Source organism: Leptosomus discolor, chromosome 4 (genome assembly GCF_034619465.1).
Source record: "Leptosomus discolor isolate bLepDis1 chromosome 4, bLepDis1.hap2, whole genome shotgun sequence".
NCBI classification, from domain to species: Eukaryota; Metazoa; Chordata; class Aves; order Leptosomiformes; family Leptosomidae; genus Leptosomus; species Leptosomus discolor.
This window is the reverse complement of record NC_141394.1, coordinates 43,521,178-43,809,535: the sequence shown is the minus strand read 5'-3', so window position 1 is coordinate 43,809,535 and position 288,358 is coordinate 43,521,178. Positions and strand designations below refer to the sequence as shown.

Below are 288,358 nucleotides of genomic sequence, written 5' to 3'. Positions count from 1 at the left end.
TGTTAACCTCTCAATTTGATCATGTACTGAGAATGTATGAAATTCATTCTCCTTGCATATACCTACATAACTGCTTAATAGAATGTGTTCTTAAGTCATGCCTGACTTTTTTTTTGTAATTTACACTAAAAGTTCACCAAAGCTATAGGCTTTTTAAACCCATAGTCTCTTTTAATTAGTGAGTTATGTGCATTAGTATGTACTGAACAGTTTATTTTTTTTTTTATTTAGTTGAAGGGCCACAATACCTAATTTTAGAAGTAAGTCTAAAGTTAATCGTATTTTCCTTTGAAGAGTGCAATTTCTTGTGAGCCATTGCAATCTTTTGCTCCATTTCCAGGAAAACAACTTTGATAAATGTCAACTGTAGAATGCCATGACATATAATGACGTTGCTGCAGCAAAGCTTGTAGATTTGTCACACTTGCCTTAGATCATTGTCCCCAAAACTATCTGGGGGAAAAAAAAAAAAAAATCCGGTGTGTTTTTCATTCCTCTTTGCTTTCTCTTCTCCCCAAAGTGGGATCTTCTGGACACCATGCCTAATTCTTCTCTCTAATGCATTAAGATGAATGAAGACTGAAATGATCAGTATCATACCTGTAACAGTGTTTCCTTTGTTGAAAGAGCGAGGCTTTTGCCTAAGAAGCGTGATATTTCAGCATCAGGTACTTACTTATTCTGCAAGAGTAGTTTTTGGGTGTTGTGCTTTGGTTTGGGTTTTTTTGTTTTTTGGAGATGCCTTTGTTGTACTCGTGCGGCTAGGGTAGGAGTCATAATAGCATGATTCCTATGTGATAACCAATCTCATTCAAACTTAATATGCAAATTTTAGCTAGATCAATACTAAGCCACGTATTAGTAATTTCCATGTGTGCTTAGAATGTAACGTTCAGTAGTTTTCCAATTTAATATTTTAGAAATATAAATGCCGTTGCATTTTTTCATAGGATTTTCAATTCGGGATACTTCAACCTTGTTGGTTGCAAGGAATCTTCCATCACGTTAGTCATCCTCAGCATATTAAAACCTTTTAAAGGCCCTATGGCATTACCTCAAGTTACTGTTTAGTGTAATGCCTGATTATTATGAGTCATGAAGATTAAATTTCAATAAAAATGATGACTTTTAAGAATGTAATTTTGAGAAACTCATAAAAGAAATATTCAAAATTCTTTTTAATGACAAAGCGGCAGAATTCTTGTCAGGTAAGTGCACTTTATTGCCAAGTCATAAGACTTTCTTACCAGGAGGAAATATTTCTTTCCACTTAAGAAGTGAAGGGATAAAGTCCTGCAGGTATTCTTAACAACTCTTTCATAGAATATTCATGGGAAATAAAGCTGTGTCTATCCACAATAACACAGAACTTCCTGGGGTCTGCAAAGATATGGCAATTTCTTGTATTATCTTTCCCTTTCAGGGCCCTCACTTTGGCTTTAATAAAAGGTCAAAGCACCATACTAAAGCTAATAATATCCTAAGAAATCAGAATTTTTTTTTCGTTTAGGAATGTTATGGCATCTTGTTGTGATATTGTGTTTTTTCTTTCAAAATGCTAATACTTTAATGACTAAAATATCACAAAGCTTAAGCAGAAATTCATGATGTGTAGGCCACTTATGACTGTTAAAGGGTGACACTGTTCTTTATGGAAAAATAAATGAACAGGTAAGAATCTTGCTTCAGTTTCGTGTCCTAACAGTGAAAAGAGCTCCATTTGCATGGAAACTTAAGTGACTTTCAGGGTTTGCCAAAACATTTCTAAACATGTTCTAAATGTACTTGGAAACTTCCAGTGAGAATTTGTAACAAGACTGAAGTAAGTATTTTTTAAATTAAGTCAACCTTGACATACAGTTGGCACATTTTGGGGAAAATACATCAGAATTCTGAATTCTGAATTAGTAATTTTCTACAGAGAAAAGGTAGTTTTAAGGTTTCACAGATCCAGCTTTGAGCAGGCCCAGGTATGTATTTTCATATTAATTCAACCTCATTAAGATGATTGGTATGCACAAGCTTACATAAGGTAAATAGCCTCATTTCATCAGGGAAAGTATTTGTGGAGGCAGCTTGTTTTATTCAGTAAGAACCAGCTTTTCTGTATCTAACCATGTCAACAACCACAAGTTCCTTCTATCTCTGTGTATTCAACATCTTATTTCCTTTTGGGAATGGGAATATTATGCCTTCTCAAAAATACTTCAAAGTCCAGCATCAGTGACTTAGAACAAATCTCAGTGATTTCTGCAAATTTGCAAGGAGTAAAAATTTGCATCATATTTACTCTGACCGGATGTATATTCTGAAGTTAAGTCGTTCATGTATAACTCAAGGGTCAATTTGATCATTCAAGAGGTCATCAAAGGAATTTGAATGACTACAGCCACCATTTAGATATCACCAACTGCCTCAGAATACTTGCAGAGACATCCGTCTAGTGCTGCTATGCATGTATCTTGGTGCCTTCATTGTGGCCTGCTACTAACCAAGTGACAATCTGTTTAAGTAATGCCCTCGACTCCTAGCTTGAAAGATGAGCTGTCACAGTGTGTCTGTGCCTCATACTTCAGGGGAGGTGGAAGTGACAGTGGACAGGACAACCAATCCTTTTGATAGATGAAAAGAGGGAGTTTGTCCTGCTGCAGAGGGCCTGGCTAGAATATTTGCCAGTGTTGTGGGATATCAATATTCCATCTCTGAGGCTGTTCTAAAAATAAGAGCATTAGCTACTCTTGGGTCAGGCTGTAGAAAAGCATAAATGTAAGTATGTTTTAGTTTATGTATGTCGATGCTACCATCTTACTTTATGCCAAGCTGGTGATCAGCCTCTGGGGTTCCCAGTGCATCACTTTCAGGGATTTTTTTTAAATTATTTTTTTAATATATACATGTAGACACTCTCCTCCATTAATTTTATGGGCAGCTGTAGCACTTCTGTAATGGCTGCAAAGTCTGTTATGTACCTAAGATGCCAGAGAACTGGATGTTGTGATATGGAGTGTTGTATTACTTACGGCTATAGACTTTAAAAGGCACCTAATGCCCACCTCAAGAAAATAACATTTTCATCTCAATAGGGCTTTCAGGAAAGCTGAGTTGGAGGTTTTTTAATCCATCTTTTTGAAGTACTTAAACAAGGCAAGACTTTTTTTTTTTTTTTTTTTTTCTTCTCTCTGATGCTACTGAAAATTTTTCTGCTCAGTAGGATTCTGTGTACCTGTTGCAGACTTGCTGAGCTTGTCAGGCCCTAGATGCCAACTAGGAGCTAATCTGGTGTGTTCTATCTTCCCCTGAAAATAGACTTTTCAGGCCTGACAAAGGAATTTGGGAGATGTTATGTGTTGTCATAGCTGAAGTCCAAAACCAAAATTCACTCACAGTCCAACCCAGATCGCAGTTGGCTGTTTGAACAGCTCCTATTCTAGAATCCCATGTTTAATTTGTACTGTTTTGCTTTTCTCATTAGTCCTCAGGATTCATGTTAGTAATAACATGCAGAAGATTTTGCTTCCTCTAGCTAGTTTAGATAATGCATTTATTTGCCCATTGAGCATCCCATCATTACAGTTTCCCACTCCCCAGTTGTGTTTCTAGCCTATCTGCAAGTGTCACGGTTACTCTCTTTCCTCTACTGTGGGGAAAAATGAGAATAATATAAGGCTGGCTTTCCTGACCTTCTTAATCATGACTTCACATGATTTTTCCCTCTAGAGTTGCCGTGGTAACACTGTTGTGGGTTTTTTTTGTTTTGTTGTTTGGGTTTTTTTTTTAAAAAAAAAGTGATATTTACATTTACCGATAGTTGCCATTTATGCAGTCATTTGAGCTGCTAATAGAGAGGAAACAAGTATGTTCACAAAAAAAAAAAAACTTATTTGCACAATCCACATGCTCAATAGACTGTTATTTCCTATATAACTAACATGCCTTGATTGTTGTAATTTTCCATTTGACTTATTCTGCTAATTTGTTAAAAGCCAGTTTCGTTAACTTTTTTTACATCCTTGTTTCCAGAGCACCAGCAATTGTATGACATTTCTGTTCTGTTTCTGCCACAGAAGGCACACAATCCATTTCACCTTTTCTTTTATAATTGGATTTGTAGATAATTATAAATTTAAAGGACTTGCTTACAGTGCAGTAACAACCATGTGCTTACCCAATAGTAAAATTTTGATAAAGCTTACTATTAAATTAATTGTTTAAAAAAAAGGTAATGACTTGAGTGCTGCTCAATGAGCAAAAGGTATGGTATTCATTTCTAGTTTACTTGTAGGAATGGGTGATACTGGAAAATGATCTAGAACAAGTACATAAAAAGAAGAATTAATATTCTTGTCATCCCCACAAAGGAATGTGAAGTTTTCAAGCTGTAAGATGTACCATGGTGGAGGGATTTTAATTCTTGGTATCCATTTACTTGAGGGTCAGCATTGCACAACTTCGATATCGATTGTCCTTGGACTCTTCATTAGCTGCCTGCAGTATTTATGGTAACTGTGTATGGCAGCCATGTTCATCTGGAGTAAGAGAGGGCTTTCTGCCACAGGTTTACTACAAGTGTTTCTTGGACCTTGAGAACATCTCCTTTGTTATCCCTACTTGACTCACTTGACTGTCTTCCCTCTGCCAAATAGATGGTTTTGTTTGTTTTAATCAAGTATTATAAGTGCAATGTCATCAGCTCAGCATGGAATAAAAAGAAAAGCATATACGGGTTAGCAAAACAGAGGCAGATCTCCACTGTGTACTACCAGAGATGGGGAGGTTCTATGCCTGTTGGAATTAGAAATGAGTTTACGGACCTGTTGGTAAAGGTGTTTTAAAGGGCAGGAGATAGTGAGTGTACAAATTAGAAAAGGAGTTCTAGACAAAGGTGATCACATAAGAAAAGACATGGAAGTAAATGTGAGAGAGGAGGACAGGAAAATGAAGGGAAGAAAGTGGGGTTTGGAATTTACAAATCTAAAGAACTGACTGCATTATCCTGTAATGTATCAAAATACATTGATTTTGTGCCTGTGTGTAAAAAAAAAAAAAAAAAAAAAAAAAAAAAAATTTAAAAAAAAATTGGATTTTGGCATGAAACAATACTTAAGAGCAAAATTGTGCTGAAAAGCAGTAATGGCTGGAGGGAATTCTTTAAAACAAAGTACATGAATGAACATACGAGCCAGAGTCACACAACAGTGAATGCCAAGACCAACTATTACTGTGCCTGTCAGGTTTGGGAATGTAAATATCATGCCAAACATGGAAGAAACCTTCATAAAGGAGTAAGAAATTTCACTGTTGTCAGAACTACTCAGAAGTTCATTTAGATACTTCGAAAAGTTGCACCATGGTAACTCATGGCGAGAAATGTGAAAGTTGTGACTGTTCAAATTATTAGAGCAAAATAAATGATCACCTGAAAAGTGATCATTAAAGGCAATCTAATGAGCAAGGATCTGAACATCAGTAGGGATTTTACCTGGGATGTTCACTATGAAGCGAGTTCTTATGGTTCATTTCTCGGGTATCTGGAAGTTAGAATGAGCTCAGAACATGGCAAGGATATGACTGTTGAGTTCTGCATTTTTCTGCCTCTGGTGGGTTTGGGGATGGTGCTTGCCTCCGCTTCTCTGCTTTCGCACCTTCACCTCTGCAACCTGAAGGTCTGTCTTAGCATTTAGGAGGAGAGTTGTGTTTTTTGATTTAAGATTTCTCCTTAAATACAGACCTGTCTTTTGAAATTCACAGAGGAGGAGGGTGGGGGAGATGGAACAGTAGAACTTAAAATAATGTGCATGTAGCATTTCTGTGACATAGAACAAGTTTTATTCCACAGCAGGATTAGTGTTAATACAGGAAAGAAACCACCATTTGGAAATACTATTGAGATTGTTCCTGGTTCCTTATGGGACTGCTCTGCCTCCTCAAATCAGGTTGTTAGTCCACAACCATGCCACGTTTAACCCTAATACAGTATATACATATATATGGAGTTGTATAAAGGTGGCAGTGTGTGTGTAATGGTAGTATATGTGGGCATAAATGTGGTAGTGTAAAATACCACGTTGTGCAATTAGCCTTTCGGTACCTTATCTCTGGCTTACGCTGATATTGTAAACTGTTCTTTTCCCGCACCTGAGCCTAGTACATTTAAATCATAATTTGGCGTATGAGCATGAGGGAGCAGGTGGAAGAATGAGTACAAGAATGTAGTAGTAGACTGGCAATTAGTGTTTATACTTCTTGGCTAATAATGAGGTTTTATTCTGCAGTGAACTTAAAAACAAATGAAAAGCATTTAAAACTTTTCAACTGTTGCAACATGACTGCATCCACTGGAGAAGAAGATCAAATGAGGTGCTTGGACTAGTCTCTCTGAGGGCTGCTCAGTCCCAGCCTTGCTTGTTGGAACATAGAGCTTTGAATCCCAGCTCAGCTCTAGCAGCAGTTTATACGGCTGCGTTTTAACCCTCCGTCTGCCTTCCCAGTGCTATCTTTGGTCTGGCTCCATGGTATCTCAAGGATTAGCTATGTGCATACTCCAACAGCTTTGCATGTCTCCTGGCAATAACTGTCTTTAAACTTAGTACAGTGGAAGGTCATTCTTCCCATTGCTATGCTGCTTATTTGTTTAGATTTCGTTCAGTCGCTGGATCTGCCACAAGCTTTAAATTCTTGCATACTTGGTTGGCCAGTAAGTGCATGTGTGTAACTTACTGATAAGTGACACATTTTTGTCATTGTTTCCAGGCTGGTATAGTTTGCTAATGCTTGCTTTGTGTGCGTGGTTTTGTGTTCAGTGGTAATCTCTTTCAGATGTTATATGTTAATGTATCTTAATAAACTATTACTTCAGACATAGTACCTGAATAATTTCATTATGCTTATGAAAACAAACATGTCTGTTTTAACCCTTATCTTTCTAAGCAGAACTGTTAGGGCACAGCTGAGATGAGAAAGCAGCAAACCAGTTTTCAGGGCTGAGAAACCGCTACATTGGTGCCCAGCAAGGGTAACGGTGCAAGAGTTGCCAAATGAAGCACAGTTCCCACTGCCTTAAGAATTTCCATTGCACAAGGATGTCTGGGAAGGTTTATTTACTTGGCTTTGTACTTACTGGAGAAAAAAAAAAAATATTTCTCAACAGGAGAAAAGTGCAATTATCTTCTGTGATATCCCTAGCTACTATAAAGAGGCTTATGGCATCACCAGGAATTTTGACTCTGATATGAGAAATAAAATAAGCCAAATGACAAATGACAAGCAATAAATATTCCCTTTCTGTTTCACTTGCCAAAAGCCCTAAGAATGTAACGCCAAAAATCTGTTCTGAAGTGCTCTTGCTTGTTTCCCTTAAATCAGGGCATTTCTTATTACTCTTTAGAAAATACTATCAAATCATTTTTGTCTAGGCTGTTACTTAAGAAAAGTTTTACTCTTACTTAAGCAGAATAAAATATGTGGCAAGAAGCTCTTAACTCTCACTGATGTTCAGTTGCCAACTAATTTTCTAGAGCATGATGCCTTGCTTGAACTGGATGATTTCTTGAAACACTGTTACTATTTTACTTTGTTCAAAGCTATTTTAGGCATGATAGTGTATGTCTCTAATTTGGATTTCTTCATCCTATGACTTAAAACTGAATAAGTGCATTTTAGTGCTGTAACTTTTAAGAACAGATAAACTAATCTTCCCTGCACCAGCTTATAGCTTAATCCTGAACCTGCACAGTCACGCTTTGGAAATGCTGCTCACCTGCTGATAGCTGTTTCTGGAGTGAAACACTGTGGAATAAAAGAAGAAACTTCATTTTGAGAATTCTGAAACCATTAGCTATTACTTTTATACAATTGTTTTTAAAAAAAAAATAATCAAATGTTATATAATTGCCCAAACCACCGTGTATTACTCAAACTGTGTATGTATATAAACTTGAATTTCATGCAGGGTTTTCTTGTATTTTGCAGGTTCTTATGAAGAATTTCCAGCTGATGCCTGGCTGTGTCACAGTGGTGGCTCCTACCCCTGAGAACACGGAGTGAGGCTGGAGGGCCAGGAGAAAGCCTTGCTGTTTGTTTTTGTGGCCACCGGGTGTCATTCTAGGAGCACACTTTGGCCAGCCTGGGAGCACTACTATGGCAGCAACACTGGAGGCTCTATGCAGTAAGTTGCCTTGCATCAAATCAGCCTCTAAAACAATGTTTATTTATCTTTTCTATCTATCTTTTTAAAAATAATTATTCTAAAGGATAACCCGTGGTGTTACTTTCCCTTTCTGCATTCAGAATGTGAAACATTGGGATGTAGCTTAAAATACTGAGGGAGTAAAGGCATTTGTGTTAAGATGTTCTGTAAATGCTACATATGCAGATAGGGAAACTATTGCGTCTACACATCAAATTTGCATAAACTTAAATACAGCATTTCTGAAGATGTTAATAGCTATTTTTAATAATTACTTTATTAGCAGTTGTTTTGAATTTGTACATAACTGACATTTTACAGTTAAAATGCAGGAAGAATGGGGAGGCAGAATGACTTCTAGACAGAATCAAACTTTTCCCAACTTATGCTCAACAAAGAGGAAGTCCTAGAAAAGGTCCACAGTGCCACATAGGACACCAATATGGGCTTAGGCTGGTGTTACACTGAAGAAAGTTTGATTAATTCAGTGTTTAACGTATCTTGCTGATCTCATTTTAAGTAATTTTTAGGAGAAGTTTATGTGGGAGAATGAGCAAATATGTGCACTGGATACCTTTAAGAACAGGAATAGTAGCATGAAAAAACCATGTGAAGAAAAGGAGATGAAAGATTTAATGAAGTGGAGCAAGGTCCGTGGTACATGAGGCAATAAGGACAGAATTTGGTAGGGCAGAGATTTATGGAGTCTTAAAAGTGAAGATGTGAAGCCTGAACTTAAAGCAGAAGGGCACTGGAAGAAAACTGAGATGCAAGCAGGAGTAATAGGATATTAGAGAGCACTTTCAACATACTGAAGTGAGAGAGAGAAAAAAGGGATTTTTGTCCTGTATGTGTGTGTTTATCTTCAGCTTAGCATATTTACTTCTTTAAGTCGTAAGATACCACTAAGTTGAAAGCGTCGGTGTTAATCCTGATCAATTAATCTGGAGACCTATGCAGAATGCTACTAAGTTGCTAAGAAATTATTCAAGAAAACTGGGAATGGAGTGATACTGAGGTGTTGTAAGTAACATGTACCAGAATCTAAGATAGTCCTGGAATGTACCATGTTGCATGTGATGCTTAAAAAAATAATAATAATTACACACACCTTATGTAATAGTAGTTTCCATTTATTCCAATTGCTATTCAACCCTCAACAAAGATACTTGTGTTTAAAATTTAAATACATTTGTGTATATATGTGTGTGTGTGTGTGTATATACACACAAAACGTATGTGTTTAAATGGTGTTTTTATTGGATGATACACAGAGGAAAATCAGCTCCAGCTTGACCTACAGAACTCCCAGAGCTGATCAGAAAGCAGATGTATTTGGACTTCCTGCTAAGTTGAGAGCAAGTTTTATATGATGCAGGGGTTTAGGGGGTTGGGTGGAGGGGGGCAGACACATTTGTTCTCTCCGTGAAGGCTGATGCTCCTCCTGTTATCTCAGAAATTGGCATATCTCTCATATTTAGAATTCACAAATGAAGAATGTTCATTACAAGACAGGTTGCAAAAGCTGGTAGCACAAATAATGAAGAAATCTTATACAGTTCTTGTTTGCTACACTTCTGACCAGTCTCAGCCTGGCTTACTTGGGAATAATTTTTTTTTTTTTTTTCCCTTGACTGTGTGGGAATTCTGTTATGAATGTCGTGCTTACAACTGGATTGATTTAAAGATTTTTCTGAAGCAGTTGGAAAACTTGTGATTATCAAATAGGTGAAATACAAACTTTGTTTTCATTGGATCAGACACAGGAAAACTTAATTTTTTGTTATTCCACTATGGTTGCATTTCTAGTAGTGTCAGAACTTGAAAACTTGCTCTTTTCAAACCAATAGCTGTTACAGCTGCTTTAAATGCTATCACACCTACTTGCTAAGTTTTCTTGTGAAGGTACCTCCCAAAGAACTGAGTTTCATTTGAGCTGTTTTTTACATTAGAAAACTAGTCCTTTTTTAAACCCACATTTTAGACAAAGTTGTGCCCCTATTGTTCTGTGTGCTTTGAACCATTATTGTCTCTTCCATGCTATCTGAGCATCTACTGGTACTAGCTTAATCAAGGTGATTACTCTCTCACATGATGCTTTCTTTTCTCTTCCCTCTTGCACACCCCCCCACCCCACCCCCCCCCACCCCCCCCAGTTTCTCTCCAGGAAGAGGATGGTGTATCTTATGTTCTGTATGTATGGTTGAAAGGGCTTACATACACATGCTATGTTACTGTGCAGGTGCTAGAGGTGGCAAAGCCAAAGTAGTGTGCAAGTTCAATTCAGAAGAAGTGTTCCTTGCAGTAGTTGCTGACATCAGGAAATGCTGATTTTTCTTCAGGCTAGAATCTACATTCCAAGGGCTTTGGCCATCTTCTGTGTCAGGCCTTCAATGACTTGGAAGAAAAAGCCAGGGGACTCCACTCTAGCTGGGTAATAGGGTGTCTCCTAACAACTGAAAATAGCAAAACTGTTAAAAGTACAAGTTAAGCAGGAGCGTAATATCAGTGAAACCTGAGGGATGGTAGGTTGAATTGGCCAAATGTGGCTGAGAAGTTTAAAACTCAGTGGTACAGCACTGTGCTACCAACTTCTCCAAGCCTTTTCCTGTGCATGATAGCATATTCCTCTGCTTCAACTAGCTAATTTTAATTAAGAGTTTAAGTCATTCAAGTACTGCTTTGGCAAAAGAAATAACATCATTCACAATCTCTGATCATATTTTTCAAGTTTTAGTGCCCTATTAAAAAACATTTTAAAGACTGCCACTTCTGTTGCCAATAAACTTGCTTACTGGAATAATACCATGAAGAAAATATAAGCCGTGCCCACTCAGTGGCTAGGTGTAGACACTGGAGGTGGATTTCAGACTTTAAAATGGATGGTCTTGTCCCCATTCCTTTTAGGGTCCGTAACATTTTAGTGTATTCTCCTGGATGCGTGCCACCCTTCTGGGAGTGCAGTGATATCATTTGTCAGCTTTGTTTTGCCTGAGGTTATAATAATATGCAGTTCACCCAGAACTGTTGGTATGTCTCTCAACCACCTTTCCTTTGCAGCAGGGTGTTTATTGATTTATACCTGCCTGAGGGAGCTTCTTCCCAGAAGTTGTCACTGGCGGTACAAGTCCCACCCGGGCTTTTTGTAGGCTCATCCTTGACAGGAAACACTCCTTAGCCCCTGGATGCTATTAAGAACCTCAGTTTTCTTCTGATTCATTGCCCATCTTCCTCCTCCTCCTCCCCACCCTAGCTCTACATAGGCTTAACAGTGAAACAAGAGGATCTATTTAGCAAGTGTTTACAGTCAGGATTTTAGGTTAAGGTTTGAAAACAAAGATACATGTGAAAACTCTAAGCTAGGATTGTGTTTTGTAGCTCTGCTCTGCAGCTGCCTAGCCTACTTAACCTACTTTCTACCCCAGTATCAGTGTTAGGAATTCAGTGTGCAGTGACACCTTATTTCCCAAATGCTGCAGTCACTTCTGAATTTTCTTCCAGTGCCTATTCTTGCCTTAGTGGTAAATTTTAGGAAAGAGATGAATTGCCATAAAGAAAAATGACAGCTAGAAGTAGAAAAGCTGGGTTCTTTACAGTGATTTCTGCTACCTCAACTGATACCCAGTTTGTTAGGACTTAGGTGAAGCACTTCTTTTGACTGGATAGTTTGGTTGCTTAAGAGCCACTCATGTTTTAGACAGTTGGAGGGATTGCACGGTGGCTGTTCACTTTGACTTTCTAGGCTTTGTAGTTTCATTTATATTAAAAGTCACCATATGCATATTCTGTGAAGTTTGAGATTTCTAAACAATCACCAACTTTGTCTTGTGAGTCCACATGGTCCTGTTGACACAGATAACTGATCTAGCCACACACTGTTTGGCTTAGATGTATCTGTAAGATCAGGTCTTGATTTGTACAAGTGTGTTCCCAAAGAATCATCTTAATCCTGTATTGGAGACAAAGGTTTTGGTTTTGTTTTTATATCTTTTATAACAAGTTATGATAAACAGTTTTGGGGTTTGCATGAGATCTAATTATACTATTGGGTTCTTAAGGAGAAGAATGAGAGAAAAATGGTATGTTGCATGCAGCTAGTAATTACTGGGAGACTCAGAAGATATATTTGAAAAAGATCTAGTGGTAACTGCTTAAAATATTGCAGCTGCCGCAGAGTTTGCCTTTAATGTTAGGTTGGGTATATATTCATACACAGTACATCTAGTTACCAAGTCTGACTTAACTAGTACTTATTTGTCTTGTTTATGATGTTGAGCAATCAAAACAGTGGAAAAAATTCCATGACTCTGTTTTTTTTACTTTGAATCTTGGGTTCTTTTTCTTTTTAAAGGAATAATATTATTGAATGTCTAAGAACTGCAGGGGTTGAATATATTATCTTGAGCTGGGTACTACCAAGCTGAGTTTCACCACCCCTCTATCCTACCCTTTCAACGTGGAACATGTTTAGAAGAGGGAAAAAAGGAATCATAGTTTTGCCAGCAGAGAATACTGTCCACAAATGTCTGCCTATATAGAGACACAGAGAAAGAAACATCTGCCGCTTCCACAGTGATATCGTCCTCTTCTTGGATACTTAGGTACCACAAAGACGACAGAGTGAGGGAGGGAGTCTAGGCAGGCCCCGTTATGGCTGAACTGCTACGTTTACGCACCATTTTTTCCTCAAGAGCACTGGAAAGTGACCCTTGCTTTCTAGCTCTAAAAAACTTTCTTCTTTTCATTCCGGTAATACGATTCTAAGTTGAGCCCCTTCAGCTGTGCATGCATGGCCTGATCTCCTCTTAAAAGACAGAAGTTTGTCTGGTTTCCTCTATTGCAGAAAACTGTTTGCTGCTGTTCGCTGTTGCATGGGATGGGATATTTTTGGTAACCTGGTGTGGTGCAGTGTTTTGAGTGCTAGCTGTCTTTGCTCAAATATGTCTGGAAAACAGTGTGTGTCCTGAAGCATGAAAACACTTGAATCCAGTAGTAACGACCTGTGCTTATTTGGCAAATGGGAATACTAAATACCAGGAGGAGATTTGCTGTGTCCTTCTGCCCTTTTTGGGGTGTCAGCCACGAACAAGAAACCCTGGTAAATCTTAAAGTAAGAGCTGGAACTTAAGAGAAGTTAAAACTGAATTATTTCATCTTCCGTTAACTCAGGAGACAATACTCATATCTTCTATGTAATGTCAGGTAACAGAGCACTAGAGCATGGAGCTTTTGTACTTTTTGGGAAAATAGTATTTGATGAAAGTCTTTGTCTCCCTTCAGGTATAAATTAACTAAAAGTAGCTAATGAAACTATTCAACAAAGTTCTATTCAGATAGTATATAAAATAGCTGCATTTAGTAATAATTAATACTGTGTAAATATCCCCAACAATTAACCGAGATATGAAAATCTCTCTTCTTTCGTTTAAGTACTACTCTGGCTCTCCAAGGCTTTCACTTCTGTCTCCAGCAAACAGCCAAAATCAATATTCACTGTAGTATCATCAGATCTGCACTTCCAACACAGAAACTTAATTGTGACCTGATATGATTATAGCAATAATAGGAGATCAGCATGCTTCGCAGTTGCACAATTCTTGTCTTCTATGATTTATTTTGCCCTAATCCCACTAAGTGCTGTGCAATATTTGTAGAGAGTTACTGAGTGACTGGAAGGCAGCAAGTTCAGTTACATGCAACTCCCATTTTGGAACTTAGTTCTCTGGAGATATAAAGGGAAGCTTTACTAAGGGTAGGTATGAATCTCCTTTGGCTTAAGGGTTAATTGTCTAGCAGTATAGAAATTATAAGTGGTACTCATTTTATTTTTTTTCTTTGAGAATATTACAGATTCTTAATTATTTTGTAACATCACCTTTTTCTGTCACTTTATTGAAATAGCTACTCTATTTCTTTATCCTCATAAGTGTAGAGTTTCTTCTGAAAACTTTCACTTACTAACTTTTCTCAACAATCTGTAAAAATCCTACTAGTTCTCACAGCTTTGACAGTTTATGCAACAATCATGGCACACCCACAAGGTCAGCTATAATTCTTTGGAAACAAGGCCAGGAACATTTCTTTAAATTGCATTCTAGCAGCCTACAAAGAAACATCGTGTCCTCGTACCAAGTTTTTCAATTAGACAAGACTTGATTTCTGAGGCTCTAGTGGCAAATCATCACAATTTGTGTGGCTGAGGTATGGAAAGCCTAAATCTGATTCCAGACCCAGATGTTTTTTCCACATTATTTTAGCAGACCACTGATTTTTAAAGTTCAGATGCAAACAAGTAATGTAATATATATGAAAACGAGGGTGGAGAACAACTCCATCAAAACCTTATGTAGAAATGTAGCTGGAACTGATGACATTGAAACAGCGAAAAAAATACATCATTAAATGGGATTGATCAAGATTTCTTCAATGAACCTGTTTCATTATTGAAGCCACCACTGGTGTATTAGGAAAGAATTTGGGCCTGTAGGTTTTTGTATGCACAGCCATTTTGGGAAGCTCTCTGACAACAGAGGTGCAACTACATTTCTGATTTTTTTTTTTTTTTTTTTTTTTTCCCCTGCTGTGATCACTTGTGACTGAGACAAAATGTGTTCTTTAACATCATTGATTGTTTTATTAAAATAACAACAGAAATAAGCTATGTGTTGCTTTCTTCCATCTAATTTGTCTCTGTGTATAACGTACTTTTTTTGGTCAAGGAGTACATTATATCGCTGCTAAAATTCTAAGTCTTTGCTGAGGAAACCCCCAAATCAATGTTTTGGGAGAGTAGGTGTCAAGGAGTAGGTAGACACAAAGTATTTTGTTGGGGGAGAGGGTAGATGCAGGGAGGGAGTAGAATTATTACGCTTTCTCTCTAGAAAGCTATTAATTTTTCAAACAGCATGATGCGGGCTTTGCATTCCATTATATGGGTTCTAGTAAAACAGAAGAGAAACCCACACAGTTGTCTTCTACATTACAGAATTAATCTTTGGGACTTCCCAATAAGGCCAAGAACTTATTTTTATTTCTTTGGAAGGAACTAATTAGATAGTTCTGTGGACGAAATGTGTATGAGTATATTGGAATAAAAACTGGTTTGGTTTAGATGGATGTAGAAACATGAATATCCCCTAGTCAGTGCGGGCTTGTCTTTTTTTTTTTTTTTTTTTTTCCTGTAAGTAATGTAATTTCTAGGACTGTGTAAGAAACCTATGACAAACAGTTTCAGATATGGGGAATCTGGAGTTCAGTGACTTATGGCTCTCCATAAAATGCAGTTTTCTACAGTAGTCTCGTTTCAGTGTAGTAAAACACAAGTGGAACACTAAGTTTGTCTGTAGCAATTGCAGACATTTGATTGATGGGATGGGTAGCTTGTTTGTGCAAACCATGATACCAGCTGGCACCTGCAGAGAATGGCATTGACACTTGTGTAGGGACAGGTAAAAACATTTATTACATCTTGCACTCATACACAAGTACCACACCATGCATATAAAAAATTTAAAAAGCTAAAGCTCTCCCCAGGTCAAGTCCCGCGCTCTGTTAGTACAGCTGTGTCCTTTTACAAGCCAGTCTTTAGTGCTTTGATTGGTTGTACTCTTAAAAGGCAAACACTACTCCCTTTGGAGTCAGTTTCATAATCAATAGACTTCATTACAGGCCTTGTTTTTCCTTACTTTGCTCGTTTTATTAACCCTAGATGACTCTTGCTGTCTCTCAGGAATCTAATCCCTAACTCTCTTTGGATCACTCCCATCCCCAGCCCCCACCCTTACCCCACATACTTTGGAGGTACTACACAATGCCTCCTAGCAAAAACTTTCAGGATTTAACTTCTCTTTGCAGTGTTGAGCAAAGAGTGCACTTAATTATTCATCGGATACACCTGAAAACTTTTTTGGTTTTGTTTTTTTTTTTTCTTTGTTTCTTTGTTTGTTTTTGTTTTAAATGGCTTTGCTTCCTATTCTGTTTTACCACCTGGTCCCATTGGGAACAAAAATACAACTAAGTTATTTCAAGTGTTTGAGAAATCAGAATGGGGCACAGAACTGGGTTTGGAGAATGCAATAAACATACAACTGTGAAGGAGGTTAGACTTCCAATTGCCTTCCTAACCAGCACTTAAAAGCTCTTTGAGATGAAAGGGATATACTGGTTAAACCGATGCAATATAGTGGAATATCACTTAACCTATTTCTTTTATATTCTTTGTTTGCATAAATTGATGGAATGGGTCCTTTTACAAGGACAAGACTAATGGGATGTGATCCCATATCAGTGTGAAGTTAGATATTTTAATTTTTTCCTCAAGAGTGCAGGAAACAGCATGGTATGCAAGGATTAGCTCAACCTGCTAAGGTCCTTCAAAGGAAAATCCTGATGTAGTTTGACAAAAAAATGCTGTCAGGAAGAAGCACATTAAGCAATTTACTTTCCAATTAGAATATATTTGTTACTTACATGGGCCAAAATATTTGCAGAAACATGTTGAAACTCTCGTTCTTTTTCTCACTTTCCTTAAAATCGTATCTCAGTATAATCTTATTCATGCCTTTTTTTTAAAAATAGCATTTTTTCTGTTCGTTTAAACCAGAACTTATTATGTCTTTTCTGATGATGGGAAGGACTTCTATGGTAGATTACAGCTAAAAACAGAAACTAAAATGCTTGAATGTTCTCCAAGATGGAACAAATTATTGGCACCTTTTTCTTTTGTAATTAGAATGTAAATATTGAATGCTGTGAGAGTTGAGTGTATCAGAAAATCAAAAAGCAGAATTCTTTCATTCTAGTAGTTTCTGATCAGGTCAGAAAATGTTATAAACTATTCATTGTCTTGCAGAGTAGGACAAAAAACAGTGAATGAACCTGAACAATTATTTATGATGTCTGAAACATTGCATAGTTACCACAGACCTATCATGACATTGCTCCAGAAGAGGGTAAGCAGTTGTCTTATTCAGCACTGCTAAACAGGGCCAAAACTTGTAAACTCTGCTGCTTGAACGCAGATGTTACAGTTTTCGACATACTAAAATAGTAATTTGTAACTCTTTGTATTGTTGCAAAAGCAAAATTTAGTACTACAGGGGTTTTAAAATAAACTCTCTATGCTCTCTCCATATCCTGAAATACTCGTATCCCTGGACCTGAAAGGATGAGCAGCACAGGATCCTGCCTGCACTGTGCAGTGCCCTCAGGTTATGAATATTTAGTAAGAACCATGCCTATTTCATACTTTACTGCTTTCTCAATGCAAAAGATAAAATTCTATGAGCATAACTATAGCACTGTGAAAAGGGGAGTACTATGGCTACCAAGATCCTACTGTACAATAAACTCCCAATATTTCCTGCTAATTTCAACATTTCTCTCTTGCTTAGAAATATACATAAGCCTCATCTTGCTCAGCTATTTGCTGTTTGTTTCATTGGGCAAGAAAGTGAAACAGTTAAAATATGCCCTTAATGTGGATTTTCATACTTAGGCAATTATTCCAAAAAGTCACTGGTAGATTTTCCTTCAAAGACCAATCTGCCCCTCAGTGACTGAAACCAAACAGAAGTCAGTCAAGATCCTGTAATAAGTCTGTGTGCATTAATCCTGTTTATAAGCTCGTATAAAATATGATTCAGTATGTATGCTCCTATGAAATACATGATTAATTGTGCGGAAAGCCTTCGCCCTGAAATTTGAACAGTGCTGTATGATGCAGGAAAGAGCATTTTATCTTGCTGTGGGCTAATGATTTATTTAGAGCTTAGTGAAACATCTGTTTGAGAACAGCAGATGACCACAGCTCATACAGCCATAGGATATTAGCATTTCTAAGGAGGTGGTAGCAGTTTATATTCCAAAGAAGAATTCAAACTGTTCTGTGAATAAATAACTGGTACCGTTTTTAGGTAGGTTTCCCTCTTTCCTAATGGAGCCCCATGGGGGCTTGGGCTTTGGTAAAGGAGGAGAAAATAAACTTTTTCTCACTTTCTCACAAAGAAGTGAGGAGGTTGGGAGGGAGATGTATTTGAATGCAAACTGGGATTCTGCTTGCTGATACCAAATTTGAAGACAAAGATCTTCAAGCAGATTCAGTTACGTGATTGGAAAAAAGTTACAGCAGCTTTACAGCTCAGTACCACAATGCAAGAGAAGTCCTTGGGATATGATCCAAAAAATCTTAGCATGTTTTTTTTAATTTTTTTTTAATACCCTTTGTGTTACCTGCCTTTGTAATACATTGTGTATGTTTAGGATTGCTAATGAATAGTTTATTATTCACCTAAGCCTTTTATGTGAGGTCTCTTCAGAGTAAGTGTAGCACACACAATTCCATTCTACTGGATGAGAAAATTAAAAAAACCCGAACAGTTGGGTAACATTTATAGAGATCTGAGAAAGTTCTTGTTGCTACCCGGAAAAGACTCCTTTGTGAAGCTGAACATTCAGGTATAGATGTTCATAAATGCATCCATGTGTGAGACATCTGTGGTGATCAGAAATACACTTGACATAAAACAAGCTAATGGGGAGAACAACAAAATGTTTCTCATATCTGATTGGGAAAAACTAGGAATTTTTTTGTTTGGTTGGTTTTGTTTGTTTTCAACTTCAGTTTGATGCCACAAATGAGAAACACTGTTTTAGGCAGACTTATTTTTGTCGACTCTTCCCGTACGGCTAATCCATAAGTGTGAGTTCCAGAAGGGACAATTATGATTTATTTCTTTGTGGCACAGGCATTGGACTGTTATTAAAGCCTCCTAGAGACTGCAGCTGATCACTTCTCTAAAGTTTGTACCACTTCTAGGCTGCATTTATTAAGGCCCAAAGGGAGTAAGACACTCAACTGCAAGCTGCTTCTGTAATGTGTACTTTCTCTAGACCACTTTGACAACCTGAATTTCGACTCTGTCTTTATAGCCCACCATTATAATTGGATGCTTCGTCTTTCAAAGTGAAACGATAAATATCCTAGTTTTAATGTTATAGCACTTCTGATTCCTGCTTATCAGTAGCTTCCTCCAGGAGAGGAAAAGTGGGAAAAAAATAACATTGAACAGCCATGTTTGCAGTCCAGGCCTATTGTATTAAATAAATCCTGTTTTGAAAATCATTTAGTTGTCATCATCACAAGTGACACTAGAAATGCAAACAGATGCTATGGGATAGCTGATGAGTGAGTCATGATTAGAGAACTTTATTAGTTTGGGGGTTTGGGGTGGGGTTTTTTGTTGTTCTATGTGGCTTATGTTAAACTGGCTGTCTGTTTCTGTAATCACACAAAATATTTTTTTGTTTGGATTGTCTGTGAATATCAAGTATTTGCGTTACCAGGACATTGTATTAATTTCTCTATGCAGTCTGAACCACTGGTAAACTGTCAGGCTGAATATTCAAAATATGTATTATAAAAGAACAAAGTGGACCTACAAATTGGAATTTTACATACCTAGATCTCATCTCTGTTCCCATGTAACTATCATTATATATATATATACACGCTCCCCCTCACAGCATCACATGGTATGTGCACACTTTACTTTTTTTCAGGAAAAGGTCTGAATATAATTCTGTAATTGCAAACTGAGAATGTGCCATTCACCTTCTGTCTTCTCTGTGTATGCGTTACATTTCAATTTTCCCTTTATTGCCAGTCATCTCTGTTGTCACTATGAGCAGTGCATTGATTTCTCCCTTTAGATCAGCTACTACACCACTCCTACAGTAAAAAGGGGAGGATATGAGCCTGTACATCCACTAGGAGTTGAGGCTCCAAGATTTATATCGATATAAGACAGAAGAAGGTGTATTTCCATGAGAGGGCAGAGCAGCAGGAGTTGCTGTGGTGGTTTAAAAGAAGTTGTATACTCCTACCAGTGCTAGCTGCAAAAAGCAAGCTGATAAAAAAGCTGAGCCCTGGCTCTGGGCACAGAAGACATGCACCTGACACAGGAATTGTGCCAGCAGCACAATTTGGGTTTCCTGTGTAGTCAGGAAGTTCAAGCAGCTGCATTATGATTACCTTGAGCACACACGCTCTAAGGTAGCAGCTACTGTTCTTTTTTTCAAGTGCGTCCAAGTAGGAAAAGTCAGTATTTGGGCCTTTGTGTAGCCAAACTGTAGATTCGCCATGACTTACTGTACGTTTTCTGCTTGTAAGATCAATGCTGAACCCCCAGAGCAGTGTACAGACTTTGAAAAATACTTGCATAATGAGGTTAGTACTCTCTAGTGAATCTTTTGCAGGCATATGCAGTACAATATCTTTTCTTGATTTTTCCTTTTTTCAGATTAGTAGTGGGTTGTTTTGTTTTTGTTTTGTTTTTACATTGAGGAAATCATCCAGGCTAGTGGTTGCTGCTGCTGCCAGTCCGGTCTGCCCTGATAGATACAAATACTTTATAGATTCAAGTGCATCAAAGGAGTTCTCACTATGCCAAGTTGTGTAAGACACAGTTTTATATATAATGTATTTTAAAAATTCTTTCTTCTCTCCAGTCTTAAATTTACCTGGTTTTATCAAGGATTAGCAAAATAGGACTTGGAAAGTATTGAAACTCTCTACTCATTAGTTTTGAAAAGATTCCTTCTCCGAAGAATACCTTAGAATTTCTCCACAGCCTGTAAAACTTGCATAAAATCATGAATTTGCTTTGGCAATCTTTTATTTTAACTGAAAGAAAGTAAAATAAAGATCATTTAAATTTTAAAAAAATAAAATAAAAAATATGGTGGTCTGGTGGTGTTTAATGGAGAAAGCGGACTATAAAGCTTGCTTTGGATCACGTAAAATAGATTTCAGATTTCCTGACTGTTCCTAAACAGTTGTCTACTTGCGTTCCTTTTCGAGAAATTCTTGCTTTGTTCCAGATTGGATATTGCATATTCATAGCACTACTTTAAAAAGCAGAGCAGATTTAGAAATTCTTGCCTTGAAAAAAGTCATAATTGGTTCCTTTCTCGCTCAGTTAGCAGCTTATTTTCTTTTTTTTAACTTTTAGATTGCTAAGCTGCCGTGAGCATGCACATTATATCATTACATATCCTGATTCTGGTTTTTTGACAGTTAATTTATACACAACTAACATTTTGGCAAACACTAGGCTTTGAAAATTCTATGTGTATCACCCCAGCCTAATTTGTGAGTTAATTGTACAAATTAAGATAAATGGGGTGCATGGAGTAGAATCCTTTTTTCTTTTCCAAGAATGTTTTGTGTGCAAAGGCAACAAACAACTATGCAGACTTGTGGCCTAGAAACTAAGCCATATCTTTTATTTCAGTTTATGCTGGATTTTGATGTGTATTCCTTCCTATCTTGCAATTTTCTTCTTCAAGGCATGCTTTGGGCATCAGTTACATTTCAGGATAAAAATACTCTTTTGTTGTAAGCATTGTTTTCATAATTATGCTCTGCAGTGAAGCTATTAAAGAAAAAAAAAAGACAACACTTATGGTAAGCAATTTGAGGTAAACAGATGGGTGTTATAAACATCGCATGTCCATCTCTTTGGGATAACCCTAAATTATTCATCACGTTAATTTTCTTATCAAAACAGCTCTTCAAGCACGTTACATAACTACAAGTTTCAGTAAAAACTTAATTTAATTGCATGAGGTCACTGGAAAGAAATGTTTACATTCATTTGTATTGAAGCAAAGCTAAATACACAAACAGCTAAATTTTGCATCTTCCATTCTTATTACACCACCACAGAAAGTAGACCTCATAGTATCAGAACAAACAGAAAAACAAAAACCTTCTGGTTTTTTTTTTTTTTAAATTATTATTATTATTTCTTAGGTGGAAGAGAGTCAGCAGAATGATACTGGGTTTCTGGTAGAAGATGATGTAGCTGTGCTGACCTGTTGCTGGCAAAGAACAAAGGAGCACAGAGATGGTGGCCATAGTACATGTTTTCTGCTTTTTAAATTGGCTTAAAACTAGGATTATCTCGGGAGATACTGCACCAGAATTGTTCATCTTCATTCACCATTAGAAAAGTTAAACCTTTTGCCTGCAGGAGACCTGACCAACTGGGTGGTTAAGTTTCTAGGAAATCTGGAAAAAGCTTAAAGGACAAGCTGTTCCAAGCAACCCAACTAAAAAGCTCCCCTCACTTCTTGGAGGGAAGGAAAATATTTCTATAGTGAAAAATTTTTAAGCTTGAAAGTTTTGGATGCCAATTTTGTAGAAACATGGAAGTATTTCATTTTATGTTTATGTATAAATGTTCTGATTTTGCTGCAATTATGTTCTCTCTATATAAATGGTTTTGTATAAAATGACAATGTGAAACTCCACATTTCAATATGTGCAGAATTGTGTCAACGGGATTTGGCAAATAGTTGGATACAACCAAGTATACGATCTAGCTATTGATCTATGTTTACTGTAGTCTGATAACTCTATGCTGATAAAAGTAAGAGTGCTTTGCTTGGGGTGTAGGTAAGTACTGCACTGAAATCCATAGAGCAGGATTTTTATGCTTAAAGTAGCCAGCAGGACTAAGGTCATGTATACAAAAAATTGTGTTAATGTCAGGTCATTTGGGCATCAGGCACTCGGTACTAAGAAATGTCAAAATTAAGGGAGGGGGGAGAGAGGGACAAGCTTTTACAGCTACATTTGTACATAAAAGGATATTGTGTACAGTTACATAAGAGCATAGTACTAGAGGGAGTCTTAAAGCCATGCATCTGGTGAAAGAGGTATCACTTTCCTTTGCGTAATACCTTGGCTCTCCTGTTTCTGTCTTTGAACACAGAGTGTTCGTTAAGCCCGTTAGCATGTTAAAAAAAAAAAAAAAATTATTTTTCTAACATAGTAAATATTTTCTCTGTGGTGAGAATCTAGATCTGTATGGAATAGGGAATTGACCGGAGGCTTATCATATTCCAGGTAGTGTTGTAAGTGCCAGGCTGAATACGTTCTTTGTTACCTGTCACTTTGAGGAGACTCCAGCCAGCTCCAATATGTCTGGGTACGAGGAACATCCCCAGTAAGACAGACAGAGGAATACCTCAGTTGTGAATCTCATCCAAACCTTCACAGATGCAGCCTGGAGGGGGTGCAAGGTAGCCTGATCTGTGGGGCACTAGCAGTACCTGATCAGCTCCTCTGTGGTTAGATGCCTGCATGGTAGAATCAGATCCCATGAGACAGAAGTAGGTGCCTAGCATCTGCTGAGAACCTGAGCCTTCACATCTGTTTAAGAATAATGTTTGTGGCAGGGAAGACTGGATGAGCAGTCTAATACAGATTAAGTGGTAAAATTTATTGAAGGCTTCTGACAGACATGTTAGGGTGTTTTCACTGTGTGCTTTAATTCTATTGGAAAATGTGAGTGTATCTTGTTAAGACGTGCATTTATTTGGTTCCCTCCCCCTTCTGAAGTTTTGAATTATTCATGTTACTGTAATTTGGATTTTCACTGATGTTACCTGGTAAGCAAAGAATTCCCAAAAGGTAAACTGCAAGGGTGAATGAATACTGAAAACCTATAAAAATGTGAATGCTTCAGGAAATGACTGACATGGGAAAATTCAAAACTAGTTCTTGACCTGAATAGAGACCTCTTTCTGCTGAGGCTGACAGGGGACTGCTCCAATGTTCTCCATTGCTAAATTCGAGCAGAATCACCAGTGTGAGTGAAAATAATTGTTTTGAGGATTTTTAGTTAAGGTATATGTAGGAAACTAAAGTTCAATTAGTATTTATGATATGGGATTTGGTATGTTGGGTTTCGAACTGCTCTGATTAGGTAGTCTGGTTTTCAGCAGGAAGACAGTACAGAGAGATCCGTGCATCTCGGTGTGGGTTTCTGGCACAAGAGCCTCGAGGGACTTCCTCAGGTGAGAGATGCTGCCAAGAGAAGGTTTTGTGTTTCTGAACAGTTTTGAAACTGACTGCTTTTTGACGATGGTCAGTACAACAGCGCTGCTTGCTGCCTCTGCTGTGTTGTCTAGCTTTTCTAATATTTTGTCAAAGACTAACATATTGCAGAGCTATCCTCTCAGCCCCTCATCTATTCCTAGTGCTCTGCTGGCATATATTTTGCTTTCAAAACTGGTGTTGATCTGCTGATAATATGCAAAGTCTGTCAGTACTGTTTAAAGTCAGGACTTCAACTCTGTCATTTCAAACAGTTCAGTCCTTCCCTTTTTATTGCCATATACACCTCTTTACTTCTTTTCTGATGTGTTTTTTGTTGAGTGGAGTCCTCCCCTTGACTATGTGGGAATTGAATCAGTCACTGGAGAATATGCACTAAAATTAGTTTTTAGACAGAAACGTCCAGAAGTGAAAGGATGTTGTAAGCTTTGCACAGTAGAAGAAAGCTGAAGACATCTTTTAGAGTCAGCAAACTTGGTAGGTTGGAGGAAATCCCCAAAGAGAATGTAATGGAAGGTTGACTGGAAACAGAATAGTGAAAGAAGCTGGTAGGAGAGGCTGGAAGTCCCCTGAATCAAAAAGACTTAGTACAAAAAATATTGGGGGGAGGTGGGGAAAGTAGCATGGACTGCAATTAATAAGGGGAATTTGTTGTCAGTTTTCCATGTAATTCTGGGTTTATTTGTATTCTTCACATGATGAATCTGCTCCATTCAACTTTATCAAGTTGAATATTTGGGGCGGGGGACGGGGCGGTGTCATTTAGTTTCCCAGAAAAGGAAATTGTATTGGAGATTGCAGAACAGATCTGAAGTTGTTAAAATGGTTTTCAAAATGCAAAATCAGTTAGATTTTGTTCCAAAAGGAATATAGGAAAAAAAGAGACCCTTTTAAATGATATCTGCTACAAGCAGTCCTTAAAACTGCAAAGAGCTAGGTAGACCCTGGAACTGAGAGAGGAAAACAGCAAGCTTGAAAGGTGGAAGGTTCCTGTTCTCCAGGACCATATTTCGTGGTCTTTGGAATCACTATAATAGGAAGCCCATTTTTGTAGAGGAGTATGAGATGTGGAAGAAGAGGGCAGGCAAACCAGCCTCTTGGAAAAGACATCTCAGCAGCGAAGGGAGAACAATTGGCATCGTCATTGCACTTTGAAAAAGCCAACGAGCTTGGAGTCCATTGTGTAAAAACTTCCAGGATTTACGGTAAAAATGTCTTGCCCCTCACCTGCCATCTCACTAAAGGCTAAAAAAGTCTTTAATCCTTGAAGAATGATTGGCAGTATCAGTTCATTGTCTCTCCTCTTCTTCTAGCCCTGGGAAGGGTATTCCAAAATGCTGTCTATTGACCTGCTAAAGCAGCAGCTGAAAGGGGTGGGAAAGGAAGGGAACGCTTTTTGTTTATAACCTCCTAAGGCAATTTTCAGTGAATGAAGATTATTTTTTAAAATACCCTCTCTCATTAAAACGGCCTCGTGCTTGCTTTGCAAAAAAAAAACCCCAAAACCAAACACAAAAAAACCCCTCATGCCTAGTGAGAGGAAAATTCCCTGTGGGATGAGGGAGTTGAAAAGAGATAAGCAATATTTCAGGTCCCATATAACACTAAAGTAAAGCACAAAATGTTAGTGATAATGAGAGCTGGCAAAATCCTTGCTGTGGATCACACTCCATATTCTGTGTTACTGAATATACTTGCATAAGGCTAGCTAAATTGTCACCCCATCTTGCCAAGACCCATGTTATTAAGTAGCAGATGCAGTACTTAACCTTAATTATTCTTTCATTCATTTTATGTAAGGGTGAGAAATGCAGGCTCCATGCATGCAGCAGCTACTAATTGTTTTAGTGCTATAGGACAGTGGTCTGAAGGATGACTGTGTTGCCATTTCTGCATTAGGTTACTCATTGGAGAAGATATTTTGGAAGGATTTGAGTGTACTATATCATATCTTTGGATTTGCAGCGTGACAAGTTCTAAAGGGAATTTAGTTGCTATAGAAGAACTAATATTTTTTATATATCTTCATATCGTACTGTAGGATTCTGATCTTTTATCAGCAAAGATAACCCTAGTGGTGCTCAAGATTCTGAGCGTGAGCAAGGAAAATTGATTTACCAGACATTTTGAAAACAGGAGAAAATGACAGTGATGATACATATTGCTGCAGGATGCTGCAGCATGAGTTCTCATGGATCCTTCAAAAACCCAAACACAGAGGCATTTTTGGTATCCCTAATGTTAAAAGATTTAAAGTAAGATTAAAACTGGTGGGTTGCAGTATTATGGCATAGTTAGCGCTGAGCTACAGAGCTGACTCTGTATATAAGCTACAACTTCCTCAAGCCAACACACAAACCCAGAGTTTTTAATCTTATGCCTTCAGGCCTTCTATCAGAACAGGAGTTGGCAAAGTCAGTTTTTCCTAGTCTGACTCAACATCTTCATTTGGAAAGCCTGCCTCATTCATATTCTGAGTAAAACGTGGTTACCTCGTATACTGTCGCAGTGTCGATTTTTGTCATTTCAGTAATATCATGTAGTGGCATCAGTATGTGTAGTTGAGGATGAGGATCTGCAAGGTAGAGGCCTGTGAGGTAGGCTTTTTTTCTCCATCTTATTGAATATGCAAGACCATTTCTTCCATCTTCTCAATTACGTATTTCTGGAAAGAAGGTAGTAGAAGAGAAACGGCTAAATCTGTATTTAAATTTACAATTTAAAAATTGTAATTAAATACAATTAAAAACTACAATTGCATAAGTTACAGATATTAACTGTAGCCAGTTCTTGCTCCACTTGTTAAATGTAAGCTCTGTGATCTCTGAAGTCAGTTTGTTTATGCCCCCCCTTCCTTCCCTGGAACCTAGCTACCTGTCCGGTCCTACTCAGGACAGGTTTTTCTGTTGGAGCTGCAACTCTAGCCCCTTCCACTGAGACTGGACATAACAGGGAGTGGGGTTTTCTCAAATCCTAGTGCTTTCCATTCTGTAGAGTGCACTTTGCATCTGGAACGGATCAGCAAAGCTGTAGTATTGGCTGCTAGATGTGTAGCCAAAAGAAAAGGCATTTGCTAGTAATAGTGCCTGAAATATGTTAAATTAAGAGAATAAATGGATAATGAAGAATCCAAGAAGGTAAGCAATTATTGAAGCTTGTTAGTGTGTAGGAAATAACAATGATGTAGCATAAGCAGGAACACTGAGGGAAAAGCCTTATGAGCAGAGTTCATTTGAGAAGCTTCATCATACCTTTAGCAGCTCACAGAAATGAAAATGTATTTGTGTAGAGCGCAAAAACTGCACTAGACTTCTGCGCTTACACTTAGCAATGCTTAATACGGTTCAGTCCTGGTGACCTAATACTTAGTATTTCTAAGTCACAAAGTACATTGTAGATCTGTAGAGGAGCAGTTATTGAGCAAAAAGAAATATGTAGGTAACACAGGTCTAGCAAAGTTTTTTGTTGTTCTTAACACATGGGTGATCATCAGATAAAAAGGCTTTTAAATCAGAAATGTTAGAGATTGCACTGCATTTATCTATTTAATAATGAAAACAACAGAATAACCTGTTGCTATGCAACATCATGCAAGTTGAAAGTTGGCAAAAATAATTACTACAAAAGATGTGACTAAGCTTGCTGGGTATGAAGCCTGTCCTGAGTTGTTTTATCTGACTGTCATAAAACACAAATTTAACCATGGAATTGATTATTTAGTGCACATTTGAGCAACACTTGCACAATAATTGGTCCTGAAAATTCCTTTTGCTGATGAGTTTTATGTCACTTGATGTAGTGACGATTTAATATCCCCTGTGCTTTAGGACATCCTGGATGTACCAAAGTAATGCTGACAAATCAGATTATTCAACTGTTAAGTTCTCCTTGTGATCCCTGCTTCTCCATTATGGCTTACATTGTCACAGTGCTCCTAATTTAAGCTCTCACACTTGTTTAGAGGGGAATAAGATTGGAGAAATATTGCTGTCTTAATTATATAGCCCAGAGGTAAGGAAAATAAGCATGGGATAAAGCAGGACATAAAGCACAACCACTGCTGCTCATTGTTTCTATATAAATAGCAGAAGATGGGCATGGGTTAATGGAGTCATCACACGGTAACTGTGAGGACAGCTGCTTAATTGTTAAATGCATTGAAAATTTTAAGGTAAAGGAACATTTTCAAATGTTTAACAGTTTTTTGTTTTGTTTTCTTTTTTCAGGTAAGAGGAGAAAGAAGGATACCATCCAAGTAAAATAGTCCCACCATATGTGTAAAAGAAAGAGAGAAAAAAAAAAAGATTTTTATAGTTTCCCATTTTAAAGCAGTATTACAGATCAGACTAACAGGTCTCTTGTACTGACTGTGTAAGGTTTGGCACAAAACTAACCAAATAACTATCAGAACATAATTTCAGTGTTTGCTATTAAATGTGAATAAGTACGCTTGAGGGCAGCTCCAAACTCATTTTTACTAGCATTAATAAAACCTTACAGAATATAGTAACAGAAACAACAGTAGAAAAAGGGATATTTTCCTAGGATAAGAAGGTATGTAAGGAGTCAGTGCTGGAAACACAGTGCTTTCCTCTTCTCCCCTTGTCCCTGTGTTTGGCTGGGGGATTTTGCTGAAACAATTACGATGGTAACATGAAGTTACAGGGAACTATTTACTAGCCCAGCAAAAGGTTTAGCTTATGAGTTTTGCAGTCAGCTACAGTGATAGTTGACCTTAGGGTCTCTATCAATCTCATGTTCCTATGATTATCCTGCCTGGTAGCCATGTACTGTCTCAGCTTACAAGCTAAACCATTGCAGCCAGTGAAAACGGCTGAAACATGTAAAATATATAAAAAAACCAAAACAGCCAACCAAACCCAGCCCTTTCTGTAAAGCCTGCCCATAAATGACTTGCAGTGAAAGTAGCAGAGGATCCCATATAGGGCCAGCACTACGTGATGTATAAGTGCCAGGTAGCACTGATATATAAGCTAGAGCAACTGAGAGGCCAATATCTGATGTTGATCCTACCAAAGTTCCAGTGAGTTCAGCATTAGAGCTTCTCTTCCATTAACACTACTGCCAGCCCCTCAGGTGGTGTTTTCACATCATGAAATTACTGAATTCAGAAAGAGAAAGCAGGCTACTTCTGTGTGCTGAATAATCACATTATTTCTATCTCAGGATGTGCTAGAGGTGTTGCAGTAAAGCTGAAAGGCAACTTCATTGCACTGTACAGCTTCCTGAGGAGGGGAAGTGGAGGCAGAGGTGCTGATCTCTTCTCCCTGGTATCCAGTGATAGGATGCATGGGAATGGTTCAAATCTGCACTAGGGGAGGCTTAGACTGGACACTAGGAAACATTTCTGTACTGAGAAGGTGCTCAACCACCAGAACAGGCTTCCTCAAGAATTTGTTGATGCCTCAAGCTCATCAATGTTTGAGACATTTGGACACTGCCCTTAACAACATGCTTTAACTTGGTCAGGCAGTAGGACTAGATGATTGTTGTAGGTCCTTTCCAACTGGAATAGTCTATTCTGTTCTACACAGGATAAGGAAAAGGCTGTGGCTACACAACTCCGTCACATGCAGTAACAATCAGGAGGAATGGAAGGGCACCTGGCCTAGATAGCAAGATTGAAAGATCCTCGCTAAGTAGCTTAGGCCAACTAGCTTTCTAGCTTTCCCACTGACAGACTGTTGTTTCTAGATGAGGCAGGAAGCAGAATCCCAGAATCTTAGTGCGGGTTAGATGCAAACTATTGAAAAATTCCCAGGGAACAATCTGGTCAAGACCTTTGTCAAGGCAAATATGCAGAAGCTGGTAGTTTGCAAGCTTTCATTGATCTGACAAAATCACTGGAAGTGGTAAGTTGTTGTGGTCTTCACAGCCTCACAGAAAGTCCTTATCTGTTTAAGAAAATTACAATGGACTTTAGAGCTGCTTCATATGAATACAAGATGAAGTTCAACAAAATGGTACTTTCCATAGGACAACTCAGGGTACATCTTATAACTAGTCTTGTTCATGCTGTTCAGTGCAGTTATGTATATGATCACTGTGATCTTAAAATGAGCATTTGGATTTTTGAAATTCAGGACTGTCACTTATTCTCTCCAGATAGTCTACTGGTTCTAAAAAGGCTACATGGACCCCATAAGAATTCTTTATTATAGCTTCATGTGGGTTATCCACACCAATTTCTGATTTACAGCTGCTAGGATAGAAATATATTCTTCTACAGACAGCTGCTGATTTGGCTGTCAGATGAAAAATTAGGGCTGCTTGAGGGAACATCAAAAAAGAGTGCCTGTTGCCTCTCTGAACTTGAACTCCTTGTTCAACAGCTTCTTATTTTTGGGACGTTTCTGAGTGATAGTGAATGCCTACTGAGAAACAGACTCAGAAAAAAAAGCCATCACTGACAGACCCTTTCAAGAAAATAGTAATCCAGCATGGAGCTCTCCACCAGGTGTATTAAGGTTTTGTGCTGCTTGTCATGCAGGCTGAGTCTTTGGGAGCTGGACAGAAGACAGGTCTGTGGACTGAAAGAGTTCTGCTATGGAGGACACCAGCTTTCCCTGCTCTGGAGGACGCTGCATGATGAGTTGATTGGTGGCAGTGTTCTGACTTATGTTCACCAAGGCATTACTGACTGAAGTCCACCTGTGACAGGCCAGAGGCATTGTCCATTTGAAGTAAGTACAAGCACCCGGTTCCTGTGTGGTGAGGGCGAATGGGGTTACAGGAAGCATAGTTGCTGTCTGAGGGGCTTCTGAGGCTGTACACACTCTCCTGGCTGCTTGCAACACAGCATCTGGCTCTTCAAGATCTCAGCAACATGTAACACTGCAAGGAGGCTGCCATTTTGAGGGAAGACAGCTCTTCTGGAGAAGAGAAAGCTGAAGGGAGACCTTATTGCTCTACAATTACCTGAAAGGAGGTTGTAGTGAAGTGGGTGTTGATCTCTTCTCTCAAGTAACTAGCGATAGGATGAGAGGAAATGGGCTCAAGTTGCACTCGGGGAGGTTTAGATTGGACATTAGGAAAAATTTCTTTACTGAAAGAGTGGTCAAACATTGGAACAGGCTGCCCAGGGAGGTGGCGGAGTCACCATCCCTGGAAGTGTTCAAAAAATGTGTAGATGTGCACTTTGGGACATCGTTTAGTGGACATGGTGGTGCTGGGTTGATGGTTGGACTTGATGATGTTAGAGGTCTTTTCCAACCTTAATGATTCTATAATTCTATCCAAATTCTTTGGCTAGAAAGGCATTCAAGTCAAAGGATGCACCTGGCAGCACATTGTCACACATAGTGAATGGCAGGGTAGATTATTTACTACATGTGGGCCTGTGTGCTCACCTACCCTTGATTCACCTATGCCTCATAATGCTGCCATCCTCAGCTTTGAGGAATTTGCTCTAGTGATGTCAAGAACGATGTTAAATGTTATATTGTTTCTAATTTTAAACTTACATCTTACTGTAGATAATAAGCTTCTGACTACTTGAGTCAGAGGTGAACCTAGCAAAACCACATTTGCTTACAGTCTAAACAGGATTAAAATTTTATGCTCCCACGTGCACCCACAGAAATTTCAGGGGTGGAAACAAAATGTGAAAGTGAGATGAGGTTACACAAAATTCTCTGGTGGATGTGGGTGAAGCTGCTTTTTGAGAGTTTAGTGATCTGATTTATCCATTTTTTTCTTTGAGTCAGGACAACAGAACAATGCATATGCTTATTTTAATATTGTAACTGGTAGCATGAATAATTAAGGTAAACTGAGAGTACATATAAATGTATGCTAAGATTACACTATGTAAGGCAGACCCAAGATGTTCACTTTATGTGGGCAGCTGTCTGCAGCAAAGGGGCAGTATGAGTTGATTCAATAGCATCAGTATTTTGAAGTGTCACAGCCAAATCTGCCAAAGCTTGTCTGTCTGAGACCTAGGTCTCATAAAAATTACTTTGCCTCCCCAGCTGCATTTCTTTATAGCAGTGTAAGTCCTAAGAAAGTGCTTTTATACCTTGGAATTTTTTTCCCTGGGCTTACAGCTAAAAACAGCTTCAGTTTTTCGTAGCTCTCTGTATCTAATAGAATGAGATTAAAATCCTCCTACTCATTCTAATATTAATGGGTTTATGTGTCCATTAATATCTTGTAATATGAATGTGAAAAGATGCACACCATTGTTCAAACAGGAGAAAAACTTATGGTCTGTGCTTTCAGGCACTTACAATCTTTGGGCCTCTTCCCTCCTGAAACAAAGTTGTTTCAGTTGTTTGTAAAAGATGCAGGACTAGATTCTAAATCATCCTACAAAGCATTAAGCCTCTATTAAAGAAACGTACTTTCATGAAGGAGCTGAAGAAAAAGCTGCCAGTCTAACTTATTCCATATAACCAAGAGAGTGATTAAATGTTCCAAATATGCAGAAGTCAAATGTCCCATTTCTGCTTTAAATCTTTTCCTTTTATAGGCTGTGGGTTATACTCCCTGCTTTGAAAACCTGTGCTGTTTAGGAACAAGAATTTATTTACAGTTTTAAAAACTTGCAACTAATCTTGGATGAATAGTCTAAATTAACCTTTGGCAGAGAAGTTGTGATTTCTAAGCCAACACATAACTGTATTTTGCATTTGTTCAAGAATATTGGGTACTTTGAGGGGTTAAGAATGAAATATTTTCCATTATTCATATCTCTCTTAGCTTGAAAAGTCAACAACTCAATTCTGATGCAGCCGAAAGGGGTTTTCAGTCCAAAATGTGTTGTTGCTTGCAATTAATTTGGGTTCTTGCAGTTAGGCTTTTGTATCACAATGCATTAATGCATGAAAGCAGCTGCACAATGAGTAGTGCCACATGTTTGAACTAAAAATAATCTGTGTATATTGTTGCTGTGCAAACAGTTGTACATTTTGGTCACTGAAGATAATCTCTGTGTTAGAACAGCGAAGACACATATGGCAGAATCAGATGCGTATTGTGGAACTGTGAGGGGATGCTTGCGTGTGCCTGCTTGTGCCACTTAGCTACACCCTGTCTTATTCTGTCTTAGCAAGGATGCGGAGTCCTAGTATTTAAGCCCACGAAAAAGTACAACAAAACTTCTAGCGATAAATACATTCAGACAAATGGAAACAACCTCTATTTTTCCCTGAAATAAGGATTTTGGAACTTTGACAACTGACACGGTGCTTTAGGGAGGGGGGAAAAAAGGCTATGCTAATTTAGAATTAATTCTGTCTTGCAGATCTATCTATGGGAGAGGGGAAAAAAAACCCAGCTGAAAATGGTGTGCTTTCCAGCTTAACTGAGCTCAATCCTTCTTCCACTTACAGGTCAGTGTTTTGTGGCCCCACTGAAGAGTCTGTGCCTTTCAAGAAACCCCAGAAAATCAATTCTGATCCCCATCCTGCTACAGTAAGTAGAGTGGCTTACCAGTGGATGACACCGTCATCCAAACTTAGAGTAACCTTTGGGTCTCAAAAGCACTTCCTTCTGCTTCCAGCCTTGGACCTTAATCTCTGCTCTCCATTCTAAAGTAAATTATACAGAGGAAGTTAAAGATTATGTCTAAGCTTTTTCTTTTGTTCTGTTTATAAAACCAGTTCTGTGGCCTATATCTTCTACTGTGCTCAGTAATAGCTCTCCGGTGCAACACTGCACTACACTAGAGCCTGGGTCTTCCTGCATGCTAGGAACTGCTGGTGAAGTGTAACATAGTGGAGGAGATAATAGCAATTTCCATTAGAAGATAGCAGGACTGCCAACTGTCACCGCTCAATAGGCACTAGCATCTTAGGCAAATTGTCTTTATTTTCCAATCTTCAGTACAGTGCAATGTGCTTAACTGTCAACAGCCAGAACTGACAGGCTTTGGTTGCTCCCGCTTGCTGCCATTCACCTGGGACCAATGTCTCCAGTCAACCAGCTTGGATTATAAATTAGCAGTGAAAATGATGAAGCTCCACTTCTGCAAGTAAGTCTTGATCTCATCTGATGGGATGCAGTTGCATGTGGTTGTTCAGTACCAAGTAAAACCTGACACTGTGCCCTGTCTGAACATAGTGTTTGTGTATTTCTTTTTCTTATTTCAAAGATGGTCTCTGCTTTTAACTGTGTGCCTTTGTGTCCCTGCCTGCCCCCACCCGCCTTTTTTTTTTTTTTCCTTTTTTTTTGAGAGCAAGACAATAGTAATAATTGCCCATGGAAGAACTTGCAATGTACAAGGGCTTCTACTCTATACTGGCAGAAAAGTAGATACAGATCTGGCATCTCATTTGTGCTCACTAGACCTATACTAACAGTAAATAAACAAACAAAAGCTGTGTGCTAACAAATTTTTTATTTGTACTTTTGTCATGATGTACTTGTTTATGCACTCTCTCTGTGCCAGAATTTTCAGTAACAATGTCGTTAAAATGTACTCTCTTCTCCCTCCTATTATAACTATTAAGCTAGTAAAACTATTTTTCTTTAAATTGGCTATTTTAGAAATGCTGTTATCAGTTAAAACAGCTTCTCTTTTCTAGAATAACAGCATAGTTGTGTGTAAACCAAAAGTTCAGACTGCAAAAAGCTGTTGTGATGTGTAGCTAGATAAAAAGATATGCTAATTTGATATTATATTAAAGATTACTGCGTTTTTCCCTCTCTTTACCCTAGTAATTTTTTTGGACTAATTTTAATGTACTGCTTTGCCCTAGAAATTTCAAGGTTCTGAATTCTGGATTTTTTTGGGGAGGCTTAAAGACTGCCTACAACCAGCATACCTGTACCTCAGATTTCATTCTTAGATTTCATTCTTAAATTTTATTTTGTAGCGCATGAACAAAGGTACTAAAGTATTTGTAAACATGGAAAAAGGATTAGGATTCTTCAAGAATATCTAGGACTTCACAGTATGTGCCTTCCAAGAAAATAATCGGTATCTATTAACTTGTGAGAATTTCTCTGTTGATTTAGATAGAAATTTTGACAACTAACCCTAGGCTTCGAAGCTACCTTCAAACCTGTGTACACCGTGGGGAGTACTTCGGAGGATTTGGTGACTAAAATAGAATCCAAACACTTAATTTTCAATTTATTTTTTTTTTGCATCTAATCCTTCCCTTCTCTTGCGTTTAGGTGTCTCTTCTTTTGTTCAGAATCCACAGCCTAGAACCATCTCGTTGTAGATTATGGAAAAAATGGAAATCTGTTTTGCATATAAAAGCCTTCTTGACTGGGATGCCTGTCTAGCAGGTGGAAGAATTTCCTCGTAAACCTGAAGAGTGACTGAACCAAAAGGATGTAGGCTATCTTGGCGCTCTGCCCCCACGTACTCTTTGGTTAGTTTGTTGGTGGATTTTTTGGGGGGGTGGTTTTTTTTTTTTTGGAAGCTGCATCAGTGGAAAAAAATGCATTGTTCAGTTACCCCATGGGTAGTGTGTTAGAAAGTATGTGACAATTTATTACTTTATTGATTGGCCACTTGTCTGGGACAGAGACTTCCCCAACTATGTCAACATTTCATATTAATTAGTAGCTAAAGTAATACATTTGGTGTTGGGAGGAGGAAGTGAAAACTAGTGCTTGCACCACTACCATTCCTGGATGACAATTCCTTAGCCTGTTTCTGTTGCTTACTGTTCTTCAGGCTGCATGCATCTAATGCTCACTGTTGCAAAGACACTCTGGCTCAATATCAGAAACAGAATATCCTCCCCGTGTCCTCATTTTTGCACAATATCCATGGTCTGACTACAGACACCAAACCAAACTTTCAGAGTCTTAGATTCAGGGAAGACTTGTTTGTGTCCCGAGTCACCTCCTATGTGGAATCATCAAGAGGGTTTGCAGCTCAATCAGTATATCAGTGCTTTTGGCTATGCTCAATTATGGGATATTTTTAGTCATCATTTTAGCTTTGCTAGTAAAAAATAAAGGTGTGTGGTGACTCCTAGTTGCTTAAACATTAGTTACTGTTTTTACATCTCTGTTTTTACTGCCTTGGACTTCAATGTCTATGTGCTGTCATCTAATTTGCTCTTTTTTCTTCTTTTCCCCTACCCTTTGGAAACTCAGCTCTTAGGAAAATGAGATGCATCTGGAAACATTCAAAAGCCAAGATTCAGACAAAAATTTTAAAGGGAGGGCTAAGGACTAAGGCATTTCAGGTTCCAGGATAAAGCATAGTAGTACAGTGTTTTGAAAATTTTCAGTTTTGGATTCAAACACGTAAATTCCATTTCATGTTCATATTGGGCACCTAAGTCGGTCTTGCTTTTTCTTTTAAACATACAAGTGGTTTTTTAACAAGAATTTCTATATATACTTTATACACCTAAGTTCTGACTATTTCATTCTCTGTAAAATTGAACACATTTAATAATAGCACAAAGAAACTTTTTAGAAAAAGCATCAGATGCCATAACCAAGGCTAGATCCCCCAAAAATATTAATATCTATCACTTCTGGTGCACAAAGAAAATAAATTATATCTTCAAAGCTCTGTCTCAGGTGCTGTCTATCTTTGTAGACTTTTAAGGTCCCATAGTGAAGGCTATCTTGTGGAAGGAGAAAATAGATCTTCATCATTAATTTCAGTGTCCAGGACATCAGACTAGTGGCTTCAGTGGTAGGGAGTGCCAGTTTTCCTCCCTTAGGTTTTCCATATAAAAGACTGAGCTGAGCTTGATTCTTTTGTTTCCTCTCCAGCCACACTGAAAAAAAAAAAAACAAAACCCAAACCAAAAAAAAAAAAAACCAACCACAACAAAAAAAACTCAATCCTCTTTCCCCATTAAAAAGAAGAGTTAAATGTGTTATCTTCTGAGTGAGAATTTAACTCTTGGCTATGTTTGATAGTTTGCCTCCTTAACCTGATGATTTTTGGAGTTCCCATTTTAACCAACTTGCTGGCTTGGATGAGGAGGATCTCATTCAGGCATGAAAAATTTATTAGGCAGCAGAACATAGAAAATATGTGTGCTGCAGTGTGGAGCAAGGCTGTCTAATTCTCTTTCTCTGTTTAAACTTAAGTGTTTAATCCCTAAAAATTGATGATTACAGGGAAATAGGAATATCTAATCTGGAGCTTTGGAAATGTATTACATAGAGGTTTCTAGGTTTTATTGAAAAGAAAGAAAAAGTCACTTTTCTTTCATGGAGCAAGAAGGGGGTTTTAAATTTTAAATTGGTATTAAATTATAAAACATGATAAGAAAACAGTTTTTCTTGTTGTTATGTTAATACTGGACCTATTGAGTTCACACATTGTAATGGTCATGATTTTGTGTGTACTTGAGAATTGTTTAGGGATAGTTATCTTGCCCAGTTGAGACAAGGCTGAAATGCGTTCCCCACGTAACTGGATGTGTTGTCCTTCTGTAGATGCACTCTGTAAAGTAGCATGAAGAACAAGAATGAAGAAGATGGGAGAGCTGGGGCAGAAAAAGTTATGAAAAGGGGCTCTGGGCCTCTACTTTCTCTGTATAAAGCATCAGAAACAGAAAAGGAGGCTCAAGGGAGACCTCCTACAACTACCTGAAAGGAGGCTGTAGAGAGGTGGGGGTCAGTCTCTTCTCTCAAGTAACAAGCAATAGGACAAGAGGAAATGGCCTCAAGTTGCACCCAGGGAGGTTTAGATTGGACATTAGGAAAAATTTCTTCACCGAAAGGGTTATCAAGCACTGGAACAGGCTGCCCAGGGAAGTGGGTGGAGTCATCATCCCTGGAGGATGATGTGTAAAAAAGCTGTGTAGGTGTGGTGGATTGGGCAGTGTTAACAGTTGGACTTGATGATCTTAAAGGTCTTTTCCAACCTAAACGATTCTATGATTTATTCACCAAGATTAGGTTTGTTTTTCGGTTTTACAAACAACATCTATGGAAGAGCTCCTTGTAAAGACAACCATTCCTTTTGTTACTGCTCATGAAATAAATCACAATGGCTGCTGTGAAATGTCAGAGATAATTAGTAGCCTATCAAACAAACACAAAACAAAAAAAAATAAAGGGAGCTCTGAACTGCTGGTTCACTTACGCTTTCAGAAAGCTGTAGCTTTCTAATAAAAATGTGCATACTCTTCATACTGATTGGCACTAAAATGGCGTTCAGGTATCGCAACTTCTGTGCAAGATGTTTCTCTCCTGTAAGAAAATGTAGATACCTGAATCCAGAACTGAGTCTGTAGCTTGGCTGCTACAGGATAACACTTATTCCCTCATGAAATGGGGTAACGTGACTGGGAAAGTATTAGCTAATTTAGAGCTTTCTGAAAAAGGAGCTGCAGCAAGAAGCAGAGTTGTGAGAAATGGAAGTCATTGGCCAGAACCCACCAGAAGAGAGAAGACTGAGTGATCAAAGAGGAGCTCCCAGAAAGCTGTGAGTACAGTCCTGTGTCCTGTGCTGAACAGGAACACTTGGTGCACTGCAAGCTCCTGGTGAATGAGAACTGGTACTGGAACAAGAGAGACAAATAATGCAGATATTAAAGTAAGGAGTTATGCTGTGTGCTGTCACTATTAAAATATGAGTTGGAAATGGAAGACTCTTCAAACCACTGTGTCAGTGCCAGCACTACCTGCTTGTATCCCACTTCAGAAACTTGGGAGAGAAAAGAATGGAAAGCAGCATGTGTAAGGAAAGATTAAAAGGGGTGGGTTTAAAAAGCACAGAAAATTTCCAATGTAAAAAAAAAAAAAAAAAAAAAAGTTTAATAAACTGTGGGGCACCATGTGAGCTGGAGGTCCTACCTGCATTTAGATAAGGCATGCTAAAAAAAAAAAAAAAAATATGCTGTGTCTGAGCCACCTAGAAGTGCTGCTTTAGGAGTATGAATTTGACCAAGAAGTAGGAAAACTAGTCTTCTAAAACATGAACAAGTAACGCAACATGACATAGGGCACTAAAGATCAGTCCTGATTTCACAATGGCAAATTGTTTAATCAATAACATGGAAGGCTGTTATTTCAAGTGACATAAATTATTTTCAGGTAACGGGCTTGCAGCAGACAAGTTTGTTTCTACGTACAAACAAATGAGAAGAACATTCTTTGCGGCAGCTCTTCACAGAGGATAGTTTTCTGAGGGGTTGTATTGTTTGTTTTATTTTTTATTGGGAATCCCAAAGGAATATAAATAGAGATAGTGTGGATCTGAATCAAAAATTATTTCTTTTCAGTTTATTGAATTGACAAGCTGCAAACAATTAGAAAAAAGATATTTAAATTGCCTCTAACTGTAAAATGTAAACTAGTCAATCTAATGAAACCTGGTTCATGAAGGAGGGGTGAAAACAAGCACAGAGTTCCGTTAGGAACAGTAATACGTATCTGTATGGGGAAGCACAGGATACTGTTAGGCTGATTAGAAAAAAGTAACTGCAAATGAATTAGAGTAGTACTAGTGTATTAAGGGGTAGGTTACGCTAAAACTTTCAAAGATTATTGCTTTGTACAAAAGCACTAGTGGCTTTCTCCTGAGGTATCTTATTGGCCAAGCATGGTTTCACTTAGCCTAGGTTGTGCAGCCCTGCAGTCCCAGAGCATGTGCTGCTCTCCCTTCCTCACAGTCTCTACAAATTGCACTTCTGAACTCCAGACTGCTAGGTTCAAATGCTGTGTCACAAGGGCAGCAGGATAAAGGATCAGTCTGTTCCTTTTTGTATTTGGAAGAGCAGAATGAGGAAAATAGTTTTATTAAAAAGGCAAAAATACATGACCCTTTCCCAGGCAAAACAAAGTAATGATAGCAAGTTGGAATCAACAACAGGAGCTGGAAAATAATCTTGTCCCTGTTTGGCTAGCCTTCTCACATGTGAGTGAGTGCTTTCCATAAGGAAACATTGCTGGATTTCTCAATTTTTTTTTCCATTCCTAGAGAATCTCTTTTAGAGAGAGGGGTCCTACTCTCTCCATTATGTCAGGACTCAAGTGCACTGTAGCTTATGGTTCAGATTGTTCTAATACCATAAGATACTGATAAGAGAAAACCCTACATAAATCCTCTCGTATACTTGGCAGACTTATTACTAGCTTCCTTATCAAATCCGGACTCAGTAATGGGCCACACAAGAACAGTAATCTCTGATTTTTGTGCAGTAGAAGCTAGACTAGCCCAGTTACAAAAATGAAGCATTATTTTGAGGCATTTGCTTGTGCTTGAGCAGTAATAGGTTAAGGCAGCTGTATACTATTTCAGCTTTATACTATTTCAGCTTTTTTTTTTTTTTCCTTTTTAATTTCTTGACCAGGAGAACAAAGGATAACCTGTTGTCTGCAAAAATTATCTGGATGTGAACAGTGGCATACAGCCTACAGAAACCTGCTGACCATTCAAACAGTAATAAATAGCAGATACTTTTGCTGGGGTTTGGGTGAGGGCAGGGCAGGAAAGAAGGGTCTAGATGCAGCACTTAGGCATCAGCCTTCTAAACTTTAACAACTTTTTGTTATGAATTGGTATACAAGCTGTTGCCAACACTTGTTCTTCAAGTTTTTCAATGAGCAGTACTTCTTCAATGTTGGGGTTTTTCCTCCCAGATTTGTTAACCTCACTTTTGTCTTACCTTTGCTGCTGCTCTTCACTTACTTACATAGTTTCTTTCAGCTATGGACTAGCTGAGAAGGATGATAATATGAATATTTACTTGTGGCACAAAATATCCAGTGGTGTGCCAGTATTTCTTACTGTACTGGCTGTAGAGATAAGAACAAGATATATACTGACTAAACCCTCTTATTTTTGAAAGATAACAAAGAAAACTTTTATTAGCTGAAAAGAAAGAGTGAAGAAATGAGATCCTCTGTTCAGTTGGTAGCTGTCCTTAAACGAGTACTGCATGATGTAGCTAATTATCAGGTTTAAATACATTTGGCAAGTCACTGTTGGTGGGATTGTTATCTAGGGCTTATCCACAGAGCAGCATTATATAGTTGCTGATGGATCCTCAAAAAGATCATGTTAACATCAGTGACATGGCTATTTTGAATGATAAATGGGCACACAGGAGATGTGGCACAGATTTACAAAGAACAATTGGGAATGGAGCAGAATGTGCCCAGAGAAAAACCTAAGTGTTCTTCCCAGGGAAACTTTTTTGTCACATGTTTTTGTGACTAAGTATAGTAAGCAAGCTTATGCCATTTGTGATCCTTCTTAGAATCATAGAACAGTTTGGTTGGAAGAGACCTTCAAGATCATAAGGTCCAACCTTTGTCCTAGCTCTACTACCACCACTAAACCATGTTCCTAAGTACAGCATCTACCTGTCTCTTAAACACCTCCAGGGATGGTGACTCCACCACCTCCCTGGGCAGGCTGTTCCAATGCCTAACCACTCTTTCAGTAAAGAAATTTTTCCTAATGTCCAATCTAAACCTCCCCTGGTGCAGCTTAAGGCCATCTCCCCTTGTTTTATCGCTTGTTCTCTAGGGAGAACAGGCCAACCCCTGCCTCACTACAACTTCCTTTGACAGGTAGTTGTAGAGAGCGATAAGGTCTCCCATCAGCCTTCTCTTCTCCAGGCTAAACAGCCCCAGATCCCTCAGCCGTTCCTCATATGAGACATGCTCCAACTCTACCAACTAATTTCTTAACAATGAATTCTCTTTTGAATCACATTGGAAATGACCCACAACTTATTATAAATGTTTTAAAATAAAATAATGATGACATATTAGAGAGAGTCTGTAGTTGGTTTTTCAAAAATTATTCTTCTGTCTCTTTTTCTATTTTGATAGTATGTGATAAAGAAAACAGGAAAGTAAAATTTAACCATGCTACTATAATTACTGCTGACCTAATTTCCTAGAAGACTCATCACATAATGCAAAAATTTCTGGGAAGTCTATTTTCTAAGAATGACAGAAGCCATATTAAACATAAATAGCCATATCTGATAAGAATATTGTGCTTAAAATGTAAGTAGATTTATCCCTGTTTGCACTTAGTGTAGTCTCCAAAGCTAGGAAAAAAAATAAATAGACCAAGTTAACATGAAAAAATAAAGACTTTTGGAGTGGGTCAGGTCACCATTGCTTTGAGCCATTGGCAGGAACTGGTGTTTTCAAAGGTTATGTAAATTAGTCCTCCTTCATGTTTAGAAATCGGTATAATGTAGGTCAGGTGCAGATTTCTTCTGTCTTTTCTTCACCAGCCTACAAAGACAAAGGCAGTGGCATGAATAAGTCTGTAAAAGTAGTATTCTTTTGGCCAGAACACTTCATATGATACTATGTATTTGTCCCCATAAGTGTGTATGACAAGTCAGTTACTTCTGAATAGTAAAGTCACACCTTCTGTGCTTTTTGGGATATGTGGCTATGGTAAAAGTGCTGCTAAAACTTTTAAAATTCATTTCTGTTTTGCTTAGGAAAAAGTATGTGGCTCAGAAATGCAGTTTTGGTGTCAAAAGGTAAGTGAGCGCAGAATAATTGTTCTTCATCAGAGGTACAGCCTTTCTATGTATTACTGTGTATTAAATTCTCAGTAAAATAAGTGGTAATTAAATGGTAATATTCTAAATGCTAGTTGGCTTACAAATTTAGGTCTGGCAAATGGATTTGGAAGTGTCAAGGCAGCACAGACCTAAAGAAGCCTGGGCGCTGAATTTAGTAGTAGGGACTGTTGCATGCCAGGCTTCACTGCAGTCCCCTCTGGCATGGTAGGGTTACCCGTGTAGATACGCTTAACATTCTGATTTGCTCTCCACAACAGACTACAAAGCAACAGAATTCTAACATTTAATTCTGAATTCTTTTTTGTAAATATAGCTACTAAATTCTTAGTATTAATGATAGATACATAAATAAACTGCGACTATACATGTTATTTCATATTAACTTCATCCTCAATATTTTACTGAACAATGTGGTAACTTTGTGTTGTAAAAGGCAAGATGAAGGTACATCAACTGCAGGTCTTCCTTCTGCAGAAATACGCTTCAGCAGCTGGAGCTATTTTTACAAAGGATTTGAACAACAGTACACAAAGACAGAGTAGAGAATTTAAAGCCTTAGGCTTTCTGTGTTAAAGCCTTATCCACAACAGGGACTCAGTTTAGCACCAATTTTAGGGTTTGTCTGCTATGTCTAAACTTTCAGAAGACCAGAAGGGGCAGGATTTTTTTCATTGAAAAACTAGGTAACTACAATGCTTGGAGAGTCTTTCACAGTCATGGGGAAGTGTAATCCTTAATCCTTCTAGAAATCCTGTCCCCAAATCATTTGAATTGAATACAGCTATCAGGTCCCCTAACGTAAGAATAGGGTTTTCTCTCCTTTCCCACCAAAGATGGCTGAGCTACCGCCCTCTTGTCAGCTTTGTTCGCAGTCTTACATAACACACCTGTACACTAGTAATTACCGAAGAGTTTAAGTCATACAGAGCTAAGGTATCCACTAGAAACAGAACCGGACTCATGTACTAATCTCAGGCCACTGCTGCCACGTGGATTTGGCCTGAGAAATACACACCTCTTGCTGGTGGATGGGAGAGGGCAGCTGAGCAGCTTGGTGATGGACACAGACAAGAACACAGCCCCTCTGACACTAGAAAGTAGCCAAGTCTAATTTCAGGCCCTGAATGTATGTACCAATACATCTAAACCCCTTTGTATGTGTATATAACTTTATTCTGCAGCCTGCAGGCACAGTAAGTTGCATATCAACATCCACTCAAACGATTTTGCAGAACTGTTTGCTTCTCTATGATTAATGCACGAGCATTCTGCTACTACAATATACAAGTTGTCTCATTTTCAGATTTAAACATTATAAATCCTCTTATCTCTTTCCCAGTCAGAGAAAACTGTTAAATGTGTTTCTTACTGAAGCAATATGTTAGGAAACTGCATTCATTCACATGCCCTAGTTAATTTTATTAAGCATCTGAGTATTATGGCTTAAGAGTTATTAGCAGTAGGAAAAGAAAAAGATAAATCAGGATAAAGACATTTACATTGGTTATTATAACACATTTTGTTAATGAAAGCTCCTGGGTACAGCTGAGAAGCTTGAAACATTTTCTGTACAAAAAGCAGTGAAACTGCAGAATTAAGTAGAAAATTACTTCTAAAAAAATAAAATCTAACTGACCCAGTGTTATGAGCCTCTAAGAAAAGAATCACAGAATGGTGGGAGTTGGAAGGGACCGCTGGAGATCATCTAGTCCAACTAAGTACCTGCAGAAACACATGCTGTAGACTTTGCATAATAACTACCCTGTATCAACTAGCACTGCGTGCAGCATTTCCTTCATCATTTGATTACGGTTATTGGTTACATATACACACAACTCTGGACAACGCTACAAAACCCAAACCTGATGTTACCTTTTTTTTTTTAAATAAACAAAGGCAGCTTAGCAGAACCTATAAATAATATTTGACATGTTAAAAGGCAGGCAGATTACGGGCTTTGGCTTATGGATGGAACAAATAAGGAAAAAAAAAAAAAGAGAGGATGAACAACTTTGTGAGTGGCATAGTCACCCATTTGGGAGAATATTTTATCCAATATCAATTTAAGAGGAGGAGCCCCGACTAGTATCCATAGTATCATAGCTCCCACTTGCATCTTTCCTGGGGCTATACATTTGTGTGTGTTTATTGTTGAAGGCTCTAGCCCTATATGCTATAACATCAACCAAGGGTCTACTCCTTTCTTTGGCTTGACACTAAAATGAGCTTTGTTTACCCACTCTCTGAAGGGGGGGAAATTAAAAAGCTCCAGCCTTACTTTATTGAAAGGATAAAACAGGAGCTGTTGCAAGTGGGTGATTATAACTAACAGTAGTTGCTTTTTTTTTTGGTTGTGTTTTTTTTTTTAACTATCCATATTGATACTGAAATACAAATCCCAGGTTATTCAAATGACACTAAAGTTAGAGGAAACCGACCCTTTAGCGATGGTACTTAAAAGAAAGTACCAAAAGAAATGGTTGCATAAGAACTGAGTTTATAGTTCTTGCTACAGCCATTTCAGTCTTTTGTGAGTCCCATCCTTTCAAAGGATATTTGTGTTGGGATTTCATTGCCCTTTCCCACTCAGCCTCATTAGGGTTGTTGGGAACTGATGTTACTTGGGAGTGTTTATTTCTTAAAATATCTCCCTCTGTAATGAAGCTCATAACATAAGGGAAGACCAAGCCAAGAAAACTAATATAGTAAAGGGAAAAAAAAGCAGGGTAGAGGAAATCACAGCCAGTACATACACTGGCTGTGATAAGCGGGACACTTTTCCCTTTGAGAGGTTGTGTAGCTTGAGTGGATTCAGTGGAACACTTCTCTATTAAGGGACTATGAAAAAGATGTAGAAATCTGTTCTGGCGCACCTTTCTCAACATTAGGTACTCTATGGTCAAAGAGCAATTATAAACAAGAGTTAGAAAAGATCATTTTGACTGCACACGTTACACAAGGAGGAGAATATTCAACTAAACAAAAATTCAACTGCATGGAAAAATAAATGTTTCTTTCAAGGGGAAATGTATTTACTTACTGTTTTCAGCACTAGATCTTTTTTTTCAAATCAAATCTTTTTCTTTTGCATCCAGGAAAAAAAAAAAAAAAAGAATGACTAAATAAATAAATAAAGGAAGGCTTCTCCATCAAAACATTGCCAGGGACATCACTACTCCATCATCCTCAACAGATAATATTATTTTCATAATGTTCTTTGCAAGCATGAAAAAACAAATTCATGAGAAGACCATCTGTTAGTGTGTAGTACTGCACCTGCTTAGCTGTCTTCTGCTGTACAATATAAAACATTAAATGTCATCAATGTTATTGCAACTGATAGTGAAAATGGCAGAAAGAGGCTGAAATGAAAGTTTGTACTGAAGCTTTAATCTCCATGTAAACCACAAAGTTTTCTTCTGGAAACTGATGGGGAATGCTTACCTCAGCTAGAGACCTCAGACCTCACTCTGAAGCATCTAGCTGATCAAGAAACCGTTGCTCTGGTGACCTGTGGCTTCTTTTGTAGTAGTGCTACAGAGTAAATGGGAAGGATTTCATTTTTGAAGTATTGTGTTGTTAAAACCAGTGTTTATATGGAAGAAAAAATGAAGCAGCAGTATTATTGACCATCTGCCATATCACAGCATATCATGCAAGTTGTGAATCTCAGGATAGCTAACGTGAAAGGTGCTCTTGTCATCTATAGCTTCCCTCCACCCGAGAGTCACTGTTCCTTCTGAGTTCAGTCAGAAAGCCACACAATGAGAAAGGGCTGCTCCTTGTCAAGCTAAGAACCTCCTACATCGCATTAGCCTGCCCCATGACAAGAGAAGACCAAGAGATCATGCACACAGGAAAATAACTAGACTATGGGAAAAGAATGACCTCCCTGAGTATGCAATTCCAGTAAAAAAATTTCTAGAATCTCTAATATGATAAATTAGGTGTATGCTACATTTACATTTGTGTTTAATTTACCTTTTAGCAACCCACCACAAAATAACATTAAGGTGTGATGTATAAGAGAACAGAATTTCACCATAGGCATTTGGTTTCTAATATTGAGTTATATATGGATAATGCTTCCTTCATTAGAACACACGTACGCAGAACTGTTTCACATGCTAGCAGATAGATTAAAAAAAAATGCACCTACTTACTGATATACTTTTTACAAGTGTTACTCATTTCTGTCTGTCCTCTCACCTTCTTAGACAGAAAAATGCCTTCCCACTATCAGAACATGTATCAGATAGGATTATAAATGTTCATAATGTTATTTTTCTCATAGTGAAACATTGCATTTAAATACATTAGCTTTTAACAAGAAAAGCTGTCTTTTCCCTGTTCTTCTTTCCTTGTCCGTTTCCTATCTATCTCATTTGTTGGTTTTGGCTACAAATGCAAACCCCAAACTCTTCCTTCACGGCATACATGACAGATTTTGATGACAGAAGCTTGAGAGCCCAAAGTGAAATTACAAAGGGCATTCGGTGACCAGTATGCAACTGTTCAGTCTTTGTTGCAGAGCTGGCTAAAGCTACAATCCCAAGGCAGGATGTCCGTTTAAAGTCTTTCTTCCCAGTCCTCCTTGCTGGTAGAAAAGGCGTCAAGATTTGCTACCAGCAACCTTGGGGGCTTCCTCTTATACAGCAACCACTGGACAGGCAGGCATGAGCAGGCAAGTCACAGTGACTTTCAGGGCTGAAAAGAGAGATTGAAGTGTGGCACAGAAAGTGTATTTGGTGCCAGACACATCCAGGTTTGGAAGATGGAAACACATCAAACAAAGCCTCATACCTCACCCACACAACCAGCTTTTGCTCAGATCCTTATGATTTTGAATTGCTGGATTCTTACTCAGTCTTGGAATTCACAGTTAATTTTCTGAAAGGCTGAATTAGTTCCATGGGAAGTCGTACTTTTCCAGGAGGTATAGGCATAGGCTAGAACAGACCAGTTCACTGCTCCTGAGGCACGAAGAATGCACTGGGTGAATAGTTACCACATGCACATACAAATCCCAAGATCCATTTCCCCCATTGCTGAAAAAAATACTGGAAAAAAAAAATATATGTATATACTGTGAAAGGTTTAGTCCCTAACAGGACAAATGTTAAGGTGTTTCCCTGATGTGAAAGATCTTAGGGAGAAGAGTACATGAAGCTGCATCTAAAACATCTTACAGAAGGTCTTTAACATTGTGCCGCTTGGAATAAGCAGAGGAGGAAGAACAAGCATCCTGTTCAATATGCTCCAAACCTGTTGCCATATGCATTTTCTAAAACCTAGAACAGCAAGTTAGAAAATGCATTTGGATTTTATTCTGGTGCTTCTGAAGGTCTTAGCCAGCTCTCAGTTGAGCTTCTGCACTCGCCTGTGGCTCCAGCCAAAATGAATATCTAATTTTGCAAAAGTCTTGATTTTGGTATAATTTCTTCTCTATTAAGAAACCAAACAACAGACAGCTAAGCCAGTCTACTCTGTGTTGATGAGAGTCTCACAACAGAATTTTGAACCCTGTTAAACTGTAATTTCAGATCACAATTAAGCAATTCTGGGAACCCAATGAAGTGCAATACTGATATACAGTGCTACAGTCCCTTGCTGCATAGCCATGAAGAGCCTTTACACCATGAATGGAAAACAAAGTCACAGAACCCTTTGATATCATTCCAATAAAGCCTCACCACATTCAAAGCCTCATAAATTCTGTTGCTTCACTAGCAACAGAACATACTCACATTGCTTTCAGTAGAGGTGGTGCTAGAAAGGGCTTTCTTGTTTCAAGAACTTGTGTAGAGGGAGTTATAAAAACAATGGTAAATCTTCCTTTCACATCCATTAAATATCAGAGGCCAAAACACTATTATCTGATTTATGTCCATGCAGTAGCATTTAATTTCCAGCAAAGATGGTGAAAGCACCAAAGAGGTAGGAGAAAATACAATCATAAAATATTAAAAAAAAACCCCTACTATGTCTTGTGGGGTCTAGAAAACTTAAAGAGACAGCTCCACTGGAAACAACATTTGAAAAACAATGATCAACAACTAAAAACCTTCACAAACCTAGAAGCATTTGAATTTCCTTACATAATTTTACTGGTCTATCTTTTGATAGAGCAAATGCACAAAGCTACTTCAGTGGTACCAATAATAGGTTCTGAATATTAATATTCCTATAATTTATTAGATGCTTGTTTCTAACCATCACTTTTAGAGGCTTTTATAGTTAGATTCATGATATGTAAAGCAATTCAGAAAATGTCTTTTGCAGCTTTAAATGTAAAACACACTACTAGGGAAATAGATTCACCTTCTGAACTAGCAAGCAAAAGAAACTTATAACAGAATTGATAGCAAAAGGATCTCCAAGAAGTTATAAGCAGAAATTATTATTTTCTCTACATCTTTCACTGCTTTCTTTTCTGGACATCCAGGTTCTCAGACTTGGGGGCTTGCTGGTCCCTAAATTGGAGGTAGATTGAAAGCTTTTATTCAAAAAGAAATTAACACATGGCAACACACGGCAGCTTTTGCTAGTTAACCCTATAAATCAAGGTTCATTTATATTTGGAAATACCTTTCTAGCATTACAGACATTAACTATACTTGATACATTTGTGCACATGCACAAGTACACAAGACAAAATGAAGTCTAGTACTTTTAGTAATTTTAATTTTGGAATATACACCAAGAAGTCTCTTCCCATAAATTATTTATTGAAACACGTAAAACATGTAAGACATGTTATAAAATAGTATCCACTTAATTCTTTTCAGAAGAATACTGAAACTTTTCTGAGATTTAACTATACATTCACTCAGCATAAGTTGGGGAAATATTTAATGATTTATCATGTGCAGGCAGTCTGCCTTTATACAGAAACATATAGTAACTTATCACACCTACAGCTGTGCACATCACCTACAGCTCAACAGTATCACCTCCATAATCAGAATATCTGTTTACAACCGACTGCTCATCTAATTTATACCACAGGAAATCTAAGACAAGGCTCTAAGATTTAAAAAAAAATAAAGCAGCGCAAGATAAAAAATAGGGGAAGTGAGCTTAATCCAGCTCTTGCTGTTTGGGGTGACTAGACTTGGTTGCAATATTTATGAGTGACACAGTAATGTTTGTAGGATGGCAAAGACTATGTAACACCACTTGAGTTTTCTGAGCCTGACCACCATTTGGGGCTACAGTGTACCAGAAACACAGACAGAATCCAAAGCTTCACTTCTGAGAGAATTTCACCTGACTGATGCCACCCCAACTGCTAACTTGATGCTTGCCCGTGGTAAAAATCACTTTTCAGGCCTGCCCAACTCTTTGGCTTTGCATACCTTATGTGTCCCTGTAAAGCATGTTTTATACAGTGGGCCTTTATATAGTTTTGTGTAAGGTTCCAAGGACATGGTTGTATGTTCTTTTTCTTTTCTTTTTAAATTTAGTTTGGTCAGGTTAATCTTTAAAGTTTACTTTGTTCCAAAGACTCTGTAAAGATGAATGTTTGATTACAATGTTTAAAAGCTCTTGCCCATTTCCTTATTTGTGCAGGGAAAAAAAAGAAAAAGAAACAGATTTGTTTAATGAGACATTCCCCACAATGAAAATCTTTTGAAGAGTTGCGTACACTGCTGTAACAGTGACATAAGTCAAACCATACACCAAATGTTTCACAATTTGTAGTTTCCTTCACTAAGCATAAGGATCATCTTTGAGCATAATACCTTATTCTGTTTGGAGTTCAAAACTCTTCTCTAGTATGTTAAGCCACTTCCCACAAACTTCACTCTCAGGAAGTTTGAATTGGCTGCTTTTCCAAAGAGGTTTCAAGGATGCCAGTGTTCTCAGCTTTGTAAACTCAAAATGAACTTGTATTCATGTTTCAGATTAAATGAAGGGCGAGTTCTGTATTTTATTTTTTAATCACTGTGGTAGCACTTTGGAGTCCAAAAATCCAGTTCTTATTTTTTCCCCTTTAGGCTCTTGTATTTTACCTAGTCCATCTGCCAGAACCATTAGCTTCAGACTTTTCACAGCAAAAACAGGCAAACACAGATACTGCATTTCTAAATCAGAGGCTGAGGGAGAACTCAGAAAGGCTCCATAACAATAAATAAAACAAATATTAATGATCAGCTGAAATAGCTGATATGGACTGCTTCTTCCAAACAGCTGAAAAGATCCCCTGAAACATGTCCCAAAATTATTTTTTTTTTTAGGTGATGCTTATTAAATATATAAGCCTTATACATTTTGAGTTGAATAGTATAATAATAGTGGTAATAACAGCACTAGTAGCAGCAACGTACTTTTCTTAACTTTAAAGGAAAACAAACTGAACCAACCATCCAACCAAAAGAAATAAACCAAAAAAAATATCCCAACCCACCCCCCAAGGACTTCTAGAGCAGCATCAATTCAGAAGTTTTGAAGTACAGCTGCTCAAGAGATATAACACAAAACAATTATTCAAGTATCTTATGATACTTATGGCAAGCAAAAATAAGCTAATAATACAAATAATACAAAAGAAAACACAATTGATGAGTAACTAAAAGTCTTAGACCTAAATTCTAGCACAGCCCTACAGACCACTACTCAGGCTGTAGATTTGGGAGAGGGTGGTCTCAGGCCCAACCACAGACGGTCTGCTATCGTCTGCAGGTGGCTTTTTCTTGAGGTTACCATTGACATTTGCCTCCAAGCTCTAATCTATGCTCATCACTGTCATATTAGATGCATATTGGGCTATTTCCAAGAAGAGATCTTTTCAGTAGTCATTCAGAAAACCATGAGAATCCACTGATATCAAACAAGGGTCAGATCCTGTAGATACATAGGCTTGTCAGCCAAGGAGGCCATCATCTACACAGAAATACTATGAAGCAGCCATAGCTCCTATTTTTACCTGTGAACCCAACTGAAGACAAGGGTGGCCAACATCTATAACCACTTACTGAATTGCATTACATCAGTTTGCTCTTCTGCAACAGCAGACTCTCCTGAATTCCACCCTTTTTTCAGAGCTTCTCCTTTCCCACTTATGGGTGTTTTCACCTTCTGAAACAAAAGTCAGTATGACCCAACTGTCAGATGTGGATTTAAGAGAATACAGGTTTTCTATTCAGTCACTAAATAGGATTCCTTAAAATAGGGGGTGGAAAAATGTCCAGAATGAAAAAAAGTACATGGAGCCAATGCTGCTGCCTACTCATTGTCAGCTGGTGTACACAGCCCATTGCGCTGTTGGAGACAGCATAACAAACTCCTCTCAGTGACTAGAGGGATGAGCAGCTAAGCTGAATATATTGCTTTTGCCTTCAGGCCTCACATGCACCAAACACCACCCTGACATAGCCAAAGGCCGGGCCCTTCTGAAATATGTTCAGATTTAGCAAATTAATTAACAGAATATAGCAACAAATGTCTATACCTAGAAATCAGATGGAGAGCCTTTCAGAAGCTTAAAGTGTATCCCAAATTGAAAGAACTGTAGGGGATAATGTTTTACACATTTTCAGTGTTTATTCATTTGAAGGATTCGATGTTCAGCTGCTTTAAAAAAAAAAATGCTTTAGAAGAAATGAAAAGGAAACCTTAGAAGTCTTCAAAGAAACAGTGCTACTACAAAACATAAAACAGCACTATAAAACAGCCACAGTCACATCATTTAAAAGTTGTTTTTCATCTAACTGAGCTGCATTACAATAAATATTCCAGACAGTAGATGTCCTAATTGTAATTTGGCAACACCCTTTGGCTGCACCAACCTAGTTAAACAAAGTAAGTGTCAGAGAGTCATTGAGTAAAACCTGCTTTATAAGGCAAAGAAAATACTTCAATCTGAGATGTGCAATAAGCAACAAACATGTACTATTATGCTTTGCTTTTGAGATAAAATAAATGTAATAAATGTGATTTTGCTGAAAGTTCCACAGTTGGTAGGTTGTTTTAAGTAATATTCGTGAGGTTTTGCTTGGCTTAATGACATAGACAGTTAAAAGAATCCCTGAACAATGTTCATGTGATGTTCCCAGTCAGAGAATTTATCAATAAAACTGGTGAATTCATCCACAAGATAAAAATAACGATACAGTTAGGGAGTTCAAAGATAACCTCCATTGCTGATCAGTGTTTGAAAGGCAAATCCATTATACTATGTAAACACAAAGGTCAGATAAACCTTTTTTTTTTTTTTTAATATAAGCAACAGGCAAAAGTGCTCTATGAAACTCAGAGCCTATAAATTTGAGCCAATATATATATAAATGTATTCCAATTGTCTCCATGTAAACCCTACCCTCCAAATTCAAGCAAATAATGCTTGTATTTACTCTGTTCTAGGGGAGAAAAAGGTAAAGTGGGAGCAAATGCTGCAATTCAGAGTCCAAACAATAAATAGCTTTAGGTTTTAGAAAATATAAACCAGGGAACTGAGCATTTCTGGATAGCAAACACAAGGACTGGTTTTAGATGAATGCATGCAGTATGTCTTAAAATAACTGACAGTTTTACTTTGTAGTTTTACTTCACTGTTTTTCCAAGCTATTTTGGAAACTTGAAATCTGTCCTCTCTGTAGAGAAAAAATTTCGGTCGTAAGAAAAATCTTACTCTACCACTGCACAGGCCTCTTCAACAACAAGAGGCAAGTTGCAGCATATTCAGAGTGTCAGCTCATCATTGTCTAAAATTACCCAATATATCCAAGAGAATTTAAGTGTGTTAAAAATGTCACAGAAATAAACAGTCACTCAAAGTTTGAGAACTCCTTGCTTTTGGAAAAAGCTAGAGATGCCAAACCAGCTTACACAGATCAGAAGCAAAAATCCAATTACTTTCTTCTTGATATGGAAACACTATAACAAAGGAAGAGTAAGGATCTATCTTGTCTGATAGATCCCAGAAATACAGGGAAACAAAAGTATTTAAACACAGAGCATCAAGTTATTTAAAAAAAAAATAAAATATCAGGGTTAGTACTAGATTTCAGACAAAGATTTGGGGGTCAGGAAAGTAGCGAGAGCAAGACATATCACGTGTTTATCTGAAACGACTGCTCAGAATGGATTCATGTCTAAGTAGTTGTCTGCAGTTACTAGTATAACTTCAGGCTAAAGCTCACACCAAATGTGCAGTATTTAGCATATGTTAAATGAAAAAGTTTCTGCTCTGCACCATTGAACTGTGACTACGTCCCTTCACGCAAATGCCTGTAAACATTGTGAACTAAAGCAAAGCGTGGTCTGAAAGAGGAATTACTGTTACTAGATCTGAGCAAGGTCACTGGGATTTTTTGATTTGAATCCAGACTAAATGAAAACATACAAGTGGGCCATGTTATGGTGTCTGTTTTGAATACCTACAGATTCTGGATGTTAATTCAGAAGAAAACCCATTATAAAAGAAAATAACAAAACAAAAGCTGCAGCTTTTGGACTGTACATGCTTTGCTTGTCAGGTTATACTGAGTATTTTAGGTCGGTAAACCTTAGCAGCTGAGATGAACAGATTCAGGGGGAATGGGGGTGGTGGAAACGGGAAACACACTACTATGAGCTTTTCCCTTACTGTCCCTTCCGGTCATGTCCTTGCAGCTAAACAGTTCTTTCTTTCAGTAAGTCAAATGACGGATGATAGTTGTTAATCCAATTTAAACTATTTTTGTTTCTTTTCCAGTACGTTCCGATCAGCAGAATGAACCACAAATAGTGCCCAGCAATTGGCGAATGGCAGATGCCCAAATACCATGTTTTTCATCTCCTTTCAATATCCTTGACTCATGCATCCTGTCTGAGCTAATGTTAGTTTTGTGATTGCAATGTGTCTGCACCCTTGGACTTTCAAGAAGGGCCTGAGCCGTCCCAGGAAGCTCATTCTTCCTCTCTAGCCATCAGCTTCACTGCACTTTCATCAACTGTCTCTCAAAGCTACCTTGTTGTGCCAATTCACATCTGGAATCTTTGGATTTACACTGCCATGGCAGTCCACTGGTTTTCCTCTAATTTTAAAATAATTCTAGACCATCACATAAAAAATACCATTCAGTTCTGACTTCATTTGACCTCTAAGAACAAAATAAGCTATCACCACCAACAGTTATACTCATCATACTACCATTATTACATTATCACGTTCTCCCACTAGAATGAAATGCCCCCAAACCAGATCTGAACCAGAATAATCCCATTTCTTGTTTCTAAGGTACTTGTGTCTTTATTTCTCTGATATTCTGAAATTCTCCTCTCCAAATTGCTGTCATGTTCTAGGTACTGTAGCAATGATTTCACATTGCTTATGGCCTTTTAAATTTCTACAAGTATGAAGATGAGGTATGAAGTGCAATGAGGGCTAGTCCAAGGTACTGAGCTTTTAAAGTAAAAGGATGCCTGTTAGAATAGAAGAAAAAAAAGAAAATTAAAAAAAATAAAGTAGATATATTTTTAGCTCTAATTCAGGAATATCAGCCAGGAACAGAAAGAAAAGAATAGAGTTGCCAGGTAGCAAATTTTCATGAGCAAGTACCCTAACTGTGATTAAAGTACAAAGAGTTGCAGCTCTGTTGCAAAGTCATTAGTAGCATTAACTAGGGATGCAAAACAGTTCTCTTTTTTTCCTCCTTTTATGCCGCATAGTTAATACAAACCTCAAATTAGCCTAATTGCCTTTATTTTTACATGCCACAGCAACAGGCCAAGTAAAAATACATGACAGAGTTGAACAAATGTTTTGTTAGACTACTAATTTCAAACTTCAATTGTGCTCGCTTCCATGTTCAGTTATTTGCCATAGAGCCCTTTTTCCTTACCATTAAACCCACTATTTCCTTATCATCAAAAATATTTCTCTTTTATATCTTGTGACCAGGCAATATTCTTACCTCGGTTTTACAGAAGAAGGAACCAAGGTACAAGGTCCGTACAAGAAGCTTGTGGCCCAGCCAAGACTCCAGGTCTTCTGAGACTCAGTCCAACATTTTGATCACAAAGTCGAACACTTTCTCTTCTTTATTCTTTTGATCTTTTCTTTCTATCTTGAATGAATAATCTATAAGGAATCTCTAAAGAGCAGACTTTAAGAACAAATACACACTTAAGATTATTTGCAAACAATAATCAAACAAGCTTTTTAAGCAAGACTTGAGTCTTGCCCAATTCCAGCTAGATATTTGAAGTGTGCAAGCTTATATGGAACCATAGGCACATAACGTTGTAAACATGTTCAAAAGTTTTGACAAATATGAACTTGGGACAGATGAACTGCGCTCAAACAGGCCAAAGAAACTTACTGCACAGACATCTTTAGTTCTCAAGAGATCAATGCATGTACATTATTTGGGCAATGAGGCAATGTACAAGGGTTCCAATTCAACCTTATTTGCTTAAAAGTAATGGACTATTTGTCTAAGCATCAATTACCTCAATAATTAAGAGGCTCGCCTTAAACCATGACAGCAAGGGAAGCAAGACTTTGAGTAGGAAATTTACTTAACTTGAAGCAACAGATACAGGTTTAGTTGGTCGATTTTTTGTTTGGGTTTTTTTTTAAATCAAGAATATTGCTATTATCCCAAGGTGGTGTCCACCCAGAATAAATAAACTCAAAAGATGAGGAACCTGAAGGGTAAATGTGAAGGCAGGAAGTAGTGAAACAGAAAAAGGGATTCAGATATCAAAGATCTTGTTTAGTAAGGTATAAAACATACCTTACTACATCATAAACTTCTGTCCTTCTGGTAGGGAAAGTAAGTTATCACATTTTCCTTTTTCCATGGACTACCTCTGCAGATTACTCAGTGTTTACCTACCAATGGGCTGTGAAGGCATTAACCACTCTTCCACCAAGCAGAGTGGTCACACACAGAGCAGAGTCCTGCTGAAGGTCTCTGGTTGAACAAGACTCTCTTCCACATCAAAGAAATTCAGTAGTAATGCTACTGTTGAGACATTCAAAACCAGTACTAGCCATCTTCTAGTGATACTGTGATATGTAGCTTTTCCTCAATTCTGTTTGTAAATGCTGGGCGCTGCCCTTCATTTTTGAAACAATAAAATCAACTTTCAGATAATACCATTTATTTCTGATTACACTTCTTTTATAAAATAATACAAAGTTACTGATGAAGCAGTTTGATTTACAATAATGCAGTTCAACATTGAAGAAACATTGAACAAAGCAAGATAAGTATCACAACGTTGTTCACCCCAAGAAACTGCGTAGGTTGTGCAATGACAGCTGATTTCTACTGTGATTTTCACACTCTACTGTTGAAGTGTTACAGTGGAAAAAAAGAAATTAGTAGTTTTCATTCTGATTTGAAATCGTTCAGAAAAGTCTGCACTGGAATCCATGCTGTGCATCTGAATTATTCAGATGGCGTTTAATTGCCCACTTACTTTGTGAAAGGAAAAGATAGCTCATAGCCTCCTTGATAGTTAAAAGGAAGCTATCAAAGATGTAGGAGAAAGAATTCATTATATTCCTCCCAGTATTTTTAAACTTCCCTATTCTTGAACAAAAGCATAGACTGCTCTTGATTATCTGTTCAGACCATTTATAATGAATGTGTGCAGATTAAGACAAGAAATCTCTTCCCAGCTGTGCAAGCACTGATCACAATAGCAGTCCCTAAGACCCACAATTTTCAGCTTCATTCCCAAAATTTTGCAAAGCTGTATTTAACAGATCTTGTAGTTATGCATAGCAGAAATTGATCCTCTCTCCTCTGAAGCAAGCACAGCACTGGCAGTGGGGAAAGAAGTCTTCCCAAAAATAAACTCTTCTTAAAAAAATAATCTAATTTCTTAGCTTAGCTTAACTGAGAAGTAACTGGAACGCTAGGTTTTATATAACACTGTTTTCACATAGGTGTGACTATCTACATATCTTATTGCATAGGTTTAACATGATAGGAGTGATATCAAACTGGATATGAAATCCGTAGAAATGAAATATCTTGCCTATGATTTGTTGGGAGTTTATTTTGGTTTCTTCCTCTACTGACTGTAATCTTTGAAAACCACTGCTACACAACCATGATAATTATTAGCCAAATCTTTCCTGAAATATCTGTTCAAAAAATGTCCTTCAGATGTAGAAGTGCTTTGAATTAAGTGTTTTGTGATTAAGAACATCACAGTTTCAGTTCTTGAACTTATCAGACATTCAGTGATATCATATCTAGTCAAGGGTCTATAGTTTCTCCTCAGAAACTATTTATAGTCCATTTTGTCTTCCAGGAACTCAGTTGCAATGTTATATAGATATTTCTCCATATAAAATATGGTTGAAATATTCAAACTAACTAAGAACCCAATTCAAATCTTCTGCCGTTAGAAATGTGAAATGGCAGAAACTGACAGAGGTGCAACATTTTACACCAGCTGAACTCACAACTGAGCATAGAGCACATCTGAAAATATTCTGAAACAATCTGAATATTAGAACTGATTGTAGTAATTTGTATTACCACTAGCATTTATAGGTATATTTTACAGTGCACTTGTCAGAGAACGCAACTGTATGAAGATGCAGAATGCCCACATTCATCATATTCAGAGAGCTTACAGTATCTATTTCTCTGGGTGGTTATGAAATATTTATTTATTGCTGCACAGAGCTGATCTGATTGTTGTTAACAAGTCATATTGATAAAGTTATTATGGGAGTCTGGTGGCAGCAGCACATATAAGACCGAGAAAAGCTTACTGGTTTATGTATTCACAGGATACTGCATCGAACACTTGTTTAATTGATAAAAGCTAAAACGGACCTGAAAACAAACTTCTGTTTTCAACTTAGTGCGAAGAATGCAAAGAATTTAATTTTTAAGATTTATACGTCTGTCTTGTTCCCAGGGAGCAGGAGCTGTAGCAGTCTATTGCTCTGAATTCCGAGGTTGTGCTCATACCATCTTATTAATAAAACTGCCAGTCACAACACTGTTCTTGCATTTTTTTATAGATTTTTTTTTCTTATGGCAAGAAGCTCACAAAGACTTTTAATTGATCACCCACTGTATTAAGAATGAAACAATATCCGTCTAATAGAAAAAAAATATATTTTAAAAAGTTGTAGAGAAAAAAAAACATGAACTGGTTTTAGACAATGCAAGTTGCAAGCACATGGCAAAGCCTAACGTATGGTTGGTATCTGATATGCATTCTTCATTGTTTATCACCAAGTTCAGAGGGACTTCCTATAAAAAAAAATGTTTACATGTGAATGTTGGTAAAGCCATACAATAATTATCTTCTGGAGGAACAAAATAAAAAGTGCATTCACCCTTTGTTATAAAATGGGAGATCCTTGGCAAATGGAGTCAGGCAAAACTTAAAAAAAAAAAAAAGGTAAAATATTTATTTGCTATAATATCAACATTGCAAGCTAAACAAGGGAGGACTGCAAATTCAAGTGCCTTAGTCACATCACATTTCACTATGGTAAGTAATATATATTTATATATTTTTAAAAAATATATAAAGCTATATCCTGGTTGATCGTGTATGAACACTTTACAGCAGTACTTAAAAGCCCAAACCGAACATCTCACCTCAGTACCTGGAATTTTATTCACATCAGCAGAGTGTGGGCCTTCATTACCTCTCTGCACATTATGCTGCAGGACAATGCTGGCAGGTTTTGTAACTCTGGTGGTGAACTCAGTTCAGGCTTATTTTTGCCGCCATCATTCAGGACAGAGTATTTTCTGGTGGAGTCAAGTTAGCTTCCCAGTAGTCTTGAGCTTCTACTCCAGTAGAGCTCCAATTCTACACAGTGACATTTTTTTTTTTTTATTCTGCATAGCGTCACTGAATTTGAAGAAACCTAAATTTCTGCACTTATTGCCATATCCTCTTACCTCAGATAGTTTACAACCAGTTCACCTGTGATTTTATTTTCTGCAAAGCAGCAGTCATAAACTTTTAATTAGGCTAAATAGAATTAATTGGTATAGACAACAACATAGAAAGCCTAAGACATTTCCTATGGCAGGAAAAGTATTAGAGAATGCAGTAGTATGTATCAATTTTTAAGATGGTCTAAGCACCTGAACCAGGCCAAGTCAGCAAGATATCAAAAATTTAATATGGGAACAAATGTATAGGCAAAAACAGATGAGCATATTGTTACATACATCCTATCTCTTGCACAACTCGCATATAGACATAAAAATGTAACAGATTTGAATCTAAACAGGACGGCATTTGGTCTACTGTTACTGCTTTCAGCTATCTGGTATTCCGAGTCCTCTTCTCCCCACAAGATTCACAGATCACTCGATCAGAAGCTCGCTCACTTGCAGAGGAGGAACGGAGAAGTAAGGGATAAATGTTTTTGTCACTGTGCGAATTAACTGTATTTCACATGATTTGACCATGAATTTGGTTTGTGAAACTCAAGACACTCGAGCTACCCCTTCCCCACACAACAATGACAGCCTGCTTTCCTTGGCTTGTGTGTACAGCTAAAGTTTCACAGTTCAGTCCCCAGCTGTTCTTTGTATGCAACCAAGCCAAGGTTCATGACTTCAAGGCTTCAATGACATCCACCAAATAGCCCGAAAGCCAGAAGTGCAAGTATCATTCAGTTACTGTAGGAAGAGACAGAAGATTCAATTCACTACAGTCTGTGAGTTTTTCAAAACAGCATGATGAAGTTACACAGACAACTTGGACCAATTTTCAGCGTGATTGAATGAAGAACTTCCTTAGAAAGGGGTAGGCAAAGTCTTAGGGATTGGAAATTACCTGCTATATTAGCCCTATGCCTATTGTTTCAAGGAAAAAAGCGTTAGTTTTATTTTGTACAGCTAGATGATCACAAAACCCAAAGCACATTTAGAAGCTCACCCTCAGTAATCAAAGCGATGCCAAGGATGCTTTGAGCACTGCTTATCTACCATTTCTGTATGAGAAGAAACAGCATCATTACACAGGATGGGGAAAGGAAATCTCCTCCCTTAGAAATAGTTCTTAACCAAACATGTATGTGAAAATATTCTGTAGACGTGTTTAGGAAATTTATGTCCTGACTTGTTTATTCCTGCTGGAATTAAGTCATGCTTTTTCCTTTCAATCCTCAAAGACACTGTCAACACCAAAATGTTTTTGTTGCTTAAGAAAGAATTAAACCATTTACTCACTTAATAATTCATTAATACTCTTTTGAAGGAATTAAATTTTAATTTGAGGCCAAGTGTGGAAGCTTTTTTTTTTTTTCTAGTCTAGTGCTGACACAAGCAGTTAATCTGTTTCTGTTCTTTCTTATTCCAGTTCTCATCAAACCTCCCCAGCTCCTGGCTGTGGACTCAAGAGTAATTTCTTATTGAAAGACTGTTCCGTGTGCTCTGCCTTTGACTTCTGTGAGGAAGCCACATTAATATTTTCTGGGCAAGAACTGACCCGAAATATGGCGCCTATTCTCATTTTTAATTTTTAAAGTTGCTGCACTGGGCTGCATTGTCAAAACCCACCTAACAACAAAGTCTAAACACACCTGTGTGTGAATAATATACCAGAAATGTCTACAACATTTTCTGTGGAGCTGGCTGAATTACAGTCCTAGTATGACATGTCTACACAACTTGCTAAATATCACCATGTTGAGGATTTGGTTTGGTTTGGTTTTGCAGCTATACGATTTTTATTTGCAGGTGAAACTGTGAAGTCATTTACATATAAAGTGCAAAATATCAGAAAATAATAGAAACCATGAATTTCAATGAAGCAATATCCATTAAAAAGGATCCTGTCCCTGTCCTCTTACTTTAACCTACAGAGCAACACATTTTGAAGCAATGGAAGTTTTATATACTATCTTCTCTTATAATATCACCAGCTTCAAATATTCCTTACAGTGAATATAATGACTCCTATGCCATTTTCAGAAACCTTTGAGAGTTCGATTTTGAGCTCTAAACATTAGTGTTTTCAGCCATTCTTAGCAAGTTCCTCGCTGTTCTTTTTGTTGCACACAACATGCATCTTTAAAGCCTGAAGCCTTCCGCCACAATGCATCATCAAACCTGGCATGACTATTGTTGATCCCACACATCTGGAAACCATAGCTTCAGAAAAAAACAACAATCAATCACACAACCCAACAAAAAATCCCCAAACAACCAGAAATTCTCACTGCTAATTTTATTTGGTCACAGGTACTATATGTTTTAAAGTAATTTATGTATAAAGATTGTGCTGCTAACTTTGCAGTTCATTCCTATTTTTTGTGTACTATGTACAATACTGATTCAGTCTCTCTCTTTTAAACAATCTGATAACCCAGGAAATTTTCCATCAGAAAAAGAGCATTTTTTCTGCAAGTAATGCAGACTTTAAATGATAACAATTTAAGTTTCTAGTGATTCTTTAGAAAATAAATTTTAATAAAAATAGCTGAAATGTAGAACACTGAAAGGTCTTTGTTTTCATCTAACTTATAAATGACAGAGGGGAAAGAAATCCAGACAGTTCCTGTATTCTTTTTTGGTACTCTTTCAGAATATGTTCTGTTCCTAGACCGTAAGATCAGAATGGCAAGAACATTCTAATTTCCACTAGTGAATGCTATCAGTGAGGAGGAGGAACACTGATAATCCTATGATAGACTTGCTTGTGCTACTGTAGCACTCTGCATCACAGATCCACACATCACTGTTCAAATGACTGTAGCAGTATGGATTTGATTGATTATGTTTCTGTGGAATATTTTGATTGCTCCTTCTCACTGTGGTGAGAGGGATGCTTGTGAATGGCCCAACAAGTGCCATGCTAGTCCATAAGTCGTCTAACTAAAAACCCTAAAACTGAGTTCTGATAGAGCTGTAGCCTGGTCTTATCAGAAAATATGCACAAGCAGATATTTCCATATTCTGTGCCAAATAAACTAGCAGTTGATTAGCTTCTGACACCCTGATGCTTGGTAGAAATACACACAGAAGTAGTCTCTGCCACCAAAACCCATACAGAAGTCCATACATCCAAGACATAAGACAACAGATGGATCCATATAGATACATTCCCTGCTGGCTGTCATCCAGGGTTATTATGTGGTGCAGGAGCCAACCTCCAGAGCTAGCCAGCTTCCCTTCACTGTTTATTCAGTAATGTCAGCCCTGTGTTTGAGCTAGGAGCCTCTACTGTGGCAGCAACTGTGTGATTGTTAAATAAGTCAGGCAAGGTTAATTACCAGCATGTTTATATATAAAGACGATCTGCAACAAGAGAGACAACTCAGGAAAAGTACTGTGCGATTAAATACAAGTAAAACACCAGGTTGGTTGTTTAAGCTTTGCATTGCTGTAGAAGTAATTTTCTATCTTACGAGCCCAGCTATCAGAACACAGCTTTTTATTTTAGTTGGGAAGCTGATTCACTCAACATTACTTTATTTAACTAAAAATCAGCATCCTTACAGCTCGTATTTTCCCCCTTCTAGGCTGTCTGCGTTGCTAGATTGGGCAGTAACTGAATAGCTCTCACATGCAGATGTATTACAGACCTATAAAACATTACCACAATTTACTAAGCCTAGTGAGGATGCTTTTGTTACAGCTTTTGTTTTAAATCCAGAACTGTGTCTGCCTCCTAGGGCCATAAAGTAAGTCTCTTTAAAAAGCACTACAGATTTATTCTTCCACTTTGAATAAGTGAAAATGTGTTTTGTTGAATCCTCCTGAGAGTAAATGGATTTCCTATAGAATCCCCTTTTGTTTATGGGTTTGATGAAAGCATTTGGCACTTAATGGTTCCCAGGCTATCCCCAGTTTAAAAAAGAGGAAATCAAGTGTGCTGAGTGTTAAAATATTTTCTGCTAACCTCAGAGCAAACTTAATATAAAGACTTTCTTCAGGTGTCAAATTAGTAGGGAAGGGTAATGGTTACTGTCTTGCCTCTTCAACATTTAGACTCAGTGTAATGTCACATTTGTTCTTAAAAACAGAGCTAAGGGGTGAACCTATCCAGGTGGCCACCTGAAATTCAAATGCTTTCCTCTCAGTTTTATCATCTACTACTACTCCCATTTCAATTTCTTGACAAAACTATGCTAAAATTATTCAGATTACAGGCAGGTGCCGACTCCCCACAACCAGCCTGCAGATTGAAATTTATTTAAACATAATTAACTTCCATTAGATTATTAAACTTCTCAGAAAAGATTGTTTTCTGTTCCACTACCAATGTGGTTCAATGAACAAAATTTCTAACAGAGAGCTACTGACACTATAAATACAGAGGACACAATAAATTGACAGCGCTAAAAGGCTTTATGTAGGGTTAGTTAACAGCAGTGACAGCTTTTGGTGAGCAAACAGTATTTATGCTGAAGCAGAGAAATATTAAACAAATCTATGTCAACTTTAGGCCAACACTAATTATTCATAATAAATTACCAGGAACTAGCGACCTCTTTAACATGCAATACATCACCTACAAATCTCAAAACTAGCTATTCCCATTTGGAATAGTCAGGACTTTTCCAACATAAACATTTTAAATGTAAAACACTTAAGTTTTCTCAGAAACTACAAGCCATGTCCCATACCAGACAATGTTTCTCTTTAAGAAATTAGGCCATCTTATCCTATTCTCTAGCCAATATATTTGTCCCTTTCAGCATTTGCTCCTTCTTGTCAGCCACTTAGAGCTCTGTTCTTAATATCAGTCAGATTATTCATATTCATCAAATTCAGGGCATTCATTTTGCAGAAACTGCAAGACATACCTGTGCCCATGCAGAGCAAAATGTGCAATGTGCTAGTTCTTAATATAGTAGTTATTGTCAGTCTATAAGGTCATCTATAGAAAAAAAAAAATCTCTAAGGCCATTCTACAGTTTATGTCCTTTTTATGAAGACAGTTCGAAGTGCCTTCAGTTAGACCCCTTCCCCACAAGAAAGCTGCTTTATATTTTTTCCTTTCAGGGGAACAAACTTTGTAAGGAAGGCATCTTATAATTTGTTATTTCTGTGGGTCCTTCAGCAGGAATGAGACACTGTATAACATGACTGAGTATGCAGAATCACTCTGCCAAAGCAGTTATTCTGTCTCTAAAAATATCAATGAAAAAAAAAAAGAAAAATAAATAGAATAAGGATAATCATTGCATCATAAGGTTCTTTCTATCCTAGATAGGTTTAGTAATAAATTGTTGACAACAAACTACTGATAGAAACTGTGAGGAATAAACATACACGTTCATATAGTCCTATGATTTCATTGCAGCTTTCTGCAGTCTCTACCTCTAAAATCCAAGAGCTACTGAATATTGAAGTTGCAGCAGATTTGGCTATTCAAACATACTTCTTCAACTTGGCAAAATGTTCCCCCAGCTCTAAAGGGAAAAACTGCTACATTAGACACTCGAGGTAATCATCCTCTGAAACCTAAAATTCTTGCAATCTTGGCCTTTTGTCCTGGTTTGGGCTAAATCAGAACTAATTCTGTTTTAGTGCTTTAACTTTTCAGTTAAGTCTCCTCTAACTACCAGCACTTTCTGAAACAGCAGCATGTTTTTCCAGACAGTGACTGCTCCTAGCAGTGATAAGGCCTGATGTTTATAGTTCGTACCAAGGAATGGTAGGCAGAGAGGCCCTTGCCTACACTTGTTCTTATGGCGACCAAGGTCACTGCTAAATCTTGTACTCCGTGTTGGGGTGCCAGGAGTGAAAAGGGTCGCACCTACAGGGAGGAGCGAACTGGACAGGTGACCCAAACCTGACCAACAGAGTATTCCATCCCATAGACGCCATATTCAGTATAAAGCTGAGAGATCACCAGGGTCTCGCCCCTTCGCTCTTCTTCGATGGCCGACATCTGAGGAGGACAGATCCGTGCATCCCTGAATCCAGTGCCTGAGTCCAGCTCCTGCATCCCGTCCCTGTCTGCTGCCGAGTCCAGCCTGGGACTGCCCCAGTGCCAGCCCTGCGGTGTGGTGGTGACGTATTGTCATCAGGGTGGGGGGGAGTTGGGTTCGGTATTGGTTTTGTATATATTTGTACATACTGTATATATTTCATTTTTTCCTTATTCTTATTATCATCTTTTCTTTTATTGTTATTGTTCCATTAAAGCTGTTTTAGTTTTCTTTTCCAAACCGTAAAGTCTCTCTCCCTTGTTCTCTCTCCTTTTCCCTTTTGGGAGGGGAGAGGGGTTAGTAGAGAGCATCTGTCATTCGTTAGTGGCCGGCCCAGCCTCAAACCGTGACACCTTTTTGCTTCTGTTTCACACAAAAAGAGGTTTATAATGAGGAACCTTTGAAGTACCTCAAGATATTTCTTACATGCAAACCATTAATTATTTTGAGAAAGCCAGTCATTATAATTCTAAATTGAACTCAGCTTGTTTCTTGCTTCATTGTATTTATTATTATTGTTGTTCTTTAAAAAATATATGATGCAGTCATGGCAAATCCACCTTAACTAGCAGATATGCACCTGATCGAATCACCTGTCACTCACCGGTCAAAACAACCTTGCTCAAAATTAGCAGTTGTAGAGCCATTTGCAAAAATGCCACAGGCTTATGATCTCTTGGTTGGGGAAAGTTTCTGAACTCCAGTTATCGCCTGCTCTAAATCTAAAATAACTTTTCCTTTCATGTACTTTGAAACACAGCAGCATAACCGAAGTCAGAATAATTTCCAAACTGCAAGAAAGAAGCAAAATAAGCGTCATTTTTGGCCTGTGTAACATCATTTTACCCTTGTAATTGCCTTCTTTGATACAGTTTACACCTGCTGCCTGCAGACCACTGACAGTCCCCAACTTATGGGTAAGAGACATGCAAAAGATAATCATGTCTGCAGTATCATGTGCATGAGCCATTAGACCGGCCCAGTTCACAATCAAAAGGACTTGCTCCTTCCCTTCAGACAGCTTGGGTTCCCATCACTCCCCTCCATGAATCACTAAGTCAGTTATTGCATAAAATGACTTCTCTATTTCTTCGGCCTAGCTTCCCATTGTACTAGCAAGTAAAAGGAGCTCACAGGAAGAGACTGTATGAGGATTTGGGTATAGACAAGTGGTGAGAGTTGCACTTCATATTTATAGTGGCAGCAAAATTAACTCATGGTATAATTCTGTAAAATGTAGTAAGAGAAGAAAAGTAAGTCAGCATCTTAAGGGTACAGTAAATAATCCTATGTCAATATAAAACAAGCCTACGTTTTCATTTTGAAGTAGGAGTACAAGGGAAGCACAACAGTATGAAGGGAACAGTAGAATCGGTAAAAGATAAAGTGAATGCATCAAGGAATATCAGAGTTTATTTCCACACAAGAAGGTTGAAGGTAATGTGACAGAAGTTCATAAAATCCCCTGTACTGTGAAAAAGTGAGTGGAACAACCATTCACTGCCTTCTTTAAAGTAAAAGTAAGAGACGTTCAGGCTACCAGGGTCAGAGTATTCAGGACAAACAAAAATGAGGCTCTTCATACAACGCAGTATAGTTAAGCTTGATGCCACCAAACACTGCAACTACTCACATGTGTGTGTGTTCTGTTGGTTTATTTGTTTGGATTTCTGGTGGTTTTGTTTTGGTTGGGTTTTGGTTTTTGGTTTTTTTGGGTTTTTTTGTTTTGTTTTTTTTTTTTACACTCAGTTGGACAAATCTGTGCAAGAGAATTAATTAGATACAGAACCACTCCCTCTGCTTTGGGTAGTTCTTGAGCCATGTGTTTTCCAAATCTGGGAGAGTATTGAGAGAAATACCACCACCACCACTGTGCTCTGCCCTGATACTTTCCCATAGTGATGTTATTAGGGAATGACAAGCTTAGCAAATCTCTGATTCCCTCTAGAAATGTTGCTTTTCTGTAAACTCACTGTCAGCAGGCCTATGCAGAGAAAAGTGCACTTTCATTGAAGGACATCTCCAAATCTGAAAATCAACAAGCTGAAAGCTACTGACTGAAGCAAAGCTCTTAAGGAACATCATATATTTGCATCAACTTAACAACCATTTATTACTAATGTTTCCTTTTTCTTCAGTTTTTCTTACCCTTTGCTTTTAACCATCAAAAAAGGTTGTGCATGCTACTGATAGTTGGATAATGGGCAACCACCATCCTTTCACTTCCCCAATGAAACAGCAGAATCCCAGCAATCTTTTTTCTTTCCTGTCAGTTTATGCATCTCAGTTAACAATTGAACCATCCAAATTACTAAAACAGTTATAAAATTTAGGATAACATACAACTTGGCAAATTGCATTCCAGGAAACCTTAATTCACAGGAGATTCCCTGAAGATTTATCATAAACTGATGCTGTCTACTGAAGCAAAAAAAGCATCTATTCCACAGAAGATATGTTCTCTTACACTTAAAAATTGATCTGGAATATAATTCCTTGTAAGTAGCTTTCTCATAATCAGTAAAATTTTCCTGTAAATGACACTGTGTTCACCACTACACCCAAATAAGCACAATCCTTAGCTGGGACTCCATCTCTGTTCCAGATTCTGAATCTCTGTACAGTTCTCTGGGTTACAAAAGGATTGCATAATTTGCATTAAGATCACGTTAAATAAGAGAGCAAACTCTCTTTTGTTTGGTATGTTACTCATTGTTTGTGCCAAGTGCAAATAGGTCAATACAAAGCTTTTCAAAAAATAAAAATGCTGCCACTGATCAATAAGCATTTAACAGATACCCACATAACGCAGGGAAGGAAAAGGCAAGATACCCTATTGCACATTACATAACAGAAGTCACTCTTAGATTTTCCCCAAAGTAAGGCAAGATATAGCGGAAGTCATCATAACAGTTCCCCATTCTTTTCCCTCTACCAGATACATGCTTCCACAACATACCTGTGCTGGCTTGAGTACTCATAGAATTCAACTCCAGAAGTTGGTTTAACTCACTAAACTTGTAGAAAAACCCCACCATTTCCAGTAGTTATAACCCAGATGATAATTTGTTGCATTTTATGAGCTGATGCAGTTCACCAAGGTTACATAAGCAAATAGTGCAATCAAACAGTATAGTTCAGAACAGCTAGTACAGAAAACCTGACAGCCGTACAATAAGTGTGTCAACATTTTGTCACATCTACTTTAGTGCAAGTCTGGTCCCAGGAACTAATTCCCTGTTAACACTTGGACATAAATTCACGTGCCCTTCTAGATTGCATTTCTCACTTTAAGTTAATCTGATGGAACCAATTTTGTGTGTTGCAGACCCCTTCATAATACAGTACAAAGCAAATGGGGACAAACCAGGGATTCACTTCAAAAGAACATTCCCGACTCAAGTTAAAATGCTAACGCAAAGGCAGTCCAATAGGCCCCATCAACATCAGGGCCTTTATAAGACAGAATCATAAGAAAATAAGTAAAGGGGTTAGAGGGAACAAAATCATACTCTTTAAATAACAGTGAACCAGCTCAGATACCCAAGGAACCACAGCCAATGCCATTTTGTTACCTAGTTCTTACATTTTCTGCTCAAACAGCCATGAAGCAAGAAGGAGCAGGCATGTTGTGGTATACATGAAAATGTCTCAGCAAACAAAGTCAGGCGTACAAGCACTGCCCTTTTGGGAATACTCTTATCTGTGGCAACAAAGGAATGCAAGTAGGTTGCTGGTGCTCGCTCACTCACTTGTCCCAATGTCACAGAGGATGAAGACAAGCAAAAACAGACAGTAAACTTTTTAGTTAATCTATTCTTTTATGTTTTGTGTTAAGGCTAATGTTTTAAAGGAAACTGGATAGGAATTTTTTTTTCCTGCACTTTAAACCAGTACTGAGTAGTATTTCAATTTCTATAGCTGCTTAACCATATTCTGAGCATATCTGGCAGTATAAATTCAGACAACATTTAATAAACATTATCTTTGTGAATCAGGCTATTAGCCAGCATATTTTATCTAAAGATAACTAGAACTGGATCTTTCTGAGGAAGGTACAAACTAGATACTTACAGAATAGCATCTTCACAAGAGAAGACTTTCCCTGGGGCCTGTTAACATTTCAGCACTTAAAACCTAATTTCTGTTCTCTGCCCCTTTGCCAAGTACCTCTGGCACTTTCATACCTGAGTATGAGCTAAAAGCGAAGCTACTGGCTACTTTCCAGATTAATAAGTAGAGATACTGTGTAAGACATGCTTGTGAACAACTCAAGTAGCTTGTTGCACTACCAGTGCATCTGCCTGGGGAGCAGCAACCATCAGACCACTTTTGTCTTTTTTGGCATCCCATCTCTCCTGCCTCTTTTCTGCCATCACTTTTTCCCACCTAAGGAAAGGTTAGGCTGCCAATATCAGCCTAATTCATAAAACTTAACTCCCATAACATCATCTTGCCCTTCATGCTGTTCCTGTCTCCTCTTTCTCCATTTGGTTCTGGAGATCAACATGACAACAGCAGCAGCTGTGTATGTTAGCTGTAAACATTTCAGCTGTAACTGATTAACTGAGACATCATAACTATACTAATGTTCTCATTGTTAATTTGTAGCACTCTCAACAGTGCTTCAGACACAAAAAGAGATTTTTGCAATTTTACAGATGAATTCACTAAGTGGTTTCCAAGAAGTCAGTCTGTATGTTCACTGAGGTACATCCTAGTACACAGCATTAGTCATAACGAAAGAAGAACCATCAAAACAAATACAGGAGCAAAGGGAACACAAATATCCCATACAGCAGTAATTCTCCTTTCCAATGCAGTTTCTGTGACTGTAAGACAAACACAAGTTTTAACAGTCCCAGGATATGAATTTCTACTTGTAATTGCCTTCCTGCTCACTGATACAAGGCTTTCCAGGCAGTTCTTAGTTGTTGAGTGTCATCCTAGGCCTACTGCATGTGTAAGACATATTAAAGCAATTTTCTCCTAAAATTATTCCAGTAACTTTAAATTTAATGCATTCTCTATTTTGTTACAATTTAATGATAAGCACAGCTACTGCTCTTCCTGTATTGGTACCTATCTTCTTAAAACACAACCACAGACTGATTACCAGACCTATTTCTGGATGACTCAAGTCTGCAGTCACTACACGTGGTTGTCATGGTAGAACAAGTTTAAGGTATAATACCACAACTGAACATGTCGTGAAGGTAATGAATTCAGAATGCCTATGAAAAAAGAATTTCTGGGAATGATAAAGTTCATCACCAACTTGAAAGTATGATCTCTTTAGTCTTCAGAGGGGAAAAACACCCCATCAACCCTTTTATGTGGCACCCTGGAACTGTTCTCAGAATAAGTGGGAAGACAGAATACAATTTTATATTGTACAAGTCCTAACTCTCCTATCAATTGTCAAAAACCAGCAGTTACTTCTTCACATACTTCGCAACAGTTCTGGGAGTTCTGGGCAAGAGCTCTGCTGCCATGTCGTGCTCACTCAATGTTTCATAGAGGCAGCAGGGAGAGGGCATTCAGACTCTCTCCTTCTACAGCTAGCAGCTGCAATAACAAAAGCTACCCAAGACTTTGATTTTACAGGTCTGCATCAATCCCACTGAACAAGACTTGCTGCATTCTCTAGGCATATATATATGCCAGCAAGCTTGTACTCTTGTTTGGAACTGCAAGAAATGGTAAGCCAATTTTCCTCTCTTTTAAATTAATGTAAAGAAGGAAAAACTCAAATTAAATCGCTTTATTGCCTTTTGCTTGTGTGTGCCTGTCTGCAAGCTTCAATGGATCCTAGGCTGGAATGTGTATGATTTTATCACAAAGAAAGTGTGATGGTATTATTCACGTTCACCTCTACCAGGATACAGAGTCCAGCCAACTGGAATGCCTGCATTTTTGGGAAAACACAGGAAGTGAGTAGGAAAATCTTCCCTCTTGCTCCAGAGTGGCAGCAGAAACCCTTTTTTCACTATTTTAGATGACTCCCCTCTGACCATGTGTGTTACAATCCTACCCGCACCCGACAGCAGGGCAGCCAGGGACAGCCCGGCAGCCAGAGACAGCCCTGTTGATGAAGACATTCACTTCAGCGAAGCTGAATCAGTTCCACTGTCAGGAAAAATGGACCGGTTTCACTCTCAGAAAAACTACACCAGTGCCTAGGCCTCCTTGTTGAGACATGAAAGAGAAGTGCCACAGCTGGTTAAATAATTCTGCTCAGAAGATTAAGTATGTAACACAGGCTGTCATGCTTTCCGTTGTCCTGATAGCCATGCACTTTACAAAAGATGCCAAGTGCTATTGCAAACACAGTTTGTACTTCTATGACAGTAAGTGCTTCTCTGCTCCTTTTCATTGCCACAGATCAGTGCTTTTGATCCATCAGCAGTGCCCCGCACACATTCCCAAGGGAAATTCTTTGAAATGTACCTTCATCTTGATCACTGACCTCAAGCTGGTCCATACCATAAACACTAGTGCAAAGACCTGCAGTTGCTTTGTGCAGAACTTTATCTGATTACCAGATTTCAAAGCAGCTAAACCCAGGCTAATCCACCACATAAAAGAGTCAAACTATTTTTAATGCAGGTTCTTTCTTTTAAAACCTAACAAGGGGCCTAAAATTCAGACCAAAATTCAGCGTAGCTTTTTTCTGTCCCAGAGCCAGTCTGCTACAGTTTATCATGGAAGATTATACTGTATTAAGAATATTATTCTAGAAATAATAGAGCATTAGGAAATCAAACATACATACAGACCCAAGAAAATGTTATGAATACAAAAAAAACACTCCCACAAACACATGCAGAAGATGAAAATGGAACAGCTTAATCTATTCATAAGCTATTAGCAATTATTAATATATTCTGATACTACTAATATATCCTACAAGGACATCAGTGTTTTATGTTTTGCCTAAAATAATGATTAACAAAGACTGCACATAAAGATAAATTAATTAATCTACTCCATTTGACACAGAAGTCGCTTCATAGTAAGCTGTGTCAATTCTGTCTAAAAACACATAACATCTGCAACACTTAAATATGTATACATATAAAAATGCTTAGGGATTGGGAGCTCCAGCTGCTGTGAGAATGAAGGAATCCTCATGACATCAGAAAGCAGGAATTATATTTCATTCACCCTTTTTGCGATGGTGAAGAAAAAAATGTCAACATGATCCAGATGTTTGTTCTGGGTGTTAAAGAGTGTCTACTTGGTAATTACTGTCCGAGACACAAGCTTTTTCTTTATAGTGCTGAAATAATTGATTTAATCCAGAAGTAAAATACCCAGAAATACAGCAGCCTTCTTGCATTACTCTTCAGGGTGGAGGACATGGTTTAATATTTTTTTCACATTTTGATACTTAACATGAAGTTATCCAAAGGCCAAACAAATCAGAACATTATAATCCAATGAGTATGTAAGCATGATAATGATATAAGTAAATAATGAAGTATTAGAATGGCAAGTTATGTTCCTGCCAAGCCGCATGTGATTCTGTTATTTGTAATACATGTTATTTGTCAATAAAGTTACAACAGTGTTTTTTAAATTAGTTTCAATTCTATGAGAACAGTTCTGCTTTTCTTTTTAATAAGGGGAAAAACTGAAGTTTTGAGTGCAAGGCATATTGCAACTACCCAAAATAGTTTCGGGGTTGTTTTTCTCACTTGCATCAAAACCACCATCTTCAAGATCATAAAATTCCACCCCCAGGAGTGCTTATGAATACAGAGGAGCCAGGCATCTGGGGAGAGGCGAGCTGTCTCACCACAGGCTTAGCACAACTCCACTGAGGTGACAAACGGCAAAAGCACCCTGCTCCTCCAGATCATCTTGGGCTTTTGGAAACACACCAAGCAGAGTCAGAGGTTTAAATCAATCATCAGCATAGGCACTTAGGCCAACATTACAACACAGCATTAATGCCACTACTCTCAGAAGCATCAGGTGAAACGACAAGTATTCCTGTGTAACAGAAAGGAGAGGAATGGTAAATAGCTATAAAAGCTTGCATACAAGTTTCCATCACTGAATTATAGGAGAATGACACAGTATATATTTACAGCATATCCCCCTTCTTAATCTGTTTTACAATACTAGATGTAAGGAAGGAAAAAAAAAAAAATTTAAAAAAAAAAATCACATTCCAATTTTCGCTGATTTCCCTAACTGATGATCAGTGTTTCTCAGACACAGGCAACCATCATGTTGCACAACATATGCAAATTCAACAGCAGCATAAAACCAATTATACTTGCAAAATTATTAGAGCTCTTGAAGCAAGAGACAATATGGCATTTTTGCAACAGAACTGCATCCTCTTATGCAGGCTTAGAATAAAAAGGAATCTAATCAACTGCAGGACCAAGACAGATCTAGCAACAGAAGCACACAGGGAATGCTCTGGCCTTGCCTCTTTCTGCCTTAGTCTCCTTGCTGTTACCTTAACAACACAGGCATCACAGCTATAAATTAAAAGCCTCACTGGTAACAAAACCACACAATTCTCATCACTGTAGTGGGCAATCCACTGTGATGTCTGTAAAGTCTTCTAGACTCCAGCACTGCACTGACTGCACTGACAATACAGTGCAAATAATTAACACAACCCACCAGGCTGATGCAAATCTTACATGAAACACCTGACTTCAAAGACTCTGTCAATTGGAAAAAAATAATGTGTGCCATATAATGAAGGAACTTACAGCTCCAGTTAGCTGAGTCTTTATAGACAAATGGTATATGCTTTTTGTGTACCTGCATTATGCATCAAACAGAAATTAGTCGGAAACACTGGTCTTCCGATACTGCTTAGCGAACACGCTTGCAACAGGCACTAACTTCACAAAGCATAATTTATTGCCAAATGCTGCAGATCCATACAAGCTGTGACAGTGTTTGCCCACATCCGACTTGTAGTATTGGAATTAATCACGTGTTGCTACAAAGCCTGAAATATATCTGGATTCCTCTGTAAAGAGGTAGCACACATGGCACAAAACTTGAAAGCCTCTGGAACAGGTCCTACTGAAACTTCCCTGAGGTGATCAGGAAACTATAAACTACAGTAAGGTTTTAATCTCTATCATGAATTAGCGATGAGAGGAGCTCTTCTAGGAAGACAGACACTGATTGACCCCTATTTTGCTACAGAATGGCTTTAACAGTCCACTGAAGTTTGACTGGGGGTAGGGTAGGAATGAATCCAAAATAGTAGCAGGTTTAGGAAGCTGTCTGGAGGTTCATAACTCAGCTAAAATACATGGCATTTCAGGAAAAGTAGCTAAAGTATAGATGAAATTCAAGTCATAATGTTCATGAAGATGTTGCAGCAAAGACATCCTCTGAAATAAAGTTATTGAATAAACTTCCAAAAAGAAAAGACAAACAAACAAAACACATTTAAGTGAAATCCTATTGATATTTAAGGGTTTCAAGAATGTGTTCAATGGTTAATTGACTAATGATTTCTTCAGAGCTTTGTCTATGAGGAAAACTTCGGTTTAAATCTCTTGTTATTCCCATTTAAGAAACACAAAAGAAAGAAATTTAAATCTACACAGTAGCCTGTGCATGTGTCTAAGTTAAAGAATGAAGGAAAAAAAGCCCAAAGAAAACCAAATGCCTAGGATGATTTAACAAAAAAATTAATTGCCCAGATCATTCTAACCTTTTCTAACATTTTTTTTGGAAAGGTGAGGAAACAACAAAAACACTCCAGTTGGGGAGAAGACTGAAATTTCTAATTAAACTTGTTATGTAAGCACCCTACTTCCAGTGGTAGCAGCTAACGTATCAAGATAAACTTTTTTTTAAACCTGATTGGCTGTGTAACGAACTTACTAGATTCACATTACCAACGTTCCCCATTACCAATGATATGCATGAGTAGCATGACTTACAAAGAGAAACCCCATTTCTTTCAGTAGTCCCTCAATATCTGTAGCTGTATTCGATGACATCTTCAGAATCCGAAACACCTTAAAAATCAGCAAAGGTTTTGGTCTTAATCTTTCTGCATCTTAGATCTCTGCTTGCAGCTAATAAACCATAATGATACTGTTGCTTTGACTACCACTGTAATATATTAATACGGAGTTAGTCTGCAACAGGGGTTTAATTTCTTTTTTTTTTTTTTTTAATGAAGTGTTCAAGTGGCAGTGAAGGACCCTGGGTGGCTACAATTATGTTACTAAATGTACCTGTCTAGATTTGAAATAATTTCCCTTTATAGACAATTGGAAGAAATATTTGTAGGGAATAATTCATTTTGCCACAAAGAAGGCATCTGAAAGAGGTCAGAAGAACTGCACCCTAAAGTTATCTCTTTCTCTCCAAAGACTTTAAAAGGAACTTGACAAGCAGCTAAGGGGCAGGCACCTACATCAGGGAAGTCCCGTGTCTGGTTCCTGGCAAAGCCTCTAGCATTGGTACCATCTTAGTGCTTAAGTGCAGAAATCACGCCATTATCATTTCAGGATTATTTTTTTTTTAAATACGCATACAAGATCTTTTAGTGCCACTACAAACACTTCATATCCTGTTTTTTTCTCCCCAGAAGTGGAAAACAAAAAGTTCAAAAAGTAGAGCATGAGAAGTGTGTTCAGATCACATTGCAACACAATAAAGCTTCCCAAAGAAAACAAGCCTCCCTCCTCTTTTTTCCTTCCCTATTAACAAATCAGTAGTAACCTCTGATTATTCTGTCACAAAAGGTATTTGGTGGTTTAGAGGACTGTATGAGTTGCAAAATAGAGATTCTTTTTCAACATACAAAATCTTCTCTGGAATGAAAGAGGTTAAAACATATGCTTATGTTCATGAAATTCCCAAAATGAATATTTACACAAGTGAAGATAAGTCTTCATACATGTTTAGCTTTGCAGCAGCCTGGGGAAAAAAAAAAAAAAAAAGAGAGAAGCATATTTTGTGCCAAACTAAAGACATCAAGACATCTCATTGTGTTTTTCTGGAAAGCATCACCCATATTCCCCATCCTGACTGCTAACACAGGGCCTACATATCCTAGTAGGAAGAAATACTAGTCAAGGAAAGAAAATAAGTGACATTTAGGCTCTATAAAAACAACAAGGTGCAGCAAATTCCCTTTTCACTTCAGTGGGATGAAAATTCATCAGGATCATTGTTCTTGTGTCTCATGTTCTTGAGGCTACCAACAGGGTAACCCCATTTTCCTTTTTTAGCCTAATTGTTCAGCATCTCCTATAGATCAGTAGGCACATGAGCAAGCCAGGGAAACCACATGGTCACACTAAGCTCAGTCCTTGTGAATCCATAACTGTTATTTTGTTTATCATGGTTGTGAAGGTCAGGTACCACAGCCTCACAGTCCAGAGCATGGAAACCACCATCCTAGCCCCTCATTATAAATACCACAGTTATCAAATATAGCCAGCATCGAAGATCACAATAGACCACAAAATTATACTTGCTACAAAAGCCAGAGTGGTCCTCCATTTCCACTCACACCTGTTTTTGATCAGCATATTTGCATTCAGCTTCAGCAGCTTGAAGCCATGTACTGGAGATGATACTATACACAGCACACAATCCTGGAACAGGGGACCACAGAAGCAGCAGCCCAATGCGCCGGCACTGCACTCCCCACCTACTTTCCCATACTGGTAGCTTTGTGCTGAAACACAGGGGATTTTTTCCTCCCCTCATTCACATGTCAAAGAACAGGAATTCTGTACTTAGAAGTCCAAGGAAAACATGGTCATGGTAGCTAGTCAACTATCAAGGACAGTATCGTGCAGTTTATTATTAAAAAGAAAGCATCCAATTAACAAAGGAATTATTGTAGGCAGGGAAGAAATACTAAACAATAAGGAAGATAAATAAAGCGGGGACAAATAAGTCCACTCACTGATATCTAGTCATGTTTGCTGCACATATATTTCAACATCATTTTCGCATCTTTATATTGTTACCATGCACAAACAGATTCTTCAGGGAGTTTCATTCAAAAAAGGTGCATCTTTGTTCTTATAAAATGTGGATGTAACTTATGTGGCAGCAGGGGTGGTGCAAGAAAGGAAGAGGATAAGGAAGGAGGGAAGAAAAGCACTCCAGTTGTTTCTAAACGGTTGGGAGAAGATGAGTTGCAGTCTCCGCTGCAAGCATAACTTTGGAGTTAAACAGCAAGACGTTCATCAGATGCTGGTGCAGGATAAGTCTGAGACTAAGGTGATAGAAATGTTGAGGTTGCCCCAGTCCTGCAAGCACCTTCTCTTGGCTGTTGACTATTTCAGGACTTTTAGCCTCTGTCCTGCCAGGGCACAGGTTATTTTCCAACCTAATGTCCTGACTTGGTCACAAAACCAGAAATCTTATTTGTATTTGCATCCAGGCTCATCCACTGTTTATCGGTTCTTTTGAGTTGCCCAGGCCTTTGGCACTGCCGAATGCTTGCATTCAGGAGACAACAGCATTAGACATGTCAATTGACTCCAACACTACTTCAAAATTTAGAAAGTTAGTAGTGCCTTATCTCTTCTCGTGTATTTTGATACTTGCTAATTAAGGCAAGGTAAAAGTAAAAAGGAATTGAAACTACTTCTGTTTTTTTTCAAACTGTATGTTATTCTGCTGTTGCAAAAGCACCTGAAGTTTGATTGTAAATAACATACATCACTGAATGAATACGCTGTACTCACACAAGATTTTGTAAAAGGCAGCAATAAATTTCTCTTTTCTAACCTAATAAAAAATGTAACAGTGTCACAGACAACTTTTCATACATATTATTGTAACGTTGATGTTGGCTCCAAACAATATATAGTCATATTGTTATGGTTTACTAAAGCATGGCGGGGTGGAGGAGAGGGAGGGGGGGTGGGGAGGGCAAATCACACCCCACTTCATCACCCTGCTTTTTCAAGGAGTTAAACAGAATTTTTTTTTCAGTCCCCTTTGGTTGGAAAAGCAGTAGAAGGTAAATAGAAAAGCATCTATATAACAGAGGAGAGATGCTTGCTTAGGAAGTCATTAAACAAGCACAGTCCTTACATTCCTTTTTAGTAAAATACAGATGTATGCACCTACTTTGCAGATGAGGTTAAAAAAAGAAAAAAAATCTACAGTTTTGCACCTAATTTGACCATATTAAAACGGAATAACATCCCAGGCAGTTACAATCATACTAATGTACAGGTGGGTGGAAACACTTGTGAGAAGTACTAATTCAGCAAAACTCATTTCTCTTTCCATTTACTTGGAAACAGGAATTATCTTAATTACCCATTACTATTAAAAAAAAGCATGCCTTATGAATTTAATTTTAGTAATTTGATTCTTAGATTTGAAGTGCTGCATTCAAATATTTAAAATGAAATATTTTTCCAGATTTTGTATTAGAGAATCAAAATATTTTCTTCTTTAGAAAATCAGGTTTTGCCAAGTTTTTTCTTCTCATTTAAATAGTATTAAAGTAATGACTGTAAATAGTTTTTCTTGGCATCCTTGTAATATTGCTATGGTGTCCAAAATGTAATGACATTTTGCATATTTAAAAGATGGAGGTTTATTATGCCTAATGTAACATGAATCTGTAGATAAATCTGAAGAAAGGCATTAAAATGACTAAACTTGAACAAGCATCCATTTGCAGTTTCAACTGGTGATTGATTACTTCATTCTGAAACACTGTCAGACAAATAATTCTGAGTACTCAATGCTGTACACAACATGGCACATCAAATCTGTGGAGACAGAAGTACTTTGCTTGTAGAAAAAGAGCAGCTTAGAAACAGTGATGCATTTGTAGGCTCCAAACCACTACACTTGTTCCTATGCTTAACCAGTAACTAACGTGAGAAATCCCTATTGAGCTGTAAAAGGCTCCCAGCAATAGTAAAGGAGTAAATCTTTGCAGAAACAGTGTTTTACTCATCTGCTTTTATGCATTTGCCTCATTTTAGAAAACCACACTCAGGTCTGACAGTTTAAAGTTAGTATAAAGGTATTCAGGCAACTTGAATGCATTGGTCAAAGTTTCATTCTCTTGTTTGGCTCTCACCTACCCTCTGAAGTATTTACATTTCTTGAAGGCAGCTGAGACGTTTTCTGCATAAAGGGAAAGATTTGCTTCTGGGCATGCCCATAGCTGCCCAAACCTTGGCAGAGATAAACAAAGAGCATAGACCAAAGCCCTGCCAGGATCTACGAAGGAGGTGATAGCCATCCTTGCCAGGCTTTCTCAGTGTGTTCTTTTTTCTTATCATTCTTATTGGTGTTCTTCAAAAAGAATGCTAAATCCCACCTATCTGGGATAGAAGGGAGGGTTCTCCTCTACCCCAGCAGCACCATTTGTGGAGCACCTGGCCAAGGAACAAAACATAGCTTTAAATTCCCATCTCTACTGAAGGTGATAGGACATGAGAAGTAAACTCCACAGGGTTACAGGCCTCTCTGGCATCTTTCTCCACAGAAGTAACTCTGCTTGTGTGGAAAAATTACTTCCCAGATCACTGAGAGTGAGAAAGAAAGAGATCATAAGCCATCTTAAAGTCAATGTCAGAAAATTGGGTCCAGAGAGTGCAGATGTAATTGCATAACATAGAGCATTTATTCAGGATAGGGACAACTGGCCAGCCACGCTTTGTATTGTACATTAAACATGCCATCATTTAAATGGCTAATTGAACAATTCCACAAGCAAAACTGAGAGCGCTCCACCACAGAATACTTGTCCACTCCATGGCTTAAAGCATTCCCGCTGGATACAGTTAAGTAGGTTTCAAACCTTTCCATTAGAGAAGGGACTTCAGCCTTAGTTTTCTAAAACCTAAGCAAATATTCTAACCTCTAACTAAATTTTTATTTTCCTTTTAAAAGGCTATTCGTCCAACAATGTTTTCTTTCCAAGAAGCTTATGAGAGATATAAGCTACTGGTGGGATGGATACACTGCAGACAGTTTCTTTTAAAAGAAGCATCTGTGGTTTGTGTCTTGAGAACAGAAGTGAATTTAAACACAGCTCAGCATCCCATCAAGTATCTGATTAGCTGTACTTGCCAGATTATCACATTCACTGACATGGGATTTATTAAATTTGATGAAACCAAATAGAGGCGGTTGGAAAAGGAGTGCCAGAAAACAGTACCTGTCTGTGTCTTACAGTGCTTCTTCCTTAAGGGCAACCGGAGGCTGCTACAGTTTCAAAATTGCCATTTCAAAACTTTCTGGAACTTGGCCACAGAACATTCTTTTCAAAATTGCCATAGACACAGATCACTCAGATATGGGACACACAGAGACAAAACAAAAAGCCAGATACACAGCTGGGCACAAGCAGTTGCTGACTTCTGATATAGGTCACAAGTGGACTGTTCATAGGTCTAGCAATAATATTTTTTGTACCTCAGTCCCCACTAGGCAAAAAAACCTGCAAAAACATTAAATCATCTCTTAATTTTCTCAGAGGCTACATAAAAACCTTAAAACAATTGTAGTCTACTGTATTTATTCCTAGCTTTCTACACACTGCAAATTTTCTTACTTTAAAGTATACTCTTACCCTTTGTGACAATGAAGAGCATGGTTCAGCAATGTGCTTCTTTAAAACAAGAACACCTTACTGCCACAGGAACGCAAAGGAAAAGAGGAACGCGAAGTTCGCAGCTTACACAGGCTGGAAGATCTCTATGCCAGTGCAAGCACACTAAAATGCACACCGAGGGCTCAGCTTGCAGACAGGGCATGGGCAGAAAGCACAACAGGTGCTGGTAATTGTTACCAGGTGAAGAGCAACAGCAAGATGTAATTACACCCAACTGCTGAATAACTGCTCCAGAACTACCTGCCTCTGTCTGGCTGCCTTTAAAAGAGCAGGCCTCCAAAATTATACACTCCTGCAAAGAAGTAGGGGAGAGGATCGCATAGGGAGCGAGTATCTTTGCCTTTTCGTTATAGGTTAATATGGTAATTACTATTATATTAGGTGGGTACCAGTTCCGGCACCACCTTTGTTTTAAAAAAATCCCAAGCCAACAAAAAAGGACACGCATGTTCCCCCCTGCAGTGATATGAATCATTTCATCAGAAGCTTAGCCCTTTTGAGATTTTGTCAGTGCCTGCAGGTGCTCCCTGTGTGCAGGGTCAGCAGGACTGCCAGGAGCTGTGTGGCCAATGCCCAGGTTCCAGAGAAGCTGAAGAGACCAACTGCTCTGCTTGCATCTTCTGGACAAGGACAGCCCAGCCCAGCATAGAAAAGACCTGCAGGGCCCTAAGAAACACCTGGGGGGAAGCAGGCAGGTGTTGCGAACTCAAGCTTAAGTGCCACAGGAAGAGGATTTTTTACTTTTTGATAAATACTTTGAACATCTGAGATCCTTCTAAGGCCTCTGCAGTGAGCCACAGTTAGAAAACTTGGTGATACTTAATTTGTTTTCCAATTAATGTAGGTGAGGGGAAACCTGAACTGCAGAAAATAGGTATACAAACACTCTTACCCAGCAGAGATGTGATAAGATTTATCCATGACATTTTTTCACTGTACAGGCAATGAAATGATTTACATAATAGTCACACTTTATGTCTTGCAAATCCTGAAAACATGTAACAAGCAAGTCTTAAAATATTAATTGAGGAAGTGGGATTTCTATTTCACAAATTATTGACAGACAAATATTTTGTATAATGCTGTTACCTTACATTTTGTGAACTGTTTTAGTAAACAGTATTACTACATCCCTTCTCCCTTTGCAGTTCACTTACACGTTCCTCATGTCTTTGTGTATAGCTACTGGGTATGCCCACTTTAAGAGTTTAATGCAGTCTTAAGTCATTTGCATATTAGAAAATCCCAACGCCCACTTGCCAACTTTTCATTAAATTAGTGTATCTATGGCTCAGTACTTCGGTACTTAAAACAGAGATTAGTTTCGGATCTATTACCTCTTATACCACATATTAACCAGTAATTGTAATGCAAATAGGTGGGTTTTCAACTTAGAAGTGTTAGAATTAGTAACTATTAGTTTCACAGGTGCTAAGATGCATACTTTTGTGACAAATTTTTGGCATTAATTGAAGGTTCAATTTTCTGTTTCAAAAATACAGTTGCTGAAATATAGTTAAAATTACATTATTCTGCATCTCCCAACTTTGGTAAATCAACCTGCTTTGTTATTCTTATGAAAACTGTGAGTTCATAAAATTTTGCGAAGTCAAACATCTGATACAGGCAATTTTTTGCTTCATAAGGATAAAACAGTAAAACAAATCAATAAAGCTTATTTTCAAGAAATAAAAATGTTTGTATAAATATCAGTTATAATAACTTCAAAAGGAACTGATGGAAGAAACAAAATGAAACCCCAAAACTGTTATTGCATATTGTAACTGTATTTCACATTGCTACTGTATGTTGCCAGAAAGAACAAGCTGGTAATTTAGGGGTATTTTTTCTGACAATAATTGCTGTGATGTTAAGAAAATAGGATTCTTTTAACACAAGTAAGAAGTAGGCACAAGTAAGAAGCAGGATTATATTTTGATCACAGGATCTTGGCCTTTTCTTGACTCTTCGTCAGTAAGCCAAACTGGACATACAGAAAACCGCATGCAGAACACAGTTATGCATTTCTAAAACCCTTCCTCTATAATCAAGTGGAAAAAACCCATCCAGCAGAGTACCTGTTTTCAGCGAGTCACTGAGCCAGTAGACATTCCTCCACCTTTTCAATATGCCAGTAACCAAATCAAAAAAGACAGCTGAAAGCCTTCTGAAAACAATACAAAATCTTGCAGAAACAAATAGAAGATCTGGGTAACCTGTAAGGCATGTCAGTGACAAAATTTATCAAGAAAAAATGCTGAGCTCAACACATGATCCACAGCTTAGGGAATGCTATATTTTGAGGAAAACATTATTTTTAAAATTTCCATTGTTATCATACCTCTCTCTGAGCCACTGAATTAGAAATTAATCTTACTAGTTGGGGTCAGACTGTAATCTCTGCTATCTCTGAACAGGAAGTGGATCAACACATAACATATGACCACAAGGGGCTTTTTATTGCATTCTCTGCTGCAAGAACAAGACATTAGTATTATTTTGAGTCTGTACATCTTGCCAAACAGTATCCTTCGCAAAAACAATGCAAATTTATTTTAAAAGTAATCTTAAAATCATACTACTACCTCTCAGATGAATAAATCGCAGTTTGCTGAAAAACAGCATAAGCAAATCAAGCCTATTCTTAGCAGAGTAAGTTTGTGTGGTGTTCCATTTTAATTTCAATCACCTAAACATTTGGAAGGCAGGTAAAAAGTTTCATTGCGGTTGCTCTTGCTGATAAATTGTTTGTCTGGGGTTTTTTGAATTACGTTTTATTTATCCTGGGAGAGAAAGCTTGTGCTTTTACAACATGAACAGAAAGCTATAAGTCATCCTTGAAAGCCATGTGTAAAGTTTAGAAGCTTCTGAAAATGCTTACCTGGTGTCATGAAGAACTAAAAATATTATTAATTGAAATATTAGTACACCACTTTTCTTGTAGGAGCCAGAAAAAAGCATGAAGCAGCAGAAAAATTTAAACTACAATTTATGTGTTGATTCAAGAAAGAAATGAAAAAGTTAAAAATAGAACGACTATTTACATTTAAAAGAGCGGCAGTATCTCACTCCTGGAGACAGTGAGTGTCAACGGATGGTTCTTCTTCAGAGAGTAAAATTTCTGGTGAAGCAAATAAAGATTGTTTTGATCGACAGATAGACAAACAAACCCTCAGGTTAGGGTAGCAGGGGTAGAAACGTGGCCTGACATGGTGGCAAGGGACACAGTGTGCCATGCAGCAGTTTATATGTTTGATCTCATCTACCCTCCAGCTCCCTGTTGCGGTCAGTGAGTGACATGAAAGAAGTAGTAAACTCACTCATGATGTCTCCTGTCTCAGCACATGTACAATACTGCTTGTGCACAATGCAGTTGCTTGCGAAACGGCCCAGGCAGCATGTAAGTGGAGACCGCTTTCTCTGTAGTGATCACATTATAGCCTAAAGCATGAAGTTCAGTTTCTCTTCTCCAGCCACATATTTTCTCTGCAAGATACTTTGTATTAATGAGGACAAAGAAGTAAACGGTGACATAACCCTCTATGCTACCGTGAAAATTTTGAACAAGTTTTCCTAACAGGAAATCTGTAACCTGATATATCTTGCAGAGCACCTGATTAAAATCAGGCAATTTGGGGGGAGATTTTTAGTCGCGACACAGCTGCTTTTTGCCACCTTGCACTGCTGCAATTCTGGCCAATGACTGCAGTCAAGTAGAATTTTAAACAAAGCTTAAATTAGGGCAGTCCTCAAATCTTTTTATGGCTTGGGGAAGGCAGCCCAGTCTGCAGGGGAGCACACAGCTGCAGGAATACAGGAAGTGAAAAAATAGGCCGTTGTCAAAAACTTGGTGGTTCTGAGCATGCATGAGAGTAAATACATACTGGCTTAGCCTGGAACCATCTATCTTCACTTACCCATTTGAAGAGTCAAGGAATTTAAGGCGTTTTTGGAGGTAAGAAAGAACTTGACTCTTTTCTTCCTGGAGCTTAGTTGTGAGTAATTCTGATGATGGGAGTGATACTATTTCGAACTTATGGTGCTGCAAGTAAGAAAGCAGTGGAAGCTGGCTTCCTTCCTTTTTATTTGCATTCCAGAAACCATTTTTGCACCGTGATCCTGTTGCAATATCTACACGGGAATAAATATTCCCTTCAGACTTTATCATAGATAAGGCCACATATGGCAGAAGGCACAAAGAATGAGCTCCCTAGGGCCCTATTCACAGCTGAATCGCCTCCTCTCGTGAGTAACCAGCTGATCAGCTGCTGTAAGGGCAGCTCCCTCAGTTCCTGCTCCCCACAAAACTGGGGGCAGCAGGGATGCAGTCATTCTCCCTACTGAGAGAAGAGCTGAAAGGGAGATTTTTATGGTCAGCCTTCTGTAATACATGAATATCCTTCCACACTCCCAGAAGACAGATAAACTGGCTGTACAGCCACTTTGCACCAAACCAGAATGACACAATAAATCAGCAATGCTTTGTCAGGGCTGGGGCTATGAACTGTGGTGCCTGGTTCAGGTCTTTCTCAGCAGCTTTCTATACAATGTGTAAAGAAAATGCCTGCCCGAAGATGCATCTACAAAGCCAGCCAGTTCATCGCCCATGGGAAGCAAGCACCTTTTTCCCCCTCACAGTGCTTTGATTTCGGTAGTATGCCAAAACATCAGACCTATCTATATGCAGGCACAGCTTTTGCATGGAAAACTCTGTATAGTGGGCAGCTCCCTGGCTTGTTTTTCATCACAAATCTTACAGGTGAAGAGCAGCAGTTTCAAAGACTTTTACAAGGAAGCCCCAGGGCTTGTTTGCCAGACTTCAATGGATAGATTTAGAGCATGGTATATGGAGGTTGAACTGCCTGACACCCGTTAACATTAATAGAGTCAGGAGGCTAAATGTCTGCGCACCGTTCTGATGATGTACCCGCAGCGTCTGGCAAGTAGCCTGCCGCCATTTCTAAGTCTCTTTTGGGTATGATGCTTCCCTCATCTATATCAGGGTGGCAAAACAAAACAAAAAGGGACGACCTAGTTTCCTTCAGCTAGGACATTCTGCAAAGTACCATAACTGTGGGGGCTTTGCGTCAATTTCAATAAAGAACCTTCCACTTGCATGTAAACTTCCTTACGGATAAGGAATCTAACAGCATTACAAAAGCTAATTAAAAAAACCCATAGCAAACACAGACAGCAAACTGCTAGTAACCTATTGGTTCAATATGAAAAAGGCTAGCCATCACACAGTATTAATGGTCCCACCAAAATTCTAGGGCATTTGGATTATATCTGTTCCTTGAAAATTATAGATAAAGGAGGTACTTTACTAGCATCAAATATGAGGCTGTTGTACAGCTGAAGCAAGTAGCTAATCTATAATTTAACCTGTATTTAAAAAAAAATAAAAAAAATCCTTCATTCTCTGTTTATGAACACCTGCAGTTTATATCACACACATTTTCATTGGAAACAATCTGTTAAAACAGTAAAATTATTATAGTGTAGTCCCATAGTATGTCACACTGTGGCAGTACCTTTGATCTCAGCCCCTGGGAAACATTTTTTTCATGTGGGCAGCAGAAGCAGCTGTAAATACAATGTTAATACTATTGGGGTATTAAATTTCCCTTTTATTTTGCTGGCTGAAGTCTGAGGGCTTATGCAGTACTACACTTCCCATATAACACGCTTTCAAGTTTCTGAAGTTTCAAGATGATCTAGTAAATGGACTGTCTTAGTTACTTTTACAGTGGTGTTACAAGAGAAAAAAAGGACCTCTCTGTTTCTTTCAAATCTGGGAAAACATACTTTGGTGATAATCTCTCAACATCTTGATCCTCCCCTCAGTTGCCTCACAATTCACAGCTTTTCTGCTTTAACCTGATTAGAAACAACCTGTTGGCTAAATTACTCTGTTACAACCTACAGATAATCCTCTATGTTTGAGGTTTTCACATGTGTAGTCCCACTTTAAGGAAAAAAAGTCTCATTTTAAAATGTTATCTCTGTCCCTGATGGTTGTCTCATCACAACACTAAAATTCTAGATCATATACTAAATTTGCTGTGCAGAAACAGCACAAAAATCTGCTTTTAGCTTGCCATTATGCTACGTAGCCTGTCAATCACCACACACCCATTCCAACTATACCTGAAGTCAATGGTATAAAGATTAGCTAATGCTCTAAGCAGTGTAAAGAATAACTTGATCTAGCCTCACAGATTAATGCTACTTTAACCACTAGAATTTTATTCTGATGTCGTTGCTTTGCAATAATATCTTACTTGTTCAAATTTTATACTAGGAAAGTTATAAAGATTAGGAACTTCTTTTATCCTCCATGTACTGAGTGTACATCTTTAGTAGGAATATTTATTACACAACTTTTTAGAAAAAAACCAATCAGCACACACATTCTGTTAACTAAAATCTTACTTTTATACAAATATCAGTAATTTAAGTGCCTTTTGCCTTTCAAGAACACTCACATTAAAAAGTCCTAAGAAAAGTGATTCTACCAAATGGCATGCAAACATTCTGAAGTGTCCAAATTATCTTGATTTAGCCTCTCCTACTCACTGCTTTGCTAAATGAGACACATAAGACCTGTTCTTCTTTGCATGCTCCGTACACACTGCTGTCAAACATGCATAATGACATCCGTTTTTGTTCATTTTCAAATACCACTGTAATAGCCTGTTGTGTGCACACAAAGCTTTTTAAATGCATGTGCTGTGTTCTGTCCCTTAGGGCAAATTTCATCTTATGCACTTTGGTATCCATATAGTTTAGAAATGCAAGGCCTGAAAAATAAATTCAGGGTCTAAATCCAGAAAAAGACATAAAAGACCTGTTGGAGGGAGGGAGGGAGGAAGGGAGAGGCAAGCAGAGAAGTACACTTCCTACCAAGGCAGGTACATCCCTTTCCTCTTCAACCTGTGAGTGGTATTAGGCATCCAGTTGAGATTTATAACAGCCAGGAGGCTAACGTTCATGAGTTTTTTGTTAATCAGTCATCAAGTAAAGGTTTTAAATAACCACTAGCAAGGACTAGAAGTCAGCCCTCTCCTTTTCCCAGGCGAGAGCTCTAACTGCCCCGGGACACCAAAATAACACGAATATTCTGGCACAAATTCTGTGCACGTTCCTTCCCACCTCCTCCCATTTACTTATGGAAATAAGAACATATTCCTCTAAAATGCAGAGCTGTTTCACAGAGGAAAACCATATTAGAATAGCTTTTAAATAGAAGATTGGGGTGAAAGGTGGGCATAAACCCCTTCTGCCAGGCACAGACTGAACGCAGGGTGCCCACATCACCTACCCATACCCCCGTTGGAGGAATGAACAAGGACTCCACTCACCTTCTTCTGCTGCTGTACTTCAACGCACAGCCTGCACCATTAGTCACGCTAAGAGCATGCCAGCTGGATAGAGCCCCTCAGGTGAAACAGACTCAGGAATGCCTTGCTTATGAATCCAAGAATGGGTTTAAAAGTAAATTACAGCTGGGCCGCTCTACACTAAGCTGGTTCTGGGATGTCCAGGAAAAGAGAATTTAAAGCCTTCAGGAAATACTGGAGTTTTTTATGTGGACGGGTGGCTAAAGACAGCTGCAGGTTCAGTCTGCACTCCCTTCAACCCAGCTCCACCTAAGCCTGCTCCATTTGAGGAGCTGGACAGCCATACCAGCGTGGCAACTTGCTGAGGGCTCAGAAAAAAAATGCACAACAACTAAAGAATTCAGGAGGCTCCAAATTTATGTGGCCAGTTATGGGAGTTTTAAAGGCTGCAGTTTGGGACACAGAGCCTTAAAACAAGTATTAGGTACCTTTGTTCTCTCAGATTTGTCCTCTCGATTTTCTTCAGATTATTTATATGTGGGAAAATCCTGGTAAAAGAAACTTAAAATTTTAGGGAGAAAAAATTTCACATGAGTTCAAATGACTCAGAGGAAAGAATTACACAGTCACGTTGCAAAAGATGGTAGTGTGGAAGAGAAGAACCTGTCAGAAGTGAGCAAAGAATGGAAAAGAAGTAGAAACACGTGCTTCCGCAATGAAGAGACAGTCTAAAGTCTAAATAGACTCCACCTAACAATTTACAGGAGAAGGTCTGAAACATTACAGAAGACTTAGTGAAAATATTTATGTGGAATTCACTGTGAAAATGGTCAGTTCCAACATTTGGAATGCTTTAAAAAAGTAAAATATAAGATTGGTGGTGGTGTTAAGGAAGAACAATGAAGTGATTCTCTACATTAAAAAAGAAACAAACACAAGCCTAAAAATTTGTGGGGTATGTAAATGGGAAATTCAGATTTTTCTTTTGATACAACTCAAGCTGCCAGTGAGAGGTTTTGTTTAGGGCTTTTCATATAAAGAAAATTTTACCTCAAATTGGGGATTTTTAAAAATTGATATACCTATATTTTGCATGTAATTTTGTGTGCCTTCATTTTGACACAATCTGTGCCAGAGTTGATGTGCTGTGCTCCTCCAATTGAAGTGTTTGGATGGAAAAGAAAAGCCATTTTAGGTAGCAACATGCATCATGAGGAAAGCAAGAAAAGCTTTAAGAAGGAAACGGTGACGCAAATGTAGAAAATACTCCTGAAAAAAAAATGGAGAATAAGAGACATATTAAAGAAAGCATGGCAAATATTCAGAAATCCCTCTCCTGGCGATTTCACTGTGCTGCAGCCAAATATTTGGGGTGGTTGAAATTGGAGACTGGTGAACTTGGACCTCCGATGAGCGGGCAGCCTCACTTCTTGTGCTTCTCGGTTGTTCGTGACTCAACTACACAGGTACCAGCTCTTTTTTGAGGGGGAGGGTGGGGAAGAGAGGGTATTTTCCAAGTTTCCAGTCACCTGCTCTAAAGCAAGCACATTGCACCAGGGGCTCAGTATGAACATATGACAACCCCCAGTGCCCCAAATCTATTTGTCTGGACTGGGAAAGCTGGCTCTTGGGCCACTCACTGCAGTCTGGCTCTGGGTCACAAATTCAAGTGCCTCTAACTGTGGCAGTGAATAAAATTGTATAAGGATGGAGATGCTTCCTGAAATCTAATAGGAACATACTTCTGTGCATCCTTCACAGCAAAGCGGTTAGGGATGCCACCTATCAAGAAGACAAAGAGGAGAGATGTCTCTTTATAACTTGGAAAACCCATCCTGCCTCCCATATCAAATACTCTAGGGCTCCCACCTCAGAAACTGCTAAGGTTGTCTCCCAACCCAAAACACCCATTCCCTAACCTCTTCTGTTCTACACACCTATACAGTTTCACAGATTATGATAGGAACAAAATAAATTGATTTTAATAGACATCATTCTCAAAACAACTATGATCAATGACAGGATGATGCATTTGTAATGGTAGTTTTAGACTATGATAATGGCATGTTCTTTGAGTACAGTTCTGTTATTTCTCATTCTTTTGCTATACTAGATAGAAAGAGAAGAAATGCTATGCTATTTACTATAGAGGAATCAACCAACTGCATTAGATACAATGTGCAGAAAACTGAAATTACTTTTGTCAGAGTACATATTTATAGATCTGTGATTTTAAAATATTGCAGTATCGTTTAGTAAAGAGTTTTTTCTGTTGTTCAGAAATATGTATTCTGGTAAAAAAAAAATCTAGAATTTCTCTTTCCTTTTCAACAGCATCCTGGTATCTGAGCTGGAACATTATAGGTGGTGGGTCTGGATGGGTGGTCTACTAGATGGGTGAAAACATGTCTGGGCCCTGAGGCCCAAAGGGTGGGTGTTTAATGGTGCATGCTCTACCTGGAAGCCAGTTATGATTTTTTCAGGGGTTTATCCTAGGACCTTTCTTGTCTAATACCTTTTTCAGTGACCTGGAGAAGAGGTCAGAGTGCACTGTCACTGAACTTTCAGATGACATCTAATTGATGCATGCAGCCAACCTGCTTGAAGGCACGGCCGCCACCCAGAAGCATCCTAGGCAGGCTGGAGGGACAGGCTGAGAGGGAACAAAGCAAGAACAAATGCAAAGTTATGCACCTTGAATGGATGAAACCCTTGCACTGGTACAGGCTGGGGACTGACCTGGTGCGTGGCAGCTCTGTAGAGAAGACCCTAGCAAATGATAAGCAAAAGATGAACGTGCTCTGGCAGTAATGAAGGGTAGCAGTGTTTGGGGCTGTATCATCAGGAACGTATACGGTGGCAAGGGAGCTGCCTATTCCCTTTACTTAGCACTTGTTAGATGGTATCTAGGATACTATGTCCACCTGTGGGCCTCTCAGAATCATTTAGGTCGGGAGGGAATGCATTGATAAACTGGAGCAAGTCCACTGGAGGGCTGCCAAGATGGCTGGGGGCTGGAGCAGGTGTCCTGTGAGGAGAGGCTGAGGCCGAGGCTTGTTCAGCTGGGAGAAGGGATGGCTTCAGGGGGACCCAACAGTGGCCCCTCAGTGCCTATGGTAAGTTTAGCAAGAAGACACAGCCACAACAGTCCATGGCAGGAGGGTGAGAGAAAACAGACGTAAACTGAAACAGGGGAGGTCCCACTGGTAATGGGAAAAATACTCTTACTGTGATGGCAGTCAAGCAGTGGAACAGGCTCCCAAAGAGGCTATGCAGCCTCCAGCCTTGGAGGCTTCCAGGCTCCAGCTGGATCAAGCCCTGAGCAGCCTGGGCTGGCCTCAGGACTGACTCTGCTTTGAGCACCAGATTGGACCAGAGACCTCCTGGGGCCATTTCCAACCTGAATTAATCTGTGATTCATCGTACATTTTAAGACCTTTCCTGGAGCTTTCTAATCACTACCTTCTTTAACTTTCTTTTGCTTTAGCATGAAAATCTTTCTAAATTAAAATATTTCTAAAAGTACATCCCTCAAAATAACTATTCTATTATAGGTAAGTATTTTCATTAAATATATATATATTTAATTCTGAATACTGACGCTTATTTTGAAGGCCTTTTCATAAAATAATGAAAGCAAAAGCAAGCCTTTTAAAATGAAATATAGATGAGCTATGTAGGAATGAATTAACGCCTAAGGTTATTCTGTCATATTTAAATGTAGGAAAGTATAATTACTAGTGCTACAAGTAGAAAACAGAGCTTGTTAGATAAAAAAAATTAAGACTTACTTCAGAAAAATAAAAGGAACTGCAAATGCCTGGGTGACTTAAGTTTCCTCCTTTTGTTACTATGGCTACAATAAAGAATTACCAAAGGAGAGAATTGGATTGGTATGGTATTAAAGATTTGGCATGCTAATTAGTATTCTTCTTTTATTACTCTGATAGCCACATAATCCAGAGCCATTTCTTTTAAAACACTTAACTTGGAATACTTTTTAGCATTGTTTTGCAAGCAAATGCCAACTCTATTTCTTACATGTTTGTCTGTATTAAAAAAAAGACCTGTTTCAACTAACATATTTTGGAAGTCTAGACTTTGCCATTTTTTAAAATGCTCCAGACAGCCATTTATTATCAGCTTTCTAGTGATAGTATTTTCTTTTGCACAAGTATATTATATAGTGTGTTTCCTTTGATATATAACCATTTATGTGGTGCCTTTACACTTCTGGCCACACACAACTGTGTTTCTATTTGAACATAAGATTTCTCTATCAAAAAAATAGCCCTTTTAAACTGAATCACATCCAGTTTTTATACCATTTTAATTACATGCTTTTATTACATTTTTCTAAAAGTATATCAATATCTTTAAAGCCAAGCTGTCTATTGTGTGCTTGAAAACTGCCACACTGCATTTTTCATCTGAACACCTATATTCCTGTCTCAATTTGTAATCTAAGTTTGAAAGATGTACATACACAAATAAAAATGAAAGCATGCAAATAAGTTTACAGATAAAAACAAAAGAGAGAAAGAAATAAGATACTTTTCTTGGGCAGTTATATATTCAGATGTCAAACCAGTCAGTGAAAAAGAACACTAAATTAAAAAATCAAGAGGTGTGTTATTTCTAGGGGTTAGGCACTGAGCTTGGACTCAGATTTTAATTCATTCTTGGCTCTGTGGCAGACTTGATAAGGGACAAGCTATCTAATCTCCTTTCTGACTGAGACAGTAGTTCCTAAACTGATCTGCCTACTGGCTGCCTCAGTCCTGCCATCCTCCCTGTCTCAGCTCTGACTCCGGCTGAGCCATTTCAGCAGGAAAAGCTATATGAAAGGGTCTTGCTCTCCTCTCCCTGCTTTTTGGGTTAGTTTTCTACAGCTTTAAGCTACTGAAAGAGCCCAAAGCAAGGCTGGACAAACATTAGAGCTAGTGTAAAGATTACTGGTTTGCCAGCAAAGACAAACATGATGGGCAACAGCCCTAAGTGAGACTTAGTCACACTGCATGAGACAGCAGCTTCAGTTTCTCTGCCTGTAACACTGGCTTAGTGTTGGATCCCTCCTTCCTTCCTCCTTACTCATCCTAATTTTTACCTGTAGCTTTTATTGTTTTTAGCAGTGGGCCATCTTAGGTTGGGTCTGAAAATATTTGTGGATGTTTATTAGCTATACATAAAGACCAAAAGCATAAAAGCACTAAAGAAATGATATTAGAAGAAAAAAAAGGAGGCAACAAATGCACTTCTGCCAATAATGTCTTAAAATTAAAGGCTTCTTGGAATGTGTTTCAGCAGATGCATAGGAGTATGATAAATATTTGAAAGCACTGGAGGACAGTTATACTCTTGCTCTTCATCATTACTACTAATAGGTATTTTTATCGATGCATTAACAGTACGATCTGCAATAATAAGACTAAGTGAACCACAGGAGCTTCCTTGAAAACCTTGCTGACCCAAAGATAGAACTAGGGGTCACCAATGCTAGATCACATTTTCATCACAAAGTGATTTGTTTGTTGTTATGTCTGGTCTGGCAAGAATATTCTGCTCCAGAAATGGTAAATTGGACAAGTTTATCCAATCCTTTCTGCTTACTATTTGAGCAAACAATAGTTGTATTTGGCCGTTCCTAGGTGATATTAACATTTTTTTCCAAAGCAAAAGGAATAATTGAGCATTTGACTTAGAAGAAGGGCCAATCTTTCTTTGAATAAGTGAAGGGTTACAAAACTTCTGTAGAGGAAAGAATTGGGAAAGATTTAAATCTAAGCAAAACCCCACTGGTTCCCAAGAGATAATGGGACAGAAGATGCTCCTATTTCTGCTTTTGCAAACTATCTGGGGACACCAGGCACGAGGTAGGACAGTGCTACCAATCATGTGTCTTAGCAGCATGCTAGCTTTTCAACATGCAGTGGATAGGTGAAATTGCCTAGAAATCCCCCAAACCTGTGGGCATGGAGGTCTATAGTATGTGTGACGTAAGAATAGTTCTTAACAACCTTCATCCACCTTGAAGAGCTCACTGAAATATCTGAACAGCAAGGAGGCACACCTCATTTATCTGCATGGGTGAACAAAACAAAGATCTGTGTGAAAAAGCAGACAGATAACGCAGGGGTCTGGGTATCTTCCAGTAAGCAACATGAGCCAGATAAACTCCCTCACAGCAGCAGTCCTTCCAAAGACAAACACTGTGTATAAAAACATGTATATTCAGACGATTTTTTATGTGACTTTCTTCAAAAGCTTATACAGGCACTTCATGTACGTAAGAGGTCTCGTTGACTATAGTAGGACTGCTCATGTATGGTAAACTGAGCCTGTCTGTAAGCTTTGCAGAAGAAGGCTCCTGGCACATACATGAAACAGGCCAGTGACAATGAGCTACAGATAGTGACGTTCTTTAAGAAGCTCAGATCAGAACTGAGCATTAGGAGAAATACACTGGGGAAAGCACTGGTGATCAAATGCCATACTACCCAGCTGCTACCAACAGATGGGTAGCAGTCCTGGCACACCGAGCAGATTTTACAATGCTACACTGAGAACTGGGGCAGAAAAGGGGACACAGGTAGCAAAAACATGGAAGCAAAGTGGTAGGGGAAGTTGCTAGCATAAACAGCAATGATCTCATATGAGAGGTTTTTTTGCATTCCTTCATGATTTGCTGGTAACTAGCAAACATAGAAAAAGCCAACACTTGGTACAAAAGACAGTTATTTGGCAGCGGCTGCTGTAGCGTCAATCACTTGGCATGCAGACTGGAATATCAGAAGAAGAGAGGACAAAGTAGACAACCTTGAAAATATATTCTTCCATTAATAATGGCTTTACAGAGCTAACAGAATTCTCTAGTATAAAGAGGTTCACCAAAACCCGTATGTAATCCTTACAAGGAACCTAAAACTGACCTGGGAAGTTTGGTGTCAGTGGCTACTTTGAATCTCCTCCACCTCAGCATAAGTAGCTACAGAATCTTTGAAGAAAACCAATAAATACATTAGTAAAGCACTGGAACTGTGATCCTGAGGGAGACTGTACAACAAATCAAGCTGGATTCATTGTTGTTAGCATCATTATCAATACTATTGCATGAAGGGGACAAAGCAAAGCCTCTGTCAGAAGACAGCAGGCAGATCTAGACCTGACCATCTTTAGAAAACTTTGCACAGCCTTCTTTGAAAAAACCTTGCCAACACCAGTGACACTCACAATTCAAGTACTACAGTTATTACCACCATGTAACAACCCTGTCTCCCCACCCTATGAACACAAAGCAAAAAATAGCAAGTGGAGTTCTGGTACTGTCAAAGGTATTTGAATTATTTTAAGGTCCACATAAGACTTTCCTATTTATTTTGTGTCTGAGCTGCTCAGGTGTTGTAGGGATGAGCTACAACTAAAAAAACCTCAACGAACAGTCACAGATAAACTTTACTTCAGTGACTTACAAAATAACAGTACCGCAACCACCCTGGCATAAATAATTCTAACAAATTTCGATGTAGAAAACAGATGTAAAAACACAAGGATTTTGTGACTCACCTGATGACACATCCCATCTTAAAGGGACGTGAATAGCCATTATTATTTCAACAATCAAACATTCAGTCTTAATTTGATGCTATTGATGGGCATGAAATGACACACAAGAACAAACATGATAGTTGTTACCCGGCACTAATTACTTATACCACAAACTGATGTTTTCTAGAACTGAAATTCAAGAAACTGCAGTACGAATCCTGTGTTTTCCATACAATTTCCTCAAAGCCATATAAATCTGTAAACAGAACTGTGGGGGAAGTATTCGCACCTAATGCCTGATGTTCATGGTTATGAATGAGTCAGATATTCTATTAAGTGTTTGGTGTAGGTGGGATTTTCAGTGTCTAGGTTACACATTGAAATACTGCAGTCTGAAGAAATCAGTTGTCTCTGGTTAATCAGAGATGTGTCACTGGCATGGCAGTGATGTATCATGTAGAATTAGAATCCAATCATAAGTCCGAACAGTTAAAGCATTTTTCACTCCTGAAGCTAGAAGTTCTTATAATCAGTTTTTTCTCTTCACTAAATGTAATTTCTCCTAAGGAGTGATAAACATAAGTGCGAGAAGAAAGGAAAAAAGTCCATCATAAATTCTTATCAAATTCTTGTTTGCAAATAGTTTTCGGATCAAAGTCTATAATAATTCTAATCTCTACACAATCGAATGAGTATTGATTCATTTAAAAAAAAGAAAAAAAATCCTTCATTTCTCTTAAGACTTGCCCAATATCTTATTTCTGAGTAACTTTTCCATTTTAAATAGAGAAAAACATACTAGATATATTAACAAGTAAATAAATGTTAAATGTAAATACATAAAATGTAAATACTAAAACCTTTATTTCATGATCACAATTACAACAGAAATTACGTACATGATTTTCAGTACTGGCCTATTCTGATTCCTTACAAAAAGGAATTTCACTCCTTTGGACAGAAAATTGTGAGTGATAAAAACTTATGCAAAGCACATTCACATGCATGCTTACCTAAATAATCTATTCAGCTGTTAACTTACTGAACGTCTCCTAAAAATTCCTAAGTGTTCACTGATCATATCAATTATTAATACATTATATACATACATAACATTTGTCTTATATATTTTACTGTCATTTAAGCTTTCTCTCAGTTGCCTTACATTGTCAATCAATCTCCTCTGTCCTCCTAAACTCATTATTTTCTTTTCAAAAAAGGCAAACAAGTAAACAGAACAGAATGTGACAATCGCATTATTCAGTCAGCTTCTGGTGTTATTTTTCCCTTTAAGCGGTTCACTGAAATATGCACCGGAGTACTTATCAAGGTTATAGCACCTAGTCAAAGAAAATACGTTTCTTAAGAACTACTATTTCTTTCCAGAACTTTCCACTGAGACCTTTCTTCACCTGAAGTAGTTTTCATTTCTACGTTTTATCTTTTTAGGCTGATTACCTGTAAATTTCCTAAAATACAGGCAGATGAGCAATCAGTCTTAAGCAATCTGACAGTATAACACTCAGACACAACAATGACACAATACATCAATGACTCAGTCTCCGAAAAGGCCTGGTCTTACATAGCTTGAAGAGTACCATTATAATATCCCTGTATTTATTAATAAACTGAATACATTGACTGAAAACACTGTGTGACTTTCAAGCTTTAGCACATGTTAAAACAAGAATCTACATATTTAAGTACTGTCCCCTGAAATTTCAGTACTATAATGTTAGCACTTGATAAAAAAAGGAACACACAGAAATGTCCATGGAAATATACTTGCTGGATGTTGTGCTGGTTATTACTTCTTTACAGTGCAACCACATTATGCATATTACTTATGGTGTACTTTCAGTTCACATTAACTTGTTCAGTTAATGTCACTGCACACATAAATGGGCAAGGGATGTGTACTATGGAAAGATGAAAGGAATACTGTATTTGCCATATCAAACCAATATGAGTGCTATTCAGTGAGCTAAAGATGGCCTGCGAGTATGACTCAAAAATTGTCAGCTGTCTGTCCCCGATTAAATTCAGCCAACTCTCATAGCTTGGAAATGAAGGCTTGAACAGCTTCAGGATCAGGCCAATCATCTAAACATCTAGTCCTTCCCTCTTCTCATATCCTAAGTGTAAAAGAACATTATTTATAGCCCAGTACTCCCTGAGTCATTTCTTGGAATAACTAAAAAAGGGAACTCTGGGAATTAAAAGCAGCAGGAAAGGACACTTCAAGCATCTCCTCGCTTTGTACAAACTTTACCCTCCCACTGTTTAAGAGCTATAAAAAGCAGAATTCCCACTGAAGAGAAGTTTGCCATGGTCTTCCTTAGGACAACAACATGTTGCACTGTCACCCAATGTTGAGTTTAGTATCAGGACCCTCCTCTTGTCTTCCAATAGGGTTGTCACTGCAGCCTCAATGTACTTTTAGGTCCATTAAAGAGTATGCAAACAGTTTCTCTGTCCTAATATCTTGCCTTGTCCACTTGATTCTCCTTATTATACGTGGATGCTTGAATTACTTCAAGGACACCCAATACTTAGAGAAGAATTAGAGCTAGAGTTTTTGTGAAGTATAAATCTTAAATGCACAGTTTCTTCACAGAAATTCATATATTACTATATACCCATACAAGAACAACAAAACCTATCCACCTTGATCTTCCTGCTGGTATTTGTGAGACACCTGAAGTTTTGTTCATGTTTTCTGTGAGTATTCAGACTTTCTATTCCTGACAATATAGGTTCTTCTCTAGTCTGCTCAGGTCTGGCAACTGAAAAGAACCTACAGAAAAATATAGGAGAATCAAATTATTCAGTTCAGCCTCTTTCCTGTAATGCCAAGTAAAAGACATGTTAATATCTTTATGATTTTCTGCAACTTTCAGACAAGCAAGTGACTGATTTGAAACACAAGGGGTTAAAGCTGTACACAAGGTGAATATGTGGGAGTTTCTTTTACGCATAGTGAAATTCTTTATGGGTGAAAATGCATACAACCCCTTCAAGAAAGTGGTACACCACAATTTACACAAGAAAGCTTGCTTACAGATTGGAATCAGAAAATAATACAATACAGGAAACATGGTTCAGCTCTCACACATTTGTGAGATAGATTAAACAGTGCCATTCAGAAAAGACTTTTGCATCTTTTTTTACAAGAAACTAACAACAGAATTATATCAAAATGATTTTATTTTCCAAAACAAAGACAACTTCAAACAAATCAAGTTATACTGAAGTCCCACCCTTAATTTGATTTAAAGTCAATAGACTTCAGGACACACCTAAGATTTCAGATCTTCCAGAGACTTACACAACAAATCTGCACAGCATCATGCAGATTTACTAGCTGAAGCTTGGGTGCAATATAACCAAGGCTGCACCATCTTGTTTCTGAGCCAACCACTTGAGATGGCACTCATTACCTGTCATGCAGCACTATGGAAAAGTGCTCAAAATACATCTCCCATCAGCTGTGGTGCCTTCTCACAGCTTTTCCTAGCACTTTCATTTCCAGTTTAAAGTGGCTTGATGGGATCAGCTAAAAACTTTCTAACCCTGCTGACTCAGGCATGTCCTGAGACTCTGACATACTGAAGACTCAGTGTACAAAAGCATTTGGGCTCCTAAATGCATGGGCTAGGCAGATTTTCAGTACCTAACTACAAGAGAGCAATCTATGCGAAATAAACTTGCCTCCTACTTGGGCAGGGGAGAGTCTGGAGAACCTGAATTTTCCAGCATCCCTGCTGGGTACAAAGAACCTAGGCACAGCCTACACCACAGTCCATGGGACATGTGCAGCGGCAGAGCCCAGGTGCCCCCTCACATAGGCCACACCAGAGTCACAAACAGGGTCTCTGGCTCCTCGGCTCTTCAGGAGGCTCAGCCTAGCAGGGCTGTGAGGTGCACAGCCTGCTTTGAGGTGAGAGGGATTTCACAAAAGGCTAAAGGCAAAGGTCCAAATCCAAGACTCCCATCTTCCTAGCTAAATGTCACCCGCATTGCTCTTGTGTTTAGTTTTACCCTGTAGCCCATGCTTCCTTTAACTGAATGGGAATAGAGGTTCAGCTGAAACAGCAGAGTGCAACTTCACCCTGCTTTTGCCTTTAGCCTGGGGATTCAGCACCAGAGAAGCAGGAAGATAAGGAAGCTGAAACCACTCCTGTTTAGGAAGATGTGGGATCTAGGCTCTTATGATTTGGTGGAATGACTTGCCTTTGGTCAAAAATAATATAGCCATATCAGCACAGCCCTGTTCCTAGTTAATAAGCCCTACCTCTGACCATATAAGCTCAGATGGAGTCTCACATTAATGTAGTTGTGCTGTTTTGAGACCCAAACCAGTGACTGTACTGACATCATATGGCCACTTAGGTGCTAAATCAGACCTAACTGGCCTTTTTCCCCCATGCCCCATCAAAAAATGGATGGATAACATCAAGTAACTAACACTGGGGACCTGATTCTGAATCCTTTTGTGGATGTGGCTATGTTCTACTTCTGAAAGTGGTCTAGTTCACTTCAGTATCTGGAATTTACCTTTCATCATTTTCCTAGTACAAATGTTAGCATCACCAATCAAATAAGTATGACTGGTACCATATTAACTGAGCAGACTCACTTGAATATTCTTGAAATGTCTACTTTTCTTGTGACTTAGTGAAATTTCTTTATATATATCTGTTCAACATTGAGTTCAAGGCATAAAAAGGAAGGGGGAAAAAAAATAACATCTCCTGAGAAAGGGGAAGATTCCTGGATATAAAAGTAACACTTTCAAAAGATATGCCACTTCTAAGAAGTAATTATTGTGAGGAGTTTGTGTGATAGTCTAATTATTCTTTACTACATTTGCTTTCCAGAGACTCCATAGTCTATAAAAGGACTGGAAAGTTCTATAATGAATACTATAATTGAATTTGTTATGCCAGCAGAATTAAGCTTGTGTTAACACTTACGTTATAAAATCTCATTTTTAAGAGTTTGTAACTTCTGTCTATAAATACTGCATGCCCCACTTTATTTCTGAATAACTCAAAATATTATTGTCTCACAGCATAACATTTTTGCAGCAATATCAATTTTAAATGAACAAAGGTCTTGATTACCAAAGACAAAAGAGGGAAGATAACCTTATTGCTTTATCACTAAACTGTTTATTTTTGCAACAGTGCATTTGAATTTTAAAACATATATCACTGGTTTGGGGCTTCTTTTGTTTGTTTTGTTTCCTTTTATAATTTAATGCACCACCACTCAGATTGTTTCTGTGAAGAAGAGTAGGTTGGGGTTTTTTGTTGGGTTTTGGTTGTTTTTTTGTTTTTTTGTTGTTTTTTTTTAACCAAAACCATGTCTGTCACTAAATTATGTTTTGGTCCCAGTTTGAAAAATGAGACGCTACAATTAGTGTGGGAGATGAAGGAGGAAACAGTCCTCATACATCTGCAGAAGCAGATTAAATGGCATAAATGGCATGAGAGCGGATGTACCATCCTTCCTCTGTTCTACTTTACATGCCTTCTATTTTCTGCAACAACAGCAAATGTGACGTTGTACAGGAACAAAGCAATGTGCAAGTTTTTTCACTTAGTACTTGCTGGATTTATGGATTTGCTTCAGAAATCCTAACTTTGAAAGGAGAGAAACCAGGTGCTATAAGAGCTATAAAGCCCGTGGTAATTAGACTGGGCATAGGGAGCAGCTTTCCCGTTGTTGCTGAGTGTAAAATACACACCACTGAAGGCTTCTATGTTTGAGACATTATTTTCCGTGTAATTGGCACTCTTTAGCAATCATTCTTTTGTTAATATTTATATGTTTTTTGTTTTCATGAAACTACAAACACGATAGGAATGACAGGATAGCAGATTAATAAAAATACATATATGACACATAGGAATATATGGTAGGCAGACAGAGCTCATTTCATATAAAAGGTAATAGCTGAAACAGACACACAGGCAACCAGGGTTGTTTTTACAGTAAATGAACAAAGTTTAGCCTACGAATGCACAAATAAAGAAATGCACATATACATATAAAGAAGTATCAATTTTAATTTTGAAACATCAATACTAGGCCCCAGAGATTTTCAATAACCCAGTGCCAATCCAGAGCCACACTAATAATTTCAAGTTATATTTGACCTCAGTGCTGTTTTAGGCCTTTTTTTAATTACACCAATTTAGATAACCAGCTACAAATTTTCTATTCTTACTGATAAGTTTTTACATTTGTAGCTGCCAAAAGAAGTATAAATTAAGATTTCTTGCAATATGAAGAGTAAGAAACAAGAAAAAAGATATTCAGAAAAGCATTTGAATACAGTAAGGTGTTTCAGGTTAGAAAGAAGCATTTGTCGTGCCTATAAAGAAGACTAGGAAGTATAAAATTCTCCCAGTTACTTCAGAAACAGTCCTTAAAAACAGAAATAAATACCATTAGCAAATTCGGCCAAAAATTAAAACGGCTGCTAGAGAAATACGGAACACAGATTTCTGATATATCAAATACATGGTAAAGTGAAGGAAAGACATCTGACCTGGCTTCTTTCAGGATTATGAGTGATGACCAGATGAGAGAAACAACTCACTTCAATCCCATTAACCCTCACATGTCCTGATAATCCACAGACAGTAAAATTATTTCCGTATTATCCTTCAAGATATAGGTGGCAAGAAACAACTGCAAGGAAGACACAACCACTGAAAGAATTATTCCTGAAGTCCGGGCTTTTCAGGTAATTCATGCTGTAAAACCCAATCCTTGCTAGGCTATATTATCTCTAAAGCAGTGGAGACACTGACAAAAACACAAACTGTGGAATCCATTTTAATCTTTAAATGGCACAACACTAGTCCTGTTGATTTGGGGAGGAAGTTGTGCTAACGAAGATGTGTTAAAAAAAACCCAACCAAAACAAAATAGTATTACATTTCTGTTTTAATGCATGCCTGGGTTACTATGAGAAAGCAAAGTTTCAACATTGTGAATGCTGCATGCATCATCCCAGCACTTTGTGGAATAATCCTCCCCTTATGCTGCAATGCAATTACATGCCAAAAGCATCTGCAATTCCATTTCACAGAATCACAGAATGGTAGGGGTTGGAAGGGACCTCTGGAGATCATCTAGTCCAACCCCTGCTAAAGCAGGTTCATCCAGAGCATTTTGTATATCCGTCGGTTCATCTACACGGTACTATTCCAAACCATCTTATAACAAATGAAGTTGTATTTAAAACTGCATTTTGTGTTCCCTATTCAGAATTCAAAGAGTCTTGTAAAAAGAAGGTACCATCACCTACATCCAACAGGGTCAATTAGGAAAGGCAGAGTGACTTACTCAGCATTACACTGGGCATCGGTGTCAGCGCCAGGAGGATAATGCTGATTTCCAGTCCTATGGGTTACGAACTTGAAGGAAGGGGAGGAGATGATGTAATTATGTTAAACCTGGAAGCACAGTCTTTGCTTATAACAGCACAGAATCTGTAGTTCAGAATTGCAGTCACTATTTCTCTGTTTTCTTGTAATGCATGAAATCCTTAGTGTTCTGGTCTGAAAGAAAGAGGAGGAGCTTTCCCATATAAACTGAAAGGAAAATTCATCACTGTCCATTCATCTGTCGATTCATTAAAAGTTTCTGGAATATCACAAGATATAAAATAGGCACACATTGTAGTTTAGAATATGCATCTATTGTCAAAGAAAATTTGATTTTTAAATCACTTGGAACTCATAATAATCTTACTGCAATCTTGGCAAAGAGTACAAATTTGGACAATTCTTCCTTTTTCATGCAAGTAAGAAAAGACTACCATTAAAAGGAGCCCTTTTTAACAAATATTCTCACTGATAGTCTTCCATCTTTTGCGCACACACATTTGTGAAGGAGCTATACAGGTGTAGTATGATGTAAACAGTGGGATCTGCTGTACACAAACTGTATGTCTAGGTATTTAGATGCAGTCTTGCTTCAAAAGTGCACTCCTGCTCTAAACACTGTTCAGACACATCCATAGAAGACCATGTGGGAAATTGAGCAGCTGACAGACTGTTTGATGGGACCCCATCCACTTAAAAACAGAAGAGAGTAAGATGATCTGGGTATCTGCACACGAAGGAAAATGTCAACATAAAATGACAGCAAAGGCATTAAAAATGGAAATAAGTCTCCAGCCTAGCTCTCCCAGACTGAAGGAGTACATAGCACAAAAATTTCATTTTGCTTCAGTGGTGTCATGCACCAGAGGTGAAGAGGTGCATGGGTCAGGCAGCACCACACAACACACAGCCCTTGCTTCCTTGGTGGCTCCCCAGTGTGCCTCTGTGCCTACCCAGCGGCAAAGAGGATCTGTTTGTGTTTGCTATGAAGCGAATGAATCCATACTCGTATGGCTGATACAGCTAAACCCATGGAAAGCTCAGGAAAATGTACTTCAGAGAATGTAAACAACTTTACTGGAGCTCCAATAAAAAGAAAAATGTTAAAACAGTAGAAAATTAAATATAATGCCTCCAATTACTGAAACTACTACACCCACAGTAAAAATGAAATCAAACACAACAGGCTAAAGGAACACCGAGGAACTTAACACAGCAAACAGAAGACTAAACTTTCAAAGTAAAGATGTTCTTGATTGCACAGTAGGAGAAGATTGCTAAGAGATGTACCCAAGCTAGGTTTTTTAAAAATTAATTTCCCACTTGCTAGACTTGAGTCTCAAAGTATTCAAGTCACATAAACAGCAATCGCAGCAGCTCACTCCAGCTGCAGAGGTTTATGATTTGCTGAATGAAATAGTAAGAGACTGGAGCTGAAGACAGACATGTTAAAAGAATTAGGAAATAGACGATACATTCAAACATTTTTTTGTTTAAAGCTAAATATTAGCCAGTTGCTCAAGTCATAGTAAACTTATATCACAGGCCTGATCCTAAGTTTTTATGCATATTGTATGTTTTAAGCTCAGCCTCTTGAAGTCTTCCTCAGCCATGTGCAACCAAACAGCTCTTGTCATTACACTCTTGAATGGCTTTTCAGAAAACAGGACAGCCTTTCAAAATCCATGCTCCATCTTGCAATGTTTTCCTCTATGCTCTGCAGATAATGGCAAAACACAACACGAAACAGGAACAGTTGGAGTATTTGGTTCATTGAATTTAAATACAATGCACGTCTCCTTTTAATCTATTAAATGCACCTTCCACAGTCAGCTCAAATCTGCTACAAAAGCTGTTCATTTTTCCCTTGCTGCAGTTCAGGTACCCAGTACACAGCTTTTCAAGCCAAAGAAATAATACGTTGGCCAGGCCTCCAAGAATTACAACTTACCGCCTCCAAGGTAAATTTGCTTGCACAGAACAAAACATTTCTCCTCAGTGGCTGTGAAAGTTTTATGCCTATAGACAACACGAACCCTCTCTATTTCTTCTTCCACAACAGTATCAGTGATAAGACCCATGGATCAAACAACATTGCTATAACGATAGAAAAGTTCACTTTTTAATTTACTTGGTCAAATATCAAACACTAGATTTTGCCCATAATCCCACTATGTAGCCCCAGAGTCAGAAGCTTGCATAACATGTAGTTATAGTAAATAAGTATTTTCAAGTATCCAGGTGGCAGTAACTCCCACTACTGCATTTCTTTGAGTTGGAAGTAACCATCCACTGCTTCACAGATGGGGTGGCATTTCCAGGCTGTAGCCTTCCCCTCCACACTCTTTCTCCACAGTCCAATCTCACTGACTCAGGTCTCTGAGCTACAAACTTTGCCATTTAACTCCAAAACCTGTTGTCTTCCTGACGGGTCTCTGAACATTTCTGGCCCACAAGAAGCACACCAAAGCTTAGTCCCACCAAAGCCCCCCTTCGTTTCACTGTCTCAAGAGTTCCGTCCCTCTATATCCAAGCTTGCAATTGCCAACAGTGGGTGGGGGTTGACAGGCACTCTCTGCATTGCCCAATCTTCCTCCTGCACTCTCTTTACACTGCCTTTGAAAAAAATCAAGTTTTGGCAACTGAGCAAATTCTCAATGGAAAAATTAATATCCATTGAGTTATAACAGACCCTGGACGCACTCGTAGCTAGCACTGACACAAAACGAAATGCACTAACTTGAGCCACTGTTATAGCTAAGGCATACCACTAGTAACTGCAGCTCAGACCAATGGCAGGATAGCAAAGACAGTAAAACAATGGAAAGAAGAAAAGGACAGGAAAACATTCTAACAAAACTTTCTGTTTCTTTTGTGACTTTACAAAGTAGTGACGACCAGAGAGAACTGTGGGAGTTGAATTTCCTTCTACAGTCTGAGAGAAGACATACCTCACAACACATCCAAAAAAACCCATCATACAAGGCAGCACATTTGGTGCCCAGGTGTGAAGGCATGGCAGATCTCTCACAGTACAGCATATCCTCTGCCAAGATCCTCTCTGCCCCTGAGGGCACACACTTGCAAAGCCAGTCAGGAGTGCTCCTGCTTTGGTGGCCTTTGTGAAGATTTTTACACAGGCGCAGCTGAGACCTCTTCAGCCTTCCAGAGTCAAGGTGCCCGTTAACAGGCAGGTCTCTGCCACGCTTGTTTTTAGCATCTTATACTGCCAGGCAGACTCGGAGCAGTGTAACACTCCACTCACCTGCCTGCAATTGAGAGGCACACCCTCGCCCTTCAGAGCTTCCCAAACAATGAATGCCATCAGTTCCCGAACATGGTTATATTCCTTTGTAAACACCACCCTTAGCCTTGTGCTTAGTTTCTTCCCTCTTCCCACACCCGGATCCTTTTTTCAAAGATATGTTTCTGCCCTCATTTTCCTTTTGCTCAAATGTGAGACTTTCAAAGGCAGTAATAAAGGGAGACTCTACGGCCCACTGGCTCCCAAGAGACCCTAGGTACTTACCTTAAATTTGTGTCTGTAAAAAGAGTTCCTCTGGCTCTTTCATTTTTCATCTGTGGAGATTCTGAGCTTTTTAATTTGCACGAACTAACTGCTCTTCCCTGCTTACTAATTCTATTACTTAACTACGCTGACACCAATCTGAAACATCCAAAAAGACTGAGTGTTTCTACTTTCTGGGGCCCATTAGCACAGCTTGAAAGTAAGGAGAAAATGCATAGGCTCAAGCAGTCTAGATTCACTGCTTGTATTGCAGAAGGAGATGTACAAAAAGAATATGTGAAAGTGAATAAAGCTAAATATTAGATTATAGGATCCTTATTTTAATCTTCTTACCTTTTCCTATGAGAGGAAATGAAATTTAAGTTTTAAGAGGCAAAATAATCCTAGCTGAGGAATGGGAGTCCACTTTCTGCCAGTTGGGAATGATTTCTCTAGCCATTTTCCTGAAACTTAAAAATAAATCTATGTCTGGCCTCTTCTCTTGCATTTAAATAAGAGTGTTTTCATGACCTCACTGCTTAAAACTGTCCCACAGGTCACAGAGAAGAAATTTTTCATTGCAGCCGTCACTCAGAATGACCTTCAAGGAGACCACGAAGGCAGCCAAAATTCTAAAATCCATTAAGAATGCTTAAAATAGTTGAAAACTAAGCTACTATGTTTAAGCCAGCAATTTTATCCCACCACACAAAGTGGTTTGACATGATCAAGTGTGGTTAATATGGGATATGGGATAGTTTATGTTAATGCAGGTACTTTATTGAGTATATTATTTATACAGAGGATCTTGTTCATTGCTTTCACACTGGAAAGGATGCTGCCCTTACTGATTTAAATGCCACCCTGGAGCATGGGTAATGGGAACTGCAGTATTGCTTAAATAAATACTCTATTTGTTGTTTTACATTCCCATGGGGCAAAAGAAACTTAGAAGTATTGGGGCAGTTTAACTAGCTCTTAATTCCTTTTTTTTTTTTTCTTCCAGGAAGAGATTATGATGATGTCATTTGCTTTTACATATTCTCTCAAACAGAATAACCAGGACAAGTCAGTCTTTGAAGAAGTGGATCCTTTCCACAGTTGACTCCCAGGGGTACTGGTCCCGAACTCTGCATCCTGTGGGTACTTACGTACTGGCCTATTTGTGAGCTGGTGGTTATCATTGTCCTGTGTGGCACCGTTCCTGGCACTGCTGCTTCTGGACAACATGCCTTAAAATTTATCTGATGTAATTTCCTAAATGACTAGCAACTCCCAGTCTCTATTTGCACTTACAAGGTACCTTTTGTCAGGGCAAAGTGCTGTTAAGAAGTTTGAGAGGAAAATGGCTATGTTCTTATGCACTATGTAAAGCAAAACTAAAATGCAGAAGGACTGTTAGGTAAGCTATTTGGTAAGAGTTCAAAGGATATCACTTATACAAGAAACTTGATCTTACTGGAAAAATAAAGGTGTGATTTCACAGAGGATATTGGCCTAGATATAGGCCTTCTCCTATCACATAACATATGATTATTTCACATCCTTATCTTCAGTTTTTAACTTGAAAGTAATGATTAACAAAGCAGATATGAACCCTCAGAAGACTATTTGAGAGAAAATGAAGTTAAAGAATTTATCGTCTATCAGATTGTAAATATTATGAGGCAATTTGATGCCTAGGTATATCCTTTACGGCATAAGGAAATACTTGAACCTGTGCTTATTAATTCTTAGTTCTATGATGATTTGAATATCTTAGAGTTAAGATTTAGATTTAATGTTCGTGAAAATTGTACATGTGCTAAATACAGAACGGCTGAGGTTGGAAGGGACCTCTGGAAATCATCTTATCCAACCCCCCTGCTCAGAGGGAACCTCCTGTTTTTCAGTTTGTGCCCACTGCCTCTGGTCCTGTCATTGGGCAACACTGAGAAGAGCCTGGCTCCATCCTCTTTGCACTTTGCCTTCAGGTGTTTGTACACATTGATGACATCCACCCTGAGCCTTCTCTTCTCCAGGCCAAACAGTCCCATCTCTGTCAGTCTTTTCTCATATGAGAGATTCTCCAGTCCCTTAATCAACTTGGTGGATTTCTGCTGCACTCTCTCCAGTACGTCCATGTCTCTATTGCACTGGGGAGCCCAGAACTGAGCACAGCAGTGCAAGTGTGGCCTCACCAGTGCTGAGTAGATAGGCAGGCTCACCTCCTTGACCTGCTGGCAACACTCCTCCTAATGCAGCCCAGGACACCATTAGCCACCTTTGCCACAGGCACACATCGCTGGCTTGTATTCAACTTGGTGTCCACTAGGACCCCCAGGCCCTTTTCTTCAAAGCTGCTTTCCAGCTGGGTGGTCCCCAACATGTACTGGTGGCTAGGGTTGTTCCTCCCCAGATGCAGAATTTACTTTGCACTTCACCTTGTTGAACTTCATGAGGTTCCTGTCAGCCCATTTCTCCAGCCTGTCAAGGTTCCTCTGGATGGCAGTGCAACCCTCTGGTGTATCAGCTACACCTCCCAGTTTTGTGTCATCTGCAAAATTTCTGAGGGTGCACTCACTCTGCCCCAACATCCAGATCATTAATGAAGATATTGAACAGGATCGGACCCGCTATCAACCCTGGGGTACACCGCTAATTACTAATCTCCAACTAGAGTTTCTTCCACTGACCGTTCACCCGGTTTTCAATCCACTTCACTGCCTGCTCATCCAGCCCATACTTCATCAGCTTCTCTCATGTAGCTGTCTAGCTCAGTTTCGCAAACTTATTTTACGAGAAGAAAAAGACCTATATTACTTTGGCATTAATGTACCACACTGCTACACTAATGGAAATGTAAAATTGCCAACGTGACTGAAAGGAATTTCTCACAGCCATAGATTTCCATTGCTGTTCAGGCCATAACTTTGTCTCTTTTATTTGAGGTGTTAACAACTCATCTCTGTGTAGAGATGGCTATGCTTTAAAGTTTGCCTTTAAAATTTCTTGAATTATTGTTACCAATAATAAAAACTTCAGCTTCAAAAAACTGCTAAAATGTTAATTTATCTGAAACTGATGAAAGAAAAGGGGAGTATGGCAAATGTATGAGAAAAGGTTGTCCAACCTGACCAATGCCTTAGAGATAATGAAATGTATAGAAGGAAAGCATATATAGCATGTTAACAATGCTTTGTAAAAGAACAATTAGTAACTTATTTTTTATCCTTCCAGCAAGTAAATAGTCTATATGATCAAACACTTCATAATGCATGCAAGAAACGTGTTGCTTTTCCTGTGTAAATCATCTGTACTTCATTATCCCTCTGCCTTTTTAGTACTGAAACAGCTAATCTGCCCCTTTTGAACACATTAAATTCAGGTGCGGCAAAGGAAACCGAGCTTATGACACTTAGAATAACCATCTCTATGTTAGGCAGGGCCTGTGCTGAATTTCAACTCTCTGATCATGTCATACAGAAGACATGTTCACTTTTTTAAATGTGCTGTGTTTTACCTCCACTGATGAGGATAATTATGGCCTGTAATTCAAACTCTGACTGATTTGTGGAATTTGGAAAGTGTAGTGTACTTGTACGCTTTCATTGACCATCGCCATGAATAGAGACAAGAATGCTGAACCAGACGATCATCTAGTCTAAAACAACACAAACCTTTCACTTGTTTTCTCATTCACAGACTCCTAAATCTTCATAATTAATAACCATTTTTCTAAGTGGAAGCCAGCCTGTGGCCAAGGACCACATGCAGATTGTACCTCTCAGCAACACATACAGACTGCTCCCCCAAAGAGCCAGCTGCCATAAGACAGTCAAGAAAGGGTGCCCTCTCACCCTAACCCCACAACCAAGAATTGATTGTTTCTACCTGGATCAGAAATTTGTGCTTAAGGTCTGAGATTTAACTACACAATGTAACATGGAATAAGACTGTTATAGTTTACTGAATGAATGAGTGCTCTAGCTGCTTAAGCCTCTGGATGAAAAAGCTTTCTTATACCTCAGATATACATTGTCTTTCAACACTTATCATCAACACGAGACATGAAAAGTAACTAAGTGGGTCACAGGTAAACAGACTTATTTTTGAGGCTTTGCATGTGGGGCATAATTTTTCTGGAGAACAGTGGTTGAATTTTGTTAATTTGAATTCCATACACCCTTCAGCAATATTAAGCCTGCTTTGACTTCACCATTATGCAAAGCCGCCAAAAAAGCCAATTTCTGCCTAGCATCTCCTCTCTGTAGATATACCAAAAGTCTGCTTAGCCATGCAGACATAAAGATGCTATATGGTAGACAGGTCACTTACTTTTCCTCACAGAAGAGTATATTAGTCACAACAAAAGAGATGTCACCCTGAAGGCAGAAAGAATCAGGAGGGCCCCAGCCTTTTAACACCTGAGGAAACAGAGTTATGTGTTTATTTTACTGTGCTTGAGGAAAATGACTCAATTTATGACAAAAGGATACAGAATAAAAAGCAATTAGTGAGGGTGAAATACAACCCCTCTTCTGAAATTGTGGAAAATCTTGAAAAGAGTGCAATCAAAGATTAAACATTATTTTCCTCTCATCAGTCTCTAAATTAAGCCTTTGAAACAAAATGGTGCAGTTAATTTTACTGTCTTTTGATTCACAAAGTTGTTGGTTGTACTGATCACTGTGTGAAGCTGTTCTTCCAAAAAAGAACCCTAAACATCATGGCCTTCACTGGCCTTCTCTCTTAAATGAGTTTTATGTAGGTGCTGTCTGAGACCTCAAGGCACACTCCACAGGTGTGACTGAAGCAGGACAAACTGAGACAGAGAGACAAATATTCTTGCCAACCTTTTTAGCTTATCAGGATTCTGCACAGTGAAAGAAAAGCAAGTTTACTAAGAGAGACGTGGTTTGTCACTCACTCTTAACAGGAGAGACACCAGAACCAAGCTGGCTTGGATCTGTCTTCAGCCCTGCAGAATTTGAGGAAGGCACCGTAGACCTGAGTTGAACTTGTACCTCTGTCTTTACTTCACTAGGCAAAAAAAAAAAGCTTGCCAAATTTGCTATAGGAAAACCATTCCAGGCTGCGAAACTTCTTGAGGCTCTTCTTTGAAAAAAAGATGTTTTGTTCAGAAAACAGGCCTGTAAATGGGGGTATTCCCATTGATTAGCCTCGTGCATCTAACAGAGCTGCCCCAATTGGCAGGGCCAGATTTTGATTCTATACTCGATGGAGACAGATGAGCTCAATGAAGACTGACAGAGAGTGATTCAGAGTAGGAATCTAGCTTACGTGCTCTGAATCACACTTTCAAAAAATCTGTCATGTGAAGTTATTTTTCTTTCAACAATCTAGGGGAGTTCCAGTGAGGCAACAGGCAAACTGTCTTCTCTGAAAAGCTTTGCTCAATTTATGCTGAAAAATGTAGCCATATTTTTACTCCATGATTTTGGCAGACAAAAAAAAAACCAAACAAACAACACTGCCCCGGGTTTAAAAGGTGCATAAAAGGACTTTAAAAGACAAGTTGTCTGATAAAGCATCCCATGCAAAGAATGATATGAAGAGCAAACTTACTTAAACTAATTTAAATGTCATACCATATCATAAGCAGCATCAGAAAAGTTGGTCTATTAACTTGGTTTGAATGAGAATCTTGCAATCATGACTCTTTTAGCATCTCTGTATGAGGTTTTATGAGACAGTCTTTAACAGTAGCACTACTACTGTATCTTCAGAAGTCAAACACAAAGTAAAAGTTTCCAATTTTTATTTCCAGAGTTTGGTGCAATCAAAATGAGACTATTTAAGCAACTAATATCTGAATTGCAAATTTATGAGTTTCAAAACAGTTCTGAATTAGAAAGGAAATCAGGTAACAGCTTACATTAGCTGATGCAGTAGCTACTAAATAAGGTACGCACTCTGCTGTATCATCCACAATTGTTTTTTGACTCTTCTGCTTAAAAGGAGCTGTGAGACTGTGTAACCAGGCAGAAAAAGAGCAAGGAAACTTAAAAGAGTTTAAGAGCCAACAGATCTGCAGTTAACGCCCTTGGTGACTAAAGTTTTGGTGCTGCTCCACATCACTCCCATGCCGGCCATGGCTGACAGGAGGGTTCCAGGAATGTGAATATCTACAGAATCCATAAAAACAAGGCTCACCATCAGTCGGCAGCTTTCCACCTATTCCTCTGGGGGGAATTATTACTTTTAGCTGAAGCCATTTATTTGAAATATAATAAAACCTACAAAATGCAGCCTACGCTATTTGGTTTTTGTCTGCTTACAGGAGCTACTTTATTCCACTCAGCTGTTTCCACTGCTTAGGCCCATTGGAAACAGTAATTTGCCTCTTTATTCCCAAATACTAATGCTTACATTAATGCAGTTCAGCAACTGATGGCTTAAAATAGCAAAATTTAAAACAATCTCCATAAAGATACAAGATCAAAGCTTGCAACTTCTATTCCACATTGATAATCACAGGCTTTCCACCCACTTTTGTCAATCTTTTTCTACACATAATGGCACCCTTGGCATTCAGCTCTGATGACCTGTAACTGTGAAAGGCACTGTTGTTTGCTTGTTAGTAGTTCACAATTAATATCTTCAGTTAGTTTTTACCACACTTTTTGCTTAGAAACAGCAGAACATAGATAATAATAACAACAATAATGAAACAAATCCCTCAGAGGAGCGTTTCCTGGATGCTGTGTGTAACTGTCGGTATAACAAGCCTCAGCCCACCTCAAGGCCACGAGAAGTTAACACTCCTCAGAAACACCTGACTGAAAAAAACTCATCTTTAGGGAAGAAAATCTTCAGAGGGAGAAATTAAAACCTCTCAATGGGGCAATATTAACCAAATTAGGAGAGGCAGAGTTACACAATTATTTCTGTAAGTGTAGTGTGAAATTATCCCTTTGTGCTAAAACTGTACCCACCGTAATGACTACATTCATCATGTGCAATTCTGAAGTTTTATATCAAGTATGTTTTTCAAAGTTTAAGACCAAATACTGGCAATGTTCAAGGCATCCCGGTTAAACCCAACACCCTGTTTCATCTCTCCCAATGGCTGGCACCGTTCCTTGCACCCTGGGCTGACAAAGCCTCCCAAGGGAGGAAGATGTCCAGCAGCTACAGGCCTGACCGTGGGGGAGCTGACAGCAAATTTGGAGCTGCCAGCAAATTTGGAAACTGCGGTCATTAGCACCCTTTCACTCTTGTCCTTTTCTGCTCTATTTGCCTCCAGCGGCCCAGCCTGGCCCAGGCCCCCTGCACGTCCTCACCCTTCTCTGCCACGTCCCCCATAGTTCACCTCACCTCACCCTTTCTCGCCAACAGGAGGTCACCAGAGTGATTTATTGTCGTGACAGCATCTCCCCTGCGCTGTCAGAAGGACATCTTCAAAGCATTTTAAGACTCTTCTGGATGCAAAGGCCACAGAAAACTCAGCAGGATCTCTAGACCAAGCCTACTGCACCCAGGCAGGACGCAGTATGAGTGCAACCCATCAGGTCACCAGTAGAAGTTACCTATCGTCCAGGGGGCAGCTGCTCTACCCAGCAGGACAGAGGACGTAGCACAAAGCAGGAGAACTGTGCTTGGTTGGTATCTTTCCCAAATTCCATCCCTTAAAACAATGGTGCCTGTCCATAGTCTTTAAGTTAGGGAAGAGGTTAAGTGCTAAATCCCCTGAATATCTGAGGGGAGGTGAAAAAACAAAGTCCAGGCAGTGGTAGCGAAAAGACACAGCTTCATCGTGGAGTGGAGGAGGCGGGAAAGAGCTTAACAATGCTCAGCAAGAGGATGGCAAACATGAGGGATGGTGACCTTGGATCAAATGAGAGGGATGGCACTATGAAGGGGGATGTAAAGAGCAAAGGGATAAGGAGTGCAGATGCAGGTCTATAGCAAGCAATTGGGAAGGAAACTGGTGCAAGAAACTGGCAAGGAAGAAAGTGAGCCAAACCCAGAGGGGGGCAATAGAAGAAACACTTGTAACTTTTGGAAGACATTACCCTCCATACCCCGTACGGTCCCAGAAACTCCGCATTCCTCTGCTGCCAGCAAATACCTACCCCAAAATGCATGTCGTGCCTTCTTCCACCAGCAAGGCTACAGAGAAGATGAGCCCTCCTGCATTTCCTACAGCAGAAATTTCTGTAATGGAATTACATTTTTCAATACTTTTTTCTGGTCAAAGACTCAAAATTCAAGCAAACCAGGTTTCTTGTGTGACCATAATTCTGCATTCTGATACAGGGTTAATATTCAGACTGGATAATTATATACCACATTTACACTAGACACTTTTCTTATTCAGTAGGAGGTCGAGGGTAGGACAAAATAGACCAGCTAAGACAGAACCTGAAGCCACCTGAGAATTTTCCAGAACTGGTATCAGAAAGTAATACCAACTTGCAAAAATCTCGACATTTTCATCAAAACTCATTTTCAAAATGGAAACAATAACAGAAAATATTATTTCAATTTGATGGCCTCACATCTACACGATTTTGAACATTTTGAATGTTTATACAAATAGCATCACATTCCTTCTTTCCCCTTTTTCTTCTTGTGGATTTACAGTAAAGAAGAATTAATAAAGCAAGTGGAAGTCTTGGTAATAGAAGACTTTTGTTTTCACAACTGACTTTCAAAATGGTAAGCAGAAAATCACCTTCTTTAACTTTTCCGGTTATTGCATATTGAACAGATACAAATTTGCAACCACACAGAAACGTTTATTTTCCCAAAATTAGCATTATTACTTTATTTGGTGATTCATTACAATCTGCAAATCCAATAGTCAAAAAAATAAACTAGGCATAATATTAAAGCATTTTACAAGCAAAATACTTTACTGTTTCCTTTTCAATTTGCATAGGGTGGGATAAGTGTACTGGTTAAAGAGCATAATGTACAGAAGAACAAAACCATAGTTCATCAAACTGTACTGAAGAGTGTTAAGATCACATGAGTGAACAGTACTTAAATAGCTCTAACTGTCAATGGAAAACCATACACTTCGACATTAACCAGGCTGCCTTCCCTTGACCATGATGCATCATGAAGGCTGCAAGCCCCTGGGCTTCTTTTCTTATGTTGCAAATCACCCTACTTTAAAGAAATTAAAGAGTTAAACTAGCCAGAATGCATCTATCTATGCTCATTTCTTTTCTACCTGAACAAAGGCCAGCATGGAGAGAGGGAATTTTTAGAGTCAGTTTCTGAAACCACTTACAGTAATGCCTGTCTCCCATATTATCAGTGTCATGGAGCTAGTAAGCTTAGAGCTTCATCCACACATCTCTGTATTATTACTCTGCATCCAGGTAAAAAACTGTATTTTTTCACTGTGTAGCAACAAACTGCAAAGAGATAATGCTCATTTCCCATTGTAACCACATATCTGTTCCTCCAACTGTATAAATCTGGCTTTAAAGTCTCACAAAACTAAAAAATAGTTGATCTAGGTTGTAATAAAAAAAGAATATTAAATACCTTTGGTAAAAATAGATATATTTAACAAGTTTAGAAAAGCAAATAGTTATATTGTCAAAAGGAGAGTATAAAAATGTACACGATAAAAAATAACAAACAAACAAAAAATCATCAGCCATAGTAGTAAGAATAAAGGCGCTGTTCTTTCCAATGTTTGCTTCCTTAGCTCACATTATTGTCCAGTCCTCTTTCTAAAAGGCAGGAGCTTTACTACAGCATATGGAAAAATCCGATCCTTCCTACCAGCATTAGACAAATTAAGCTTAATTCAGAACAAGACAGTCTGTTTTAACCCAAGTTTATACAACAGAGAACGCTTCGATTTAGTAGGAGTAGTTGAACACAGAAAGAAAGATTCGAGGTGTTTTCAACCAGAGGCCGGATGTACTGTAGATGTAGAAATGAGACAGCCAGCAGGATCAAGTCTCCATGATGCGAGCCTCTTAACTTTATTTTTACTCCTAAATTATATATCCATGTATTGTCAAGAAAATTGTGGGGGACAAAAACAATACATGTATTTTAAATCCCTCATTGATGCCTTTCTCCCATCCTTTCACTGGGCCTCCAAACAGAGCTGTCACACAACATATAATCCCAGTTTGGCTTCTCCTCTTTTTAGAGCTCACTGTAAATCTTGAAGATGGAAGATCCCCAAAGCAAACAACTGAGATTACCCAAGGAGATAATGCACAAGCCCCATAATAGAATCAGCCATTGATTGAATGTGCTTTGAAAGAAAATAGCACAATTAAATCATGTCTATCCTTCAGTATTCCCTTTGCACACACAGTCACACTCCTCGTGATGTTCCAAGGGTACATCTGTCAATGATTTATGCAATCCCCGGACACCAATCCTTGGCTTCAGCTGAAGAACCTGAAGGAGAAGAAAGCAAGCATCAAGAAAACAGCAAGTGCTTCATCACACACCTAGACTATGAGCTAGATTGCATTGGAAACACACTGGGTGACAGGAAGCATATCAAAAGAAATACGCTTTCCTCAGCTGCATTTCTTAATTTATTCCACCTACTAATTATTATTTTTGCTTTTACCTTGAGCCCTTTACAAAACCAATTAAAACATGTTGAATAGATACTTGCTTTTATCAAAGAAGATAGTCTTGCAATTTTGTATTTCTACTTCGTTTTATTTAAGGGGTAATAGTATAGTCAATGCAATGGAATTATTAGGTAATTCTGTAATAAATAATTTAGCTATATATTTATAACAATTGAAATGGACAGATACCTGTTCCTTCATAAAGTTCACATCTACCACTAGAGAAAGCTGAACAAGGAGGCATGGTTGTGATGTGTCTGAACTGCACCAGTAAACAAATACCTTAGGAATGACTTAATAGTTCCACAGAAAGTATTTTAACAAGGAATATATTACTTTTTTAATGCAACATCTCCATTAAAATGGTAAAAAAAAAGTTTACTACAAGTGCAATACATAAAATTTTAAAATATTAATATTGGTACATTCTTATAGTAAAAATAAATTCTTTAAATGGCTTTCAGCATTTCCAAACATGCAAATGTAAAAAAAGTGCATACCTCATGGTATTTTTTGGTGACTTTTGTTGGAACACATTGGCACTCATTGCAACTCTGATGACAACAGGCACAATTTCCACCACAACGTTTAACCAAAAGACACAGTGGCCAGAAGATGGTGTCAGTTCGCTTCAGCTCCTCCCTCAGTGACACTGAGAAGTTGCGAGGAGTACAGCTATAAAGACGCACCTCCTCCTTTAGGAGGTTGAGATCAACCACTGCAAAAAGACAAACAAACAAACTGGTGCTTTTCTGATTCGTAATCCGACTTCATTGGTGGCAAACCCACTTCAGCAGTGCAGAACCCTTGAGGAAAGTTCGTTTTTGTGCAGGTGGTACAAGTTCAGCACACAAGTATAATACTGCAGTTATACAAGTATCACGAAACCATAAATGGAATGATCTTTGTATAGGAACATTTGCTAATTATTTTATAACTCTGACAGAGTTGGTTCAAAATAAACAAAGCAAGCTTTGGCTACCAAGTTCCAAGAAATGTTTTATCAAATCAACCCTAATGGAGTTCCCTTTGTTTACACTCACACTCTGAGCTCTACTGTTGCTATTCTATATTAATTTTCGATTGCAGAAACACCCACAGCAATTAAGAATCCCGCAAACCTCCAAACCCATTTTTAATTCATTTTCATAAAGCATTCAAGCTTCCTCCCTGATAAAATTTCAATTATTGCTTCTTTGCAAGGGCAATATAAGTATAAGAAAGAATTAAACTCCTTATATCTAAGAGGAACTCACTTCTATGGACTAAGAACTTCAGGAAGTTATGACATCACAAGTGAATACTGTACAGACAACAAATAAGTGCACAAGTATGTGTATCTATAGAACTACTAGTATGCTTCATTTTTCCTCTTCTCCTTCACAGCAGCATATATATGACTTTATGTTGCTTCTCTAGGTTTCATTTTCACTTGATGAGTCTTAAATAAAATACAGCTCCTCTTTGTAAGCACCTGACTTGAAGTGCAAGTTAGAGATGTTAATATTTGGCACCAGTTTCCCTATAAACTGGTTCCACTGTATCACACTAAAGTTTCACTATGTCAATGGTTGAACAGAAGCTCATGAAAAGACCTGAAACAGGGCAAGCTCCTTTCGGCTCAGATCAGCTGCATAGCCAAGAAACAACAGGCCTTGAAAGGGGCAGATAAGACTGAAAAATATGGTTTTGTGAAAAAATTAATACATTTTCTACTTTGCTGAAAAGCAAGGTAATTTCATTTATTTCAGAAAAGCCAGAGTATAATGATCACGATCTGGGATCTTTTGTCTAAACTGATTCCCTCCAAAACTACCACCATTAAGGAACAGAATTCACGGGGATACTCTATCTGGTTTAAAAAAAAAAAAAAAAAAATAGAAACCCCTATGATAATAATGATAATATGGCTATGGAGATGACTGAAATAGAGGTCTCAAACAAAGCAGCAAAGACCTTTAAACCAACTGGCTTTGCGCTAAAACAAAAAGAAACTAGCAAAAAAAACCCTAGTGTATTGCTATTGCTTGACAAACACTTCATAGCTATTGCTAGCAGTTTGTAAATAAAAAGATTAAAAAAAAGCTAAAATATATTCCTGATCTGAATCACTGTCTAGAGAAATCCCTTTTTTCCCTCTACTGACTATGTAAAGAGTGTTTAAAAAACATGTAGATATGGCACTTTGGGACACGGTTTAGTGGGCATGGTGGTATTAGGTCAATGGTTGGACTTGATGATCTCAGAGGTCTATTCCAACCTAATGATTCTATGATTCTTTACACCAAGGAGAACTTCAGCCTATCAAGGCAAGATAATACCTCTCAATGCTATCTAAATACATAAGAAATAAAGAGAATTTAGAAGCTGCATTTCTTCAGTAGAAATGCTCGCTAGTACTGTCCCAGGAGCAGATCTTCGGGCAGCAATTTAATTCCATGTTTCTTCAAACATTTCTTTTGCAGACTATATCCATATACTGGCATCCATAAGTAAGTGTTTACTGTTGCAAAAGGTCAGTTAAACACACTGAAGCCTTTTCTCTGCCTCTGCTTACAGTGAATGCCAAGCTGGGGCACTTCATTCCATCACTATCAGGTTAACATAGGCTCCTAAATAAACAATCTGATTTCTAAAAGCAAGGAGTGTGTAATAACTCCAATAAAGTTACTGATAGGATGCCACCCTGCCTCCCACACTGCAACAGCATTCCTTGATGAAAGCTGAGAAGGGAGCAGAGGAAAACAGAGACAAAGCTTCCGGGGGAGAGATTCACTGTGAGAAATTAGAAATGATTTAAGCTCTTGTGATCAGCTAATAGCTCTAGGCTGAGTCATTTAGACAGTGGACATGTCCACCTCCATTAATCAAGGCCTGTGGATAGGAATGGAGAACTACTTTCTCCTGTTACATTTTACGAACATATAATAAGTGAACTGTCTGAATGAGGATAAAATGCCTAAAGCATGATGAGAGAAATGCTAGTTCTGCTAATACTTTCTACTGGTAGATTTCTACAGAGACTGACATGCTGGGTACAGTGAATTTCAGGAAGCTAAGCTTCTGCATCCTAACACAATGGCTGCTCAGCCCTTCACCATGAGAAATGGAAAACAGAAGCTGGGTGCTGATGCCTCTTCCAGCAAGCCCATCCACCAGTGGGAGAGAGACGTCTGCGTGGTGGTGTGCTTCTCGGTTACCTCCTGCCTACTAGCAGCAGCAGAGAAATGTGTCCATTTCCCAGTACTAGCTGTAGATATAACATAGAGAAAAGGGCAATGTACTAAAATGAACAGCGTGTTACACGTTCTGTCACAAAATTCAAAAGAATTTGAACTGAACCCCTCAGACCTGCAGACCCAAATTTTAAAAAGGTTCTGTGGAAGACCACACAATCAGCTCTTAGCAGTTATATTTTAGTGTGCTCTACAGTTAAACAGTCTTCAGGAGAGATGAAAAATGTCATGTGTGGTTTCCATGCTTTACAATGCACTAAGGTATATTGCTATTATACCTCACAATGAACCCTTGCCCTACCTTATGTAACTCAATTTCATTAAAAGGTCTGTGGCAAATTTATCTAGCGCTTATATAATCACTTCTTTGAAGTGTGTGAATGAAGCTGTTATTTTTTCAAAGAGTATCTGTCTGTCCAAAATTTATTTTAATACACTGTGGGCACAAAGCTAGATGAGAGAATGTATATATTCCCTTAAAAGTGTTTACTTAACCACAATAAAAGGTTATGTGGATTTCCCAAGTGCACTGAGTTACAGTACTTGTTATAATGTGAACATTTAAACACTCCTTCAACTTGGCTTCCACTCATGTATCATGTTTGACACAACAGTCAAAGTTCTTTTTTCTAGTACTAGCTTAGGAGGAATTGAAGGCTCTGCAGTAGCACATAAATGGGAAACACTAAAATAAAAATAAGTGGAGAAGGGAAAAAAGAGAGAAAAAAATGCAGATGGAGGTAGGTCTACAGTAAAGTCTGCTTCAAAAGTCTGTCTTCACTGGCACATACAACTGAAGTAATTCATGTTCACGCCAGCCTGAAAGCAACTGTGTTCTGTAACTGGCAATGCAGACGTGTATTGAGTACCACGGGGAACCCTCTTTCTCAAAACATTTTTCCAGCTGGATGCTGCTCTCAAAGTGCATGTGGGCACAGATAGCAGCAGGATGGTTTTCATTCCTAAGCACCTTGGAGATGTTCCTGGGAGTGTAAGTTTCTTACTGGCTCCTACAATAGGTCAGGGCTGTTAGAAAACCCCTAGCAAGGAAAAAAAAAAAAAAAAAAAAAAAAAAAAAAAAAAGTCACTTAAGTATATGAGAAAAGCATCTACTATATACTATGGTTGGATTGTGACTATTTCCTTTCTTCTTCTTAAGCAGACTTCAGAATAAGGTCTAACGATTATGCATAGACTTCTGTGGGAAGCAATGGGATCTTTTTTTGCACAGCAAAATATATTTGAATTATGTTTAATAATATGAAATAATTTAGGACTATATTTAGACATCAAAGCCTCTGAACTTGGTGTTTCTTCTTTCCTGGCTAGAAGTTTTTGGAAGCATTTTATACAGAGAAAACGTCAGACACAGAAGTTCTGTGGAATTTAGGTTGTCTAAATATAGTCTTTTTCATATAAATTATTAAGTAGGAGTAGAGGGCAATACTCTACACATAAAGTAACATATACTTTTAATTACATTTTCATTTAATCTAGATGTAAACTGATGTTTGTCTACGAAAACTGGACAGCAATTTATCTTTTACACTGAAATATTGCAAAAATACTGATCTAATTATAGAATCAAAGAGTTTGAAAAAAAAAATCATTTTAGGGCATGCACTTCTTCCAAACATTTCTTAAAAAGACTTTTAAATACACCAAACATGCTACTAGAAAGAATAAAATTAAAAAAAAAAAAAAAAAAAAAAAGGTTTGCTTTCCATATCTATTGAATATACTAACAGTTAATACTACGTCATCTCAACTGGACATATTTTCCACCTCAGGCTATTAGATAACGTACTTGGTAATGCAGTCTGAGGGTGGTCTCTTAAAGATAAATGTGGCAACACCATGCTATGTTTATTCAGTGGAAAAATCTATTTCAGCATCTAATTAGAAGTCTTTAAAAGATTTACTCTGATAACTTCTTTCTAAGATATGTCTTGCAGGGAGTTGGTTTTGTCTATATAGATGTTATCCAACACCTGCATTTTAGTTTAAGTAAGGTTTCACAAATTACATTTTGTTTTTCTCCCATTTACTGTATGCTTACAGAATACATTTGGCAAATACTGAATCTCTTTAATTAGGAAAGTGTTAAATGACTATCTGAAAGGTACAGTCCACTGCTGAAAGCTTTTGAAAGAGATTTCCCTCTCTTTCACTCTTGATTTAGTTGCTGTGTGCATAGCTGTAGCAATACAGGTAGGGTAGAAGCATTGATTTTTAGTCTCTGATCCAAGAATTAGCTGTAAAAAACTTAAATTTGAGTTATGAAAGGTTTTACTTCCTCCCAGTTCTTGCTGAACAGATGATAATCTAGTTTACATTTGATATCAGAGGAGTGTATTCAGTTATGTTGATATGTTTTCATTTTCATGCTGTATGGTGGGCAAAGAAGGAGGTATTGACTGCATGCTATCCATCCACACGGAATCCATAAACATGAGATAGTTGGCAGCATGTGGATGATATGCGGTAGAAAATTCATGAATGTCAAATGTAAATGGAAAAGAAATAGCTCCACAAGTCGTCAAATATATAATCTACTTTAGATCTGACTAAGCTGACAACTGCATGATCAAACTAGACACGGACACAGGGATTTCATGAGGTATCATGGAAGAGAAACATTTAGCTAATTGCTCTCAATTCATATGGTGTAGAGATTGGATTAATTCTAAGGAAATAAACCAATCATTCACACGATAAAGTAACTGTAAGAAATTGCCTACCCCAAACAAAAAATTAATTTTTTTGCCCTCCATAAAAAGAGAAAATCTACCAAGTTAGATTACATCACCCAGCCAAGATGCCCTGCTACTCTGTGGAAATAAAGATCTTCCAGGTTCCCTACAGAAAACTACCCTGCCTGCTTCTATTTTTTTTCGCCCTTTGTTACTTTATCCTGCTAAATTCCTTTGAGTTTCGTCATTGTCTTTTTATAGATAATATAATGGTGAGAATAGCTAACAACAATGATCTCTGCTGTATTTCTAACATATTCCTTTCTTGGAACCAAAATTCAAGATGAAGAATGCTCTTAATTACTGTTTGGTTTTTTTTTGTTAAGAAAACATACCCATAGAAAGCTGCAAGGCTAGACAGAAGAGTAATTTACCTCTTGATTTCCTCCCATGAATATATGCCTTTCCAAGAAGTTGCCACGTTGGCCTGTATAAATCTTCCAAATCCAGTTGCCACCGATCTGGTTCGAGGTACCGGATAAGTTCTTCCACAGTACTAAACCCAGCAACAGCATTGTTTAATACATCTAATGGTAAAGCTGATGGGGGTAGCAATGATGGGCTAGGTGCTTCTGTGTGGTGCTGCAATCAAAGCCAAGAGAAGAGTACCAGTCAGAGGGTTAATGGATCTGCTTTGATGAAGTGTTGTACTTTATGAAGTTACATAGCTGGGAAAGTTTATAGGTGGCTAGCTTGTTTCCAACATACAGTTTACCTAAGAAGACAAATGACAAGAGTCAAAAAGTACTTCATTATTCTTCAGCGATAATTGTAAACTAACGTCCACTAGACAGTTTTCCCACTTCTTACATTTCTAGCCTTGAAGATAGCATGCCACTATACCTGTTCTTTGAAGAAGTTCACCGAGTGACGGACAAGATTTTAGAAACAGAACAAAGAGTTATTTGAAAGTATGGCTCCATTACAGGCAATTACTGTAACCCTCCAGAAATCTGAGGAAACACACATTTCACATGCTGCCTTTCCGCTGAAACTTAGCCACAATCTTTGTCTTCTTGTCTTTCAATGTAAAATATGAACATACCCTAGTACAAAGATAGCAAATATTCCTGCTCTCATCTATAGATGAAAAAAAGCACCAGTTGTGTTTCATACAGTACTAAGAATTATGTTTCTGATTAAACAATAATGAACAGAGTAAAACTAACATCTGGCATTAGTATAATTAATTTTCCCTTAAGAAGAACAAAAGCATATTCCCAAGGATATAAAAAGTCCTCAAATGCTGAAATTGAGTACTGAAGAAGTCTATGTACTTTTCTACAGAACAAATCTCACTGACAAACTCACTGGATCAGGGGTACTCAGTCACAGGCAATTCAAGCAAAGTGAGACTTCTGGTTTTGCTCACTCTACAGTCTGTTTAAAAATTACACAATTAAAAATTGATTTGTATCTTCAAAAGAATAAAAAAGGGCAGGAAGGGAAGGTGAAGCAGGAAGCTGCTGCTGCACCGCCCTAAGTTTCTTTAGGCTTTTATATAGGCAGACATCACTACAGACATTATGTCCACAGTACTACCCTAGAGCAATTTATCTGGACCATGTAAGAAGGATGAAGAAAGTTTTGCACATGCTGCTAATTTAGAGGATGGGAAGGACAAGAAATCCCAAACTTAACATGCGTAGTGATATGTGCATCACTGCTCTTAAGTGTAGTCCATGTAAAATTTAGGGAAAATTTATTCACTATAAGTACAATCAGGTTTTAGAAAAGGTTGCCCAGAGAGGTTGCACAGTATCCATCATTGGAGTCTTCCAACACCTGACTGGATAAAGCCCTGAGCGACGGTCTGACCTCAAAACTGCCCCTGCCCTGAGTAGGAGGTTAAACTAGAGACCTCCTGAGGTCTCTTGCTGAATTTTTCTACAACAATCGTACAACATAATATTAAGAGTGAAGAACTGAATATTCCTCCAATAAGTGAACTAACATGCTTCTTGTCTCTTCCCTGTGCAGTGTCTGTTAGTATTACACAACATTTATATATATTTATTTATATATGTATTTTTATATATTTAAAAATCCTGATGCCACTTAATGTCAAAATGGCACTCTTCAATGTGAAGTGTACACATACTGTATTTTTTCCATCTGTAATGTCAGATCAATTGTATCCATTTACCTTTTCAAAATGATCAGAGAAACTGACAAGAAATGTAACAGTTATGCATGAAAAAAAATTGATAAAATAATCCTTGCAACACAACATACCAAACAACAGTTTTCCACAATACGTATGCTTGTGATGTCTGTATTTCATACCTATAATTATATTTTCCTTTCTGTGTTCTCAATTCTATTAAATACGCATTTTTGGTTTCAGCTAAATGTGCGGTTGAAAGGGCAGCAAATGGAAGTAACCACAATGCCTTTCCTATTTTTTGCTTCAAGGGGTTTTGTCTCTCCATCTTCAAGAAATGCAGTCATTAAAATGATCTGTGCTGCTTTTTAACTGGGAGTTTTGCAAAAACAAACCAAAACATAGATCTAGTGTGCTACTACTCTTAACTTTACCATATTTTCATTTGTCTAATCTAGCATAATTTCCAAGAGAGCGAGCGAAGTAGTTGCTTCCCGTTCTGTATGAATGTGGATTTCAAAAATTTAAAATACTTCTTTTCCTCTTCTCTCCACTGCCACATTAAAAATAATAACATGTTGATCCCTCTATTAGGTTATGATAATAAAGCAACATTCTGGTCTATAATTTAAATATTTGCTCTTAGCAAAACATGCCACTCAGCAAGTTCCAAAATAGTGCTATGACTCTATCATTCATATGGTCAAAAAAATAAATATTCCAAACTTTTTCTTCCTATTTTTCTCCACAATGATGTGCTTGTAACAGTCTCACTTCCTGGTTTGAAGGTGTTTTCCTAAGGTGAAAACCAAAATAAGGATCAAATGGCAGACACAATACTTGAAGAAAAATAAAAAACCTTCCATTTTGTTTCCAGCTGAAGAATTTATTTCAGTGTCTCACTTCTACTGGGATTTTTTTGTTGCCAGTGAAAAAGATGGTTTCCAGATGAAAATCCATTGGTCTAGAATCTATTTCCACATTTACAACTCGTGGACTTAGGTTATTCTTCATTCAGCTGGCATGTCCCTGAGTCAAAACGTTATGAGGATATGGTGAATCATTGCGCTTAATGGTAACACAATTAAAGTTGTCACCACTTTCTAATCATTCTCGCAGAAACCCGAAACATAAAGAAGTAGTAATTGAAACAGAAAAACTGCACAACTTTGAAGCTGAATATTTTAGAATAAAATAGTTAAAATCTCAATATTAAGAATTATTTTACCAATAATCTCTTTAGCCAATTTAAATGACAGCTAAAATATACCAAAGATTAAAGATAATTGATATCATAAAGCTATAAATTGTGTAATATAAATGGTAATTCAAATTATACTCTATATTGCTTTTACTTGCTAAAAGGTACTACTTATTTTTTGTTTTAAACCTTTTGGACAGAGTAACTAGAGCAGCATAACAGTACTCCTTCCTTTGACTAAAATTATATCTTGGAATTTTATGCAATTTATAATTTCATTCAGCTTTCTCAAAGGTGTTTTTTTTGTGTTCTACAAGCAACGTTTACAGCTGCAGTAAAGTTTTACTCTCAAAGAAGACAACCGGAGAAATGACCTAATGCAAGAAATTAAAACTCAACTTCACTGGTGGGACATACCTTTTAGAACAAGCAAATACAAAACTTCAGCATAACTCTGAAATGTAGCAGCACAGTTGCAACTTCAAAATGCTGAAATGCTCCTTAAATGGAGTTTTCCCTCACAGTATAGCAAGTCCATCACTTCTATTATAATTCCTTCAAATTAAATAATCTCAGATAAAAATCCATGTTCCTAGAATTTAATCTACATCGCTCTTGATGTTCCTACTCAGACCTTGCCTCCACCTGCATGCCTGACACAAACTGATGTTGTCAAGCCACTCTCTGTGCAGTGCTACCGACATCAGTACTCAGTACATCAGGGATGCATTTTCACTGCAGAATGGTGCTGTGAAAGCCTCACAGGAGGACCACCGATAAGCTCTAGCTGTTTTGCTGCACAACGTCGTGGAGAAAATGAAGATGATCTTACAACGAAGTACCAATCTGTCAACTGCACATCTATTCTACAGCTGCCATCACCTAACTTCACAGAACTATATCGTGTCACCCCTAACAGGGCAGCTAGCACCTAACCTTTGATATAACAGACATCTCTATCTGAAAGAGACACTTGCTCAGGCATAGCAGCTATCCAAAACAGCTTTCCTGATGGAGACCACTTACTGGGGAGTGATCTTTTCCAAGATTTTCTACAATAAATACTAACTGACAGTAAACACTTTCTGACATAGCAGCACATCCTCTATTAATACCAATGTTTTAGGCTTGATACCACCATTTTTTTGCCTGAGCATGAATAATTTCTGTCAAGACTTGAAAAATACATGAACAAGTTGTGTATTTTAATGTGACTTCTCTTGTAAACAAAACACTTTATGTTTTTTGTTTCTGTGCCCAGGAAACAATTTCAATTTACTTTAATAAGACTAAACATGCTTAAAAACAAGATAGAGCCAAACAGTTGCATCTTTACTGCTAGTTAAAATTATTCAGGATGAAAACCAGAGCAGAAAACATAGGGCTTCTGCTGCCCTGTAGAACAGCCAAGAATGACAATTAGTGTTGGATCAAGCAGGATATTCATTAGGTCTGTTTGTGTTGCATTTCTGTATGTGTACTTCACTCTGTCAAAAAAATACCTTACAGAAATCCCCTAAGGTGTTTACAAGCATAAAAGACAGGCAAGTAGACCAAAATTAGGCAACAGTTACAGATAGGCACTTGGAAAAAATTAAAGAAATAATATAAAGACTAACTTCACAAAACTACCCAGCCCTGAAGATTATACATAACAACATTACCCCAGAAGAAACTTAGGGAGCAAAATGCATTTTAGGGTGCTCACAGTGTTAGTTGTGCCCTATTAAAGGAATCAAAACTACTCCATCTAGCCTCTCTCAAAGGGGAAACGGTAGGACACTCTTGTTAAGTCGAATAAGGAGGCGACCATCAGTGAAGCAGTAAATCTGAACAAAAACTGTAATAATTTAATTCAAATTACCTAGTTGAAGCTCAGACCTAAAGGATGATTTAGCATGTAGCCTAACTTGAAGACTTGTGATTAATTTCTTGTTCTGACACATATTTCCTGTGTGATGCTGAGCGTAGTATTTAGGCCACAGCTTTATGGTGTAAAGCATCTGGCAGTAGCATCTCCTTCCTACTCCAGCATGACTATGTATGCATCATAAACAAGAGGTAAGCTTTCTGAAAAAGAATATTTCTCATTTCCTTTTTTCTTTAACCGCAATCTTATTCACAGCACAGACCTCCAACAGCTAAGCCATCACAACCAGAAGCACGGCGGCTGCGAACACAAACATTTTTAGATTCACTCTGGCACCATAGCATGCAGGTTTGTAACACAGCCTTATCAAACCTGGAAAATAAGGATAAAGGCAATACCTTGATCTCGCAAGTTCTGTGAGAGAATTAATACAATAAATATTTATCAGATGCTCATTATTGGTTTATCTGAAGAATCCAGAATTATTGTAGATAGATCAAGGGTAAAACTTTGGCTACGACACTGTATGTTATAACCTTTCCTGTTCTGCCACTATTCATCTCTTCTCCCCTTGCACTGAACGTGCTTCAAGGATAAACAACTCAGAACAAAACAGCACTCACCTACAATCTACACAAGATCAGCTCTTAAGCACCATCACGGTCTAAACAAAGCCTTCCTTTTACTCCTGTCTTATAGGATTTGACTGCCAAGGTACTGACACTACCCTTTTCCAGTCAAAAGAGAGGCAAGAAGTAATTTTGTTTGCTGTAGCCAGGAGTGAGGAATTTCATGTTTAATAATGCAATCACTGAGTTAAGACTGGAACAACAAAAACAAGTGAGTCAAATACTTGGTATGACAGGAGACTTACAAGTAGTGAATAATACGTCTAAAATAATTCCATCCCCACAAAAGAAATCCCCATATTTTTAATTCCTTGTCTCGAAGAAAACATTGTCAAGCAGTTTCTGAGTGAAAACCCATTCAACTGTTGGCACCGTTTGGAGAAACTATTAAACATCAGTGTGGTTTAATCAGACTAGAAGGGACTGTAACAAAGAAAACCTTAGAGGACACACACCCCACGCCCCACACCCTCCCCCCTTCCCTTCCAAAAACCAACTAGGATCAGTACTTGGAAAGAAGTAACTTTTTTCTTCTAATGAAATACCCTTATAGTTTTTTGTTTTTTTTTTTTTAAATTCTTATACAGGAACACTCCAAGTCCTGCTTAGATTTAGAGATATGCTCTTGAAACTAATAGTACATGCACATGCTTGTAACACTGACAATAAAGCAAGCCTGTTTTCTTCCTTTATAATCACAAGTAGTCCTCTTATTAGCATCATTAGAAGCTACGAGAGAGAGAGAGGGAGAGAGAGAGAGAGAGAGAGAGAGGGAGAGAGAGAGAGAGAGAGCAGATATCCAACTCTTTACGAGTTTGCCCTGAGGACATAGAAGCTTCTTGGCATAACAATAGCTCTTTCATTTCTCCCACAAGCACATGCAGTAGTAACTGTGAAAAGCCTCTAGAAATCTTGACCTACCTGAAAAAGCACAGACTTTTACTTGCTTGCATGTATGCAGTAAAAAAAAAGCTAATCCATTTGTGGAAGTCTGTCACTCGTAAAGACACCTTCTCTGTGCAAAATTAACCTGCACCACCGCTATGAAAAATGTTGTTTCTGTTCAAGTAGCAATGTAGAAGGAAGAGGAGATGATCGGTGGTTGGGCCTGTGCACAACCACCTAAGCAGAGAAATCAACATCCAGGATCCTCTTCTTATGCCTCCAGCAAAGGAATGAAAAAAAGAAGGAGCAAAGGCAGATAACCAATTTGGACTGCCAAAGCCAGCGAATAAGGCAAGGATGTTTACTTGCATGTGACACAGATGGAAGCCAGGAAGGCCGGTGCAGTTCCCACCCATTGCAGCACTTCTCACTACTTTAGCTGAGGTTACTGTCACAGCAGCAAGGACGGTTGCATGAGAGACATCAGCAGCTCCATGGCTGCTAAGTAGGTAAGCCTCGTAAATTAATCTCTAGTGGCACTGATGTAAACATGCTTCTTGTTCCTCACTTCAGGGACGTAACTTCTGCCAGTCAAATGACACACAGGTAGGTGTGGTACCAACACAGAGGGTACCAACCCTCTGCAATTTAATCAGCTACTGCTCGTAAGAAGCAGACCACAGGATGACAGTACCCTCTTTCCTTACTGGGCCTCCAGCTCTCTGCCCTTCACAGGCTCCCTAAATTTTCTGTTCTTATATTGTGCCACGAGCGCTTATCAAATGCTTGTCCAGTCTCTCTTCATACGCATACAGGGCTTTTCTTTTATCTCACCGAGGAGAACCTTATTTGTTAAGTATCCATGCCCTTACACCAATTTACATAAAGCCAGACACAGACGGCTTTCCAAACTCTACATCTGTATTTTTTTATGACACTTTGACAATTGCTGCCCAAATTGTGCATCATTTCTACTCTCCATAACTGCCAACAGGAGAAAGGTCACACAGGAAAGTTAATGCATTCCTGCCTTTCTGTCTTTGCCTGTCACAAGTGTGAATAAAAGAATAAAGATGTGTAACTAGTGTTGGGAGCAGCCTAACATTTCCTGAGGTTAAAGTTTTGAGATAAAATATATTTTTTGAAAAGTTTTAAATATTCCCCCAAACAGAGTTTCTGTGCAGTTCACAGAGAGGGCCTAGAATTCTAATGGTGCTGGAAACAACTGGGAGATGCTCTCAAGGAAATTAGCAGGATGGAAATAGCACAGGATGTCAGTAAATATCAGCTTGCTTCTGGCAAATTGCAGCTTTTTGTCTGAAGGCTGTGCACCCTGACACTCTTTGAAATACACAGCCTAGGTGTAAGCATCACTATTCTGAAGGCAGAGGACACAGATCTAGAGCAAGTTCATAAACTCTCAGAGGATGCCATCAATAGCAATAATCTCTGGAAGCCATTTTCATAAAACTTCAGTGATTTGATTAGTTCTTGTCATAAATATCTATAATCGCATATGTATGTGTGTTTATATATGTGTAAAAATACATTTAGCGTTTTCCTGTGATCACATGTATCAGTAATAATCCACTCACACTAATTTTAAAGGCAAAAAAAAGAAAACTAATGCTGACAGTAGCATATTTTATGGAAGACCTTACTGTCAATACAGTTAATCATGATTAGCGCATCTGGTCAGTCTCACTACTTCATCAGGATCTCATAAGCACTACAAAATTACCAAATTTCTCTCTCCTGTCTTTCCTCTACTGGAAGCATTTGCTATTCTACAAAATGATCCAGTGATTCCTGTATTCTTTTTAGGCAAGAACTTTCATTCACTGATTTATTCTTTCAGTTAATCAAGGAGAGAAGAGGTATAAGCAATTCTGCTTGAAAGCTGTGCCACCCACTTCTCTGGCAACTGTAGAGGTCTCAAACCACGAATACAATCCCAACAACCCCTAGAATCCATAAAAGCTTGCAGATTCAACCTGCTAATTGCAAGAGAAGTCAAGTGTTGATGTCTTTCTACCTTTGCCATGCCTTTTTTTTTTTTTTCACTATATTTGCATACATTAGGAATTTGTGACCGTAGTACTGAATGATAAGATTCTAGATAGAAGACTCAAGGAAATGCAAGACCTCTCATGACTCGGCCCCATTTTGACTCAGGAGCCAAACAGCCTTACTCTGAGAGTATGTCCTGAGGTACTGAGTTGAACAGGGAGCATTTAAGAGCAAACACTTAAGTCTGTAATAAAGCAGGTCGAATAGTACGGAACAAGTTATGGCATAGACTATCTCCATGACAAAAAGTTTCAAAGTGAAATCAGTCTGTCAGTTTTCATCTAGACACCTTCCTCAGATAATTTGTCTCTCGTTGTTTTCAGACTACTGTAGATACGCAAACTAATTTTTGGTATATAATCCCTGAGTTTTGGTTCCTATACAGCATACTTGTGGCAGAGTAATACCTAAACCATAACTACTTCCAAAACTTTAATTTTCATTGAGCACTGGCTTTTTATTTACACATCTCTCTCTTCTAAATGAGATTTTAAACAAAATTTACAGTGAGCTCTTCCCAGTCTATAGAGGTGTGTATATATATATATATGCCATCAGAAAAAGTCAGTCTACCTTTTGTTTCCTAATAACAACTGCAAAATACTTTGATTTCTGAACTTGCATTATAGCATTCTCAAATCAAACATATGTAACATATTTGAAACTAACTAGATGTTTATTGCACATAGAAGGACTATAACTGCAATTCAAAATATTAAAACCCAGTAGATTTTTCTTTTGTGTATTATTTGAATGCTTAATAAAAATATTTAGTCTAATTCAGACCATGGGCAATACTAATATCTATATACACATTTTAAAGAGTATGAAGTAAGTGTTTATACAGACAAAGTACCTGCTGAAAATGACTGAAAATAGACTGTGTATAGGCAAAATGAAGTCCCAGAATAGTTTACTGGAGTGCAGTTTCTCTCACACCAATTTCATAAAATCTTTGTTTGGAGAAAGTCCTGCAATGTGTCTTGTGCTCGCAGCATGGTGCTAAAACAAACAAGAAACCCCCAGCGCCTAAGAAATCATCATCTCCGAGTCCGATATCTGATAGCATTTGTGTTGTTTTTTGGTTTGTTAGGGTTTTGTTTTTGGTTTTGTTTTTTACAATATTCACAGAACTGTCCTAAAAAAATTAACAGCTGCAATGAATCATTTCAACGTGCGGAACGTGGAGGGAATGTGTGTTTCCTAAAAGTTTGGTTGACTCAACTTGTAGTGGATGTCAGCAACAGTCTTCTGCCTTGGCAAACCCCTGTTCAGGACAGCTGGTTAACTACTCACATCACATGGGGCTGCTTGTGATTCGTGGATGTTAAGTTTTGAAAACAAAGTATTTTCCTAAATATTAACTCTGACTTCCCTATCTTAGCACCTTCTTATCAACTCTTCCTTACTATACAAACTACTCATCATAGTATTTAAGGACATTTAAAGTTTATCCTCCAGTTACCCATCATTTCTCACTGTTAAAGGCCATCTGCAGTCTCATACCCATTTCCAGGGTAGAACTGTATATTGATGACTTGCTGTATTTTCCATAAATGCGGTGTTTTCTCCTCATATTGTTCTCACTGAGGAGCTAAAGTAGTACTCTATGGAGAGCCTTGTAAAACGGCTTCTTCATTATTTCATTGCTTCACTGCTTTCTGAATATACCCACTATCACCTTTTCAATTTCAACTATAAGATCTTGAGATAACTTGGTTTTTGTTTTGTGCTTGAATTGTGCTTGTGATTAAGGCAGTAGCGTACTTCATGACTGTTTTTAACAGTAATAAAAATACTTGGCACTAAAATATTCTTTCATGGACTTCCAAAGATACTTGAATGCATGAACGAATAGACAGGTGAATAAGAAGTGTTTTTCAAACACTGGTATAAATAAACCTTCATAATAATAAACCTTCATTTTGTGAATATAAACTTAAGTGCAAAAATGTGTAGGGTAAATAACAGAGTTGTATAAATATTATATACCCTACCCACACTTAATTCTATTGGATGAATCTGATTGTTTCTTCTTATATATAGTACAGTAACAACTCAATTGATATACTTTTGTCCATTAAATGATGTTTTCTAGAACATTCTATTTTGCTGAATGTTGCGTTAGACCTGCAAGTCAAAGGAAACACATCTCATTAGATACACTAACACTAGGAATAAAATTTCAATGTCCTTTCTAGAAGGGAAACTTTATAAAAAATTAAATATCAAATACTGAGAGCAAGAAAGAAAATCTCTCTTCTCAGTATTTATAATGAGATCCTAATAAACTTTTTTACAGTTCAGATCTAAAGTTGTATTTAGTATACAGAGACCCCCGGCTTCAAGATTAAGCTGAACTTCAGCAGAGAGGGAGAAACAAAAGAATCTCACCACAGATTAACTTCTTTCAGTGAAACTTTGATACTATGCAAGTCCTGAATACACACCTGTGGTAGGGTGAAATGTGGAATAGCTTTTACTTCAGTTAGGAGAAGGACTTGCAACAGAAGAATCTGAATTATGCTTAAAATGTGAAATTATCATCTAAAAGGGGGAATATCATTGTAATTGAGCAAGCAGTAATGTAAGAGCCGTAATGCATAAATGAGCCAATGCAAAAAGAGATTCCCACAATCAGACTGCAGTGAGCGCGTAGATACAGTCCAATGAATGTTTGCTCAGATCTCACTGCAAATGAGGTTACTGTGATTATTAATCACTGCATTTATAGACGCATCCAAAATTCATACAGGAAACATGCTTGCATGTGTTACATTTATGATTTACAGAAGGGTTTTTCCTTTGTTCTGCACACAAAGTTCTAGTTCTTCCTTGACAGACAGGAATAAGTAATAAACAGTCAACATAAGTGCAGCTGCTTTTTTTTTGTACATTCTTCTAGGACAGGGGATATGGTCAGCCATAATTAAAGGACATCATGTTTGCATACCTTTTTTTTAAATTACTCACTTTACTCATAATACATGAATACTTATGAAAAGCTTCAGCAAGTGTTTGGAGTCAGGGAATGAACTGCTCTTTAAGTTCCCTCTAGGTATTAGAAATGGGTAGCTGTTGTTAAGAAAATGTTTACTTATCCCAGTAGGTTCACAGGAGGTTCATCAAACATTAAACACTAAGAATGACTGTTTATTACAACTCAAAAGTGTATTTGGCAAAGACGATGAAAATTACATCTACAGTGCATGCAATTTTAATTTGATCCTTCAGTATACATGTTAAATTGCATTCCGCAACAGGTTTCTGTTCATTTCATATCACAATAAAAGGAACACACCCAACATTCCTGTACAGCAGACATTGCAAATCAGAGCTTGTCCTGCCTTGAAGGTAGCAAGTCCTTGAACAAAACATTACATTACAGGGAAGGAACCTCAGCTCTGTCCTCATATATCTGTTCTTAGTGTCAAACATGTCAGAGATTTACTGTATTTTAAGATTTTTGAAGAAACAATTTTTTTTTATTCTTTACTTGTCATATTTAAATTTGTTTTATATGTAGCATACATACCGCGACCCAAAAAGCATGATAGAGACTATGGCTACATTGCCCATATACAGATTCTCACACTGTTTGAACAAGCCAGATTTATAATTTGTGAGCTGGCTTTTATAGTCCTATCCTGCTAACCATAATGTTGCCCTGACATACTCTTAACATTCAGCTGTATCACTTCTACCTACATATTTTCTACTATCTATATTTCTTAATTTTCATCTCATGTTACCTCTTTATACTTTCATATATATTCTGCACACAAGTATATTATCTGTGGTTACATAACAACTAAAAAGCAAAAGTAACTGGGAAAGTATGCTTAATAAGAGACATTTCAGAAAAACATTTTAAACCCCCTTGCATTTAGGATTAAAACATTAAAATGCAAAATCGTAAGTACAGAAGTTCTGAAGGAGAATCAATAGTGTTACAGGGGACCAAAACGTGAGTACGACACAATGCGATCCTGTTAATGAAAACGGCAAATCTCATTCAGATGTACTCAGAGCAGCACCATAAAGCCAGACTACTGAGCTGCCAGAGAGGTCTCAGCTGAAATACAGCATTCACATTTATCTCCAGCACTTGTAAGACATGGGCAGAGACAAAGAACATATTCAGAGGAAAGAACAAGAAAAAGAAAACATGAACTGCGATAAAAGATTGAGTGACACAAGTTTCTTTAATCTCAACAAGACTAGGCTGACAGGAGATGCGATAACAAACACGTAGAAGAGCATCAGATGATCAGATGTTTCCTAGTCCATCAATGACAGGAAAGATATCTGTTACGTATTAGACACAAATTTCATATTACGTAAAACAGTGCAACAGATGATTGGGGAAATCTCTGAAATATTTGTCCCTAAACTTCAGGTACAGTGCAACTATCTAGCAAGAATGAGCTTGGTCTATCTACTCCCTACTTAGAACAGGACGATGGCTCGGAAAAGATCTCACTGAGTTCCCTTCCAGCCTTGCATTTCTGTGATTGCAGTACACAGCTTTTATCTGGTAACATCGCTGTTCTAGAAAACATGTAAAATTATGCTGAGGAAAATGCTGAATTCTAGAAACAAATTAATTCTAAATAATTTTAAATTCTGCACTGGTGACTAGCTATGCCCCAAACTCTTATGTATACATAACCAAACTCTAATACACCTTTTTCCTCAGGGATTATATCTCCATTTGTACATTTTAACCCATTAGATTTATTATCTTAATGCTGTAATAAAAATCAATAACTGCATACCTGTATACGTAAATATAGAACATTTGGAAGAAAAATACGTTTTGGGTTTTTTGTTGTGTATCAACCCACACGGAGAATATGAAAATCAATGAAACTACTCCAATTTTGCACTTTAATTTATCTATTTTCTCTTGAAGAAAAGTAGGGACTTAGGGGTTTTTAATAAAAGTTGGTTCCTTGGGAGCAGCAGAAGTTCCTTTAGCAGTATCATTTACAATTTCTTTGAAGTTTCAAAATAGAATGTAATATAATCCATTTATGAAGATGGTTTTAGCATCAGCTATAAAACAAAAGTAGATGCATTTCTGCCACACTACTTTTTTGATCTCTATGGCCACTATTTAAAATGGATCCTTCAAAGCTAGTTTGAAAGCAGGCTATTTCATTCTATTTCTAGTAGGCTCCCATCAAATTCTGTGGTGCTTACAGCATGAGCAAATCTATTAACATAGAATAGGTTGAATTTTTAAGGCACTGCTACAAGTAACTGCCACAGCCTGATTCTTGGTGTTACTAAAAAAAAGTAAAAATCTTTGAAACAGTCTAATTACTTTTTTTTTTTACAATGAATAAATATGTTTTCCTTTGTACATGCAATTCCTTCTTAGCCCTTTCCTTGACACACGTAAAAAGAAAAAGAAGAAAAGAAGGAAAGATTAAATCTGCTAAGTAATAAACGCGTAGTATTAATGAATCCAGTATGTTGCAGAGCAAATCTCATTTTCCCGAAGACTGCTAGTAAATCAATTGACTTCCACTAAGCCTGAAAGAGCTTCAGTTATAATACTGTCCCTGTCCACAAATGTGGCTAAATTATCTCTAAATAGTCTGGTCAACTAGATCAAGTGTTTTGATAGACATATACATTTAATTACATTAATTTGGGCTTGCTAACGTAATAAGAGTAAGGGTGGCACTCTTTGTAACAGAAATGACGGAAAAACCATGGTGACTTATGTTCTCAACCAGATCATTAATCTTCCTTGTAATGTTTAAACAAGTCTATTCAGCCATTGATTATGGCCGCAATCCTGCAACCAGAACTGGCACTCCCTCTGCCCACACAGAGCTGCATCTCCTTTCGCATCACTTCTCTGTTCTTGCATGTCCACCGTGCTGTAAAGCTACAAAGTCAAAATACTTATCTGCACAAGAAAGGAAGTGCCACACCCCAACCTGCACTAATTTTAACCATTTACAGACTACTGTTCTACCTTACTACTACATTTGAAGAAGGTGAGGTTGGTTTGGGTATTTTTTATTTCATAAGCATAATTTTAAAAGAGTTGTAAATCCTTCCACAGAGGCATTGCTCACTCTATTCCTCACATGTACCCTTTTTATAAAAGGCTTTTTAACATCTATTTGAAAATGCGTATTTATACTCTGAAACATACTTCTATGCCTGCATTTATGCTTAAAACATTTTCTACCTCAGTCTCTTATTTTCCTGTTCACTGATTCAGGAATACTGAGTGTTTCTGATGATTTCATGTAGAATACACCCAACTAATTACAGAACACAGACATCAAAAACTGTGGTTTTCTAAGCCTTAATTGTGGTTTCACAGGCTGCTATTCATTGAAATCTAGGAAGTGATTAGATCTGTGTTTTATTATCAGTTTAAATAAAGAGCCAAAGTGTAAGGCATTGATTCCACCTGAATTTTCCAGTCCATAAAAAAATATGATTTTGAGTGAACTGCAGACATGGTTTTCATTCTGATGAACCCAACATTTCACGAAGTTACTTGCTGCAGTAGCCTACTACACTGGAAGGTCCTGGCTAACCACAAGTTTATCCTTTGATCAAGACAGAAAGTGTGCTTCAAAACCATATAATTCAAAATGCTCATCTGAGTGCTTTTGACAAACCACTGTTTCACAAATAAGCCAAATAAAAACATAAATTAAGATGGCATTAAAAAGGCATTATTTACAAGCATTGATCACTGAGTATATATCTTAGAATGCCTTTTCCTGGGCATGAGGGACAGACATTACAATCTGCTGCAGAAGAGGGGAAAAAAAGCAACTTTGCAAAGAAACACTGCTCAAGAACACTCACTGAAGAGATCTGACCTGACTTCTGTACCAGGCAAGATTATGGAGGGGTTGATCTTAGGTGCGCTCACATGGGAAGTGCAGGACATCCAGGAAATCAGGCCCAGCCAGCATGGGATAACAAAAGGCACGTCCTGTTTGGCCCACCTGATCTCCTTCTATGATCAGGTGACCCACGTAGTGGATGAGGGAAAAGTTGGACAGCTGAGGCCAGAGTCATGGTAAATGGAGTTGAATCCAGCTGGCTGCCAGTCACGAGCGGTGTTACCCAGGGCTCAGTTTTGGGCCCGGTCTTGTTTAGCATGTTTATTGATGACCTGGATGAGGGGATCAACTGCTCCCTCAGTAAATTTGCAGATGACATGAAATTAAGCAGGAGTGTCGACCTGCTTGAGGGTAGAGAGGTCCTGCAGAAGGCTCTGGACAGGTGGCATTGATGGGCCAAGGTCAATTGCATGAGGTTCCACAAGGCCAAGTGCCAGGTCCTGCGCTTGGGTCACAACAACCCCATGCAACGCTACAAGCTTGGGGATGAGTGGCTGGAAAGCTGCCTGGTGGCAAAGGACCTGGGGGTGCTGGTCGACAGCCAGCTGAACATGAGCTGGCAGTGTGCCCCGGTGGCCAAGAAGACCAACAGCATCCTGGCCTGTATCAGAAACAGCATGGCCAGCAGGAGTAGGGAGGTGATTGTGTTCCTGTACTCAACACTGGTGAGACCACATCCTGAGTACTGTGTGCAGTTTTGGGAGCCACGGTATTAGGAAGATGTTGAGGTCCCAGAGAGGGTCAAGAGAAGGGCAATGAAGCTGGCGAGGGGTCTGGAGAACAGGTCTTATGAGGAGTGCCTGAGGGAACTGGGATTGTTTAGCCTAGAGAAGAGAAGGCTGAGGGGAGACCTTATTGCTCTCTACAACTAACTAAAAGGAAGATATAGTGAGGCTGGTGTTGGTTTCTTCTCCCAAGTAACTAATAACAAGACAAGAGGTAATGGCCTCAAGCTGCACCAGGGGAGATTCAGATTGGATATTAGGAAAAATTTCTTTACTGAAAGAGTGGTTAGGCATTGGAACAGGCTGCCCAGGGAGGTGGTGGAGTCATCACACCTGGAGGTGTTCAAAATACATATAGATGTGGTGCTTAGGGACATGGTTTAGTGGTGGGCTTAGTAGTGTTAGGTTAATGGCTGGACTTGATGATCTTAAAAGTCTTTTCCAACCAAAATGATTCTATGATTCTATGATCTGCGTGGCTACTTCTGGTGGCATTTCTTCCACCTGCCATGCACAGTGAAGCCTCATGAGGTAATCTGCTTGTTTAAATAAGACCAGAAAGACATTCTGAAGGCCCTCAATACCAAAAATTAAATGTAATTGAGATGTTCTGCATAAATTACTTACAAAGCAACGTCAAACAAGTCAGGTAAATGGACTGTGATGACTGCCACACTTTGCCGAAGAAAAAGTCAATCTAGAATTTGGAGCAAATCTTTTCTATTTAAACAATTACACATTTAAGACATCTAATTGCCAAGAAAATAGTATTATCATGTTCTTAGCCTTCTTCCTCTATTTACTATTTAATTTGAAGCTGTTTTGCATCTTTCAGATTGCCTGCACAGTTCCACTGGACAAACATGAGGATTTGAAGGAACAAATTAGGATGTGTGAGCACAAACCACTTGTGGAATGGGAGGGGAAACAAATGGTCATTTCAAGTACATCACCTTAAACTTAATATAATTTGACTGAGTTAGATGAGTAAAAATTCCTGTTGTAATTTTATATTCCAGTTAAAAAGTCAGAAGATGATGTTTTGCCATTTAACAATTAAGGTTATATTCTCTCCTCAAACAGTATGTTACCTTAGCAACTATTGTGTGTTGTAAAAGAGAATTCTGAGAAATGAGGATGTTTTAGTAAGCAACTAAAATACTGATACCTCTTTTTTTTTTTCCCCCCACAGAAAATTAAACCAATTTTTTGAGATAAACACTGATTGTGATCTCGGAATGATAACATCAATACTGTTTCTAGCCCAATTACCATCCCAGTTAAATTCTTCCAGGCAATATTTACTTCATTGTTGAAACTGGTCCATGGTGTATAATTCACTCAATTAGGAAATTAGAGGAATAGGTAGTGACTGTGAAAAGATCTCACTTGGCTGAACATTATTCTTAGTGCAATAAATTCATATAAAGAAACGGTTATTTGACAATTAATTTATTAATATATTTTAAAAAATAATAATCTATTTAAACTTTGAAAATGCGGCCATTATTTTGTGGTCGTCGTTTTTCAGATTCCAATACCTAATATTTCCTATTGAAGACAATGGGAACTGCTTGTTTAAAAATCTGTCTGTCACCAGTCACACTGTCTGTATGACAAAGAACCAGAATCAAATTATCCAAAGACTTCAAAAGCCTATCAATTGGAAAGTATGACATTATCTATTATTGCAATTTCAATAGTGCTTATCACTATATGAACAGAAATAATGGACATTAAAATTGCGCGCAATAATAAATCCAAGTTGATGCATTGTTAGAATAACTTTAAACTTAAAATAACCAAAACTTAAAATACAATTATTCACCTGACAAAAACCACAGGAATACTATTTGTAAACAGAATGATCCAACCACGACAATTTGGCAATATAAATATTGCCAGTTACCCCCCCCCCCCGCTCAGGTAACCTGACTATTATTTTCTCTTTCTCCTCTAAACTTCACTGCACAGCAGAAAACAGAAATGAGCTGCCATCCTTTTCCTGCAGCAGAAAATACCAGTGGAAGGTATGAGTGCCTTACTGCAAGGAAGCCATGGCCCATGACAGACTTACTGGAGAAAGATCACTGTACATGACAGAGTCAGAGCAGGGTATAAAACATCCATACTGAAAAGTTCACATGCTGTTCCCTCTGCAAGATGTGTTTCTTCCTGGTTCTCTTTGGGGATTCTCTAATTTCTTGATTAGAAGATTACTTTTTGTAGGTATTTAATTAAAGAGAGACAGTGTGAAGTCTTTCATAAGTTAATATACTCTCACACTTTATTGGGGAATTAGATTTAAAGAAAAATTAAGAACGGAAAGCAACGGTTTTTCTTAAAACTGTGTTGTTAAAATGATTTTCCTCTGGTTTCAGATTTTTATGATGACATGACCTTAGTATTTTGCCACTCTTCCAAGTATTAACCACGAAATTCAGGCCAGTCCCTATTTATAAATTTTCCACTGGCATTTTGTATAGCACTAGCTTTCTAAGTTATAGATTTGTATGTCTTGCATAATTGTTTTTAAAATTACCATTAACTTTTTTTAAACAGCCTGCAGAGAAAAGATTTTTCTGTTCACACTTGGGAAGCTTTTAATGTATTGATTTTCCAAATTGCCTTATAATTTGTAAGCAGTTTCAGGTAATAAAATATCAAACCTTATCAAGGAAATGTTATGAATTTTTTTTCTTCTTCTTCTTTAACAGCATGGCAACTCTCTTCTCCAATTTAAAGAAGCACCTTCCCAATGTAGTTTTTTAAATGTATTAGATGCATTAGTAAGAGATACATAGTTCATAGAAAAGGAGGCAATAAATGACAAAATAGAAAGCGTGCCTACTTAAAACAATGGACAGCAACCACAGTCTCAGAAAATAATCACAAAAGTCCCTGTAAGTGTACCTGTTACCTAAATGAAAATATGCAAAAACCCCTATTTACTATCACTGCTACATACAAATATTAGGTGTTAATTTAATCTTCTGTTTAGTCTTAATTCTAAGAAAACATAAATAAATCCTTAACTACATAGAGATTAATGCTAGTAGCTCACTCAAGTAACAGCTGATTTTACTTTGCTCTTCTTCTATCACGATACCACCTCAAAGATGTTTTTTGGCTTTAAATTAAGTAGGAATATAGTGCTGCTCTGCAGCAAATAACCAGAACACTTTGGTTTACTATGGCAGAGCAGAAGGCTTCTGTGGGGTTGACAGTTGCCCAAAGACCAATACTTATGCTTTGCCTCCTGACAGGGGCTTTGCACAAGGTTCAGGTTTAACCATCTCTCAAATTTGCAAAATATTTGATATTCAATCCGATCAGCTCTATCACATCAAAGATATTCAGCTTTGTTCCTTAAGTTCTAATATTTTTAAATATGTCAGCAAAGTAGTAAATTCCTTCCAAATTTAATATAGTCTTTCATCCATGTAAATACCTATCTGTAAAAGTAACTCAATTTTTTACTCTTAATGACGACTGGGAACATAATTAAAAATCCCTCTGACATTTTTTCATTTGTCTTTGTACGGTTGACTTGACCATCTATCTTTGATTTCTGGCGAAAAGCTGGGCTGTACTCTGAAGTGTTTTATACTAGCAAACAATTTCAAAACACTCCTACAACCCTTAATTCTACATCTATGTTGCATCAAAAGACGTATTGCTGTTTTAGGCACCTAATCGCAAGGGTTTTTTCCACATGAAAGGTGCCTATGACTTTCTTAAGCAGAAAGGCAATTTAAAAAAGTAAATACAGTATTTAAAGTTGTATATATTGACAGAGCGCAAACAAGAGATCAATGATGGAAATTACTTTGACTAAAAGACAAGAATTCCAAGCCAAAAGGCACTACAGAACAACTGGATGTACTTTATTATTAACTTTTGATTGCCCGGAACACCTCACATTGAAAAGCCCGAAGACAAATATGCACACACAAGTCAGAAGAGTTCAGAAGATCAGAGTGATTTTCAGAAGATAAGCGAAGGCAACCCTATTAACAGCTTACATATTAAAAGCCTCCATATATATGGCTAACTGTCCTGCCAGTTAGCAAGTTAAAAATGTTTTGGCATTTGGCCCTTTCTTCCAAGAAATACAGATGATGACTGAGTGACTTTGATAACTTGGCTCAACTCAGTTATCTTACTCTCCTCGGTTACCTAGTCATGTTGGTCATGTCAGCCAGCAGGGAAGTTTAGGCTCAGTTGCAGAGAGTTACCAAAACTGGTCTACAAAACAATTTTAGATTTTAATATTTTGAAATTTCAAAAATATTGACCTTTTTACATTCACATGTAGGCAAAATAAGTGAAAGAAAAATACTGAAAATAAAACATTTGAAAATTCAAATTTAAGAAATTGTCTTTACTATGTCAACTGTTCACAAAACCACGAGGATATTGATTTCTAACAAAATTACTTTAGCACAGCATCGGTCTTGTTAAATACGGTCATGCTCTTTAAAGGGTCTTTGTCACACTGTTGGAGGAACATTTAGAACAAGAGATGTCTACCAAGAAACTCTTAAGTTAACTAAGTGCTACCAAAAGAGACAAGGACATATATACTGGACAATAAAGCATCAGATTGATTTAATTATCTACACACCACTACATTGAAATTCCCCGAACCTCCTGACAGACTTACTCAGATGAGACCTGAGAAGTGTTGTACGTGGTGTCAGGGTAGAGTTATTATGGAGTTCCCACAAGGAATCCTTTCGCAGCTGAAAGGGAAGGGCTATCAGGAACCACCAACTTCACAATGTCTGTAGGATTACATACCAAATTTCTTCCAAAGGCTGTGCCATCTGCTTTCACACCTTCACTTTTCAAGTGTCTTTGAACCTGGCACTAAATCACTCCCTTCAATTTGAAGCCCAGCATTTTATTTCTCCTCATAAATGATTCTCATTATTTTTCTTCCTACAATTTATTGCCTTGCTCAAAAGCAGATTGAAATGAATAATCAAGCAGCCTGAGCATTCTGCCTCTGGAAATGTCTTTTGCCAAACAAATTGCCCTCCATTTTCACATGCAATGCTTTGCATTTCATTTTGGTTTTTAAACAATTGCAGTTCTTCAACAACTGCACCAGCTATCAGGAGCTAACATGGAAGCAACCCTTCTGAATTCCTTCTCCACCACCCTATCCAGAGAAAATTGAAGGAACAGATATAACAGCTTTGTGATTACTACATTTTCCCATGAAAACAAAACCAAAGCCTTTTCAACAAAAATCCTGGCTGCTTCAGTCAAACCTTTCATCATCATCATTAAAAGAGTTTTGAGTACTTATGAGAAGCTACCAAACGACAGCTCATAATCCCCGTCTGTAACACCAGAGGCCAGGTACTGCAAAGACAAGACAGGTGCAAATTTTGGTATTCCCACAGTGCTTATTATCTATTCCTTTTTAAAAACAAAAGGATTTCTCTTAACACCACTACAAATGCCTCACATTAATCTTTCCACATGGAAACTCTTGCCCTGAAGCTACTATACAGTGTTATTACTCTGTCAAGAATTTTTCTCCTGAATTTAAAGAAGTGCCTCCACCAGTCTGTGGAGTTAGACCATGCAGTCATCTACAGAAGCTGCTCCACAGGTGATTTGATCTCAAATGTCTAGAGCTGCACCAATCAATCAAATTTTTCCACTCAATTCCGCTGTTCCTAAGAGTCTTTCAGATCTGGACCATATGCAAAAAAAAAAACGCATGCCCCCCCAAAACAAACAAACAAACAAACAAAACCAAAAAACCCACAACCAACCACCAAACCAAAGAAGTTGCACTGAGTAACACTGTTCTGTTCCAAATTCTTTCCTTTTGTTCCCGTTTTCACCTTTTACCAGAATTATGGTAAGAAAAATTAGTACAGTACACACCACTCTAACTAGTTTCTGCCTGTTTTGTCGGGGTGAGCCAATGGATAGGACTGCGGCATGATTAAGATACTAATAATGGATAAGGGACACAACATGAATGCAGCTAAAATAGCATAACTGAAAATTACAGTGCTGCCTGAAACCTCGTATCAAATGTACATTTGCTTACCTTTTTTTTTCCACTAGCAAGCATGTCAGATACAACGTCTCAGTATTTGAAAGAACAAAAAATCTAGGACTGTGCCAGTTACACAGGGGATTACTTTGAGAATGGGACAGAGTCACTTTGCTTTGGAATTTGTAGAGAAGCCATCACCGTGCTTTCTGAAAAAGCGGTAAATAACATGTTGATCCTGGAAATTGGAAAAGGGATAGTCAACTAGACAATTATGTAATACTTAAAACATAAAAAATAAAGATAAAGGTAGCCAAAAAAACACCCAAAACCCAGCAGAGCTAAAGGGACCTAGGAGAACAGGAAGGTGACGTTGGGGGGTTTTTGCTTGGTTTTTTTCCGCTTGTTTCTTTCGGTGTTGGTTTGGGTTTTTTTTAACCAAACATATTAAGTGAAAGGTAGCTTATATAACATTTAGTAACAGATTAAAGGAAAAAAAAAAAATCACACACAAATAACTGAGACACTGCGCTGTTTAGAACAGCTATGATCAGGAAGATTGAACAAGTAAATTTGAACCATGACTACAGAATAGTTTTAGAAGACTAAAGGAACATTTGGACATCACTGTGGAATATTTATGTTGAGGCAGCATCCTACAATTCCTATTACAGGATCAGTGAGTTTGAGTGGGACACATTTTTATACACATACGTATCCCTCTCAAGTAAAGGAGCTGTTTTAAGTTTCTTTTCTATGAGGTGCCTATACAATCTGATTGTAGCAAAGGATGTTGTGAAGACATGAGGTTTACCTGGGTTCAAGGGGTACATGGGCAATTATTTACGAGGAATTTCAGTTACAGATTACTAAATAGACAAAGCACACAGGCTCAGGGAATCCCCTTCTGCAGAAAATAGCTGGTAAGTAGGGGACTACAGGAGGGGTGAAGAATGATGTCTGCCTGACCTCCTCCTAGTGCTCCCTGCCATCCATTTACAACCACCACTGGTTGCTGTCTCCTGGGCTAGACAACCTTTTGTTTGACTCAAGGCAGCCTGACATTCAGGAAACTGGGAAGGCAGTTGGAAAGGATTAGAAACTTGATGTTACTGCTAAGTCTGTTGAATAATAAATTTTCAAATTCACATGCCAATATACATAACATATATTAAACACTTTAATGCATTACTACTGACGGATAAAGACTAACCAGCTTGATCTGATCCTCATTCATTTGTAAAGAACTATTTTAGAAGTGAGATTTTGAGAAGGAAGAGAGAATCTCTTTGAAGATCAGTAAAGGAAAGTTGGTACAAGTAGAGGATAACATATTTTAGGCTAATATTTATAGTTGCTACAGAGTGGCAGTATTATTCTTTTGTTAATTTCTTCTTTGTAATTGCTCTGACTAGACCTAGTTCAGGCCTTCTTGAGTGAAAGTAATGAAAAAAAAACAAAACAATCAAAAGACTCTAAGACTACTTGGAAAAACATTTGTCAGTTAGTATAATTCTAGCCATTCATTAAGTAAAAAATTCGCAGTTTGAAATGTCATTCAAACTCTGATGTCAAAATGCAATTAAAAAAAAATACACTTATTTTTAAATTTTGAGTTTCAATATTCCACTGTGTTTTACTATAAGAATACACTCTCCTAATGAGGACTTCCAGAATATACTCAGAACTACAGTATTAAAACGTAATGTTGAAAGGTTTTCATCAGTGATGTGTTTCCCTGCTTATCAGCAAGTGTAAACTTCAATGCCTATTAAGTCAAGTTGAATGACAAAAGTAACACCAAAAGGTAACTGCTGTGGTAATCTGCACGGCTGGTAATTCACTCCAGTCCACTTCCCCCACGTACCATGTATTCTCTTCCTTGCACATTTAATGCAGATTGGATTTTCCACATTACTATCTTTCTTGGATTTGATCACAATGTTGGGTTTGTTTTTTTTTTTCTTCTTCTGTTTTTCCATCAGTTGGCAAAATAGAGTTCTTTCAGATTGTTCCCAAAGAGAAGTAATGTGAAGATCCCACGTACACCAGTCAGACCACTCCCAGTCATGACATTCCAGACTTCCGAAATTGTTCAAGACAAGACAAAAACACCCTTCTTTATCTCTAACTTTTCTTGTAGACTTTTTGAAAACAACAGAGTACACAACTTTAAAACTCATATATGCAAGATTTATTGCAGAACACAACAATGAAGTAAATGATAGATCATGTAAAAGTAATACTAATTTTCATATTAAGTAAATATACATACAGAAACTTCTCATGAAAATGCTAGAGACATCCTAATAGTTTCCAAATAATAAAAAAGTCCCATACAATATAAATATTACTAAATGGAAATCTAATAAAAGCTTTAGCAACTTATAGAAATTAAAGAAAAGATATTGTCTCATATTTGAAATGCTTTTACGATATGTTTTCTAAACTTTTTCACTTTTTATGGCATGTAAAGAGGTTAAACATTATGTGCACGGAATCATCCTACTATCTGCTTTCATGTGGGAGGAGAGAGTGAATATGTGATCAAAGACATAATTTGGGGAAAGGAGTAAAAATGGCTGCCTGCTCTTTCTTGACAGTTGCAGTACCCCATCTTTTGTTTATGGCAATAATTTTGGCTTGAAATAGGCTGCCAGAGTGATTTAACTTGTACATAATGCTATTGATGACTAAAAGGAGAGCAGTTTTCACAAGCTCTTCTCAATCTCGCTTGTTTTGACTTTCCCTCACTACCTTATTTCAAAAATACAATTTTAAGATTTATGTGAATGCTCCATAGCCAGAAACAGTTATGTTACTTGTTGAACGCTCTTGGAATTTTCAGGAAAAATTTTTCAGGAAAAAGTTGTTAATAGGAAAAAAAACAACCACAAAGCATGACATTTGGGGTGTGGTAACATAATTGCATTTAATTTTGAAATTAGTGTTACTTATTTAGAAATAAGAAAATCAGTTGATTTATCTATATCTTTTGCCACAGTGAAACTGGGTGGGATGTATAAGAAACTTTCCAAATCAATGAATTTAAATCTTAGTCAAATATGCAATGACTTTGTTAAAAAAAAGTCTGTCCAAGAGAACAAAATTGCTTTTTCCTACAAGTTCTTGATTCTTTTCAGCCTGAGCCACTGTAAAACTAATATCACAGAAAAATACAAAAGAAATAGTATATCCTGCATATACTACGTGAGAAGTTTGGCCAGAGGTAAAGGAACCTGGTCCTTCAAAGTACAAAACTTGCTATCACATAAGTATATTCTTTCCTTCAAAGAACTAGATGACAACAAATTTGATTCAAAATGTCCCTCTTCCTTTTAGTCTAAGAAAATCCACACTGACATCTCAGGATACACAAGTCAAGGACACACTTCCATGGACTTCTGTGCAGGCCCACAATTTTGCTAGAATAATTTCTAACTCTGTTTGTGAGTTTGCTTCACACACAGAGATTTTTAAAATTTTTTATGATGTCCAAGGGACAGAATGAGATATGGTTACAGGAAAACAAGGTGTTATGATTTGATATCCTTCACAGGTTCTTTCTGCTTCAAAGGGTTTTTTTCCCCTCTCAGTGTAGTCCCATGGCTAATAGCCGTCCTCGCTCTTGTACTTCTTGCAGTTTTTTTGATTAACTTGAAGAGTGTCACTATTATCTATGTATTTTTGGGTAATCTTTAATTTCTCACTTAAGAAATTTAAAAGGAATTTATCTTTAGACCTCCATCAGAAATATAAGGCAAAATGAAATCTCCAAGGAAATAATTAGTCCAAAAACCTCTCTGATTTACAATGGATTCTTGCCACACAAAAAAATTTGAATGATTGAATTTGCACACTGGAGCTTCTTTAGGAGTTTGTTGATTTATTCAGGCTTAGGTTTTACTATACCTAATCAGTGGAAACTCTGAACATAAATTTTTGTTTAAGAGTCCTTCCCACGACACGAAGAATTTTCGGAGTCTTTTTTCACTTCATGTAGCATTGCGAAGTGCTAAATAATGCTATCCTGCTGCTTCATACCACCTTGACTTAAACAACCCTGAAATCATGTTATTTCAAAAATCTCCTTGATTGCTTAAGAGAAAGAAAAATCTTTGTTTAGGAGATCAACAATGTCCTTTATCATGTTTCTGGATGGATTTTCAGTTATTGCAGCCAAAGTTAAGCCTCTCTTGGGCTTTGGTACTGACAGGCAAGATACACATCTAATATCTGTGAAATCTGGGGACTTTTGAAAGGAAGTGAATGCTAGGTAAGAGCTTTCCTTTCACTGTTCTATTACCATGCACTTTTTCTATTAGTATTTAATTTTTATTTGCCTTTTTCATTAAACAAGCTCAATTAAAAAGGTTCCACAAGCAAAATTAACATGCTCAACCCTGAAAGAGCAAAGCTTAGCCAGTTTGGATGAAACGAAGGAACAATTATTAGATAGTCCTAAACAAATTATCTCACAGTATTAAATTTAATCTTCATTACTGTTAACAGCAAGAGCCCTATTAACAGCATATCCGTATCAAAAGTAAAAAAAAAAAATCTCTCTTGGATGGAAGTCCAGATAGCCATACAGGTACTGCACCAAAATCACAAAACACCTGCCAAGTCACTTTTAAACCCGGTCAGTCTTTAAGCAACTTCTTGAATTTTTCTCTTCATCTTCACTTGTATAGAAGAGGGTTAAGTCTATTCTTTGCGAAGATCTTTGGCATGATCTTTGATGACAAATGACATGCTACCATATGCCAAAAAAGAAAGGGAATACAGTCACCCCCAGCTTCAACTTTAACTGGAGCTGCTTTGTTCTGAGTGCCCTGAATAATTAATAACTACTTTGGCAATCAGTCATGCATTCCTTAATGGCACCTCAGGCATCAAGTATCCTATTCACCCGCTCCCCCAAGTAACAATGGACTTTATTACATCAAGTTTTCTCTGCCAAACTTGTAACTGACATAATTTAAACTAAACAAGTCACTAGGAAGACTGAAGCCCAAACATATTATAAGAGTTTATAAGTTTTCCCTCAATGGAGTGTGGCTACTATACGGATTAGAGCTCTAACTGGGGACAAGTGAGAAGAAGGGGAAAAGAAATGAAATATGGATTGGTTTTGCAATAAAATTCTAGGAGGGTTTAAGTGGTATAATGCTGCCAAAAACATGACTTTTAATAAATGCATAGCTGAACAGTCAAAATGCAACAACGGCTAAGCAGCCCTTAGTGAATAAAGCAGCTATCCAGTAAGCACAGACTAAGTGACAGGGTAGAGCATGAAAAGAGTGACTAAGAATAACAACTGTGCTGAAACTGGTATAATAATTTTGAAATAACACAAACTACATTTTCCTAGTAAGAATAAGCTTCTTCAACACTTCCTTCCACTTTATGGTATTCCAGACAAAATTAACTTGCAACTATAGAACACAGGAAAGGAAAATGGTGTTAGACCAGAATTATAGAAGCTTCTAGATGTACCCAGGGAACACAATTTAAAATGGAAGAAATTCAAATTATTAAACTGTAATTAGCCAGAATATGAAGAAAAGCTTCATGTTTTTTCTTGGGGAGCATTCTGCTTCTATGTAGTATGTGCACTGCTTTTATGCGGTGCTTTACAATCACACAGTAAACCTTTCCAGAAAATGATGTAGCACCTAATGCCATTGGAAATGCTACAAGTCCTTTAGAGTGACTAAATCTTAGAAGTAAAGTAATCAGATCAATAGCCATTCTCCCCCTACTTATTCATCATGTGAAAAGTTGGTTTGAACTATAATATACAAAGTAAAAATATATATATATACGATAAATTACAGCAGATTTAAACAAAGCCATTTCTCTTGCTCTTTAAAAGACCTGCAAATGTGTCCAGTGCCCCTCTCTGTGTGTGGCCTCCAAATACAGAAACAAGCTTGCACTGTTTTATTTCAGTTTTGCTTCATTTCTCCCCAAACAATCTCTCATTGCTAGTCTACCAGGCATCTCCCCCTCCCCCTCTTGTCAAAAAATGAGAGGGAAAAAAATATTTAACTGTTTAGGACCAATTCATTCATGTATCACTAAGTGAACCAGTTATGGTTTGACAAGAATTATTTCAAATTTACACTCATTCCCATAGCTGACAACTTTTTTTGCAGGGGGGTGGGGGGGGGTTAAATTTTAGTTTCTCTTGAAATGCTGGTTAAGACAGTATTATAGTTTTAAAGAAAAACACATATTATTGGTATCAGTTTTCAATTGCTTTAGGTATAAGAAGCAGGTCTGATCCTGAAGTGCAGCAATAGTGAATTCATTTAAAATCTGCAGTCTGAAATGTGAAATTGTATTTTGCATGGCTTATTAAGACATAATTTTTGATGAAAATATCAGACCTTTTAAAGAGAGAATTGGAAATTAATCCTCACAAACAGATAAGCTGTTGTTATACTGCACATGTTGGGGCTAGTTCTGAATTCCTGTGACACGAAGGCGGCTGCTCTTGCCCGTTACATATGTGAGAGAGAACATGATTGGTTTCTAAACCAGTTTGTATGTATACTTCTTATGCTATATGAGCTTTGTTAATGGAGAAAAACGGGGAACTAAAAGTGCATCCCACGATAGCAGCTCTGCTTTTGTCTCTTCAATAATGTAGATATTTTGAAGATTAAAGAATTATTTTGCAAGTGTTCATAATTTAAATGTTATAACCAGTTTTCCCCATCAAATGACAAGGAATAAACTCAGTCCATTTGTACAGCATGGCATAAAGATAATTATGTACATACTCTGGTATTTTTAGGTGCCTTTGTTTAAATCATTCCATAGAAATTGGATCATACGTAAGTCAGATAGCTATGTAGAAGGTAGGATGTAATACTAGAGCTGCAGCAATGAAATTTGGCATCAGCCCACAAATACATCTATTTAGGGATTTTATTTTTTTTTACCTTTTTCTATAAGCAAACATACTTATTACATTCTGCCCTCGGCTGTACAAAAGTTTAAACCTGGCCATATTTCAAGTTGGTTTGGAGGCTGATTGACATTTTATTTAATGCCAAAATTAATCATTATCAGGTCATACTATTCTACTAACAAAAGGGTCTTACTCGCAAGAGTCAAATATGCAGATCAAACCTTTAATCACTTTAGGAGTAGTTCTTAGTTAGATCTAAGTAAAATGACAGAAAACATATATGTATACATATGTACACACATACTACTACACTTCACTGACATCATCATCATTATGCTAAATATATTTAAGTAGAGGATTATGTATCATTGAAAAGATACGTGGAATAGTTCTCTGCTTCTTCTCAGTAACTGAAGTTTTGCAAATGGGAAGAAGAGGCAAAAATGGCAAAAGCAATAAGCAAGCCAAAGGCATTCTGAGTGAGGCGCATGTCAGCGGGGTTACAACATGGATTCTTTTGATCAATTTTTTTATTGAGCTTGCAGATATTTTCCACCAACCAAATACCACAGACCACAAGACTACTTAGGAGATTCACAAAGTGAATTATGAGGAATTTAACAAAAATATTCCTTACTCTGTTTAAATATGGAATATCTATTCTAAAACAAGTCAATCCCTGATGTGCTCTACTCTGATGTTTCAGAACATTATCTCATCCTTAAAAATCTATAAACATTGTTTTGCTCTCACAGATCTTTAATTTGGTGAAAAAAGGTAACAGAAATCTATTGATGGTGAAAATAGTAAAACTTTAGACAATGAGTATTGTTTACTACCTGCAATTTACAAGCATTAAACAACATTCAAGAGAAGTCTAAAGTACAGTTTCCACGGAAGATGCAGTGGAAAATTAGTATTGTGCATTGTCTGCTTTGCCACTATAATAAAACAATCCAGGAGCATAAGAACTTTTCTGGGTTTTGCTGTGTATGTCTAATAGCAGCTGACTAATAAAAACATTAATTTCTTCAATTTTCTTTGTCACTTCTCAATACTCTTTCAATGTCACACAGCTGATTCTTAGGCTGATTTTTTTTCTTCTCAAAGCTAGAAATTTTTTTTTCACAGTACTGTAATAGGAATGCAAACATTTTATTGAAGTTTCCACACAAACAACCGAGCCCACAACTTCCCAGTCCAAAGCCATCCAAGAAGAACCACAAGAACACTCAGATAGTTAAAAAACAGAAACAAAATGTACAATTCTGGAAGATAGATTGCTCATTATTATCATGAAAAAATAAACAGCAATTAATCCTAAGCTATTAAAAGATTCTTTTGAGCTACCACTTCAAAGATTCTGTTTTCCCGAAATGTTCCAATCTGAAACATGTTACTTACTGGCATAAGAAGTGTATAATGGATGCAGAATCCAGGTTCAGAAGGAAAATATTCATCAGACACAAATCTTATTCTGATCTGGTTTCCTTTGGAGATTTGTCTGCTTGGCACACTACTGGAACCACACCAGCGCCCTAAAACAGTGCCATCACTAGGCTCTTCAACTTCTACAAAGTCATACCTGAACAGAAAAGAAAATCAAATGTTTATTTACTGATAAAATTTCTATAAACTTCCTGCTTTAATCAATAAACTGAGTCTGCAGACTGTAATTTCTTCTTTTTTTCCTTTTTTTTAATTCTAAAAGAATGCTACCAAAGCCAGCTATTTTAAACTTAGCTTCCAAGTTGCTACTGGCTTAAATACATAATAAAATCATGCAGTGAGGTTAAAAAAATAAAAGCAGAGTTAGCATTTTGAAAAGACCCATGAGTATGGTTTTGTTTGCTCCTTTTATGGAAAGCAATTACGACATGGGGGATAGGGCAGAATACAGTCAGAGAAAACAGACTGAAATTGCCTAAGCGTGGCACAGTAAGTTGTACTGCAATATCACTAGCAGCATACTGTATGTTGTCAGTGAAAGTTCCAGGGTTTTTTGGTACAGAAAACTTGCCCTCTTGTAGTATCAGTAGTGAATAAGCTCCTGAGGGTTAAGGTGGCTCAGGGAAACCTGAAAGCACGTTTTGAGTTTATGCATATCCAAATGAGACATTTGTTGAGCAAAGACCTAGATGTACTGCTCGTCAGAAAGAACCCAATATTTTGGTAATAGTGACAAGAGAGATACAGGTTGTGAGCTTTGAGAGAATCAAATGTACTAAGTTTGCTTTAGTTCCGTTGTTTTTTAACATGTGGTCTGGGTATCCCTGGGGATCCATGAACAACTTCAAATTGATCCATGGAAGGTAAATAAGAAACACCAGTCAATTGTCATCAACAAGTTTCAATGCGCCCCACAAAGGTCCTCACTTCCACTGGAAACGTTTAAGGGCTTCCCAAGTCATAAAAACATTGAAAGCCACTTCTCTAGAAGGTATGTCTGGTTTCAGTGCTTGAACCTGTTTCATGTCAGTTCCCCAGCTGCCCACTGACAGAACAAACACTAAGTGTTCCAGCTGGATTTCCCCTGCTGCAGCCCGAAACCCTCCAAGCCCCAGCAGCAGCACGGCCCGGTGGTTCGGGAAGGCGAGAGCGTGTTGGTTAAAGCACAGCAAGTGGTTGGAAGTTCACAGCTGCAGCTTTCCGAGTCATTGTTTTACTTTTAAACCACAACTTGTATTCTAAGCATAAGCATAACACACCTCTGAGAAAGTGTCAAGGTTTCAGATATTTTTATGTTCTCTTATGTGTGTAGTCATACATCAAATGTCTCACGTAAATCTAAACGGGTAAATAGCATTAAATCCTTTTCAAAGGTGTCCTACCTCTGAGGGTAGCAAATACCATACTTATATTTTAAAATACATGCACACACACTCTACCAAATATGCCAAGCAATATTTAATGTGAAAATTGTTACCTCATAAACATTTTCTACTAAAGCATTTTCTGGATTTTTTTTTCAGTAAAGCTAATCTTTATAATGATTCCCAGTTCCCTAGTTAGACAGCAGGCAATAAATTCTTCTGTTGCATGTTTGTGCAAGACTGACTTGCACATTTATTATCTCCATTTAAAGGACCAGTATTTTTTCCACTTAATTAAAAATGAATGCAATGAATATGCTCATTAACGGTGTTCAAAATCCATTACTGCCGTGTACCACAGTTTTAAATCTTTGTTGAACTTATGATACTAATTACTTTATCACCATCTTCCCCCCCCTGCCCAATGCTACCTAATTCCTTTAACTGATCCACCGGTGTTTTTACTTTATGATTAGGTATACAACTTGCTAAAAAGGCAACGTGTACATTAATTGTACTAAGACTTCAGGGCTCAATACATTTATCAAATTGATTTTGAGTACTGAGTTTTGTTTTGTTTTTTGAAGATCAGCTTATGAAGTTTCTAAAGATAGCCTCTTTTTTTAATTAAGAATATGAAATAACGATCTACTTTTCTGATTTGTAAAGACTAAGTTAATCATTACATTTATTGACTTAGGCTTAAGATGTCTGAAGGGTCAGGCATAGTATATAGGTGTAGTGCTTCTGCATAACTTTCAGAGTACCTTCTATTGCACCCTTTTGTCTCCTGGTACCCCTGAAGTAAAAGAGAAACTCATATTCCACAGTTTAAATCCTAGACCCTTAAAATAAAAGCTAATTAATTCCGTTAGCTGAGAGGTAAAATAGAGGGAAATAAGTATTCTGAAAACAAACAAACAAACAAATAAAATTCAGCTTTCTGATATACATGACAGATCCAGATAATCCTGTTTGTTGGGGTGTTTCTTCTATATTCAATTCTTCCCTCCTTGATCTTTGTATGTGGTATTTGTAAACAAGTTGTGAATTGTAATCAAATAATTTCTGATTTTTCTGTGTGTTATCACACATTCCTCAATCACCCTTCCCCCACCCTAACACCATTCTGATCATCAGAAATCCACTTGTTTCCAAGTGATCAATCTCGAAACACTCTAATCAATGTATAGCACTCACTAGTACTGCATTGCACCATGCACAATCACCAATATCACTACTTAAAGGATTTCCTAAAACCTGTATTATAAGCCAATCGAATGTAACTGTCATAGCAACAGGGTACAGTACATTAAGCATGGTTTATAACGATTATTCACTTTCTGCAATGTCACCCTCAGGACCTACAGAGGATTTCTGTTCTTTTATGTCCAACAAACAAGTCTGGTGCTGTAGACAAAAATGTCTGTTTTCATAAGCAAATATCTGAGATACAAGTATTGGTTTCCTACTGCTGAACACAGACGTAGGTGGAGCTCCCTGCGCAATATAGATATTTCACCATCAACAAGCGGAATCTTTAGAAATTCTGTCTACATAAACAGAAAAAAGTCCCTCACATGTTTCCTGGACATAATGACATTTTTAGACAGTATCTTTATTCCTGTCAGTTATCGAGGTTGCGTGTTCTGCAAGACCCTGCTAAAACAGGACTGAAGTCTGAACTTGCTGTGAAAAGTAACAAAACAAAGTGGTTCAGATGCTTTAGCGTTTACAAGATTGTTCTACATAATTCTGCAGATTCATGTCACAGGGCTAAAGAGCAGTGGGGACAATAGCATAGCCATCCAAATTTATTTCCCCATCGAGAGAAGCTTGTACTTGAAATGCAAGAAAACTAGGATAAAGAACCAAGAACTGAGAAGCTATTTTCCATCTGCAATGAAGCAAAAACGTTAAAATGCACGATGAATCAAACAATGCCTTCCATTATACCTGTTGCAGAACATTTATTCCTTTTCCGTATGGCCGAGGTGCCTGGGACTGTGGATTGAATTAACAACCTAAACAAAGACAATTTATTGGGAAAGGGCAAGGAAGCAACGTAAGAGACTCTCAACTTCAATGCCTTTCAACCGGGAAATGTATTTTCCAAGGGAATAGGTTTTCTCCACCTTTCTATATTTTTCTGTGGTTTACGCTGTCATTTGCTAAACTTATTCTGACAGGCTGTTTACCTTGGCTTGCAGTTTTGTGACCTTGTTGTGGCTTCCCTCTGCCTTAGGAATTCCACAAATATACCAATGAATGTAAGAAGCAGAAACCAAAGGGGTAAAACACTTTGTCATATCAGTAATGTTGGACCTTTCCATCTGTATATAGATGTGTGCTAGCCAAAAATCTAGCACGCTTATTAAAACAGCTTGCAAAAAGTGAAATATATTTTTCCTTCCCCCTTTGGTAAGAACCTATTTCAATTTTTATTTGTTTTAAATTAAGAAATAGGAAGTTGATAACAATCCCTGTCTGTCTTTTTTGACAGCATCCTGTGGGACGCTGTAATATTTCTGTTCCTACTTGTTTTAAAGCACATGGAATTCCAAGGGTTTGCTGGTGCCAGCATAGCACACCAAAATACCTAACTCAGCTGCAGGCCCAAAGCATTCAAGGTCCCCTGGCAGTTCACCAGAAAAACTGTTATTGAATAGAACCTAGATGGTTTACATTTGGATAACTTCAATTTTGAAAACATTGGAAATTACTAAAAACTGTCATCATGAAAATATCATTTTGATCTTTTTCTAAGCAAAATTTTAACACCATCATTCTCAATGAAAATTTCCTTCCCCTCCTCCACCTCCGTTTGAAATCATTTTTGCTACTGAAATATTTAGACTTCCTATGGAACAAAATTTTTGGTTTCCATCATTCAACTTAACAGTGCATTTGTACAGACAAAATTGTAAGCTATCGGTGACACCTTACATGGTCTTCACCTCTTGCATCACTTTTTAATCACATCTGCAACTAATCATATTGCTCATTGTGAAATAAACAGTATATTAACATACAGGGGAAAGTGTAGTTGTGTATAGAGGAAAGTAAGGCCAACCATTTATCTTGAAGCTATTTCTTTCAAAGCTTGTCAGCCTCACTAGCAGAAGATTCTGGAGGCCTCCTCTAATCAGCTCAGCTCTCCAGTAACACTCTGATAGGCAGATTCACATTTATCTGAGTGGAAAAGGGAACACTGCAGCACGACAAAGGCACTCAAATCTATGGTATCTAATGGCAGACCCAGTCTGTTTAACCAGCTTCATTATTCCCCACAGGTCAACACGCCATACGGTCTCCAGCAAAAATGCATGATGGGACAAGGGGAATGCAAAGCTTATGACAAAGGGCAGAGGGGAAAATGGGAGGACCCCAAGAAGCAAGAAGGCAGAAAAGGAAAGAGTGGCATGCTGGATTAGAGAAATATTTGCATTTCAGGCAAACTACAAGCCTACAGACGTAGCAATACAGTTGTAAAAAGAAAAGTGTACCGCATCATTCATTCAATAGGTGGAGAACTTTCTTCTTTTCTATTACCAACACTTTAGTCTCAGTGAGAGGGGCAGTAAGTTTTCCTCAAAGACTAAGGCACAAAGACAAAAGACACACCATGTGAGGTGAAAATCAAAATGACACAGAAATTAAATAATTCTTAATAATGAAACTACAGGTACTTGTGCACTATTTTTCAGTTTACATAAGATGAAATCTTACTTCTGGTATTTTTTTTTCCCTCCAATATGGCCAGGTCAGGTAGTACAACCACCTACCACTCAAGTCTGCAAGCTTCAAAACAGCTGTTTAATTAATTCTTTTGCCTTTCAAATGCATTAATTTACATCATACTGTTTTGTATTTGTGGCCAAACAATATCTATAAGAATTTCAGACTGGGAAAGACTGGCACATTCAGTCCAGTCCTCCATTCAGTCCAGTAGATACAAGGTTCCTGAAATCACAAACTACTAGCAGTCCACACCAATGAAAGTTAGCTATTAGTAACTGTACTTCCCAGCCAGGCAACACAGAAAAAACCCTCAAATGATACAGAAAGCAAATTTCCCTGGAGGAATGGAAGGAAGAGGGCACCTTAGCTGAAATGGTGACCTTGCAGCAGCACCAGCAAATGCTTGACTCATGTTAAAAGTTCAAAAAGAATGATTCCACTCAACGTTATCAGAAATATTTGACTGAGGCTACTCAGTGACAGTAAAATCAGGATATTGGGAGAAAAGTGTATTTTGAAAATTACTTGATATAAAATTTTAAATATTTAAAATATTCCTGCTGGACTTTGTCTTTCCAGTAGGGATTTTTGAAGAAAGTTACCCAGAGTAATTTGATTCCAGTTCCTGAGGCTCACAGTATGGGCAATACACCCCTAGCATTCATCCTCTTCAGGAGGATTTGGCAGTGCCTTCCACTATAAGAGGAAACTCCTTTGGATATCATTACAGATTATCCAACAATTGAGAAAAGAGTTATGTCCTATGTTTTCTATTGTGCTTGATGTCTTAACATAAAAAACAGATAAAAGAACAGCCATGATTTGACATGAAATAAATTTCCACAGTAGTACCTGTATCTGCTGATCTGACACATAGACTGTGTTTTAACAGTCACTAGAAAGAAACAGCATACCCAGATATAATCCAAATAAATAACTGATGAGGTCAGGTTTTTTGTATTTAGAAAATGATGTTTGATTATACATGAACATCACTTCCCACCAGTACAGCAAATGAGCGTAAGAACCCCAAGTATTCTGCCATGTCTACGTTTTCCATGAAATAAAGATACTCAAGCTATAAACAGAGAACATTTCTAACTGCCACTCACCAAATATGGCTTGTAGTTTCTGCACCAACCTACTTTGAATACATCTATTTTAGAATATGCAGCACTGTACATTAGGAACTGCCTTATGGAAACACAAATGTTCACAAATGTTAGATGGTTGCCATGGTTCTCTCTATTTAATCTTTCCTCATACTGATTAGTAACAGCCTGAGGCTTCTAATACAACCGCACAACTCTGTATTTCTACTTTGTTATTTAGGATACTTGAAAAAAAAGTTTAATCCTTAGATTTCAGTTTTCTTCCCCTTCATTCACTGTAAGCCACTTTGATCACAAATCTACATTTACAACACTGCAAGTGAAAGGGAAAAAATACGAGAGAGTTCAAACCCCTAAATTCTACTCTTCAAACACTTGAACACTTTTCATGGTAGTTTGATTTGGAGAAATTAACTGTCGCATTACTACTCTCCAGTCTACCAGAAAACATACTTCCATTTTCAGAGAATCTGCTGAAAAGTTGAAGCATCATGTGAAGCGGAGACATACACATTTTGCATAGTAGCTTTTGTCACTTGGTGAACTGGAATCAAAGCACTGCATGCAGAAATAAGAAACCCAAAGAAATGCATCTCTTTACCCTCCTCCCTAAAATGCTCCTTTGTATCAAAAGTTTACTTCAGTGTCAATTGCTACGCTGAGTATTGCTGAAAACACATCCTTTCCCTAATGACTAGTAAATCGGCACACAAACACTTCTAGGAAATAAATCATCATAACTGGTATCTAGGCGCACTGGTAAGCAATTAAGTATCTCCATCTTAAGCATATGACTAACCCATAGTCTCTGAAAGTAGCTTCTGCCTTGTGGGGAGGAAGGGGCATAAACTTTTCCACAAGAATGAGAAATTGTAAACTAGATACACTGGTAGATGTACTTCAGGCTCTAAACCAAAACAATTCTATATAAAGACAGCAACCCTATAATTATTTAAGCATCTGTTAAACTACTGATACTGATAAAGCATGTAAATACAGGAATACAGCAACCACAGAATTTAGTCCTAGATAGCCTGTGCCACAAACTAATTTACACTGGTACAACTTCTATTGATACATTATTTCAAGCACTTGAAAAAGGATCTTACGGAAAGAGACACTATAATCCTGCAGATCAAAAGTGGAGGTCAGCAGGAAAGGAGATGGCTTCCCAAACTCCCCCTTTTAAAAGGCTGCTTGCCAAATTTCTTAGAAGCTACCTACACTTATCATCTTTGTATCAAAGAATGGCAGGTATTCCCAATGCCAGTCAGGATAAGAAATGTCTTTAGCTCCCTTTAAATAAGGATTAAGTTTACTGTAAAAATGGCACGTTATGAGTAGAAAAAAAAGTGCATGAAATTTTATACCAACATTACTATTACTATATATCAAAGACAAAGATGAATTTGGGAAAATTAGAGAGCTTGGGAAAACTATATGAATATATGAATCAACTTGCAAATGACGCCCCAGTCCATTTACTTACCTTGGCCTTCATCTTAAAATGCAAAGGAAGAAGTTCCACAGGGAGTAAGTCTCCATGAGCTTCCATCTCTCAGGGTTACTATGCTACATTTACCTTTTTTCCTATTTCACTATGTAGCCATATAAAGTACAGTAAGTAAAAAAGATTTTCCACAAAACTAAGAAGTCATTCGGAAAGGTTATTTTTCAAGGAGTAGAAAACGGATAATGTCTACATGAAATATTTTATTGTACTGTTTCACCTCCATCAGTCTGCTTTCTGCTACTGGCTGCACGTGTGGACCACAGATCTCTTTAGTACCATGCAAAAGTCAAGAATTGAAATAATAATGCATGCAACAAAAATGTTAGTAGGACAGAGTATTCTTCTTCTGCACACTAGTAACTCCTATTCTTTGTCACTGTGTCATCCCCCCAAAGGAATACCTGTAGAATTTATTATTATTATTATTATTATTATTATTATTATGATTACGTACTTACAGTACAACACCATATGGAAATGGCCATCAGAATTCAGGGTCCTGCTGCACTGGATACAATACTCTCCAAAGTACATTTTCCTTCATGAAGACGCAGCCTGTCGCTCCCAGACAGCATACCAGCTCAGTAAGCATCCTACATCATAACAGTACTACACTCACCAGATTTTGGAGAATTAAATGCCTTACCAAATTTTCCCAGTACTTCTCTGTAAAGTCTGGCATATTTTATCTTGGGAATTACAGCAATTACAGTAAATCACACATTCCTACTGTACAGATTAGTATTTTGTACAAAACCAAAAACACTAGTGGAGCTCAGAGGTCACATCAACAGCCAAGGCTGTGAAGTATTCTTTCTAATCCACTATAAAATTTCTACCTCTACTCACACTATTCACAGTGGTCAATGTATCTGTTCCATCTTAAGTGAATCCATAAACATGTTTTTACCATTGTTTTTCAAGCAGCATTTTAAACATTTATTCTAGTATCCCAAATGGCAATTTTCCCTTTATGTACATTCCTTTTATCCTGGAATGTAGTGATGGCTCCAGTCAACGATGTGAAAACTACTGGCTACGCAATTTCCTAACAATATTCAAAAGCATATTTTGGAAAACAGACAAACAAAAAAATTCCTAAGGAGCATTTTCAGCATGAAAATTCACCCAGGGCAGTGCAGGCAGCACTTCTTCCCCTCAAGCAGCATTACACGCCTGGTCAAGTTTCCCTTCTTTCTTTTCCCTCCCTTTTGCCTACCTCAACGAAGACTGGGGCTCTATCTATGTTTATTTAAATGAAAACAGCTTTATTTCTTTAGTTCAGCAATACAATAACATATGGCCTCTTGGCTGCTACACTAGCACACAGGATTTACCAATCCAGGACAGAGCATTTGTCACAAAGTCCAATATCCTGCTTCAGGACAGGCTAGTAATTGCTACTCGAACAGAAAGCGAAAAATCCCTGTAATGTAACCGAGTAGTCGCATAACACTGCGTAAGACAGAAAATATGTGCTCCCAACCCTAGCAGGAGATCAGTTTCCACCTAAAGAGTGTAAGGAGTTTCCTCTCACTTCAGTTTATCTAGTTATAAGTTAATAGTCATAAAATTATGCAAACCTATTTTTAATCCAGCCACAGCATATAAATCAAAGGCTAGTCTGAAGCAGTACTTCTTAATAATTGCTGCTAGTTTACTGGTCTCCCTTGTCTCACATTATTGTCAGAAACAGAAAGTATCTCTTTATTTTACCTTATAAAACCCCTAGGACACTCCCACATGACCATCTAACCTTTTTTATAACAAGCAATCTTCCTGTCTGCAGTTTCTTATGCACATGCATCTTCTCAGATACTCTGATGATCAGACGGAAACAGATTAATGTAAATTACATTACATTTCACTTCTACTTTAACTTAATGAAGCAGCATCAAGTGCACAACAGACAGTTACTGATCTGTCTGACCGATAATGTTTGCTGATAATGCTGTCTAACTACAATTTCATGCGAGCAACATTCTTTGTTTAAAAAGTTGATGACACACATAAGACGAAACTAGTGGGAGGAAGAGAGGAAAGGAAGAGAAAAAAGAAAAGCTGTGTAACAGGTGAAGAAAGACAACTGTCTGTCTAGGAACAGGACAGTTGATATGTCTGCTATTCCTGCCAATTAAACAGGAGAAAGCTCCTTGTAAACCTGGTGGTGAGCCTATGGGCTTAACTGTACTTACACTTTCAGTAACCAGAAAACATCAAGGATGGAGTGCATGCTATGTATAAACTGGAATATTTAGACACTACACAGGGTAACTTTAGATTATGTTACTGGGCCTGCCTTTGCATCTTGTGTTTCTCTTGACATCAGGACTTAAGAGCCACACCAGAAATCACAGGTGGCTGTAGGTCTGTCTACATCTCTGAGCTCAGCTGGTGATGGCTCACACCAAGTTTTTCTGCACCTTATAGCAGATAGCTACTTCTATCTTTTAAAAAGTGGTGGGGCAGGAGCAGGGGAAATCCATCAAAAACAACTGTTCCCAGAGTACCCTAGACAGAAGCAAGATCAGCAGTGCCACACTCATTTTCAAAGAAAATAGCTTCAGTTTACATCATTAGAAACACAGCCAGCTACGGTAACATGAAACAATTTTAGAAGCAGTAAATTAGAATTAGGACTGTTTACAAAAATATTTTGATACTGTGGACATAGTTTACTTTATTCAAACAGCTTGCTTGAGATTGAGAGGACCAAGAAGGAATTTTAAGGAGCCTAAAATGTTTTTAAGTCAATGATTGTAGTCTCTGGTGTGAAAAAGGAGTAAGAGATTATGTCGGCTGCCCACTCATCAGCAATCACTCTCTTAACACTCATCTGGATTGTGAAAATAGTTTTTAAATTACTTGAGAAATAATACCCAGTATAGTGTTTTCTAGCAACAGTGGGCACTAAAAATGAATGCTGTAAAGGAGTGAAAAGTGTGTGGGCAAGAATGCAGTCATAGCCCCTAAGTTTGTGCAGCATGTCCTTCTGATCACATCCTGAAGGCTATGCTGTCCTCCTGTTCTGCTCAGAGAAGCATCTCCTTCCCTTTCCCTTTCTTATGTTACACTCTGACTTGTTTAGAGAGCACAATTTTGCAGCTAAAAACTCCTTCTGCAGAACTGAGTTTACTCAGAGAAATCAGAGGAATGTGAATACTTCTGGACATAGTACATACCTCTGCCAGTGTGAGCTACGGGCAGTAGCTAAACCAGCACAATGGGACCAGCTGAAAAATGAGTTAGGGTTTGAATCATTTGATAACCAGAGTCAATTTTTTTTTCTGGAACCATGGAAAATCCAAAAGAAAGCTTTCTTAAAAAAATAAAATCATTAAAAAAAAAAGAAAAAAAAAGAAAACACAAGGAACCACAATTTTGTTCAAATACATTAGATTAGAAAACAAACAGATCCAGACACTTTTGACATGAAAAACCACTCATTTTTTCTTCCAAACATAAGCAAGCAGGATGCACGAGTATATTGGACTCTTCTGCATTCATGAAATTCAAATAATATTGTTACAACTGAACTCACATGAAAGAAATAACCATTGTAGTAGTAGTAGTTTTGTTCTTTATATGCAAAAGAACAATTTTTAGATAACCAAATTACTCAGGTCCTAAATTAACCTAACTTTTTAAAAGCTGTGATCCCCACCCCCCGCCCTCATCCTCCTTTTAAACCCACTCAGCATTTAAACTTCTCGAACTGGTATCACTATTCAGTTGTTTTGCAAATTGAGTGAGCAACAAAAAAATCAAAACCAAAAAACTAATCCCAAAAACACTAGAAGAAATTACTTAACATTCGTTTTATGGCATTTTCTACACACTGGACTTCATCTTAAATTAGTTATTTCATAATACCTCTTTCCTATCGGTATTTCAATTAACATAAGGCACTTGAATGCTAGAACTCATCCCAGCTATTTAAATTATATGACCTCCTTTCAGACTTTGAATAAAAATTATTAACAAATAATTTATGTGTTGGGGAAAAAAAGTAAGAAAGTAATTGTGTATTGACGAATGAGTTCATATGCTTCTTATAATTCCATATATCAATCCTATCCAAATGGACTTAACTTGCAGAACAGAGCTATAATATATTTTATCTTCAGTATGATTTCATTTTCGCTACAGAAGTTATAGCCAATGATGAAACAGACGTTTAAGTATCACTGACACATAGAGTCACCTAAACAAAGCCCAGCCCACCTATATGTGTAGCTGATGAAAAACAATTGAACACATTGAAATTCTAAGGCAACAGTTGTTAAGCAAAGAGCTTTAAGGACTGGACTTCACTATGACAGTCATCTCTATCCTCATAGTCTGTGAGGTTTGGTGCTGGTTTTTTGTTTTTTTGTTTGTTTTTTGTTTGTTTGTTTGTTTTTTGTCCGTCGTCGTCCCGTCCCCCCCCCCCAATTGAAGCCATAGAAATTTTGGGGATCTCCTCACTTTTCTTCTGGATTTTCAAATAGAGGTGGCAGCAGCAACCCCTGTATCTTCAGAACAAGAGGCTGGGGGGGAAGGAAGAAACACAAATCCTAGCAGCCCATGTACTTAGCGATGTGAGCTGCCATGAACATTGCCTGCAACAGTTCCTTTTTAAATGCTGAGTTCATTTAAAGGTCTTTGTCCAGTTATTCAAAGCCAACTTGAACTTTGGCTTACCCAAGAGATAACTTCACCCTCTGTAATCACAGCCCAGGAGAAGCTTTTAAGACTGTCTGACAGCAACGACAGTGAATCAGTTGTCCAGAAAATAATTTTCTTGGGAACTAGACCCTCGTAAAGAAGTCACTGCCCTCACAAGCCCCAGAATTAATACTTACTTTATGTGAAGAGATAGATTACTCTTTTTTTTTTTTTCCTGAAGCTATGTTTGATATTAGTATGTTCTTCACACACACATCAATATCGCCTCTATAATGCATTCAAGGCAAAATAATTTTTTTTTCCCCCCAGGGGGCAGGGTGTGCAGTAGAATTTAATCTTTCTAGAAGAAAAAGATGTTGACATTATTCTTCCATGCATGCACTCTATTGAAGCTGTAAGGTGCTTCCACGACAAGGGTTCAAACAGAAGCAAAATATCTGTCCTCTTTTTTACTGAAGCACTTGGGAGTTGCAGTTACGTATACGTATTTTACTCCACATACTAGATCTACAGATTTGTAGTAATTACAAGAAAGGAAACTCCACATGGTGTAAGTTACTCATTGTGTCTTATATTACACAGGAAGGTCTGCTTAGAAAATTACATAACAAAATGTTTAACTTTTTTATTGTGTTTACCATAACTTATCACTGCATAGCATGCATTTGACATAATTTATGTCAAAAAAAGACAGTTAAGCAACTATTTTCCGTTCTCATAGCCACTGACTAAAGACAGTGTCTGTATATTTCCTCTTAATACACGTTTCAGTCTTGTCAATCTGAGCCAGACCTAACTTTTTAACCTTGTCAACAATTTCCTAACGATACATTCATTGGAAACACATATGACTGTTGAAGCTGGTTGGATTACAGTTTATCACAGAACCCTGATGTTCCCTGAATGGAAGGGAATAGCTTGGGCACAGTTCAGTCAAAATAGATCTGAAGTGAAGGCAAGTAGCTTACAGAAACATTATGGGAAATGGAGGTAGAGAACGTAATGTGTGTGGCTCTGCATCATAAAGCATCACCCTAAGAACCCTCAGAGGAAGAACATTCCTGTATTAAGAGTTAAGTATTTAATTTGATGGAAGAGGGGAAAAAAAAGTCACAGTACTACTCACATAGATTTTATTCCATGTCAGCACTGACAGCTGCCTTAGCTTAACTGATTTTCTTCAAGCAAAAGTTCTACATATTGCACATATTAGCTAGACAAGCTTTGGGAATTCTTTCAAAATGTAATAGGTAAATGCTTCACTTATACAATTACATTAACAGATTCACACACACAGCTGCTAAAAGCTTCCCCCCCCCCCCCAAAAAAAAAAAATCAAAACCACCCAAACAAACCCACACAAACCCGACTATAGTTCATACTTTAAATTATTAGAAGACTGAAGAGAGTCAGAAATTACTATAGCTATCCTAATACGAAGATGATGGTCAAATGGCATCTATTATTCAAGTATTGGTTGGTTCCACATTCTTTTACTCATGTATTTTATCCTTATCATCGTAGCTACAGTAACTGCACTTTGGATTTGTGACACATTTCTGTGTTTTATTATAGATAATAAAACTCAAACAGACTGTAATCGTCTGATGATAAGAAATAATGGCTGCAACCACCACTAAGATGAACTAGAGACATTCTGTGCACAGGGAGAGAGCAAGTTTGACACACGCTACTAACATAAGAAAGATTTTTTTTTTTCCTATTCAGCCTTGCTTCAATGTACAACCTACTCACAACATCAGACTGCCTTTTAAAAGCAAGTGTAGTGTCCATGTTCTTCCTGGAAGAAAGCTAAATCCATGTCTTCCTGTCACAGAGAAGTTTATCACAGAGCTGTTATCACTGCATGTTCTCAGAGACAGAAAGCAACAAATTTGGACAACAAGCAACAGTTGAGCAAAAATCAGTCCCTCCTGGTCAAGAAGACTTATGATAGCTCCTTGATAGAAGCTGTCAGGCATAGAAGCCTAATGACCTCATGATTAAAACGGCATTGAGGAGCTAGCATCATGAAAATAATGACCTGTCATATCAGCTATCGTACCAGCAGAAGAAAAGCTGCTTTTCTTCAATGGAAAGGGTGGGCATACAGAATGTAAAACCACTATGCCTTTGTCAGCTAGAAATTCCCTTATGTAAGGAAAATTCACTGCTAGTTCTATCATCTGAACAGTACTGAACAAAACAGCCAGAAGATTGCATCCTTCTCCTTTTTTGTTTGTTTGGTTTGCTGGGGCATTGTTTTCTTCATAACCTTTTTCTTTCACAAGTCACAACTGAACTCAAACAAAGTGTACAAGACTGAAATTAGAGCAATATTGCAGAAATGTATATGTCCATATTATCAACCAAATAACCTAAATCTCTTCTGAGACACATGCATGGATCTCGTTTCCACATAAACTGGAGTTTGTCTTCGCTTTGGAAAGGACACCGTGGAATTCTTAAAATTTTGCCCATAGAAAGGATACAGTGCAGATGAAGTAGAACTATTCTTAGAAAAAATCATTAACTGTGTTTTAAGCAATGCAGAGATGAACTGCATAAGTTTCAAGCACACCATAATTGTAAAATCAAGACAAAAATCTCCTGGAGACGTACAGGCAAGATATCAGAAGTTTATCCTAAAAACCCTGTAATTTAAACTTTGTTTCCAAAACACACAGAACACAGCAATCATGCTTAAGACTCGTGAGAATTAGCACAACAGTTAGGACTATGCATGTTAATGCTGTTCCAGATGAGGCTGGGTCAGGATGGCTGGTCATAAACACAGAATTTGCTGTAATGCAAATGGTCTACTTTAGTAAATACTGTAAGTTGAATTACAAGTAAAAAAGGAGTGGAAAAAAAGTCATGCAGGATCATTCTGATTCAGATTTAGGAAAGTATTTAGAATGGAAGACTAGACTGGTACCTTCAATGTATCTGTAAAATGTGGTATTTGTTCTAGATGAAAAGACCCCACAGAATAGCTTAAAATGTCAGAACTGACTGGAGAAATCCAAGTATGGAGGTCAGGTCAGCCAGACACAGGCAAAAACTTGCCATAGCTTCAGGATGCATCTAGGATATTTCTTACCACTACCATTGTTTTCCTGTTCCAGAACGATGTTAAGCAAAAAAGTCTTATGTAGCTGGATATGTTTTTGTTTTATTTCTTCCAATGTGTGAGCAATATTTGAATTACTATGATATTTAAAAGCTGCTAATTATCTTAAACTCATATACTCCAGCATATTCTCTCATCAGCCCAGCGAGCTGACACTACAGGGTGTTACAGCCTACAGCAATGATGGAGAAAGATCTGGCATTGCACAGAATGTGTAGCTTAAGAAGCAGGTAGAGGAACTGAAAACTGTGACAACGACCACTGCAGGTAACTCATGGGGTCCTCTCATACACTACAGAAGGGAGAGAAAGATATCCTGAAACAAACTTTACACTGTTGCATAGAAAGTCTAACGTTACAGGGCTACAGTTTTTACCTAGTTTCAGTCACAGTTCAGAACTAAAGGATCGGGTCACTGTAAGATATAGAGTTATAACACATTAAGGTCCGTGTCCTATTTTATTCTGTCCTTTGTCATATGAACTTGCCTTTGGAGAAACTGCTGAATACTCTAAAGCAACAATACTGATCTGTGTGTTTTAAGATGGCAGAAACACGGTAGAGTAATAAATAGTATGGGATGCAGTCAATAAAAACCCTTAACTTTTCCACAGAAGGTACTGGTAAAAAGATTAAACAACTTTATTAGGAACTATAAGAGATAAGAAACGCAAGACATTATTTATAAAGAGATATTACTCTGGTAACTGGTAACTTACTTGGCCTGTCTAGAGCTGTTTTACATAGTTAAACTCTCTGTGTCTTAGTTATTTCCTCAACTTGTCAATTATTTATACTTCCTTCATATCAAATGAGGTACACTTTCTCTTCCTTTACTGAGTTTGTTACTGAATTTAAATTTCATAGGAAGACTAGCTATGCTTTTTCTTTTGTTTAAAAGCAACAGTATAACTCTTTTTCAGAGGGTCGTATCTTCCAAGCCAAAAAGCCCAGTGTGTCCTCGAAAGTGCACATATAGGGAATTGCATTCATATAACTTCCTGGTATCCCTGAACAAATATGAGCATGATAAGATTACGACTGAGTGAACATTATGAGTGACTTATTACTGTTTCTTAATTTGACCAGTACTTTTGTATTCAGCACATTGTTTACTTAAAAGAAATGTACTCCCATTAAAATACTATTTTAGTTATAATATTAAAAATATTTTAACTTATCTTACTTTTTTCTTTGCAAGTGGACGAATGAGTCACCCTACCTGGATTTTCTTTCACTTGCCACTTCACTCTGCCATGTGCAAAGAAAAGAAAAAGCAAGCTAAGTTTTCATTTAAAGTAAAGAATTATTGGGCAAAGGGAGTGCACTCATCTGAGCAAACATATGTTTATAGTACTTATTTTAATTATATTTGGCATGTCCTTGACAATTACTCCCTTCCGAATTATGAAAGAAAGGTATCTGCCTATCTGTTATGAACCTCAGCTCCCAAATTAAAGTGCAAAAGTAACCCCTAAGAAATTCACATTTGTTATAAAAAGTTGATACAAATTATAAAATCAACTGAATATCAATTAATTAGAAAAACTGAAAACAAGAATCAAATCAAGTGTGTACACAGGTATGCAAAAATAAAAACCCAAAGAGAAAAACAATTCAAAATAAAAAACTAATTTGAAAGAAAAATCTTGTGTGAAGTACCTCTCCAGAAACACATCAAAAGAGGACACGCCATTCAAATGACATATTTTATCTGTTAATTAATTTATTGAAAAGACTTTGGGCAATGTACCACTATTCACACACTTGGGGTTTTTTTACAAAGCGTTGCTGTGATGGCAGACAGATACAGGATACAAGAGTTTAGCATCTCTCCCCTTTCACCCACCCACAGGAAGCATATATAATGTCAGCCCCTCACAAAATATCCAAAACATGATCAATCAGATGGCTTGGTTCAGAACTACATCCATCCCCATGCCTGTTATGTCATAGTTATTTCTTTCCCAAGCTACAAAGCCTTCAGCTGCGAATTGTAGGAAGGTCCCATAGAAACTTGTGCCAGTGATTGAGCAGGAAGGATACTTACTGAAGTGGGGAAAAAAAAAACCCAATACCATTGAAGAATGTCAATGTTTTTCATAAAAGACTAGGAGCTTGACCATTAAAGGCCATTAAAATATTGTGCAGTAGGGTGGGTCTGTTGTTTGGTTTTTTTTGAATAGGGATGTTGTACTTTGTGTTGTGGCCTGAATTCCACTTCAGGTAACTTGCTCACCCAAATTTTCTCTGTAAAAATTAGACATTCATTCCTCTAACATTCTGTTAAGAATATTTTCCCAGATGTCCAAACTTTTTGTAATAATATATCTGTGGCCCAGATACTTAATGCAGAAGGAAAAATGGGGGGACCCCAAACCTTTCAAGCATGAAATCCTTCTCTAGCACTGCAAAAGAAAATAATGATCTAAGACTTTAAAAGATGCATTTTATAAATATATTGACATTCAGGTGTCACATTTTTGCAAAACTTGAGCAACACTTTTGTTCCATCCCCCACAGCTCCCTTCTAATTTTTCTCAGTTAAAGTAACTTACTTGCAAATGTCATCTTCTGGGTCCTCAAGCCCAAATCTTTCGTCAAATGTAAGCTGTATCCATACATTTTCGTCTACTGCTACTAATCTCCACACTAGTACAGTATTGCGTGGGTATGTGTGTGGAAACTTGGGGCTGTGAATACTTCCATTAGTAGTCACAGTAATTATCTTCTCATGTTGAGGATCCTGCACGCCTATAGTAAAGACAGAAAACAGATGCATCAATACTAATTTCTTCTCCTTTCCCTAAAGTTTTTGTATAGTACGCACAGATAAAGACACTTGTATTGTTAGCTTTTCTTCACCTTGCAAGAAATTTCTGCTTGGAAAATCTATATAGTAACAACAACCCAAGTGATAAATATTACTTTGCTGGCAAAAAGTTATCCAAACCGAAGCCTCAACTGCTGTTCAGAAAGCAGAACAGAAGTTCAAGTGGAGATAAGAGAACTATGACTGCAAATACCTGAATGCAAGACTGGACTCCTCACAGAAGCCCAGGAACCCAAGGGACTACATCACGCAGCCTGCTGATGGTTTCAGTTCTTTATTACTGGAGATTGCACAGAAATCACATGAGGGTACGAGGAAAGGTCTGCTCACACCTACCACAAAAGAGATGGCTGAAATTTGTCTCTTGTTAATGGAGACTGTCCTACATTTATGGAGTCCGGTGATAAGGATTTTGATGACTGCCTCCTTCCTGAAGGCTGTATCAGAACAAAGTTATCCCTCTACAGGAATGAAACTGGGACATGCTTGGGAAACTTGGGAAAGTCACCATGTGTAATAAATTAGGCATTTACTGATGAGTCTCAGTTGAGGGCATTCCTGAAAATTCTTCACAGCACTGTTAGACTAAACACATGTAAAAGTAAATGAATGTTTTACAATGTGGCAGCAAATTAATTAAAAAGAAATAAGCCAGCCACATTTGATTTTTAAAGCGAACACTAACACTGATTTTTTAACACTAGCACTGAAGCTACTGAAGACCTCTTCAGGTTGTGAATTCATATCTGCAAGGAGTACCAAAAAGAAAGGACTCCTTTGGCGAGCAGCAGCTGTGCCTTTCAGAGCCCCAACAACCCCCTTCACAGTAACTCAAGAAACCTCATTCTCAAATGCCATATATTCACAGGAATTCACATTCAGCAGCTGGACTGAGTTCCTATTGGGTATTCAGTTGCAAAAAAAGAGGCACTGACTTAATGTGGATACATTTTGACATTGTGACATACAATGATGACATCTCTAAAGGACAAAATTTAATTCCATAAGCACACCAAATGAAAAGAACGCTCCTTATGCTATAGCACATGACTTTTACTAAAAACCTGTATACACTCAGGTTTGACATTTCAGTCAATAATACATAGGAATTGTCAAGAGTTACTTATTAATAACTTTAGTAACTAAATAAGCTTGTAGTTTTGTACTGGAGAGTTATTAATAGTGTTTTGTTTTCAGCTATTCATAGTCTCTTTCTTAGATACTTTATCTTATCTTTATGATTGTTATATAACCCAGCATTACAATGAACATTCATCTGAAGCTGTGCAAGACATATATACTTCAGTCTACAATAAAAATACACACTGCAATCATACCTTATTATAGCTACATGTAAAGGCTGACAGCTAAATGAATGTTATGCAAGAAAAGAAGGCCATAGAAACATTTTTTAAATTATTTTAAAAGAATTAATCTATACTTAAATATAATTTGAGTCTGACAGACCTTTGCCTTCTATTCTGATGGACTTGTACCTTCTACTTTTGGTATGAAAATGGTAAATTTTCTTTTAAGTGGAATTGCTGCTTACATAAAACTGATGGAGTGTGGCCTTGCCAGTATCCACACACAGTTGCAGAGGACTGACTGTCTTGTGTACAAAGAAGAGAGTACAGCATGCAGTAATAAGAAAAAAGTACAAAAAAAGGCACAAAAAACACGTTCTTAGTTTAGACCCTTCATTGGGTTTTTGTTAGCTGAGTCACAAGCATTTTTCTATAATGTACAGTATGTCAGCTGAGAGCTGCATGCTAAACACAGGAGCCAACAATAATAAAATTACTTTTCCAGAGATTAGTACAGCAGAGTGCTATTTCCAAAGCATGCAAAGGACCACCATTTCAGGCAAACATGTCAAAGTGTGGTGTCTGATGACACTTTATTTAGTGGTTAATTTTGTCTTTAAAAGCACACACAGGATTACAAACCATGTTATATTGCACAACATATTAAGAAAGTGTTTTCTTTGTATCATCAGGGCAATGATAACACCAGCACTGCAAGTAGGGACTGTAAATAGCCCAGGCATAGCAAATGAGAAGTCAATAAAAAGCAGCAAAGGAAAGAAAAGGCATGTGGCAATTTAGTGAACAGAAGCTGCAGCATCCCCAGTACCTTCAGCTCCTCCATTTGTAAAGGAAAAATATGTATTTACTTTAGCACACAACAGTGTTCCATGAACATATCAAATTCCCACACACATCACTTGCTCCATTTCAAATATTTGCTCTCGCACAGTGAATTTCTTCTCTTACAAAAGAATTATTTTGTATGACTACAAAGGCAAGTAATTGCTGTTAAAGGAAAATGAAGCTTGTCTTCAGATAAGCCACAATATTCCTTTTTATCCGTTCTACATAAATTTTACTGTTGTGCCTCAAAAAGCTAGCCTTTTCCTACTGAATTTATTCATGTTCTGAAAATTTCTTTTGAGTAAACTGTGTGAAAAGCGCAGCTACCTGAGTATGGCTAAGATGAGACTATAGTCTCTGTTCTTTGTGGAATGACTTTGCAATTCCCAACTTTATTTTAGGGATAAATCAGTCCAAGTTACACTTAAAAGGGAGTAACAAGTTCAGTAAGATCTACAGCAGTCAGCTGTTTAACTCCAAATATACATTGCTGCCGTGATCTGTCTGCCTTTCTTTTCACCAACCTCCCCATCCTTCCCCCCACCAAAAATAAGGAAAAAAAGATTATTACTGTACAGACAGCATTGAACAACCCTGAAGAATCAGTTTAGGCAAGAACTGAGGCAGGGACTGAGGCAGGCAAGGCACCATCTCAGCCAAGGGACAACAATACCATGCAAGGGAAATGGGGACAGATGAGGACCAAAACAGAGTGTTTGAATCTTCAGAAAAAAGCTTCATCAAAAGGTGGGCAACTGAGATCTCCTGCAGGAGAAAGTCCTGGAAACAGGGCACACTAGGTGGGAAAAAAATCCCTAAGTTAACCCAGGGATATGACACAGTTACACTTATTAGGAAAGGACAGCACACACTTAACATAGCCTGAAGTTGAAGAATGAGTCGTTGCAGTCGTCTTTGATGTGGTACAAGATGCTATCACCATATTTATATATCTATCAATGTAGAAAGTCTGCTCCTGAAAATTACAAGATTCCAGGCATTCTGAGAGCATAGCAGTGCCTAACCCTTCCACTGATGTAGTAATGCAGATGAAAAACCACAGTATCACCAAACAGATCAGCAGATGCCACTGTAAACTGAAATTAAACCCACCGACTAGACAAGCTCATTCCTGCCTACTTCAAAGTAGGTCTCTTCCCCCATGGGCACAACACATTTCACAAAGATCAGCGCTGACACTTCTTAAGTATAGCAAATACATCTTTCTTAGTATATTGTAATCACTACATTTTAGCAAGGGTCATGGGTAGAACTCAGACAAATCACATACAGTTCAGGAGAAAGACAAGGAGCTGCAGAAGAAGAGAGGAGCATCACGGGTGGAGTAAGGGCCTCAGCACTGATTCATTTAAAAGGCTGATTCACTTAAGAGGCCACACAGTACTAGTAAAATTGATTTTTAAAACTTTTTGTTAAACCTACACTAATTTCACAACAGGAGGTGAAGGGTCTAGATATGAGGAGCAGCTGAGAGAACTGGGGCTGTTTAGCCTGGAGAAGAGGAGGCTGAGGGGAGACCTTATCGCTGTCTACAACTACCTGAAAGGAGGTTGTAGCAAGGTGGGTGTCAGTCTCTAAGTAACAAGTGACAGGATGAGAGGAAACAAACCTCATAGTGCCAGAGGAGGTTTATATTGGACATTAGCAAAAATGTGTCTTTTTTTTTCTTCACCAAAACTGTTGTCAAGCACTGGAACAGGGTGCCCAGGGAAGTGGTTGAGTCACCATCCCCGGAGGTATTCAAAAGACATGTAGACCTGGTGCTGAGGGACACAGTTTAGCAGCGAACTTGACAGTATTAGGTTAACAGTTGGACTCGATGATCTTAAAGGTCTTTTCCAACCTCAATGATTCTGTGCTTTAATCATGCACTGTTAATATATTACTTGTTTAATTTCATCCAACAGCCCTTAATTATGAAAATTTTTAGGCCTTCAGAAGCAGCATTAGCTTACGTGTGGCTATCGCTGCCTTAAAAAAAAAAGAAAAGCCAAATTCAAACATAAGAAAAGTTTCGACTCTAAATATTTGCTAATATTAGAGCTTTTTCAGATATACAGTAATGTTGCAATATGTGTGTCCTCTGCTTTAAAACTGAGAAACAAAAGATGACAGTAACTAGTTTTTGTTACCACAGAACTTCAGAGGGAAGCAGGTTTTTCTAATTAAAGTAATCGAAAGGATTTCCTGAGAACATTCCCATATAATTTTTACAACACTCCACATACGTACAGAAACTGAGACTTCATAGAAGAAATTCTTTGACATGCAATATAACATACCTTTTCTTCCTCTTTCACCAGAATTTCAAAAAGCGGTAAGCCTACTTTCAAAAGTAGTAACTCAAGCCATACAAGGGTACCTTTTTCTGTCCTCTGTCTCTGGTTCAGTTGCCTCCAGGCACTTCTTAGCTATTATCTCGATGTAACAGCAAAATGGAATTTAACTCTTTTGCTGGGTACAGAAGAAAAGCTGGAAAATCACCTGTTATTGGCAGAAAATTGAAGACAAATAGCTGTTCTATGTTTTTCATATATAAAATGGGCATCATGGCAAAGCCACTCAAAATCATAGAAATGCTGGTTTGAAGGGATCTCTGGAGACCTCCGGTCCCAGCTCTTACTTGTTTACAATTCTTACTCACGCCCCAGCAGGTCACCCATGTGAAGGCTGGCATTTTCTAGCCAATACCCAAGCCCTCTCATGGATGGAAATTCCACTGTGCCTTGGGATAACATGTGCCAGTGCTGTACTATCTCCTAAGACGTTTTTCCCAATGTCCAATGTGAACCTCTCAAGCTGCAATTTATAGCCATGGGGTTTTCAGGGTTTAGTTTGTTTTTACACTTTGTGACCCTACACGGAAGAGTTCAAGTCACCCTTGCAACTGCTCTTCAGACCATGGGGGGCCTGATATTAGACTGTGCCATATAGCCTTCTCTTCCCCAGACTAAACAAGCCCAGCCTCCTCACCCTCTATTCGCTGCCTGCCACCAACCAGATGCTGAGCTTTCAGGCCTGGCCATCCAGTCAATTTTCAACCTACCTACCAAGCACTCTGTTCTCCCCAATCATTGTGCCTCAAGTACCACAAGAAATGCTTTTGAAGCACACAGGGTTTATTTTCACCATCAACTTTTCACACTATGAGAAAAGAAAACTTCACATGGGCTTGGTATACCTCCTAAGATAGCCTTCCTCAGTGGTATGGTTTGTGGTTTTTCTAGGTTAAATCTCCAAGACGCAACTAGTCTTCTGTGGCTTTTCCATTCTGAGTTGCTTCTATGCTTTGATATAGCTCCCTATTTGAAATCTTGACATGATTCCTCAGGTATTACGAAGAAATAACATAGAGAGAAGTGCATGTACCCACAGTACACACAGACACACACATTATATACACATATGACCTGTCAACTATTGCGGTGTGATAAATTCAACTTCTAACTAGAAATCTGCTAGTTTACACAGGTACTTGTTACCTAAACTAGCAAATGTAACAAATACAAAATATACAGTATTATATGGATGTAAAGTAACAGAGTAGAAACATGTAGGAGAAATACTACATCTTGTTTAGATTACACCTCCCTCTGACACAAACTTACCTCACACACTTGAAAAGGCATGTAAAAAAATTGCAGTTCACACAACTCAAGATGAATGTATAGGGATTGTATTTGTTTTTTAAATCCTACAATTTAACCTAGTTCTTTTTTCTTCAGTTACTGTCTTGAGTTCAAACTTGTACTGTTACCTTAGACACTGAATATCATACACTATTTAACTGCTGGCTAAAGGTCTTCCTGCTGAAGCTATGTAAAGAACATAGTGGGAAGAACTGCACACAGATGAAGTGATCAGGGAAGCAAAAGCTTTCTAATTGATCTTCAGTTTTGGCAGTTGGCCCAGCATGGAAGAACAAAAAAAAGAAAGAGAAGAAGGGCTGCGGGGGGGGGGGGGGGGGGGGCAGGAAAGACATCATTGGAGAACAGAGCATGGAACTGTAGTAACATATTTAATAAAGTTTCCAAACAGCTGTATGACTTAATGTCTTGCAAAAGATAATCATGACTAATCATGCACTAACAAACTGTCTTTGATTCCAAATTGCATCAAGAAACAAAAATGAGTTTATACTTTTACTTTACAAGTTTATACTTTATAACCTTCAAGTATTCTGCCAATGCTTTGCCTAGTACTCTGGCTTCTGCTCAAAGAAGAGGATGGCAATTAAAAAGGGGGTTTTGTGCATGGTAACTTCTTGCAATAAAAGTAACCTCTATTGAGATCTGTTTTCAGAGCAAACTCTTTTGGAAGGTGGTCTTGGTCCTGAACTTCTCAATATCTTTTAAGACTAGATAAATACTACATTTTAGCCAAGACAAAGAATTCCTTTTGCTAAATGTTAGATGAGGTAACTTTTGGTGTTATCACATTCTCCAAGATCTAATTATTCTAGAGTGTTTCAATAAGCATTTGTTCCAACGTCCACAGGTGAAGTCTTGGCTCACCGGAATCAATATTAAAGAATATTAAAGCTCCTGCTGACTTGAATATGGCAGGAATTCCATCTGTATGAAATACATAAATCAGTTGGAATAATTATTTTATCATGCACTGATAATAATATCATCTGGGGTTTTTTTTCAGTCAAGGGCAAATAATTATCCTGAAATAAAAAGGACTATTAGTAAGTTGCATATCCATAAAATAAATATACACTCCAGTCATTCAAAAATTAACAGAGCACTGCGATACAACGATTAGCAGTTAAACTTCTTACAGCAATATCCTTCTTTTCTCTTATGGATAAAACAAATGTCAAGCTGGTCCTTTTGATAATATTTTTTCACATTTTTCTTGCCTCAGTTTTTTTCCTAAGAACAATATTATACAGTAAATAACCATCACGTAACATACAGGCTTTAGTCAAGGACTGCTCCCTGTCTCTGTCCTCTTCCATTAAAGTGCATGCTTAAGTGATCGGAGTCATCTCAGACAGCGAAGGGATCACTTAAGGAAAGAAAATACTCGCCTCTTCCCCCAGCCAAAACTATTTAGAGATGTAATGAATTACTCCAGAATCAATGAGTTGTTCTGGAGGTGTAAATGAAGAGGCAAGGATATCACACTTCCAGCAGAAAGCGCTGTGGAAGTTTTATAGGCACTATATCATAGTTAATTCCAGTAAGAACAGAATTATATGTAGGGGCGCTGCTATACAGAAATGCAAAAGTATTGATAACTGTAAGAGCATACATATTTAAAAGATTATAGACTGGATTTAAAAAAGTCTCCTTGCCCAATACAGGCAGAATAAAGCACTGAGAAGCTAATCTGATTCCACATCTGTACTTTGAGGAAGAAGAAAACATATCGGGCTATCACCAATGCACAAACGTTTAATTTTTCATGTCATTGTCTGAAGAAATATTCTTCAAGAATAGAATAATTCTTATTCTCTATTTTCATTAGTCATATATGGTTTGGCATATTAATTACATTATTACATATTATAGCTGGGCATTTGGCTCACATCTGTATGCCATTACTGTATTAGAAACAGCAGAACACTCATGCGAAGGTCACCAACCAGGACGAATGAGATAGAACTAAAAACATCTATCGTATGCACAGCAAAAGAACAGCTGTTTATACCTGTGTTTGTCTTCACTTTGGATGATTTACAACTCATTTACATTTACAGTATGGTCTCTAAATGCCGAAGTAGTATCTGGAACAGTGATGACAAAAAAAAAGCCATAACAAAATGTGTAACTATTCAATCTATTTTTTTTTCAATTCCTAAGCAGGGAGGGATGGAGGGAGAAAGAGTAGAAAGGAAAGGGGGGGGGGGGGGGGGGGGGGGGAGCAAACCCCCACCATTCTCAGTGAATTACTCCTGCCATCTCTCCTCCTGTCTTTTCAAGGACTGGCAGAGAGGAAACGGCTCCATGATCAACAGTATCAAGGGCAGACAACAGACATAATCAGCCTAAATACCTGACCTTCACCCATCAACAGCATGAGGTCATTACGACCTCCTTATCTTCCTACAACAAGACCTCTCTTAACATTTTTCTTTTCTCCTATATGCCAGTGCATCCATCTGCTACATAATATTGTTGATGCTTTCTGTATCCTCTTTTCTCCTCCCCTGCGGAAGGGGGAAGTGTTTTCCATATTCTGCACTCACAAGTCCCTCTATACAAAATGATGTGAACAAATAATGAAAACTGTCAAAGCTGAAACAAAGCCCAACAGTACACAGCAATGGATCCATTTTCCAGGTGTATCCTGTGGAAGACCAGCACAGCAGGAGGTTCAGTCTTTTTTAATAATGAGCAGGTAAAATGAGTCGCCCTCAATGATAATGAAGCTCAGAAAGGGATGGGCTTTTGAAAGCTACTTACCCAGGTTTTGACAAGCACATGATTAAAATTGTCTGGGATAGGAGGAATTGTAAGTCTTCTTGGAAACGTACAACTTATTATACATGCAAAATGTTGTCAATAGAAAAGACATGCTGTAAGATTTAATGCTGAGAGAGATAAGGAAGCAATAACAAACAGTAAACCAGGAAAATGATTGCCCAGTTGGAGACGTTTATGCCTACTAAGAGATAACAAAATTATTTACTTTATAATTAAATGTATTTTTAAAACTTTATGTGTTTGGGAGGTTGGGGTGGAAAAAAGTTAAGTGTATATTTTCAAATATGTAATCTTTACAATTCTTCTGCTACTCAAGATAGGTGTGTTTTTTTTTTTTTCCCTATGGGAAACTGATTTAGCAAAGCTTTGAAAAAACTTAGCTAAGTTCTTAAAGGTAAACAAACATCAACAGAAATTATAACTAAAAATAGTATCTATGGTAACAAGAGAAACTCAAGTGAATGTGAAAAACATTACATATAAATGCTCAAAGCAGCACTTCCAATTTGTTTTCCATTTTATTACAACAGTACTTACAAGCTACATGCAAAATTAGCTTTGTTAGTACTAGAGACCACACACATGCCCATACAGTATCAGTCAGCCTGTCTTGAAAGACTGTACATACAAGCTGAGGTAAGAAGGGACTGGGAAACAGAGAAGTATTACCCTGATTTTCCAGACTGTTCATGGCACAGAGTGGTTACAAGTGCAAGCAGATAAGTTCAATAAAGCCATGAAATGAACCTGGATCTCCTTTCATCTCAGTTAAAAGCATTAGTTTCAATGCCATCTCTTAAAACTACTTGTATCTCATTTTTGAATACCAGCTATGAAACCCTGTATGCTTTTAAATGCATGTGATTCACGTCATTTACAGAAAACGTTAAAATCTTACCCATTTGAAAATTTCACTTCTTGTTCTTAAGTCATGTTTTGTTGAAAAGCAAGGCTTAATTTTATTATGCTCCTTTTCTTTATGCATCTTCCAGTTTATATTGTGCAGCACTTGTTAAGAGCAGATACTAGTAAACATTTGGGAAAAAGATTATCCATGGGCCATGTGGAATTCAGTCTGAATAAATAAACGGTATGTGTTAAACAGCTACATCTCATTTTAGGTATTATTCAGAATGAAAAACAATCTTTGTCCTGATCATGTTTCAAGAATGGGAAGGGGAAAAAAAAAAAAAAAAAAAAAAAGATAAAACCACTACCCTAATCTTTAGAAATACCAGTCCTAAAATGCTTCGGTTTGCTTTTGCCATTGTTTCACTATTTGTGTGGATTTTATTTTTTTTAATTCTTCACACAGTAGAGAGCTATAATGATAGCAATTCAAACATTTATGAAGATCATCAGTCATATTTCAAGTTCTGAGAAGAAAGTGTTGTTCAAAATAATTTTGAAAAGCGTTACTGCTTAGCTATATAAAAATATAAATCTGCTTAACATTTTTAGTCAGAAAATTACGATGATGAAGTTATGCAAGAGGAGACATAAAAGGAAATTGCACACTACAATTGAAGGTGGGACTGCAGGTCACGGAACTAGAACAATAACTACAAGAGTAACTATAACAATGAAAACCAATGCAGCATTCAGCTCGTTGTCAAAAATGCAGAGGGTCCTAAGGAAATTACAACGTTTGTGCTGAATTCTTGGTACAGGAATAACGTTGCTACTGGAAACTCCAAAAACCAGCTTAAAGCTGCCTCCAGCTTGCATTACATACACAGACAATGTACCACCAGCATATCCTTATGTTAAAAAGGCAAGAGAAACAAAGAAAGTACTATAAAGAAATTATTTGGCATCCAGTTATGTATTTTCTGAACTGGACTACACTATATTTCCAAATTCAGAGACAAAAGAATCATTGCATCTCTAATATCCAATAATACAAAAAAGATTGTAACTGGCGTTACTTGCTAAAACAAAGCTATTAGAAGAATGTAATGCCTTCATCTCATTAAAATTTGATTGCTAGAAGACGATTTAGCGGAAAGTGGTCATGCAATATCAATACTGATCTTCAGAGATTAATGCAATGCAACTGTTATTGAACTGGAAGAACTTCAAACAGACAGAACTCATCACAAAAATCAAACCTGAAACACTCATTTCTAGTATCTTTGCATGGAAGATTAAATCATGCAAGTCTAGAAAAGTACTCTTCCAGAAGAGGACTTGCATGTCTAGAAGCAGTTCAGAAAGGAAGCACAAGTCCAGCTATAAAAGACAGTCTGTCTTTCTGAAAGGAGAAAATAAGAAGGTTTTGTACAGTATAAAATTGCCAGATGGAAGAATAGAACTTTTTACAACTCCTTCTGTTAACATGCATCTCTGATCCTCCTGGTTATTGAACTCACATGTACATGAGCACTAAGGATATCTTTTATCGATAGACCACAATGACAAGCAATCAATATTTAGAATCACTGATGAGAATTTTCTTAGGCTAGGATAAAATTTCTAGCTTCAGTGAAAGAACTCTTGTCATTCTCTCTAACTTTAGATAAGTAAAATACATGCTATTTTCTGTTAATTGCAAGTGATACAAGGCAACCTGATCTTTCAGCCTTTATTCACACCATGGACTTTATGGAAGCCAGATGAACAATCTTCTCATATTTGTACACAATTTATACTTTACCCTGACCTTTCTATTTTTTCAAAGTCAGACCATAAAGGCATACTAGAGCAGCCAAGAGAGACTTATGTGTCATAGTAGCCTATTTTAAGTAAACCTGCTTCCAAAAGACCTTTTTGCTCATCTACTATAGCAGACGTCCTTGAGGAGAACTAACAGCAGGGCCCCAAGGACCACCACAGTCAAAACTTAGGCCACTGAAAAGATTATACATAGTCTTGTGGTTTTCAGAAACTTACTAGTATACTGATTTAGGCTTCTTTCCCCAGTGCTGCAATTGTTCACCTTATTTCACATGTTAACTTACAATTTTATTTATTCACATATAATTTATTACTTATTTAACAGAAGAAGCTCAAGCTTTCATGACTAGATCTTCTGACATTTTTTTCTGCCTGCCTTTAATACAGCTAGATGGTCGCACTCAAAGAGTCATGGTCAACAGCTCAACATCCAAGTGGAGACCAGTGATAACTGGCATTCCTTGGGGGTCAGTATTGGGACTGATGCTGCGTAACATCTTTGTCTGCGATATGGATAGTGGGATTGAGTGCACCCTCAGCAAGTCTGCTGACAACACCAAGCTGTGTGGTGCAGTTGACACTCTGGAGGGAGGGGATGCTGTCAAAAGGGACCTGGACAGGCTGAAGAGGTGGGCCTGTGCAAAACTTATGAAATCCAACAAGGACAAGTGCAAGGTCCTGCACACGGGTCAGGGCAATCACAAGCACAGATACAGGTTGGGCGATGAGTGGATCTAGAGCAGCCCTGCAGAGAAGGACTTGGGGGTGTCGGTAGATGAAAAACTGAACATGAGCCGACAATGTGCGCTCGCAGCCTAGAAAGCCAACAGCATCCTGGGCTGCATCAAGAGAAGCGTGGCCAGCAGGTCGAGGGAGGGGATTCTGACCCTTTGCTCCACTCTGGTGAGACCCCACCTGCAGTGCTGTGTTCAGCTCTGGGGCCCCCAGCATAAGAAAGACATGGACCTGCTCGAGTGGGTCCAGAGGAGGGCCCCAAAGATGTTCAGGGGGCTGGTGTACCTCCCCTATGAAGACAAGCTGAGAGAGTTGGGGTTGTTCAGCCTGGAGAAGAGAAAGCTTTGATGAGACCTTATAGTGACCTTCCAGTACTTCAAGGGGGCCTACAGCAAAGGTGGGGAGGGACTCTTGATCATGGAGGGTAGTGATAGGATGAGCGGTAACAGTTTCAAGTGGAAAGCAGGAAGATTGAGATCAGATATTAGGAAGAAATTCTGTATTCTGGAGGCAGTGAGGCACTGGAACAGGTTGCCCAGAGAAGCTGTGGCTGCCCCTCCCCGGCAGTGTTCAAGGCCAGGCTGGATGGGGCTTTGAGCAACCTGATCTAGTGGAAGGCGTCCCTGCCCACGGCAGGGGGGTTGGAACTAGGTCATCTTTAAGATCCCTTCCAATTCTATAATTCCATGGTAATATCAAAATCTTCTTAGAGAGTTACGTTTAACCCAAGATCAAGAAGTGTTACATGCGATCAAACGAAAAAGCTCCACAGTTGTAAAATGAAAAGTGAGATTGGGAACTCTTGTCACTCCAATATCCCAAGTTTCAGGTAAGTTTCCCATTCGTCAACCTTTTTAAGACTACCCAAGGGAACTTTCTCTAGTGTTCCCAAAGGTCTTGGCAATGCTATACAGAGATCACAGAACCACAGATGTATTCCCTTAACATAATTTGCTCAACTACAGCATCACATCAAAAGGTCCTGTTTAGTTTGAAATCCAGCATGCCAGGTGTGCTGCTTTCCACAACAACCTTATCCTCAGTGTTAGTCAGGATCATATTTAAGTAACAGATCAGTATTCAGCCAGATCTGTCACTTTACCTTTTCTTTAAACTTTAACCCTTGCCAAACCATCCATAACATTTTTCAGCACTCTTCAAATTCTTTGGAAAAGACATATAGGCATATGGGAGGATTGGGGGAAATCAATGGTTAAAATGCATTTTGCACAATTCCCCTGCACTTCTGGAGAACAAGCAAACGTATAAAATGAAATCAGATCCTTAGTCTTAGTAGCACAGCTTGATGACTGCCCTGAGGGGACTGGCTTCAGCTTAGACAACATGGCTTTGGTTTAAGAGTCAATGGTAGAATAAATAGTGACACACCTTAGTAGTGTTCTCTTGGCCAATATGGATATTGGAAGACTATCTGTCCACCAATAAATGAGAGCTGCTTCACTGATAATTTATCCTAGGCCAGAATATTTGATGAAAACCACTTTCCAGTCTCTTCACACACTTTTCGGAAGGTGTTTTGGATGCCTGTTATGGCTGAGTCTGTATCCTCACTTGAACTCCTTGAGGTGGAACAATTAATTTCACAAGCATAGAATTCCATTTGTTCACTGTAGTTTGGACAAGTTGAATTCAAAGTTCACATCACCTCACGAGTCTCAAGGTAAGGAAGAAATTAAATGCCAGGACTCTATTTACTAAAACAAGTAAACTAAAAAGGATTTTGCCCTAGTTGCTCCTGGAATCACTATTGAACTACTTTAATGTTAATCCCCATGCTGTACTTGTAAAAGAGAATTATATACTTGAAAATAGAAGAAAACTGTAGCAATTTCAGTGAATTGAAATTGTGCCTTATACTAAGGTACTGCATTTTTCCAGGGCATAGCAGCAGGTCACTATACAGAAGAGAACAGCTTTTATAAATAACCACATCTTGATGCACATTTCATTTATAATTCTATGCCTAAGGATTCCAATGTGTTCCAAACATAAGGCATTTATCAACAGTTTCAACACTAGTAGGTGAAGCCGGTAATTCAATTGCAAAACAAACAAGACAGGAACATCAAGCCCTCAAGCTTATGCTCTCACGTAAATTAGAATGAATGAAACAATTTTTATATGCACATTCTAATCCAGCACCACAATTAATGGGACATTTTAATCACTTGGTAGTAAACTGTCTACAATAGCTAAACATGCATATCTCAAGCACACAATGGCTGAAGAAAGTAAATATTTTTCCTATCTAATCAGTTCCCCTCTGTAGAATTTCAGTAATATCAGTGTCTACAAACTTTGATGGTCCACAATTTTGTATACTTAGTCCACAATAGCATTGCATGAAAAAGAATTCTATACACACAGAAAGTTTAAGATTAATCAAAGATTTGTTAATTCAGTGCTTATTGAAATTTCTAGCCAAGTTAATCTTATCTTCTTATTTCTAGGCACCTTAGCTGAAGTCTATTTCATGACATTCTTTCACAACTAAATAAAAGAAAGGTCCAAAGTGCTATAGCAGCTGTTTGAAACTGAAGGCTTGAAGTTAAGATTATAATATGCCACAGGTAAAGTATCACCTGCACATCAAAGCCTCACTGCTGAAAAGAAATGTGAAGCGCTGGATGCCAAATGTTGGCTGACTGCACTCTGAAGCTGAAAAAGAGAGATAAGATTCACGAGCAAAAATCGACTGAGAATATGTTTTGGGGTTTAGGGTTTTATTTTGGGGGTGGGTGGGGGGGAGGGTAGAGGGTAGTGTCTTTTTTTTTTTTTTTTGAATACAGCACGTTCACATTTTACAAATACAAGTACAGTGAATAGTCTTGGTCTTCTGCAAAAGCAGACAAGTTAAATAATGTCCTTGGGTAAGCCTGTCTTGATGACTGGCAATTTTACTGTTTCAGGACTTCTTCCTCTCTGACCAGATTTGAGGGAAGTAATTGATTTGCCTCTTGCTGGTTGAAATTTAAATTAACACAATTTGTTTATGTAGTGACAGAATGATGAAGTTAGCTTCTGACAACATTATTCTATCAGAAGATTATTTTAAAACATAGGCATTGCATGCAATTTTCCTGGGGATGCTAAAAAATAAAAATAAATTCAAGCAAGTTTCAGAGTAATTTTTTTAATCCAGAGATATGTTAAGTTCACCTCACTTAGGTGTAGGTCTTCAGTAAGCCTTAGGGCATGAGAAGGTGAAGAGCAGAAAGAGTAGGAGGTCTGGTATTACCTACATATGTAGAACTAAATGTTGCTGAAATAGCTGGTTTCACTGCAAGCCTAATAGTTCCTCTGCAGTGACAGAAGTTTTCAAAATAACCTTTAAGATGAGATGTCACTGTTAAAAGAAGAAAGGCTGGACTGCAAAGGGTGAAAAAACATTTCACTTTAAAACAAGACTTCTCTCTTAAAGCTAGTAAATACAGACTTGCTAACAGATATACTTTCCTTCATATGGTACATACTTTACTTTGGATTCAAATCCTATTTCCACAAAAACATTATTTTGGAGAGAATTGGAGTTTGCTCTCTATTTAAAGTAACTAGTCTAACTCTTTATGGACTATGCTGCAGTAGGATACACAAAGAACTAATATTTTTTATTATTATTACGATCCACAAAGTGGAAAAAACCTCCTATGGTACAGAACTTTCACCTAAACTATTTAAACATTCTTGGACAAAGAACAGGAGGAGTTACGAGTTGCATTGCTGCAAAGACAAACCACATGCATCCATATACAGGCATTTATTAAAGAACTTACGGAAAAAATCTTGAAGCTCTTCCATCAATTAGAATCTTTGTTACTTCACAGTTCAGCAGAAGTAGCTCTGTGGTCTGTAAAGTCTTTTCAGATTTAACTCTGTGGTTTACCAAAAAAAAAAAAAAAGTTTTCTTGGAATAGAGTGTCTTCCTAATCTTTTCAATTTTTATTGCATGTCTAATTACCGCTAAGGGCTCTTCTGGAAGTAACATCAAATCTACTTGTAAGATCCAGGGAGTTCACAGCACAAGTGAAAGTAAGAAAATAATTAAAAACAACAACAACAAAATAAGTCATCATCTCATTTTGAAATTGCCAAACCTGATGAAGGCTAAAGTGATCACACACTCTCAGCTCATGGGAATGCAGATTTCTCTCTGGAAGATTCTTGTTTTCCCAAATTGGAAGAGGAGAGCAGAAACTGTTTCTGATATTTTTGAAGACCAGCTGCAGGCCTAAAACTAATAAAGATGAAAGTCTTTTTGCCCACTTCAGAAGAGATAGATGTGAAATATATCAAATATCAGAGGCATATATGAAATCAACAATGTTAACAGCCGTATTAAAATGAGTCTCTATCATTGGAATCATTACTAGCAGAACAAACAATTAAGGGTTGAAATTAAAAATGTGGCCAGATTCCCGCTGGCACATTCTCTAGAATTTTTCAAATTACAGTCCAAGGATATCCTCAGATCAGCGTTAACCAGTCTAATCATTCCACTGTCTTGGTGAGGAAACATAAAAAACCATGCTCCAGTACAGCAGGGCCTTTGAGAGATGTTAAATGGACTTTAAGAGTGACAAAAAGAATGGATAAAGGTCTCACCACCTAGACCCCAAGCGATTCCACACATCAGGAGCACAGAAAGTGTCCTCCTCACCTCCCGCAAGTTTAATTTCCCATTTGCTCCATCGTTCTACCAGGGTTTACTGTGGCTTTGAGAATCCCAATGGTGAGGCCCTTCGGTGAGGCCACCTCGGCACAGTGCTGCTAGTTTCTCATGTCATCGTTATTAGGGTCAAGCCTGGCACCAGTCGCACCAGGGGTCTTCTGACTTTAAAGCAGTTTCCATCTCTCTGCGATACCACACATGCACACCATCTGAAAGCCACTAATATTCTGCTCAATATCTTCCTTCACATACGCTGATAAAAAACAATTTATTTAAGTTTGCTGGTCAAAGTGGAGTAAACAGAACACCCTGTTTATGTGGGTATTCATCCTCTCAAGCACAGAGGGAATCAGCTATTCTGGATGCAGTTTGCCTCAACCACATCTAACGTATTAAAAGAATGGTACTTAACTGGGAGATAACAGATAGAGGAACGAATGTATATTAGGGCATTTCAGAGGTCTGCAGTACTGATAGAATTTCCCTGGGGAGACTTCCCATAAGGACTGGAAATTTCCACAAGGGTCTGCATTTGCACTTTGTCCAGTGTTGCTTATTATCCTTACTGCTTCTAGAGACGAGTCTAGGAAAATGTTAGGCAAAAGCCCAATTGAAACAAAGTAACCTTTGTAAAGTAAAAATAGTATAGATTAATAAAGGGGCTGGAAGCACAATTTCTTTCTTTATTTTGGCAATTTTTCACATACAACTCCCTCCAACCCCCAACAGTCGGAAAATTTGGGTTTATTCCATTTTCTGGTACATCCTGCAGACGACAGCAAACCTGCTTTATCCATTTGTGAATCACTTGCTTTACTTGTGATTGCTGTTAAAATTCAAGCTGATAACAAAAACACTCCCTTACTCACGGACACACACGCCATTCTCCCAGCACATACCCCTCAAGCTCTAATGCCTGCTGCAGGATGGGATCACTAGGGATAAGAAGTCAGCAAAACCAAACACCTACTCACAGCTCAGCCCAAGGTTGTTCATTAAGACAATATTCTTGGACTCACCGAAGGCATTTAGTTATATCCATTTAGGTTTCCTATTCTAATAATCCCCTTCTCAGGACAACTTTTTTTTTTCCTGTTAGTGCTACTGGAAAATAATGCCACATAGATATTGAGCAACATCGATACTTATCAGCAACTCCAAATTAAATAGTCCAGGGACTAGTTTAATTAATCTTCTAAAGCTTTAACTTCTACAGTTACTGTAAGAAGAGGAGAGAAAAAGCCATTTCCTTATCGGTGTTATAAATTTTGTTTTAGTAATATTTACTCAAATTCTGATTACAAGCTAAAATAATTGTATTTCAAAGTGGAAAGTCAGGAGTTGAAATAACAAGTTTAAGGGCATTTTGTGTAAATATAAATGAAAAATAGCAACTTGTGATAAATACTTGCTGTGTCTATCCAGTCATGGAGATAAATCCTGAAAGATGATGAGAACCATCCCCTTTTTCAACAGAGCATGTAATTATCTTTTCGCCAGGCTCATATTACCAACCAGTCTGAGCTAGAAGACCAGTCTTAGATTGCTAACATAACAAAATCTTACACCTTTGCTACAACAGAATTTATCTTAAGTCAAAGCAAAAAATTAACCTAAAATATTTAATGACCTCCAAAGCTAAAGAAAACCCATTAAACAGCTTTTTTTCTTTTTTAGTCTAGATTTTACATTACCTTAACACCAGAAATTCATTAAATTTTCCTTTATTACTATTATTTCTTATTGGCATGTAAAAGCAGGTAGTTGTTTGCCTCCCCCCAGCTTTAAATTCAGAGTACTGCACCACTATTAATACTTGACTGTTTAAATTAGCCATAGTCATTTGATGACAAAATCTACTGGAATCCTTCTCATCTTCTCTTTCCCTCTTTTATTCCATGTACATTACAGCTGGTAACGTGGATGAAATCCAGATGTTATGTAAAACAGCTGCAAATATGTGCTTCCATCTAAGCCTCCAGTGCTTTTACTCATATACAGAAAATGCTTATACTGTCAATGTCTGTGAGATCAGTTCACTGAAAAAAAAACCCTAAGTCAGCTGCTACACCTCGTTAACAACAGTCAAGAAGGACCCCCAGCCAAACTCAGCCAAATTCTTGTCTTAAATATGGATACCAGTTGGTTATCAAGTTATTCATCCAATGACGAAATGTACCATTTTGTGCACCAGTTTCATGGCTTTTCTCCTATAACATTCATTATTCATTGCACTTCTTCATTTTGATCCACTCATATATAACATCACTATGTAAGAGCTGATTATCTGTTCTCTTCCAAGGTTCCTCAAAGTTTTATCAAAATCTGCCATCCTAGTTCGTTAATGAAAATGAAAGCCCTAATTTTTCTCCCATTCCATTGCTTTAACGTAGAACTATATTATTTCTATTCACAACACACTTTTTAGGTAAACTAAGTGGAAATATTGATTGATCACAGTAGAAAAAACAAACAAAACAAAAATAAAATAAACTCAAGTACTAATATGTGCATGGAATACCACCATCTTAAGCACAGTTTATAGAAAACAAAACAAAAAAAAAAGATGTAGACATGGATGGCGTTTATTTTAGTCTCACGCAAATACCAGATTTCTGAAGTTGAATATGAAGTATAAAATATCATTGTTTGTATACATGTTATGTAATGAAAAAATTATAGTTGTCCAACATGAATTAGAAGATAAACTGACAATAAATTATGAAATGATCCTGTTAAACCTGGTATACTACAGTCTATATGCAGATAGTAAAAAACTATGCCAATTTTTTTCTCCACACACAAAACGATACTATCATAATTCTACTCTCATCAAAGAAGATGGAAGAAGAGAAGACAATGTCCACTTTTGATTAAGCAATTTCACCTTGAAAGGCACTATGGAAGCCTCTCTAACTACCTACAAGGCTGTCAAATTTTAATCATCGGTCAACATACCTGATTTGTTCCCAAGCCTGGTGTCTTTGCAAGGAACGGAGAGGAAGCAACCAGTAAACATTTCCTGCCATTTATGATGCAGAACCTAGTAAATTACTTTGACCATATTAAGAGATTTATTTTTATTTTTATTTATACGCATCTAGATACATACACACATACGCATAAAAACGTCCTACACATAATTCTAAATAATCACATTCGTGAAGATGCCTGTGTCCTGGGAAAAGCACCCAGTTCTGTCTAAATTCTAGCTCAGGAAAGATCACCTACTTGCCTGCAGCACACCAGAGAAATTCTGAGTGGGATATCATGCAGGGACTCTCCGTAACACAACAGTAGTTGGCTGCTCAACTCTGTATATTACCAGTTCCCATTTGTTACTAGGGGGTGGTCTTGCAGAATTTTAGCATAAATAAGCAGCTGAGTGCAATCTTACATGGCTGAATAATAAAGGTCTGAGCATGAATGCAAGGAACAGTAAACCAGTTGCTCAGTATGAGGCTGCAGAGAAGTTCTGAATACTCAGAATTGGTCTGACTACAGGAAGAGAATACTGAAAGCTTTTCTACAAATGGAGTACTGCAGCATCCTACTACTGTAAGAGTGACTAAGATCAGACAGAGCGTAAAGAAAACTTTGATAGGTCTGTATCTCCTGATTACTGGGGAGGTAAGAAGAAAAAAAATGCTTCCAATGAATTAAGAAGAATGATGTGTGTCACAAAGAGCAAAAATAGGCTGATAGTGCAGGGTAATAACCACCTACAGTTTCTCATTTACATGGGTTTCCATGCAGTAGGACCGTGCAAGGAACACAGATGGAATTTGTCTGAAGTTATTTCTTTTTTCCTTTGTCAGATCACAATTTTACTGGGTTTGTTTGGGTTTGCAACAAGTCGATAGCAAAGATTTTCTACTGGGAAAACTATTCCACGGATATTGAGGGGTCTCAATTTTCCCACCACAGCAGAAAAACTGTAGTGCCCTTCCAGGACACTGCTTAACAAGTACTAACTAGTCACTTAACGTAACTGATTATAGACTGCCTTATACCTTACACATTACAGTAAAATATAAGTGAGGTTATCAAAATGAGCGCTATTTTATTTTGTAGAGTAATAGTTTACTGATGATTGTATTCCAGAAAAAAACAGTAGAAGTATGAAAACGTAACTCAACATTCATAAAATTCTGTATTCATTACTATTCACCAGTTTTTACTGGGAAAAGTAACTTATCATTTTCATTCCATATTATTCTATGCTTTTCGATTCTCCTTTTTTTACAACAAAATGTCATTTTACATGACATAATTCAGCATCAACTGCAGTCAGTCAGTCATTGACAGTAGTGCTAAGTAAGAAGTAGTGAAACTTTTCAGTACATGCATCCTAAATAAAAGGCCCTTTTTCTCCTTAAATTATACTCTTTTGTATCCTGTTATTCCCACTACTTATACTTTCCACTTCCATTTCCAAAAGCAGGAGTTTAAATTTCTTATACATCAAAGATGGAGCTTTACCCTTTCTTCTTATTTTATTATATTTATGATTTCCCTCTCCTTGCAATTTTGAAAAACGTTGAAGTGAATGACGAGGAAAAAAATAGTCAGCTCTGGAAAAAAAACCTCTGCTTTCTTTTCGGAAAAATAAAAAAATTAAAAAACATTTTCACCAAACATTCTTCCTTCTTCTCTTCGCCAATGAATTAATAAGAAAATAAATACAAACTTTTTAATAAGTAATTAACCATTTTCACAAGTTGAAACATTTCTGCTTTGTAAGATGACTGCTTTAAAATTTAGGCGTAAGTCTCATTACATTTGTTGTTTTTCACTTACGTGAACAAATTAAAAGTTTTCTGCAGAAAGCACAGATATTCTTTTTAAAAGCAGGGGTTAAAGGCCTTTTTTCCTTAAGCAAACTTACACAAACAAAGGGAGAGCTCCACTATCCTACCTTCTGCAAATTAACCCTACTTTCCAAAATAAAAACCCCTCAAACTGCTTTCCATTCTTACAGCAGATTCATTTAAGCTACTTTCATCTCTTTACAAAGATAAGAATCTAGTCAACAGCAGAATATAGATCAACAAGCCTTTGCCTATCATAAACAACTTCAAATTATGGCTCATAAAAACAATAACACTTAAAAGTTTATTCACTGTTTATTTGTTTCAGAAAGGGTTTTTTAGAAATTTTTTCTGCAAGTTTACCTCCTTTTCTCCTTCTGTGGAACTACCACTATTACTGACAAGTCTAAAAATGTAGAGAAACAAAACTGTTTCTAAGAATTAGAAATATTACCATAGATGTCTTACAGTACCAGAATGGAGCATTACTACACACATGCATGTGTACAAGTGTTTAATATTTCTTAATTTAATACTATCTGGGTGTTTCTGCAATGAATGCTTTTTGGAGAGATACAAAGATGAAACATTTTTGTACCAGGTGCCTCCTTCCAGAAGGACAGGCTACCATGTGTGTGTAGTTAGAGAACAGGCAAGCTAAACAAACTATTTTTAAAGCTTATTCTTGCAGCTGTCTTCATTCTCTTAGTACCACTGTACAAGCTATGAAAAGTCTATGTCATAATTAACTATTCTGTTTTCACTTTTCATCTCCTCTATAAAAGACACATAATCAGTCACTTTTATGCTGAAGTTTGTAATATACGTAAGTATAATTACTACTACAGTAATTAAACCAAACTTAACAAGTGCTATTTAGTCAGAATCATAGTGGTGCTTAGAGCGTTAACTAATGTCTGCTGCTAATGACAAATTACCCTCAGTAGATACCTCATACAGCAAATGTTGTTTCTCTTTTGGCTGCATTACTATCGGATAAAGAGATTGCTTATATATATATATATATAAAAAAAAATTTTTTTAAAGCAGTTCCCAGCAGAAAACCCCCCAAACTTTCAATATTAATTAAAGGATACTTATGTCCTGTTCTGCATTGGTGCTATTCCTATGCTCTAACAGGGATAAACTAGTAGGATTCTAACATCCTGCCATTACCTCCTCTTTTCTGTCAGGCTATATGTAAATATTCATGATTTTTGATAGCTGTATTACATAAATACACTTAAAAAAAAAAGTCTGTATAAAATATCTGAGAGCTTTTCCAGTCTAAATACTATGCCAGTATTTATTCTCACTACTATTTGTGAGGTCTCTGATTTCTGTAATCACTCTTACAACTTACAACTCTCACCAAGATCTAAATGATGCATGAAGGGACAGCTTCTGCCATCTCGCTGGGGACTACTCTCAGAATAACACATTATTCATAACAATTAAGTCTAGTGGGATGCACTTCTCAAGAATATCAGACAGGCTGAACTAACAGCATCTTCAAAGAAAAATAAGTCTTCAGAATAAAACTACTTTTTTCAGACTACATCTGCCCGAAGCCCAGTGTAAGTCTAACAAAACAAAATAATTCTGTGTTTGCATGGCTCACAGACGAAGAGAGTCAACTTTTGTCTCACAGAATCCAAGTTACAGTCAGGAACGTTATTCCAAGCACACTTGCCATCTGTACTCAAACGCTAATAGCGCAACTGGATTGACTGTATATGGACAGAAACAGTCTCAGAAAGATTTAGATTACAAAACAGATAAAACATAACAGATGTGCCCATCAGCAGGCAGGCTGGCATTCGCTCCGCAGCAGCTGAAGCTTCCAAGAGTAAGCATACTGGAGTAATTCATCTGTTTTGAGCTTTCAAGTCACAAAAAAAAAAAAAAGCACAATTTCAAAAGTACCCTAAATGTGAGGGGGAGGAGAAGAAGGAAAAAAAAGAAAAAAAGAAAAAAAGAAAAAAAAAAGATTTCTTTCTTGGACCATAGATGATAAACAAGCTCCAGCTCTAAACCCTGTAGTATTGTTCTACTCTGGACCCAGCCTCAGCCAACTCATTCTGCAATTCCCGCATGTGCCGGGTAACCTGGGCAGACCAGCTCCCTGCCCACAGGGACTCTGGCCACATCAGAAATGGGGTAGAACGAGAGCAAACAACATGATGCAAACCTGCAACTAGCAATCTTGCATTAACCCACCTGACTCATGTAGGTTTAAGCACTGCAATGCCCACAGGCCCCAGTACACCCACACTAAGCACAATACTGTGGAGAAAAGCAGGTTGCCATGAAGAGTGTGGGGAAGGCACTGTGTAAAGGTCACTGAGGGAGGCACTAAGCACACCATTATACAGCCAAACTCAGGCTCCTGCTGGAACTAGAGCTAAGCCTTACATACTTCTATTAGCATCAAAGAGCTAACTTCCTCATGGGAAAATGGAGATGTTTGAAAATCCTGGGAAAATCTCCTCGCGTTAGGAACTGATCAGTTTCCTAAATCCCAAGCAAGTCTGTTAAGGCAAAGGGAAGGGAACCACCACCTTGTAATCTTGTTCCTAACTTACCAAAGCCAGTAACAGATTTACATTACAATTTATTTTTTTTTTTTCACAGTATGTTCAGATTGTGTTCCCCTTGCAAAGACCATTAATTTATTGTGTATGTCACCATCTTCAAGGGGGAAAAAAAAAAAAAATTAAAAATCCATCTTTAAATATTTGCCAAGCTTCTACCAGAATGGCAGGATAAAATTTTGTCAGATGTCCCTACTTTACTAGTTCCGGAAAAAATGCAACAGATAGAAATACTGTTTCCAAATTGAAAGACAGAATTTTGGAAGAAGCCTAATTTTCTTCCACTCTACTGATCTGAGAATGACATAATGACCTGATGAAGCCAACTGCCAAATACTTCTGAGGGAGTCTTCAGGAGTACCAGATGGCATTGTTCAGAAGTTCTTACAGTCCTGGTATTACAGGCTGGCTTGACAGCATTAAAAATTTGTTATTTTGTAATATTTCCATTACAAAAAGGTTACGTGCTTAGAGGTGACACAAGGCAGATTGGGTTTTGTCTAATAAGTCTCTAGACTTCAAATGAAATTAATATGTAGTTAGGCTGCAGAATAAGTTAAAATCAATACTGTTTCTATATTAAAATTCTAAAAAAATATCTTGCAGATTATATGCATCCCAACCTTGTCTTGCCAGTTCCAACTCTGAAAAATTCAAGTTCTCAGATGCCAACAGAGCTTCTAATTTTATATAAGAACATTTTATTCTACCTACCTTTTTTTGTCTCACTTGTAAGCATAATTTTAAGGAAAAACTTATTCCAATTCCCTACAAAAGGTTCTCTAAAGTTTATCAGAAATACTGTTTACAGAGGACTTGAATGTCAGAGTCTAATGACAGAATTTAAGCACCGTAGGAATTTGCAGTATAAGCAGCACAGATCTCAATCGTCAATGCATCAGGACACAACTGAATGGATGTTAATATCCTATGTAAAGCAGGCACTTTCAAAGTTGTTCTTCACTTTTCTCAACACTAAAGTAGATAACAGTATAATCCACTTTGCCCGAACTGGAACTGGGCTGACAGAATGAATGACAGGTTTAAGAGCTGCAGCACTTGATTTTAGGTTGTTTTCTTGGTAGGTCTGGCCAATTGCTTAAAAAACCAAACCAAACCAAAAAAAACCACAAATAAAACCAAAAAAAACCCACGATAATTTAAGACTACCAGTTAATAATGGTGCTGGCTACTACTACCCCATCCTAAGGACTGATATCATGCTGGATATTATCTTTGAGAATCAGTACATAAATATACAGAATAAGAATTTGAGTGCATCTAATTTATAAAAGTCATTAATTAGTAATTATATTTTAATGAGCCTGTTATACAAAAGGAAAGGTTAATGACAACACTCTGGCTGTCAAAGAGTTCCCCTCTTATTCCTCCTCCTCTTTCCCCTTCAACTTCAGTGAAAAGTTCAGTTTGACCTTCTAGCAACTATGCTCTCATTGCTACAAAATCTTATTTCATCATTCCTAACTCTACTTTGCTCAGATTTCCGGTGGGCATTTGTAAAACAGTACAGATCAACAGTCAAGATCAGAATTAGCAAGCTAGCTGAACAACATGAAAATATCTTCAAACATATGGTCTTCAGGAGGCTGCACACAAACACAACTGCCATTTCCCAAAACAGCCAGGGGTACACGAGGCAGACTGCACTTCCACAGGCAGCCCAACATCAGACTCTTTAGAGGCAAATCAGTAATGTAATGTCTCCAGTACAAGATAACAATTAAGAGGAGGCCAAAACACAGACAAAGAACATTTAGACCAAAAATATCAAGCATTACTAGACATGTTCCACTTATTTACATAAAATACCCAACAATGTCTTCGAAAGGTACTGAAAAAAGTTAATATTGACACATGCAGCAGCTGGGTAAGTCTGGTATGCAGTAAGGGGTATTCATTTGCAGGTCTTATTTCTCTAAAGTCAGCATGAGCAAAAGGCAGTGCAGGTTTTTGTTCTCTGAAGATTATTGTTCACTCTTAATTTTGATCATTCCGAAATAAGAAAACAGTGTTGCAATGCCTTGGTATGTTAATGGTGACTTTAATAAGTCATTTATGTGAACCGTAAATTTACAAAATCCCTCAAAACAAACAAACAAAAAACCACATCAATGAGACACATTTCTCCCTGTGAAACAGCTTATTATTTACAACCTCAATTTTGAAAACACTTATTCATGTGCTTAAGGTTAAAGACTGCAGCTAGTACCACAAAGGTCAATGAAATCATACAAGTAAATTTATATCTACACAAAAAGCATGCACATAAAATGAGTAAAGTGTTTTTAATGGAAATTTTTGTTTTAATAGAATTTATATAGAAACCTTTATTTTTTATTATTTTTAGATGACATTTCTAAGAGTGCCTTAGGTCAGAACTGGCTTCCCCAAAGGTTAATAACTGGTAAAATACAGAAAATGGAGGGCAGCTATGTATTTTCCGGGTGTTTGGTTTAGTTTGGTTTTAAGAGACAAGCAATGGAGTGCCTCAAGAAACAGTGACTACTGTTGATGGTATATTAGTGAGTTTAGAAAGCAGCAGAAAAGTGAAACAACGGAAGACTTAATTAGAATGGTCATCTCAAAAAAAAAACCAAACTGAGAAGCTGAAAGAAGAGTTCACAATAGCAACTGATAAAACTGCATCCGCAACAAGCACCAAGGCACACTCAGGACCAAAGCATTGGTATCACTACGGAGACTCTTTGAAACTATCAGGTCAAACTTCAGCTGTGATCAGAAACAGAACTTTAAGACTGTTATGCTGAAAAAAAAAAAAAACAGGCAAGGAGGAAGATCCAGGGAACGGCAGTCAGTCTCGGTTCAATTCCCAGGCAGCAAACAGAGCAAGTCCTAACAGAAACTATCTCCAGGCACAAGAAGAGCAAGAAGGTGACATACAGAAGCCACCAGAAGAGCTACTTGCTCTTGAGCAACCCATCTTCTACGATGAAATGGCTGGCTCTGTGGATGAACGGAGAGCAGCCCATTTAATTTACCCTGACTTCAGCAAGGCTTTCAATATCAAATATCCCATCATTTCTCCTCATAGCCAAGCTGAGGAGACACGGACCAGATGGGTGGACTACAAGGCAGGTGAAAAACTAGCTGGACCATCAGGCCTAAATGGTAGCAGTCAATGGTTTGAAGGAGTTTGTATTGGGGCTGATGCTGTCTAGTATTTTTACCAGTAATGTAGGCAAAAGGAAGAAGTGCAAACTCAATGTGTCTGAAAGTGAGAAGGAAAAGGGGAATACTGTGGACAGGCTAGAGGGCAAGGCTGTTCCACAGAGGGACCTCCATAGGCTACAGGAGCAGCCTCTCAGGACCCTGCAGAAGAGGGTCAGCCCAGGGAAATGCAGCGGCCTGCAGGGACCAGGGCGGGCGAGGGCAGCCGCTGACACGGTGGCAGCTCTGAGGAGAAGGTCCTGGGGGTCCTGGTGGGCAGCAAAATGAACGAGTCAGCAGTGCACCCTTGCGGCAACGAGGGCTAAACACACACCCGGCTGCACAAGCCACCAGATGATGGAACTGATCACTCCTGAGGCTGCATCAAGAGACCCGTGGCCAGCGTGAGGCGTGGGCAAACTGGAGGCAGTTCACTGGAGGGCCGCCCAACGTGCTCAAATCTTTGCAGCAATTGATGCAGGAGGAGAGACTGAAGGACCTGGGTTTGTTTAGCCTGGAGAAGAGAAGGTTAAGGATGCATCTCATAGCAGTCTTCCACCACCTAAAGGGGATTATAGAGGAGACAGTCTAACTCAGAGCACAAATAGCAGTACAAAAGCCAGACGTTGCAAGCTGCGGCAAGACAAGGTCCGACTGAACATAGGAATGATGAATCTTCACACAGAGTGGTCAAGCACTGGGACAGGCTCCCAGGCAGACTGCAAATCTCCATCCTTAGAGACTTTCAAAATTCAGCAGGGTAAGACGCTGAGCAGCCTCACCCAATTTAGCCTTGCTGAGAGGAGGGGGCTGGACAAGTTGACCTCCAGAGTTCCCCTCCAGACTAAGTTACTATACGACTCCAGGACAACTGGCATGCAACGGCTTCGTTATGATTCAGTGAAGCTGAAAAGCAAGTCACATTGCAAAGACTACAAATGGACTTGTCATACTCACTAATAAAACACAGTGACTTCTTTAAACTCCAAACACTCCAAAGAACCTCAAACGTGATTGTACTTGAAGTCTACTCTTGATTTGCACTTTGCAGCACATCTTACCATTACCTCCATGGAGATGCAGGCTGGCTCCTAACAGACTCAGTGCTCCAGGCCCAGGGACAAAGACCTGCAACATTTGGTGGTTAAGTAAGTGATGGTATGTAAGATCAGATCATTTCTCGTGTGCTTTTCTTGTGTACTCCTTTATGATAACTACCTGGAGCACTAAGAGTAATCCAGAACACAAAACCCACCATTCAGAAATACTACTTGTGTGTGTGTGTGCAGAACTACTGAGAAAAATATGTTTAAGATTACTATAATGCTAATTAACTTTGGCATTAATCCTGTAAAGTTTAAAAATGGTTTCAACTTCAAATTATGTAATTGCTTCACACAAAACAATACAATGAAAAAAAAAAAAAAACAAGACACATTTTCTAATAGGTGAATCTACAAGTAATGAATCCCCAAAATCAAGGTACCAAAAAGACCACACACTGCAGGTACTGACTCTTGTATCCTTATCAGCAATAAAAAGTTGTAATTGCTGCACGCACATAGAAAATGTACGCTTGTGTATTAATGAGATGCACTAGCAAACATCAAATGTAGTTTCTTTTCAGGAATGTGGTAGAACATTCCAACTTCTCACTCTACAGGCAGACTGAGGAGAATGAAAACCAAAGCATTTTCTGATGTATGCCACTTTACCTATATTAAAAAAATGACAAAATTTCACAACTTTCATCCATACTAAAGGCAAAGTGCTGGAATCATTATACGTTCTTGAAAGAAATCTAAAGTCTTTAACAGAACTATACCCATACTAAAGGCAAAGTGCTGGAATCATTATACGTTCTTGAAAGAAATCTAAAGTCTTTAACAGAACTATACCCATCAAAAAACCTAAAGTCCAGTTTTCCCAAAATAAAGGCTTTTTTTTCCCAAAAGTAATAACAAAAGAAATCCCCAACATTTAAGCAAAAAATTTAGGGCCACCTTCTTTTAAAAACTGGAACAAAACTCACTCCCTCTCTCTATTTTATAACCCATTACCTACACAGCAACAAATTTGATTCAGTTTTTGGAAATAAACTAAGGATATGAAAGTTGCTTTTGCTAAATTTATGTATTAGTAAATATATCTGTCCCTTGGATAAGAAAAGCAGGTGTTGCTTATGCTTTGTGAATGACAGTGGAATGGCGTTTCCTGTATTAATAGCATTCTCCTTAATTATTAGTGTCTTTAATTTTGCACAAACAGGATTTACAACAAGACCAAGAGAATGTTAGAAAAAGACGTGTTGTAGAAAGACAACTTTTAAAACTGCAAGTACAAGACAGTCATTCCCATTTAAGATGATACTATCTCATGCAGCAACATGCACGGATGTCCTGCAAGATATTCTTAAAGTTCTCCTAAACAGTAAAGAAACTGCTGAAGAATTATTCTTGAAATGCAACAGCTCTGAAATCTGCTTCACAAACTGAACTACATAGAAGAGAATTTACACACAGAGAAGAAAAAGAAGAATAAGAAAATGCATATCCATAGAATTTCTCCTTTATAAACTCAAGAATACTTTTCTGGAATTTCACACATGCATTTTGCTATGTATGTTCAATGTAAAAGTGAACAGAAGCCTCATGATTAAACCTCACAGAATTTTTAAGCAAACAACATGATTTAATTCAGAATTCTGACCAATTCTGACAAAAACCACACTCATCAAGGTTATAAAGTTATTCTGAAAGCATGCCAAAGACAACCTTTAAGAATACAACTCTTTCTCTGGAAATGATAGGCTTAATGCAAGTTGCAAGAAACAAAAATTCCTTGCACAGCAATGTCCCAGAGTGTGCTGCTTAAACCTGATATAGACACATTCATCAAAACATTTGCAGCTAGGACAAAGAGGACAAGTTCCACATCATATGGAATTCATAAATGTATGTGCCATAGAAATGTTGTAATGAAACAAAAGGACGATTGTATGGGTTCCACCAACCAAATGACTTCTACCTACATAACAATAATAAAACATTCCCTAAAGGCTTGGTTATAGAAATGAGTAAACAGTGACTGCAGAAGAAACATGCACACCTAACTTGGCCTTTCCTGCCACCCCTCCAACTCCATCCAAAAGAACAAATATATTAGTGATTTTTGTAAAATGTAATGTGATCTAATTATGTTTTTTCTTTACTTTTAAGTTAGCGTATTTTTCTGCTCATTCTCTACATGGCTTTTCTATTTAACTGGGCCTGAGTACAAAAAGAGATCATTTGATTGCATCCGAAAGCATGTAAGAGGAGACAAAATAGCTTTACTTCTCTCTATTGTCTCATTAGGTGTACAGATTCTTGAGCTGAAATTGGGGGGGGGGGGGTGATGTAAAAATCTTAGTTTGCATAAGCTGTCATCTTTCTATGCTCAAATTTTTGCTGAGAAATTGGAAAGTCACATTACAGGCAGATATTACAGATATTAATATATTATTTCACACAGCCTCTAGCAGTGACCAAAGTGTCTGTGCAAATCCAGTAGATTCTAAGTGAAACATCTACACAACTCAATGGCTCAATCAGTTTCTTGAACTTACCTTCTCTATCTCATTCCATTTATCTTCTTCCTTCAATGCCTTACATCTTATCTAATCTAATGCCTACCACCACAAACATTTACTACCAGCAATCGTTGCAACACCATTCTCACAGGTTAATTTCTACAAGAATGGGTCCTTTGATAACAATGACAAGTTGTAAAGCGATCGTACAGTTTCACATGCTTTATGACTCTCCAGGCAACGTTAGGAATAATCAATAAATCCGTAATCATGCAACTTATCAAAGGCACTGAAAATACTGAAAACAGGGCTGAAGAAAAATGAAAACAATAATAGAAGTATAGAGTAACAAAGATTCTCTTTGCTAATTCAGAGGACTTGGTGGCAATGGTGGCCAGGGAAGTCCTCTAGATTGACTATACCAAATTAAGTCCTATGCACTGCCAACCACAAATAGTATCGCTCTTTGGACTCCTCTCTTTTCCTATGCTATGCCCAGCTAGCTGGCAGTAAAGCAGATTTATAGAATAAAAACAAATCAGTATTATTTCTTCCTGACTCTTGTTTTCTTCTGATTATCTTCTGAAAGCTTTGTAATAGAGCCAAAGGTAATTTACAGCCAAAGTTAAACAAAATGAATAACAGGAAACTGCAAAGTGTTAGATTTCTTTACAGGGTAGCACTCCAAAAGGTAGACAAAACAAACTGGCTTAGGGAGGCAGCTATAGTAAACTACGCTTCATTAAACACATGAAGAGTTTAATTCTGTTCAATAAGCTTTTGTTAAATTTCTGCTTCCTTGAAATCAAATTGGTCATAAAAAAGAAAAAGTGAGGTAACTTTAAAGGATTACAGCAGGAAGGCATCTGTCATCCCACAGACATTCAGTGCATTCATACTGTAATAGCAAAAGGGCTGAGAAAAGTGACAGAAACTCTGATTTTGCAGTACTACAAAGTATAGTGCTCTTCGAGCTGTCCTTCAGTGGGATGGCCAAATGAAGTTAATGATTCTAACTTTGAACATGCTTCCACAAAACCCATGCTGTGATCATTGCTCCTGGGACTAGCACTGCATTTCCAACACATTTTCTGCTATGACTGACTAAAAAAACGGACCAGCCAACACATCCATACAACAGTCCACACAAACTGTTCACAAACTCCACTTTTTAATACACGTGTATTGCAAACACAAGAATTTCCCTCTGCAAAATTACCACTACAGTGCTTCAGCCATTCTCACCCACGCTAAGCAGGAAGCTTCCAAGGACATTTACTCCTACATTCACTCTTCACAGCACCTCCATTTGCTGTTCCACAAATCAAACCTCTTAAATTAACATATACTTTCACTAACCTCACATTCCTTCCCAAGGAGCCACAAAAAACAGTCACTTATTTCTGCTTGTCCAACCAGATTAACAAACAAGTCTGTAGAAAAACAAATGCTAAGAATGTTCTTCTTTTTTCTTCTCAAGGACGACACTAGGTCAATCACTTCTAAGGTTAAGCTAGAAGTGACCAAAATTCTGCAGAGCTGGGCCAGACACAGGAACACCGCATTGGCATCTAAGGGGATGGTATGATTCCTGTCCTTCAAGTACTGCCATTTCTACAGCTACAGTCCTTACCAGTTGTATTGGGTTTGTGTGGCAAGATTTTGATAGTGGGGGCACTACAGGGGTGGCTTCTGTGAGAAGCTGCTAGAAGCTTCCCCCATGTCTGATAGAGCCAATGCCAGCTGGCTCAAAGATGAACCTGCCGCTGGCCAAGCCCGAACCCATCAGTGACAGAGGTAGCGCCTCTGGGATAACGTGTTTAAGGGTAAAAACCTGCTGAGCAAGAGCAATTGCGGCCAGAGAGAGAGGAGGGAGAATATGCAAGAGAAACAACTCTGCAGACACCAAGATCAGTGAAGAAGAAGGGTGAGGAGGCGCTCCAGGCACCGGAGCAGCAATTCCCCTGCAGTCCATGGTGAAGACCATGGTGAGGCAGGTTGTACCCCAGCAGCCCATAGACATTAACTGTGGAGCAGATATCCACCTGCAGCCCGTGGAGGACCCTATGATGGAACAGGTAGATGCCCGAAGGAGGCTGTGGCCTCATGGGAAGCCCACACTGAAGCAGGCTCCTGGCAGGACCTGTGGACCCATGGAGAGAGGAGCCCACACTGGACCACGTTTGCTGACAGGACTTGTGACCCCACGGGGAACCCACGTTGGAGCAGTTCATGAAGAACTCATGTTGGAGAAAGGTGCGGAGGACTGTCTCCCATGGGAGGGACACCATGCTGGAGCAGGGGAAAAGCTTGAGGCAGAAGGAGTGGCAGAGACACATTCATCATGTGTGATGAACTGCCCGCAACCCCCTGCACCACTGAGGGGGAAGGAGGTAGAGAAATTGGGAGTGAAGTTAAGCCCAGGAAAAAGGGAAGGGCGGGGGAAAGTGTTTTAAGATTTAGTTTTATTTCTCATTATCCTTCTCTGATTTTGACTGGCAATAAGTTAAACTAGTTTTCCCCAAGTCAAGTCTGTTTTGCTTGTGATGGTAATTGCTGAGTGATGTCTCCCTGTTCTTATCTTGACCCACGAGCCTTTTGTCATATTTTTCTCCCCCTGTCCAGCTGAGGAGGGGGAGTGATAGGGTGGCTTGGTGGGCACCTGACATCAAGCCAAGGTCAACCCACCACACCAGTATAAAGGCTATATTCAGCCCACATGACAAGCATACATGGTGACTTGTTCTGAGGCTCCAGACCCCCAGCTGGGAGCCAGAGTCCACTATGGCTGCTGTCTGACCAGTGTGCTTCAATGTCACATAAAGGTTTAGAAAAGGCAACAAGAATGACAAAGCTAGGGAACAGCTTCTATTCAAGGAACAAGTAAATAATCTACAATTCTTCAGCCTGGAAATGTCAGGACAAAGGGGTAGTTTCACATGCCTCTGTCATAGCACAGGGTTCACAGAGAAAGGCAGGTGGGGAGAGGTCCAGCCACTGAAGAACCGCAAGTGCAACAGCAGGTAGTGGGCTCAAACGAAAAGAAAGTATAATTCTTTACAAAAATATATGGCTAACCTGTAAACACTTTTACAACAGAGTACTGTGAATGCTGAAAATATACACAGGCTGAAGGGGAAGCTGGACATGTTACCAGAATAGAAGTCCACTGTGCACAGAAACTGCCTCTGACTCATGAATTCTCTGAATAACAGACAACTGCAGACTGGGGGAGAACTCACGGATAGTATATGCTTATTCTTGTATACATTCACCAATCTGTTTACCTTTGGCCACTGCTCAGAGAGAGAACACTGGCATATACAGACCTCTGAACAAGCTTATGCTCATGTTCTACAGAAAAAAAAAAAAAAAGTTATACGCATATTTGCAGGTTTTTCTTTTAATTTCTTCCAATATTCCTTGTTTCCATCATCAAAAATGTTATCCTAAAAGACAGACTAATGGTTGGACGCCTGCTTTGGCATGTGAGGCACTCTTACACGAAAGTTACCTTATTTCTTCCTTGCGTATAAGAGTGCCTCACATGCCAAAGCAGGCGTCCAACCATTACTAAGTTTTATATAGGATATCATTCTTGGAAGGTCAAGGTACTAAGTTTTTTCCTCTGGTAAGACAGGAGATTAAGAACAGTAAAGAAATAATTGATTGGTCCTATTTTCACCCAGGCAGGGCAGACACTGTGCCTATTCTTTTTCAGTTCAACGCAGATAACCAACTACATATTTCCTGCTGCCTATGATAAAAATCCCACATTACTTAACCACAAAAATACATCTAGTTTTGACAGGAAATTGAGATACAATTTACAAACAAAATGCAATACACATGACTTTGACTTCCTTCACTGACATTTTGCTGCCAGCATATGAAAAGGTCCTAAAAACTAACTTAGAGGGACTGGAGGCTAAAAATCATCTGTTTAAAAAAACCACTTTATTTATAGCCTATTAATTTCAGGCAGATGGCACTGAATCAATATTTATATTATTTTTAACCAACAGTTGTTTAAAATAAATTATTTAATTCAAAACCTATTAAAAATAAATCCCATAGGCTTGCAACCTCTGCAGTTTTACTACTGCTGCATCAAATGATTGGTAGCAATGTGAGGAATGCAGGTGTTGAAGAAGAGTGAAGATGGAAATACAGCCCTTCAGAGAGTTTGCCTCAAATCTGTTCCAAGCTTTGAAGATAAGGACATTTCAAATCTCCTCCAAATGGGGGAAGGGGGACAACAAACAGTCTTAACTCTTCTCTTTCCACAAGTGTTTGACTAACAGGGGTGGTGGTCTCCTGTGCAAACTTAATATTTGAGCCTGGGTTCAAAGTATTCTCAGGAATACACTGGCTCCTTTTATACAGAACAGACTAGGTCTGCTTAGGTAGTTGAACATACAGAGCCCTGTATTAACTTTTCAGAAGGGCGAACTAGCCCAAGCAGAAAATCCTGGTCCCAGGACTCCCGGATAACACTGCACAGGGTGGAAATAAAGCCCTTTTAACCTTACTGAAGCGCTCCATAGATTCACATTGCTTTAAAACAAAACAAAAAAAACCACCAAAAACCCCAAAACCCCTTCTGCCATCCAGCTACACTGAAGAGACTTAACTTTGCCAAAATGCATGGGAAATAGCGAGTTCTCATTTTTTCTTGTCTCCCTAAAAGGAGATTTTTCCTCTTAAAGAACATTACCTACATGTCCCTAAGAAGTCACAGAAACCAGAGTCTGAAGAAAGCAAAATATTATTTTGGATGTTAATATATTACTTTACTTTCTAATTTAAACAGTTATAAGAAGCACCAAGTTCAGATTTGGTATAAACACATCCAATGCCATCTAATATAAACATCTTCCTTACAGCCAGTGAGGATCAGCATGCCATTTTCAAATCTGTCAAGCCCGTGCACCCTGACCACAAGCATCCATTCCTAGCCCAGACTACTGAAGTCCTTCTTTCCACCACAAGCAATGGCTGCATTACCACACACTCTTCAAACAGTAAACTCACCCATCTCAGATACTTCTAATTAGAGGACAAAACTAAGCTGCTGTCTAAATTTAACGGGGAAGGCCAGAGCCGGCAATCGTAATTCTGGCCTCAAGGGCATTCCAGTCATGTCCAGCACCTCCAGCCAGAGCCCGCAACTCTCGCACCATCCTGCTAAGTTGGTAACACAGCTTAGCTTCAGAAAGCTCTACTTCCTCTGTCTGCATGGCACCACTCTGCAGAAAAGCTGTTCTCATTAGCTCTCTGAAAGAGAAAGCAAGAGAAAGCCAAGCCACTAGACCATGTATTTGCAATTTTCCTCATCATCTCCAAATATCTGTAAATTCCTAAAAGAATCCCTGCAGAAAAATCTCAAGAAGTGTGCCTTGTTCTAGTCACCACACATGCATATGAAATTCAGAAAATGTCGAGTACTGTTATCCCTCCCCCCCTCCCCTTTATCCTCAGCTACAGCAAAAAATTGGTGAACTTGACAAAGAAATTAATTAGTGGCAATCACTGCATTTTATTTTAGATGGTTTATAACCTCCCTGAAAGGCAGTTCGCAAATTTCTCAGGAAGAGTTGTTTGAGGGTGTATATTAAAACATGTGCTTATTCCCCTAATATACCCCATCAGCATGATTTGTGATATACAACTTTTAATTTAAAATCTGTGGCCTTACTGCCACTGTATCAGACAAGGAACGCATTATGTAGAAAACCTCAATTTATATCGCAGAACTTTCCAAAGCAAGAAATAAAGAGCGTATCTTCAAAACATTTAAGTCTGAAAGGAAAACTAATACAGTGGAAAAAGTTTCAGACTGACTGCTTGGGGTACGTTAGTTGAAACATGATTGTAACAGACAAATCAAAGAACAGAAATACAGTATCACTAGAAGGTTTAGAGTTGGATTATCAGTTTTGAACTATATACCATCACATAAAGTCCTTAATACAATGCCTTTTAAACTGCTTGTTTCTACACTGAGTTCCCGACTGATCTGCTTATAGCCCAGACTCATTTTGTTATCAGTCACATTTGTTTGTTTTTCAGTTTGGTTCGTTTGTTTTTTTGTTTGTTTGTTTGTTTTGGGTTGTTGTTTTTTTTTTCATCTACATTTGAAAAAATTCTCCTCCTGAAAGGATGTGATTTCTCAAGGGCAAGGTGTGTTTCACACCCTCATCCTGGCAACCAGCATCAGGTTCCCTAAGGCCACTGATCTTTTGGTCTTACTCACTGGTCAAACTGATGTAAGTGCCAGTGTTACCCAAAGCACAGTATCTTAAGCAGTATCTGAAGTCTGTTACCTCCTATGTTTAGCGTCTATAAATAAACTCAGGAATTAGTTGTAGAATCCACATTAAAATCACAAAGCCCAAAAATTTACAGGAAATATTTTATAAAACCAAATACTCTTTCAGGAAGGCAAAAAAAAATAAAACCTTCTCCCCTACCCCCAAACAAGTTGAGACACAGTTTAAAAACAGCTGCCAGTGTCATGCACAGAAAGAAAAATATAGTTGTTCTGCAGACTTGTCAACGATGAGGTTTACAGCATTACCGGGAGATTTAAGTATCAAGAAGACCAAGTGTTTAACAAAAAAGTATCAGCTCATCCCTCTAACATATTTGTATCAAAAAAAAAAATAATCTGCAAGACTAGAAAATTTTTCCTTAGATTCACAAATCTATTTAGGGAGAGACTAAAAATTTTGTATTTTTAAGTGTCACATTTATATTTCAAAATATTTTCTCAAATTCTATACATTCTAAAACAGAAGAAGCCACTCACAACAATCCAGGTTTTATCCAAAAACTGCACACAACCATCACACATTTCTAAATGGAAAAGGTAAGCTAGGTAAATTCCTTAAATTCAGCTGCATGATAATTAAACATGGTGAGCAGTTGTGAGAAAAACATAGGAAAGATGAGTTGATTTATAGTTATTAAATCTTAAGAGGAGGAACAAAGGTTTTTCTTTGAAGTTTGAGGAACGCAGCTGTCACTTCAATGTTTACTTCAATGACTCTTGCTTTGCTATAAGCAGTCATATTTGTCTTACAAGTCAGTCTTAGCGTATCTAAGCATTTTACTGATAAAAGGTAGGATAACCTGAAATTGTTCAAATTAAATTTGAATGGTCCACTGAACCCTTAATGGTGTCTAATCCCTTCCTTTTTGAGATTGTGGATGCATTTTCCAGAAGGCTGTTGAAAAGACTATCTTCAAATAAGCCTGAGAAGCTTCTTAAGTCTCAAAGAGATTCAGAACAAGAGAGTAACCAGATCCAACTTTAAAACAGGAAAAAACCTGTAGTGAATAATGCCACTTGAAGTTAGTATAAAACACATAAAAACTTAAGTCTTGAAAATCAAAATACGGTGTATACACGTGAAGTTTGTGTCACGATTTAAATACCCATCTCACAAAATGCTCCCTTGCAATAACAATTATTAATTGGCATTACCAGTATCTGAACATCTGGTAAAAGTATTAAAAAAGCTTTCCAATTGAAAAGCTGAATACTTTTGCTGAATGTAATGTCAAAATAACCACCAAAACCCTCCTAGTTCTAGTCACAAACTATCTTAGCATTAATCGCTAACCACCTTCTTTAGAAAGCTTCAAATTTCAAACACAGGGAACCATTAATTTGTAGATAGGTTTGAATCCACGCCCATGCTTGCATAGGTAGAGCAATCAATAATCTAAATTACACATGGTGTTAAAGACAAAATTACATGTTTTTTTCTCCACCAGTTAACAGCTCATAAGACTGAAAAGCACACAACTAAATTAATCCAAAACATGCGTTCTACTACTTAATAATATTACTTGACAACATCCAAGAAACTTTTATTTTCATGTTCTTAGAGAAGCAATTAAAGGCAGCATTGCTCAAAAGAGGAAAATACAACTATCCCCTGTGCATATTTTGGTGCTGAAATAATAAAACCACCACATCAGAATTTATTCCAAATGACCATGAACTCAACTACTCCTTTCAGGAGAGGAAGAAAAAAATAAAGAAAAGAAAAAAAAAAAGACAATCTAAATATCAACAGTTACTATTATAGGCATAGGCTTTGATTCCTACAGAGGGAATCCTCACTAGGATACTGTCACAAATTTCTTTATTGAAAGCTTCAGCTTACTTAGCAGACAGTAAGATAATCATATTATACTACACATAACGCACTCTAAATTCTAATATACACCTACCTTAGCTTTTTATGCTAACTATATTACTTAACTTTATTTTTTCAGGCTTGTGCTTTTAATAGCCTTATATTATGTTTTATATATAATAATACATATATTTAGAATTTTAAAGTCTTTTTGCAGTCAGAAAAGAGGCTAAGCCCTTCTCAACGAGGTTTTAAGTGTGCAGCAATTTATCCTATCACTTTTTAAAAATGTGTTTTCAGTATATGAATTGAGATTTCAAACATTCCTGAAATCATCTTACAGGTTAGAAAATGGATTGTTAGTAAGGCAAGATCTCTCATTATACAAATTTTAGCAAAACTACATTCAACAAGTGGTTCAAATGCACCTTACGCTTGGTTCAGTGCACACGGAGAGAGGCTGAACATCAAGTTCTCTCTGCTGCTGTTTTCCTATGAAAGACAATGTCCTGCTTGCTTGGATCACGTGTAGTCCCAGCACTATCAGCTGACGACCAGTGAAATTGCAGCAATCACTACAATGGCTCAATCTTACGTGATTTTTATGAAAATTTGATGACTTACTATGAAACAAGGGTGAATACCAAGAGCAACAGCACAATATTTTGTATTTTTCTAATTAACTGTGTTTTAAGAGTGATATAAGCTTAAACTAAACAGTTGTAATTCTTTCATACTGCCCTAGGGACCAAGGCCTCAACAGATGTGACTTATTGCAAGGAAAGCTGTTGGTTCTTCAGATATTGTCTCATCGGTACTGATTTTTTAATATTTGGCCATCTTATATTCTACAGTATCTTTTACAAATCTCAAGACGGGATGAGTTAATAGACGCTCAGCTGCCTGTACTGCCTACACTGTACAAGCAAATACCATTCTGAACTGTGTTTAATAAACACAGCCTATTTTAGATTTTCGCCACTCTAGGAAGATAATGGTTAAACCATCGGTCTTAGAACAGATGATGCAATATGGTATCCAAAGGACTCAGCCTAACTGTGTATGGGTTTGCTTTCATGAAGCACATCTCACTCCATTTCTAAAATTTATACCAGTGTAGAAAGCTAGGTAATTCCAACTATTAATGGCAGTCTCAAGGGAATCACATAAACCAGTTAATTTCTCAGATGCCATACTGTCCTACTTCGAGATCCTTAAATGATTATCATCAGCTTCACTGAAAGCAACAGTTGATAAAAAGGCAAAGCTGATGTATATTCCACTATTTTACAAGGGAAATAAATTCTCTGTAAGGTCACATTACAGTCTTCATTTTAAATCACTCTTGGGGGAAAAAAAGGAAAAAAAAAGGCATTCACAAATTTTACCATCTGCTTAATATTCTTTAAAATTATTTTTTTTAAAAAAAAACATTAATAGCGCAGTACTTCCTTAACCTCCAAAGAGTATGAGGCAACCCTGGTAAAAATGATCATTTTCCCTGTTTAAAAATATGTTTGTGTAAGCTTTTCTGCTTGTTTGCGACTCTCTTCGTTATCATTCTCCTACTGCAGCTCCCAGGCACTTCCCACGGGCAAAACCTTGCATTGCTAATCAAAAGTGTTCAAACAAGCCTACATTAGAAAACTAAACCAAGAACTGTTTGTTGGTCCGCTAGCTGACTCAGGACCAATTTTGAGCTGCATACACAGCAGGAAAAAGCGGTGTTGTAGGGACAAACGTGCAAGAAGGGAAGCTTAAAGCTTTCATAGAGCTACTGCACAAGTTAAAACCACTCATAGTCACCAGTTCAGTTTTTCCCTAAACAGAGAGAACTTCAAAATGCACTCATGTAAATTAGCTTGAATTTTAATTAATAAAAACTGTTTAGAAATTGATCAGAGTGGGAGGGGAAATCAATGAGGTTTTAAGGTCAGACAAGGCCACTGAACCCAGATAGCCCAACGCATGACATGCATCTTCAACCTGCCACTCACCAATCTCAGTTCTTCCCAGGTGGATTCAGCAGACAGACTGGATAAGCTGTCCCTTTTCAAGCTGCTGAACACTGATAGCATGAACTTCATTTGTTTAAGATCTCTTAAGTTCTCTGGGCCTTTTAAAATAGCTATACATTATTCTGCAGACTTAGAAAGTGAAGTTTTACGTGAAGTGCCAAGTTTTAATACATCATTACATTCTGAGATAAAGACAGCTGAACTTGTCTCTCTAAGTTCAGAGGGCAGAACAACAGAGTTGCCCTCATATTTTTTGGTGGGCAAAATGGAAGCAAAGAGAAAAAGTAGATGAAAAGCATGTGCAGCTTCAAATTCCTCCACTAAATAGTTTTTCCACTTCACTCAGAAAACTACCATATAATTTCATGTATTTTTTCAAATTGCACTTTATTCCTCATAATCAGATTTTCCTCATTTTTCCCCCCTCTTTGAATGCCCATCTGTCTAGCTACCATTTCTTCTCATACCCATCTAAATAAGTTTTCTTTTTCCTTAGAACTTAAGCAATTTCAATTGTTTTAAGGTTTATTACATTTGCCTTAGGTATTGCTTAGCTAAAATACACATATTCCACTCATAATTCTCTATAAATAACTCTGCAACTTTCCTTTGAGCTTTATCCAAGTCATAACAGTATCTTGCTCCAAAAACAAGCTCATTGGAGTCCTATACTTTAAGAGCAGGGAACTTACAGCTGCCCAGCATCTCTGGTTTTCATACAGTAAGTATACTTTCCATCTCTCTCTAGTCTTCTAACAGGAATTTCAGAGACAAAAAATTGATATCAAAAACCTCTGATGCATTTAAGGATGGAGCTTGATTGATTTATGAAACAGATTGTTCCTTCTAACCTGCATAATCTGGGGCATCAAATTCCATGCTTCTACATAAATGAGCTACTTGTAACCACTAAAATTTACAACTGTAGAGCTTTCAATATTGAGATACAAAATGTCCAACCACAGAAACACTGAGGACTGTCTGACTAGAAACAGTTTTTCTCCTACTCTATGCCACGATGAGAATGAGGATCCATTCTGAACAGCGTCATGGACAATCCCTGCCCCAAACAAGCTATAATTTAAGGTAAAAGCTCTAAGAATGCATGTGGAGACTGCACATTTAAAACCCAAGCATCCACAATATAAAGAAAACAAAATTTTTTTTTTTCCCCCTTTTGCTCTACTGGTATTCTTCCTATTCCTAAAAAACAACTTACCTAAAATTAATTAAAACTTTTTAGGGGTACAGATTTGTTGGGCTATTTGAGTTATTCTGCCATTAGAGATGCACTGCAAAATAAAGTGAATGTGCACAGAGTTGTGTTCTGGATACAAGTTGTACACAGTTGACATCCTACACTGGACAACAGGAATTCCCCAGACAGTACTCAAAAAACCCCTCCAAAAAACTCAACATAGAAACAAACCCCCAAAAACTACAACCAAAGATATTTATTCTGACTCCTGGCTTAGCCATAGAGATCTTTTGAATCTTTCCACATAGCCATGCTACATACGCAGTTTCTAATAAGGAGCTGAAAATTTGACCCAGGAAGGGGCAAATATCCAGGGGACAGAATAGCTTTCACAGCATGAAATCTGATGTTTCTGCCCTTCTCCTGCCAGGTAGGTGTATGTTTTTCTGTACACATATACACGTGTATGCACTTCCACTTAACCCTCCATCCCCCGGAGTTTGCTACTGTTATCTTCAGCAATATGGGGGAAAACTCTCACTTTATAGTGGAAAGTTGCATTAGTTCTTATAAAGTGGTACATATTTTTATTTCAGGACCACCATTTTAATATGGCCGTAGAAGCGGTCACCACCCTCCTATTTAGATGAGGAATGGGTATAAACAATCTCAAATAGTAGGTTACACAAGGAGTTAGTAAACACTCTGGGTCATACAAACATGAGTCATGTTGGAATAAAATCCCAAACATTAAAAAAAATATATTTCTATTTGAAAGTACAGATTAGCTACCATCCCTAGATACTAAAAGATAAATCAAAAAATTTAAGATTATCCTACAAAAAAAATTGAGTTGGTCTAAGAGTGCTGTACTTCAGTTAAAAAACCCCAGCCTTGTAGACGCATAACCTATCAACGTTTTGCTCAAAGAAAGAAGAATTCATTCATGAAATTTTCTAACTATGAAACCTTATCAGTGTTACTGTTCTGAATAGAATCTAATGGGACAAAAGTAGGCCTTTTACATGGAGTTTTGTTGCCACCGTTCCAAGATCTAATCTTGCACTTAGTGAACTCAGTCACTGTTTTGAACTTGTTTTTAAAACAACTAACTTTCTTTTTCAAGAATTAACTAAAAAACCTAGTCCACATGCATTTGTCTTACCTATGGGCAAAAATGGGTTAAAAAGAAAAAAGTATCATAAAACATCATCATCTCAGTCATATGTCCATAACTATGCAAAAATAAATTTATCAGTTGATTTCACACAGGCCCGTATGGCATCAGGACTCAGCAATATTTCAATGCTCCCAGTTTCAAAACTGTGTATTTAAAATTCTGTTATGACTGACAATGTTCCACCAGAAAAGCTGGCAGAAGGCATCATAACTGCCTGTATTTGCAGGTTATCAAATTTCTTCTCATATATACTCTGGGCTCCATAGGAAAAAACCAAACAGTATAAATATATAGCAAACACATGACATCCTCAATAGCAACTAGTGCTTTGGAAGAAAAGTCATTCTATGGAAACTTTTAAGGAAAATTTCAGATATAAATCTATCTATCTTTCAAACCCTTCTTTTGCATATAAATGCTTCAGCCAAAAGTTTTGCCCTAGTACAGATTATTGGTTTACACCAGCTGAACTCTGGAGCCTTTCAAGACCAAAAACACGTGAGTCCACTCTGAGGTAACATTTTGCCATAATCTAAGACTAGGACTTGCAACTGGAACACACAATCTCGAATACTCCAGAAATTTACTCAAGTCTCCATGTTCTTACTTCACTGTAGTGTTCATTATCCTCGTCCTACAGTAGTTACTTTTGCGTAACTCTCTGGACTGTAGACCTAACCCACAGAAAGAGAAATAATTGTCAACATGGTAAATTAAATCACACAAATGACCCCCCAGTGTAGTCATATATATATATATATATATATATATAAGGTTTCCAAAAGGAAAAATAAATTGTTTTTAAAATAATATGAGCACTGGACAAGAGCAGCTAACCTCACAAGAAACAGCATTGCTACTTTAGGTGTGTTTTCCAGTATCTCATATTCCTGAGATGTCAAAATAATACAAATTCATTCAAATGTTGCCAAGAAACGACTGCATCTCAAACAGCAGTTTTGAAAGAAAGGAAGTCCAAGGTTACAATGTGACACAACACTACACAAGCACGTCCTCCACATGCCAGGTGTATCTAGCAAAAATACAGATACACTGGCATAGCAGGTGGTCTGCATTAGAGAAAGTTTAATGGACAAGTTGCAGTGCCAAAAAAACATTGCTGACATTCTGAGGAAATTATAAACTGTATTCCACTTCTAAAATCTGTGTTATTCAGAAAATTTCTACATATGTACCACAATACAGAGAAAATTACACATTGTTTAAAATACTGAATAACACAATACTAATTATATAATAACTGAAGTACATGTCAAACCGCTCACAGTTCTTGACTGCTCTTTTGTTTCTGCAAAAAAGTCTAAACAAAAGAGAAAAAGCAGGCTTAATAGTATTTGCAATACTAAGACACTGAAGTATTAAGCAGCATGTAAAATGCCTTTTTAGCACAGCAGTCTACTTCACCTTCTCAAAATGGGCCCTGACAATAGGCTGCTTCACAATATAGCAGCATACCTGCTTTTTCCAGACTAAATGCTTTGGCTGACACTAACCACGAGCTTAGCCTGAATGACACCAAATTATTTCAATCAGCTGAAGTCTTATCCTAGCCATTCCAGTTTATCTAGTATTTTGTCTTTATCATCTTCTGCATCTGCTCTTCCATATCTACCATTTCTTTCATTTTTCCATTCCTCCAAAGGAGAGGAACTGATAAACCTTCCCTTTCCTCTTATTTCCACATCATCTCTGATCAGTTCTTACATTCCTTTCTATTCCAGTTTCTCACATATTCCCTATCTGTCTATATCCTTCTATATACAAAGGCATAGGAACAACACTCAACCACCACAGTTCCACTTGCTAATACACTTTTATCTGGAAATTTTTCCCCGCTGTGAATCAGCTTAGTTCTTCTTAAGCACTTTGGGGTTCAGAACAAAATCTCTAGTAAGCAACCTGACAAAATTCTTCAAGCAACTATCCTATTGCACACCAAAGCTTCCCATTATATTATTTGGGGAAAATATTTTTTTGTTGTTTTTTAGCTTTCATCTAGCACAACAGAGACAAAGATGTCCTTCAAATCCTATGCTACTGGCTGTTGGAAATGAGTAATGAGCAAAGGGAACAAGGATGAATGACAATAAATTGTTATGAAGAAACAAACCAATTAAATAATTTAGCAGCTTAATATTAGACCTGTGACCATGCTAATGAGGAACACCACATACACACATCTCCTGAAGCAGAGTGAAAGAATCCTCTACATGAGGAGAGCACAGAGTTGGAGCTTAACACACTCTTTAGCTGAAATGTTTATCTACAGAACTTCAGATTTATGCAGAGATTAAATCCATTACTTAAGAACACTCAACCACTGCTTCTCCACAGGAGGCCTGTTGTTAAGATGTACGTGGTGGGTCTCTGCTGTAGAAACAGCTGATTACAACAGTCAGGTCAAAGAAGTCAACACCAACACACTACCAAGAGGAGCTGAGCACCACTATCTATCTAAGGCTAGCCAAATCATACGGAGATTAAATGCCAACTTCTATCCCTCCAGCTTTGTTTAATAAAAAAAGACCACTGGGGATCTTTAAGGGGAAAATGTTTCCAAGAAGCATGTTCTGTCTCTGTTTCCCGAGGGACAGACTAGCACAGACTCCTTGGTCAGAGCCATGTTCTGAGAAGAGGTCCAAAGTAATATAAGTGGGATCACTCATTCATTGGGGTCAAGGAAAAGACTCACAAGTGAGCCTGATCACAGTTTTTTCTTTTTTATTTACCTGTTTGGTTTTTAAACTACTTGTCTGAGGTTATTTATAGCTTAAAAAACCATGGTCTTTCAGACATACAGCTAGGGAAGAAAAGAAAAGACACAGAGCCCAGTGAAGTGAAATATGGTTTTGCAGGCCAACTAAGAACAGAATCCTGTGTTACCACATCTTCCAAAGAGAGAATTAACTTCAATTCCACATGCACATGTGAACTACTAGGTGAACCACAGCCTAAAATCAAGACAGGTATATGTTTCAATAGTCAGAAGTTTGTCATTAAAACAATAATCATGCATACACAATTCAGAGCATTTTATCATTAACAGGATACATAGTACAGGCACTGTTAGAGTGGGTGACACTGAAATTCTCATGCCTGATACTTCCAGAAGAAAATCAAATCATTAAATTAAAAAAACAAACAAACAAAAAAACCATGCAACATTGTAACAAGCCTGAAATTACACCAAGTTTAACTTTAAAATGACAAAAAATACCAAAGCATCAAACCAAGACACTCTCTTTGTTTACTGTGAGTTGCTGAGACAGCGAGGTTAAGCCAGATGTCCTTGACACCGCTTCTGGCCTTTGTCAAACCCTTCAGGTAAGGGCTGCTTAGGAGCTACAGCAGGGTACAATAGCACCAGCTCAGAAAAAATAAATACCCATTATTGTATCTGTTGTGCTTTGCTGATTTTATGTCACAGACATCAATTACAAGATCCATACCTTTCAGGACACCTCATTAAGCCTGAAACTTAACATAGTCCACTGTGATGATTATCTGATGACAGAGCAGGTGTTCTAAAGTCATTAGGACTATTCTGATGTTATGCAGAGATCCTCACTCAGAACACATGTGGAATACAACCACAGCCACTAAACACAGTGAAAAGAACTAATCTTTGCAGCCATTGGTAAAAGAAGTTGCTTTATCAATACCTGGCACAGACCTGCAACTCCTTTTTGCTTGCCATGGCTCATGAGACTACTTGTGTCAGACCAGACACAGTCATAGAGCTACAGGAATTGGCTAGGTAAATAGTGAAACTGCTGCTTTGTGGCCAGAGCAATCTTACACAAGCAGAGCAGCAGATGAGGAAAAAAAAAAAAACCCTATCCTTTTATTTCCTGGGAAAGAGTTATCTCTACGTTTTCCACATCAAATCAGTATCGGATCTAAATCCCAAGTAATGGAGTTCATAATGCAACAACAGTACTTTACTGGAAACTGAGATTAATGCAGACATATAAAAATTTAAAACCAGTTCAAATATTCTTAACAAACCTTTCACTATTTTGCTGGATTTTGCAGGGGTTTTTTGTTTTCCTTCTTGTTTCTCTTTTTTTTTTTTAAAAAAAAAAAAAAGAGGCAGTAAGGCTTCTCATATTAGCTTTTGGGAAAAGCATTTAAGGGATTCAATGTTTGCAGTCCAGTGTGAAGTTTTGAATAGAGCAATGTTAAGCTGATAAATGTGTGACTAATTCATGGATTATTTAAATAGCACGCACAGTATTACATGGATACTGCTCAGATTTCTAGTGCTAAAGATTTGTCCATGTTCTTTCAGTAAATTCCTGCTTTTACAGGGATAGAAATTAATATTTTGTAACCAGTCTGGAATGGAATGGTTTACAACGTTTAATTTCAAAAGCATTACTAGTTTCATGTGTGTTTACATACTTATAGGGCTAAAGATTCAACCATGTGCATAAATTTAAGTTTGTGTATCGCAAAATTTGTAGTACATTACACATCACCTGCCACTTCACCCCATTTGTTATTTCTGAAAACTTTCCTTGGTTCTAGCCATGTTCAAAGGTTTTCCTTCAAAACCATCAGCTAAACCCCAAGTTTTACTGTCACAGCATTTTCCATAAAAATATTTTGTATACATTCATGTATATGTTTTAATTATTTTTTTTAATATACACACACAGAGGTACATATATATACACACATACCACCCTCTCAAGGAAAAAAAATCTAGGCCTTGTTCCATTACCATTTTGCCCAAATTCAACACTGCTTCCTAAGAACAAACTAAAAATGGATTTTTACTTTTTTAGGATGGTCATGCTTCAGAATAGCTTTTGCTTTAGTTTTGGGTGTCAGCTTCAAAACTACTGTGTGTCAAGCTCCACCACAGTCAGGCAACTGCAACAGTGCCTCTTGATTGATGTAGCTACAATTAAAACAAGACACTCACTGTGCATAAAAGCAAAGTAGCGAGGTCTGCTAATATTACCACTTTCACGGACTTTCAGTATCTGCAGATTACTATCCTTGATTTCTCATTCATCCAAGATATTCTACGTTGCAAGACCACACCATCAGCATGGTTTCTTAATCTCCCGTTATTTTCAGCAGTTTTCAGAACATGTCCACTAGCTTCTTCCACAATGAGTTAATTTTTTAAAATATGAACTTTACTGACAGTAAAAATGTAGGAACACAAATATAGATTTTTAACAGAAGATCATGGGCCACAGAATAAATATGTTTTAAGTTAAGGGCATTATTAATTAAAGCAACAGTCTAAAGTGAATGTGTGAGACAGAAATTTGTATCTCTGCAAGTTTCAAATTTTAATTTTAAGCCAGGAAAGGTGTTAGGGCTTGAAATGCAACTCGATCAGCCACTGGTTACACGATCCTGAGGACCGTTCAACAATCTTTACCCAAAGAAATAATATATAAAGTAAACTATCACCATTATTAAAGGGTAAACAGCAAAGATTGATGAAGCAATTTGCCAGATACCTTAGAAACATACTCCTCATGGGAAAACTTGTGCTGCCGACTGATCTTGTATCCCATGCGTATCCCAGAATGTTTTACAAGTTACATATAATTTATTGCTCTCTTGCATACATCCTATCTGAGGGTTTCTAAGCAAGATCAGACCCAAACGTAAAAAACAGAATTATTCAGGCAGTCTCCTCATATTGCTCGAGCAACCACTTTTACAGCCTGACAGGACCACCTGTGTGAGCTTAACTTTTAGTAATAAAACTAGCATTAAAAAAATAAAGGGAAAGAAAGATAGGAACCATGCAGAGGGGATGGACAGACACAGGACAGAAGATAAGAGTCCTACGATTCATTTTTTAAATGCAAAAACATAGTCCAATTTGTAATCAGCTGTAATTATTCAATGGTTGCTCACCAGCAAAGAATAGAGTTTCAGGACTCGGGTCATACTGGAAAGCCTACCAACTTGAAAAGGTAATAATAATGTCAACAAGAAGCACTAAACATAACAGTCAGTGCATTCACCTTCCTGCAGAGAAAAAGGAATCTCATCTCACACATAACATAGAATCATCAGACCTTTTAAGATCTGCAGGCATTCTGAACTGTTCCTTCACTTAGTGACTAATCTTGTAGGGTAGACACGATCTTACAGGGCACAGCGCACATGAGGTATCTTCTAGATACACGGACATAGAACATGATCATAATTTATAAGTTTAGCAGCTAAATGTTAAGGCTGATCCTATAAGCTCTTAGCCAGAGATTTCATTGGGATTGACTTCATAGGCTATGAACCATCCCATTACTTGTGTAAAGCTGTATGCAAAAGGTCAGAGGCTGGTTCTGCCCAAATATGCATGCCCAACAGGGTCTCATTCCTGTTTTATTATATCAAAGAGAACAAAGGTTGAATGGAACAGTGCTCCACTGCTTCACACACAGGGGACAACATTCACCCTTCTCTCGTGACAATGCGATATTTTAGTGCTGACAGCACATCTTTGATGTTAAATTGAAAGGCCTTTCAATTTTACATCTCTCTTTTTATCTCTCTGATTTAACATCATCTCTATTTAAAGCAAAAGAACTCTCCTTTTATGGTATAATACAATGGGTTTATGTAATACATGGCTGCCATGAGAACTTGGCTATAATGGCCCTCCACAAGTTGCTTACATGAAAATCCGATTTTTTTATATACTTTTCATGCAATTAAGAGTTTTGCGGTCACTGAAGATCTACGTGTTTATCCACACTCCAGTTCTTAATAGGATCATCATACTAACAGTACACTTTTCTACTTACAAAACAGACCAAACGAGACAATGATATTGGTACTGACTTGTATATCGAAAAAAGGAAAAAAAAACAAAACATGCAGAAGTATCTTAGAAGTCAGTGATACTTACATCAAGGCAAACTGGACAATTTGAAAGCAAGAACTGGAAAGTGGGGTTACACTTCACCTTTACTGGAATTTGCAACTCTCTTATTTATATATATGCTGAGCTTCCAAAATTTGTGGCAAGTAATTTCAGCTTTAAATTTGGGTAACACTATGACAGTCAACCCCAACCCTGAGCTCAACTGAACTGCATGTTTCTAACTTCACATTGACTACAAAATCAAAATCTTGAGAGCCTTGATCAGAACCATCTCAGTTTACTTTCTTTCCACTTAATTAAGGCCAAAAATGCTTTTTTGCAGAATAAAAAATAGATCACCAGAAAAGGCATCAAGTCACAGCTTCCAGAACATCCTTTTTACAGGTCTGTCCCCCAGCTGGTATGCATATTGAAGCTGATATGTTTGTCCACATATACATTTTAGAGTTTACCAGACTCACACATTATATTACAATATGTTCATACAACAGAAAAACAAGACTACATTTGCTGCTTTATCTCCACTAGATGTCTAAATAAGAGGGCTTCATTCTTTTACATTCAAATGTATAACTCCTTTTAAAAAGGTACCATATGCATCCTAATATTAAGTATAGAATTATTTCATGATCCCATAGTAGCAACCAAACTGTTTTAAATACACTTACTGTACTTCATAGATTTATTTTGCTCACGGGTTTCTAGAAACCAAAGCTGTATCAAATTCTCTTGCAAATTTGACAAATTCTTGAAGATAAATATTGAGTCTCTGAAGACAGTAAAAATACTTTAAGCGTTAAGTACTGTTTATATTTATTACCTGTTGCACTGCAAAATTCTCTAAGTTTTGTACTTTAGCTTTGTTCTTAATAAAGCATAAACGATTAGCTGTAAAACAGATCTCTGGAAATCTCCCAGTCAGCCTCAGGTTACAGTTCATTGTAGGCTTTATTCAAACAATAGGAAAAAAAAAGCCGGCTGGGGAGAAGAGCAATAATAGCGAAGTGAGGAATTAAAGAAGCTGAATTGACTGACCATCTCTGACTAGACAACAGCTATTTTATTAAGTTTGTACTTATCAAGTGGGATAGGATGATCAAAAATGCAGCCCATCAACAGTAATACTTACTATCTATCGATACTGAAACGTGAATTATCAAAGTCTAAAATTTTTAATACAACAAACCCTACTGTATATTTTCACAAGCTCCTTGAAAACCAAGATCTTAAAGCCATCTTCCACAGATCTGTACTTTTGTTTTCCTCAGTACAGACTGTTCTTTCAACAGATTAGCATTCATTTATAGAACAACATAAATGAAATGAGTAGATTTTCATTTCACCCAAAATAATGCCAGACAAGGGCGTGTATTTCATTTTTTTGTTTCTGTTTTTGGTTTTTGTGTTGTTTTGTGTTGTGTTTGTTTTTTTTTTTTTTTTAAGGTGACAATTACCAATTTTTAGAAGAACCATGCAAAAATCAGAATTTCACAGTATGAAAATATAAAAGGAAAGTTACATCTCCCCCCCGCCGGCCCCCACCAAATAAATCTCATGAGCACTGCCATACCTAAATGTTGGATGCACAGTTTCCGAGTGAATCTGGAAACCTGTATTAGGCTCCTGGAAGGAAAAATGGGATTTAAACAACAACAACAAAAACCCGCACCCCCACCAGTTCAAATCAGTATGTGTACCATGGAAAGACCTAAAGCAGACTCAAGAAAACAAAATACTATGGCAGAGGAAGCTGTGCTTTTTTAGTGGGGTGGGTGGTGTTGAAAGAAGTCGCTCTTCTTTCAAAGGTCTCAGTGTTCCACTCAAGGCTGATCTACTCGGATCCATAAGTGAGTCTCTTTCTGAAGGTCCTAAAGGTGCTCTTTTCTTTTAAATACAAACAGAAAGGAAAAGAAACAGGCAATTCTGCTACTCCGCTTCTTAAGCAACAACATTGTAACTTAAACACCAGGATTATTTAAGCCTTGGTTCAATTCCAAATCAGAGATGTGTTCAAATTCATCAAATGACATACTCCTGGAGGGATCCTTAAATGCTACACTACGGCTTTTCTCCAGGAATGTCAGACACAAGGCTTGAAATCCCTCAGAAGAAAGAAAAATCCTTTGCCTCTCCCATCATGAGTTAAGCTTGAGGAAAGAATGGCAGATTTCTTTACTGCAAGCATGAGGCACTGCCACTGTGTTTTGTGGGAAGCATATTTATGTAAATGTGAGTCAAGTACAATTTGATTTCTAACTAAAGCTCAGTTGGGAAGTTAGGCAGAAGAATGTCATCTGCCTTTGGAGACAGCTCACATGATGACAAAGCATCACCTCAGCTTGCCAGGAGCAGAGTATTTCTGGATGTACACAAGAGCCAAGCTTTTTAGGCAGTCAGCAATTACTAATAGGAAGAGTATCAAGACGTGTTATCTCTTTCCAGGATTAGATTATATCTCAGCAGGCAACCGTAGGACAGTCATTTTATGATGGTGAAGGTGATATTCAAGAAATGACCATCAGTACCTAGCCCAGAATCACAGGAGAAAAACCCTAAAGACTGCAGTAGACTTCCAAACCAAGGTCAAATGTCTTAAATACAACAAAACCTCACCTTTCCTCGTGCCCATTCTTTGCACTGTATGCACTTTAACAAAGAAATATGAAGAAAATGCCTCCATCAACTACTTCAACTTTGAATTATGTCAGTTCAAAAATATTCTTGTTTCATTACAATTTTAATAAAATAATAACCTTAGCCCTGAACTTGAGCAGTAACTGAGGATACTATTACAAATACAAAATTGGCAATAAAATCTACTTCAGTTGAGTCTAACTTACTAATACCCAAACTCAGTGTCACATTCCCTGCTTCATCAGCTTAAAAACAGTACTTCAATTTTCACATTCAAAAGCTTTGAAATCCTATTTTCATAGCATTTTTCTGTATCCTGTTAAAAACAAAAAAAAACCAAACACACCAAAAGAGCCCATCCACACCACAAAAACCAAACCCTATCACTATCTGCTGGGAATGCAAGGGGTTGACTCTAAAGAGACAAAACTGAAAGGAGTTGTGAAAGCAAAGGATGCAACAGCTCTACAGTTCTGACCTTTAGAAGGACCCAGCTTTTCAGCAAACATGATTTCTTTTGTATTGGGGGTGAAATGGCAAATATTTCCTGTTATTAAGGAAGGTTTTGGATTACCTTCTCCTCACTCAAATGCAAGAGTTCTGATAACTAACCACAATGACAATAAAAAGACTGTTAAAACTATCCTGAAACTGTACTAAAAAGCAGATCACATTGCTGTTGGAAAGAACAATAAAATTGCACATATGGTCATCACAAAAATTGCATTAAGCTTTTTTGATGGTGCAAACAATTTCAGGGCTCTGACAGCTAAAAATCATTCCTCTCCTAATTTCAAGTAAAAAACAACAGTCATGGAACATAAAAAACTAGTGACCTGCTGCTTTAAAGGTGAAGAGATCTGAAAATAAAGACTGAACTTTAACCCTTTGGTGCCACTACAGCCACAGCTCCCACAAATATCCCAGGCTTACAAATATAGCTTTCCTATCAGCTTAGGTTGGAAGAGCCACCGGAATTTTTAACAAGGCTTTGAATCACTGAAAAGTTTTGTCTTTGGAGCTTTTCATTGATGATTCCACAACTGCAGTTTTGTTCCTTTATTCTCTATATACCACGTTTTCAGCTTCAGTGGTAATAGAGGATGCCATCTGCTTCATTATCATTCAAAGCAAGAAGTGTCCTTTAAGTAACCAAACACATTTTTGTGTGGTTCAGAGCAACAACTGATGTTACATGCAGACAAAACCATAAAAAAAGCACAGATAAGATGCCAAAACAATAGGGCTTTCTAGTTTAATAAGCAATCTGATACTTCACACGGGTAGTCAGATTCAAATTACTATTTTGTAGCCTCAATTTGTGACCTATTTGATTATGTGGGTATAATGCACGTGTTTCTATTCCAAAACATCTTATTGTAACAAACCTTTACGTTTTAAACATCACTACTTACTAGGTCAGAAGAAATAGATCCGAACCTACAAGATACTTGACACTTTGATCCTGATCTAGAAAGCACCAGAGCAGCAGCTGAGCTTTTAGCACAGAGTTCTCCTGAAGACCTTCCTGGTCAGGGTCAAAGTGCTCACTATACCAAACACAAGAGAATAATCTCCTATCTAGTAAGTCATGGATGTGATTCTCACCTAAAACATTAATTAGCTCCATGATACTGTGTATGGGAGCAAGTTTAATATGCAAATCACAGGAAAAAGAGATCAATAAGACCTTTGAGAAGTCACCTAGGTCATCCTCCTGCCCTCAGCAATGACATCATTAACTAACGTGAACTACAAAATCACACAAAAGAGAAAATTACTCATATAAAGGGCTACTAATAACAATTGTAAAAGGTTAGAAATGGAAAAACAGTATAAAAGCTAAGTAATCTGATATGAGGAGGCAGGAGAAACAAAAACTAAAGAAAAAAGGAAAATAGCAAAATGGTGTCCTGGTTGGTAAAGTAAGACTTCACAGAAGACATATTTTAATCTAATATCAATTAAAAAAGGCAGCTTTAACTCAAAAATTTGCAGATTAGTTATTTGTAACTAGATAATTGCTCATGACATGCCCTGTGAATCAAGAAATAATTAAACACATTAAGTTACAACAATTGAGTTCTAAGAATACACTTGATCCCCTTGAGGCCAAATTTTCCCTGTTTTAATCCTGCTCACATATTTCCACTTAAGTAATAGCTTTGCTTGCCTCTGGTTGAACAAAGTTCAGGATTACGCCACTAATTAACTAGTGGCGCTAGGATTTCTAGGCCTACACAAGAAATGAAGAGCTAAATTGAGAAAGTGCCGTAGAAAGTCTATTATGCCACTGATTTTTACTTCTTTGGGACAGGAATTAATTTCTTGGCTCATCTTAAGGCAAGATATGACCATATAACTATCTTCTCACTCATAAAACTTTCTTGAGTTCCACACATCTAAGTAAAGCAAGAATATGAGCTACCAATTCCTTCATAAACAAGATATGGCAAGTGGCAGGTGAAAGTTTACCAGAAAGTAAAGCATCAATAGTATAGATTTGGAAAATTCATTCTTCTTGTGTGTCATATCATCACTTCTCTGCCCTGCCCCTCCCCCCAACATTTTTTTCCATATTCAATAAACCCCTAGCAACATGTTACCCAAAAAAAGTTAATATGGAATAAAGAATTGGCAGTAAAATTAAGAAAAAAACCTACAGTACCACAAACTTAAGCGTTTTGCCTGTGCAAGAACTAATAAATACAAGCACTACCTAACTCTTGAGAATTGTGGTACTACGTATTTTCAAAGATTCCATAAACACTGGTTAATGCAAGAACATGACCTTGAAGAGAAAACTGCATATATTATGAAAGCATCTGCAAAGTAATCTTAATTCTTGTCTGAATTCATACTTGTATGGACGGATTCAGAGAACTCACACACATCCCCCCATAAAATTTTAAGCCAAATCCTGTGTGGACATCTCCACTGACTGCAAATTTAGACTTCTGTGATCTAAACTGAAGAATGCACCAATTCTGCCTTTGCAGAGTATGACCAAAGGCAGCCTAAGTGAAAGTGAAGTGGCTATCACATAGAATTAATCCTTTCTAAGAAGAAATGCAAGCTTCTCAAACACTTTAAGCTTATCTTGAATTGTAACTGAATATGTAGAATGCATAAAAGCACTATAATTCAAAATATATTGTTGTCACTTATAATGACACATACTGTTATTATCATGTTCAGCTTGCTGTGATTTTATTTTGATCTAATTAAACAGTCGAAAAATTGAAAAACAATTCAATCGCAAGTCTCACATCTTGCACTGCAATGCATCTTTGGGAAACCAAGTGAAAATTTTGAAACCTATCTGTCTTAGTAATTAGCAAGTGATTATTCTTCTTCCTGTAGGCATTCTTCTTTCTCAACAAGTACTAAAGTTTTTTCTGCTTAATCTGAAGACAGCAAGCAACGGGTTTAAAGAAAAGCTATTTAAAACCTTTTAATATAAAACCCAGAGTGGAGTACTACGTGCATCACGGCATAAGTACTGAAAACGTTTTTTAATAGCTAAAAAGCTATAGCTCTTGTAGTGTATTTCAAGTGTTTCAAGTTGTTCAACTTCAGATTATTTGCAGTCTTCAAAGCTCTGATGATCAGCAGTGATACAGTCAGTAAAAAATTAAACCCCACCTGGACACATATTTTGTATTGCACACTACAGTTTCCCTAAAACAGTTCACCATTTCACAAAAAAGACAGATAACAGGTTTATTACCCTAAAGCTAAATTGCTTTGTAAGTAAACTATTGCATTTGTGCCTTCTGTATGACTCAACAGTACTTTTTAAGAGCAGTGACACTTTAGTGTTCCACATCGGTCTTATGGGGTTGGAGATCAGTCAAACTCAATCAGAAATTTCTTTCATAAGTGAAATAATAGACCTGAGAGTAGCTCAAAATATTTTCACACGTCATCCAGGTGGGTTTTTGTTCTGTTTATAAAAAAAAACAAACAAAACCCACAACACAAAATCAATTATTCTAAGAATATTCTTGCTGGACTATGTTGATCCATTATGATCAACTAACACTGAATATCTGGAAAGAGTTCTGGATAAGTTCTGGATATCATAATAAGCCATTATCAACTTAATCTCTCTTGATAAAGAGACATTTTGAAAAGAAGAAACACAGTCATGAGAGTCTGATCTAAGTGTTATTTTTAGAAGTAAAGCTGAATGAGGCAATTCAGCTTAGCAAGAATATCAACTTCAAAATCTGTTTGTTTATCCTGAAGTATATTTCTACTGGAAAAAGAGAAAAATTAATTTTTTTTGCCTTTAATCAGCCAAATTTCTTTATTTAAACTAAAGTTTACGAAGTATTATCTGTAAGTTTCTGAACTGCATACTTGGAAGTGTTTAGTTCTCTGGGTAGCTCACAGACAGAGGGAAACACCCCTTCCTGACCATAAAAGGTCCGAGTGCATGTTCTCAAGCGGAAAATGTGTGGGATCTTATTTACAAATGTATAAATACATGCCATTCCTTTGCGCTCACAGGCACAGCTGAAAGGGAGCCAGGAAAGGAAGTACTAGCAACTTGATCTGAGATTTCTACTACTTTTCACCTAGCATGGTATCACTTCAGCATATATTTTCATAAAAGTGTAATTATTTTAGTGAATAAAGCCACATAATATTCCCCAAATAAAGAAAAATACAAATCTTATTTATAAGCATTTTTCAGTTTGTGCACCAAACATCCATTTCTTTTCTTTCCTCCCCCAATACCTTTACCCCTCCTAAGGCAGAGACAAGAGATTGGTGAAAAAGGCCCAGGCGATCAGTACTAGATCCAGCAGCAACAAAGAAACACATCTCACAGTGAGCACCTTTTTTCCTCTGAAGAGGTTTCCCGCAGACGAGAACTGCTGGCGAGCATCACACCCCAACACCATCCCCAGGGACAACAACAACAACAAAATAAGATAACTAATAGTTCAATTGCGAGGCTATCTTTAAACATAGAAGGCAGTCTTGAAAATTCTTTCTTGTAAGTCATCTCAAACACAAAAACGCTTAGCAAATAACTTCCCAGGGTAAATTTAAAGCTGACCTTCAGTTCTACAATTTAAACGTAATAGTGCCGTGTCATCAAGATTAACTCTAGAACTGCAGAATTTAAAAATACTACCAGAAAACAAGCAGCTGTTACTACCTAGTACTTATCTTGCCACCTCTAGCTGATGAGGTTAACAAGGATTATCAACTAAGTAGGTGCTATTTATTGTGTGCATAATAAGCAGAACTTCGGAGCACGGAAGCCATCAAATGTACACAAGTTCTCTCTTTAGTATACTTTTCTAAGAAGAAATATTTTTTTATTTTGGTTGCAGTCAAAAAATGCATTCCTAAATGCATAATGGCATCCAAATGCTGACTCAGGAGAAACTAGAAAGATACAGCCAGGCGAAGCATCTGGTACTCTGAAGGATATGTTTTCCTTAATGTAAAAATAACCAAGAAACACTAGAGAATATTCTGTTTAAAAAGGTGGGGGAAAGGGAAATCAATCACCGTCATACAGAAGGTAGACAAAGATACAGGGTTACCTGTGAAACTCACTGGTAAACTTTCTTAGAAATAAAACTCAAGTCAGAAAGAGGGCATGGAAAAGGATGAGAGACTAGCAACTCCTTTGCAAGATCTAAAGGATCATTGGCTACACTGCAGAACACGCTTACTTCTAAGGCCACGTTCCCCTTCAGTTGGGGAGCTAAAATAATCGGCAAGGACAATTTACTGTCATTATAATGCTCAGACAAACATCTCTAGATCTAATGCAAACCAAACATTTCTACATGTACATGTCCTTCCCTCACATGAATGGCAAATGGATCACAGTTTTCAGAGCCTCCGTGCTGCCTTCAGAAAGCTGCAGTTTGCCGATGACAGTACTGAAAAGGGCTCTTATAAACTCAGTCACTAGACCTGTTCCTTTACAAACTCAGTAACTAGAGCTGTTTCTTTTGCAGGCTGGTGAGGCAGAAGAAAAAGTCCCTGCTCCTCTTTGGCAGAGGCCTAACGGAGGAGTAGATTCTGGTCCTGAAGGTTTACAAAAAAAAAAAAAAAGTCTATGGGAAGAAAACCAAGGCAAAAACAAACAGAACACCACTTGACATCACAACCTAATGCTCAGAAGAGAACACTTAAGAAAGTTTACTTCCCATTTTTACAGTCACCACCTGAATGACAACATCTTTTACCAACATTAACAATGATATATTTGAAGTGGAACATGGAAACGACTTGCTCCTGTGAAATTTATGGCTTCATCGCACTGTGGTTCCCATCACTCACAGATCTCAACACAACACAAAGCAATTTCTCAGTGTCTTTCCCATGTGCAGAGCTGCTGTCTGTCCTACTGGGACAGGATTACACTGCTAAGAGGAAAACCTGAATATTAAGAACCTGTGGCAAAACCACAAAGAACCAGAGAAAACACCAAAGAAAACATGCTGTATAGATTCATGGTGTTACCAGATCTCAAATACTGCTTGCCAATACTTTTTGATACATGGAATACCAGAAGATACATACTTTATATGCACTTTTATTTATATCTCCTACACCCACACAGATACATATGTGCGTATTTACTATAGAGATACACACAAACACTACACAGGAGAACAACATGGCAGATCCAAAGCCTGGAGCAGCTCTCAGGTGAGGCTCCACAATAGCAGGTCAAATCTAAAAATCATCAGCAAAACCAGTACTAGATTATATTGAATAAAATGATCTAATAGCGCATGTGAAGCAATCAAAAGAAGATATTTATCTGTTCCACAGTTAAACTTTCTCATCACCATAAACTGTAGATAGCAAAAGTTCACAAGGTTTCAAAAAGATATTTGGCTACCATACCCCAAAATTCTGTGTGCACTTAAAAAAATTTCTGACTACTGAAATGCTAGAAGGCAAGAGAATAGATCAGGGAATCATTATTGCGTTCCTCAATGGGTACTGTCAGACACCACACTGAGTTAACTCAACCTTTCGTTTGGCCTGGAACGGCTGCTATTACCTTCTAGATATTTCTGAGGGAGTTGCCTTGGCACACAGACTATGTTGCTAGGGCTTTCTTTTAATCTACAGTGTTGTAGATCACAGCATTATACTTATCTCTTCTTTTCGGCCTCATTACCATTGATGATATTCAAAATGCACATATTATTCCATATCTTTAATTACCCATCCTTGCCTACCTTTAATAAAATTGTTTCATCTCAAATACAAAGCACTCCTCCTTGAGTACAATCAAGAATATTTTTCTTGAATTCTCCTCAGCATAATATTTAATAGGCTATTTAACCCTAAATTTTACATCTTTAAAAATTTCCAGATTTAGAAGGTAATTTGGTAATTCTTAACTGAATTTTTCTTAATAAACAGGAGTCATGTCTGAATGAGCTTTGTAATTGTTCTGCCCATAACTCTGGTCTGCTTCCTTTCTCTGTCAAAGATTTCAGCTGTGCTTTGAAACCCCAGTGCCACAACAGCTACAGCTTCTCTTCCTACAGTTTCCACAAGTTAAAAATGAAACATAATAAATGGACATTTAGTCACATCTTTCATGTAAAGCTCCCAAACAATACTAAAATATATCCAAAGTTGTGTAAGAGCGGGCAGCAGAATGGCAATTACATTCTTACAGATCAAAATGGTAGATAAACAACTCAAAAAGTAGTTAATTAGTGGCTGCTCTAAACCCAAGGCATTATTGTGTAGCAAAAAACCTAGGTGTTCAGGAAGCAAGTTATGGGGACGAAGAGCAATTCTCCAATTTTAATTTGGTTAAAGCAGTGTGTTATTCCTGCAGCAAGTGATAGGTGATCTCAGTCACCATCTCAGTCTTTCAGCATGGGTAGGGGGAGAGGAAGAAAAAAAAACAAACCAAAACAAACAGCAAAAACCCCTCAAACAATTACAGGAGCATCATCATGTTACATTCAGTACCAATACAGATGGAAGACTAACACACTGTCTCCGAACCTTCTTCATCTAACACTTTATACTTCTTTGGAAGCCTACTCAAGTAGTGGCTAAATGTACCTTCAAGTAATTTACAAGAACAGAATAGGATAAATAGCTAGACCTTGTGCTTTCAGTTGCTCACACTTTATTAATACCTGAATGATGCCATGATATTAAGAAATATAACTCAAGTGTTACACTGATAGACTGTCATTAAGTGAAGTCCCTGGCAATATTTTTGCATCAAGGAAGCAGTAAAAAGGGCTTCATGATCCTGGATGATTTCTGCAGGTACTTCAAGAAAGTTGTTAACACTATCTAAAGCCTAATATGTAGCCACAGCTTGAAGAGATAAAACAACTGTTGGGAGGTGGCATTATCATCATTAGGTAATCTGACTGCAGTCAGATTAAGACGTTAAAAATTTTAAATGAGGTCTAAGTAATTCATGTGTTTTGAGAAAGCTATGGAAAGAAAATAGTATCATAGAAACATAGCAATATTTTTTTCACTGTAAGAGAAATGATCTGAAGCTGTTTAGAGAGTTATTTTCTGGACACAATCTCTTTGAATGTAATACTGTTTATTTGAACCAGCATTTGTAAGTAGATGTTTGAAGAAATAAGGGGGAAAAAAGGTACCCAGGACCAATGAACCTGGTACTTTTCTTATAAAGGAAGCCAATTCAAGAAAGCTGGATTACACACAGAAGACTTCAGTTCTGGAAGGGAAGGAAATTCCAAAGCAGCAAGAATTTTAAAACAAGGGCACCCATCTTAAAAGCAAAACACAAATATAATTGTCAGAGAACGAAAGCAGATTATTTGAATTGGATCTTCTTTGCTTAAAGACATTCTTGATTTTTGTATTAATATTATTATCTTTGTCTTGCTTCTGTCACTTCTGTTTCAAGACAGCATTTATGGAACTGCAGAAGATAGCACCTTAGTAGCATCTCTTCCTACATTGCAGAGAAAGTACCTATTTACATTACCTAGGGGAAAGCCATCAGTATCTTTCATGGAAAAGATCCTCAGAAAAATTATTACCCAAACTTGGCAAACATTTGATTGGATGCCTTTTTTTTTTTTTTCAGACCATGTTCTAGTTTTGGTCTGATCTTTGTAATTCTTTTTTTATCAAGCTTTCCTATGGAGTTTCTCTACTGTTTGCTACAAGAAGTAGCAGTAACATAAACAGCTTGATTCTTTGAGCAAATGATCTCATTACAGTTTGGTTACGGTGTGTTCTTTGTAATCAAGTGATCTTGAAGAGAAGGACTGAATTGGTTTTGGTTGGTTTGGGGTTTTTTTTGTTCAGTTTTCAGGAGCTAAATCACTCCAGCTACATGCAAAATCATTCCCTCTAGCCCTTCTCTAGCTGTTACAGAAAGCAGATACTAGCTGAGCACTCAAAGCCTTATGTTGACCACTATAACTTTTATTTCTGCAAAAGGTGATTCCAGGACGGTTCAAACACAGAGAAATTACCAAAGATCCTCTTCCTCCTGCTTTCCCCATCCATTCATAAACACATATCTAAGCATTTCTGACCGAAATCTTTTTGGCAGGTGCAAGCTGCTGACCTTTCTACTCAAAAATCAACACTGTAACCACTGTCTGGATCACACCCTATTCCCTTAGGGCTCAGTTTATTTAAAAAAAACCCAAACTGCACACATGCAAAAAAAATTTAAAACCAAAAAAAAAAAAAAAATCAAAAAAAAAATCAAAAAACACAGAATTCATTAGTGCTAAAGCCAGTGTTTTTCCAACAGCCGCAAAATAGTTCCCCTTGCATTTCTTTTACTTCATTTTCCTTCTCCCATCATCTTACCACAGGAATGCATTTCTTTTCCTCTACTCCCTCTTTAACCAAACCACCCACTGACTTTTATAGTCATTTGGTACATCACAACCAGGAGACAGCTTTCAATCACAAATGAAGTCAGGCTCAAATTGGCCCTTCTTTTGAGACTTTATAATTTAAAACTTTCTATTAGCTACTCTTGTTACCTTGGGAAAAAAACCACCACACTTTTAAAGATTAATACAGGGAGTTAGACCAACTGGCTGTCTACGTATCTAGAAACTCTAGTGTGCTGTGCCTATCAGGATACCAATGCAGTGGACACTCAATGCTCACTTTGACAAAACAACTACTGTTAAAATTTTCAGTAAGTAATTAGTTTGGTTTACCTTCTCATGAGCTTCTCCGTGTCCTACAAGTAGCAATTATTTATTTTCATGAAAACTGCCTTCCCATCCCCATGGTTTATAAACATAGGCACTCTTAACTGTAAACACAACTCTTGAAAGAGGGCATAACACTATGTTCCCCCATCTTTTTTCTTTTTTTTTTTTTTTTTTTTTTAAGTACACACAGAAAAAAATTTACTCCTTACCAGTATGATGTACAACACAAGCTCTAACCAGAGCTCCTCAACCCATACAAAAAATTTAAAGTTAACGGAAAGAAAGAAATAAGGGAAGAGGTCTTGGTGACAATCTTGTTTCTCCTCAGAAACATTTCAGGCATTATGTAATCTTTCTTTCCAAAAGTGCCAGGAATAACAAAAAATAAAAAAATGGTTGCACTAAATCTAACTTGACACCAAGGTGTCATTGCAGTTTGTTACATTCTCTCCTCTTGCTTTAAGGATCAAGTTCCTAGTGGCAACAAAAGCATGTGCCAGAAAGACATATGATTTTTCCATTGCCATTAAGTTTCATTTTTTAAATACTTTGATCTTTATTTTTAAAAGTATTATCATTTGCTCTCATTTAAAGTAATAAGAACTGTTGATACAAAGCTATCTCTTAAAACCACACTCACTAGCCACACAAAAGACTGTTAATTCAAAAGGCAGCGTCTCTGACATTTTGATTTTGGTGCACAAGGAGAAAACAGGGAAAAATAGAGATTGCTTATGTTCAAAACCAAATACTGATGAAGAGCCTAAAATCTGCTACTTTTATCTGTACTTCATCAGACATATAAATGCTTACACGACACTGAAGAATGTTTTAGCATGAAAAACCATCACAGCTGAAAGTATTGGTTTCTCTCTCCGCTCCCTGGATATGCACTCTGATTAACATGAAGTGAGAGAGAAACTGGCACAGTATTGATGCCTCTCCCTGAAAAAGTAAACCTCCGCTCACATTGATCATTATGGGCTAATAACGTAAATACAAAGCCAATACAATATTGCTTTGCAACAAGCCAGCCTCAGGACATAGCTAATGAAGCATTAGAAGCTTGCCTACCAGAAGTTAGCTGAACGACAATAAAGACCTACCTGTTTGAACAACCACCACCACACACATCCTGTACTTTGAGGAACACCACCTCAAAAAGAGCTCTCAGTCGTGCTGTAGAAGGACAAACCAAAACAGTATATTGCAGTGTTTATGAAAATCAGATTGCAGGCTTTGCTGTTTACAGCTTCGTGTCCTGCTTGTTACAGTGAAAAAAATCTTCCAAACCTCCCTTTTCAATTATTGTATACGATGTAAAAAATCAGGTGATATCTATCTAGTGGACTTATAAAATAAGATACCCATGTACAACAGTACGAAAAAAAAATTAACCACATTTGGTAATCATCAAAGAAGGGTTACTGTACTGTGCTGGAGCCCTTTTATTCAACCTTCTACTAAAGAAAGAAAAAAAGATACAAAGAAGGACAGCTTCTATGCAGTGTGGTTCACTGCTAATATCTTTTTTTTTCCCTATAGATGACTTTCAACACTCATTTACTTTTCACATTTCTGTCTTTACCTCTCAACATATACCAGTTCTCTATGTTATAATACATCCAAAGTTGTTCAACTACTCTGCAAACCGTGGAAGAGAGCATTTCTCCCTTAGCACAAAGGCAGAAGCATTGTTTGGTTACAGTTCTTACCAAATTATTTTTATATTCTTATCAACAGCACAGATTTCCATATCTGTCCATCAATATTTTACTACAAATGGAGTAGAAGTCCTGTTCTTCTACATACAGCTTGGATTCCTGAGCTTAGGAAAGGCACTGAATTAAAAGGAACTATAAAAGAAAATAATGCTCAAAATATGAAAGTATGATTAGCTTTTATGTTTCAAATACTACTTTCCATAAATAAACTTTATCACACTTTAACCATTACTAATTTTTTATTATTTTTTTTTTTTAGATAAGAAAGCAATTCACAGGCAGTAAATTATTTTTATAGCTAGACAGGCAGAACCACCATAGCAAACATGAATACAATGCTGAACTTAATTTCACATTTTATGGTCATAATGGAAAGTCTGAAAAAGACAACATCTTGCTAGATATTTCCTTTTTTCAAACTTTGAATTAATGACAACAGCTTGATCTTGCAAATGTGCATCATGCAGTTTTTTCCTAGTAACTAGACCCCATCACTTCTCAACTTCAGAGGAATTCCTCATACACAGCAAAAACTTTTTGAGTACCTTAGTGAACAACTCCTCAATATATCCTTGCATCTTTTACATGTATCCAAAGTACTGTCAGCAGGGAAGCTTAGGGATTAGAGCGAGTCAGCTAGTAAGCTAGTAAAACCCTACTCAGTAGAGAGTATTCCTACTTAAGGAAACAGTAAATACAATAAATCGCTTGTACATAGAATAGCATCCATTATAGTAAGCAGCAAGTTTAGAACTTCCTTCATATTAAGGATTTGACTAAAGCAGGGGCAGGAGTTAACTAAATGCAATCTATTACCACAAATATCAGGTACTTTACAAAATGCTTTTTAGGGTAGACTTCAAGCTTCAAAGCAACAAATGTCCTGCAAAACGATGATGGGAAGAAGCAAATATAACTGAAAAAACAGATACTTGTGACTAAAACCTAACGTCACTATATTGCAGCTGTTCTGAAGTCTTATGCCAGCCAAGGGAGTGCAGTAGAGGCAATAATAAATAAAAAGGGTGCTGCGACCCATTCATAAAACCATTCACTTAAAAAAAAAATCAAAACCAAAAACATATTCCAGAGTTATCTTCTAAGATCCCGAAGAAGGGCTGGGGTGACAGGACTCAGAAATCAATAACTACTCTATTCTGTATTCAGTAGCAACATCTGGGTGCACATGCACATTCCAAAACCAGATGGCGTGAACCAGCTGCAGCCACACAGATGAGACATTATCCCTCTGCGGAGAGTATCAGCCACATCCAAGCTGCATGTTGGGCTATGATGTTCACATGTTCAACAGCCCCTATTGCCTGGAATTAAATGAATGTAAGAACAGCTGACGTAGAAGGGAAGACTCATTTCTTTCCAAACCCGAGAAAATGAAAGTGAAATGTAAATATTACTTGTCATGCTACCTAGCATTAGTTGATCTTCATATACACATGCAAGATTACTATTTAAACTATACATTATTTCATTTAGTGAACGTTTGGAGACCTGTTTAGCATACTGCTAAACACTTTGAATTCATTCAAAATAGTTGTAGCACCAACGTTCACCATTGCTTGCCCAAGCCAACTCAAACCAAGAGATTCTTGCTTTTTAAAAAACTACAGAGAACATATTCTCATCTGAAATGCAAATACTGAACACAAAGTTTACCAAATATTTCCTGAAAGTGAAAAAATCTGAACAAGTGAATCTAGCCCAAGAATATACCTCAATAAACAGAATTAGAACAAACATACATTAAGCATCTACTTACATAAAAATGTCAGAATAAACCACATACAAGTGCACATAACTATAAATTCGAGTAATTAAAGACCATCTGTTAAGCAACTGCTGCTAGAAAGAAATGTTGTGCTGTTAAGATTTTCCATAAGAAAACTAAGCCTCTATTCTATGGTGAAATATTTTAAACTGTTTCAGATGAATCAGAACCATTAACAAGATCTGGGTTATTTCTGAATAATAAGCAAGAGAAATCAGCTTTATGCAAGGGCATTGATCCAACCTTGAAATAGTATTCTTAATGACACTGTTGTAAATTCTCAATCTGAAAGAGAAGCTACAGATGCTGTAGAACTAACAGACAGCGTTAGATATACTACATCGGTTTCTTCCCCTAATGCAAAGAACTAACCAGGTCCAAATTTTGGTAATGTAATTATGTTAAAAGCAGTAACAATTCAGAAACATATCACAACTATTTCATTAAGTATTATCACTACACCATACCTTCACATGCCTCTTGACTACTGAGGCCAATCAGAGTTTTGTAAGATTCTTGCTCATAAAGCAAGCACGTGCTCTAGAAACTTGTTTATATTTCTACTTGACAACTACACAAAAACATCTTTTCCCCCACAAGCAGCAAGATAATTTTGAAAATTGGGTAGATATTTAGGTAACAGAGCTGTCTTTACTGGTACACTCACTTTACTGAGGCGTGGTACTCTTGAGGTACGATCGAAGACGATCTCAATGGTCTCTCTTGAGCCAAAACTTAATGAGCTCAACATCTCTCTGCCAGTCCTGTTTGGACTCAGTCTAGGACAACCACTTCCCCACACACATACTACTTCTTGCAGGTACTGAGAACCAGTACAAAATAAAGATCCCCAATGAAGAAAGCAAAAAGACGGCTGTTCTCAATGTCTTATGCCAATCTTTATAAAGGACCTATAAGAAAAGGTAAAGATTGCTGAACGGCTCCACTGACAAAGACCCTTAGTGGTAATGATACTGTTCATCACAAATTCAGTCTCCACCTCAGAAGGAATAACTACAAGGCTGCATAAACACCAGAGGTAAGAACTCTCTGAATTCTTACACCAGTAAGTACTATGAGAAATACAGTGAGTGTCGAGCAGAAATTTTTAGAGTACTTCAAGTTTTAGGCTCTAGTCTGACTAAAGTTATGCAGTGCTCCCAGGGGCTGGGTATTTTTGAATGGCACAAAGGAAAAAAAAGGAGGCCCAACAAGAAACCTTTAAAAAGTAGCATTTAGGTAAGGTCACATACAACAGTTTCATCTCCTTGACTAGAAATCACATTTGGTTTGGAGTTCTAGCTTATTAGCTCTCAATTATGAGTCTTTACTTCACTTTCAGGTCCACTATAGTTAGACAAGCAACAGAAATGTTTGCAGGTATGGATCTCCCTGTGCAACAGCAGACACACTAAGCAGCAAGACCCCAAAGCTTTGAGATATTAAGATAGATCCCTTCCCCAAACTGTATTTTTAAAACACAAATTGCCAATACGATAAATATGAACCTTTCATGATCGACTCTGTACAACGCAACATGCGTTTGAATCACTTTCTGAAGGATTTTTTCAAATACTGTATAATCACACATATGTGCTTCCCAAGTAACAACTATTATTTTCACAGGCACAATACCAAGCATCTAAACGACGAGTCAACAGCTGATTATTTAGCACTGTGCATACAAATATGTAGCTTCACCCATGTACTGTTAATTACAACTAACTCCAAACATGCGCCAAGTAAAGTTAGTTTCATTCTGAAATGATCTGCAGATTTTGGTGCATGAAGAGTTATGAAAGATAGTTGAAGTTGCATTGGAATAGCAGAGCTGAGCAACCACGTCTCACGAGAGGGAAAGCACCCCATAGTATCTAAGACCGATGTCCTTTCCCCAAACTTCAGAAAATTGTCTATACATAAGCTTACATTTACACTGAAGCATATAAATAACCCTGCAGCATGTATTTTAACATGCAAAACCAGTTATCCTTTTTTCTATTCCACTTTTTCAGTACTCTCCAATACATGATGAAACGAGTCATAAGGGTCTTGTGAGTTGACGCACCATAGATGCAGCGTTCAATGCTTCAATGAGATCCAACATAAGTTTCTGTGACTAGCGCAGTTTAACTCGGACCATAGTCGCTGCTGTTCTGTGCAAATCTATTCATACCAACAGAGCAGAGCGCCAGAACGGTTGCTTTGTAATTAGTTCAAGCATGTCAGAATCCAGAAGGGAAACTCTCCTAGTTTCTTTTCCCTGGGAACACTACAAAGTTCCACTACGGCTTCACAGTATAACCATGTGGATCAAGAAAGGCCCCTCATTCATCTAGAAAAAGATCAAATTATGCTACTGAATTGTTCTCCTGTTTCTCGACTTTGAAAGTACTGAAATGTTTGAAAACACCACTTCTGAGAATTTGTCATCTGTAGTGTCAAGGGCATTCTTGGCAGAAAAATAAAGTCTTGTTGAGGGCAAAATTCAGTCAAGATCACTGTAAAACCTAATCCACACCTCTGAATTTGGACTGAATATCCATCACTTAAACATCTTGTAAATGACCCAATTTGTTTACACGGCCCTGTAGCTTTTTATGACTTTTCCATAAAGAAGTTATTACATCCATTCCTTTTATTTTGTTTTAGAGCATTTGAATGAGCCCCAGAACCACAAGCAAGTGAAAGAGACTCTCTGCAGATGGAAGTGGCCTCATATAACTCACCACTACCGGTGAAATAGTCAGAACAACACTTTCAGTTTGGAAATGCCATATCTTCACACACAGCAAAAGAATTTCCTGTGCCATATGTCTTTTTTAATGTTTAACTATTGTATAAAATGAGTGCTGGTTTCCTGTCAACCTGAGGAAGAACGTGGAGCCCCTAGGACTCGTGCCTCTGATTGTTTTGAACCAGGGCAAAGGCAGTCAGACGGCTACACAGTGAAGTGACGGCTACTGGGGTGTGGGTGTGTGAATAATTAAAAAAAATGAAATCAAACTTCTTGGATATTCTAGTTGCTAGCACATAATGCCTTATGCAACGAAGCTCTCCAAGCAACAGTTTAATAAAAGACTGGACAACTGAATTTTGTGGAAAAGACTATAGCTAAAGGTAATAATTAAAACAAGCAACATTATGCATAATTTCACAAATCAGTACCTCTTCCAGCAAAGTCATTTCCTCACTTCATGTTCTTCTAAACAAATGATGCTTAAAAAGTGACACAGAGAGATTAACAGCTATGGATTGACATCGAAGGTGTGCTAAGATTGTCTCTAAAATGATTTTTTCCAGTGTAAGCTACTCTTCAAATATGACGCTCCCTGGTATTTTATACCTGGACTTTTCCTTCACAGAAAATTAAAACTTTGCTGATAGGTGCCAAACTAAGTAATGGTTTAAAGACGTAGAATATCAAAATTACAAAAAGGGCACCGTTCCTTTACCTTTTACTGCCTGAACCTAGTTTGAAGCCCATTTATCAAACTACGAGACTGATTCCCTAATTAACTGCAGCATCTAACCTCCTGCTCCTGCACCTTCTTACATAATTTATTGCCAATTCATGATAAGAATATTACAGCAGAAGCCATGCAAAAAGGAATTAAACATACAGGAAACACAAGCAACGTTGTTCCCTTTTCATGACGATCTTTGCTTCTTCCGAGACAGACAGACTTAACATTTCAGGAAAAGCTACATAAGGGTGATAAGGGAGTTTAAATCCAGCACTCAAAGTTATCACGGGCTACCCCAGACACTTGCTGAAAGCTTGGAAGATCTCCCTCACTTTCCTTTAGTAGAACTGTAGCATCACGAGGAACACAAAAGGATAGCTACCCAGCTAATGCCACTGCTCATCTAGAAAACAGAGCGCTACAAAATTCAAAACAATTATTTCTACTTCCAGCCACAATGCTGGCAAGTTGTGTGACCAAAGGAAAGCCTCAGCCTCTCTGCCGCTGCCTTGTCCTTCACCTGGCTTTATTCAGAACCAGTACACAACTTGCATGCAAAGAAATCAGTACAATGGTGACCGAACTGAGCCATGCCTGCGTACTATTTTAATACAGTTAACAATCAGTTTTAACAAACTCGGGGAGAAATTTCAGTGGTTTGGGCTTTCAGGGAGTAAAGGAACAGAGGTGCTCTTTGCCCTAGAAGAATCTCCTTAAAACATCTGTGTTTATGATGATACCTTGAATGAACTTACCATAAAGCACAAGATTAATGAATAATTTATGAGGATTAATTCACAAAAAGGCACGTTGCCACTGAAAAAAGGTGTTATTGGTTACTCCCTTGCAAATCCCCCATTCTCACTACTATAAAAGGATGCCACTGCATGGTAAATAACCTTTGAACATTTTCTTATCTCATGTGCAAATACTGTTTCTGCCTGTACCATGTTGGACTGCAGTACATGGGAGGTTAATTCATACTCTTTTTCCCCAGCCCCAAACACCTGCATATGAAAATGGAAGAAAAAAAATTAAAGAAAAATTAAAAAAATATAGCAGCAACTGGCACTGTGAAAATCTTCACTGCAGAGTTAACCTGATAGTCTCAAATCAGTCTGGCTTGAATGAGAACAGGGAAATAACAATCCAGTGGTTCAAACTGACCCAACTAAACAGCTGATCAGTTCTTTTAACTTGAGTTGCAGCCAGCTCACCTGACTGTCTAGTCGGCAAAGGTAAAAGCACATTGACACGGGTCGAGGGGTGGCCTGCACGCGCAGGACTTCAGAGTAATCCACAGCGACAAGAAGCCAAGCAGCCCACAAGTCCAGTGGAAACGTACAGTGGTGCCTATGCAGGGCAAATGTCAAATGTGGGCATGCTTAACAAAGATGGAGTATTTGGAATAGAACTAACTAATCTCAGAAGAAAGACAGCCCTTGCTAACTTGAATGCAGAGGGCCTGCAGGAGACCAAGGAATTAGCTGGGCTCTCTCCTTTTGTTTACATCAATTTTTTAACAGTTCTTATACTTTCTGTGCATAACACTTTCTCCACGAGTCCTGCCTTGTCTCACCCAGCTGACCAACTTCTGTAGAAACCGATTAGGTTATGAAAATGTGTAGAGGTGCTATTGTACACATGCTTTGTAAGATGGAGTATCACACGTAAAAGAAAACTGCTTGGTATGCTGTAGGATCACAAAATCAAGTGCAAATAACCCAGTGTAACACTAGGGATATGTTTGTAAAATTTCAGCAGAAGGCTGTCAAGAAGAGAAGATCAGAAGACAGATGAACCCTAAGGCCAAGATGTCTACAGATGGAGCCATGAATAAATTTTCTTGGCACTGCCACCTTAAAATAACATCCTACAATTTCATGAAGCCTCTAGAAAACACAAATTTGTATTTTAGCTTCACAATAGCACATTATGAATTTTAGCACTCACTTACTTGAATAAAAGCCTTTCACATTCAAACACAAGCTGAAAAAGTTTTCCCCAAAAGGGAATGACAGGGCTGAGTAAGTTCTAACGTACAATTAATTTCTCAGAAACTCCAAAACAATTAAGCACTCATACAGATACTCAAGTGCTACCAACTGCATTTCTACATGTTAGAAAAAGTTACACAACAGAAAACGAATAGCACTAAGTCCCACAGGTTTCCGCTAAAAGACTACTTACATACAGGCCAATTTCCATGGCACGCATTTTGTGACTAAAAGGCAAAGCCATGGCTCTCTCATAAAGCCAAGAGCTATCTATAAAGCAACTGAAGAGGCTCATTTCCAGCTAAGAGAAGTGGGCTTGCACAGTGTGTCCTCTTTCTAGTAACCAGGAACTGCCAGACAGCAAAACCCAAAAGCAGCAACTACCCAACAGCAACAAAACCTCCCAAAACCACTCTGCTATAATGTACAACCACTGCTGTAGGATGCAAACCAGTACTTTGCTATTACATGTTGACTATGTAAGACTTAGATTCAAGGGGTTTAGACAAAGTCATAAGATATAAAAGACATTATGATCACGTGAAGACAAAGTTCAACATAAGCCCTTTGGTAGTATAGCTGTCAGTGTCTCAAGGCATGCCCTGTGTTTCTTCTCCATTACAAAACTCTGTATCTGACTGAAAGACGAACTAAAAACCCCCAAACAACATAACATAAAGCTTTAAAGTCTGATCTGCAAACCTAACAAGAACTAGTCACTGAAAAAATAAGATTTTACACATTTCTCCCTTAAATTCCATTCAAGATATTTAACAAAGACACAGGGAGGCTGGAACGCCTATATATTTGGGACAAGTAGCAAATGGTCTGTGCTTTTAAAACCACTACTTTCACCTAACAGAAGAAACTAAGAGAAGCAGCATGACTAAGGAGAAGTCCCAATCGGCACTCTGCTGAATGGCAGACAATATGCCAGAAGTCAACTAAAAGGCAAAAAACAGTTTTTAAAACGTTCTTCCACTGCAATTGCTTGCAGCGTTGAAGAACTTCTCTAATTTGCCACAGTGTTTTGCTCAAAGTCAAAAGAGGATGTGGTGCAATTCTTCACTCTCCAGGAAAAAGGCTTTGAAACATTTCAAAACAATTCTTGGACTAAACAAAAATAGATTAAACTTGAGAAAAATTGCATCACTATCAAGTTTCCCTTTAGATGACACATGCTCATATTTTATACTTCCTTATCTTCTCAAAATGAGAAGCAGTACTACCCAGCAGTAGTCAACAGACTGTACTGGTGCTCACTAACTCAACAAGAGTCAGCGGAGGTGGCACCGATTCCCACCATTTTAAAGTATGTTGGTTTATAAGATAATTTTGCAGTCAAATGACTGCACTCAAGCAAAAGCACTGCCATTCCCATCCGCAAGGATTCGATGTGCTGCACCACTTGGACATCCACACCTTCTTTCAGGTGTTCAGCCCAAGGCAAATGAACTTGATCAGAAACTCTACATCATACTGCTGTCCCCATCCCTGAATAAGTGGAATCTCCCTTTGGAGGTACACAAACCAAAGAATCCTGTAGGTCGTTGTGAGGCAGCATGTGAGGCCACACATAGACTGAGGTGACAAGAGGAGCTCCCTCTGGCACTTCACCTACTCACTCAGTTCCAGCTGCATCCATCAACTTTTCCCAAGGACAGCCTGAAATACATGAGTCTCAAACTCTAGCTCAAGGGCTACTGTTTGTTTTGTTTTGTTTGTCAGGGTTTTTTAGGTGACATAAATCTTGACTGTTTCAGAAGATTTAAGAGATACATTACAAAGTGATCAATTAGTGAAACTTATTATTAAGACTGTCTATTCATGCAGTGGAAGGAAAAAAAAGAAATTAAGACATATCAAAAATAGATCATCACTAGTACACTACCTGTGCTGCAGGATTAACAGAAATCAAAATGCTTTGGTTTTCTAAGATTTACTTTAGCAACATTATTTACTGCTGTTCATTCATACTTGAAACTGAGTGCAGGAAAATTAATATTTCTAACTAGTTGGTCCTGGTGAGTTGCTAACCAGCCTCAAGTTTCCCGGCCTTCTGAAGTCATTCATTACCACATTTTAAATATACGTGGCACATAAGCTATACGCCTCATTGCTTATGGCACCCAATAGTAGTTTTTACATTATTTTCTATAAAGACATCCTCATATTTCTCATAGAAATCACATCAGCTGATAGCTTAGCAAAAATTACTTTAAACATTCATCACATCTTGTCCTAAGACAGCCGAGAAAATGGAACTTAGATTCTCCTGCCATCTCATGTTGTTATCAAATCTAGATTAAACTAATAATAACACATAAGCAGGTGAACTCAGACTACCAGAGTTAAGTCATTCACATTACTCAGTCCACCAATAGCTCCCTCAGACCCTGCTGAAACTACACAAATAGGATGAATATACTACATAAAAACAGCAGTCAAAAGTAGATGGAAGAGTAGCAAGAACTGTAACAGAAAGAAGTAAACAAACCATCCAAGTAATCAAATTCAATATGCAAGAGATCCAGTTTTGTTCCTCAAAGGAATATGGGTGATCAATTTTTCTTGACTCTTTACTTCAATATGGAAAAATGGTAATAAATACATCAGACAGCCATAAGAGAACTGATAAAGCCACCTAAGTATGAAAAACCCTTCAAAGCATAATCTGCTTTTCATGGAAATTAAATTCATCCAGATAAATGGGAGCCATCACTACACACACCATTTACTGCTACTTCAGTTTCCAGAAAACTGTTGCATAAACTTCTCTGATCCTCCAGGTGAATATTTACTTAGTTGAATAAAATAAAAACATTAAAGGTAAATATGAATTTTTAAAGTAAATCACATAAAACCCATTACTGTCAAACAGACTTATAAATAAAAAAAATCTGACTATAACAGAGGGCAAATAAAAACAAGGAGGTAGTTTTAAGTGATTTCAAATGGAGCTACACTGGCCCCACAACAACCATCACACTGAATTCCTAGGAGGTGGCAGCAAAATATTGTGTTCTAAGAATATCTAATTTACAGTTACAAAGAAATATTTACACTAGGAAGTTGCCACCTAAAACAACACTCTCTATGTCTATATTTAGTAAATAAATCGAGTCAAATCATAGTTTTGAAGTTAATAATAATTTCGTTAATAAAAACTAAATACCAATTATGAAAAAATAAATCCTTAAGCACATGCTTACCCTTTGTAACACAAGTAGTCCCACTGATTTAATAACTGGTCACAGATGCCTTCAGTATCACCTTGAAGCAATAGCTACAGCACCCATGTGTGCAGTGAGTAACACCGTAATCCATTCTACTGCAAAACTTCTTGGACATTTAGCAGTTTTACAAGTTAGAGGATAGAATTTTTATTTGTAGACTATGGGAGTGAAAAATCTCCCTCTTTCCTGACCAAAGATTATTTGGCATGCGAACAGCAATATCTCATTCTCATACTCCAGGGAGTTTTAACCTGCCTCTAGCTAAATGCTATACAATCTTTAGATTGCAGCAGAGTGTAAAAATCACTCTAATTAAATCAAGTAAGAACTGGTTTGACCAGTGTTACTGATCCCCCAAATAATTAAAATCAGTTACAAAAAGTCAGGGGTTGGTACTTAGCTGTACGTAAACTTGTGCTGATTTTTAAAATAAGTTTTGCAATTGAACAACTGGAAAGCAAATTTCAAGTAAGCTACAAGAAGAACCTGTACTGTTCCAAGTATAAACTACCACAGAACACAGTCTCGGGGCACTTTAAAAAAAAAAAAAATAAAAAAAAAATACCACAAGCTCTCACGGCTTTGCATTTGTTCTACGATGTAGTGACTGTATCGTAGAGAATGCGAAACTGCACTGCAAGCCAGTTGAAGCCTGACCTAAGGCAGCTGCATTTCTGATATATATGAACAGAATCTAGTTTGTGTTGTCACCTACTCTTACACCTATTTACACCAGCTTTGCTTCTATGCTGTACGATCTACCTTTTACACTGTTGTGCTCCCATTGTTGGACCCTGGTGGCCTTTCAGGGGCCAGCTGTGTTATCGTGTAACAAACCTCTGAGGGCAGACTGACAGCATAGTAGGTTTCTTTCCAGTCCTGACAAAGTTAAAGCAAAGCAATCAATAGTAACTCTGTGTGTCAATGTGCTTCATATGCACACCATGCAAATTTACCAGAAGGCAGCATAACAGCACGAGACTTTAGTATATTAGTGTCAAGTCCATTTTGTCCAAACTGGTGCCCTCAAGCCCCTAAACACCAAGTAAACTGGGAAAGAGTAGAAAGTGAGTGATTTCCCTTCTCACACAGAGCAGATAATTTCCTGTACTGTGCACAAAGTCTGATTGGTTTCCTGTCAGAATAGCTGGGTCTCTGAGTCTTTTGATCACTTTCCTCTGGCCCTTTACAGTTGCTCTGATTAGAGATTGATCCCCGTGCTGCTCTTTGATCAGCAGCTCCAGCAGTCCGCAGGTGCCATATATCATCACATTAGCAGGCCACAGCAGTATTAATGTCCCCCTGCTAAATTTACTGGTGCACTGCATATTCTGCCCATTCACAGAGCACTTGCAGAGATCTCTGAAACCTTGCTTTCTATTAGAAGATATGACGTAGAAAACTTTTATCTGGGGAGTCCCAAGTTCAAAGTTAAGAGAACTGAGTTAGCCTTGAATCTGCGTTTCTGCTTTATTTCAAATTTACAGTTCAGAGAGTTTTGAGAGCTCCCAGCTTGGCCTGTTGTGTTGGTTTGCACCCAGGGAGAAAGTTTGTTCTAGCTGACATGCAAAGCACTAAATTTTTCAACCCCCTTGTACATTAAGCACCAGGGTTTCCATGAATGTATGCTAACAGCCTTAATTCGAGATATTCTACACTAAGTGTGGTTTCATGCAGTATATAACGTTTCAGTTTGTAAAATATTCTTTAAAGTGACTTCATAATAGCAGTTCAAGAGGAAAGGCACTTAAAAATCTGAATAATGTAAATCATATGGAGTTCAGAGGCTAAGCAAATTACACACCCCGAAGTTGCCCTTGCTGTATGAAAGGAGTCTTTCTCCAGCTCTGCGCAGCCCCAGCCCAAGGGAACTTGCATTTGAGAGTTTTCTAAACATTTCAGGTACACTTGAAAGTTGAAAGTAATTCTCATTTCCTATGCAGGATTAGCTCGTTTCCAGCCCGTACAAAATACCCCTCATTCACGCACAGACACCCCCCGCTCCCCCCCCCCCCCCCCCCCCGAGAGCAAAGCATTTAGGGTACAAAGGTGCGCGGGTCGTTGGGGGGTTTTGGGGGTTTTGTTGGTTTTTTTTTTTGGGGGGGGCGGGGGGGGGGGGGGGGAAGTATTTTGCACCTCGGACCGCGGAGCAGGGAGCCTCCAAGCCGGCGCTGGGCTCCCTCCCGGCGGCCGAACCGCTGCCCTTTTACCCACAACGCTCCCCCGAAGGCGGCGGGCGAACACCCACTGCCGAGCCCCGCTCACCCCAGCCCGGCCACGGAGCTCCCCCACACACACAGCCCCCACACCCGCGCTCCCTCCGCGGCGCCGCGCAGCCCCGACGGCGAGAGAGCTCCGCTCAGCTCCGCGCCGGCCGGGCGCCCGCCCCCGCCCTGCCCCTGCCCCGGGCTGCGCGGCGGCGGCGGGAGCTGCTGCTCCTTACCGCTCTGCCCCTCCTTACCGTTCTGCTCCTTGGCGCCGGAGAAGGCGAACTTGCTGCTGAGGTCGGACTCGGCGGCGGCCCCCTGCCTCCGGCCGGCCAGGGCAGATGTCAGCAGGAGCAGCCCGAGGAGGAGCATTGGGCCGGCGGGGCGAGGGGCTCCGGCACAGCAGGCACTGGCGGCGCGGCACCGAGGCCCGGGCGTCTCTCAGCAGCGCCCGGCGCGGGCTGCGCCGCTGGGGAGAAGGCAGCACTGAGCCTGCTCTGGCAGCAGAGAATTGCAGGGTAGTTTCGACATAATCCCATCCAAAACTTTTTCCTAGAGCCCTTTTCTGTGTCTCCAGGTTTTGTTTATCTTCGGCTTTTTTTTTTCCCCCTCCTTAAAAAAAAAAAAAAAAAAGATCAAAGCAAAATCTGGACCCGGACCAGCTTCCCAAGGACTAAACAATCCCGGGCCGGAGGAGCCTGGGCTGGTGAGGGCGCGGGGCACGCAGAGGGGCCGGGAGAGGCGGGGGCGAGCAGGGCCGCTGCTGCCGCGGAGGAGCGCGCACCTGTCAGCCGGCGACCAGCGGGGGCGGGCGGAGAGGCGGCGGGAGGCGGGCGGGCCGCGCTCCCACAGAAATACCGTCCTCGCCCTCAACTCAGCGGCCGCGCTGCCAACTCGGGCCGCGTCTCTCGGTTCCCGCCTTCTCCTTCACCTGGCACGGCTGTTTGCGCACCGGGAAGTTGTCGGCGGGGAAGGAGGAGGAGAGCGGGGAGGCCTCCGCCGCTGCCCCCTCTCTCATGGCCAAATGGCGGCGCAGCAGGTGCTGCGGCGGCGGTAGGCGTGATGCCGCATCCCGCCCCAGCCCCCCGCTGCCTCACGAAGGGCTCTTCCTCCTTCCACACGCGCCAGATGAGGAACCGAGCTCACCGTGGTCTGGGGCCAAATTCTGGGTTTCCTAATGAGCGTGAGACGTTGTGCCGACTTACCGGTGTTTGTTTACTGGGTTCGTGCTTGAAAATTGGATGTGTAGTCGAACATTTCGTCCGAAGTGTGCGCCTTGATACTGGGAACTAAAAGACGGGGAGGAGGTTTTAAAAAGGCTCTGGGTGCACATTATTTTTCCTATGACAGAGCTTGCTACCCCGAAATGAGACCTCTAACATTTACATAAACAGATGGAAACACGTTCCAAACCTCCTGTAATTAAAGATCAGGGTATATTTTCAATCATTAATTCATGTTTTTACAACTGTCCCTCTCCTGCTGAAATGCGGCGATACCACTCAGTGAGGTGGCACCCGTAAACCAGGCAGGGTTGGGTTTCTTTTGCTGTTTCACCAGAAATCAGACCTGAATTTATGGCTAGGAGTATCCCCCCATTAACGCTGGTGAGGACTGAAAGGACTGATGATACTCATCACCCCTTAAGATGATGCTACATTCAAGCTTCTCTGCTAGAGCTAGCATTCCTAGTTTGCTTGGAAGAGGGCACCAACTATGACTGCGTGACAGTCTGCATAACAAAACAGATAGCGGGAGAGCAAAAGAAGCAGTAGGACGGACAAATCTTTTTCCCTGAACTGAGTTTTGGGAAAGTTTGTAATGGTGACTTCAGCCCCCATAGCTCTGAGGTGGTTTTGGGGACGGGTGGGAAGACCTGTGTGGCTGTGTACTCACTCTCTGTGCAAGATACAGAAGAGAGAAACTGAGTCTGCACTGCTGGAGTCTTGAGCACACGCTATATAAATTTCTTATCCTTTGACCCAGCTCTTTCCATTATATAACTGAGCTGTCTCTTCGCCTCAGCCAAAGTAACCCCTGAGACAGTGATAAACATCCACTCTGTTCCTAATAAGTGACATATTTCTAGTAGCAACTGAAAGCTGTCCAGCCAAGCTGGGCTGTCTTCTGAAAGGCAGACTCGGTGCATACCGAAAATAGCAACCCTTCCCTTACAGAGCATGAAGAAATAAATGTACTGCACAAAGCAGACTACGTAGTTACTTTTATTATTGCTGCCATTACTCATTATTATTTTTTGGGTTTCACTGTATTTTTAAATGGAAATAAAAACGACATGTACTGCTTTCCATGTCTTCTACTTTGATGATTACAAGCAGTGGGTGGGTTTTTTTAATCAAATAAATGAGGTATTGCACTGCAACTTCACTGTCATTGTGTGAGGATTTTGTGGGATTCTTTGTATTTTGGGGAACTGATGACAAGTTCTCTCTGAAAAACTTGGACCTAATGTCTCAGACTGCATATATGAAACGTAAAGGATCCGACGTCTCCCATAACTTTGAAAATCTAGGCTGCATCAGACCGACGTTTCATCTGGCATCCTGGCTCTGACTGTTCAAAGGAAAATGCAAGAACCCGCATAGTGGATGGATATGGAATAACACTGCCTGGGGAGGAAGCTTTCATTCTAAACCTCCTGTAATTAAAGATCAGGGTATATTTTCCATCATTAAGGCTCTATTTCTTTTTAAAAATGCTTTTGTTGTTAATCCCATGGAAAATCTTGTGTGTGGTAATCCCTATCTTATAAATGTCCAATCTTCTCTGAAATTCATGCTAAGCATTGATCACCAGCTATCTATGTTTATTTTTAATGTTATTGCTCTCCACTTGCATCAGGTATATGTATGTACATGAAAATATGTACACACAAATGATTTAACCTCTACCCAGTTCTGTGTTATAGCTCTATCATATCCTTTCCCAGCTAGGCATTTTTACTGCATTTTTTATCTGACTATCTCTATACCTTTAAGCTTTTCAGAATCCCATCTATTTTTGTTATGTTTTATTTGGGGTAGAACAACCAGAACATGACATTCCAAGTGAGGACCTAATCTTGACATATACAGTGAAGATAAAACTTTTTATTGTATATAGTATTTCTTAGGCATGCCTTTATCTTTTTATTGGATCTACTCATGCAATGATCCACAGAAGTATTGACATTAAAAAAATATTCTGAATGGTTTGATAATTGCGACAAGCTAATGTATGTGTAGTTCAGCTCATTCCTGCCAGGGCACATTGCCTTGCCAATACTGAATTTCACTTGGGACTACTATGCCGATGCATGTAAGAGTTCTGGTACTCCAGTGCCCAGTACAGATTTCTCTGGATATCGTTAAGACTCATCTGTATTTTGCTACCACAATGTTCACATTCTTTTCTATGTCCATAATAAATATTTTAAACTACACAAAGCTTTGTATTCATAACTCTTCTCCATGCTGAGAATTACACTTCAGTCTTTGTCTTGAGTATCAGTCACCGTGATGTACCTCATCTCACAACTACTTAGTTTACACTATGTAGTCTTTCTGAAAATGTATCAAAGACCTTTTTTTTCCCAAGGGTTTTGTAATATAGTCTATAAAATTGTGTATCAAGTATTTTTTAATTTAAATATTGCAACAGACTTTTCTTCATTAATTGCCATCTTCAAATACTTTGAGACACAGACTTTGCTCTGTAGAATAGCCATGCTGATTTGACACATTTTCAGATTGTTCTATGACTTTTTTTCATCAACCTCATTTAGAACTTTTTGAAGCAGTTTTTCTTGTACTTGAATAAAATCTGGATTATCCCACAGGAATTTATTGTTATTGAGACCTAGCCACCAGAGAAGGCAATGGAAATTTGGCCTGCTAGGGCTCCAGAGACTTGCTGTGGTGGTGTACAGCCTCTGTACTCCTGAACTATAAATATCCATGAAATGAAAAGGCTTTCTCTGTGATTATTATTAACTTAGAGAGTTACCATTAAAATATACATTCACACAGTCTTCACAAACTTCACTTCCATCAATAAAAAGAATTCTCTGCACCAAAGTCAGAATAACATCATCACAGCACTGACAAAGGTGGACGGTTTACACACACTCCACCCCTCATCCCTTCACTGCTTTTACAACAAAGATTCCCCACAGTGACTTGTGGAAGTGGGCTGGAATTGGCAAGATGCATAGGTGTTCACAGACTGCCCTTTGTGATTTGGGCTGATACCAGGAGATCTTGACTGACTTCAGGGGGCTCTAGATATCCCAAGCAAGTTCTGCAAGGAAGCACACTATTTCATTTTATTGTATGGCGTCTTCAGAACTTTTCCCAGAACCTTCCCCCCCCCCCCCCCCCCTTCATAAGATATGCAACAAGATAAGCATTTCTCTCCTGAGGAGGAATAGGATGAGAAACAATATTTGGGGGGAAAATAGGAAAAGGCTGAGATATAAACTCATTTTTAGGCATGATGTACAACCAAAGGGAAATGCTTCTGGAGACATGTAGCTCCACAAACGCAATTACTTCTATCAAATTCATGTCTTATGAGAGATAGAGCTAGGCATTCATATAACTTTGCAAGAATAGGACCCCCTGTTAGGAAAAGAAGTTTGATTCCATTCTTTCCCCACAGCTTGTTTCACTTCCTATTATGAATGGGGGGAAAAAAAAAAAAAAGGAATTAATACATATGTATTTTTATATTCCTGTGTATTCTGAATGTACCTGTATAATCTTTGTGAGTATTTTGCAAAGCTTAGCATGTAATTTAATAAATATCTGCTCATCCAGCCACACAGGCAAATGTCTGCTTTTGTGCTAGGTGCTCTTAATTTCAGTGTAGTTACATATGAATTAGTTGCTGGTGTAACAGGGTTGAGGTTTAAATGCTTATGTTCACATTACGCAGTTATTTTTAACTCTGCAAAGAAGCCTTAAACAGTTATTGAATATTATGTTTGTACAAAATCTGTTATGGATGAGTGATAAATATGAAAACAGAAATTGCAGCAGAAACACTAATTGTCTTTTAGAAAAACAACAATACGATATTCTGCTCTCATGATCACTGAGAAATAGAAAAAGAGGCATTTGTACAAATAAACACAACCCTTGTAATCTTACTAATGTGGGGTGGAGAGGCTGCATATGGAATTGAAGAGAAAATCATTCCTATATTAAAGAGTACTCCTGTAAATGAGGTAGAGCTAAATTTTAGTGTTTCAGCCTTATTGTTCATTCTTATTGAATTTGTAAACAAGTTGAATATTTGTGGTCCCGTTTCTAGGTTACATTCAAAAATATAATAAAGAAAAAGAGTGAAGTCCAAAGAGGCTTCAATTATGTTGATGTTTGTACAGTGTGCTCAGACACAACCAGAGAAGAAGGAGCTCTGAGTGTACTTTGGTCACAACAACTGGAACCACAACTCTAAATGAAGTGCCACTTCTATTTTGTGAATCTTAAAATGAGACTTGGGACTTATAAACACACCTAAAGATGAGCATTTGAACCCAGACTTCTAAGCATATCAATGTTGTCCTGCTCAACATTGCATAGCTTAAACGATTATTTTTCAAATTGACTCAAACATTTGAGAACCAAAGTCCTTATTGGACTTTTATGTGTTTTCCACTTATAAACATTGCTTTAGAGCAGTCACATTTAATAATTCCAATTATTTTATCAACTACATACACATACATAGTCCAAGCTACATGCTGCCAGTGCAACTTTGCTTTAGGTAGGCTGTGGGAGCTGCACCAGGAGACAAGGAAGGAGCCCCACTAGAGGTCTCCCAAACTATTTAAAAGAATGCTACCCACTTCTGGCACTTGGTGACTCATTTGGGTCTTGATGGTCTTCCAAAGTCAACTTGAAAAGAGTGGAACGTAGCTAACTCACTTAGGCCTTGTCACACGTTTGCTGAACTCAAGCATGGACTGCACCGAGGCCTGAAAGGGCGGCAGTAGCCAGACTTGAAGTAGGCGTTTTCCCATGGGGTGTGCAGGAGTGTTCTGCGTACGAGGGTACTCTCTCAAAGCATTCACTTTCTTTTGTATGGTTTTAGAGTAGAATGTTCCTCTGATCTCTTAAGACTTACACCCCAATTCAGATGCCCCTCAGTATTCAAACACCATATGCTCTTAAAAACATACTCCAGTAGGTGCCTGAAGGACTGTGCGCAGATGGCAGGCTTGCTCAGGTACACAGGAATGTTGGCTTATTTATGACTATGTATGCGATGACTTTGCTTATGTCAGAAGCCAGAGAAGCTTTCTGGCTGCTTTTAACCAGATGACATCAATTATTGATCAATAATATCTTAGGTTCTATCAGCATGCACAAAATCCTGTCATGATCACAACTGAAGATGGCATGTCTCTACATCAGCTCTAAATAGCTATTGAATTCTGAATAACTATTGAAATTGGTCTTTCTGCCTGTCTCCTTTTCACTGAGCATTACAAGATAAAGGTTTTCAATCAGAATACAAATTTTGGTTAGTATTTTCGAGCATTACTAACCACTTCTATAGTATGTATCATATAGATACAAAGTTAGAAAGCTGTATCCAGATTCAGTAAAATTAACAGTAAACTGTATTATTCAAAAGACATATAAACACAGTCTTTCATACACTGGTAAAAAACACAGCATTACAAGATTTTTGGGTTTTTTCATTGTCATACTGAAATATTTCTAAGGTATTTATGCATGCACATTCTATGGCTTTGAAACTGCTCTTCAGAGAAATGAAGCTCAGCTGAGGATATTTATGGGACAGCAGCATAATTTCGCTACCAATATTTACAAGGTATCTAGCAGTTAACTGTCTGCATGCAGACTATCAAATAGAGATACTGAGATCAGTCACATTAGCTGTTTGAGTGGAATATTTACATTTATTGAGATTGGAGTAGAAAAATAGCATGTCTTGATTTACTTTGATGTCTTAGGTATTTTATGTTTACTGAAGAATATTATTGATACTAAGAATTTTGGCTCATGAGTATGTTGAATTGAACTGGATTTTTTTATATACCCGTGGCACTTTGGCTTTAGTCTTCTGGTACTCCAGTCCACACAGAGCAGGAGTAATGCTGAGGCAATTACATAGCTATCAGCCTTTGTTTAAGTTCAAATTCAGCAGAAGAGAACAGAAATCATATTGACAGCACCAGCCTCCAAAGGGCATTTTCTTAAGGCTAAACTGAGATTACAGTTTAATTGGTTAATGAAATCCATCTAAGAAGCTATTGCAAGCAAGTCCATAGGTTAGAGGAACATCAGAAATCTAACAGGAGTAGAGGAGTAATCGTGAACTGAAAAGCAGACACAACCACCCAGGAATGATTAGGCAAATGTGCTTCTACTAGATATGGAGTATCTGACTTCCCTAACCCTGACTCACCACCTTATGTTTCCTCTCATTTGTCCTTGTCCTGTCTCTTACCTAGTCTTCCTCTCTTCTACCTCTTCCCTTTCACCCTTCTCAATTAATTAGTTACCATTTCTACTGCACTAATTAAGTAAAGTCTTAGCCTCCTAATCTTATCCCTACAGACTTGATTTAAGCACTGGCTTTCCTAATCCACCTCCTTGCCTTCATTACTGTCCTCTGATACGCCTTAGCATTCCGATTTGTCTCTTCTTTGTACTTTGCCCTGTCTTGTTTCCTGTCACTTTCCAGTCCAGATTTGCTTACCATGGCAAACCTTTTCTTCCATTATCGTCTCACAGAATGAGACTTTCCCACAACTTTACTCAGCCTTTCATTGCACTGATTTGTTTGGTATAGGCTAGAGGAGTGAATCAGTAGGTTCTACAGACCTAGCATCCACACTGTAGATATGTTGGAGGAGATCTTTCAGTATACTTCCATAAGAAAGTTCGAACTCTGCAAGACAACTAAGAGATGATGATCAATGGTAAGAGATGTGCTTCAAAAGATGTCTTTCTTAAGCCAAACTAAAATCCTAATGTAAACATACCCACTACCTTGCCTGCCCCATCAGTTATGACATTTTTCTCACATGACTCTTATTTTAATCTACGGTAAGTACACCTCCTTATTGACAAAATCTCGCTACTGCTGAATGAGGCAGCTTCCCTGTTCCACATTGCATTGAGTCAACTAGAGAGAACGTATGCTAACAATTAAGCCCAATCTAGGCTTGACATCACCTACAGAAGCACACCAAAGTTTTACTCAGGCTGCCTGGAGCTCTCCCAGAGAAAAGATGAAGAGCTTTCAAGGAACTGGTCTGTAAAATTTAAGACTTTACTGGTCACGTGCAAACTGTAGTTTTCCAGGTTTCTTAAATTTGAGTAATCTATGTAAAAAAAAGGCAGCAGGCACAGGTTCGACAAAATAGTTAATATCACTTTCTAGAATCTGGACTCAATAGAAATTTGAAAAAAAGCTTAATATTGGGGAGGCATAGAAAATCATGAACGCTGAGTTTCTCATCAGTTGCCTCATTCACAGAACTATCTGAATTATTTTGGCAGAAATAAGCTTCAAGATGGAACATGGAGGCTTTTATCCCATGCATTTTTCCAAACTCAGAAATAGGAAAAGTCTTTTAAAATATAAGGTCACCTTAGTAGATGGCAACAGTTCTCATATTTTTAGAACTCTCAAACAGATCTCATTTAATCCCTTCATTCATTAATATGTTTTAAAAGCAGGTATAGATTATACAGGAATTTTTTTCATGAGAAAAAATGTTATTTCCAAGGGCTCAGGTGCTTAATCCTACCAAATTCTTTCTACCCCTTCCTACATAAATATCAGTAGAATTTCTGCAGATTATAAATATATTAGAATAACCTGAGATACTGAAGAGCCCCTTAAATTTTCACTTAGATACACTGCAGAAGAACATAGTCAAAATTCTACTTTAGTATTAATATTTCAAATCATGCATTAGTTTTTATATCTGGAAGTCCAGGTAATGTTGCAGCAAATTTAAAGCTTAAGGGAGTCAAGGACTGCCAGTTGGACAAGAGTATAAAGAATGGATGAATGATACATTATTCATAACAGTAAATTCTCATTGTTATTTCCTTGCCAATCCACTGAATGGAAATATACTACAAAGGAAAATAATCTTAAAGCTTTTTTCCAGTAATTTTTCAAAGCTATCCCACTATTAATCACTGGAGTTCACGTCATCCAGTTAAGAATGCACAATATTACAAAGTATTGCCAACATTTTTCTTTATTGATCAAACACTGGCGTCGAATCACTGTATCTCATTCCCACAGCACTGTGAAAAAATAAGAACTTCAGCTTCGCTACCATCTGGATCATAGATCATCCCATAAAATGTGTTCAGGTTGACAGTAGGTCTTTGAAGTACTTATTTTATATTATGTTTCTGATACTGTTATATGTTGTGCCCTGTCACAATCCATTTTGAAAAGAATACTACTCCATTAATGTTCAAATTTATAAACAATACTGTTTTCTTCTTAGACAATAATCTCTGTCCAGTTAGGTGTTTATAGTGGATTTGTATGCATAAACAGTGATATTGTCATTCCCTAGTGCTCCCTTGGCACGCTGGCTACTGTCAATAGGCTGCGATTTAATCAGGAGCTGAAGGTGCTGAAGATGCTGAAGTTATCTTTTTGGGTGGAACTCAGTACCTCACAGGATTAGGTCCCTATTCAGAAAGCACGTCAGCAGTGCCCAGAATGAATTGTGTGAGTAGGGGTGGACCTGAAGAAGCCCTTAATCAATGCAAAATATGAATGTTATTACAAGAACACATTTTGAAAGTGACAACCAGGTTTGAGATGGTAGTTCTTAGTCCCCACAAAGGGTGCTAATCTAAATGGATTTGTAGGATCAGATTCCTAATCCTGCCCACTACACTGTTGGATGGGAGCCTAAAAACTCTTCTGTGTGGAAGGATATTTACAAAATAAGGGACATGTGAACAATCCAGCCTTTTCAGAGAGCCTGGGCTGGGACGTACCGGAACTGCAGAAAGCATAAACAACTTCCGGTGCAGAGGGCATCAACATCTTGCAGGTGCAGAAGAAGAGACAGCCGCCATTAATGATGCAGTTTTAATTCCTGAAGAAGATGGGTGTGAACATCTGTGAACGTGACTTGAACATGACTCGCAATATGGCCAATCGGGCTGGACTATGGGCCGATTATTTGCGATGAAGCCAATCAGTATTTATTGGGTGTGGTTGAGGGTTATATATTGCACTGAAAAACATGGAAATAAAGGTTCACTTGTTAGATCACATTGATCGTGCGAGTGTCCTCACGCAGCTCCCGCACTTCTGCACGAGGAGTCCTATCACACACATAGAATGAGCTAGCCTGTTCATGCCTAAATAAAGCAAATATGACTTGATCCTCTGTAGCTCAGCACATTTCTGTTCAATCGTGTGAACCACTGAACTGAGTAATGGTAATTCCATTATATTCATTAAAAAATCAAAAACAAAGCTAAGAAAGAGTGCTCCATCCTTTATGTAATTGGAAACTAATGAGAAAGATAGTTCAACAGTGGATTCTCTGCATTCAATTCAACTGTCCTGTTTACAGCATGATGAATGGATTTTGATCTTTTTTTTTTTTGATGAAGAAAATAATGAAAGCTCTATTTTCAGTGCCACACCTGGTCATGACCAACTAAGTCATACTAAAGCAGAATGACTATTCTGAGAGGTGGGTAAAGCTACAGAAGATGAGTTATTACCTTGTTTGTTGTCCAGTTTGTATCTCCCTACTCAGTAGACTCACATTTCTATTCTTTTCCACTCATCTTCTTATTAGCTGAATGCTTATGTACTTATTACTACCTACAAAAATATTTTATTATATAAACTTATTTGTTATGTTTCGTATATTTTGAGAAGAAAAGTTTTGTCTGCAGTAAGTTTTAACAAGTAATTACAGTAATAGCTTTTCCATGCGTGTCTTGTACCTTATGAAAACAGTAGGAATTTTACTTTGGTAAAGACAGCAGAGGACAGCCAGCAGATTATCCTTTTTATCCCAGTGTAAATGCTGTAGTGCAGCAGAATTCTGCTGATGGAAAGAGAAATCAGGGGTTTCGTAGTGGAGAATAATTATTTTAAGGTCATTCTCAAACTCTTCTGCCAGTTTAATAGGCACGGACCATATTTGTTCTTCCAGCACTATTAGATCCTTATATTTATGGGAGAGCTGTTTATGAGGGCAATTCAATCAGATTAGGACTACTCTAGCCACTGAAAGAAGATCATTCAGTCACCGTACTCTTTCTTCCTGCAAACTGTCGGCAGTCAAACGTCCTTGTACTACAAGTACCCAGTTATTGTAAATGTACTTTTAACATCTGCAATTTTAGTTGAGACTAATATATGGCTTTAAGTAATTTAGACAGATTAACGCTAATTGGATAGATGAGAAGAATGTTATTCATTGTGCAGACTAATTCAAAACTGCTAATGCAGTTACCAGACTGAAGTCAGATTTGTTGTATCAGTTAATTCTTACGTGAATATTATGGTATTGAGAATAGCTGCTTCATGTTGAAACAGTGGAAAATTCTAAACACTTTTTGCAAACCTGTTCCATTTCTTTTTCCAAGGTTGTTAGCTTTGATTTGTAGTTTTTTATCTAACACTGAGCAATTTTTTTTTTTGCGGGACAAAGTGCATTAATAGCTTAGGGCAGCATTATGAGTTATTTTAGGTAAATCTGTTCATAGAACAATGTTTACAGCTGCTAAATAATACCATTTTGGTTTTCAAGGTTATTAAACCAGGTTCTAACTTGTAATGACACCATATAAAGAAAATAAGCAGTATAATAAAGTATATAAAATTTTGGAAATTAATAAGCTTGAGAATCTGTCAGGTATTCAGTTTATAAAATAAATATTCACGCCGCATTTTGCAGATGTGAACTTGTTCATTTTAATATATAGCAGGTTGCAACATCCAGAAGGAAAAAAGAAAAAAACCCACCAACTTTCCAGCAACTCATTCTCTTTTCTGTAGTCACTCATCACTCATTCCTGGTATATCAGGGACAGAAAGTGAAGTGAGTGAAGTGTAAGAATCACCAAGTGACATCTGACATATTCACTAAGAACTGCTGAAACAGCTGCAAAAGTGAAAGCAGAATGGAAAATTTCACTCCAGAGAAATCACTGTGGGGATTGACCAAGGGCTAACTGATTTGCATGCAAAATTGTGCTAGCATGGCTGTGCTACTTTTAGGATGTCAGCTTGTATGTCTTTGCAGTGCTGCCTTCTGCCTTCAGGAGGTATGAGTTCTGTCAGATAGCTCGAGTTTTTTCATCTGGTCCAGCTCAACTTAAATCCAGCCTAATGATGTGCCTCTCTGGAACAGGTTCCTCTGGATCCTCAGTTTGAAGATTACGATGATAGTGCCATTGTGGGACTGTCCACAGTCCCACATGGTACATGGCAGCAGCATGTGGGGAGATAACAGCTTATTTGGAACAAACTTTATCAACAAGGGATTTGGAAGCATGATGCTATCTAAAATTCTGGGAACAATAGAATTGGGTCAACTCAGCCCTTTTCTTGAGATGGAAACCATTCATCCATTGAGATAGTTCACCAGGGAAGTGTTGTGCTCTTAGGGATGTACCTGTTAGTCTGTGTAGCTGACTTGTTTGGCTCTAGTATAGGCTTTCCTACATGGTGCTCTCTTAACACAATTTTAGAATCATACGTTTTGTCCATTCAATGTAAGTTTATTTTGCCGTCATCTAAATTATGCTGCAAAAATCAAAATTCCAACCTACTAATCTTCTGATACTCACATCAGCTGAAAAATAAATGCTTCTACAGCTATGGAAAAGTCTGTATTAATGCAGCTTCTCCTATGGAGGTTATATACTTTCTATTGCAAAAGTAACAGAGGAGGCTGAAAAGCAGCAGCTACTAAAAATATCCTAAGGAAGTAGGTCTCACTGACTTGCACCCAACCCAAGAAACTTGTCTTGAGGCAATTTCAATATTTGGGTTAATTTTTGATAAAGCTTGGAGTAGTAGAAGAGCTTCATTAAATGGGGAAAAGCAAGTGACTATAGCTCCACCTTAATGGGACTGGGATATAACATAGTCATTGCCACATCGTGTCTTGTGGCAAATTAAATTTGAAGTTCTTACCAGTAAAATCCCAGTTACTTAAAAAGGAGGATTAGAACAATCCAAGTCAGAAGAGATGTGTTAGCTTGACCTTGAAAAATTAATAGAGGACTAAAGGTGATTACATTTCTATCCATTAATTGAAATTATTCAACACTGGTTTTGGTAGATAGAATTTGAGGGGTTTTTTTTTTCAAATGAGATTACACAGTTGCTAAAAGTAATAGTGTTGAAGTAAGATGCTGCATGATATGGTACAACACAGAATGTTGATTAAAAGACTTGACGGTAAATTCAACAAGGAACGGAAGGCAGAGCTCTTTGAGCCTTAAGGGCTGAAGGCAAGACCAGTATCTTAGAGTAAGTGCTCAGCTTCATGATTCAGCAGATGTGTAAAACTCAGAGGAGCAATACTACATGATGCCATTTAAAATCTGACCCTTGAAAGAGAAGGTAAGAACCTTGCTTTCACTGACACTACTAAAAAGGTAGAATCAATTTATTCACAGCTGTGAAAGGGGGACTGGATGAGTCCCGGTGCACATTTACAAAGAGAATATAATATGAACATGCAGTGAGGAGGGCTTATATCCAACGAGCTGGCAAATTTGAATTAATAGGAATCACATTAGCCCTCCAAATTAGGATAATATTAAAATGCATTGGTTCTCTGTGAATCAGGAGAGCGAGGCTTCCTACTAAATGTCTGCTCACCAAAAGAGTGCCCAAAGGGACAGCTGCCTCACCAGCAAAGAGAAAACTTATTATGATGAACCACATCAGTTCTCCTACACCCTCAGTGAAATCCTTCAGACCTGACTTTGGCTCTGTGACTGACTGTGATGCTGTGAATCTTGCTGGTTTGCACACAAAGAGTGAGTGGACAATTAAAAAGAAATTGATGTCCTGGTGCTCCTTTTCTCACAATACCTAAAAAGCCCTTTAGTACAGAATATGGATTTAAACCCACCTCTCAAGAGCAAAAATACTTCTTTGCCAAAAAATCCTTGCCTAGTATTTAAAGCTCTGTAGTAGGAGGCATAGATCAAAACTCAGTAAGGCTGAGAAATATGGTGAACCCAGGTCTCTGTGCAGTGTGTGGTGGCAGTAACCAATGAGTTACTGAGCAGAAAGTAGAAGCAACTGCTCCTCCATCTATCATTTAAATGTATGCGCAGTTAAACAAAGAGATCTCAGGTCCTAAGAAGGCTTTGTTTTTATGAAAATATTTTCAGCTGTAAACACACCTATCCGACATGCTATATGCAGGCAGAGAAGAAATCTTACTTGACTCTCTGGATTTACCTCCTAGCTATCTATGGAGTTTATTTCTCAGAATATGCACTGTTGAGAATCCAAATTTTATGTAGCAGTTCTTCTTATGTATCATGCAGGGGAGCCTTTGCACTTAACTCAGGGCTGTGAAGATCACCAGATGACGGAACATTTAAATAAGGTGCTGCAATACTCAATTCTGTTATGAATCTTCTCCTAAAAATAATGCTTTCTCTGATTAGCAGGTCATTTTAACTTACATCACAATGTGACCATGGAGATCAGGCATCATGTACTTATTAAAGCTGACATCTGAAGGCGTTTCTAAAAATAAGCTCCCCTTTTGCAGAGAGGATTTCTCAATCACTTTAATCTTTTGTGGTATTTGGGGATAAAAAGACTCTTCAATGACTGGAAAATTTTCAAAAGGATGTCTGGAAAATTGTAAAAAAAGGTCATATATATGATTCATGAATCGGCCATTGATTCAGGAGATTATCCTATCATACTTTCTAGCTGAGGGCTGAAGGAAAGCGGCACTGTGTCATTCAACTTTCAGGCTCTTTGTCTCCATATATTAGATTCCTCCCTGCTACATCAGGAGGTGTCCTCCTGCCATGTGAATCACCCATAAAGGATGCGCCTGCCCTGCCTGCCCCATAGGGACCCCCCTCCACTGCTGTCTTAGTGGTTTGAGGACTTAGTAAACAGAAAATCTGGGTTTAATTATTTTCTCAAGCTGATGGTGGCCTAATCACATCTCCTCCTCTGAGAGGCTATGAGGAAGAGGTACATGACCTGTTAAAGTGATATTAGTGTTTAGTTTCACGGGATGAGAGGAAGAAAGCATTGGCTCCCTCAGTCTAGTTAACATTGCTTAGTGTGGAGAAGGGAACACTGAACCCCTACTTGCGTATTTCTTGCTACAGTTTAGTGCAAATGTGAGCATCAAACTAGGATTTCCCAACTCTGTTTTCTCTTTTCAGTGCCCTAACAAGTAGATAGTAGAGTCATGTTTCTGTTTTTTTCTGTCATGTAATTGTGCATCCTTTGCACATTGACATGTATTCAACAGGAAAGTCTTTGGGTATTTCTGTAGTTTCGTATTGGAAAGGGCTTATAATGTAGGTGTAGACTGGGAATTCCCTGAAACCATCCTATATGTACTGAGCTCCTTCAAGTTTTGCTGGAGAAACACTTAGTCTCCTGACTGTTCTCCTGGGAGATGGGCAATCTGCCCAGTCTAGAGTGGCTCTAGACAGAAACAGTGCCCTGGGCATCTGGAGTACATCAAAGGGCTCATAAAAAGAGACAATAGTAAGTTTAGGTGATGCCAGTGCCTAGATTAAAGCTAAATGGTTTTGTTTTCTTCAGTTGTAGTATCAGGCAGAGTCATGAGTCATGATATCAGACAAAGGCAGAGCAAAGTGTGCTTAATTCATCATTTGGACTTATGAGTATTTAATTAGCTTAATTATATTTACAAAACTGGGAAAATAACTTTGTTGTTTCTCAGATGGGGAAACTGATGCATAAGAAAAATAAGAAGTTACTTTGATATCAATGTTCCCTGCTCCCTAGCTCAAGTCAGAAGGCCAAATGTATTTTCCTTGCTTTTCTGGACAGGCTTTTAGTGAAGATTAATGAAATTATACAGTGAAGTTTGCCAAGAGGCATAGAAACATGTACCTAGGAGAGACTGCCTGCGTCATCGAGACCTCCCTTACCTGAAGGCTGTATTTTAGAATTATTTTTCTGGAACATTGCCCACAGTATTCCAGATGAGATTTTCACTTGCTTTAACACTTCTCCATCACTGCTTGAAATACTAAATCTGGTTGGAAACCTTATAAACTGCTAGTTATCAATGCCACTAATGTATTCAGTTCTCTTCTGTGTGACAAATCCTAATAGGCTCATAGCTGAAATTCTTATTAATAACTTTTTCTCTGAGTTTAAATTTCATAATATTTTCCATCTCACTACTATTTTTCCTAAGCCTCACAATCATTCTTCATGTATAAGCTATTCTCTCCTTTCTTCATAATTCCCCCAGCTCCACCATCAGAAAATTTTGCTAACACATAGCCAAAGTCATTAAGGAAATAGAGGTCACTTAAGAGAAATATCAATTAAAAATCTGATTGAAGCGCATCTCCAAAGTTAGTTTAAGGCAGTATAGGATAAATAAGTATCTCTTTAACCTCCTGCCTCTCACCAGATTATGTTCCACTTGTGGGATGGATTTTGTCAGGATAGTTACAACCATATCTTGGATGCTTGAAGCGAGCTACACATAAGTAATATTCCAGGAGCTCCATATTGCTGTTCAGAAGGGTGTATTTGGATGCTTCTTGTTTGGCAAAAAAAAACAAAACAAAACAAAACAAATACAACGGTATATACCTGATTATTGTGAAAAAAAAAAAAAATTGTTGATTCTAAAGTGCTCACAGTTTAATAAGAAACAAAACTGGGATAGACGAAAGTCTGGAAAAGTGGTATCATAACTACCGTGTGATACAGTCATTCTTAAAAAAAACGAGCCAATAATGAACTCATCTGCCTAACTCACTGCTTATGCTACTGAAAAGGTGTTTCAGGGAGAACTGAAAGAAGCTGAGGGAATGGTTCTGAGAGATCAAATTTTCTTTTAGCCAGTATTTTGAAGAAAGGCACAAACATAATTTAGGTACTTAACTTTCATTTAAGATGGTTTGATATTTTCTCACCAAAACTAAGCAATTTTCCTAACTTTTTCTTGATGAAGCTATATACACTTTACTGAACTTTAATCAAGTAAGTAGAGTTAATTGGGTTCTTACACGGTTTGCCAGGCAGGTAGATTGGCAATGGCGATACATATTCCTGATGTTTTCATAGGGCGTTTGGATTTCCACAGCCCAGAGGTCTGAAGCAGAACTGGCCAGGCTGTGTTTGAGTGCTGTAGAGCCGTAAAACCTGACCACAGCTGTTAATATCTTAGCTTCAAAGAAGGAATCAGCAAGCTGCATCTCATCAATGCAGACATGTTACATTGCAAACTGGTGCCAGCATGGGTTCATCTTCAGTTGTAATCTGCAGCTGGTCAGAAGCTGCTCTGCATTAAGGTTCAGCCTCTCTTCTTGTTGTGGAAACGAGGAGTAGGTGGACACATGAGGAGAAAGAGACTCTGTCACCTCTGCCTGTGAGCAAGCATTCTGAAAGCCCAAACCCTCACGTGGGCTCAGTCAGCGAACAAAAAAATTGAGGGACTGCAGCTGGCTCACCATGCACGGTATTCTCAAACACCACAAGCACAGTTTCCAATAGGGAACTTTCCTGGAATTTCTGGTTGCAGGTGACTGGAACAAAATCAATGTTACAAAATACTGGAACTTTCCAGTTTTACTCACAGTATGAGTCAAAAGAAGATCCCAAAAGTAATTTGCAGTTTGAAAGAAACCTCTTTTGCAGTACTTGTTAGTAAAAGATGCCTTTTTTTTTTTTCCCCACCCCCAGAATGCCAAAAACCAAAAATGTTACACAGAGACCTGGGGCTGAAAGATTAATGAGAGTTAGGGCCTCACATCAGGATATACATGGTGTCTTTTGACCAAGTTCAGCCTGGAAATTGCATTGCTTCATGGCCACATACTAGATTACTGGTAGACTACCTACTTTTCAGCAGTCCTGTCTCTCTTATTCTCTAGTTCTGTAGTCACATAACATCAGTCCCACTGTCATTTTCTCACACCTTTGTTCTTTTTTAAGATGTTCAGTTTAATAACATCAACCTTCATGTTCAGTCACCCTTATATAAGATCTATCTCCATTCCTTCTGTCCTGGACACCCCTCTCTTGATGTTTTCAATGTTTCTTATTTCTCTAAACCAAAAGTGCATTTTTTTTCATTGTTAAGATAATATGAAAAACATCTCATTACATGCTAGACTATGTAATTTAATATTAATGTTTAGAAATAATCTAAAAGTAAAATAACCTAGGTTGTTTGACAATGTTGTGAGGTAATCTGTTTGAGGATATTACCATGTTACATGTGTGCCAGCCTGAACACCACTCAAAACAGGGAGAATGGGTTGAGTGGCCATATGGCAGGATTCAGCACTAAGCCTCTTGGGCCATAAAAGTGGACAACACTTGGATACATTTATAGAGGATTTTCTTTTTGAATCATTTCCCTTCATATGGGCCAAAAAGATAGGCAGGAGCTTGAGACCCTGTCTATTGTATAACACAATTTAAAAATAAATCAGAGTAAGATTTTCTTTAATTTTTATGTAAAACAACTTTACAAGCATTTTTCTAATACCTTCTCAACACTTTGAGAATCCTCGGAATTCAGAATTGTGAGATGATCTGCTTTGTATAAAATACATCCTGCAATGAACCTCGCTAGTGAGGAAGGCTGCTTGTAGGAATGCTGGTGCTAGAGACTGCTGCACCTGACCTTATTATGCCTATAGGTCATCAGGAGTCTTCTGACAGAGTAGCTTTTGCTTAAAAGGCAAAATTCTCTAAAACTAATCTGTTTTGTGCAAATACTAACAATTATCTCTTTCTGACACAGTATAGGATCCTTTTCCTGGTTAATGTCTGTCTATTATTATTACTCAAGCATCCATGTGAGAAACCCTAGGTATACAAATGAGCAGAGGTGACCCATTGGACTTGTCCTTTTTGTTGTATCTGGTTTTATTTGTCTTTGTTCTTGTTTCACAAATCTGCAAATCTCCTGTCCTAAGCCTGGGGTTTCTGGATACTGTTTTTTGAAACACCAAATTTTGTAGGAATCTGTAACCTAAGGATCTGGACACTTCCTTGTGATCTCAGAAACATGGGTACAGGTCCTCTGCTGCAACTCAACAGACCTAATACCTGACTGGTATGTCTTCCTTCCCAGCAGTGTCCTGGACTTGGGAGTTTCCCATGACAAAAATGCATGGTCTCTTCTGAGATTTCCTTCTTTGTAAAACTTGCTAAAACTGGTGCTTTCCTGATAAAATTTGATGAAAGAATATTCTAAACTGGCTCTACCTATGATCACTGATTTGAGATGAAAGTTGGATAACTACAGTTTGGGAGAAAAAGCACTGTTCCTATTTAATTCTGTAAAATAAATGTAAGTCATTTAGTAAGGCTCTGGTTTAAAATTCAATGCCACTAAAAAGAAAACTCATAAGAAAATACCTGAGTGGTAAGTCCTTCTTAACTGACAAAGCATAGACAATGGCAGCACTAAACAGTGGTTCATGTGTGGCCAGCTAGTTATAAACACGAGTAAATTGTCTAATCACTAAAGCCATAGCCGTGGGTAGCTTATGTGAACTAACTTGCATATTTGCATACAATTCATATTGCATCTCCTCAACATAAAATCTAAGTCCAAATTATAGAATCATAACTTATTTTCCCTGGCACAGAATATTTTACCAAAGCACTTTCAGATGTTTAACAAACATCAGTCAGAGAGGTCTACTTATGCAGTGAATTTTCCTTCATTTGCTCTTCCTACGTTCTCTGAGTGTCGCATGTTTCTTTGTATTTACTTGTCCAGTGACGTTTTCTCGAAGTTCTGGATGAAATGGCTGCTGCAGATACTCTTCTTTTAAAAGGTGCTTATACATTTTGACTGAAAAAACACCTCAATCTTGATGTTTTTCCCTGCTGTGATTTGAATCAGGCTTTCCATACCCATTTTAAAAACCTGCATTTCTACACCTGCTCTTGCCACACACCTTCACTCTCATGTTAGGAAGAATAAAAGCAAAAGAGATATATCATAGAATACCAGATTGGAAGGAACCTCAAGGATCATCTGATCCAACTTTTCTTGGGAAAAGCACAATCCAGTTAAGATGTTCCCAGCACCCTGTCCAGCTGAATCTTAAATGTGTCCAGTGTTGGGGAATCTGCAGATTCCCTGGAAGATTATTCCAAGGACTGATCTTGTTGTGAAAAATATACCTCTTGTTGCTAATCAGAATGTCCCCAGGAGTAAGTTGTACCATTACCCCTTTTATTTTCCATGTGATTCCTTGTAAAAATGGAGTCTCCGTCTTCTTCATAGCCACCCTTTAAATACTGGAACTTGGTGATAAGGTCTCCCCTAAGCCTTCTTTTATCAAGGCTGAACAAACCCAATTCTCTCAGCCTTTCCCCATATGGCAGGCTTCCCAGTCCTTTGATCATCTTTGTGGCTTTTCTTTGGACCCTCTCCAGTCTGTCCACATGTCTTCTGTACAGCGGGACCAAAACTGAACACAGTTGTCCAGATGTGGCCTCACAAGTGCTGAGCAGAGTGGGATAATGACTTCTTTGTCTCTGCTCGTGATGCCCCAGTTGATGCCGCTGCAGCACACTGTTCCTCATATTGAGCTTGTTGTTTGCCAAGACCCCCAGGTCCCTTTCCACAGAGCTGCTCTCCAGTCAAGTAGATCCCAGCCTGTGCTGCACTCCTGGATTTAGTTTCCCCAGGTGCAGGAATTTGCACTTGTCCTTGTCGAGCTTCCCAAGGTTCTTGTTAGCCCACTCTTCCAGCCTATCCAGGTTTTCCTGCAGGGTGGATCTCCCTTCCAAAGTGTCCACTTCCCCACTCAGTTTACTATTATCTGCAAACTTCATCAGGGCACCCTTGATCCCATCATCCCGATCACTTATGAAGATATTAAACATCATTGGGCCCAATATCGATCCCTGGGGGACCCCACTTGTGACAGGTTGCCTGTTTGAAGAAGGGCTGTTTACCCCACCCACCACACAGACCACTTGTCTAGAGCATAACGCATCAGTTTCTGTAGGAGGAAGCTGTGGGGAACTGTATCAAAAGCCTTGGAGAAATCCAGAGAGACAAGGTCCACCGCTCGCCCTTCATCAAATGAGCAGGTTACTTTGTTGTAGAAGGCAATCAGGTTTGTCAAGCACGATTTGCCCCTGGTGAATTCATGCTGGCTTTTCCCAGTCACATGTTTCATTTGTGGCCAGCAGATTGAGAGGTGATTCTGCCCCTCTACTCTGTCCTGGTGAGACCTCACCTAGGGTACTGCATCCAGCTCTGGAGCCCCCAACACAAGAAGGACGTGGACTTGTTGGAGCGTGTCCAGAGGAGGGCCATGAAAATGATCAGGGGGCTGGAGCACTTCTCCTATGAGGACAGGCTGAGAGAGTTTGGGTTGTTCAGCCTGGAGAAGAGAAGGCTCCAGGGGAACCTTATAGCGATGTTCCAATACCTGAAAGAGGCCTGTAAGAAGGCAGGGGAAGAGCTGTTCACAGGGGTTTGTAGAGATTGGATGAGGGGTAACGGTTTTAAGCTAGAAAAGTGTAGATTTAGGTCAGACATGAGGAAATATGAGGGTGGTGGATCACTGGAACAAGTTGCCCAGAGAGGTAGCAGAAACCCCATCCCTAGAGACATTCAAGGTCAGGCTTGATGGGGCTCTCAGCAACCTGACCTAGTTAGAGATGTCCCTGCTTATTGTACGGGGCTTGGATTAGATGGCCTTTAGAGATCACTTCCAACTAATACATTCTATGTTTCTATGATCCTATGACTTGACTTGTGATAGCCCCCAGGAGGATTCATTCCATAACTTTCTCAGGGATTGAAGTAAGACTGATGGGACTATAATTTCTTGGATCTTCCTTTAAGTCGTTCTTGTAGACGGAGGTGACATTGGCCTTCTTCCAGTCTTCTGGGACGTCTCCCAATCTTCATGACTTCTCAAAGATTATGGAAAGTGGCCTCGCAATGACATCCACCAGCTCTCTTAACACCCTTGGGTGGATAACATCTGGGCCCATTGATTTGTAGGGGTCAAGCTCCTGTAATGGTTAGCATACCATCTCTTCCTTCACTGATGGTGGGTCTGTGTTTGGCCATATATGTATGGCCAAAACTAATTTTGTGAAGTAATGCTTAGCTCTCCCTGTTCTTAATGGCTTTTTTTTTTTTTTCTCTTGGTAAACATAACGATGTTTCCGTTGCCTTTTGGACTGAGATGCAAGTCCATATCAGAGCTGCAAACAGAATGCAGAAAACCCGTAAGTTGTTTCTCTGGTGTTGTAGCCAGAAAAAAAAAAAAAAAAGTAATTGACTTAACAGTCATAACATATAGTGCATTTATGTTGGTAATTGCATCACTTAAACTCTGAACTCTAAAGAGTAAGGATACAAGCATAAACTTTAAATGTAAGTCTCTCTCTCTCCTTGAGACCTTTTCCAAGTTATTTAAAAGATTTCGGACAAGAGACAGTAATTGGATTTCCAGACCTGTCTTTATTACTTGAGCTAGAAAGAGATGTCCAGAGTGAAATGGTCTAACTTCTTGCCAGAATGGATTCATAATGAACGTGAACTGGCTCTGCTTTTTGCTCCCCTAGGGAAAAAGGCCCCCTCACATTTATGCATTTAAAAGGAGTCTGATGGTCTTTAGAGATGTACAAGAAAAGTTTATCATTAATTGCATCCTGATCTGCAACAATCATGTACATAACTATTCAGAACTAAAAAAAAAAAATTAAAAAAGAGGAGCAAGACTGAAAGAAAAATTAGTATTAATAGCTTTTGAAAATGTGTAATTTCTTTTGTTCTTTTGTTGTTTTTATCATGACCTCTTTCTAAGCTAGAAATGTCCTTTCCAAAATTATACTCAGTCTGACATTCTGGTACTTTATTTTTAAGAAAACCGACTTCTGTCTCAAAGCAGCAGAAATCTGTCTCCTTCTTTTTTCCATCGGAGGTTTCCTAAGAATTTCCTAAGAACTAGGAATTCATTTTGGACAGAAAAGATGCCACCAGCTCCATTACAAAAAAAAAAAAAAAAAAAAAAAAAAAAAAGTCTTGTTTTAGATGCTTCTTTTCCTTTTTTAGATGCTTCTTTTCCTTGACGCTGTGAAATTGAAAACACCTAAGAAATTTTAAATGTATTCATAAACATTATTTTCTATGTATACAAAATAAATTACTTCCTTAGATTGACTGTAGACTAGATTGATACATACAGGATATATGTGTGATTCTTTGTAATGCACCGTTGAATGTCTCCAGGTTCCTTCCTATATTGAGAACAAAGCATTGTTTCAGACTCAGCTCATATTGCTAGCTCAGGAAGTTTCTAGTACATCCACTATAGGGCAATACCCTCAAAGGGAATGGCTCTGACATTTTGGGGATTCTGTAGAGCTGGACACCCAAATGGATTCAAAAATATGGCAGTGAAGTGCTATTTCAATGGCTTCATGTTCAAAATGTTTGCTAATACAGGAATTTCCCCATTTAACCTCTGACCAAATCCTACAGGGATTGAAGTCAAGTGGTATTTTTAGCTCAGATATCATCATTAAAGCATGAAACAGAAATATCTCCAAGTTTAAAGTGTTGGTAAGCGTGATTATACTGTTAAACTAATTCTGTGGATGGAATAGATGTCAGAGGAAAATCTAACTTACTCTCTGTTATATTAACAAGATTAACATGCAGACAGAAACGTAAATGTATGTTTTAATTCTGATTGCACCTTGGGATACATCTTTATGGTGCCAATTTTATACGACTGTAAATACCCTTTGAGATTATGGCTGTGCATAATCTGGGTTTCAAATCTCTTTTTTTTTCACATATTGTTTGTACCTTGTTTCATTTCCATTCTTAGATTAAGAATACAATTTTTTACCCTGAAAAACCTCAAGAAAGGCATCTGTAATTGTGGAAGATAAATGTGGCATAAATGCTGGAGAGACAATGAAAAGCTGTTCCCACAGCTTTCTAGCCTACATCAGTTTGCACAACCTTTGACTAATTCAAGTGAACTTCAAATAAGCCCACTTCTTCAAATTAAATGTAAACTTTGAACCTCCTTAGAATTGCCTAGAAAAAAAAATCCTCTAATACTACATGATCCTCTACTTGAGGGTGTTAATTGCACTGACCAATATCCAGGGAAATGACTTTTAATCTTCTCTGCTTCAAGTCAAACATAACTACAGTGAGAGTACTGTACTCACAACAATTTGAAGTTAGCATGGTATGTTAAAAATATCTTCAGACTTCCTTCCGTTCCACCGGTAGCTATGAGCCCAATTATAGCATGCTTAAACCCTGTCCAAATCTGCTAATTTTGCCAAAAGAACTGATTATGAAACAATATGGAGTCACTCTGTATATCTGGGCAAGCTGTAAAATATAATTGGAATTACACGCTGACCGCTTGGTGGAAGAATGAGGTCATCTATAACATGTAAATGGTATCAAAACTTAAAACAAAGCGCCAACAGAAACAGAGATGGCAGTCAGATATTTTTTTCCCCTTCTTGGATCAAGATATTCAAATGACTAGAAAATGTATTTTCTTCTCTTTGGGATATGCCTGAATTGTGCCTGAAAGCCAGCTGTACTGGGAACGAGAAACTGCAGGGATGTGACGTGCTTCAGATAGTTTACCTTATTTGAGCATAAAATTATAAGTGATCTCCATGATGCCTTTCATGCTGTTTTAATCTAGTTGTATTTGTAATCTGTTTCTTATTTTCTAACTTTGCCTGGTAAAAAGTAACTTTACCTTATAGGATAATTTATCCTATGCAAAAGGAATGCTTCCAGGGACTGTTGCAGCCAGGTGCCACATGCGGAGACAAAATGCCTCCTGACCCTAAGGGGTTCAGTATCAGATCTCAGCTTCATTGCCCCTTTTTTATTTGCCCAAAAGGCAAGTAAAGGAACGAGGAGGATTCTCGTTACTCAGCAGATAATAGCGTATGTTGTAGGAATTCCTGGCTGAGGAAACCAAACCCATTCAGTTTTTGTGTTGCCCTTGAACTGGAAGAAAAAAGGAGAAGGATGTGTATGACTATGAAGCCTTGCATTTGTAACACTGGGCCTATAAGCTGAACAGATTTGTTGTACGTAAAATGATTATGACTCCTGAGCTTCTATACCAGCATTTGCTGTTCCATATTTGAAGATATTTTATTCTAGTTGCTGTGTTTTATTGCACTCTCCTATTTTTTGTAATTCAAATCTTCAAAGGTTCCTTGGGTCTGCAATGAGGAATTATAAGACTACAGAAAATGAATTTCCAGGCTAATTAAAAGTTTTGCGGGGAATGTTTTGCCTAGTTATAGAACAAGGCCTGCCATGCAACCCATCACTGTTCAAAGAAAGGCCTGGCCTCCCCTCATTCGTGCTTTGCCATTCAAAATAGGACTGTTCTTTTTGAGACTGAGTGAACTTTTTGTCCTCTTTTGCTTCTTGTGTATTCAGAGATCATCCCTGAACAAATCTCCCTGAGGAAAAGGCCCGTGTGGTAGCAACCTGAAACTGAACCCTAGAATGAAATGACATTTTAAATTAAATTACATATTTGTTTATAGGAATGTTGACTGATTAAATACCTCAGGACTACCAAGGTTCCCCTGTGTTGCTAAAACAATTTGAGAAAAATGGTGGATATGTAATATCAGCTTGTTCCTGTTTGTTTGTGTCCAGTCTGGTCTGCCAGAAGAGCCCTCCTCGACCTCCTGCAGCCAGTGCTGTCCCTCTGACTTTATCTGTTGATTTATTTGTTGAGGAGACCCCTGTCCCACATGAAAGCGCGAGGCGGTTAGCGTGGCATAAGAGGGAGTGTGACTGCCGGTGACAGACATGGCACCAGAGGAATCTGTGTTGTTCTTGGCTGCAGCCACTTCCAGTCAGGAAAACAATAGATTGTTTTCTTCCTTCATCTCACAACCCCCAGCTTTCAGGGCAGGAATTTCATTATACTGTGTATGGGTGGAAAAGCTATAATCAAATGCCTGTGGCAGGTAGACAGGAAGTTTGCAATAGGCTATCAAAGCAGAAGCAGCAAGGAAAAGACCTTAAAGTTTCAAGAAAGCAAAACTTTTTGGAAGTGTTTTTTAAGGAGCAGCACCTATTGTAAGGTTAATCAGCACTCTCAGGATTGATGGCTTTGCAGCCATTTCCACTGTGAGGAGAGGAATGAGAAGCCAGAAAGAGATTAGCTGTGTCTGTCATGTGAAATACCAGGAAGAAATTGTTTTGTGTTCTCAAACCACAATGATAAATATTTGTAAAATGAAAATCAGAAAAAGTGAGTACAGGACTTGACTCTCTTAAGTGATCTACTTTAAAGTCTTCTAAGCATACCTAACAGTTTGTAACTGTTAAACCCATCATAAGTCAGAACAGGACATACACTTTTAATAGAAATGCACAAATTTAACTTCAGTTCAGTTTGAAAGTTGATGGTATGGTCTTGCCTTATGTTTATTTTAATTACTATTTTTTTTCCTTAGAAACATCCTAACTTTTCTCTCAAGCAAAATAAGAGGTAGTAAACTCCTATACTGTAATGAAAATGAAAAGAAAAAAAAAAAAAAAAAACCAAAACAAAACTCCACAACAAAACAAAACAAAAGCACTTGGGAGCACTTGGTTGAAAGTGAATATTCCTGCATGTGCCGGTATCTGACTGAGCAGGGAGCCAGGGCCTGGCTTGATGCTGTTCTACATCAGCATCTTCACAAATAACCCTCTGGAAGAGAAGGAAGTTCTGCATTATCTGCTCTCTCAGCTCTTCAGGGAGCACACTAGTGAGTTACTGGCTCTTCTACAATGCATCCAAAAGCCTACTAAAATAGGAAAACACCAAAAAAGAAACTTAGTCTTCATTAGACTTTAAGTACCATATGATACTGCATTTTCTATCACATGCCTATGCAGCATGGTGGAGGCCTCTTCCATGACTAAAAGTCTGTAAGTCTCTGCTGAAAGAAAATAATGCTTTCAGAGACATTTTGGGTTACAAGCATTTCTAATGGCAAATTTTATGTAATAAACTTTTTTTTTTTTAAAGGCAATCTTCAGTTGTTTGAGTTTACAGTTTTGAAATCTGGAAAGAAGCAGCTGTGAGTTATTTAAATGTGAGCTGCCAGTGTTCATTAAATAACGGGAAAACTTCTAAAATTAACTTAAACATTTTAAACACAAGGTAACTCTTGTGTCTTGTTCCATAAAGACCTGTTCATCGTACCTCATAAGGTTAATCTCATAAGACCTAAGCCTGAAATTATGGATATGATTTGTATTATGTGCTTTAAAGCTCTAAAATAGATTGCAGCCAGGCCAGCTGTCCATGTTTTTATGTAAACAAAAATATAACAGCTTCCCTGCTTAAAGAGGAGCCCAATTTTCTCATCTAACTTTTAACAATGCTCTGGACACTTCTTCGTTAATTTCTGTCTCTCCTTGAAATATTAAACACTAACTATAACTAGGAGTGAGATGGGGCTCTGTTTGTTACAGACACATAGTCCAGTAGTACTAATATTGACATGTGTGTCTGAACTTGTTCAAGTAAGTATTCCCATCAAGGTCATTACTAAGGACAGGAATATGCTAACAGTAGTAAATGTGGAGCCAGTGTAGGCTCACAAAGTTTCTTCCCTCTCTGATTTGGATACACTTTTTTAAAATGCACTTTATTCTTTTAAATTGAGAATTACTTTTACAAGTTTAAATATTCACAGTCAAAAATACAGTACTCAATTAGAAAAGGAATAACCATGACCTAGACTTTCATGAAGAATTAACTATTTCAGCCTGAAATCTTTCATCTGCATTATCACTGAATCATAGAATCAGAGAATGATTTGGATTGGAACAGACATTAAAGATCATTTCATTCCAACCCCACTGCCATGGGCAGGAACACCTTCCACTAGACCAGGTTGCTCAAATATATGTGCACTGGGGAGTGTCTCTGAAACCTTTACTTAAAATAAATAATTAAAAAGTGCATTGCAATACCTTTTCTTACAATAAAGAAAACCAGATATTCAGTAGATATCTGAATATTCCTTCAAGTTGGTAGTCTAACGAGGTTGTTTCCCACAAGCTTTCCTGTCTGCTTGTTTGCTTTTATTGCTCTACAGGGATAAACTGGTTTACTTTTAGTAACTTTTACAATTGTTTACTCTGAGTTCTTGTGAAGTGATTCAGTCTTAAGGAAACTGAATAAAACTAATGCTTTTTTATTTTTTTTTTTTCTCCACAAATCTTCCGAAAAGCCTGTTGACCAGGAAATTTCTGAAGGGTTGGGTAAGGTTATGAAGTCAATAGCCGAAAGAGGAAACTGCTGCTGGCAGTTCCAGGTATATTGAGCAATTGCATTTTTGAGTAATCCTTGTTTGCTTTTAGCTTTTACGGTAACCTTTCATGAGGCTTCATGTGGCCAGCGTTTCTTGTGTAGGGGCAAAACTTGCCTGAAAAGTTTATTTTCATTTTTAAAGTCCTTTCTTCTTTTGAGACTAGAAAGTAAATAATAATTACTTATGTAAGCACAATGATGCTGGAGTTCAATGCTAAAAGTAGCAAAGTGCAGAGTACTCATGTGCGTGGATATCAGGAATATATGCAATTTTAGTCAGTGGTGATGGGAATTTGACAAACACTTTTCATTTTTCTCACATCCTTTTCCTTTCATGAGGTTCCTTTGGGACTTGCTCATAAATAACTCCAGGCAAAGTCCCTCACAACATTTCAGTTTGGATTAAAGATTATGCTTGGCACCAAGTCCAAGACCAATAATAGGATGGGCTGCACAGTACACATCACTTTATCAAGGTTACAAAGTCAACCAGCCTCCAATATAGCAGAAATCTGAGATTATATTTTTATCTACCGGTTTCCAATAATTTAAATGCAAAGATTTATGCCAATGAGGGTCTCTAAAATGCATGTGGGATTAAAGTGACCTTGGTGGGTTTTTTTTTTTAAAAAAAAGAACTAATTCTAATAGATATTCAGCACTGAATAATTATTTTATTATTTGCGGATGTGATCTCAACTAAAGATAATCAGCAAGATATAGACAAATAGGTGCTTCAAATTCCCATATTAGTAGAAACTGTTCAGAATTTGTAAGTTTTGGAATACAAAAACTCAGGTTACGTTAAATGAAAAATTAGACTTCATAAGGGATATGTGCATCACTGTGATCTTTCGGAAACTCTTTTAACTTATTAAACATGGAAAATCTGTGGCTAAATTCTCTGAGTAGGTTTGAAAATGTTACCTCTCAGCTTAGAAAGCACTGAAATGAGATAGTATTCCCGTATGGAAAAGTTCTGTCACTGGTGGGGCCTTGCATCATTCATCACTTTCTTTTTTTCTATGGAAAACAAGAAAAGGTAAGGAGGGTTGATTGGCCTGAATGGGAGGAAAGGATAAGTGTAATGCCCTAAATAAGAAAGATGTGGGATATATACTGGTATAACATGTACTGCCCATTTAAGATGTACAGTCTATTAAATGTGTGCAACCAAACAGAGTCCTAGCAGCCAGAAAAAATGTTTTTAATTTTAAGCAGAAGAAATAGGTTAGAAATCCAGGAGAAACAGTTAGTGACTCGAAAGAAAATATAACACCATTAAAAAGTGAATTAGCACCGGAAGAATTAAACTAGCTGATGAAACACAACTCTTGCAGGTGAGAAAATCCATCAGCCAGGATGACAGCACAAACAATAATGCTTTCTGCCTGAGTAGGACTTATCTCTAATTGGGGTCTAGTTTCTCTTGAATTCCATTCAAGACAGAAGTCAGAAAATTTGGTAACTTGAACTGGTAAGCTCCCATTTTGGAGGTCAGTGACACATCTTATCACCATCATGACAACTGCCTGAAAATGTCTTTCTCAGCCTGCAGTCCTGTAGGTAGATATTCTAAAAGTATTTCTAAACTGTGGTTCTGTCAAAACTTTTTCTCATTCTCTTCCTGGGAAAGGTATGTATTCTTTATCCCTTAGGGTTTATCTAACTAGTGATTAATACCCAGGGGGGGCAGGGCAGAAAATAATCCCACAACTGATATTTCATACCGATGTTTCTGTCACTTACTTAATTATTAAAATCCTTTGAAACACAACTGAAAAAAAATTTCCAGGAACCTTGTCAAACATGCTCTGACCCCTATAAGTCAGCAGTAAGCATTGCAGCAGAGCCTCTTGCACAGTCCTGTTTTCAAAAACATTAAAATGTGGCTGTGTTTGTCTCTGAAATGTCATAACTGGATCCGCTGGAGCCTGGAAGGCTTGAACTGAACCCATCCAGGAAATGGGGGATGCACACCAGCCATACAGCAGTGGAGTGAGGTGAATGGTGTTGTGAGCAGGCATGGCTTGCTTTAACAAAATCCATTTTTCTTGTCCACACGAAAGGACTGGTGAGGCCATAAAAGGTGGTAAAGAAAAGGTAATCTCCTCTGTGTATAGTCTTCCTGGTTGATCTACCAATGCTTACAGCTCCCATGGAAACCAACAGGAGTTGCCTGTTAGGTCTGAGGCAGGGAAGAGAGAAGCAAGGAAAGAGTTAGGGGCTTATTTTTATCTTATTTCATTTATCCTCGCTCAAAACCAGGCCCTTATCACACCGTGTTTTGAGAACATTTTAATAGATAAATGCAGAACAATATAGGGAGAATCTGTTGGTAGAGATATGTTCTTAAGGGTGGAAAAAAGTATTTGCTTGTGCCTCTTTGCTGAGTGAAAGGATTACAGGATTAATCAGTACCTGCTCTTCTCTGTCTTCTCCTGACTTCTCATCTACCACACCAGCTTCCATTTTACATGTGATTTCTACCATATCCTCTTTCCTGTAAGTGGTGTTTTCTTTAAACTCTTTACCATTCCTCATTGTATAAGCTGCACGTTATGCAAGAGACAGTCAAAATTGATATCTGTATCTTCATATATAGGAGAGAATTAACAATACAGAGGGCATAAGTGCCATTATTTTCATGTGAGACATCAGATTTTTTTATGGCAGTCATCATTTTTCGAAGAGGAACTCAGAATGAAGGAGAGGGAATGAAACTACACTTTATCAGTTTGCTGCTAATGATTTAATCTCATAAAGTTTATCAAGTGGGGAAACTTATTGTCAAGATTGCTAGATACAAAACACAAGAACTAAACATTTCCTACATATGAGAGGCAATTTTGGCAGAAAATAGAGGAGGAAGTTAATTTTACCAGGCACTGGACTGTCTTTTCTTTGTTTTTGAGGTAGCTGGAGTGAAGTCATTGGCAATGCTCACTGTGTTCTCAACCACAGTGGCTTTTCTGTCTTTTTTATATGTGAGAAATTATGTAGAAAACTGCCATTACTTGAAAATGAAGCAGATTGTCCTTATTGCTTTCAAAGCTGTCTGCTGTGTAAGCCATTGTCATAACCCACCTGTATGTCAAATTCAGGGATTGTGTTATAGTATCTATAGATACATGGAGATGCCAGGGACTGTGCAAATACTTTGCCAAAGAAAATAAATGAAAGGAAATCCCTGAGATTAAGGGGTGAATGGAACAGATGTGATAGCTTTACTTCACATGCACACTGCCTCAAACATAGGTGCCACGTAAGTGGTGTAGTTTGAGTGTTGTTATACTTAGCCAATAGTCAGCAGTAGAAAAGTCTCTTCTAGTACGTGGGCAGCTGAATTTAAGTCATATCAGCCCTAAGCCTGCTGCAAATTATTCAAGATGATGAACTCAGGATAATTTACAAATCTTCTTTTGAGTTGAGGAATACTGATCAAGTGTAACACCAGTTAAAAAGACAATTGCAGTTTCATCCTTGTAATCTTGCTCTTCTACCCTTTCCACCCTAATAAAGTGGCATTTTTTTTCTGCTGCAAAACACAAAAGAGAAGGAAAGAAAAATGAAGTTGCCAACTGGCTGATTTCCAGTTTACATGGCTACAACTGAATACAGAATCAGCCCAGTATTTGGCTTTATTTAGAAAAATAGGCTGTTTTCCAGATCCCATTAAGACTGATGAAAAATGCACTTCATTGATTTCACTGACAGTGGATTGAGCCCATTAAGAAAAATTACTCTCGTGTCAGGATAGTGACAATTTCTGTGGAAAGTGGAAAGGTTGTAATCATTTGTAGACTAAAAGACTGTGTTTCCACAACTTCAATACTAATTCCAAACAAACAGATTTGTTGAAAATTAATTCAAAACAAAGCTATTGCCTGTGCACAGTCATGTTTTTCTTAGTGCTGCTGGAGTATAATGTGTCTCTTGGTTATCCATCAAGAGAAAACAAAAGTATTCACAAAGACTAGGATTGTATTCCCAACATATCGGTCACTGTGGCTGCACTAACTTTAAAGAGAAAACCGTTAGCTGTGGCAGACTTCTAATAGATTTCTCCTATCCCACAGCCTAGGAAGAAACAGATAAAGAACTGATATTTTCTTTTACTGACACTAAATGGCTAATGTGAAGTTAACTCAAAATGACTGTTTTGCTCTGGGGGAAAAGTAGCTGCACATTTATGATTTAGAGTACCAGAGGGGTTGAATTTGCCTTGCACTTACAGTTGTAGTCTTGCAGGATATGCCAGAGTGTGCGACTTCTGTGCTTCGGAAAATGGCTTCCCTCCTCGTGGAACCACGGTTGAAGCCACTCGTTGGGAGTGTCCCTGACTCACCTCACTTGGAACATTATCTCTTCATGCATGTGCAGTGTGTGCCCACAGTCAGATATTTGCATAAATATAATTTTTGGTAAAGACACCATGTGCATGTACAGTCCTAAGACCATACAGAATTACAACACATCAAACCCTTGTTCCTTCCCTTTTGTTCTGCACCATTTAGTAATGTAAATGCAATCCTAGTGCCCTTTAAAATAAGATTGTCTCTTCAGCCACCAGAGAGGAACAACACATCTAAAAAATGTCTTCAATTTGCATCAGCCTAACAGTGAAGCCCAAATGTCAGCCTAGTCTATGCCCATGAATGGAGTCCTATACTTTGTCAGATTTAAGGAAATGCCTTGGTTCTTTAAAAAGTGCAAGAGTCTGTGAGCAGATGTATTATTAGAAATGAAAGATTTTAACTTTTTTCTCCACCAACATAATGTTCTTATGACAGACTGAGTTTAATAGCTTTTGAAGAATTTATGCTCACTGAGGCAGTGAAGCAAGGTAAGCCTCGTGGAAGTGCTGGGGAGATTTTAGCAGAGAAAATGCTAATAGTAACTTTACTGCTAGCTCATCTCAGAAAAAAAAAAACCCACAAACAGGCTTGGCAGGGGCCCGAACCTCTCTCCCCATTGATGTGGATAGACACAGCTGTCAAGTCAAGGGAAAAAAGGACAACTATAGGGGTTCCATTTATATTCCAGAGCCCTTTTAGGAAAGAATGTTTTTTTTCCTTTTGCTTTTCTTTCTCTTTTATCCTTTTTTTTTTCTTTTTTATCTTTTTTTATGTGTTTCTTTTTAATTTTGTTTGTTTGTTTGTTTATTTTTTTCTTTTTTTTACTGTCTAAATCAGATCCCAGCCAGGGTTCAAGTTCATTCAGGAGATGACAAAATCTAACCTCACTTCTGAGCTGAACCAACTGCTGGGATGTATGAGCATTGCAACTCTGTCCCAAGGCAAAGTCAAACAGCTTAACTTTGTGTCACTTTCCCCTGGGACAGAGGAAGGAAGCAGTGCTTTCACAGCCAGATTTTTAACTTGCTAAAAATCAGTGGCCAGCAGCACTGTCTCCCAGCAGATCTAGATGGGAGATGCCTGCGTGGAAAGAGCTGGAGCTGCTTTGGATGGCTGGATCTACTTCCACACAATTGCCATGTGGTCAGAGCAGGCCAATGTGTGGGCCAGGTTTGGGTGTTTTGTCAAAGTTCAAATGCAGCTCATATTTGGACTGAATCATCAGCAAACATCAGTGGCTATTTTTATGGAAAAAATACGTTTTTCAAATAAAGATCTTTTATGATGTGGCCTATTTTCTGGTTAATCTAATAAAAGGTTTTGGTGCACTTTTCTACACTTCTATGTTTGCATTTGTTTATTTTCCACCACTTTTTAACAACAAAACTGCTGCTCTGAACTTGTGTTGTAAACAGCTGACTGGCAACAAAGTTGTTTTGAAAGACAAGAAAAACAACAATAAAAAATCCTTTAATCTACACTGCCAATGATATTCTATAACTAGAGCTCAAAATCTTGGTTCACATGAAATAAAAGGGATTTTTTGCATTAACTGTGACTGAGCAAGGACTGTCCATGCTTTTTAATTAGTCAACAGGTCTCTTTTTGTTTGGTTTGTTAGGAAAGTTTACTGAAGATTTCAGGAATAATGACAAGATGTCACATAGAGAAATATCAGTAAGATGTGGCCTTTTCATTCTTAGTAAATCACAACGAGCATCTCAAGATTTCTATGTTTTGCTGTGATCTGTATCTCTGTGAAGCTTCAAGCCAAGGCACTTATTAAAGGGAGATGTTCAGTTAATTCTAATGTCTTTAATAAAATAAACAGCAGAGTTAAACATTGTTACGGTGCCCTTCAATCTATTTTATGCAAAAGGTCCAGTGTTGAAGTATATTTAAGACCATAAAAAAAGGAAGTTACTCTATTTTTTGAGTGACCAATTCAGCTACTGATCTGAAAATTCAGAGAATTTGCTGATTGTTAGTATTGTGAAAGTTAGCCACAAATTTAGAGACAGGAAAGGAGAGAAGAGGCCTAAATACAATGCTGGAACTGTGAACCTGATGCTGGTTCAATTTTATTAAACTATCATGAAAATAAAGGAAAGGAGGAATGTGAAATTCTAGAAGGGGAAAGGGCATAACATAGTTGTTTCATCAAATTGTATACACCTAAAAGATGAGGTGCTAAGTAGCCTACAATATGGGCTTGTCAAAACACACCAAGTGAACCATTCTTTGACAGTGCAGCTAGCCTAGTCTATAAATGAATAAAGTAGGTGTGAAATAATTTGACTTTAGTAAGGCTGGACTTTGTTATCTATCTCAGCATAAGCAAACAAGGAAATGCAGTCTAGTTTGAACCTTACTAGTGCTAATTTAACCTCCTTATCATCAGCCCTTACCTCAACATAACACCACAATTTGTTCCCTCTCCCTTAGGCAGCACTCCTGATGCCCAGTGCACTTCCGTGACCATTCAACTGGGAAGGTCTCTAGCTTGTGACTACCAGCCTAAACATCTAACCTAAGCAGTGTTACTCATCTCCTTCACACTAGTTGTCTAAAACTGTCTTATCTAGAGGTCCTTAGTTCCAACTGAGGCTTCACTGATGAGCCCACCCAGGCAGTTTGGAACAGAATCCCCTGTGCTGGAAATGGCTGAGAGAGCCTTGAAATCTTCCACATGCTCTGCATTAGTGTCCAGGCCCTGGTGCAAGAACTGGGGAGTGGAATTGGACTGGCTGGCAGTACTCGTTAAGATTAGATTAGAGCGGGCGCTGAGAGGCTGGACCGGGAAACTCCATAATAGGAATTGAGTGAGGAATATAGTGAGACGATAGTGACTGAAGCAGACACTAAAGAACAGTTTGTGCCTAGACAAGGTCCAGGCAATCTGGGAGTCAGACAGACCAGAGTCTAGCTAGGGAAGTGTCCCTGAGATGTGCAGATGTACAGGCTGGAAATAGCTCTGGACAGCAAGCTGCTGTGATTGCATCACACCTGCATGCCGCTACAATGAAGAACCATAACAAAACATTTGAGAGGAGGCTGAATGGCAGCAAAATGTCTCCTGTGATCTGCCTTCCTGAGTTTCATAGCTGACATAAATTGAGGAGTGTAACTGCAACACTGATAGTATGTATTCCATGTACGATTTTGAGACCAGTTGTCTCCAATGCATTTTATTTATGCCTTCACTTTTCCAGCAGGAAACATCACCCTCAGCATCTAGGTCATTAAGTGGCCAGTGAATTATGTCAATAATTCAAAGCCTCCAGATTCTTACTGACTGGAGCTAGACCAGATGAGCCACCAGAAGAGAGGCCTGCCTGGATATCAGGGAAAGTTGATGTGACTTATAAATGCTGTAAAGCCCGCTAGAGATGCAGTTCTGCCATCATTGCTGCCAGCAGATATATATAAAAACTACGGTGGCTGTCCCTAATGTCAGTGTACAGTTTGCTAACCTAAGACCTTTCTTCACAAATGGTCACTCACCGAGGCAATCAGGTCTGGTGCAGGCACATCCTGCAGCAGACAGGGGGATCATGGCATATGGGGTGGGATTCCTGAGCCAGGAAAACCCCAGGGGAGTGTGGACACCTGCCAAGAGCTGGCAGCCCTCATGAGAGACAGCGGCTGATGTGGCATGGGCAGGGCCGGGGGTAATGGTGGCCACCCCCCTGCTCCCACAAAGGGCAGCCCTGGGCAGCGCCAGTGACCAGGAGTGCTGGGAGCAGTTGGGGTGGGAGGCCAGTTAGGGAGGGAGCCTCTTCAAAGGAGTGATGTTCCACTGGCCGAGTGGAGAGGCTTGAGGTCCACAGAACCCAGCAACTGGGCACTGTTCTGTGGCCGCCTGCACAGGCCAAGGGCACACGTCCTGCCTGACCCTCAAGGCAGAAGGTGGGCGCCCGTCTGAGAGCAAAGGCTGCAGCTCCTGCTGGGGGGGTCTGCACCACCTACCCCAGCGGTGGCCGGTGCCTCCTCCCAGACGGAGCTGCTGAAGGGAGAGGCGGTGACGCGGACCTCAGGCTGCGGGAAGTGCCTGGACCTTTCTCCTGGGGCAGGGACAGGCAGCAGAGCTGCCTGCAAAAGGTGTGCTCAGGCAGAGGACTTCCTGCGGCAGATGGCTGAGCTGCAGGAGATGGTGAGAAGGCTGCACAGCATCAGGGAGGCTGAGAAGGAGGCAGAGAGCTGGTTCCAAGCACAGTCTGCAGCAGGCCCAAAGTCCACGGCCAAACAGCCAAAAACTCCCCCAGCAGCACACACAGAAGGGAGGGGGCCGGTAGCGCAGCAGAAAGGAAGCTTGTAATGGCAAGGACCTCCAGAAGGAAGAGGCTTCCCCTGAAGCCCGAGGTGCCCTTGAAGAACCACTTCACCTCTCTGCAGAATGAAGAGGAAAGACGTGTCACATCTGTGGAGATGCTGGAGCTAATCAAGGCAGTGCAGTCTGCTTCCTGTATAACAACCAGCGCAACTAAGAAAAAGCGATGGGAGATAGTAGTAGGTGACTCTTTTTCCGAGAGGGACAGAGGCACCCATCTGCCAACCTGAAGCACTCTCTAGAGAGGAGTGCTGCTTACCAGGGGCTCGTATCAGGAATATCCCTGAGAGACTATCGAGCCTCGTACAGTCCACTGACTATTATCTGCTGTTGTTGTTTCATGTGGGCACCAGTGACACAGCCAGGAGCAGCCTGAGGAGTATCAAGAAGGATTACAGAGACCTGGGAGCAGCGGTAAGGGGCTCTGGAGCGCAGGTAGTTTTTTCATCAGTCCTCCCGGTCAAAGGGAAGGGGTTTGAAAGGACCAGTCAAATCTGGCAGGTCAACAATTGATTATGGGATTGGTGCCAAGCCAAGGGTTGGACTACACAGACCATGGGATTCACTCTGAGAAACCTGGTCTACTGGAGGCTGATGGAGTCCCTCCGTCAGAGAAGGGGAAGAGCATCTTTGGTCATAGGCTTGCCAAGCTGGTGAAGAGGGCTTTAAAATAAAGTTGCCAGGGAAGGGGAACCTCAGTCCATCCCACTCCTACCAGTTTGATGCCAGTGCCAGCAATAGATGCCCAGAGCCTGCAGAGAGATCACAGGCCAGCAGGACAGCACCTGAAAAGCAGCACAAAGGAATTCCAGACAGTAACTCACCTTCATTGGGGGCCCAATTTAAATGTCTGCGTGCAAACACAAGTAGCACAGGGAATAAACAAGAGGAGTTAGATATATGCAAACACCTGCAGGGGTATGATCTTATTGGCATCACGGAGAGGCAGTGGGATGGCTTCTATGACTGGAGTGTTGGAATGGAAGGTTACAGGCTCTTCAGAAA

The 288,358-nt window shown here is 38.1% G+C and overlaps 1 protein-coding gene across 1 annotated transcript; it reads right to left on the bottom strand.

The window, feature by feature from the left end:
• Positions 1–117,110: 117,110 nt before the first annotated feature.
• On the bottom strand, positions 117,111–250,451 carry PDGFC (platelet derived growth factor C). The gene is made up of 6 exons (XM_086464475.1): positions 250,334–250,451; positions 172,255–172,450; positions 154,121–154,301; positions 123,776–123,983; positions 117,913–118,130; positions 117,111–117,227 (listed from the first exon to the last, which is right to left on the bottom strand). The coding sequence occupies exons 1-6, from the start codon at positions 250,449–250,451 to the stop codon at positions 117,111–117,113; spliced, it is 1,038 nt and encodes a 345-aa protein (XP_086320601.1).
• Positions 250,452–288,358: the final 37,907 nt, after the last annotated feature.

Bases quoted from the DNA above. Each gene is read 5' to 3' on its own strand.
- PDGFC (XM_086464475.1), bottom strand. From the start codon at position 250,451: ATGCTCCTCCTCGGGCTGCTCCTGCTGACATCTGCCCTGGCCGGCCGG. The intron at 154,302-172,254 runs GTAAGTTACTTT...TTTTCTGTTCAG, and splicing joins CCAGAAGATGACATTTGCAA to GTATGACTTTGTAGAAGTTG. The intron at 118,131-123,775 runs GTAAATTACTCT...GTCTTTTTGCAG, and splicing joins TCATGGGAGGAAATCAAGAG to TGGTTGATCTCAACCTCCTA.